Raw genomic sequence first — 255,062 nt, 5'->3', positions numbered from 1 at the left:
TTTTGATTCCTGCCTTAATTTCATTGTTTACTGAAAAGTCATTCAGAAGCAAGTTGTTTAATTTTCATGTAGTTTTGTGGTTTTGAGAGATCTTCTTGGTATTGATTTCTATTTTTATTTCACTGTAGTTCTAGAGTATGGTTGGTATGATTTCAGGTTTTTGAATTTATTGAGACTTGCTTTTTGACTGAGCATGTGGTCTACCTTAGAGTATGTTCTGTGTATAGATGAGAAGAATGTATATTCCATGATTGATAGGTAGAATAGTCTGTAGATATCTATTAGATCAAATTGGTCAAATGTCAAATTTAAATCCAAAATTTTTTAGTTTTCTGCCTTGATGATCTAATACCATCAGTAGAATGTTAGAGGGCCCCATTATTGTGTGGCTGTCTAAGTCTTTTCTTTTTTTCTTTTTTCTTTTTTTTTTTTTTTTTTTGAGATGGAGTTTCGCTCTTGTTACCCAGGCTGGAGTGCAATGGCACGATCTCGGCTCACCGCAACCTCCGCCTCCTGGGTTCAGGCAATTCTCCTGCCTCAGCCTCCTGAGTAGCTGGGATTACAGGCACGCGCCACCATGCCCAGCTAATTTTTTGTATTTTTAGTAGAGATGGGGTTTCACCATGTTGACCAGGATGGTCTCGATCTCTTGACCTAGTGATCCACCTGCCTCGGCCTCCCAAAGTGCTGGGATTACAAGCTTGAGCCACCGCGCCCGGCCTGTCTAAGTCTTTTCATAGTCCATAAGTCCGTGTTAAGCTGGGTGTGCCAATGTTGAGTGCATATATATATTTAGGATAATTAAGTCTCTTGTTGAATTGATTCCTTTGTCATTATGTAATTTCCTTGTCATTTTTTTTTTCTGTTGTTCATTTAAAGTTTGTTTTATTTGATATAAGGCTAGTGACTCCTGCTCTTATTTATTTTCCATTTGCATGATAGATCTTCCTCCAACCCTTTACTTTGAATTTATGGGTGTCATTACATGTCAGGTGGATCTCTTAAAAATAGTAGATGTATAGGTCTCGTGTCTTTTCTTTTCTTTAAATCTAATTTGCCACTCTGCCTTTTAAGTGGGGCTTTAGAACATTTACATTCAATGTTAATATTGATATGTGAGGTTTGGATCCTATTGTGACGTCGTCAGCTGGCTGCTTTGTAGTTTCTATTGTGCAATTGCTTTATAGGGTTTGTGGGCCATGTACATAGGAGCGTGTTGTGGTGATAGATATTGTTCTTTCATCTCCACATTTAGAACACCCTTAAGGATCTCTCCTAAGGCTGGTCTGGTGGTAAAAAAAATTCTCTTAGTGATTGCTTGTCTATAAAAGAGATTATTTCTCCTTTGCTTCTCAAGGTTAATTCAAGAGATTATTTCTCCATTCCTTCTCAAGGCAGGATATAGCATCTGGGTTGAAATTTATTTGAGAATGCCATAAGAAGCCCCCAGCCTTTTCTGGCTTGTAAGGTTTCTGCTGAGAAGTTCCCTATTAGCCTGTTGGTGGTATTTGGTTACATGAATAAGTTCTTTAGTGGTGATTTCTGAGATTTTGGGGTACCCATCACCTGAGCAATGTACACTGTACCCAATACATAGTCTTTCATCCCTCATCCCCTTCTGATCCTTCCCCAAAGTTCCCAACGTCCACTGTACAATTCTTATGCCTTTGCATCCTCATAGCTTAGCTCCCACTTATAAGTGAGAACACAGATGTTTGGTTTTCCATTCCTGAGTTATTTCACTTAAAATAATGGTCTCCAGCTCCATCCAGATTGCTGCAAATGCCATTATTATTATTAATTACTTTTGAGACAGAGTCTCACTCTTGTTGCCCAGGCTGGAGTGCAGTGGTACCACCGTGGCTCACTGCAACCTCCACCTCCTGGGTTCAAGTGATTCTCCTGCCTTGGCCTCCTGAGTAGCTGGGATCACAGGGGCGCGTCACTATACCTGACTAATTTTTGTATTTTTAGTAGAGATGGGGTTTTGCCATCTTGGCCAGGCTGGTCTTGAACTCCTGACCTCAAGTGATCTGCCCACCTTGGCCTCCCAAAGTGCTGGGATTACAGGGATGAGCCACCAAGCCTGACCAATGCCATTCTTTTGTTCTTTTTATGAATAGCCCAGTGCACTTCTATTTGCAGGTTTTATATTGGGCTATGTGGTTTGACCAACAGGCCAGTAGATAGTACTTATGGGTAACAGCCAGCTGTAGCCAACACAGATGGGTATATCCTTGACCCTTGTTACTGGAAGAAGCTCTCCTTTTCCTCAGGCAATGGATTGATCTGTGCGGTGTACCATGGTCCGAGCTCCCTGCTCAGCCCTCCAGGGGGAGACCAGGATGGGTGTCAGGGGGAACCAAGATGAGTGGGGCTAGACTGGGAAGGACTGCTTACAGGTCCCCTAATGGCAAGCGTAAGCACCAGTGCAGAGGAAGAGCTCCAGTGGACAGCCACCAAGCTCCCAGAGGTGTGCCTAGGTGCGGAGCTGGGAAACCACTCAGCTTCAAGTTCCCCGCACAGGGAATGGGGGCAGCCTAAACTCCTACTCCAAGAGAGTGGGTACTCCAGATTGCTGGAGATCTGCCTGGAGGATCATATGGTCCCCCTGCACCACGATCTCTGCTCAGAAAGGGTAGAGCGACTCAAGCTACCAATCTGGGTAAGAAGGTGCTCTAAATGCCTGGAGATCTGCTTGGGCATGAAGTAGAGTGCCCCTCCGCAACACAAACTCTGCAGAGGAAGGGTGGAGTGATTCAGGCTGCTAATCCATGGGAGCAGGTGCTCCAAATGCCTGGTGATCTCCCTGAGTGTGGAGCAAAAAGGGCCCCGCTACACCAAGGACTCACTTAGGAAGAGTGGGGCAGCTCAGGCTGTGAGCTCAGGTGAACAGGTGCTCCAAATGTCTAGAGATACCTCCGGGGGTAGAGATGGCCCTGCTGTGCCACGATCTCTAAGGCACCCAGCAATGACACATGCAGACAGTTCCAGGATGCCAAGCTGGCTCTGACTGTGAATCTTTTTGTCCAGGAGAAACTATGGCAGCAGCAGCCCTCCTCCCCCTCCAGGCCTGTGACAGAGGAGAGCACCATTCCAGTGCCTACTGCTGGGACACCTTCCACATTTGCTCCCCAGTTCTGGCTGGGGAGGCCCCTACCCTGCTCCAGAGCAAATGTTCTAATCTCTGACCTGAGGCTAAATGCTGGCATGCCTACATTGCCAGCATCACCAAAGAATGACTGACTTTATATGAGCCTGGATTAAAAGTGGCATCCTTCTCTTGATCCCAGATCTGGGAAAATATCTGTCACTTTTCCCAGAGTCCAAGCTGCTCCGTAAGTTAGCTCCAGGGCTTGGGAGAAATGAGATGCTCTCCCTTGGCCCTGGTTGCCTTGACCCTGCGAAAAGGTGGGCCATGAGGGACTTTCTGACCCTGCTAGGTTCTGGGGCTTCACTCACTTGTATTGGCTGGATGCCATCATGGAGGCTGTTTGCCTACCTTCTCCTTGGAATCTGGAGTGTCTTTTGTTATTCTGGTGGATTCCCATTTTCCATCTTAAATCAAAGCTCACAGAATTGATCTTTATGCACTATTTTGCTATTTCCAAGTGGCTGAGGCATGCTAGAAGCCTCTAATCCACCATCTTGGGGGTTTAAAAGACATGAATGATAAAGATTGCTTACATTCAGATACTGACAAATGCATAATGACAGGTCAAAGCACCACCTAAGCAAACTCTTTCTGCGGAAGCAGAACATACTCAGCTCTCACTTTTCACGCTCTGTGGGCTGGGTTTCTTCCTGGCTGTCTTCTGCACAGGGCAGAAAGACTGCAATGTGTGTTTATCACTGGGATGCTCCGGTGAGAATCTGAAGCCTCAGAAAAAGAACCCACTTTTCTTCACCCGTGAATTGCCCACACCCATCAGGCTGGGCAGTGACCCATGAAGAGTGCCTCTGGAATTATCGGATGTCAGTTCTGGTCAAGTTCTATTCCCAGTTGTGTAAGCCCAAAGGTGATGGGTGTGGCAACCCAAAGGTGATGGGTGTGGCAACCCAAAGGGAGGACGATAATCACTGATCATCCACATCCACACTTAGGAAATGCATTGGTGGGGGGGCTTCCCTCCTCCAGCGTGGATGCAACCGCCGTCGATCAGCACCACGCCCTTTCCCTGGTGGCCCACTCATTTGTTTCCAGGCAGGTAAGATGAGTTGCTTGACTGGTGGGTTTGCAGCCCAGTCCTCTTCCCAGATTTTCCTTTGGGGAATGAGCTGTCTGCAGGAAGCATAAGCGCTTCCATGCCACAGTATGCTCTTCCATGCCATAGTTTCAGAGAGGCCAGCCAGGCTCCCCTCTAGGAGGCGCAAGTCTGTCTGTCTAATCTGGGGTTCAGTATTAGAAAGCCCAGTTGCCACAGGCATAAGCTCACTTTCTCTAGAGCTAGCTTTATCACGAATGGGGCGGTCCGACAGCTTCACCACCTTATTATTTTGCTTTGTTTCTCAATGGATATAGCACAGTGGTTTTCACTTACTGTGCACCAGAATTGCCTGCAGGAGTTGTGAAAACACACATGCTGGGCTCCACTACTAGAGTTTCTGATTTAGCGTGTCGGGAGTGGGGCCCAAGAATTTGCATTTCAGACAAGTTCCCAAGTGAAACGGAGGCTGCTGGACTGGAGACCACACTGAAGACCCAAGGAGACGCTTGGCTAAGAGAAGGCGTTCTGTTATTGTTCCCTCAAACTCCAGAAGAACCCAGTGTTCTCAAGGCTGTCTGAGTCAGCAGGGCCTCCTTTGCTAACCTGGGGCTGGCAAACAGTTCTTGGTCAGCATGAGTAACTCTTACAAATCAATATCCTCTTCTAGCCCACGGCCTTGGGGAGAAACAAATGGTATGGATTATCCTCATTTCTGTTCTATGCAGAAAGCAAGATGAGTCAACGGCAGCTGTACATCAGCCCTGAAATGACTGTTTTAAAACAGAGTCTCAGTTCTCCTTGGATAAAACCTTGTTCAGCACTGTGCACAAATAAAGACTTTTAAATAATGATGGAGCTCGTGGATTTTAACAACTTGTCACTGAAGTGTAAAAATACAAATATTTGCAGGCTAGGGAACAGTGTGATGAATTCCAGTGGATTCAGAAGGCCAGAGCAGAGCATGCATCCCCGCAGACATCCCTAGTGCTTCTTTCAGGCCCTAGCCCTCCCTCCAGCATTAGCACTGTCTCAAACTCTAAGGTAGGTATGTTTTGCCTGGCTTGTGCCTGATAGAATGACATCATTCAGCAGGTATTATTTCATGTCTGCTTTCTTTTAATCCACAGACGCATGAATTCCTAAAAGCGTCTCTTTTGGATCATCCTTGCTGCTGACCACACATCCTTCACTCCAGCCTCTGTGAATAGGCTGCCCGCTGCACACCCGACCCCCTGCCTGTAATAAGTTCTTGCAACTTCCTGGCACAGTGGAGCTGTTCCAGTCCAGCCAGTCCCCTCTAGAAGTGTTGGCAGCTGGACTTTCCCATCTCTGGTCCCTTCTTCAGGCCTCCCAACCCCATCAGACCGGCTTTCCCTTCTTCCCTCTGCACATTTCCATCAGTCAGAGCAGGTGAGGCTCTACCACCTACCCCACGAGTCTTACACCTTAGAGACCCAGGCCTTGCTCTCTGTTCATCTGGGGGCATCTTGCTCTGCACAGTCCCTCAGGGACATGGATTTTCCTGCACCAGGAGGAACATACCTCTTAGGCACCATGTCAGGGTGACGAAGGCTGGAGAACCCCACAGGGCCGTTCACTGCCTCGGCTCAAGAGTGAAACCTGTTTCTTCTGCCACATTTCATGATCAGAACTAGTCATGTAGAGAGTTCTCTTGGCTACAAGGGGGATGGGAAAGGCAGGGGAGCATAGGGAAGGTTTGGGGAACACCCCGGTCCCTGCCACAGTGCTTAGACCAACTCCATCTCTAGGGCCAGATTATGTCCTATCATCCCCTCTGCACCTGGCTCTCACGTGCTCCCTCTCCGTTCCTATCAGTATCCTGCACACCAGTGGTCTTCCAGGGGACATGTCTGGAGACATCTGTTATAATGTTAGTCATGGTGGGGTCACCACCTGTGGGGGTCTGTCCTGCAGACCCTGATTCTGTGATGGATGAATAAATATACTCTGACACAGAGTACATTGAACAAGTGGACTGGGGGGTCATGCGCTTCCCACTGAGCAAGATTGCAGCTACACAATCTCTAGTTCTCCTTCCTTGAATTTATTCAGTGTAGGTTTAACAACAAAGGCTTTGAGTAAGAGCACTTGGGGGTAATTAACATGGTTAAGAGAGTACTTCTTCAAAAGATTAAAGATCGGGTACCAATGCCCAGAGCAAACAGCACTAAAGGATACTCTCCCTGGTTGACCTCCCCAGCCAGAGGGCCACCCGGGGGAAAGGTTACAGGAGTAAACAAGCTAGTTAGAGTAGAGAGAAGGGAATGTGGGTAGTTTATCTAATTATTTAACTGAAGGGACAAGACTGCCTTCGGCCAAGTAATAACAAACCTTAGGGGTTCCAAAAGGGTTTGTGACCATATTCTATAACTTTCCTTGAATATTTCTGCCACCCTCCTGAGTGAACCCTAACAGTTTGTGATTACTGAGATTTGGATGTGGGTGGCACTGACATCTACTGGGGCTGGGCTGGGGATGCTGGGAAACATCCTACAGTGCACAGGACAGCCCTCCCAACCCAAAAGATGGCCTAGCCCTAAGCATTCATAGCAACATGGCCAGAGCCCTGCCATCCTGGGTGCCATTTCACCTGGCATAGGTCTTGCTTACTCCTGCTAAACAGCTCTGGGGAAAACAATCATGGTGGCCTAAGGCCAGTCTTGGTGATGGCCTGTGGCCTGCTGCCCTGCCCCTTCAGTGGGCCTGATGACTCCAGGAGAAATGAGGGACAGAAGTGACCACGTTATGGAGCAATGGCAGAGGAAGAAAGGTCATCTGAGTGATATTTGTAATGGTTTCTCCAGCCTTAAAATTATAGTAGATAGTCTGGGTGTAGTGGCTCATGCCTGTGATCCCAGCACTTTGGGAGGTGGAGGCAGGAGGATTGCTTAAGACCAGGAGTTTGAGACCAGTCTGGGTAACATAGTGGGACACTTTCTCTGTAGAAAAATCAATTAGCCGGGGTGGTAGCATGTACCTGTAGTCCCAGCTATGTAGGAAGCTGAGATGGGAGGATCACTTGAGCCCAGGAGTTTGCAGCTGCAGTGAGCTGTGACTGTGCCACTGTACTCCAGCCTGGGTGACAGAGCAAGAACTCTTCTAATAGCTATAGATATAGATATACATATGCAAATATTAATAGCAGATGGAAAGCCAAGTAGAGCTTCTCACCTGGCGGGCTCCTCTCTCCATGTGGACTGGGCACTAGGCTGCATTGCCACCTCTGAGAGGAGCTGGCAGGTCCTGAGTGTGTGCACCTGTACCCACCATATTTCTTCATCACTGCCTGTTTTTTAGTTGGTGGTTGAACCAAGGTGCAGGTAACCCACCTTGATTGGCAAGCTCGAGTCATTGCTCTTCACCGTCCTCACAGTGGCCTGACTCCTGTGGTCTGGCTGTGCCTTCCATTGGTTTGAGATGAGTCACATTCTAAGTCCAACTGCCATTTTCTGCTTTGTGACTTTGGGCAAATCATTTAACTTCCCTGGATTTTAATTCTGACACCTGTAAAATGATGATTTGCTCTCTGTAAACGTATATTTTATTTTATTCCTTCCCAAATGCATAAAATCTATAGGTGCTCAGAAGCCATCTTCAGTTCCTTCTGGTTTAATTAAACACAGCAGTGCTATTCATATGTCCTGTTACCCTGGACAGCCTGCTCACCTGGCCCTGAGGGATGGTTGTCAAAAGGTTCCTAAAGGCAGAAATGAAGAGACTTGGTACAAGTTCTGAGAAACCATTGCCCATGGCAATGAGGAACAAGATTACCCGAGAGAATATCATTCTCCTATTAATTCGTTCAATAAGTATTTCTTCTTCTTCTTCCCCTCCTCCTCCTCCTCCTCCTTCTTCTTCTTTTCTTCTTCTTCTTCTTCTTCTTCTTCCTCTTCCTCTTCCTCCTCTTCCTCTTCTTCCTCTTCTTCTTCTTCTTTCTTCTTCTTTTCTTCCTCTTCTTCTTCTTCTTCTTCTTCTTCTTTTCTTCTTCTTCTTCTTCTTCTTCTTCTTCTTCTTCTTCTTCTTCTTCTTCTTCTTCTTCTTCTTCTTCTTCCTCTTCCTCTTCCTCTTCCTCTTCTTCGTCTTCCTCTTCTTCTTTTTGTGACAGGGGCTGGCTATGTCACCCAGGCTGGAGTACAGTGGCAACCCCCACCTCTCAGGCTCAAGCCATCCTTCCATCCCAGCCTCCTGAGTAGCTGGGACTACAGGTGCTCACCACCACACCCGGCTATTTTTTGTATTTTCAGTGGAGACGGGGTTTTGCAATGTTGCCCAGGCTGGTCTCACTGTCTCAAAATCCTGAGCTCAGTGATCCACAGGCTTTGGCCTTTGAGATCCCATACCTGGGATTACAGGCATGAGCCACCACGCCCAGCCAACATTCATTCAACAAATATTTCCGACCTCCTCAAAGTCCTGGGCACTGGAGATGCCGCGGGATGAGTGACTGGAAGGCGTCTCTGCCTTCCTGGAGCCCCGCCTCTTCTGCATCTCCTGGGCACCCAGCACCGGGACAAGGACTGCGTGGTGTTCAGTAGTGCCCATTCACTGGTAGCTCAAAGAAGGGTAGAATTGGAAGTCTCAGTTTTTCCTCTCAGAAAACTGCTAAAGCAGGGAGCCGAGCGGTTTGGTGTCTCTCCCCTACTTTCTCTCATGCTGACCCAGTTCTGGAGCTCAGCAGGCGTGGGAGAGGGTGGCTAAAGGAGTAACAGGGAGGGGTGAGGAGTGTGCAAATGGCTAGGTGAAGGGGGCTTGTACCCAAGTCATCAGGAATTGACTGAGCTGCTGGTGACTCCAGGGTGTGCCAAGGTCACAATCCGAGGTGGTAACAATGTCTAAGAATAAAAGCTACCTTTTTTTTTTCCAGGCTGCTGTTGCGGGACAGTGAAACTGATTTAAAATGACTCTGCCCTGGTAAACCACCTGGTGTGTGTGGACACCTCTTTTCCCTTGCCGTGCTGGAAGTTTGTAGCTGTGATCCGGACTGTACAGCCTTGGTCTTGGGTCTTGTCTTTGTCCATTGCTATTTCTGGGAACACCCTTCAAAGCCACACATTGTAAAATGAAGGTACGGGGGTCATGCCCTCATTCTTAGCCAAACCCTGAGGCTCCACTGTCCAACTCCTCTAGGCCCCCTGACATCTTGCCCACCAGGGCACCAGGGCAGTGGAGGATACTGGGAAGGGGCCCACCTCAAGTAGCTCAGCTCATGACCTTAGAGGAGCATTAAGATGCAACCCTGGCTGGGTGTTGTGGCACAAACCTATAATCCCAGCACTTTGGGAGGCTGAGGTGGGTGGATCATGAGGTCAGGAGTTCGAGACTAGCCTGGCCAATGTGGTGAAACCCCATATCTATTAAAAATACAAAAAATTAGCTGGGCATGGTGGTGCATGCTTGTAATCCCAGCTACTCAGGAGTCTGAGGCAGGAGAATCATTTTAAATTGGGAGGTGGAGGTTGCAGTGAGCTGAGATCATACCATTGCACTCCAGCCTGGGAGACAGGGCAAGACTCCAACTCAAAGAAAAAAAAAAAGGGCGAGGCATGGTGGCTCATGCCTGTAATCCCAGCTACTCAGGGTCCTGAGACAGGAGAATCGCTTGAAGCCTGGAGGCAGAGGTTGCAGTGAGCCGAGATCCCGCTATTGCACTCCAGTGTGGGCAACAGAGTGAGACTCCATTTCAAAAGAAAAGAGAAGAAAAAAATGTGGCCCTGAGCTAGTGTGTGTGTGTGTGTGTGTGTGTGTGTGTGTGTGTGTGTATGGCCAGGGTCCTGGCCACCACCTTGAACTACTCTAACTCGGGCAGATCCAGAAGCATTCCAGGGTGATACCTCAAATGCAGCAACCACACAGTTTTGTCCATTCATTCATCATATGTGAACTGAGCAAGCAAATAAACCAAGTCCCTGCTTTCATGGAGTGTATGTCCCAGGACAGGGGCTGAGAAATAAAGGAGTCACACAGTTCATCTGATGGTGGTTCATGCTGTGGAGGAATATAACATGGGGCACCTCCAAGAGGGGTGGCTAGAGCTGCAATTTTCTAAATGTCAGGAAGGCTTCACCGAGGTGACATTTGAGCAGATACCTGAAGTGAGAGAAGGATCCATGAGGCACCTGGAAAGATAAAGCCAGGCAAAGGGAATGACAAGTAACAATGTGGAGGTGGCCAAGCACAGTGGCTCACGCCTGTAATCCCAGCACTTTGAGATGGCAAGGCAGGCAGATCCTGAGGTCAGGAGTTCGAGACCAGCCTGATCAACATGGTGAAACCCCGTCTCCACTAAAAATACAAAGATTAGCTGGGCGTGGTGGCAGGCACCTGTAATCCCAGCTACTCGGGAGGCAGAGGCAGGAGAATTGCTTGAACCTGGGAGGTGGAGGTTGCAGTGAGCCAAGACCGTGCCATTCCACTCCAGCCTGGGTGACAGAGTGAGACTATCTCAAATAAATAAATAAATAAATAAATAAATAAAATCCCTGAGATAGGAGCATGCACACAGGCTGAGGAAACTGCAAGAAGGCCAGTGAAGAGGCCTGGAGCCCCACACAGCAGAACTAGAGAAAGAGCTTCACGAAGGTGACCACGGGGCTGTGTGCTGCCTGCTACAGTGGCCCAGGGAAGTGGGTAACTGAAGGTAGGGTGAGACCTGCCTTGAGAGTGGCAACAGGGGATTCCCGCAGGAGATGCTTCCTGGAGAGGAGGAGAAGATTTTGACCGGTGAAGTTGGGAGGGAACAAATTCCAGCTCAAAGCTGGAGCTAATGAGGAAAACCTTGGCTATGTGGGGGTGGGGAGAATAGGATGGGGTCCAGTTCGGCCTGCACAGAGCATGACGAGCACTGAAGGGCAAGGCAGATCTACACAGCTGACTTCACATTTTGCAACTCGATAGTTTTCTTAAAGAACGAAGTCCCGGGCTGGGTGCCGTGGCTCACACCTATAATCTCAGCACTTTGGGAGGCCAAGGCAGACAGAACACCTGAGATCAGGAGTCTGAGCCAGCCTGGCCAACATACTGAAACCTCTTCCCTACTAAAAATACAAAAATTAGCCAGGAGTGGTGGTGCACGTCTGTAGTCCCACCTACTCGGGAGGCTGAGGCAGGAGAATAGCTTGAACCCGAGAGGCAGAAGTTGCAGTGAGCTGAGATCGCACCACTGCACTTTAGCCTAAGCAATGAAGTGAGATTCTATCTCAAATAATAATAATAAGAAGAACAAAATCCAGAGCAGTGCAGGGAGGCCTAGATGCTGAGGCATTCCATAGCTGGATCCGCAGGTACAACTTACCTTGTTAGAGTTTATTATTATTATTATTTTTGAGCCCAAGTCTTGCTCTGTTGCCCAGGCTGGAGTGCAGTGGTGTGATTTCAGCTCACTGCAACCTCTGCCTCTGGGTTCAAGGATTCTTCTGCCCCAGCCTCTCAAGTAGCTAGGACTACAGGTGTCTGCCAACATGCCTGACTAATTTCATATTTTTATTAGAGACAGGGTTTTGCCATGTTGACCAGGCTGGTTTCAAACTCTCAGCCTCAGGTGATATGCCCACCTCGGCCTCCCAAAGTACTGAGATTACAGGCATGAGCCACCATGCCCAACCTAGATATTTAAGAGAATACTCTAGTTACTCTGTGGAGACAGGATTTAGGGGGGCACAAGTGGAATTGGGAAGATGGGGCCTTAACATCCTAGAGACAATGGAAAGGCAAGGGCAGCGACGAGACTGAACATTTGCTGGGTGGTGGCTTGGGGCTGGATGTGGTACTTCCTGGCGTGGCATGGCATGGCGTTCATTGCTGCCTTTTGCCACTGGGACTCTGGCCGAGGATTCCAGGTGTGACGGATGGTTACAGGCAAAATGCTTATCAAGCATCACCCAGATAAAAAGCCTGGTTTGATCCTACTTCCCAAACACGTCTGGCATTGGTTCCCTGCCTCTGGCCCTCAGTGGGCCTTGCGTGAGCTCTCTGGGATGGTCGTTGCGGCAGCTTCCCCCGGCTGAACTCCTCCGGTCTAGTCACTCTCCTCAAAATTGTGCTCCACCGTTTGGTATTGTGTAAAAATCTTTGGTATTTTCCCTGTGCCCGGTACTACCTGTTTTCAGGGACCCAAAACTTGAATGTCTTTAGGAGCCTGATGTAACAAAATCAGCAGGGCTGGTGGCCGGGATCAATGTAGGAAGTATGCAAATGGCTGGAGGTAGTCAACGAAAATAGACACAAGCTGTGCCGGCCAAAGCAGATGCGTCTGTCATCAAGTCAAGCCCCGGCATTCCCTCTTTATAATCCGTAAAGGCCCAAATCCTGAGCTGCTCACACAGCCTGGCCTTGGCATCTCTGGCTTCCTCTCTGCACTCAGAGTCTGGCCGCACTATCCCTCTGTCTTTGGAAGGTGCTCCATCACGCCTCATTGCTTCTGTACCTGATTTCTTCTGACTTTTATATTTTCTGCCCTCTAAAAGCTGTCAAACTTTGGGACCTGGGTCCAAGACCACCTTCTCTGTGAACCTCTCCTGTCTTCCCATGCCTAATCATTGGTTGCAAACATCATAGACGAGTCCCCTCATCCTGACTTAGATGGTGATCTCCAGGGCAGAAGCCAACTGATGTAACAGCCCCTGCAGAGTCCTAAACCTGATGCCACAGGTAGTGGTGACTCCTAGTTCTCTCCCCAAGCTCTTCTTTGGCATATTACTTAGCAACTGGGTCAATCGGTCAAAGGAAAAAATGAACCCAACTGCTATGGCACCCCTGATTTGGGCAAAGGGGGAAAGTACCGAACCCAAATTCAGAATCAGGATGCAGTTGAGTTCTGCACTAGAAGAGAGTGCTCCCTTGCTTCTGTTAGAAAGGCTGGGAGAGCTGCAGTTGGAGCGTGATGTTTACGTGGAGCTAAGGATTTTGTCTTTGCTGGCGAAGCAGAGATGGAGGTTATCCCTGGCAGCGGAGCCTGCAGGACACAGCCTGAAGGAATGTGATTGCCAGCCAGGCATCCTGTGAGAAGGGCCAAGGGTCTACAGGCCATGGTGGGTGTGGAGGGCAGATGGTGAACCTGGGATGTCACTGTGGGAGGAGATTTGCATGTAACGGTCAGACATCCTAGCCTGATCAGAGAGGCAGGGTGTGTGTTGGGGAGAGGTGGGGTGTCTGGAAGGCCACAGGGAATGTCAAAGATTTTAAGTATATCATCAGACAGTTAACTCTGGCTACAGGGTAGAAGGATTTGAGGTGGGGGAGGAGCAGTACGGAGACTGAATCGGATGTGGTTGCTGTAACAAAAGCTCTCAGGCCTGGCAAGGTGTCTCATCCTGTAATCCCAGCATTTTGGAGGCGGAGGCAGGCGAATCACCTGAAGTTAGGAGTTCGAGACCAGCCTCGCCAACATGGTGAAACCCATCTCTACCAAACACACACACACACACACACACACACACACGCACACACACATGCACGAGCTTCCAGGCCAGGCCAAGGCTCAGCAGAGCCATGGAGAGGGACAAAGGTGGGGCAAAAGTGATGAAAGTGAGACCTAGTCAGAGGCTGAATGGAGGCCTTGTGGGGCTGCTGGATGTGCTCTGGGAGAGAGAGGGAAGAATGGGGGCCAAGGTACAGGCCTCCAGCGGGGAAGGGAATTTCTGTCTTTGACACCTCTCATGTCCTGGGCTCCAGAGCTGGACATCCTACAAATCTTTGTGCTGGGTTAAAAGATCTCCTTTCGGCTCATGCCTGTAATCCCAGCACTGTGCGAGGCCAAGGCGAGCAGATCACGAGGTCAGGAGTTCAAGACCACCCTGACCAATATAGTGAAACCCAGTTTCTACTAAATATAATAGCTAGGCGTGGTGCTGGGTGCCTGTAATCCCAGCTACTCGGGAGCCTGAGGCAGGAGAATTGCTTGAACCTGGGAGGTGGAGGTTGCAGTGGGCCAAGATTGCACCACTGCACTCTAGCCTGGGAGAGAGTGAGACTCCATCTCAAAAATAAATAAAATCTAATAAAATAAAGATCTCCTTGCTCAATAGTGGAAGTAACTGAGCTTCCACTGAGATTAAGGACGTGCTCCAGGTTGTGCAGTGGGCAACGACGGGCAGCAGATTAGCAAGCTGGTCTGGACCCCGATACGACACCGCTCCCCACAGTAGTTCACACCGTCACGGCTTCAGGCCTCAGCCAGGGAGTGGTTGAGTCTCACCATTCCTGTCACCGGGTGGAGGCAGGAAATTCTTCTCCATGAGCATCGCTCCTGGCCCGGCCTTTTCTACTTTGCTCAGGGGCATTTTGCTTTACAGCTTGACAGAACCAATGTCTCTGGAAATGTGTTTCTATGGAAGATGCACTTGGCCTCAGAAACTCTGGGCCTCTCAGAGGGTCTTTTGGGCAAAGCTCCTGTCGTGGTCGAAGGGGAGATGGTGGGCGCCTGGCCTTCGGCAGGCTGGAGGCCAACCAACTGCGATGTTGCACTGTGCCTTCGGGTCAGCAAAGAGGACCCTGAAAGGGCCTGGTGATATTGCTACCTGTTCAGATGAACTACAGCCCAGCAGGGTAGGTCTGAGTGAGGGGATGCACCTGCCACCCTCAGCTCCTTAGGAGTTCAGGCAGCACAAGCTGTGGCTTGATCCTCTCCCTCTAACTTCCTGCTAGGCCTCCAGAGCCTGGCGTTGCTCAACCCTTGTAATCCTTGATTAAAATATTCCCTGTACCACCCTTCTCACCACTTGGCATTTCCTGCTACAAATCTGGGAAGCGGTATTGCAAGTCTGTATGTTAAATTGTGAGAGAGACGGAGAAGGATCTTTTAAAGTCAATTGCCATCTGCTTTTTTCCCCATCTGCCTGTAGCCATGGCTAATAGGGTGATTGCAATGTCCCCAGGCACCCTGTGGCTGCGGGGAGCGGGCAGCAGAGTTGAGAATGCTTACCTTTGCAGATACCTCAGAGCCAGGAGGAGATGATGGGGTGTGGAAGGCAGGAGCCAGGTAGGTTACTGCCTGGACAGGCTCTGGGGTTTGTAAAAGCTGGTGCTGGGCCATACACCGTGGCTCATGCCTGTAATTCCAGCACTTTGGGAGGCCGAGGCAGGTGAATCACCTGAGGTCAGGAGTTTGAGACCAGCCTGAACAACATGGAGAAATCCCCACCTCTCTACTAAAGATACAAAAATTGGCCGGGTGTGGTGGTGTGCGCCTGTGGTCCCGGCTACTCACTTGAACCTGGGAGGCAGAGGTTGCAGTGAACTGAGATTGCACCACCGCGTTTCAGCCAGGCAACAGAGGAGACTCTGCCTCAAAAAAAAAAAAAAAAAAAAAAAAAGGCTAGTGCGCCCTCACCCACACCCCGCTGGGCCCAGGGGCCTCCTCTAGTTCCCAGTCCCGCCTCTCCCACTGCTTTCCACCTCCCTTCAATGTGGGCAATGAAGTTGAGCTTGGACTAGACCAGGCACCTTGCTCGGTTCTTCCTAGTCTAATTTGCAGGGTTTTAATGTGTATTGCATTCACTACCGCACAATGTGCTTTGTCCTTGTCTTGTTAATTTGGCAACGTACAGAGCAAACCCATAAATCTCCTCCGGAGTTTATTGAATAGCTTTTCATGTAGTTACCAAATTGTATTTGCCATCTCCCTTAATCTTTTCACATGCATATTTGAAAGAATTATTCAAATGAATGATAATTACATCCTTGGAAAGTGGAGAGCAGTGGGGAAAGGGCTTTGAAGGCTGAGACAGAAAGCCTCGCCTCTGGCAGGCCCCCACCCCAACCCCAGGGGCTGCAGGAGGACCCTCCGTGCACTGAGACCCACCCACCCAGAGCAGGAAGTGCATTTAAACATTGTACTCTTTCAGGGCTCTGTCCCTCACTGAGTTCTCCTGGGGAACTAGGAAGGGAATCTGTTTGGTTACCTAATTAAACTTTCCTATTTTTAATCTCATGGTGAATTTGTGCAAAATAGAAAGCATAGAAAAATGCTAGTGGCAGCTGCTTCAGCATAAAAGTGTTGTGTTTGTAGTGGGCATTGTCAAGAGCCTGAAAGCTAAATAGACCCTCTCTAAAAACACCCTAGAAGGTCCCTGAGCATGATTGGAAACATTAGAAATAAATGTACTGCCTTTTACTCTCCAGGGCTACAAAGAATGCTAGACTGGAGACAAGAGTCCAGACTCTGAAATAATCTCCTTTGGACACAGAACCTACCACTCTTGCTTATCAGAGGCAGCGGGGCCCTGGGTTTTCTGGGGCCTTGAGCACTGAACCCTGGTCAGCTGTCTTGAGTCCTGACTCAAGGCCATCACCACAAGCCTCACTCAGGACAGGAAGATCTCAAAGAAACCTTTTCCTCTAATCCAAGTGACATCTTTGTCATGGGTATTTGTACAAGAAAGCAGAGTGATGAAGGTGTGTGGGTCCATGGGAGAGGTAAAATACAGCCCTAGTTCATATTTTCCCTGGTCTCTCCCTGTTCGCAGGTAAAGTTATAGTATGTTTTACAGCATAACTGCTTTCATTCCTGAGACCTAACTTTGTGTAGAATAGCTCATACCAAGGATGATCGAAGGCCCATTCCTAGTACCGCCTTGCAGAACAGTGAAATGTGAAAAACAATTCTGAAAGTATGTACAGTGGGAATTGAATCAGGAGGTCATTTTTGAGCAAGTGTTTTTAGTTTTTTGAGTCTCAGTTTTCTCATTTCTAAAACAGGGAAAATGCTTGTTTCATAGGACTTTAATTTATGTAAATATATAGTACCACACCCCCAAATGTGAGTATTCTTCCTGCCAGCCTTATCTCTCCAATTTTGAAAGCAGCAGTTATAAACTAGAAGGAAATGGTTAAGGGAAAAACAGTTCCCAATGTCATCTGACATCTCCCCAGAAATATACATCGTCCACCCAAGACCACACAGCAGCTATTGCTCTGTCCAGGTTGGCTCGGTAGATTCTGATGGTTAGGGACTGACATTTGTTTTCACTTAGGACAAGGGTGTGTGGGGTGGGGGAGAAGAGGTGCCTGCAGTTTTGTGGAGCGTCACCTTCAGGCGAAAATTGGAGTGCAGGGGATGTTAGGGAAGCAGCTGGAAACTGCTTAACTGTGAGATTCTGAAACTTTTTTGTAATCATCATTTCCCTATTATAATACAGATACAGAGAAAAACCTTAAACCAAGAAGAGCTGAGTGATGGGAGCAGCAAGGAAGTGGGTTCTAAGAACTCTTTGAAGGTTAAAACGCCACTCCTGAAATAGACCTCACCATTGAATATATCAAATTACAATGATTGTTAGAATTCGGACTCTTCGTGTAGAAAGTGGGGTCAGGAGGCCAAGAAAGGGAATATGAATGTATATCCAAGTCACTCAGGAACTTTTATGCAGGTGCTAGAAACTTATGTCAAAGTGGCCACAAGATTGTTTAATAGGAGACGAACGAATGTAACTCCATGTTTACTGCTAGAAACCAAAGCTTTGTGTAAAATCTTGAATTTGCCGGGCGCGGTGGCTCAAGCCTGTAATCCCAGCACTTTGGGAGGCCGAGGCGGGTGGATCACGAGGTCGAGAGTTCGAGACCATCCTGGTTGACATGGTGAAACCCCGTCTCTACTAAAAATACAAAAAATCAGCTGGGCATGGTGGCGTGTGCCTGTAATCCCAGCTACTCAGGAGGCTGAGGCAGGAGAATTGCCTGAACCCAGGAGGCAGAGGTTGCGGTGAGCCGAGATCGCGCCATTGCACTCCAGCCTGGGTAACAAGAACGAAACTCCGTCTCAAAAAAAAAAAAAAAAAAAAAAAAAAATCTTGAATTTATGGGAGGGAGGGTAGGAAAGCCTGTACCTGTCTGTTCTTTTCCTGATCCCTTTCCCTCATTCCTAAACTGCAGGAGATTGAGCCCCTTTGGGCTTTGGTGACCCCATCACTGGGGTGTGTTTATTTGATGGTTGATTTTGCTGTACTGGGTATTTCCTTTCCAATTTTCTAATCATTTATTAACACATGCTGACTCTTCCCTTCCCTTCTCCTTTCCCTGGGAAAATACAATGAATAAATAAAGACTTATTGGTACTCAAAAAACAAACAAACAAAAAAAAAAAACACAAAAAACAAACAAACAAAAAAAGAATTCGGACTCTTCCACAGCATAACTGTAGATACAAGGAAGACGCTATTGAGAACGTCTCAAAATTACTATGCATTTTAAATACCCCTAGTTATTTACATAATAATGGCTGTCACTTATTGAACACACACTATGGATTTGCATGTTCAAAGGTTTTACTTGTTTCAGTTCATTCACTCTTAACCACCCTAGGAGATGGGGCAATTATTACTGTTTAGTAATTTGCCAATCTGCTACGTGTAGGGTGCGTGGAGCTGGGGTGTGTACTCTTAACAAGGGTAATGACTGCACCTAGAGAGAAATAAATTTTTTAAAAGATTGTTTTAAAAATCTTTACAAAGGGAAACCTTTAAAATGTCAAAAAATTTTAAAATCCTTTAAAAACACAAAAATGAAAACAATTAACTCTAAAATGGCAACAGAGGCTGAGGTGCAAAGGCTAAGAAATAATGATGTTTGGCCGGGCACAGTGGCTCATGCCTATAATCCCAGCACTATGGGAGGCTGAGGCAGGTGGATCATGAGGTCAAGAGATCGAGACCATCCTGGTCAACATGGTGAAACCCTGTCTCTACTAAAAATACAAAAATTAGCTGGGCATGGTGGCGCACGCCTGTAGTCCCAGCTACTTGGGAGGCTGAGGCAGGAGAATTGCTTGAATCTAGGAGGCGGAGGTTGCGGCGAGCCGAGATCACGCCATTGCACTCCAGCCTGGGTAACAAGAGCAAAACTCTGTCTCAAAAAAAAAAAAAAAAGAAGTAAGGATGTTTAACTAATGAGAGGCCCAACTGCAGGTGTTTTGTTTTGAAGAAATTCACTGTTATAGTTGCTTTTTACCAAACTCCCCTTCTCACATGCTACCTCGTTCATCAATGTGTATTAACCCAATGGTACTAGGTGGAGAATAAATGAAATCCTTATCCCAGGTAGCACTGGAGCCTGATAGCATATTCTCTTGGATTCTCCCTCAGCAGTATGGAAGTACCTGGGGAACTCTCACATCTAATGCTTGTTTTGAATATGCTGACTCCTCTGCCAACAATGAAACATCAGTGATCACCTCTGCCAGCAGAGCCAAAATAAATGGTCTAAATCCCTAAGATTGCAGTTACACAGCTTAAAGTAATCAAGTGTGTGAGTGTGTGTGTGTGTGTGTGTGTATGTGTGGTGGTGGTGGGGAACTTGATGCAAATAGCAATTTTGGGGAAAAATAAGAAAAGCAAAGGTCCAAAAAGCAATGTAGGAGGAGAACCTGCTCTCTGAAATAGGGGCTTCTCACGCAATGACATAGAACATCCCAATGTTAAATCATGATCATGAGAACATTTCAATACAGTGACTGCATCGGAAACAGAGTATTTCATTGATAGAAAATTATTAAGACAATTGGGTCCGGAAGATACTGCTGTCTAGAATAGTTGGGATACAGTGAAGACTGCTGTTTTACTTCAGCAAGAACAGGGTGGATGTGACATTGTATTTGTTTGCATGTGTCCTTGAGTCATCCTCACGCCCACTGTCATCTCCACCATCTAGCTAGTAACAATAAGCCTGTGAGATGGGCATTCTCATCATTTCACAACTGCGTATGAAAGACTCTAAAAGAGAATTTGCCCAAATTCTACATATTGTGTGTCATATATATATATATATATATATAGTTACCATAGTAATACGTGTAGGACTGAGATTCAAACACAGCCCTGGAGTACCTGACAGCTGTCTGCAGTCTCTCCCAATCTGTGCAGGAATTTCACAGAAGCAGAACATTTCCCCATAGTGATTTAAGTTTTCCAGCCTCGACTATTAAAGAGATAAAAATTCTTGTTTCTATTCATTCAAATCTGTTCAATCTATATTTACAAACAAAATCCTTATTCCTGTTGGCTATGTGGCCCTGTACATTCCAGGCCAGCTACAGGAAGGTGAACTCCTTGAAGGGGAATGTGTGGATGCTCGTTCTCTGTGCCCCACTGCCTGTCAGGGTGTCATGGACATCAGTGCTCAAAGTTAGGGTGCATTCTAGTAAATACCACTGCACCAATATGAGTCTTTTCGATACATTTTCTGAGATGGCATCTCGCTGTGCCACCCAGGCTGGAGTGCAGTGGCATGATCTTGGCTCACTGCAAACTTTGTCTCCCAGGTTCAAGCAATTCTCCTGCCTCAGCCTCCGGAGTAGCTGGGATTATAGGCGTGCGCTACAATGACCAGCTAATTTTTTTTTTTTTTTTTTTTTTGTATTTTTAGTAGAGACAGGGTTTCACCATGTTGGCCAGGCTGGTCCTGAACTTGTGACTTCAAGTGAATCGCCCGCCTTGACCTCCCAAAGTGCTGGGATTGCAGGCATAAGCCACTGTGCCCAGCCTTTTCAACACATTTTTAATCAACTGCCAGCCCTCATAATCAGAAAAGAGGATGTCTGTGTCATCTAGCATCCAAACTCCAGGTCCCTAACAACAACACTCTTAGGCAGACACCTGATGATACCTCAAAACCACCAGGAACCAACACCATAATGACGGGTTCAGAAGAAAAAAAACACTCTCATCATGCCTTAAATGATGTCTAGTTGTCTTTGACATTTAATTTCAATTTTCATAGGAATTAATTATGGCTCTAACATTTACATTGATACTGACCACATGTTTATCTTACACAATGCTCATAATGTTAGCCACTGAATGCAGGCAAACTAGAGAAGTATGATGCTTTTATTTAGCATCTACGCTGCCATATGAGATCAATTTCTTCATGAAAGAAAAACAAACCACCATAAGAAATATTAATTTTTAAATTTTTTTCTCAGTGGCAGAATCACATAGCTGTTTTGATACAGATTTCCAGTAGGTCTAAAATACTGCTTTGGGAATTGCGAAGAGTCCATTACAGAAATACACAGAACAGAGGATAAATACAATCATATTAGTTTATCAGATGGTTACACTAAACATCCTTTGCCTTACTTTTCCTATAAGAAAAGATCACAGGATTAAATAAAAAATTCTACTAGCAGCATATGACTCTGGTTTGGGAGAAAAAAACCCTAAAAGCAAAAGATAAAATCAGTAACCTGGTACACTTGCAATGAAATACTTTGTCTCCGCAGAAGTTTGCATGTTTGTGAATATTTCACATAAGGTAAGAAATGTATAATTTCAAAAAAACTGAAGAAATTCAAAAACATATTCTTCATAAAAACAAACCATTGCTTTTCAATGCCTTTTTCCCTTGGAATATAAGCTGCTTTAAGAAAGATGGCGAAAGCGTTAACGGACAACATCTTGTAATTCATCTGAAATACTTGGACAGAAAACTGGCAAATTTGGTACATGGTTCAAGAAGTAAAACGTTACAGATTTTAAAAAACGAAGTTAAAATATGCACATTTGCTACTGCCAAATGGCAAAAACTTTAAATTGTCTTTAGATCTAAAGGACTAAGGATCTTAGAGGAAAAGCCATTTCTAATCCATAACAGTAACACTGTAACAGGAGTGACAAGCAAGTTAACAGAAACTACTAAGGAAAAACAAAGCCACCACTTAAACGATAAACATTGTTAAAACCTAGAGTTGCATTCCAATTTTAAAAGAAAGTTCAACTATTTCAGTGGATAATGATGTTCAGACTAAAAGGATGTTGTTACTGATGCAACACCAGGTAAAAAGCACTGTGAATGAACATGCTCAGCAGTGTGTACTTCCAATGAATTCAAATTACACATGATCATATGAAGAATATCATTCACCAAGGACAGTCCCAAGGCATGTGAAAAACCTACATTAAAGATCCGGACAGGCAAAGCAGAGTTACATTTTATTTCTTATAAAGAGTTACATTGAAACATGCCACTCACATTATAGCTACAATTATACTAGTCACGATTTTTAATCATACAGAATAAAGCTATAGCATGTGAAATTACAATATATTTATCTTCTTTAAAATCATTTTTAAAGAATGGCAGATATGTCATTTATTAGAAGCCAAAATCAACAGAAAAAATGTAACTGGTAAATGCAGCCAAAATGTATTTGTGGCTAATTAAATACTGCAACAGATTTTTTTGGTCCATGAGACTATTAAAAAACAAAAGGTTGGTAAGGGATTCCTATTTATCAATAGAAAAGAAAGGTTCATGAAAAAATTCAATACATATTAAAACATTTTAACAGTATGCCTTTTTTTTTTTTTTTTTTGAGACGGAGTTTCGCTCTTGTTACCCAGGCTGGAGTGCAATGGCGCGATCTCGGCTCACCGCAACCTCCGCCTCCTGGGCTCAGGCAATTCTCCTGCCTCAGCCTCCTAAGTAGCTGGGATTACAGGCACGTGCCACCATGCCCAGCTAATTTTTTGTATTTTTAGTAGAGACGGGGTTTCACCATGTTGACCAGGATGGTCTCGATCTCTTGACCTCGTGATCCACCCGCCTCGGCCTCCCAAAGTGCTGGGATTACAGGCTTGAGCCACCGCGCCCGGCCCTAACGGTATGCTTTTTTTGCAGTCAAACACAAGAAATATCTCAATAATGGGTATCAACAGGTAAAAAAAACTCAAATGAATTAAGATGCTTTGAGTGTCTCACAATTCTCTTTTGAAGGACGTCAGATTTTCTAATGTCAACTGAAATGCAATTATCATTTCTATTAACATATATTAGGATTTGCTGCTTGGGATCAGCAAACTATGGCCCGAAGGCCAAATCTGCCCTGCTTCCTGTTTCTGTAAATACAGTTTTATTGGAACACAGCCACACTCATTTGTTTACATATCATCTGTGGCTGTTCTTATGCTATAAAGGCAGAGGTGAGTAGTTCTTAAGATGACATTTTAAGACCATATGATTCCTGAATTATTTACTATCTGATCCTTTACAGAAAAAGTCATCCCCTTCCTTAGGGGGCTAAGACAGTGTATGTTTCTTTACTTTCATTAACACTGTTTTCTCTTATTCTAATGCATGTGTATTTTGTAATGCATCTCTTTTTAATACCTCATTTTATTTGTTGGTATATATACCTTGGAAACTTAACATGTTAGCTGAATTACTATCGTTAATATATTTGGAACATAAACATATGTCCAGCCAGAACCTGTTTGATTTCAGGTCACTTAGAAATTCTCCAGGAGTTAGACGATCATAAAATGGATGCACCATATACCAATAGAATGGCCAGAAAATGGTATATCTTAATTTATCTTGAATAAGGAAGTTGGATAGCAAAAAGAATAATGAAAACCAAATATACTAAGTAAATACCATTGTAAATCAGAGGAAAAACAGCTTGAGAGTTTTCAAAACACACACACACACACACACACACACACACCCACCCACACCCAGAGCCATCCTTCCACCTGCCACAAACAGCTATAACATAAGCAAAGTATATTTGTTTTATAAATATATTACTGTCTATATACATATAGATACATCCATAAAAGACATGTTAAATAATTATTTGTATAATCAATACTACTTTAAATTTTTTGTGTATTTCAAAAGTACACATTCTATTACAATTATCAAAATAATTCTTTTAAAATACCAAGAATAAAACCAGTGAAGAATTGCTTTCCATCCAAGTGGTTCTAAATCTTATCACTGGCCATCCAGACCCCAGACTTGGTCGTCCACAACACGAAGAAACATAGTTTAATTAGAGAAAAGTTAGTCATCAGAAGCACTCCCCCCAACCGCTGTTTTTAATACCACATAACAAATACATATTTGTATATATAGATATATATAAAATACTCTTCAGTTATATTACATATTCTCATAAATGAATTTTCATAAAAACATGAAGTTCAAGTTTCCACCAATATCAAATATCTTATCCTGGTGGGCATTTCTTCCAAATGTGTAGGTCAATGACAAACTCTTATCAGGATATATAGAGCGATCATAAAAACAAGACTGAAAATGTCTGTATCACATGCAAGAAAGGAGGAAATACTAAGGGCCAGTATTTGGCCAGTTGGGTACTATTCCCTCTGGACTAAGACACAGAGACAACAGACTCGTTAATTACTGTGTAAAAGTACAGTCAACTGTCAATTATTCAGGGGCAAAATACTCCAATCTGAATCCTTTTTCTCTCATCAGTTGACCATGTCTGGCAATTTTAATTATTAACATACCTCTCTGGTTATTTATTAGCAAGTCTGGTAAATGATTTGGTTAGAGAGAAAGTTTTGGCTAAAATGAAGGCTTGGGATCAGCGATGGATTGAATTTAATGGTGAACTCCTTTTACTTACTGCTTTAGATACTTTAGATAAGTAAGAATTACTTATCTAAACATTGGTGCTTAAAAAAAAAAGGGGACAAATTGTCCTCTTCACATAAGAAAACTGGTATTTTTAAACTGATAACTAATTACACTGAAGGATGTAGTGTGGGTAGTTCAGAGCTATTCACTTCAGTATAGGTGACAGCTGGCTACACTGTTTTCCCCTAGTTTAAAATCCATGAGGCAATGACAAATAGTCAACTAATAACACAAGAAGGTCAAATTCAAAGTGTCACACACATCTCACCGAAGATCTCATTGAAATACTATGTAGTAAAACTTGGCAGATGTTCAAATAATGAAAATGCTAAAATGTAGAAAATGGAAGCAAAACTTAAATGTGTAATTTAAAAGTGATTTCATACTAAAAAAAGTCTTAGAATATGACTAAAATAAAACATATTACACATTTATGACCCTATTTTTGGCACTGAATTAGCCTCTACATTTAAACTTGCTTTACAGTGACTAACCAAATCAAGAACAGTTTCACATGTGAGTAGGGTTGCTCTCAGACAGACACCACTCAGAATGGGTTGTGTGGCCTCACCCATATTATTTCTGGGTACAGATGAGTGCCACTCATTTCAAACACAACAGCAATAATTGTGTAGAATACCACTTTCCTGAATTAAGTTTGCTGAACACGGTTCAGATTATTGGATATGTCAATATGCACAATGCCTTTTAGAAGCATTTACTGTATACCCAAATCCTACTTCATGCAACACACAGTGTCGCACAAGTAGTGAAAATGTTATCCTAGTCAAAGGTGCTTGGACATTATTTTCAGGCAGCATTTTACCTTTATTTTAAGCTCACACTAGGTAAGTTTTAGGAGAAAAAAAATGCCAATAAATTTATTTAATGTGTTTTAATATATTATATAAAACTAAGACAGACACTTTTATTTATCTAAATTGTTATTTTTATTTTCTAACCTATTCTAGATCTCAATTTTTACTTTAAAAATTTGTATTTAAATAAGGGATAAAATGTTGCCCAAAAGTCTAATCATAGTTACATACTTGTGTTTTAACTAGATCTACAAATCAAAATAGTTCTTATAGTTAAAAAGATACAATTTGTATCAACAGTAAAAGGTACTTTCTGGTTTTTCAGGGCTTTACTTCAAACTGTAGCATGTAGAATAATCACAATAATCAGGGCATCTAGGCAGACTACAGAGAAAGATCTGAACTCGTCTCTTACTCGAAGTACAATTCAAAATCTGGAGGCAACAGTCAAGTGATATCAATCACACAACTGTCTGCTACTGACTGCAAAATCTATCTTCTAATCCATAGAAATATATTCACCGCTAGCAAAACCCATGACTTTGAAACCAGAAATATCCCTTACTAATACTAGAACAGACTTTAGTCTGTATCTAAAACTACACTATATGTGGCAAGAATCTGGCCTTAACAATATAACAGGCCCCCCAAGAAAACTACCTTCGGGAAAATGGAAAATATACAATATCTTACAAAAATTTTAAGTTACCATTTACAACTCCTCCATTACCATTTCTATAGTGCAGTATCAAGAAACGTTGCATATCCTCAACACATAAAACCACCTCAGGCCAGCCTTGATAAATAGCAGGAAAGCTAAAGAGCATGTTAAATATAAAAGTTGCACTGTGAATAATTAGATTCATTAAAAACTGGCAAGTGCTGTGAAAGGGTTATTTTATCCAGTATTGTTGTGCCCCAAAACAAAAAAGACAGACATATTAAAAATACAAGTTAATGGAAATCTAGGAAATCAATTCCATTTCTACTGTCTAGAAGCACATCGTAGCTGGATAACGAAGCTCTAACCTGTAACAGTTACGGCTTTTGCCTTATTCATAAAAAAAAAAAAAAAAAAAAAAAAAAATGGAAACATTTTTTCCATTGATTGCATCTGCTTTCTTTTAAATTGACCATATTAAATTAACTAATTTCTTAACAGAAAAAAATCCAAACAAAAATAACACAATGAAAAGTGCCATATTGTAAATCATTCTAATATATATACTGTTACCCATTTCAACACAAAACTGGTAACTTACATTTTGTTTAAAATATAAAGTCAGTGCTGTAGTATATCTTTGTTTCCATAAATAATGATTATAGCACAAAGAAGCCCACTTTCCCCAAATAAAAATAACTTAAAAAGCTGTAAAAGAGTCTAATTAAGCTTGGCTTGAAAAAATAGTTTGCTAGGTCTCGTCAAATGTCCCACATTCTGAAGGTATTGTAATTGCTTGCAATTGATAGGCAAACACCAAGTTAATAAAACACAAAACAAGGATAAAAAGTGCTGCATATAAACCCCTGATGCACCAAAGATTAATATCAAAGATCACAGATACATCTATTAAATCAAACTGGAAAAATTTCCAGCCAAGGATATAGCTTTAAAAAGGAAATGTTAAAAAAAAAAGTTCAAATGTAAAGCAATCCTGTGATACTTCCACCATGTGGGGCTATACATACAGATTCCATGATACAGTATTTCACATAAATGGATACTATATAACCTCCTTGCTGAGAAGGAGATCACATGTGCTATTGTAGCAAACCTCCCTCAGCATTTGAGCTGAACAAAAAACTACTAAACACCACAAAGATGCATCATCTTTCAATAACCCAGCTGGGATTTCTCCACTAAAATGGCTGCAGCGAGCTGCTGGGCGTCTGTCATGTGGGGATTCCTTTTCATGACAATTCTCACAAGGTCAGGTGGGAAGATGTTGCACAAATTGATATAAATCTTTTCTCGGTTGTCTTGATACCTGGGGGGATCTTGCGGCATTCCACAGTACGGGATCCGCCAGGCTGGATCCTGCTGCTCAGGGAGGCTCTGGAAGGTGAACTGCTCATAACACGGCTGCGTGGAGTTATCGGGCAACGAGTAAGTCTGCCGGTACCCATAGGCGTCGATCCCATAACCTGGCCTCTCCCAGCTTCCCAGACCTTCCTGGCGGGAATAAGGCTTTCTTTGTCTTGAAGGAGAACTGTCATAAAGTCGAGAGTCAGAGATGCTGTCTATTCTCGTGGCCACCAAGGACCTCCCTAGGTGTGGTGCCTTAGAGTGTGCTGAACTTGGAGGAGAGGGGTAGTCGCCAGGACAGCTGGACCGGGCGCCCACAGCGGGGTGCTGCAGGTGCAGAGCCAAGTGCGGAAGAGGAGGCTTGTGATGGAACTTTGGTTCTTCGTGACTATAACTTTGCACTCTGGTTAAGGGGTCGTGGAAATTCTGCAGGAAGGGCTGAGAATTAAGGCGGCTGTGAGGGTGCATGTGTTGACACTTCAGATTCTCCTCTAGCTGTGGGTCGGGGGAGCTGACATAGGACCGGTCATTGTACCCCACGTAGGAGTCACTGCTCCCACAGCTCATGCTCCCTTCACTGCTGCAGTCAGAAGCTACGGAACTTATTCTATAATCTGTGTCTAAGGAGAAACGCCTTTCAGGGCTTCGTGGGCCTGAGAGACTCAGATTTGAGTATGCATTCAGCATGGAATAATATCCAATGTCAACAGGCGAGTCACATTTTGGATACTGTTCATAAGGCATTGGCGTTCCATGATTTTTGGTTGCCATTATCATTGGAGGATATTGTCCCTGTGGTCTTTGATCCTGAGGTGGGAAATGAACTCCAGATGGAAGGCCATTGCTTAAAGATGTAGTGCTTTGGGGTTTTGCAGCAGAAGTAGCTGGGATGCTAACTAAGGAAGGTACGGACCTTGTTTCCAATTTGTTTTTGGTGGGAAGCTTTTCTTCTAGGTCTTGGTAGACTTGAGTCCTTATGCTTGGATCTGATTGCCTCTTTGGAGCACCTCTTTTGACATCAGAAGTGCTATCAGCCTTGGTGCTACAAGGAACACTGTTGCTTTTCACCAGTCCCCCTTCATTTGCAGTTTTGGCTGCCGTATTTCTGGACATGGCACGGAGTTCATCAGCCACTGACCGCTGCGGCTGACTGCCCCTTTCGGGATGGTAATATTTGCACTTGTGTCCATAGGTACACTTCTTTCCTAAGGAGAGTAAAATTAATTAGGCAAAGGAGCATACCATCAGATCCTGAAAACTCAGTTTGGCCCTATGTTTTTAACTTGTAGAAGAGACAAAGACAGAATTGGGAGTTGTGCTGAGTATTACCCTGTTCTTTACTCCTGAGAAGTGTCACTTCTCAGTCTTCTCACTTTCTTACTATCAAGAGCAGTAGGAAGTTGGCCGAATGAGTAATAATCACCTTCATAACTTTTTTTTTTTTTTTCTGGAGACAGCATCTTGCCCTGTTACCCAGGTGGAGTGCAGTGGTATGATCTCAGCTCACTGCAACCTCTGCCTCCCAGATTCAAGTAATTCTTGTGCCTCAGCCACTTGAGTAGCTGGAATTATAGGCATGCGCCACCACACCCAGTGAATTTTTATATTTTTAGTAGAGACCAGGTTTCGCCATGTTAATCAGATTGGTCTCAACTCCTGGCCTTATGTGATCCCCCCACCACAGCCTTCCAAACTGCTTGGATTACAGGTGTGAGCCACTGCGCCCGGCCACCTCCAGAACATTTGGCTAGTACCTCCGTGTCCTCAACTGCTACCTGCCCCTTCTCTTCTAGTAGGACTTTACAATTAGGTAGGAAATTCTGTTTTGAAGAGCATAGTGTACTACTGTAGGCGATAGAACCATGCTCATTTGATTTGTTTCTAGATTAAAAAAAATTCCCAAATTTTTCTTCACTTAAAAACTAACTTCATGTAGAATTAACAGTGTTTTTTGAGCCATGTTTTATTCAATGCATTTCTATTGAATCCAAACAGGTAAAAATATTTTTTCATGGCTAACACATTTTCTGAAATTTAATTGGAATCCAAAGAACCACATATTATACCATCCAAAATTTTAAGTGTTTATTTCTGTTAACAAAAGTTTAACAAAATATTGTGTTCTAAAGGCATATACTCAATATTCATAAAGAAAGTTACCATATGGACAAGGCTGCTTTTTGTGTTCAGGAACAATAGGTTTCTTCCTCAGAAAATTATCCAGACTGGGGCCATGTCTGCCAAGAGGGTCATCAGGGGGCATGAACCTGTCACGGAGATAGTGAAAAATGACACCTAACTAGGAGGCTGATAATTTAATTCTGAAAACAGTACAAAGATTTGTTCACTATAAGAATTTCTTTTTGAAATTTTAATCCAAGCATTTTAATTCAATGTTTACAGTTTAAAAAAATCAGCACATGAAGTTCTCATTTCTTAATGAAAATTAAACTGTTTGAAAACTGAAATTGTATTTAATTCAAGTTTTGAGTTGAGCATGTCCTATTAATTCTTCCTTCCTCTCAGTCTTGGGATATTGTAAGGGTTTTAGAAAGTGATTCCAGTGACACTTTAGGAGAGTTTAATCAACATAGACCTTGTGAAGTGGACTGCTACAGGTGGGGCGAGGCGGGGCAGCTGAGAAGGGAGGGGGCTAGAACACGAGGGGAGGGTATGAACTTACCAAACACTGGTTAGTTCCAGGCACGTGACACACTACGCCACGGCATCCTAACCATGGTCCCATGAAGTATTTGCTCTATTTTACAGAATCGTAAACGTTTCTAATTTAGGTTTAGGTAAATTAAGTGATTTTTATCCAATGTCGCATGGCATAGTCAAGTCCAATTATATATAATTCCGAACTATTCTCTTCCCCTATTTGAATTTGTTTCTCAGCTGATATAGAAAAAATGCTAAGGAACTAAACTTACTATTTTGGATGGACTAATACAGAGGAGAATAATTTATGACATGAATAATGAAGTTATGCTTGAAGAATTCTGCTACTCATTATATCAGCATTTGAACTTAAACTCAAGTGTTTACCTATAAAATGTGAATAGTGGAAATAATGTATGAACATTTAAAGGAGTGTCAACATGACTGAGTAGTAACGCTTAGCAAATATAGTGTTTATTATTACAAACAATATGGCAACATTACATGTTACAAAATAGAAGACAAAGTCACTCAATCCCATAATCTCAATACAATTACTCTCCACGTCTCTGCTGTGTCAGATTTAAGCCATTTTCAGTGTGCACACATCATTTTTTCATGGCTTTAATCAAACACAGATTTCCTTTTGACACAGAGTTTCACTGGTTCGCCCAGGCTAGAGTAAGTGGCATGATCTTGGTTCACTGCAACCTCCACCCCCCAGGTTTATGCAATTCTCCTGCCTCAGTCTCCCAAGTAGCTAAGATTACAGGTGCCCACCACTATACCTGGCTAATGTTTTTTTTTGTATTTTTAGTAGAGATGGGGTTTCCGCATGTTGGCCAGGCTGGTGTCAAACTCCTGACCTCAGGTGATGCATCCACCTCGGTCTCTCAAAGTGCTAGGATTACAAGCATGAGCCACTGTGCCTGGCATAATTCTTCTTTTCATAGTAACTCTGAAGAGCTGAATACTATTCCAGTAGGAGATTTATCATAATTTGATTGTTTTCTTTATTGTACATTTAATTGCCCTTTAATTCTTGCAATTATAAATAACACAGATATGAACATATCTGGTCTTTATTCTTCATTATATATTCCAAGAAATGAGATTTTTAGGTTGATAGAATACAGTATTTTTGAGGCTTCCATGAACCTTTATCAAATAATCTATCAGTGCATCTTTAATAGCAAACATACACGCAAAACTATTTTTGTGAATTAAATGAGAAATATATTCTTTTTAGATTCAGTTTGCACTTTTGATTAGCAAGAGGTGATTTTTTTCTACATATTTATAAATATATTTACTTTTCATGAGGCATGATTGTTGAAGCCATTTGTTTATTCATCAACTTTTACTTTTTTTTTTTTTTTGAGAAAGAGTCTTGCTCCATCATCCAGGCTCAAGAGCAGTGGCACAATCTTGGCTCATTGTTATCCCTGCCTCCTGGGTTCAAGCAATTCTCCTGCCTCAGCCTCCCAAATAGCTGGGATTATAGGCCTGCACTATCACACCAGGCAAATTTTTCTATTTTTAGTAGAGATGGGGTTTCACCATGTTGGCCAGGCTGGTCTCGAACACCTGACCTCATGTGATCCACCAGCCTCGACCTCCCAAAGTGCTGGGATTACAGGCATGAGTCATTGCACCTGGCCTATCAACTTTTAGATTCTAATCATGACCAGAGTCTTACATTAGTGTAAGAACTTTAAAAATTCATATATAGCCAGCCATGCAGTGCATAACATCTTGGTCAACAATGGACTGCATATATAATGGTGGAGCTGAAAAGTTGCTGGTAACATAATAGCACAATGTATTACTTATGTGTTTGTGATCACGCTGATGCTGGTACAACAAAGCTACTGTGCCCCTAGTTGTATAAAAGTGTAGCATGTACTATTATGGACAGTGCATAATACTTGATAAACAACGATGTTACTGGCCGTGTGTGGTGGCCCATGCCTGTAATCCCAGCACTTTGAGAGGTCAAGGCAGGCAGACCCCAGCCTGGCCAACATGGTGAAACCTCGTCTCTACTAGAAAAACAAAAATTAGCCAGGTGTGGTGGGGCATGCCTGTAATTCCAGCTATTCAGGAGGCTGAGGCACGAGAATTGCGTGAACCTGGGAGGTGGAGGCTGCAGTGAGCCGAGATGGCACCACTGCACTCCAGCCTGAGCGACAGAGCAAGACTCCATCTCGAAAAACAAAAACAAAAACAAAACAAATAAAAACCCAAGTATGTTACCAGTTTATGTAGTTACTATATCATACTTTTTGTTTCTATTTTAGAGTGTATTCCTTCTACGTCTAAGAAAACATTAACTGTAAAACAGCTTCATGCAGTTCCTTCAGAAGTATTTCAAAGAGGCATTGTTATCATAGGAGACGACAGCTCCACGCATTGCATTGCCTTAGAAGACTTCCGGGGAACAGTATGTGGAGGTGGAAGACAGCGATTTTGATGATCCTGACCCTGTGTAGGCCTAGGTTAATGTGTTTGTGTCTTAATTCTTAACAAAAAGTTTAAAAAGAAAGGAAAAAATAAAAATAGAAAAGTTTATAGAATAAGGATATAAAGAAAATATTTTTGTATAGTTGTACAATGTGTTTTAAGTGTTATTACAAAAAAGAAAAATGTTTTAAATACTAAGAAGTTTATATATTAATAGTAAAAAAGTTATAAGCCAAGGTAAATATATTATTGAAAAAAAGTATTTTTTGATAAATTTGGTATGGCCTAAGGGTACAGTGTTTATAAAGTCTATGGTAGCTTATGGTAATGTCCGAGGCCTTTACATTCTCTCACTGACTCACTCAGAGCAACTTCCTGTCCTGCAAGCCCCATTCATAGTAAGTGCCCTACACAGACGAACCATTTAGAAATCTTTTATACCATATTTTATGGTGTATATACCTTTTCAGTGTTTAGGTATCTTTAGATACACAAACACATCTTACCATTGTATGACAACTGCCTACAGTATTCAGTACAGTAGCATGCTACACAGGTTGGTAGCCTGGGAGCAAAAGGCTGTATGTATTGCATCGCCCAGGTATGTAGCAGGCTGTACCAGCTATGCTCATGTAAGTACACTCTATGATGTTCACACCAATGATGAAATCGCCTGAGGATGAATTTCTCAGAATGTATCCCTGTTGTTAATCCAAGCATGGCTTATTTAGTAGCTATCACTGCTCTACATTGATTTTAAGGCAATCCTTTGAGGGTGAAGATGAGAATCCCCCTATGCCAGTTTCCTCAGGTTCTTCAGACGGAGTCATAGAAGACTTCCTCGCCTCAGGTGTTCTCTGAGTGATTTACAGGGAAAGGCAGGCCTGCCACTCGCACCGGGCCTCCTGCAGCAATGATTCTGCAGTTCTCCTGACTCCCACTGAGGCATGGTGGGGAGATGAGTTGTTAGAAACCTGTTTGAGGTCTCATCAGCGGCAAAAAGAGAATTCTGTAGCAGCTGCCAGGGATAGTTATATTTTCATGGATGCAGTATCACTGGCAAGTAAAAGGTTTACTTACTTGTCATTGACAAATGAATACATTAATAATCGTTCATCTATGAACTTCTTCCATTCTGGTTTCTCATTAGCCAAATCCCTGTAGTTGTCATTGGACACAATGATACCATCCGACTCAAAAGCCAGCTTCACGATGAACCTGTCATCGTAGCACACCACTCGCCTCCCCTGGACTCGCCGGGATGGTGTGAACACCAGGATTTTCTCCTTCTCTAATTTACGTAAAATTTCCTGATCTGCAAGAATAATAAGGGTAGGATTTCAGAAATTAAATACACATCTAACACACACAGCAACTTTCATACAGTGTGAAATTTTATAACATGAGCTGTATATACGTAATCCTTTAATTAGGGATTATGATTTAATTTGTGGACTGTAATTTCTAACTGTCAATAGTATTTTTCCTTCAGAAATTTTAATAATAAAGGCTTTAAACATAATTGAAAAAAGATGAACAGCGTAAAACTGAAACATGATTGGGCAAATTCTGACTGTCATTAGGTGAAGCTTCTGCTTAAGAGCTGGAGTCATCAGCAGGACCACTATGGACACAGTTTCTTCTGCGTTCCTACTTTAACGCCATTCAAAGCAGCTGTATGGGGTGTAGGGTTCAGGTGTGAACAACACATTTTTTCCTCCCAAGTTTGTTTGCGTATTTGTAGTTATTTTCTTCTAACTAGTGGGAAAGTATGAAAGGAAGCAGAAATTGTCAAAGCAGCAAAGGGAAAAAGCATTTTTATTCTTTTTTCTTTTTTTGACGGAGTCTTGCTCTGTCACCCAGGCTGAGGAGTGCAATGGTGTGATCTCAGCTCACTGCAACCTTCTCCTCCTGGGTTCAAGCAATTCTCCTGCCTCAGCCTCCCGAGTAGCTGGGATTACAGGTATGTGCCACCATGCCCAGCTAATTTTGTATTTTTGTAGCGACGGGGTTTCACCATGTTGGCCAGGCTGGTCTTGAACTCCTGACCTCAGATGATCCACCTGGCTCTGCCTCCCAAAGTGCTGGGATTACAGGCATGAGCCACCGTGCCCAGCCGAGGAAATATCTTTAAATTCAGAAAGTTCAAAAAGAGAGGAGGCAGTGAGGTCAGAAGTGGTGCTAGGCTATGATATGGTCCATGACCTTTCTGTGAAACATGGTAATGAATGCCAGCATTCTGGTGGGGAGGAGACTAAGTAAAAGATAAAAAGTGATTATGTGGGGAAAACATCTGTTGATTAGAAAAGGCCAGGTAGAGGGACGCTCATTTTGTCTGTGGTTGGCATACTCTTTTTTTTTTTTTTTTTTTTGGTGACTGAGTCTCACTCTATCACCCAGGCTGGAGTGCAGTGGTGCGATCTCAGCTCACTGCAACCTCCGCCTCCTAGGTTGAAGTGATTCTCGTGCTTCAGCCTCCTGAGTAACTGCAATTACAGGCACCCATCACCATGCCCAGCTAATTTTTGTATTTTCAGTAGAAACGGGGTTTCACCATGTTGGCCAGGCTGGTCTCCAACTCCTAACGTCAGGTTATCCACCTGCCTCAGCCTCCCAAAGTGCTGGGATTACAGGCGTGAGCCACTGTGTCCAGCTGCTTGGCACACTCTTACAGCAAAAACTCTTATAGTTACAAAAGTAACTCTATTGACTTGTTTTGTGACTAAAAAAAGGGTACTGGAGTTCATATGTTGATCAATGATAAAAATTCTTTTCAACCATCCTTTCCTCCTACTTTTACTCCTCTGTCCCCCATTTTCCTACCATTGTAAATTCTGGCACAGAGTGCAGGGCACAAACCTACAGATGTCATGATTTTTTTAAAAAAAAAGCTCACTACTGGCCGGGCGCGGTGGCTCATGCCTGTAATCCCAGCACTTTGGGAGGCTGAGGCGGGTGGGTCACGAGGTCAAGAGATCGAGATGATCCTGGTCAACATGGTGAAACCCCGTCTCTACTAAAAATACAAAAATTAGCTGGGCATGGTGGTGTGCGCCTGTAGTCTCAGCTACTCAGGGGGCTGAGGCAGGAAAATTGCCTGAACCCAGGAAGCGGAGGTTGTAGTGAGCCGCGATTGCACCACTACACTCCAGCCTGGGTAACAAGAGTAGAACTCTGTCTCAAAAAAAAAAAAAAATCTCACTATAGGAGTTGTCAGCTATAGGAGCTGTCATATTACAGTTTTGTGTTACTTCCCTGATAAACATTTTGAGGGCAGGTGCCATGTATCATTGATCTTTGTATCCATCAGCACCCAGCCCATGAGGCACATCGGTAGATTTTTAATGAACATCTGTGGAATGAATAAATGAGCTACTTAAACCTATATACTCTGAAGGCTTTCAGTCCATTCATTGTCTTATGTTCATGAGTAATCTATGGTACTTTATTAATTATGAGGATGTTTACTCACATATGTCATGTCTTGAGCCTCACCAAAGTGAGTTGTAGATTACGTTCCGTGGCCTAACAGTCATAATCTTGCTTAATTTGCATTTCTTTAATTGCTAAAGAGGTTGGAAGGATACTAATTCGGATGACATAAATAATCCTGACCTAAGTAAAATGGGTTCAATAAAACTGGTAAGTTAACTGAATTTCTAGTTCTTAGCACAGCAATTACATATAGCTAGTGCTTGTTAAATATTCGGTAAATGAATGGAAGCCTGGCAAAAGTGCTAATCTGAATCTACGATGCTGACAACTTAAAAATATTTTTTATCAAGTGTCTTTTTTGACGCAGTGAAAGAGTACGGGGCTACTCAATTTTGGTTGAGGGTTTTAGTCAAGAGAATTATTACCCTGGGGTTATAATACCTAAAAGCCTCTGACATTAGTTTGGCATTTTACAAAGCAATCTGCATATTGATGTGTTCCAGGGATGGGCATGCTGGTATTTTAAAAACTAAACCTAGCCACGCTTCACACAGTATACTATCATTTTCTCTTCTTGCTTTCATATTTCTTTAATGTTCAAGAAGCTTTAAAGTCATTTACATGCTTAAATATTGTTTTTCTTTTTTTAGTTTACTTTACCCCTTCCCCTATTATCAAAATATTGTAAGTTCCCTGTAGAAAATTAGAAAGGTAAGGACAAGTACTAAGAAGCAAGGAGAAATAAAGACCTCACAAAGTTGCAACTCAGAGGCAACTGCTGCTAACAGTTTGGTATATTTCCTTCTCATCATTTTCTGTGCATTTTTTTCTTTCCATTGTTAATATATGTCTATATATGTATGCCTGCCTGTGTACACAGACATACAATAATAAAATCTGCCTTTTATGTAAAAGAACATAAAAATTCTATCTGAATATTGTAATGCATATTCTATCATTTTGATACAACCTAATATTGAACCATTCTGCCAATGAATGAACACTTTTATTTTGCTATTCTAAATAACATTACATGAGATGTCTTTGGTCATAAATATTTGTCTATACTTGTGCTTATTTTCTTGGAACTTATTCTTGGAAGGGGAACTAGTAGATCCAAGAGTATTAACATTTTAACACCAACTACTTTCTTGACAGGTTGTAAAAATTTCCACAGCAGCCTATGAGTAACTGCTTCAGGGGACTGAGTGCTATCAGTTTTCAAGTGTTTTTAGTGACAGAGGGTTTTGCCATGTTGGCCAGGCTGGTCTTGAATTCTGACCTCAAGTGATCCATCCGCCTTGCCTCCCAAAGTGCTGGGACTACAGGCATGAGCCACCGGGTCCAGCTGTCTCTGCTAATTTGTTGGGTAAACAATAACATTATTTAGATTTATATTTATTTAATTACTAATGAGGTTGAACTTTTTTTCCTTCTTATTTGGTGCTTGTATTCTGGGAGTTGTCTATTCCTAGCCTTTTGCTGCTTATATACTAGAGAGAAGTTTTGTTTTTTTAAAAAATCAATCTGTATGAGCTTTTTATATTAAGAACATGATTCTTTGCTTTGCTGCATTTTTTTCCTCAGGCAACTGGTCAATTATCATTTTTAAGAAAGTTTCTCAAAATGCTGGAGCTTTACTTTTGATATAATTTAATCTTTCTTTTCCTTCGTGATTTCTTCTAAAAGTTTTAAATTTAGAAAATTCTTGTGGTCTTTGATGGTTTGATTTTTGACAATTAAATTTTTAACCACCTGGAATTTATTATTATATGGTGTAAGATAAGGGTCTAAACAAGTGTACTTTTTCCAAAGGGTTAGCCAATATCTGATGCTACTGACTGAATGAAGACCTCTCTGCTTTACATTCATACATAGGTTAGGGTCTGAGTCCATGCTTTGGATTTCAACATTACTTGTCTATTCATTCTTGTGTTAATTTAACAGTGATGTAGTAATTATACATAAAAATTAAGTCTTATATTTTTCTTAGATGGGGTCTTACTTTGTCACCCAGTCTGGAGTGCAGTAGTGCAATCTCAACTTGCAATTTCTACCTCCTGGGCTTAAGCAATTCTCCCACTTCAGCCTTCCAGGTAGTTGGGACCACAGTGCATGCCACCACCCCTGGTTAATTTTTTGTATTTTTGGTAGAAACAGGGTTTCACTAGGTTGCCCAGGATGGTCTCTAACTACTGCGCTCAAGTGATCTGCCTGCCTCAGCCTCCCAATGTGCTGGGATTATAAGGATGAACCACCACACCCGGCCAAAAATTAAGTCTTAATCATCTCCTTTGGATATATGGTAGGTGGTCTCTTTATTTGTTTTTGATTTAAAATGTTTTATAGTTTTCTTTCTTTATACAGATGCCCCAGTTTTTATCAATATTGGATGTGGAGAGAAGGACAAGAAAGGTTGGATGTTGATTGTGAATCACTGAAATTGAGCAAAATGTTCAACAACAATAATTAACAGTTACAGAAGACATCATTGCCTGAAACTCGTACATTTTAAAACTACAAAATAATGCAAAATACATTTCTTTTGACTGGACTGAAGCACACTTTAGGGTCTTACATGTCTTTTTTGAACTATTGTCATTAGAATCTGACTGCCACCTAGTCCAATGTCATAATAGCACATGAGAAAAATTGGGGTCCAAAAGGGTTCACTGTGTGGCTCAAAGTCTTCTTAGCTGGTGAATGGTAAAGCCAGAATTTGGATTCAGGTCTTGTGACTCCTGGCATCTCTCTAAGGGTCAGAATTAAAAAAAATTTGAAGTCAGAGTTTCAACAAAAGAAAAAAAAACTGGGTTATGTAGCAATGATTAATGTTTTATTAATAAAATCAGAAAGTTTTCAAAGTCAAAAACAGGACAGGGCGGTGGCTCAAGCCTATAATCCCAGCACTTTGGGAGGCCAAGGTAGGCGGATCAGTTGAGGTCAGGAGTTTGAGACCAGCATGGCCAACATGGTGAAACCCTGTCTCTACTAAAAATACAAAAATTAGCTGAGTGTGGTGGTACATGCTTGTAATCCCAGCTACTCGGCAGGCTGAAGCAAAGAGTCCAGGAGGCAGAGACTGCAGTGAGCCAAGATCGCGCCACTGCACCCCATTCCTGGGTGATATCATGAGACTCCCTCTTACATGAATGAGATGGATTAGGATATCTGACAGTGCCAGACACCTGCACGGGAATTATAGGAAAGCTAGGAACAAGCAACTGTCTGGAATATGCCTACCTGTAATGAGAGCATCAGGTCGGGATTGCTCTTTCCTCCAAGCAGGAACAAAAACTGTAATATCTTTGTGGCCTCTTTCCAAAAACCAATCCACTGCCAATTTTATTCCTCTGCAGGAAAACACTTCTTTGTTTCCATGGCTGAAAGATTATTATAGAACACTTAAAACACAACGAAATTTAAATTCAAGTAAATTAAGTCAAGTTTGTAAACAGAAATGATTACATAATTACAACAGTAATAAGAAATGCCAGGTTTAAAATGGGAGTTTATAGCCCAGAGACACATCAAGATAACTAGTTGAAAATCAAGATCTGTGAGAAAAAAAAAAATTGGAATAATTATTTTCCAGAGAAGAAAGAAAATGAGTTTTCGAAAGTAAAGTTGTAAAGGTTAACTAGTCAGAAAGACACAAGCTGTTTTTGATTAGAATAAAGAAAACAGAAAGGGTTCCCTTCAACCACATCAAGAATTTCAGTCAAATGTCAAGAACTCATACAGAAAAAAAAATCTATAAAAACAGAAGAACTGAATACTTATGAGTTTCTAAAAACTTTTCTTTCTCAAGAGTTCTTAGTGTATATTTCAATACTCAATGACTGAATCACGTACAAACTTTATTAGGTGGCCAATGTAAAACAACATACTACACACTCACTGAAAGGAAAAACATGTTCACAATGCTTAATCTCATAGAAGAAACACTTTGTGTATACCGTAGTGAAAAGACACCTAGTTTCTGTTCGACTATATTGTGTTGGACAAGGATTAATAATGACAAAAGGGCATTCAAAATTGGATTGGCAGCCTTAGTGCCGAAAAGAAAATGCACAACTAAGTGTAGTCATTCAGTAAGTATTTATCTAGCACCAGGTCCTGCTTGTACACTTTAACCTAATAATTAAAAAATAATACTTATTCCAATGTTTTTGAAGAAAAACGCTCCTGCTTTGAATGCAATTATGTTCTTTCATAATGTGAAGGCTCCAATTGTTATCTACAATGGAGACTTTTTTTCTTCTTAGGACTAAAGAGGGCTGAATGAAATAATGTAGGTAAATGCTTTATTAACTTTTAGCATAAACTAAATATTAGGCATATTGTGTTCTGGGGTTCCTGGGAAACACTAGAACCAACTAATATATGGCTAATCATTTTTAGTACAAAAAAGAAGTAGAATAACTTGCTTTGCGGATGAAGAAGGATCCAAATACAAACAGAGACAATACATTGTTCCACAGTTCTGTCCTAATGGTCCAGGGCATGATTAGACAGGAAATCAGATGCACTGGAACTTTCAGAGAATGGGATAAGGAAAGGGAGATTTTTGAGGTCATTTTCTAGGTAATAAGGGTTACCTGATAGCCTGGTGAACGCCCCAGCAAAAGGTACAAATTGATGTTAGGTTTCATGGAAAATACTGATATTTAAATCAGTCTTCTGAAAAACTGTAGAAAATGGTATCTCTAGAGAGAACACATGTACCAAGTATTCCTAGATGGAAAACGTTAGACAACTAAAACCTTACTATATTTTCAGTTTGCATTAATGCTTTGAAATCTGTTGCATTGTGTCTATGGCCACACCACCCTAAATGAACCAGATCTTGTCTGAAATCTACGGTATTAAGCTTTGCTAGTAAACTAATGATACTTGGTTTACCTACAGTTGAGCATTTAATTGCTTCTGGCCCTAATGACAGGGCTGATAAACATTTCTTCCTGGTAATTTCATTTGGTAAGGATAAGTGTCACATCTACTCACTCTAGAAACATTCTAGCTAATTAATTAAATAATTTACTTTCATAAGATGTGTGCAAACAGCAAATCATTTACAATTCCGGGATAGATTCTGTGGATGTTAAAACAGGATACTGTACTATGCAATTCTGATAATAAAGATTGTTTTCTTTATCCTCACTGCCCACAAAGACTCACAGGGAAAAAACAAGAATGAAGATGAAAAGCGGCTCATCGTTAATGGTAAATATCTCCATCTTGTTGAGAAAAACATAATCTTCCATGTGTTTAAGAAACTGTAGTCAAGTTTTCTGTTATTTGCAGCGAGGCATACCATGAACCAAAAGAAAACTGGCATAGCTCTATGAATAACAGAAAAAGAATATATTTTAAGGTAAAAACCATTATTAGAAGCAGAAAAGTTACTATGTAACAGTAAAAAGGGAACAATTAATAGGATGCTATAGTCATTCTAAACTCAGTCTCCATATTGGTAACGCAAAAGATCACAGTATTACTAGAAGAAATGAAAAAATCCACAATCCTACTAATTGACCAAAGAAGCAGAAAACATTTAATAAGTAAACAGATAATTGAAATAATCAATTACAAGCTTGATCTAATGGACAGACACAAATTCTGCACAAAACTAAGGAGAAAAAAAATGTTTAAAAAACCATATGGAAACTTACATACAATATATGAATTTGCCACAATATGTTACTATATTGCAGATATAATGTCCTTGTTAAAAAATTAGTGTTGCTATAGCAGCAAAACCAATTTACAATTTTAATTTAAAAAGATCTCATTTGTAATGTAATAAAAGCCATGCAAATCTTAAAAAAAAAAAAAAGGCATGCAAGAGCTTTATATATAAAATGAAAATTGAAAACCTATATTAAAGGGCATAAGGGAAGACCTAAATAAAAGAACAACATACTATTTTTATGGGCAGTAAGAATTAAGAAAGACGGCAAATATTTTCAAATTTATCTGTATGTTGCAATTCCAATGAAATTCTCCAAAGGGTTTTTTTCTCAAAACTTGAGAACCTAATCTTAAAATTAATATGGAAAAATAAAAGGCCAACAAGAAGGTGCATTACACATCAATGAGGAGAAGATGAGCTACTTAGCAAATGGTACCAGGGCAACTGGTTATTCCTACGGAAAAAATGAAACTGCATTTTAATCTCACATCATATACAAAAAATGAATTGCTGATAGATCAAATATTTTAATATAAAAATTATATTTTAGAAGAAATTACCAGAGACATTCACACCAGGATAAGAAAATACTTCTTAAACAAGACATAGAAACACATGCTATTAAGGAAAATAGTTATATTAGAGCACATAGAAGTTCTTTACACAAAAGACTCCATAATTAAAAAACAGGTCATAGCTTTGGAGAAGAGATTTGCAACATACAAAACCCATCAAAAGGTTAGGACTCAGAATATAAAGCACTTACATATTAAAAGAGGTAACCAGTTGTTTCTTAATGCAAAATATATGAACAATCATTTCACAGAAGAGGAAACCCAAATGACCAATGAACATAGGAAAAGATGTTCAATAGTAAAGAAATGCAAATTAAAGCCAAAATGAGACACTATTTCACACCCATCAGATTGGTAAAAATAAAGTCTGCAAACACCAGATGTTGCCAAGAATGTGTGAAAGTAGGAACTCATACATCACAGGTGGGAGTGCAAATTGGCATAACTATTTGGGAGAGCAATTTGGCAATACTTCTATGAAGTTGAAGGCATGCTTTCTCTAAAACACAGTAGCTCTGCATCCAGGTACAGTAAAACCCCACAGGAACTTGAAATTAGATTCAATATAATTGGCAATTGCCTTTCATCCTCCTTCCAGCTTTAGATGGCACTTGGGGGCAAGCTGCAGTTCTTATCTTTCACATGAGGCGGGAAAGGCAGGTAAGTGGGGATGAGCAGGGTGGATCCCTAAGTTACCAGGACTTTCCTAGCCAATATACCCCTGATCAGCCTCCAAAATGAATGCCAACCATGAAATCCCTAGAATGGTTGGTGTTGTCTTGGAAGTCCGTGTCAGGCAGCAAGATCCAGAATCATTCATAGTATAATAATTTAAGCCTGAGCAGACAGTTACCTGGTGGCTCAAACCTGAAGATGAGAGTTGTCACACTAGGAGAGGTTTTGGGAGACTGAACTTAATCTAACCTTGAAGGGTGTGACTCATCCTATGTGCTAGATACAATAACTGGAGGAGGTACTGATAAAGAATTACAAAATCAGAGTGAGCCAGAGAAAGCATTATGAAAAACAGGATGTCAGAGTAAGTGCTATGTAGTTACTGATGCAAATGAACTATCTGTTGACTGTTTACTAAAAAAAGGACCGTAGCTTTAATTCCATATACACAGAGAACATTCACCATAGCTTTATAGCTACTTACGGGCTAGCTGCATGGATGCAGGGTTTTCTGCTCATTAACAAAATCAGTTAATTCTGTATTTTATGAATTATCATATTCCTTTGGGCCTTGATTACTTTTTTACCCCAACAATTTGGCAATAAGGATGACTGTTACACTTCAAGTGAGTCCTTTTGCTGGGTGAATTTGTTGGAGGATTTGTGGTCATAGATGATTAGGTAAGAAGGCTCAATATTTGCTAAAAAGTCTCCCTCTGACTACTTTGGCTGAGTGGGATTCGGTTCGCAGGGAAAATTCCAAAGCCTTCCTGCAAATTGTGAGTTACAATTGGGCAAAATGCATAACTCATTAAAGGTCCCATTTGATTCATCACTGGCTTTAACAGTAGAAAAATATGAGATGCCTAGAATGTTGTCAGTAGGTCTCTTTCTTAAAAATAAAAGGCTTATTTTTTCTCTCATATTTGGCGTAAGTATACTTATAAAAATCCTGCTTTGCAGTGGTCAAAAGAAGGCTCATTTGAAGTAAACAAATTGATGTATTTACAGGCATTCTTAGAAAAACCCCACTCAAAAGGATTATTGGTATCTCTGGATCTCAGGAAATGAAAGAAGGAGCGAAGTGGGCAGCCACAAAGAATGAATTAAGAAACCGAAGGAAGGGCCGGGTGCGGTGGCTTACGCCTGTAATCCCATCACTTTGGGAGGCTGAGGTGGGCGAATCACGAGGTCAGGAGATTGAGACCACCCTGGTCATGTTGAAACCCTGTCTCTACTAAAACAAAAAATTAGCTGGGTGTGGTGGTGCGTGCCTGTAGTCCCAGCTACTCAGGAGGCTGAGGCAGGGGAATTGCTTGAACCCAAGAGACGGAGGTTGCAGTGAACCAAGATCGTGCCACTGCACTCCAGCCTGGCGACAGAGCAAGACTCTGTCTCCAAAACAAACAAACAAACAAACAACAAAACTGGAGGAAGAGATTAACTGAAACTCCTTTCTCTTTCTCCAGGTTCTCGATCCCTCTCTGCTATTGCTCTTTCTGCTTTTTCCACTTCTTGTTACCTTTCTTTGCCTGTGTCTAGGACCTAGAAGAGTGGGTAAAGACCTGCTGGATGGATGGATGATTCCCAATGGCCACAGCATCTGGAGATAACTTCTCCTTGGAAGGGGAAAAATCGCCAGCCTTATTAGAATATTCTAATATGGATTCCATCTTCGAAACTTCCCTAAACTGAACATGCAAAACATAGCTAGAGGGGCAGAAATGATGAAGACGGAATAAGGATTCTGAGAACCTGGATAAGAGACTGTCCTACAAGTACGGTATTAGGTTGGCAAGTGGTTGCCTTGGTAACTTGGATGGGGGGAGGCAAAACCAGTCAGGATACCAAACAGCAAAATGAGACTGACACTGCAGCGCTGTACAAACCAACTTATTTTTTCTTTTCTTTTTTTAAAAATTTACTTAAAGTTCTGGGATACATGGACTGAACGTGCAGGTTTATTACATAGGTATACATGCGTCATGGTGGTCTGCTGCACTTACCAACCCGTCACCTAGGTTTTAAGGCCTGTGTGCATTAGGTATTCGTCCTAATGCTCTTCCTCCTCTTCCCCCCACCCCCCGACAGGCCCTGGTGTGTGATGTTCCCCTCCCTGTGGCCATGTGTTCTCATTGAACCAACTTATTTTTTAATCTCAATGTGAAGAAAATCAGCCCTGCCCTTTTGCAGCTCCAGTGGCCCAAATGCCTTTTTAGTGATCCGGGACTGCCAAGTACATCAGATATGTTAGAGTGCATATGACCTTTTCCCTAGCTGATGGTACTCATCTTAAAAGGAGTTATTTCCCAGGGCTCTGAAAAGATCTGGAAACTTTTGCCCAGGAGCTCTATGGCACATTTCTGGTCTATAGCCCTGAGTGTGAGGAGGCACCCTGGCTGTTCCATAGAGTTGCTATGGCTGACTTTGCTTGACTAATGGAACAGGCATGATCGAGGCAAATGATAACCTGTCTTGTAAGGGAGTGCCCTGGCCTCAGGAAGCTGACTGTGTCCTCAAACAAGAGGAAGCTGCCTCTTCTCATGCTTAGAAACCCACAGTGAGGTGACCTGGGAAAAGCTGCGATGCTGCTATTGGGTGAGTCCCCTTTGATTTTTATCAGTGGTTCACTGAGGCATTTTCTAAATTAACAAGGATGGATTTAAGGGCAGATCAGAATAGACCCTTATTCTTCTCTACTTTTATGGCAGCCTTGTTACTGGGAATTCACACATAGGTAAAAGAAAAGGTATGTGATGGTAAGGACAGACAAGTTCCTCAGGTATTGGCAATAGCAATCCAGTTTTGGAAAAAAAAAAAAAGTAGAGAGATAAAAACAAAGAAACTTAAGACTGCAGTGCTACCTTCCCAGTTAGAACTGTTCACAAGAGGAGCAAACCCCTTTCTGGGACTACCAACAAATAAGACAAGATCCTCTAATAGAAAGTCAATAGGTCACCAGTAAAAGTAGCCAGGAGGCCGTGCATGGAGGCTCGTGCCCATAATCCCAGCACTTTGTGAGGCTGAGGCAGGAGGATCACGAGGTCAGGAGATCGAGACCATCCTGGCTAGTACGGTGAAATGCCTTCTCTACTAAAAACACAAAAAATTAGCCAGGCTTGGTGGCATGAACCTGTAGTCCCAGGTACTCAGGAGGATGAGGCAGGAGAATTGCTTGAACCCAGGAGGCAGAGGTTGCAATGAGCTGAGACTGCACCACTGCACTCCAGCCTGAAAACAAACAAACAAACAAAAAGAAGCCAGGATATTGGAAAAAGGGTTGCTGGAAGAGACTGAGGAGGATGCAAGAGATACAACCCAGCCATGAAGCCTTACCATCCCCTCCAGGAATTTCTCCCCCTGGGAAATCAGACAGGAAATAACCGGCAAGTGGCACAAACTAGGAGCAAAATTGACATAATGGAAGAACCTCAGTGCTGGGAATGGGAGAATCTCATCTGTTTGCTTGTTTTTCCTGCCTTAAGCTTTTCTTGTTCTGTCTTGTGGAGGGAGACTAGAGCCATGAATTCTGCAGTTTCTACTCATCTTTCTTGTCTTACCCTGATCATTAAAACAAGTTATGGATTTCTCTCAACGATCTCTACCTTTTCTTTTTCTTCCGAGATTTCTGAGCCAATAGGTCCTCTGTTGGGAGGAACATGCCTCTCTCTTGTTTCTTACTGCTGTTGATTTGTTGTGAAGGGACCTGCTGTGTAATCTGACGGGCATCATATTCTGTACTCTGGATATCTCGAAGATTCTGGGAGACAGGGCACTTGAGCTGGTGAATATGTGCTTGTTTATAACAAGAGTACCTATGTGCTGGGGATCTTCCATGCTATGGGGCACATTTTGAAGAACAGAGGTGTTCTAACATCAGTAGCAACTAAAATACCATATAGGAGATGAGATGCTGATTTACCAGAGTCACTGCAATGTCCCCCCAAAATTTCTGTAATTTGTTGTAGAGCTCATACTGAATAATAAGATGAAATCAATCTGCAGACCAAGCTGTGAAAAGGATTACTACACTTTAGATTGGGTTAACTGAAACCTCATTACTTCTATCCAAAAACGCCTATTCAGTTTCAGGCAAATGCAACTCCTTATGAACTGGACAACTGGAAATTAGGGGAGCTAAATGAACACAAATTATCTTTTAACAAACATATTCTTCAGAAGACTTTCAGTATTATAATTTTTCATTTTTCTCTAAATTCACTTTGTCTCACAGCTCTAGCAAGATTATCTTTACTCATATTGGCTAATACCTTGGAAAAGCACATAAATTCTACTTTTCTGTCTTCAACAGAGGGGCATAAAGAAGTCATAATAATATCTCGTATCCTGTAACACCATATATAATTGCCATTGGATAATTAAACTATGCTTGTTTATTAATGGCACTACATTAGCCACCTATGATGGTTAATAGACAGTAGAGGTGGGTTTTGTAATGCAGAGAAAAATGCAAGGGACCACAGTTTTTTTTTTTTTTTTTTTTAATTGAGACGGAGTTTTGCTCTTGTTGCCCAGGCTAGAGTGCAATGGCGTGATCTCGGCTCACCGCAACCTCCGCCTCCTGGGTTCAGGCAATTCTCCTGCCTCAGCCTCCTGAGTAGCTGGGATTACAGGCACCCGCCACCATGCCCAGCTAATTTTTAGTATTTTTAGTAGAGACGGGGTTTCACCATGTTGACCACGATGGTCTCGATCTCTTGACCTCGTGATCCACCCGCCTCGGCCTCCCAAAGTGCTGGGATTACAGGCTTGAGCCACCGCGCCCGGCCGGGACCACATATTTTAATACAACGTGCCTCAGTCTGGGATCTAGAAGGGGAGATGATGGACCGACCACTTTTAGATCTGCCATATCTAAAAAACCATAATGTTACATATTAACGTTCTCTTTAGGTATATATACAGATACCATTAACTAGGTTAGCCACAGAACAGGAAGGGTTATTTTAGAATTATAGCAGTTATCTTCCAATGATAGACAGGGCGAGTAATTGAAAAACATGGAAAAACCTAAAAAGAGAATGAAGGCATCTATAAAAAGAGACTGCCTCTTTTTAATACTTTATATGGCAGTGAAGAAAAGAACAAAGGAACCTCTTTTCAGTTATCTTTTTATTTCTTCAAATTTGATTTTACTACCATTTGCATATTATATAATGCTTGTTAAAAACCTTGGAAATTATAGGTGATCTTTATTTCTAAAACTTATATAATACATATATTATTTACATGATCATAGAAAACCTATTCTTAAAAAGTCTTTTTCATAAATCATCTAAAATCTAATGATACAAATTGTACCTAGAATGTCACATTTCAGTACTCCAAATAGAGATAGCTTTTGAAGATAGTGAAAACAACACAGCCTCTGGAATTTGACAGTTTAAATCTTCTTTTTACCACTTTTCTGCGTGACCTCGGGATTCTTATTCTGAATCTCAATTTCTCATCTTTAAAATGAAAATAACCTCACCTATATTACCTTATTCGGTGCTCACCTTATAGCGCCGTGAGCACCAAATAAGGTAATATAACCTAGCCAAGTGCCTGGCACATCAAAGGCTTCAACACATGTTAGTTTCTTTACTTTCTCATGTCCTCTCAGTCTTAATCTTTAAGTTTAGAAAATGGAAAAAAGCTTGTTTTATAATCAAAATGAAACCAGTAAAATACATCTTTATTTAATAGCTTTAATCTCATAAAAGTAAACTGTGACTTTCAGAGCAATATACATGATATGCACAGATCACTAAATAGTGTTTCAAAAAGAAACAAAAAAAAAAATAAGGTAATTATGGGACTCAAAAGGACATGCAACTATTTTTCTATAACATTCTATATATCATCTTTTATTTAAATTAAAAATTTGACCTATAAGTTTGTTATATTCTAAGATGCACTTGTATAGAATAGCCTCCACTGGAAAATTAAAGTATAATTGTAAAACTTCTGTTACTTTAATAGGTCATTAGATTAACCCACCTATCCCGATAAAGACACAAGTTAGCAGATTTTGTCAATGAGGTGGTTAGAATGGAAATATAAAAGTATCTTTTAAGGCCAGGCATGGTGGCTCATGCCTGTAATGCTGGCACTTTGGGAAGGTGAAGTGGGAGGACAGCTTGAGCCCAGGAATTCAACCAGCCTGGGCAACATAGCAAGACCCTATCTATATACATATACATATGTATGTACATACATATATATACGTGGGTGTCTTTTTAAAAAGAGTCTTTTTAAACTAGAAAATCATATTTCAATCTTTAGTATCAAAGTCCTTCAAGTTTAGATATAGTTAATTATATCAGAGAAAAGGTATAGATTTTAATCACAGAATAATTATATATTAATAAATATTTATAGAACATTAAATTATTAATAAAAAGTCCAGGTGTTCTTCAAATATTTGGTAAATTAATTTCATTTTTTTCTCATATTTTAGATCTGATTTTTACATAAACCATCTTGGACACATGAAAATAGATTTTAAAGGACTCTAAAAGGACCCTCCTCACTGATGCATTTTTCAATGTTTAATGATTGTTACATTCTCTTACACCTATTCTGTATTCCTTAAGCAGCGGGAAGAAGTATGGTTGCCTATCATGTTCAATATGAAAATACAGAAATGTAGAAATAGGATATTTTACTTTCTCTTATTGTAGTCCAATTAAATTTCATATTGTATTTGAGAATCTATAATTCATCTCATGGGCAACTGGAGTTTTTTCTCTTGAAGGCTCATACCTATTTATGGATGCCTATTTTGTTATTCTTATATCTATTCATCTTTATTGTCTCTGTTCTCTTTTCCAGTATACCAAAATCATTCTGAAGCTGAATCTCATTCATAGGATGATAAATATTAAACATACCACCAGAAAACTAAATCCATGTCCCTTCTTACAGATGATTTAAGTCAATGCTTATCAAGCTGCGTTCCAAACAGAAATTCCATGACGTCGTAGGACCCTCTGGGAGTACAGAAGGGAATTTGTAAGTGGGGAACAAAACCCTGTGCATCCTCCTCAATTCAAACAGAACTCTGCTTTTGCTTGATTTTAAATATTGGGCTTCCATGAAGATTTGCAGGATTGTACTGCTTTAAAGGAAAATAGAAGCCTGACAGTCATTGATTTAGGACAATAAAAATACTTTAACACCAAAATGACTATGGAAGTCTATTATGGAAGTAATCATTATGGAAGTCTATCATGAAGTAATCATTATCCTTCAGTTGGTTATGAGCTCAACAGCAGTACAGTTAAGAGAGGTAGCTTTGAGAATTGGAAAGGGCTAAGGAAAAAGGAAAGGAAAAAGATTTCCTTCACTGTATAAGGTCTACAATTTGAGGCAAAATTAATCATGGGAAGCACATCTAGCTGGTCGAGATCCAAGTGAATTATCAGTCTAAAGATAATGAAGAACATATCTGTTTAGTAGATGTAAAAAGGTCTTATTAACAAAAGTAGAAAACATGGACTCTAATCACTTTTTTTCCCCATTTTGTATAACTGGTATAACACTAGTTAGGTGAAGATCTGTGATAACTTTGTTTCTATGTAATAGGATTACTAAGGCTGCCGAGTTTTTAAGAGTTTAAAAAGCACGCTTGAGATAATAGGAAATTTCTCGCTGATTGGTCTATTAAAGTACATGATATTGATGACATCTGGAATGATGTACTTAGAATTATAAACTGGTGCAATGGAATATAACTTTAATATCTGTCCTTGTCAGGCTCTACAGGGATATAATTAAACCACAACAAAAAGCTAGCTCTGATTCTCTGATTTGTTTCACAGTCTCTAAGGATTTTCTTTAAAAACAGTAAGAGAAAAGGGGCACTACCGAAGAACCTGTAATACTTGACTCACCTAGAGGGAATTTAAGCTGTCCTTTAATGAATGTTACTTCTAGTAAACTGAGGCTTACAAAACAGAGGTTATTTAATAGAAATATAATGTGAGTCATATATATAGTTTTAAATTATCTGGCATAGCACATTAAAAAAAGTAAAAAGCAGCTGAAGTTAATTTAATATGTATTTCATTTAGCTCAATATATCAAAATTTTTAAATCTATAAGCAACATAAAAGTTATTCAGGCTGGGCGCGGTGGCTCAAGCCTGTAATCCCAGCACTTTGGGAGGCCGAGACAGGTGGATCACGAGGTCAAGAGATCGAGACCATCCTGGTCAACATGGTGAAACCCCGTCTCTACTAAAGATACAAAAATTAGCTGGGCATGGTGGCGCACGCCTGTAGTCCCAGCTACTAGGGAGGCTGAGGCAGGAGAATTGCTTGAACCCAGGGGGCGGAGGTTGCGGTGAGCCGAGATCGTGCCATTGCACTCCAGCCTGGGTAACAAGAGCGAAACCCCGTCTCAAAAAAAAAAAAAAAAAAAAAAAAAGTTATTCAAATAGTTTACAAATTTTTGTACTAAGTCTCTGAAATGTGGTATGTATTTTACATTTATGGCATATCTCAATTTGGGCTAGACACATTTCAAGAGTTCAACAGCCACATGTAGCTGGTGGCTATCTTAATGGATCATGCAGGTCTACTGCCCATAATTTTGATATAGTTTTATTGAGACAGCCGAAAACAAATTTATATGAACTCTGGGAATTTTTAGTCTCATCTGTAGTCTAAACCATACATTTGGACTAGGTGTCCTGGATGATTTTATAAACCATAAATCAGTGCTGCACTTAAACGATAAACAGGCAACAGGAAAGCAAAACCAACCAAACAGCTGAAGGCAAATTTCAGAGCCTAGGCAAGAAAGCCTTCAGTATTTGAATTTATATTAAAAAGAGTTCTCGGGCCAGGCGCGGTGGCTCAATCTTGTAATCCCAGCACTTTGGGAGGCCGAGGCGGGTGGATCACGAGGTCGAGAGATCGAGACCATCCTGGTCAACATGGTGAAACCCCGTCTCTACTATAAATATAAAAAATTAGCTGGGCATGGTGGCACGTGCCTGTAATCCCAGCTACTCAGGAGGCTGAGGCAGGAGAATTGCCTGAACCCAGGAGGCAGAGGTTGCGGTGAGCCGAGATTGCGCCATTGCACTCCAGCCTGGGTAACAAGAGCGAAACTCCGTCTCAAAAAATAAAAATAAAAATTAAAAAAATTAAAAAAAAATAAAAAGAGTTCTCAAGTTCATACAGCTTTATAAAGCAGACTAGATACAGGAAAGGCTCTGTACTTTTAAAAAGATTAATCAGAAGCTTAAATCCTGATTGTAGAGATTGCTAAACTCTGTGTGGCTTTTTCTTGATACAGAGGAAAGTTATCACAGCTTAATGCATTTTCTCTGTTCATATTCTGACTCTGTGATCTATATCTGATTTCTGCTCAAACTTTATGAAGATTACATCAGTGATTTACCTACAGTGTTTTTTTTTTTTTTAATACTCCAGTTAACAATCAGATGTGTACTAATACCAGCTGTTTTCCAACATGACTCTTTGGGGGACTGAGTATAAACTCTCAAGCAAATGGTTGGTTTATTTCTCTATTCTGTGCCATTTGACTGGTATTCAAAAGCAATGATGTTCTTGGTGTATCTTTTTCCAGTAGTTGTCCACGATTTAACCTTTGCATACATTTTCAAATATAAGTGGGTCTCTTTGTTTCCAATCTTAGTGCTCAAATTCATTTTCTACATTTCTCCATAGATTTTTTTCTAAAAGCAAATGTTACAATACCACTTTTTCCCTTGCTTAAATTCTACCAGTAGTTGCCTATCACTAACAGAGAGGTAATACAAGCATGGAACCCACTGGCAAAAGTGGTTTGAAACCTGAGATTATTAGCAAACCAAACATTTATCCTAATACTCCCACAAACATGCAAAAATAAGGCCTACCCACCAGTCAGGGGAGATACTTAATCTAAACCCAGAAACCTGGGTTCGCTGCCCAAACGGTAGGACTTGCCATGATAAAGAGAGGGAAAGTTTCAACAGTCTGTTCATATCAAAAACACAAGACTGCTGTGGCCAGCTTCCATTCTGACACTCAACAGAAGAATGTGTGCGATGATATGAAGTGGAGGTAGCCATGAAGCTCTGGGCTTTTTCTTTCACCATTCTTATTTTATATAACATTTGGAAGAAGCGGAAATAGGATATGGAGATTTAGTTAATTTTAATTAAGTCAGATGACTAGGTCATGGAGGCATACTGAAGAGCTCAAACACTTTTCTGTACCAAAGGGCTTATACCAACTGACCACATTCTCACTCTAGATGGCTCACTAGATTTTTTTTTTTTAATGGGGTCTCACTCTGTTGTCCAGGCTGGAGTGCAGTGACAAGATCTAAGCTTGCTACAGCCTCTGCCTCCCGGGTTCTTTCCTTCATCCCACCTCAGCCTCCCGTGTAGGCATGCATTACCACATCCAGCTAATCTTTTTTAGTAGAAATGGGATTTTGCCATGTTGCCCAGACTGGTCTTGAACTCCTGGCCTCAAGTGATTCACTTGCCTTGGCTTCCCAAAGTGCTGGGATTACAGGCATGTGCCCAGCCCGGATTGCATTTTCTCAAACACAAGTCATCCGAACCTAAAACCAGGGAAAAATCTAAAAAGCACTGTATTCATTTAAGGAAATAATATGAATTTAAACTAGAAGATAGATGTGGATAGAGACTAATTCTATATTCCACAAGAGTAGAATGCTAGAAGATGTATTTTTAAATAACTCTTCTGGTAATTCTGGTATACAGCCATGGTTGTAGGTGTTCCTATAGATCTATGACCTTCCTTCACTAATTCCTCCTTTAGCAATTTTATGGCTTTTGGTCTTATATATTATCACTAAAGTAATCATTCATACGTTCTGGATTATTACAAGAAAAAGATCATTTTTGTGGTCAAGTTTGGGAAAGATCAAACAATAAAGAGGTAATCTTACTGAAGTCCTTCTCAAAGCCATATGCACATTCTATAACCCTGACACTTGGTGAGATTCTCTCTACTCCATTCAAAGGATTGTTTGCATCCAAACTGATCTCCTACCTCCCATACATCACGGCAAAAACGATCATTATAAGGCACAACTCTACCCTTGGCACTCCTCTACTTATAACCCTTCAATTACCCTTAAATTACAGAGCCAGCTTTAAATTCTCTAGTAAAATCTGGCTTTAACCTTTTCAATTTCATTTTTCTCTTTTTTATATGATGAAGAGTATAGGCTTTTAAGTCAGACATTTTTGGGTTTAAATTGTTTTGTCTTGGCAAGTAATTCAAATTTTGTTGCATTTGCTTATAAATGAAAGAAAGATAATACTGCCTCCACCCAAGAAAGCTATTTAGAGGATTATAAGGTTGGTTCTCCTCATAGTCTATGTGAAAGAACTTGCTGTCACCTACAGAACATAGTAGTTCTCTAATTTCAGCATACATCATTATTAGAGGGCATACTACTTACAAAGTGATGCCTGAGTTACACTTTGAACTTGATGTGGTAGGTCTGCATGGGGCTCTAGAAGTGCACTGTCCAATATAGTACTCAATAGCCACATAAGGATAATGAGCACCTGAAATATGGCTATTCTGAATTGAGATGTGCTGTAAGACATACACCAGACTTCAAAGACTTAAAATCAGAAGAATAATGCAGGCCAGGAGTGGTGGCTCATGCCTATAATCCCAGTACTTTGGGAGGCTGACTTGAGGTCAGGAGTTTGAGACTAGCATGGCCAACATGATGAGACCCCAGCTCTACTAAAAAACAAAAAAATTAGCCAGGCCTGGTGGCATGTACCTATAGTCCCAGCTACTCAGGGAAGCTGAGGGGGTAGAGGTTGCCGTGAGCCAAGATCACGCCGCTGCACTCTAGCCTGGGTGACAGAGTGAGTGAGACCCTATCTCAAAAAAAAAAAAAAAATGGTATTCAATAACTTTAAAATTGATTGTTAGCAAGATATTTTAGATATGTTAGCCTAAACAAAATATATTAGTTCCATTAATTTTACGTGTTTCTTTTTACTTTTTAATGTAGGTACTAGAAAATGTAACATGACATACATGGTTTGCATTGCATTTCCCTTGAATAGCACTGATACCAAATCTGCATTTTCAACAAGTCCCTCAGATGACTCTCTGGTAGGCATCCTCAGGTCACCTTCTGAGAAACTGCATATGAAATTCTAAGCTCTCTAGAAGAAGAACTGATGCTTTTATACATATATCTTTTTATCTTCACAGTGCTAGAACACTGTGAGCAATTACCCATAAACTGATTGAATTTAGATGTGCTTTAAATATTGAGCCATCACAATTACAAAATAAATTTCTTTTAAAATTTCATTTAATTTTAAATATATTTTTTTGGTATAGGTAGGTGTTTCTCAGGCTGGTCTCAAACTCCTGGCCTCAAATGATGCTTCCACCTCGACCTCTTTAAGTGTTAGGATTACAAGTGTGAGACTCCCTGCCCGGCCAAAAAAATTATAACTGAAAGTTTTTTGCTTTTTTCCCCCCCCAGTTCCTTAAGAATTATTTCTGATTTGCATTTATTGAATGGAAACAATTCAAACTACAAAACAATTCAAACAACAGCTTTGGTTTGTTCTCAAATCAATAAAATATTGATTGGCTTATTTTCTAGAAAAATTAGGGTTATTTAACTTCATATAGAAATAGACCATTTGACTAGATTCCAAAATTGTTGAATATTATCATATCAAGTTATTAACTTAAAACTACTGATTAATACTAAACCAGGAAAACACACTAATTTTTTTTTTTTTTTGAGACAGAGTCTCCCTCTGTCACCCAGGCTGGAGTGCAGTGGCGTGATCTCCGCTCACTGCAAACTCTGCCTCCCAGGTTCAAGTGATTCTTCTGCCTCAGCCTCCTGAGTAGCTGGGATTACAGGCACCCACCACCATGGCCAGCTACTTTTTGTATTTTTAGTAGAGACAGGGTTTCATCATATTGGCCAGACTGGTCTTAAACTCCTGACCTCAAGTGATCTGCCCACCTCAGCCTCCCAAAGTGCTGGGATTACAGGCGTAAGTCACCATGCCTGGCCCACACACTAATTTTTATACCATAGAAATTTAGCCAGATAAGGACAAAAAGAGACATATCTGAGAAAAGTGGGTATCCATACAGGAATAAATGAAGTGAAGATGGCTGAGTGCCCTGAAAGAAGAGAAAGGAAAACTAATGCCTTCTAAAGTATCAGGATACGGAAAAGTGTTACTTTAATGACTGTGAGAAGAAAAATAGCTACAAAATTAGAAATAACTTTTAAAGATTATTTGGAAATAATTTTCAGTAATGATTTTTCCACTTACCTCATTGCCACATTGCTGCCATCAATAACTACTGGTCTCAGATTTTCACCATCATCTGTTACAATCTCTTGCATTGGAGATTCAGACCTCTGAGATTCCAGGGAAGAAGTTTCCCGTGTTACAGTGTTAATTGTACTAACTGTTTGATCAGCCTCACTTTTATTTCCAAGTTTGACAAGTTCTCCCAAAATATCATTGATTAAAGCATCAGTACCAAGTTTGTTTAGCACAAGCTGAACCTGTTCTTCAGAATAACCTAACTTAAGTGCAAACTCCAGTTTTGTTTGGTATTCTCGCACCACATCGGGTGGTTTCTTTGCTTCCTTGGATGTAGTCTGGGACTCATCAGGTTTAAAGTCTTGCAAAATTTCATTGCGCTTGAGTATGTGAGGCTCTAAACAGGGAGACCTGCAGAGTTGCCTGTGAGTCTTAGTTAATAAGCCTGGCTCTACTGAAATGCTACCCAACTGTACTGACTCATGATCAGAATTTGTGTTTTCTTCAGAGTCACCAGAGCTTGCATTCTCTTCAGACACCTCTTTTTCATCCTTCCCTGCATGAACAGTATCCATAGTTGGTTTTTCTACTGCTGACCAGGGTACAGCTGCACTTAACTGTGGGTCGGAGCTCTCCACATAAAGGTGGCTGAGGTCATGCCCTAGGTGATCCTTCAAGCCCATGAAGCTGTTACGTGTACTTGACTCCACTTTGCTGTTTTTTCTGTATTCCTGAATGCAAAGCACCCCGTATTCCTAGAGAAAAACGTGAAATGTTTAGAATTTCATAGTTATGGCTTGATTTCTGTCTCAATGGAGAAGTCAGAAGAGAAATACTCAACTACTGAATATCTAGTAATACTTTCTATTTTGTCTACATCTTCTCCTCCTAACACCCTTGCCAAGGGAGTATCATCTGCCATTTTTCAGATGAAGTAGTTATGAATTAGAAATAAATGAAGTGATTTATTTCTTCATTCTTCCAAGGCAACAAAGTAAAAAAGTAGAACTGGATTTTTCACCCAGTTTCATCTGACTCTAAAACCCATGTTTTCTCACAATATCATGCTCCTTCTCAATCTCGATGGATCAGATTTTTCTACTTTTAGGACGGCTTATAATTCTAGTGTGACACATAGAATATTATCAAAATGCATGTTTTAAATATGCATGACAGGTTATTCACATTTTTTTCTAACAGAATTCATAAGTACCTATAAATATTCTTTTAAAGAGAAAGCCACATAGAAAGGAAACATTAACTTATACTCGAAAAATCATTATTAATCTGGATGAAGCTTAAAAGCAATCTGAAAAACTTTCAACAATAATATAGACACTGCAATGAAAGAGCACATATTCTAAGACGGCCAGAAGGAAATTAAATAATTACAAGATGAGTTAAATTCTTCTTAGCGATTAACAGGGTTTTGCCTTAGTAATCATGCTTTTTTGACTATGGAACATGGTAACACAATATAATTTCTAGCATTATGCTATCCTTATGAAGTGCCAGGGAAACAACAGTCTATTGCATTCTAGGAAAAAATAAAAGCTGTTTTATTCTATGTGCATTTATGGAAAGCAGAGACAATGTCTCGCATAAAATTAGCAGCAAACAATTAGGCATATTCAATACACAATATTATCTCAGTTTCTTGAATTTTATGGCAGAAAATGTTCCTGTATTTTATCAGATTAACTAGCCATTAATCTGCATTTGGTTAAAGTGTAATCTTTTTTTTCCCCTATTTCATATAGGAATACTTTTACTATTTAAAATTGGTTTGTTTTTTGCCGTTTTACGATTTTTCCTTAAAGACTATTGGAAATATTTCTCTACTAGGAACGGGTTAGAAAAATAAAACTATTTTCTCTGGTACTTCATTGTAAATTCTAAGAACTATAGCCACATCAATGATTTCCCTTTTTTTTTTTTTTTTTTTTTTTTTTTTTTGAGATGGAGTCTCATTCTGTTGCCCAGGCTGGACTGCAGTGGCATGATCTCAGCTCATGCTAACCTCTGCCTCCTATATTCAAGTGATTCTCCTGCTTCAGCCTCCCAAGTAGCTGGGATTACAGGCATGTGCCACCATGCTTGACTAATTATTATATTTTTAGTAGAGACAAGGTTTCACTATGTTGGCCAGGATGGTCTTGAACTCCTGACCTCAAGTGATCCGCTTGCCCTGGCCTCCCAAAGTGCTGGGATTACAGATGTAAGCCACTGTGCCTGGCCTCATGATTTATTTATTAAGGCAATTCTAGTGTTCTGGTCAGGTACAGTATTAGCAAGTGAGTGGTAGTTGAATTTGAGACTGCCATAAAACAAAACTGACCTAAAAAAGAAAACTGAGGAAATGTTTCTAAAGCTCATCAACATCATATTTACACTAGAAATTACCTATTATATAAATGTTAAAAGAAAATGCTAAGTGATTTTCTCAGAAGTCACAAATTTGAAAGCATACCTGGTAAACTTTAATTAGAGAGTCAAGTAATGAAATAAATTTTATTAACTATGGTAAATACTAGAGAAGAGAACATGGAATCTTTAGCTTGATAAAACACTTAAGATTCCTTCAGTGTAGAACTCCTACGCATTTCTACAGGAGTTTCCTCAGGGCTTATTCCCTGAGAAGGTAGACAACTTTAATATCATTGTCCTACTAATACAGCATTCATTAGTTTTAAAGAAACGTCAAATTCCCCTAGCTCTGGATTGTCCAACTCATAAAAAGAAATATCCCTTAGGAGAGCTCTATATACATCTGCTTCATTATGAAGCTGTATCCATTTCAATTTTTTCCTATTAATGTGGATATGCATCAGCCCAATTATTTAGAATTGAAGGGATTTTAAAAACAGATTTTTATACCCTGTGATTTATTAACTACTGTAATATACTAACACCATAATGCAAGTAACAAATCACAGCAGCATCCTAATAAAGGGATACAGTTAAAAGTCCACACCATGGTCTTCCTGGTGCTCCCACCGAAAGTATCTTAAACGAGGAAAACTTATTGGAAGCTGGGCTGCCTGGCAACCAGAAGCTGGTTGCTAAGCTGCACTCCTTTAACATGCCATCATGAATGCTAGCACAGTGAAAGAATAATTTGGTATGAACAAAAGCCTATAAAAGAGACTGGGACTTAAGTGCGTCTGGTTTACCCTCCGAGAACAATGCAGCTGCCAAACCAATCTGGAAGCTCCGACATCATTGTTCTGTAAACCCCACAATCTGCTCTGACTGCAGGAAGTGCATTTAATGGGCAACATTTTTGATCTCCCCTGAAAAGTTTGGGTTTTACATAAGTGCTGTTGTGAGATAATTCTTCAAGATAATGACTTGCTAACCAAATCCCTGAATTGACCTAGGAAATATTTTTTAATATTGAGCAGTTTGGGGTTTTTGTTTTTTACTATATCAGACAAGATATATGAAAAATACAACCAGTGGCAAATACTAGAAAGAAATGTTCTGCTTAAAGGATAAGTGCAATTATTCTTCTTAATTTTCACATTTTTCAAAGACACAAAATCAGATACTGCAAAGTTTTTAAACTGAAAATTAATCACTCTAAATAAAGTATTTAAATCTTTCTGTATCTTGGATCTAGTATTTTTAAATAGTGTCAGGGAGACTACCTAAACCTGCTATACCATGTCATTTTATTATATGGCTATCATGACACAAGGGGGAAAATGGGATTTTCAGTTTTTTAAAATAACTAAATCACACAAACCTCATTTGTATACCAATGTATTTAGTGACTACCACACATTTTTAATGTCTGATAATTTATGTAATTCGCACATAATTTTAAATAAAAAGTTTATAATAATTAGGTTTACTTTTATTGCTAAGGATAAACATAAGCCTGACCTATTTAAAAAAAATTAACATCCAATTTCATTAGGCAAATAAGTTTTGTCTTAAACTATTCTGGTTGAACTTTTTTCACACTGACAGGCCTCTCTCTTTATCTTCTAGATTTCATTGGTTAGCTCATAGAAGGTTATCTAATGTCATCGTGTACTAAACAAGCAGTTAAAATTATTTTTGGTCCTTGCAAAACAAGAGACTAAATAGAAACAGTACAAATAGGGACAAATGAGTTCAATTTCGAGGCCTATAAACCACGTATTTATTCTATGTCACATACTACAGATTTGAAATAACCTGATTTGTACTGATCCAAATGGTAAAGATTTGGTTTTTTAAACTTTGATCTTCAGAATGCTTACTTACCCACTTGTAATTAGCAAATGATTGCCCTTACTTATTAGAACACTTAAAAACAACCCAGAATTTGGCAATGTCTTGAAATCATTCGATAGAAACCTAAATGATAAAGATTTAAAAACAGGATATTTTAATAGGCTGCTATATTTGTTAATATAATGAAATATGTAAAACGTCCAAGAAATTACTATGAGAAACTTTAGAAGAAAGAATGGTACATAATTTTATTTTTGTTCAGTGCTTTAAAAATGATTAATATAAACTTAAAAAGGATGGAAAGACCATTAACAGCACAAAATGTATTATTACATGTAAGGTAGAAAATACTTTTCTCCACATTTCCAAATGAATTATTAAGACTTTTAAGTGTGCATTTACTGAAATGCAAACTCATATAAACCATCTTAAATTTAATCAATGAAATAGTAACTAATAAGGGTAATTTTGCTAATTTCATGAAGCAGCATAGTCCAAGTTTCACAAAGTAGGTCAGTTTTTGCTCCCATAGTTATCAAAAAACTCCAAGAAATACAGCTAATTTTTAAACTGTATTATCAGGGCTGCATTATAATTGACCTCAAGACACTATATTCTTGAACACAAAAGGAATTGGGCAAATATATAATGATTTGCGAACAAATTTCTATAATTACAAATATAGAAATTCCTTCCAGATACTGTATTGGAAACTCAATTTTTCTTGCCAAAGAGCAACCTAAAAATTAATTAATATTATTTGCTGAAAAATAAGTAAATGTTCACGCTAATTTTGTAGATGATGATGAAGTGTAGCTAATTCTTTTAATTACAAAAAAGAAACTTTGTACTAGCTGAATGCAGGTTTATAATATAATGGCTATTCACTAGAAATGTATTGTAAACACTGAAGTTCCTCCATTTAGTGACCAAATTTTCTGAAACTTCTCATTAGTTAACTTGGATAATTCTTCATCTAAATCAGATTTAAGAAAATGTTTTTTTTTTTTAAATTCTAAAGAGCCTCATATTAATCAGGAATATTAGACCATAAACCTGTTAAGCCGATTTGTTTGTAACATAAAGTTACAATGCCATAAAAGTGGGTTCTGGTTGTTAGCCAAATGGTAATACTATGAGAACAATGGAAATAAAATAATGAATATGTAATAAATACCTACTGCTGTAGTCTCTGTGTATTTAATTACCATTGTATTTGAGTGAGTGCTGTTGTCTGCATCCCTCTAGCTAACAAAGGAGGGATGTCCCTTTGAACAGATTGGTTAATGCTCTGGGGCAACAGATGTCTACTGGAACTGCAGGAGACCAGCAACTGGTGGCCTGCCCATCTTCGGAAAACTTTCAATAGACTTATGCATATGTTCACACAATAGGGCATGTGGTAGAAATGAAAACCTCTTTTTAACCCTTTATGCTCTTTCTTTCCCTCCCAACTGATAGCAAGTCTTTGTCTCTTCCTCCCTTCCCCTTTCCAGAACTCTTGAAGAAAATACAGTTCTTGGAATGACATCTTCAATCTAATGTCTGAAACTAAAGGGGAAGAAAAAAGATGAGAGTGAAGAAATTAGAAATTGTATGTGAATACTGAGACTGCTGACAAAGCAACTGAATGCTTTATCATCACATCCAAAACAAGTTGAAACATCTACCTATATCAATCCATCTCCCCAAGCTAGACTTTTAAGACAATAGAAAGTTCTATCAAATCTTATTTTATAGCACCTAGGTACGACAGTGACATCTTAAGAAACTTAAGACTCTGACAAGGTAAAATTTAAATTCACCATTGATCAAAAATATCGGAACATTTATTATAATTCAACTTTAAGTTCCAAATGATTATATGTCATGCCTAATGCCTTATAAATGTTCATGAAGCTATAAGTAATTATTTACATAACTCTAGAATAGAAAAATGTAAAAATCTGCTTTGCAGACATATTTTACAGAAAGAATTTAATTTTCTGGTATGTTGGCCACCATGTAATAATTTGTGGACTTTCATTTGAAGTGCTTTCTATCTTTTACAGAGTTCAAATTAATACTCTGAATATTTAGCAAAGTTTAACTTCCAAGGCATTAAAGTAGCACAGATACTCACGTTAGCAGGAAAATACAAAGACATTGGTTTCTGTAGCAGCTTCAGCAGTAAACTCCTTAACACAATTTTAGCTGCAGACTCCCAGGCAGGCAAGAAGAACAATGAATGGTTGAACAGATGGAATGGCAATGTCTTTGCTTAACCTATTACCGAGTGAATAACAGCCAATCATAGGCCAGAAAGCTCACAATTAGTTGGCCGGGCAGATGCAAGACAACCTCAGCACCCTGCGTCAGGTTCGTAGGTTTCTAAGATAAGCAAGTTGATGTCATTCGCAGGGTCTGCCCGGGGCAGCATGTGTATTAACGAGGGGTGTGCAGCAACAATAGACCATACAAAGCTGACTAGTAGGCAGCTGCTCTATGAGAACAGAGTCATTAGGGAGCAGGCTGCCAACAAGAAACACCTGGCTTGGGCAGACTTCAGCTTTTCCTCCTTGCTTTTAATGCATGAAACAAAGACATCAATTATATTTTAAAGTAGTAAAAGTTGCATGTTTTCAAAAAGTTGAGGCTATACTGTAGTCTATTAGCTTTCCGTTTTTATTAAAGAAAGAAAATGAAGTGTGTCAACGTAGCAATTAACTACTGCAGTATTCCCTGTCTTTAATAAATGGCGAAATGAGACAGAAGGTTATAGTAAAACTATTTCCCTGGAAATAGTGACAAATCTGTATTTTTAAGTATTTGTTAATTTGTTGCAAGACAAAAAAAACAAAAAGAAGAGATGATGAAAATACGACTGCAAAAGGAAAAGACTTCAGAGATTACAAATAGAACTGATTTTTAAAAATTCACTGAAAGTGTAGCATAGTAAGATGAAATACAGGTTCTGTCTAACTTTGTGCCAAATGAGTCACCTAAACTGTGGATTTAGACAGAAGGATTTAACTTCAACCTAAAATCATCAGAATAACCTATTCTATGTATGTCAAGTAGCAGTGTAAAATTTTTTTACTATGGATACTAGTTAACCATGTAATTAAAGAGAAGCAAAGTCTTTCATTATATTTTAATATACAACATATTATAACTGCTTAAAGTACTTGTATTTCATAAAATTTGTAAGATGTTAATACTCAAATTTCAGCTCAGGAACAAGTTAACATTATAAATACTGTGATTTGTTTGTAGTGTATAAAGTATATAAAAATAAGCCCCGGTGGTGAGTAAACTTCTTATCCCTGATTTATTCAAAGTTTCAGACTGTTGCATTTATAATACTATGAACTACTTGCTTTTGTGGGCTGCATAAGTTATACCTTGAGTGGCCTCTGATTATAAACAAAAAAATCAATTAAAATGTAAACACTATAAGGCATTGTAAAGATATTTCCCTACTAAAGAAAAAGGAAATCTATAGCTGTTCTACTGTTTACTTACGTGATGTAGAACACAAGCACATGCACATTCCCTCTTCATTCCAGGGCAAATTAAAACAGTGAAGGCAAAGAACTGCTCTTAACATACAATTTTCTGCTATAGGCTGATTTATGCAGAGCCTAGATTTTTTAATTACATGATCAAGAATTCTAAAGATATAAAATGTACCCAAAACAATAAAAATCAATCTCCTTTTATACACAAATACAGAAGCTACACATAATTAGGATCATTTGTGAATAGCTGAAAAAAAGTAACACTAGTTTGGGACTCCTGGCCTTGTCCTTATTGTGCCTACTCAAATGCAAATGAGATCGTCTCTATTTACAAAATAAAAAGATCTACATGGCTAAGATTTTTCAGTTATCACACTGAAAACACTCCTTCTGCCTACTAAAAACTGAAAATTATTGTTTCCAGTAAGAAAACTAAAAGATAAAGTACCACATTACAGATCATTTGTTTACAGATATTTCCTCAAGAGAGTTCCAATACTTTATTGATGTATGCCATTCCAAAAATGGTAGAAAATTAAAAAATTGGTGAAAATATTTTTGAACTAAATATAATTACAAGGTTCTGAATTACAAACTAATTTCTAAAGTAGACTATTCTTTCTTCCATCAAGGGTTATAGCAATCTTACTGAAATACTTAAGGCGATAGTCAAATTTTATAAACCCATCAAGATCAAGATAAAGCATCTCTAGCATTATAGCTTATTGCAAATTACAGTGTGAATTACACAGAATTCAAATGTCACATCTTGAGTAAGCATATGGATGTCCCGAAATGAAGAAAGTTAGATTTTATCTTTTTTTTTTTTTTGGTGGTGGTGATAGTTCTTGAAATCTCATGAGTAAAAAAGGTATCAGCCCTGAAAGGAAAAAGAGAAATCAAGGCCACTGTTCCGGCTAAAAAATGTAATTCTTCTGGTAAAACTGAGATTGACTGAGTAGGATAAATATGAAAAAGGTAACATACATCCATACAAAGTAGTTACAACTGAAACCAAATAAAACTTAATAGCTGTGCATTGATTAGAAGAGACAGTGAGGTCAGTATTTATGAATTCATATTAGAAACTCTTTCTTTTGTATATATCAAGGAAACTACTTAGTATGAATAGACAGTCTTCTCTTTTCTCTGGGGTTTTCTTCCTTCTCTTTATCCCTTGCTACTATAGTAACTACTTTATAGCTTTAATTTAGGAGGAGGAGGATTCTGCTCACTAATGCCTGCCACTGTGAACACAAAGAATGAGAGAAAACTACCCCAGGGCTCAGCAGGAAGCCTGATCTCTAGCACTGGATTAAGCTTTTTTGCAAACAGCAAATAAAGGCAGTGATCTGAAAAAGCTAATCAGATCCTGCTGTGGTATTTAGACTACCTCAGTTGCTAGTATTGGATAATGTTAAGCACATTAAAACATCTGTAGGTGAAGACAGCCCACAGTCTGGCTTTCTTAGTCACATGGCCCTAGTCCACTTCCCACTGCAGGGCAAATACAAACAGCTGGACTGGGCTCTGTTTGGGTCACTGCAATAAATGACTAAGCACAACGCACACTTATGACAGAAAAAAAAAAAAAAAAGTGTAGTTTTAGGAGTATTATACTAAAATCTGTCTATGCCAAGGGTGGCTCTGATATTTGAAACTTCAACCATTTGAGAGGGGCTTGTACTTTTTCTGAGTTACAAATGTGAAACAAGTAAGCTTTGATGCAGGGGTATGGCACCAATTATCTTTGCCACTGTTATGTGATCTGAGTTCACTTCCTGGGACCACTTTCATAATACGGACCTTGTTCTTCTTTAATATATAATCTTTCTGTTTCTTTTTCTTTCTTTTTTTTTTTTTTTGGAGGCAGAGTCTCGCTTTGTCTCTCAGGCTGGAGTGCACTGGCACGATCTCGGCTCATTGCAATCTCCACCTTCCAGCTTCAAGGGATTCTCATGCTTCAGCTTTCCCATCATGCCCAGTTAATTTTTGTATTTTTTTTTTTTAGTAGAGATGGGATTTCACCATGTTGCCCAAGCTGGTTTCAAACTCCTGGCCTCAGGTGATCCGCCCACCTCAGCCTCCCAAAGTGCTGGGATTATAGGCATGAACCATCACAAATGGCCTATGATCTCTTTTGATCCTAATGGTAACACCATGGAAGTAAGATTATATCAAATTTTCCCAATATTCCCCAAAATGTCGAAATTAAAATTTTAACCGACAACTATTATTTTTGAGAGTTAAAAAAAGAACCAATCAACCAACAACAATAAAAGGCTAATTCATACACATACTGTAAAAGAATGCAGTAAAATCAAATGGGCATTAACTCTAACATCTGAGAGTTATATTTAGGATGTTACACGGGACATGGGATCTCTTATAGAAAATGACTCTTGAAAAATGCTATTCAAAAAGTATTAAAAACTCACTTTAAACAACAAAATAATGCTAGGAATATTGCCTGAATTAAAGACGAATAAATTTGTTTTTCTGAGGTTGCTATAGATCTGGGGAGCACTAGTTAACAGAATATCATAGGGTCAAATGTATTAACAACCTGATAAACATCTGAGACATGCCAATTCCAGAAAGTACTGTTGAAAGTGTTAGACATTCTCCTAATTCCTTTCCATCCATGAAAACCATGACACTTTTCAGAGAAGAGGCAGACACTCAAAGTCCCAACATTAGCCTATATTTGACGCCAGCCCTGAATACAATCCACCCAAAGTAACGTCAGGAAAAAATGTACCTTTATACTTAACTGGAAGAAAAAAAATCTCAACTGTAATCAAGATCATATGTTTAAAACAAATCAAATAGAAATGACTTTATATAAAATAAAGCTCATAAATGGAAAAGTATTAATATTGTGTAGAAAAAGTACATTAATGTGTTAACATTAATCATAGGACTAGAAGCAGGGGGGACTGAGGACAGGGTAGATTAAAATTATCACCATGATATAGTTTCCTCTAGAGCCATTAAGTAAACTATTGGTATTTTAATAATAAGAAAGAAAACTAGCTGGGTGTGGTGGGTCACACCTATAATCCTAGCACTTTAGGAGGCCCGAGGCAGGAGGACTGCTTAAGCCCAGAAGTTAAAGACCAGCCTGGGCAACACAGGGAGATCCTGTATCCCAAAAATAAAATATAAGAAATTATCCAGGCATAATGGCACATGCCTGTAGTTCCAGCTACTTGGAAGCCTGAGGCAGGAGGATTGCTTGAGCCAGGAGTTCAAGGCTGCAGTGAGCTGTGACTGTACTACTGCACTCCAACCTAGACAACAGCGTGAGACATCATCTCAAAAAAAAAAAAAAAAAAAAAGAGAAGAAAACAATTACTTTTCCTACCCATATCCTAAAATAAATTGTATCGGAAGTCATACTTTTTTTTTGTAAGTCATATCTGCTCCTAAAAAATACTAAGCAATTACCAATAGGTAAATAAGAGTTAAAAGGGAAAAAGAATAAGATAAAATAGATGCCATGTCAATTTTCTTTCCTTCACTAGCAAGAAAAACAGGCCTTTAAAAAAGGGCTTGGGACAGTTATTGAAAGAACATGAAGGAGCTGTCAGGGTCAGAGGGAGAACTCAACATTCAAGGTCAGAGACAGGACTGAACCCCAGGCTCAGTGGCAAAGCTTCTACGCTATCACTAACTGATGATTCAGCACTATGTTCTCTGACCTTGTGTTCTCCATTCAAGCTTCAAATTCCTGAGACAGAGAATCTGATGAGCACAGTTGAAGTCACATATTCACCCTCTTACCCAACCGTGGCCAGATGTATGTGGGGCCATGATTGGCTGCCCTGTCAGGCCTTAAGGAAATGGGGGTGGTGCATTCCTTAGGTGGGGTGATATTAACAGAAGCAGAGGGGGAAAATGCTAGGTGGACAGAACATCAGGCACCCAGTATGGAAGGACATTAAACACATTGGAGAGACCGGGCATGGTGGCTCATGCCTGTAATCCCAGCACTTTGGGAGGCCAAGGCGGCTGGATCATTTGAGGTCGGGAGTTCAAGACCAGCCTGGCCAACACGGTGAAACCCTGTCTCTACTAAAAATACAAAAAAACTGGCCGGGCATGGTAGCTGTAAGGTCTGACCACACTGTGGAATGGACAGCAAGGCGACCCCCATGAACTGCACATACACCTCTGGGGGCCTTCCGGAATTAGAAAACCTTAAGTAGCTGGAAGGAAGAATGACTAACCCCTACGGTGCCTAACTAACCTGAGACATTTTTCTATTGTTTCTTATTTTGGCCTCAGCTGACAAGGCCATTGGACTGTGTAACTGACCTTGGCCCAACCTGCTGACTCCACACCCTACAACCCCCTCCCAGCTTGCAGAAACCCACCAACTGTAATTTCTGTAACTTTCCACTGTTCACCCCAAACCTATAAAACTAACTCCTATCCCACCCCGCTTCACTGACACCCTTTTTGGCCTCAGCCCACCTGCACCCAGGTGAATAAACAGCTATGCTGCTCACACAAAGCCTATTTTGGGGGGTGGGGATCGTCTATTCATTCAGAGCACACATTGTAACACGTGCCACTGTACTCCAGCCTGGACGACATAGTGAGACTCTGTCTCAAAACAAACAAAACATCCAAACACATACATTAGAGAGAGATTCTATATGGTTCCCATAAAATCCATCAAAATGACTTTGAAAAGAGGAAGTAGAAATGGAATAAACGTATCACTCTTGGAGAACATATGCATTGGTTGGCTTCCGTTTTCACATCTGTGAGCAATAGTGTATCTCATTCCCAATTTCCCTGAAGGGTAGCTATCATTGTTGCAACAGTGCATTCTTAAAACCTCATAGACACCTTTGTCTGTTTCGCAATTGTTTCATTCATTTAATATATACTGAAGATCCAGTTAATCAATTCTTGATTATTTTTCTCTTCTCAATTTTCTCATTCCCATGGCCATGAGCATCCCCTAGGCTAAGCATTTATTCTCTCCAGCTTAGATTACTTTTGTTTCTTAATTTATCTCCTTCCTTGAATATCCCTTAGGTACCACCCTGCCAAAGTAATTTTCAATGACATCACTCTTCTGCTTAAGAAAAAAAAAAATCTCAGCTGCAAATCACAAGTCTCTAGTCCTCTGCTTTGTTTTGTTTTTGAGGTTCTGTCTATAGACTAGGCCTCCTCTGGTCCTGTGATCTGTCCCACTTAAAGTGAAGGACAGCAAAAGTGAGGGCACAGATGTCTCTTTGCCTTAAGTGTTGTCTTGCACTATTGCCTCACCTATCCAGATCAAATCTATTGTTCTAAGCCCAGCTCAAGGCTCATTTTTTTCCATAAAACCTTCTTGCACTAGTTCAGTTTTTATTACTTTCCAACTCCTTCGAACTTCTATAACTTAAATAGTCTGTACAATTTTGCACTTATTTATGAACCAGGATATAGGCTTCTTGAGAGCAGAACCATTCACTCTTCCATAATCTACATAGTACAACCAATACAGCATGCAGCAGTGTGCTGATCTCTAGAAGAGCCTCAAGTGAAAAATCGATCAGTAAAGAAACAGGCCTCTGGAAATTTGAATGCAGGCATTCACATGAGCAAAAATCCTGCTCTGCTAGTCTTTATTTCTCTCTGTGACAGGGTGATTTTATCAGAGACTGCGGCTATAGGCAAAGTTCCTGTAGCCCCGATACTGCCACTGGAGCTGTTTCCAACATTCACAGAAGCTCAAGCCTCCCAGTCCTCTGGATTAGCTTCTCAAACAGAGCTGCATCTGCAGGAGTTCCACTGCAGCCTCTGCCTCCCCATCTGAGGATGACTTACTTGATGGGTAAGTCTGTGAGGACCAGGCCCTTTCAACTGCACATTTGTCTTTGAGATCTGCCCACAAGAAGAGAATACCTGGGTGCTCTGCTCTCCAGCATGGCCTGGGACTGGATGGTTAAATCTTTCTAATTCTGGGGTTCAGTGTTACTAAGCTTTTTATGCTGTTCTCTTAAATCACGTTCTTTCCAATAGTTCTATGGATGGAAAGAGCTGCTACCTTGATCTCCATCTGCTTGGCTTCTTTGTCTGTTTCTCAATTGGTTGAGAAACAAGGCAGGAAAAAGACCCCTCAAACTCCAACAACAATCAACAGTAAAAAGAGTTTTGTTAAAATAACTGATAAGGAAAGTAAAGGGTAACAAAAACTATATAAATTAACTCTAATCAGACCACTTGTCTAACGCATATGAAGGGATTACGTTCAAAAAAGAAAAGAAAAAAATTCAATAACCAGAAGGATAATGCTCCTCAAAGTCAAAATTCTTAAGGTTTATGAAAATCTTTTGGTACCAAGTCATCAAGAGTACGTAACCCTCAATTCTGTTTAGGAATCAGAGACAAATACAGAATAAATCCACAAAAACAGCATTCTTTTCCAGTGGTCTAAAGAGAAAGAAACTTTTCTACATTCATTTAAAATGACAATATAACCCATATCTTGAGACTTCATCCAAATATTTCCCAATGATTAGTTTCCCACTTAGTGTTTTTTAAAAAAATTCTTTAAGCAAATAGCTCTTAAGAAAGATTATCTTCAATTTCGACAAAACCTGTAAATACTCATGGAATGAAGAATTTTAGAAAAGCACAAGGAATGCAAATGACATCCAAAGTGCTGATGTAATAGGTTCTAAAGCAGCTAGTGTATGGGAAGAGAAAACTCATGAGCCACACAGGACGTTCAGTAGTTCCCCATTATCTGCATTTCACTTTCCTCAGTTTCAGTTACCGACAGTCCACTGTGGTCTGAAAATATTAAATGTAAAAGTCCAGAAATAAACAATAAATTAATAAACTTTTAATTGTGTGCTGTTCTGATTAGTATGAGAAAATCTACTGCCCACTTGCTCTGTGGCACCCTGGATGTGAATTATCCCTTTGTCCAATGTGTCCATGCTGTAAATCCTACCTGCCTGTTAGCTGGCTTGAGTAGAAGTGAAAAAACATATTATAGATACTCCTTGACTTGGGGTTATGTCCTGACAAACCTATCTTAAACTGAAAATATAGCTTAGCCTGGCCTACCTTAAATGTGCTCAGAACACTAACATTAGCTTAGACTTGGGCAACATCATCTAACACAAAGCCTAGTTTATAATAAAGGGTTGATCATCATGTAATTTATTGTACTGAAAGTGAAAAACACTTGAATAGTATCTGTGTACTTGAAGTAGAGTTTCTAGCAAGTGTATACGGCTTTTGCACCATCATGAAGTTCAAAATCTTAAGGTGAGCCACCATAAACTGGGGACCATTTGTATGCATGTGTATGCCACAGTTACAAGTGTCTACTGTGGGTCTTGGTACGTATCCCTCAAAGAAAAGGGGGGACTACTATGTATGATTTTTGTTTTTAAAGCAGAAGGCACATGATTATCATTCATGTTAACAAAGTATACTCATGGTTATATTAAGTATAATTGAAATTGTCAGAAAAAGATGACCCAATATGTGTAATTTTACTCAAAATAAATGCATATGTAAGACATCTTGAAATTATAAAATAACTGATAGTAGTTAAATGATATTGTATCTCTTTTGGTAGTAATATTCATGATATTACCATCGAAGCCTGGTCAGACCTCATCTCATCTATCCTTTGGATGCCACTCTCTCTGACATCCTCAGCTGCCACCTGGTATGTGCTGCTCATCTGCAGACATCTTATCTTTAGGCTGCTTGTACCAAATGAGGATACATGAATGTCTTGTTCTTCTTTAAGTGTTAAATAATTTACTTAGGAAACTAATTAAAAACTGCTTGACCAAAGCATTGTTAAAAAGTGAAATGTACTACATATGTAGTCTATATGTAGATAGACTACAAAGCATAATTGCATCAGAATTAAAAGAGGATTATGCATTTAAGTCTGTTTTTACTAAGAGTGTAAAAGAGTGTGTAACAACATATTACATGCTTGTACAAGAATTCAGGAAAAGAAATAAAACATGGTATAAGGCAAATAATCCAAAAGAAGCTGCAATCCTACTATGACCCAAGAAAAGTACTTTGCTAGTTTTAAGTTCGATCTAAACATAAACTCTTACCAAGAATCAATATAGAAAACACTTCCTTCTGTATCAGTGTTCTTGTAAGATGGGAAAATGAAAAGCCTGAATTAGAATTTCCAATGGCCTCGCACTACTGATTTTAAATAACTGCATACTACTGATTTTAGACAAGTGTCCTGTGTGCAAGAGACTAGAAAAAAAAAAAAAAAGGATGGCTGTGTTAGAAAACGCTGAGTGAGATTAGCACAGAAGTTTATAGCAAAACTTTTCTTTGGAGTTCTATTCATATCAAAAGGTGATGTAATATTTTAGGCATTAAATTAAGAATTCTGAGCCTTTGGGACAAGATTTCTTCTAAATACAAATAATCATATACTATAAAAAGTTAAATCTAGAATATGAATCATCCTGAACAGCTGCCAATGCAATTCGATTGTTAGCTCTAACAGGGCAGGGATTCTTGTGTTTTGCTTTCTGAAGTATCTCCACCACGTAGGAGAGTGCTCAGCACACAGCAGGTGAATGAAATAATAGCCTTTCAATACCTGGTTCAAAATCTCTTTTCTGGATTTATTTGTTTACTTCCTTCATATAACCTATTCTCCAGCCAAATGTAGGTACTTAAAACAGCAGTTCTCTCAGTTTTAGTTATACATTGATATCACCTCAGGAGATTTAAAATATATTGATGCCAAAGGGTTATTACTTTTATTGGTCTGGAAGGAGCCTGGCCAGAGGTTTTTTAAAAGCTTCCCAAGTGATTCTAATGTGTAGCCAAGGTTACGGAAATTGACTTGAGTTTCTTTCTCCCCAAATACTTCTCTCCACAGTTTCACCTGTTAAAATCCTACCCATCACTATTGAAGATTAGCTAAATACCCGACTCAGCCATACCTGGAACACTGTTAAATTCATCTATAAATTATCTAAGTTTTGCACAGGGTCTGGAATATGGCAAGGAATCGATCAATCTTTAAGTGCTGCATAATACTGGGAGCACAGCACACAGCAGAAACTCAGTATCTAGTGATTGAAAGAATGACATACAGCTGATCATGATTTGCAGATTCTCGATGTTTGCAAATCTGCCTACTTGCTAAAACTTGTTTGAAAGCCCTAAATTAATATTTGTGATTTTGAGGTCATTCCACAGACACGTGTACAGAGGATGGTGAAAAATTTGAGTTGCCTGATGTGTATGTTCCAGCAGAGGCTGAATGAGAAGCTCTGCCTTAGTGTTTCATGTCTCTGTAAACAAGAGTCCTTTTCTTTGAGGTCTATTTAGTGCTACATGTTTCCCATTTTTGTGTTTTGTTGGTGAATTTGCTGTTTGAAATGGCCTTGAGTGTAGCCAAAATGCTGTCTAGTGTTGCTAAGTGCAAGAAGCCTGTGATGTGCCTTACAGAGAAAATATGACTGTTAGATGGGCTTTGTTTAGGTGTAATTCACAGTGCTGTTGGCCATCAGTTCAATGTTAATGAATCAACAATATATATTAATTAAGGCGTCTTTAAACAGAAACACACATAAAACAAGGGTATGGGCTGATACCCATATCATTTCCTTTAGCAAATGGGTACCTCCTAGGTGCCAAGCACTGAGGCTACAGCAAGAACAAAGCAAGTCAGTCCTCTCCTCTCCCCAAGCTTGCAGTGCAGTGTGTGATGAGGCAGGGGGCAGAATTTAAATAATAAATAGATGTCAGGTGATGGTAAGTAATTTTTAACCAGGAAAGGCGTCTTAGATAAGGTGATATTTATGCAGATACCTAAACAAAGTGAGAGGATGTGTGTGACAAGGTTATGATCTGAATGTTGGTGCCCCTGCAAAATTTACATATTGAAAACTAACATCCAACGTGATAGAATAAGGAGGTGAGGCCTTTGGGAAGTGATTAAATCACGAGGGTTCCACACGTGTGAATGAGATTAGCACCCTCATAAAAGAGGCTTCAGCAAGCTCCTTCGACCCACGATCGCTCTGCGGATGCAGTGACAAGATCCCCTTGACGAGGAACAGGACTTCACCAGACATGGAAGCTGCCAGCACCTTGATCTTGGACTTCCCAGCTTCCAGAACTGTGAGCAATACATTTCTATTATTTATAAATTACCCAGTGTAAGGTATTTGGTTATAGAGCAGGAATGGATGAAGACGAACAGGAACAAAGCTGTGAGATGCCAGCGTGCGTGGTGTGCTCATGGAATAGCAGGGTGGCCAAGTCTGAGGTGGCCAGGAGCCTCCAAGCGAGGAGTCAGAAGAAGCAGGAAAGGCAAGGTCAAGGGAAGCCAGGCCATGTAGTGCATTAAAAGGCAATGCTTCTCAAGCTTTAAACTGCATTTGAATCATAAGAGGATCCTGAAGATTCTGACTCAGGATGTCTGGAGTGCCATCTGAGATTTCACATTCTAACAATTTCATAGGTGATGCTGTTGCTGTTGGTCCCTGGATCACGCTACTTTAAGTAGCAAGGTTGTAGGTCACATGAAGGAACTGGCTTGTATTTTGCGATGGAAAACTGCTGGAGGGTTTTGAGAGGAGGAGTGATGATCCTATTTTACATTAATATCTTATCAACTTGGGCTTACTTCCACACTTCCAATCGTGATTCACTGATCTTTTGCTATTTCTGTGCCTATAGCACATTAATAACTGTAGATTTGTAATATATTTGGTACCCTCTGCGCAAGCCTTCTCATTTTCATATTCTTATCCTGGTTATTTTTGCATGTGCATGCTTCCAGATACTCTTGAGAATTGTTTTGACAAGTTTTAACCAAAAAGCTGTTGGGAGTTTGATGGAGATAGTGCTGTAGAAATAGGTACTTAAAAAGCATTGCTGATAAAAATTAGCTGGGCATGGTGGCGGGTGCCTGTAATCCCAGCTACTCAGGAGGCTGGGGTAGGAGAATCGCTTGAACCTGGGAGGCAGACATTGCAGTGAGCCAAGATTGTGCCATTGCACTCCAGCCTGGGCAACAAAGCGAGACTGTCTCTCAAAAAAAAAAAAAAAAAAAAAAAAAAAAGGATTGCTGATTTATGATGTTAAATTGTTCAATCAATGATAATTTGTTGTAAATTTTAAAATCTTTCAATGGATTTCCCCAGATTTCTTTATGAAGGACTTTCTTAACAAAGTTTTATTTTTATTTTCTTTGAGACAGGGTCACACTTTGTTACCCAGGCTATAGTGCAGCGGTACAATCTCGGCTCACTGCAACCTTCACCTTCTGAGTTCAAGCAATTCTCCCCCCTTAGCCTCCTGAGTAGCTGGCACTATAGGCATGTGCTACCACACTCAGCGAATTTTTATATTTTTAGTAGAGAGGGGGTTTTACCATGTTGGCCAGGTTGGTCTTGAATTCCTGATCTCAGGTCATCTGCCCGCCTCAGCCTCCCAAAGTGCTGGGATTATAGGGGTGAGACCATCACACCTGGCTTGTATTTTTCAAGAAACTTTTCTTAAAATATTTTGCTATTTGCTCTTGCTGCTGAGAGCGGAGGTTTTTTTCTTCCCCCATTATATTTTCTAACTGGCTATTGTTGGTGTCTAAGAAAACAGCTATTCTTGTATATAAAGCTTCATTGAAAATTTTACATGTCTCAGTGGATTCTTATGTTAGTATTTCACTGAGGCTCTGGCGTTTTCCAGGTATATATAATAATATAAAATAATCAGATTTCCTCTTCCTTACCAATTTTTATATCTCTTAATCCATGCTTTTGTTTCACTGCATTGCAGTATTAAAGAACAAGGGTTATTTTGTGTTGTTTCTGATGTTAATGAGAATGACTCCAGTGTTTTAAGACATATATATATATATATATATATATATAATCTCATGTGGGACAAATTAACCTCTCCATGCCTTAGTTTCCTCAATTGTTAAAAACAAAAAGATAAAATATGACGGTTTTGAAATTTAATGAGCTAATAAATATAAAACTCTCAGAACAGTGCCAGGCATATAGTAAGGACTCATATGTTAGCTATATGTAATTATAACTTTTTATACATATATATACCACACTACATACAGCCTTTGAAAAATAATTTACAGAAATACATTTTTCTCCTACTTAAAAGATTTAGAGAAAAAAATTTAGAAATTTGAATTACATTAAAATGGTCTATTAGACGATCACAATTTTTTAACTTACTAATATTGTGAATTATATGAATAGATTACCCAATATAGAAATATAGTTACTTTGAGGAGGATTACATATGGTGATGTTTCACTAAGAATTTTAAAATCCATAATCCTAAGAATGGCTTGTCACTTTCTTTAACCTATTCGCTTTGCCACCACTGGGCACCACTATTTTGCTGATTTAAAAGTGACATGTATTCCATTCAGAATGTGTTCTCAATGGCAAAGCAACTAGCAAATGCCAAAGGGAGCTAGACTCCACTGAACCACTTGTTCCTACGCACGCACTACTACTTCCAGAGGTCTGGGTTACTGGTGTTCTGAAACTAGTCTCTGAATATTTACATAAATTCCAGGGTACAGTTTACTCTAGTCAAAGTCCAAAGAAAAGAGAAGTAGCTAGAGGTTGATTATATAATTTATGGCTGTAAGAACCAATCCCATACTATGCCTTCTCCCTGAAACTAACCAAGCAACCTGTACAAGTTACTTGACCTCTCTGTGTCTCATTTTCCTCAACTATAAAATGGGGATAATAATACCACGAACAGCATAGGGTTGTTAAGAGGATTGAAAGAGTTAATATACACAGTAACTTATAACTGTGACTGTCACGTAGTAAATGGTGAGGCATATCTTTAAAAAAGTTTAGTGTAAAAGTAAAATTGCAGTGCGAAAACCAGAAACCTGATTGTCATTATTTATTCCATATTCTTATGACTGTAATTCTAAAACATCTCTCCTTAGTAATGTAGAAGATTATGCAGGCAAAGGCTTTAACTGTATCCCATTAGCTCTTGCCACATGTTGACAGAACCAAGAAATCAAATGCCTTAGAGTTAAAATGCCCAACTCTATTCCTTTGTGCATTATATCCTAACATTTGAATTCTGGAAAATAAATAAAATAATTTAGAATAATGTTTCTCAAAGGGAAAGAGAAATAACATTTAGTTTGGAAAAGCCAAACATACCTATCCTTTTTATGAAACAATATTACTAAAGATTAAAGTGCCATGAAACACTACCGATAGTGCAGATAATTAGAAAATAATGTTAGAAACTGGTAAGGAACATAAGTGTAAGAATGCTTGGAAATGAACGATTTAGAAGAAATAAATTGATTTAATGGTGGGCAGGAGTGAAGCCAAGAGGTAGAAAACTAAAGTATAATTAGAAGAAAATACAGCAGGCACCTGAAAGGAAACAGATTTTCCTCTAGAAAATGAGAAAACAGGCCAGGCATGATGGCTTATGCCTGTAACCCCAGCACTCTGGGAGGCCGAGGCAGGCGGATCACCGGAGATCAGGAGTTCAAGACCAGCCTGATCATTACGGTAAAATTCCATCTCTACTAAAACTACAAAAATTAGCTGGGCATGGTAGTAGGCACCTGTAATCCCAGGTACTTAAGTGGTTGAGGCAGGAGAATCGTTTGAACCCAGGAGGTGAAGGTTGCAGTGAGCCAATATCAGGTTATTGCACTCCAGCCTTGGCGACAGAGTAAGACTCTGTCTCAAAAAAAAAAAAAAAAAAAAAAGAAAAGAAAAAAAAAGAAAAAAGAAAATGAGAAAATAGCTAGGTGTAGTGGCTCCATGCCTGTAATTCTAATACTTTAGGATGCAGGGATAAAAGGATCACTTGACGCCAGGAGTTCAAGACCAATCTGGGTAACATAGCAAGACCCCATCCTATGAAAAAACAAAATAGGCCAGTATGGAGGCTCACGCCTGTAATCCCAGCACTTTGGGAGGCTGAGACGAGTGGATCAGTTGAGGTCAGGAGTTTGGGATCAACCTGGCCAACATGTCAAAATCCTGCCTCTACTAAAAATACAAAAATTACCCAAGTGTGGTGGTGTACACTTATAAACTCAGCTACTCAGGAGGCTGAGGCAGGAGAACCGCTTGAACCTGGGAGGTGGAGGTTGCAGTGAGTCAAGATCACGCCACTGCACTCCAGCCTGGGCAACAGAGTGACACTCTGTCTCAAAAATAAATAAATAAAAGAAAAAATAAAATAAACTAGCTGGGTATGGTGGCGCATGCCTATCGTCCCACTGCGAGGCTGAGGCAGGAGGATCGTTTGAGCCCAGGAGTGCGAGGTTGCAATGAGCCATCACACCAGTGTACTCCAGCCTGAACGACACAGTGAGACCCTGTCTCTAATAAATAAATAAATAAATAGATAGATAAAAAATAAAGAAAATGAGAACTGAATCCTTCATTTCAGTTTAACAATATACATGGTGGACAGTGAAAATTTATTGTAAAATAAATGGCTATAGACAAATTTAGAGCAGCAGTCCCTTCCCATCTCTCCTATAATTTCACTGACATTTAAATTTCTAGCCACAAATTCTCCTAAAGTCATAAACTGCTACACATTTCAGTTAACTTTCTCCAAAGATCTATAAACTATTAACCATTGAAAAGTTAAAGCCATAATAATTTTTCCCCTAAAATAACTGTTACTTAATAAAATCATTTGTGTAAAAAAATGATCCTCATGAATGAGTTTATTTTATTGATAGAGGTATAACTTAGATGTATAACTTAAATATAGAATACCTTAGTTCTTGGGGCATTTTAGAAACATGAACTAGTTGATAAAATTTTACTTTAAAATTCTATACAAATAATACATTTTTAAATTAATACTTTCACGAGAAGCAGAAAAATAGCAGCATGGTCCATGATTATTCAGTCAAACTAAATGAAAGGTTAAGCCAGTGCCAATGAATTAATTTATTCACAGAAGAAACATTTATCTGAATGCCTGCTATGGGAAAGAGATGATGCTTAGTAAAAGGCAGATGTTACAAACAGGAATACAAGTTGCTACCCTTAAGAAGTGGAAAATGTATTAAGGAAACCAGATAAATGAATACCTATAAAATACAGAGATGCCCGCATATAGGGATGTATCATAGAGTACAAGAGAAAAAGACTTTGTCTCAGATTTGGGAAGCTTCTGAGAGGTGACATATAAACTGAGGATAGAATGACAGTGACGAACTATTCCTAATTCTCTATGGTATAGTGTCTATGTTGGGCAGAAGGAGGGAAGTAGGGTGAGACAAAGGAAAAAAGGACTGTTGCCCAGAGAACATCACGATCAAAGGTCTAGAGGCGTGAGAGATGATACAACATACAGAAAACTGTGATGAATACTACTGGAGAAGTGGCTAGCTAGTCAGGACGTGGCTGGTTCATGCAAAGTCTATAATGCTATACTGAGTTTCACCTTTGGTAGTGGGGGACCACTGAAGGTTTCTGAAAAAAGGAATAGTGTTCGTCTACCCACATTTTAGAAAGGTAATGGAAACCACTGAAGGTTTCTGAGCATACATTTCTATTTTAGGATGACAACTCCAGCTTTTATTAGTTTTTGGGGAGGCAAGAAACACAAAGATGACAATTTAGGAAGGTATTGTTAATAGTCTACGTAAAAGTTGACTAAGTTACCTAAAGTTATGCAGAAAAGAAGAGAAACAAACATAAGATATGTTCTAAGACAGAGCCAATGGGTTGAGTCAGGATTTGATGCTAAAGACAACAGAGGAAGGAGTTATAAAATAACTGATGGCATCAAATGATACAAACACATCACAGAATGACAGAGAAGAGGGCTTGGGTCAAGGGTGCTAATGGCCCCCTGAGAGAGCTATTTCTGCAAAAGGAAGAGCGATGGGATAAACAGGCATATTTTCTCAGTCTAATGAAGTCTACAGACCCCTTTCAAAGGAAGGCTTTTCAATGCATAAAACAAAAACACAGGATTGAGTTGCAAAAGAAGCCAATTATATTCTAGTCCTCAAAATATTAAAAATTGTGATATAGTGAAAATATGTGCCTTTTTACTAACACATTAAAATAACAAGATGTAGCAGCAAATCTAGTAATTAACATGATTTTGACATAAAGTGTAAATATTTCAGGATATTTGTTGTTTCAACTGTAATGTGTAGGGGACATCATTTCTATGGGTGAATACTGCTGTTAACATCGGGTTTGCTGCTTACATTCGTAATTAAGGGAAATGCTAATTTTCTATTAGAGGTTGTAGAAAAAAAAGATGAAAAAATGTTCCCATCTCCAACATCACACAATCTCCAAAACATATGTATTGACTCTTTGGAGAAGTGTGGAACACAGGTTAAAAACTCCCAGCTAAGAAATAAGTATGCCCTAGAGAGAGATGACAGCATATGTTTGGCAGGAAAAGAATAAGACACAGAAGGAGTATTTTGGGGGTGGCGGGGAGGGATAGGAATAGTTTCAAAAGGAGAAGACTTTTTTCTTTCTTTTTGGATAAGAACTTTAAACCAGAAGACGGATTCAGTGGGGCAGGAGAGATGAAGAGTGTGTGCATGCACATCTGTGTATGAATGAACAAATGAATAAATTAGAACAACCGAAAGAACAACTGAAGAGAGAAAAAAAGAAGGAATAGCTGTGAAATGAGGAAAAACAACAGTCACGGGATGGAAAGCCAATGGTTGCTTGCTTCAGTCAGGCAACCATTGGCTTTCCATCCCGTAATTCTCTGCCAAAACCAATCACTCTCAACTCTGCAGTCCTTCCTGGCCTCTACAACACCCAGTGGTACAGGACTGACTGGGAGTGGAGAGTAAAAGGCAAGGAAAAGGGCCTCTGGCAGGGAACTGCCAGTCAACAGAAGCAGGTTAATTTCTGCAGCTCTTCTACACACTTTTCTAGTCCTTTAATCTTTCCCAGAGCTTCATGCTGCCATTTGGCAATCCAAATACTTTATTCCTAATTGCTCCTTCCATTATCTCTCCCACCCAAAATCAAAATTCCAAAAGGGATCAGGTATGGTGGCTCACACCTATAATCCCAGCACTTTGGGAGGCTGAGGCAGGTGGATTGATTGAGCCCAGGAGTTCCAGACCAACCTGGGCAACATGGCAAAACCCCATCTCTACAAAAAATTAGCCAAGTGTGGTGGTGCACATCTGTAATTCCAGCTATTTGGGATGCTGAGGTGGGAGGACTGCTTGAGCCTGGGAAGTCAAGGCTACAGTGAGCCAAGATGGTGCCACCACACTCCATCCTGGGCGATAAAGCCAGACCCTGTCTCAGAAATATATGTATACATTCAAAAAAAAAAAATCAGTAAAAGTGTTAAGATGCTTACATGACTAAAGTAATTAAACATCTATATGTGAAGGATTCTTGAAGAAGGGGATGTAAATGCAATGGGTATTATAAGGATACATGGATAAGGGCAACAGTGGATATTATAAGGACAGCACTCCTCGTATGCTCCTGGTCTCCGGACCTCCTTCCTTATCCCTACACCTTTCCTTCTCTATGCGTATGTTCACGTGCAAGTGTGTCCACGTGGATGTGTGTGCACGTGTGCATGAGTGTGCACATGCACTGAAAGAAAGGGAAGTGGGGAGGATAAAAATCAGCTTACCCGATTTCTCACTTGTGGAAAAAATTTTACTTCATTGGGTTTGGTAATCAAAAACCTATTGGGGGCTAGGTGCAGTGGTTCACGCCTGTAATCTTAGCACTTTGGGATGCTGAGGCAGGAGGATAGCTTGAGCCCAGGAGTTTGAGACCACCCTGGGCAACACAGTGAGACTCTGTCTCCACAAAAGCTAAAAAAAAAAAAAAAAAAAAAAAAAAAATCACCCAGGCCTGGTGATATATGCCTATACTCCCAGCTACTTGGGAAGTTGAGGTCAGAGAAGCCTTGAGCCAGGGAGGTTCAGGGTGCAGTGAGCCGTGATTGCGCCACTGCACTCCAGCTGGGGTGACAGAGCAAGACCTTGTCTCAGAAAAAAAAAAAAAAAAAAAAAAAAGCTACTGGGGAAGCAAAGATCTGGCAATTAGACAAATGAGTCAGTCTTCAGAATGGTGTTTCTAAAATAAGTTACTGACTTTTATTTTACCTTCTAATTCTGATTTTTTTTTTTTGAGATAACACAAAAAGTTGAGTAAGAGTCTATCACACATTGAAGAGTATGAGACTTCTATACATAGTATATAGGTTTATAAATTATTTCGGAATTTTGAGCATATGTAAATACATGTTGCACTGTCCTGCTCACATTAGGTGTATACCATCAACTAAGTACCCAATCTAGTAAAATGCACATTTATTTGCTATCTAAGTAGGAAACAAACAGTTGTCATCTACCTGTTATTTTGAGGAATGCTCAGGCCCAAGACTCAGCATCCAGTAGCACACTTGCCAAGGTAACATTCTGGCTTCTGGCTGTCACTCAGGAGGTCCAAAGTGTTTTCTCCACCTGCCACATCTTCACTCAGCTGCTATCACAGCACGGGATGAGCTCGAAGCTAAGTTGCAGCTGCCAACCTGGTACGTGTTTCCCTGATATCCAGGCCAGCAGTTCAATTTCCCACCTCAACCAAATCCATAAAATTAATTTTAAAGTTTTTTCTTATAAACTGATTCCTGATTTTTCTTTAAAAAATTATATTTTATACAACCTACACTCCGAAGCTAGTCTTTTAGTACAGAATATCTTTCTAATTTGTAGAATCTGAATTTGACTTCAAACATTGGCTGTTTCTTGTTCCCTACTGATGTTTTTTTTTTGAGACGGAGTTTCACTCTTGTTACCCAGGCTGGAGTGCAATGGCGCAATCTCGGCTCACCACAGCCTCCGCCTCCTGGGTTCAGGCAATTCTCCTGCCTCAGCCTCCTGAGTAGCTGGGATTACAGGCACGCGCCACCATGCCCAGCTAATTTTTTTGTATTTTTAGTAGAGACAGGGTTTCACCATGTTGACCAGGATGGTCTCGATCTCTTGACCTCGTGATCCACCCGCCTCGGCCTCCCAAAGTGCTGGGATTACAGGCTTGAGCCACCGCGCCCGGCCGATGTTCTTATTCCACAGAGGAGTTTGAAAGACCTTAGGACCAGTCAGAGCCTCTCTCATTAATGTAATCAGAAGAACTGAGAGAACACTTAGGAGTAGGAAACTTAATGGGAAATAAAAGGGCAAGGATGCATTAGTTGTCTGTTCATTGTCTTACAGGAATCACTAGAATTGCCACCCTTCTCCACTCTCAAGAATGTGGATTAATCTCTGTAATTCCACTATTCCCATGGCAGTTCATTCATTTCATCCATAAGCAGGAGGAGAAAGAGAAGTTAATTATTATTTCCAAAGCTTTAAAATCTTGAGCATGAGGGTGCTCCCGGAAATATTATTAAACTGGTAAAAAGAGTAGAGTGGGGGCCATGGAAAAGCCATAGGTGCTGGCTCAACTTCCAAACCCCAAGAAATCCTGTAAAACCCATAGAAGGGAGCATACCAGGGCCAGTGTGGAGATCTATTATTATCACAGGAAAATTCCATTTAAGGAACTCAATTACTTTTAAAACAAACTAGAAAAAATACATTTATTTTGAAAGTTACATCATCCCTATTCTTATACAAAGAAGACAAACAGCCCTGACAAGTATAAGTTTTTGTTTTCGTTTTGAGAGGGAGTCTTGCTCTGTTGCCAGACTGGAGTGCAGTGGTGCGATCTCAGCTCACTGTAACCTCCGTCTCCTGGGTTCAAGCACTTATCCTGCCTCAGCCTCCCAAGTAGCTGGGGCTACAGGCGCCTGCCACCGTGCCAGATAATTTTTGTATTTTTAGTAGATATGGGGTTTCACCATCTTGGCTAGGCTGGTCTCAAACTCCTGACCTTGTGATCCACAGGCCTCAGCGTTCCAAAGTGCTGGGATTACAGGCGTGAGCCACTGTGCCCAGCCACATACGTTTTATTTCTCTTATCCACAGGCCAGGGTTACATGTTTAAACAAAAACAAAAAAAGCAACCCCTGTATCTCAAGTATTCACTTAATAATTTACTGTGGGCTGCTTGACGTCAAAGTTGAGATACAGGCAGACATTTGTGCTAGAATAACTTTTTCATGGCACTGAGGAAAAACTCAAACCTGGAAAGTAGAAATATACTCTCACCGTGATGCATAAACATGAGAAGTTAGAGGCAGATGGAAAGCCAAAAACAAACCATCTAAAAATCCCACTATCTGTAAATTAAAATGCCCTTCCAAATAACTGTAAAGAGAAATAAAAATTACAGACTATTTAGAAATGAATGACAATAAAAGTATAGCCTATGAGATATGGCCAAACTGACAGTCAAAGAAAAATTGATGTTGTAAACACATTTAATAGAAAACAAGAAACAACTAAATATTTAAATTGGAAAGGTAAAGATGAGTAGAAAAAACAAAAAAAGGCAAACAAGGGTGTAAAATTAAAAGCAGAAATAAATAAATTAGGAAGCAAAATTAAAAAGTAAAACCCATTAGCAAAATGGAAAGCTGGTAACAAATGATGAAGGAATGAATGAGTGAATAACCTCCAAAAAATGTGATCAGGATAGGGAACTCCACAAATATGTAACATTACAAATGTAATATTCAATGAGATGAAAGGGATGCTTAAAGTGTGCCATCTCTGCATAAATCTTTATGCCAATAAATTAAGAACCTATAATCAAAGCTGACTTGGGAAGAGGTTGTAAGTATGAATAACCATGTAAAAAATGAAAGTTTTATTAAGGATTTATACACTCTATTCCATTCCTAACAATCCTATACTCATAGATTCTGTGGACATGCGCTAACAAAACTCAAAGCATTTAACAATTCCTATGTTGCTTAGATTAGCCTGTGACACTGAAGATGGAAGGCATCCCAACAGGTCTACGAGGCTATCCTAACTGCTGACAAAGCCCCACAAAGATGGCACCAAAATTAACCAAATACATGAACAGATTAATCTTACTTTTAAGCACAAGTTCTTGTAAGAAAAATATTATACACTATATACATTAACCAGGTAGGTTTTATTCTATAACAGATTTCCTAACATTGAACAACCTTGTTAATTCAACTTGTTGCATGTATTGGTTAACAGCTCTGAAACTGGACTGAGTGGGGAAGATGACAGAAAGTATCAAGAACTTCTAGATTTTTGATTTGAGTAGCTGAGAAGAGGGTAGTAACATTTAGACTTAGAGAGGAACGGATGTAGAGGGATAAAAATTCTGTTTTAGATAATTTTAGTTTCAGATACCAATAGCTATCCAAGTGGAGCTGTCCACAAGATAGCAGTGTACATAGAGAAATCAGGATCGGAGATATAAATATGGTAGTCATCAGCACATGGATGGTATTTTAAAATACAGTATTGGAAGGACTCACTTTGGAAAAGTGTAGAAGAGAGTACAGGAGCAAAATTTTAATACCCTAAGACTAGGAAGACATCACCCAGATTTGTGAATACCTTATTTTCATGTAGCATATATGCCACTAAACTTAGTCATTTTTTTACATGCTAAATTAGGACTTTGGTACAAAAACTATTTAATAAAAACCTCATGATATCACAATGTGGTTTGTCTGCCAGTCTCTGAAAAGCTCTGTTTCAATAGCACTGTCATTTTAGGTGTTTGTAAATTATTTGAATCTTTTTTGAGAGAGGAGGAGCTTTCAAACAGTGTTCTTGCAAAGATATCTAAGAAGCCAGGTAAAGAAGGCATAAAGATCCTGATCTTAAAACTCCATTAAGGCCAGGCATGGTGGCTCATGCCAGTAACCCCAACACTTTAGGAGGCCAAGGCAGGAGGACTGCTTGAGCCTAGCAGTTTCATACCAGCTTGGGTAACATACCAAGACCTCATCTCTACCAAAAACAAAACAAAACAAAAAAGCCAGGTGTGTTGGCATGCACTTGTGGGCCCAGCTACTCGGGAGGCTGAGGCAGGAAGATATCTTGTGTCTGGGAAGTTGAGGCTGCAGTAAGCCATGATGGTGCTACTATATTCTATCCAGGGTGACAGGGAGAGATTCTGTCTCTGCAAGGCTGAGTATGGTGGCTTACACCTGTAGCAGAAGCACACCTGGAAGCCAAAGCAGGCAGATTGCTTGAGTTCAGGAGTTTGAGACCAGCCTGGGCAACATGGCAAAACCCTGTCTCTACAAAAATTGGAAAAATTGGCCATGCACAGTGGCTCATGCCTGTAATCCCAGTACTTTGGGAGGTTGAGGTGGACAGATCACCTGAGGTGGGAAGTTTGAGACCAGCCTGGCCAACATGGAGAAACTCCCTCTCTACTAAAAATACAAAATTAGGCAGGGCGCGGTGGCTCACACCTGTAATCCCAGCACTTTGGGAGGCCTAGGTGGGTGGATCACCTGAGGTCAGGAGTTCGAGACCAGCCTGGCCAACATGGTGAAACTCCATCTCTACCAAAAATACAAAAATTCGCCGGGTGTGGTAGCAGGTGTCTGTAACCCTAGCTACTTGGGAGGCTGAGGCAGAAGAACTGTTTGAACCTAGGAGGTGGAGGTTGCAGTGAGCTGAGATCGTGCCACTGGACTCTAGAGCCCGTGTAACAGAGTGAGACTCTCTCTCAAAAAAAAAAAAAAAAAAAAAAAAATTGGCCAGGCGTGGTGGTGCATGCCTGTAACCCCAGCTACTTGGGAGGCTGAGGTGAGAGAATCGTTTGAACCTAGGAGGTGGGGGTTGCAATAAGCCAATATCACAGCCTGGGCAACAAGAGCAAAACTCTGTCTCAAAAAGAAAAGAAAAATTAGCTGGGTATAGTGGTGTGTGCCTGTGGTTCCAGCTACTTGGCAGAGGCTTCCATGAGTTGAGATCATGCTACTGCACTCCAGTCTGAGTGACAGAGTGGGAGCCTGTCTTAAAAAAGAAAAAAAAAAAAAGACTTAATTTGAATGAAAGGTTTTGTACACAGTTTCATTTACCTTTACCTATATTTTATAGATATGGCATAAAAAACGAACAACAGTGAAAAAAATAGGTCTCAAAATTTATACCACTGAGACAAGGATAGAATCACTAAATGGGTTGAAATTAGTAAAATTTCAGCCTTCTTGGATTTAAGCTGATTGACAATATGTTCAATTAAAAAAGAAGAGACCATGCCTTGAATACTGAAAACATATTGCTGAAGATGTTTCATGAAAGATACATACGAATTTAATAATTTAAGGGAATCCCTCTACGGCATGTAAGTCTAAAAGTTTATCACACTTGACCGTTATAGGTATTTTCAGAACATGTATATATAAGTAGGAGAGACCTGCGTTAGAAAACATGAAGTCCCGTTAAAATTGGAAAAAAAGGCTGAATGCCTACTACTAACAACACTGTTCTCTGATTTCAGCCAATGCATAAAGTGAAGAAAGAAAAGGGTATAAATTGAAATACTGAAAAAACCCTGATAGTATGGGTCATTATTATAGATCCTGAAAAATCACCAGACTCAACTAGGAAGGGCAAGAACTAGGTCCTGCAATTGATTTAACAGCAACTTAAAGGGCTCATTCAGTAAGGTAGCCAGATGATCACATAAAAACAAATAACTTTTATATTGGCCACTATCAAGTATAAAATATAGTATATAATGAGACAGTGCATTCATAATAAATAATAATTGCTAACATTTCTCAAGAATTTAAGTGCTTCAGTATATACCATCAAATAATCTCTACAACCATTACCATGGCATTACCACGATACGTACTATTATCATCATTTTACAAAGAAAGAAACTGAGGCTTAGGGAAATTTTATAAGAAACTCACCCAAGAACACATACATAATCCCCAAGTGTCACAGCAGGAACTCAATCTCAGTCTCTTGGACTGTACAAAATGAACTTCTTAGCACTATTATGCCCATTCTTATCTATCAAATGGACAAAAATAGGCTATGTGGAAAAACAGTCATGAGTGCAGAGAAACGCACACACACACTGCTGATAGAAATATAAATTGGTACGACTTTTCTAGATGGCAGTTTGCATGACCACATCCAGGAATTTGTTAAAAATATACCCAGCAATGTTAAATAGACCTACATATACATTTATCATACTGTTATTACAATTAAGAAACTGGTGACATTCTAAATAAATATTTAACAATATGAACTTAATTATAGTACTTAAATATGTTGAATGCCATTCAGCTAATAAAAATAATTTTTTTTTTTGAGATAAATTCTTGCTTCTTTGCCCAGGCTGGAGTGCAATGGTGCGATCTCGGCTCACTGCAACCTCTGCCTCCCGGGTTCAAGCAATTCTCCTGCGTCAGCCTCCCCAGTAGTCAGAATTACAGGAATGTACCACCATACCCAGCTAATTTTTGTATTTTAGTAAAGATGGGATTTCACCCTGTTGGCCAGGCTGGTCTCGAACTCCTGACCTCAGGTTATCTACCCGCCTTGGTCTCCCAAAGTGCTGGGATTACAGGCGTGGGCCACCGTGCCTGGCCAAAAATAGGCTCATAAAATGATATTTAATCATACAGGAAATCTCTTATGATACACTGAACGAAAAGCAAGAACCAAACAAAACTATATATGCATATACTTTTAAAAAAGAATGTGTTTATAAGAATAGAGTTTTAAAAAGATGAAAACAAGAATTATAAATGTTAAGTCATCTGTAAGTGAAAATTATAGATGATTTTCACTATCATTTTATGTTTTCTATATTTCACATATGTAATAAAATGCTAAAACATTAAACTCAAAATTTAACCATAAAAGACAAGCTGAATAGTGAAAATAATAGAAATGTAGTTTAGAACACACTTCCCCCATTTGAAACTATTTTTTTTCCTATCCATGATTTAACATACTTTATGCCTTTTTTTTTTTGCTACTTAAAGAACTTTTCTAAGCAAAAATAGAAATAATGTATTTTACCAAAAACACATTTTTTGCACATTTTATATCTGTTCCAGTCATTTAAAATTACAGTAAAATTCCAGAAAGTATCTAATACATAGGATCATCAACTCAATCAGGCCATCAAAGAAAATGATGCCAAAGGTTTTTTTAAAAGTGTTAAGTCAACAATGAGGAGACAGCCTCAATTATATGGGAAAACTGTTCCCTGTGAGTGCATAATAAAAATAAATTATAAAGTAAAAGCCAAGATTGGAAACAGATTAAATCACAGAATAAGGATAAAATTAAGCCCACATAATTTTGAATAGGAAATGAGTACAGATGACTAAGAACAAAGAACAAAAACTAATTTTAGCTTCACCCTATAAGACATAAAGTAATAGATTTGAAAGCTCTTTGAAAAACCCAAAATATAAACTGACATATTAAAAGCAATAGACGTGAACTTGATTTTATATCTGGCTATTTCAGATATAAAACAACCAAGAGCCAATGAATAAGTAGAAGAGCAAAACAAAATCTCTGTCCAATCAAATCAATGGACACTGCTAAATCATTTCAGAACACTGAATGCCTTCTATGTGTCAAGCACTTTTACACTCATTACCTTCAATCAGTGAAAACAAACTCTGCAAAGTAGATCATGCTTGATGGATAACAAATCAAAGATAAATTGAGATTCTTGCTGAAGGTCACAATCAGTAAATAGCAGAGCTGGGATTCAAATCCAGGTCTGCCTGATTTTGGAGGCCCCTCTGCTCTCTCCACACTGTACAGCCTTTCTGGTCTTCAACCTAGATTGTCTGAGTATCTTATAATCTTTAATTACTGCCTTAACATTTTTATTTAAGATATAATGTTAGCTCCTGCTGGAAGGTTCACCTACCTTGGAAAAAAAAAAGATATAATGTTAGCATGCTGTCATCCAAGTTCACAGTCCACAGCGTATGTCTCTCCTGCAAATTAGAGGGAGGGAATGACAGTATCAGCAAGGAACAGCTAACATCAAGGAGACAAGACTCAAAATGCTAACAGGAATCCGTATGAATTGGTTCCGGCCAGGTGTGGTGGCTCACTCCTGTAATCCCAGCACTTTGGAAGGCTGAGGTGGGGGGATCACTTGAGGTCAGGAGCTCAGCCTGGCCAATAAGGCAAAAGCCTGTCTCTACTAAAAATAGAAAAATTAGTTGGGTACCTGAGAGGCTCAGGCATGAGAATTGCATGAACCGAGGAGGTGGAGGTTGTGATGAGCCAAGATCACACCACTGCACTGTAGCTTGGGCAACAGAGTGAGACTCCATATATATATATAAAAAAAGAACTGGTTCCTGCTGCCCCCCAACCCCCAACATCTAAAGCAAACAAAAAGCATAACAAGTATTGCTATTTCACTTAGGATGAATTAGAAATCTCAATAACTTGGGCTAAGCTACTTAACATCTCCAGGGATCAGGTCCATTACCAGGAAGATAAACAAAACAGTCTGTACCCAGTAGAGTTTTAAAACTAAATAATTTAAGCAAAGTTCTTAATACTGGGCCTGTCTTAAAGTTAGTACCAATAAACGTTAGCTACTCTTATCTTCCATAAGTGAAATCACAGGCTACATATTATTTGAAAGAATAAAAATATTCATGTGTATAAATTCTTCCATTTAAAATAGTTAAAATGTTTTGCTCTTGAAAGACTTTAAAGACTACCTTTTTGGAAGATTTGCTTTTATAATATTTTACTAAGAGAAATAAATAAGGTCAATTATATTCTTCAAAGGCCAATGTGTATTACCCCTCAATAAATCACGCAAAGCATTCTAACTTAAATTTTAAATGTTTGGGTATCAATTGTGTTATCTGCTCGGCATGTATTATTATAACCATGTCTTATACTAGGCGTACCTTGGAAATGTGGTTTTGGTTCCAGACCACTGCAGTAAAGTGAATGTCACAGTACAGTATCACAATAGGGCAAGTGATGCAAATTTTCTGGATTCCCAGTGCATATAAAAGTTATGTTTGCACTATTCTATAGTATCTTAAATGTGCAATAGCATTATGTCTAAAACAAATGTCCATGCCTTAATTAAAAATTGTTTATTGCCACAAAATTCTAATGATTATCTGAGCCCTCAATGAGCCATATTTTCGCTGGTGAAAGGTGGTCTTGCCTTGATGTTGATGGCTGCTGACTTATCAGGGTGGTGGTTGCTGAAGGCTGGGGTGGCTGTGGCAATTTCTCAAAACAAGATGATAATGAAGTTTGCTGCATTGATTTACTGTTCCTTCCACGAAAGATAACTCTGTAGCACGTGATGCTGTTTGATAGCATTTTACCCACAGAACTTTTAAGTTTGGAGTCAATCCTCTCAAGCCTGGCCACGGCTTTATCAACTAAGTTGAATACTTGACATCTGCTTTGTTGTCATTTCCACAATGTTCAGGACAGTATCTTCACCAGTGGATTCCAACTCAAGAATCCATTGTCTTTCCTCATCCAGAAGAGGCAACTCCTCATCGGTTCAAGTTTTATCATGAGACTGCAGCAATTCAGTCATATCTTCAGGCTCCACTCTAATTCTAGTTCTCCTGCTATATGTTCCACATTTGCAGTGATTTCCTCCACTGGAGTCTTGAAGCCCTCAAAGTCCTCCACGAGGGTTGGAGTCAACTTCTTCCAAACTCCTATTATGGTTGCTATTTTGACCTCTTCCCATGAATTAGATATATTCCTGATACATCTAGAATGGTAAATATGTTCCAGAAGGTTTTCAATGTATTTTACCCAGATCCATCAGCGGAATCACTATTTACGGCAGCTGTAATCTTAACAAAACGTATTTCTTAAATAACAAGACTTGTGAAGTCGAAATTACTCCTTGATTCATAGACTGCCAGAATAGATATTTTGTTAGCAGGCATGAAAACATTAATCTCCTTGTAAATCTCCATCAGAACTCTTGGTGGTACACTGTCAATGAATGGTAATATTACAAATTTCGAAAGGAATCTTTTTCTGAGCAGTAAAGTCTCAATGGTGGGCTTAAAATGTTCAGTAAAGCATGCTGTAAACTGATGTAAACTGATCCAAGCTTTGTTGTTCCACTTACAGAGCACAGGCATGGTATATTTAGCATTAATCCTCAAGGGCCATAGGATTTTCAAAATGGTAGATGAACACTGAACTCAGTCTCCAGCTGCATTCGTCCCTTAGAGTCAGCCTGTCCTTCAGAACTTTGCAGCCAGGCACTGTCCTCTCCTCTCCAGCTATGGCAGTCTTAGATGGCATCTTCTTCCAATATAATGCTGTTTAGTCTACAGTAAAAATCTGTTGAGTGTAGCCACCTTCATCAATTATCTTGGCCAGATCTGGATAACTTGCTGATTCACCTAACACTCTTGCTTTTTTCCTTAAACTTCATGAACCAACCTCTGCTAGCTTCAAACTTTTTTGCTGCAGCTTCCTCGCCTCTCTTAGGCTTCATAGCACTTTGGAGAGTTAATGCCTTTCTCTGGAACAGGCTTTGGCTTAAGGGAATGTTGTGGCTGGCTTGATTGTTTATGGAGACCATCACCAGCAATATGGAGAAAGTATTGCTGATACTTTCTCCATATCAGCAATAAGGCTTTCCCTTTCTTATCATTTGTTTGTTCACTGGAGTAGCACTTTTAATCTCCTCAAACTTTTCCTTAGCATTCACAACTTGGTTGTTTGCTGCAAGAGGCCTACTTCTAGGCCTATCTTGGCTTTCACATGCCTTTCTCCCCAAGCTAAGTCATTTCTAGCTTTTGAATCAAAGTTAGAGACCTGAATCTTCCTTTCACTTGAACACTTAGAGGCCATTATAGAGTTATTCATTGGCCTAATTTCAATATTGTTGTGTCTCAGCGAAGGGGTGGGGGGTGTTGAGAAGAGGGAGAAAAATAGGGCAATGGCTGGTCGATGGAGCACTCAGAACACATACAACATTGCTCTATTAAGTTTTTGCCATCTTCTGTTGGCACGCCCCCAAAATTACAATTGTCACATCACAGATTACTGATCATAGACCACTATAACAGATTTAATAATAATGAAAAAGTTTGAAATATTGCAAGAACTACCACAATGTGACACAGCAACATGAAGGGAGCAAATACTGTTGCAAAATGGTGCAGACAGACTTGTTTGACCTACAGTCGCTGCAAAGCTTCATTTGTTAAAAAAAAAAAAAAAAGAAAAATGCAATATTTGCAAAGTGCAATAAAATGAGGTATTGCCTGTTCTTCCTTTTGTTTATCATACCCATTACCAGCAGATTCATTTAAAGTACTATATAGCTTTTTGCTAGGCATGGTGGCTCACACCTGTAATCCCAGCCTAGCACTTCGGGAGGTGGAAACTAGTGGATCGCTTGAGCCCAGGAGTTGGAAACCAGCCTGGGCAACATAGTGAGACCCACCCCCACCAAAAAAACACACAGATCTCAAGGAAAAAAAAAAAAAAGGTACCATATAGCTTTTAATAATAAAAACACATTAATTTCATGTATTTACTATGTGCCAAACTCTGCAGAAGCAGCAGGATAAAATAATGTGGCTCACATGCCCTCAGGGACCCTAAAGACTACCAACAAGGTAAAACTCCTATGTACAACATGGTGTACTATCATCACCATTTTGTACTATCAGTTAATCCTTATGACTAATCTAAACACTGGTAGTATTCTCTATTGACAGATAGAATAGCAGAGGCAGAAAGCAGAAAAGAAATGAAGAAGAGTTAACTATCATCTAATATGCAAGTGTTATGGAAAAATATATAGTATTTTGAAAACACAGGGAAGCGAGCAATTACCAATTACTTTTGCCTGGGACTGAGGGATTAGGAAATGCTTATGATTATTTTCAGATGGAGTCTTGCTCTGTCACCCAGGCTGGAGTGCAGTGGCGTGATCTCGGCTCACTGCAACCTCTGCACCCTGGGTTCAAACGAGTCTCCTGCCTCAGCCTCCCGAGTAGTTGGGATTATAGGCACGTGCCACCATACTCAGCTGATACTTGTAATTGTGATATGATTTTACTTAAAAATTCAATTACAAATTCTGTAAAATATAACTACAGAAATAAAAAATAATCGAGTGAATGTTTATCAAAATATTAACTTGATGTTATTTCTGGGTAGGGAGATTTCAGGTGGCTTTCATTTTCTCTGTATTTTGCTTTCTTAACCAGCTTGTACTAAATAATTTAAAATAGAAGTAGAAAAGTCAACATTAAAATGATATTAATGCTCATCTAACAAACTGTCAAGGATTGTCAAAGTTAATACTTAGTGGGTCAAACATGGGATGAAATCAGTACTCTCACTCTATGTTAACAGTTGTACGTATCAATACAACTTTTCTGAAAATCTTTTTGGTATAAAAAACCTTAAAGCTTATTCTCTTTTATCATTACTTCTAGGAATCCATCCTAAGAACACAGACACAGAAAAAGGGATTTCACTGAGCTAGTCAACTAAAGCATTATGATATTAAAATATTGGGAAAAATACATGTCTGAAATAGGAGAATGATTAAATAAAATAACATGATGTTAGAAATATTCTTAAATGTCAGGAGAAAATCCTCAATGTATGTTAAATGAGAGGGAAGGTAGGATATAAAGTTCTCTAAGTAATATAATTCCAACTATACTGGAAAAAGATACATCTTTTTTTTTTTTTTTACTTCTTTTTTTTCCTTTCTTCTTCAGATATATATCCTTTTACAGCCCAACTCCTAAAAAGATGATTTCATTATTTTGCTTAAATCTCTCAATACTAGACAAATCTATTGACACATATTAGGTTACACAGACCTTAATACAGTCATGCGTCACTTGACAAAGTTATGTTTTGAGAAATGTGTCCTTAGGCGATTTCCCCTTTGTGCAAACATCACAGAGTATACTTAGACAAACCTCTAGATGGCTATACAGACTACTACCCTCCTATGCTATATGGTATAGCCTATTGCCCTAGGCTGCCAACCTGTACAGCATGTTACCATACTAAACACTGTAGGCAACTGTAACACAGTAAGTCTTTGTGTATCTAAGCATAGAAAAGAGACAGTAAAAATGCAGTCTATAAGATAAAAATGGTACACCTATATAGGGTACTTACCCTCAATGAAGCTTGTAGGACAAGACGTTGCTCTGGATGAGTCAGTGAGTGAATGTAAGTGAATGCGAAGGGCTAAGATATTGTACATTACTGCAGACTATAAACACTTTGTACTTAGGCTACACTAAGTTTACCAAAAATATTTTTCTTTCTTCAATAAATATCTCTTACTGTAACTTTTTTACTTCATAAACTTTTTCATTTTTTAACTTTTGGACTCTTGTAATAATATTTAGCTTAAGGCAGAAACATTGTACAGCTATACAAAAATATCTTCTTTCTATACAAAAATACCTTCTTTCTTTATATCCTTATTCTATAGGCTTTTTTCTTTTCTTTTTTTTTTTTTTTTGAGACGGAGTTTCGCTCTTGTTACCCAGGCTGGAGTGCAATGGCGCGATCTCGGCTCACTGCAACCTCCGCCTCCTGGGTTCAGGCAATTCTCCTGCCTCAGCCTCCTGAGTAGCTGGGACTACAGGCACGCGCCACCATGCCCAGCTAATTTTTTGTATTTTTAGTAGAGACAGGGTTTCACCATGTTGACCAGGATGGTCTCGATCTCTTGACCTCGTGATCCACCCGCCTCGGCCTCCCAAAGTGCTGGGATTACAGGCTTGAGCCACCACGCCCGGCCAATTTAGAAAATTTTTTACTTTTTAAACTTCGTTAAAAATGAAGACACAAACACATACATTAGTCTAGGTCTACATGGAGTCAGGATCAGCAAGAGCACAGCCTTTCATCTCTACATTTTGTTTCCCTGGAAGGTCTTTAAGGGCAGTAACAGGCATGGCACTGTTATCTCCTATGATAATGCTGCCTTCTGAAATATCTCTTGATAGACCTGCCTGAGGCTGTTTTACAGTTAACTTTTTTCTTATAAGTAGAAGGATTACACTCTAAATTAACAATAAAAAGTATAGTAAATAAATAAACCAGTAACATAGTCGTTCATTGTCTTTTTACCATCAGTACAGTAGGTTTACACCACACCAGTATCACCACAAACATATGAGTAATGCCTTTTGCTATGACGTCAGGATGGCTATGATATCACCAGTCAACAGGACCTTTTCAGCTCTATTATAATCTTAAGGTACCACTGTCATATATGCAGTCTGTTTTTAACCAAAACATGATTATGCAGTGCATGACTGTATTTGTTTTAACAGGGACTTAGCCTGATTAAATAAATTGGAACCCTCGTTCTGCTATTATTAATTCTGCTATTATTAATTATGGGAACTTGGGTAAGTTATTTAATCACATTGTGGTTTGGTATTCTCATCTGAAAAAAGAGATACTGAACTGCCTCTTCATAAGCAGGTAATAAGCATTAAATGCATTAATACATGTAGAGCACTTAGAACAATACTTGGCACAATAACTGTTTCATAGTGTTCTCAAACCACAATGAAGTAAACCAAGTGATATCTAAGCTGAGGCCTGTATAACAAGGTGTGATCCAGGCAAAAGGTGAAGGAAGAATAGCTAAAATGTTCCAGCCAGCAGGAAGACCATGGGATTTTCTACTTACTCAATACCACTCTTAGAGATGGGATACTTACCTTAAAGGCAGAATGCTTTGAATGTTTAGATATCTGCTTATGAGCTTTGCTTTAAGCTACATCACTGGGCATAAGAATTACTGTCCGTGTTGTAATGTAAAACCATGTACTTTAGGGGCAATAAGTTTCCATTTTCCTTTAAGAAAGTAAAACAATCTTTTGATGATGCTAAGAGAAGTTAAACAGAGAGAAATTTGCCATAATGTTAAATGAGTTATCTTTGGATTACGGAACCAAAGGTGTTTAAGAAATTCTTTATACTTCTCTATATTTTCTAATTTTTCCCACACTAAGCACATTACATTTCTATAGTCTGAGAAAAGAGATATAAAAATCAATTAAAAACACTACTCTCATTAAAAATGTTTGATGCTTTCACTGAAAAGTGCTCCTTTTTGTGAAATACACTGCTGTTACATCATTTGCCACGCTGGCCTGAAACTGTCTTTTGTCTCTTTAGTGGACCTAAGCAAACTGGTAAAAAGACATGGTCCTTGCTTTCAACTTATCTAGCCAGACAGGATTTCTGTATTGTCCTGTTACTGTCATAACTTTAGAGGAAAGGCTTCTCATCTTACATACTCACTATGCAAATGAACATGTATCACTTAATTTTCAAATGATGTATGTCAAAACAACATACATGATGACACACTTTTTAGAGAACAAACTAAAAACAGAATCATGGAGGCAGAACTGCACAGTGGTTAAAATCATGGGTTATAAAGTCAGATTGCCTGGGTCGGAACTCCCTTCTGCAACTTATTAGCTATATGACTTTGGGCAAGTTAGTCAAACTCAGTGTCTCAACTTCCACATCTATAGAATGAGGATAATAGAAGCAATGCATAAAGGTGTTCAAAGGTTAAATGAGATAATGCAGGTAGACTTAGCATGTTGTCTGGCACATCAGTGTACAAATGTGGCTATTACTATTACCTACAAAAACTAAAACAACAGTAAAGAATCGATACTCCACAACACAGATCTGAAAGTTATCTTTATGCTATCAGATGCCGAAAATTACTATGTGTCAGCCATTTAATTTGCACATTAATCCTGTGAAATTTTTAAACAATTCTTGAATCACCAAGAAATTAGAGATCTATGCTGAGATGAAATAGATCTTTTTTTAAAAAAATCACATTCTCAACTGATCATTTCTCTGAACTATTCATTGCAAAACAGCACCAATGTTTTACATTTTTTGTATAACGCAATGTTTTGTATAACATGTTTTATTGAATCTTCATGTTTTTGCTTTGTAAAGTCATGAGATTTTATATGCAGCAGGCTCATGAGGCATATTAGCACTTAAAACTCAAGAAGCTTTTTTAGAACATTTGGTAGGTTTGCAATCAAATCCTAGAATTTCAATATTTTAGGCTTAAATTTGGAATCCTGATTGAATTGATTTTCATTATTCACTGACCATCTTATTTACTTAATACTGCTCTAATAAAAACTATACTCCAAAACTCTATTCACCACCTTACCCGCTACTCCTGCCCTATGCTTCACACACTGGACCGCCCACTCTCTGCTTTACTGTCAGGGTTTTGACTCATTTGGCAATGACTCTCAACCAGCTCTACCTACTCAAATCCTACCTTCCAGGCATTCCCCAGTACCTGAATTTCTTACTTCTTTGTTCATGAAACTTAGTACCTTCCACTTAGCATTATGTTCTGTTCATAATCTATCCTTTTAGAGGTTCCGGGCCTTACACAGCTGCTAGAGTAACATTAAGTAATTATTTGCAGAGGGAACAGAAGCATACCAGTTTCAAATGAGCAAGAACTGCAGATTAGTGTTATTCTACATTTCAACAGTAGAATAAACTCCCTACTTAGTACCTTGTTTGTTTCTTTAAAAAGATAAACTCCCTACTTAATATCTTGTTTGTTTATTTAAAAATGCAATCAAATCAGAATGAAAGAATCCCAGATTTATGTACAAAAACAGTGAAAAACACTAAGAAGTTATAACAGCAACACTTTTACATTTGTGACAGTAATTAAAATTAATGTAGCAACCCCTGTGGTCTGCCAGAATGAAGATAGTTGTAGAATGAGAAAAATGTTTTAAAGATAAAATTTCTATTAATTATTTGGAATTCAACTGTGCAGATGTTGGTAACCCATGAAAACATAGCTCCAGAGAAGCCCGTAATATAAAATAGGATATTTTTATTAGTCTGGTCATTAAAACAAAAATTTAGTAAAAGGAAGTGACTAATAAAAACTCCCATCAGCATAGAAACATTCCAAGTTTCTGTTCCCTATCCTTTAATATTTCCCATTATATTAAAATAGTTCCATTAGACTTCCATTATTAAAGGCTAAAAAACACCAGTGACTTTGTTGTTATTTAAAAGTTCATTTTACTTTAGTTATAATGTTAAAGTACTTTTATGATGACCAAATACTAGAAGTAGAATCTTGTAACTTACTTTGAAAGTAAAATCGACTCTTTGATGTAAAAACATTAAAATATTTTGAACTATGGGTACATGGTCAACAGGCCATTCTATTTTTAGGTATCATCAAGTAGACAAATTTCGGTAACTTGAAATAAGCATGCCAAGTTGTTAGAAAACAGGTGAACAGAGGGTTAAGTTGAAATAGGCATCTTCCTGGGCTTATCACACTAAGATTAATTTTACAAAACTTTGATGAAATCAAACAGCAGAGAACATTAAAATTAAGAAACTGCTACTAAAATTAACTGTATATGTGATTAAATAAACAGAAGTCATACCCTCTAAATCCTAAGTCCATTAAGACAAAAACATTTATAACACACTATATTCATGACTTCTTGTGGTTCCTGAAAAGTCAAAAAATGTGTTTGAGGTATATCCCTTGTTTTCCGTTTATAACATGCATTAAAAAAAGGAACAACTCAAGCACAAAACAAACGAAAAACTGAACAACGTTGCCAAATTTCTAAACATACAATACTTAGCTCCAATTATCCCTGCATCTATTCTAAAATGGTTTTTTAAAAGTCTGAATCAATAAGCACCTGATGGGCCTGGGATACTCGAATACAGTCTTGTCCACCAATAGGAAAACTTTACCTAAATCTGGATTCGTATTTCATCTCTTTATCACAAAACACGGAGCACAAACTGGGATTGTTAACGGATAGCCAAATGGCAAGAACCCCAGACAGAGTAATCAGTACTTGGATGCTAGGGTTGTTTTTAAGGACTTTAAATGAGACAGCTTAGGGAAGAAAAGAGGGATTCATTTCTCCAAGTTAAATTTGTAACACTTCTTAGTAGGGAGTTAAAAATGTGAACTAGCCGAGCTAAAATGAACGCAGCGTGTAAAAGGGATCTGGACTGGAGCCTGGGGGTGAAGGAGGGACGACGGGGGGAGTGAGGGGCTTTCGTGACGCCCGGCCTGGGGTTGCTGGCGATCCGGGTGGAGGGATGGTTAGTCAAGCGAATGGCCCGGGCTGGATCCGAGATGCCGAGTGATGCCTCACCCCGCGAACGCGCGCGGATCTGAGCCGCGGCGGCAGCGCTGTGGGTCGGTTTCCATTCGCGGCGCCCGAGCCCGCCTCCATGTTCGGGATCTATGCCCCGGGGCGGGCAGGCAGGCGGGGACCGGTGCCCTAGGCCGCGGGGTCGGGGAGCCCGGCCTCACATCGCCCGAAATCCCAGCGGGGACGGCGCCGCCCGCGGGGAGGATGCTCCGGGCTTTCCGCTCGGCCCCACCTGAGCGGCGGGAGCTCGGCGACTCGACCTCCGGAGCCCGACCCGCCTGGGCCTGGAGATCACCCGGCGCGGCCGCTGCGGCCACGGCGCCCTCCACCCGGCGCCCGGGCACGGCCCCGCGGCCCTCCCCACAGCCGGCTCCCCGCGGAGCGCTCTCGCCGCGTCCGCACCCCCCACCCCCTTCCCTAGGACAAACCTTGGGGCCGCTACCCGGCATGGCCCGCCCCGCGAGGAAGCGGCAGGCGGGTGGCGGGGCCCGTGGCTACAGCGGCCACCTCGGCCCTCCCGCGCAGAGCCGCGCCCGCCCGCGCGCCCTCCCCGCCGGCTGCAGCCCCGGCGCCCCCTTCCCGGGTTGCACAACTCACACCCCCCACGCGCGCGCACGCGGATCTGTTGCTCAACCTACTTGCATTCTCTTCTCCGCAGCCATCACAACATGCCCTGGAGCCGGGGCAGCCCCGGGGCCCTCCGGCAGGCGGCCGCCTCTCGCCTCAGCCCTGGGCCGCCGCGGCCGCCGCTAGGGCGCTGGGCTGGCGCGAAGCTCCCTCATGCCGCCCGCCCGGCCAGCTGGCCGCACGCCGGGGCCCCGGCTCGGGCGCGCCCGAGCGCTCGGTTCCGCCCGGCCCGCCGTCCGCGCCGCTGCTCCGCCGCCAAGAGCGAACCCGGCTCCGCCGCCCGCCGCCTCGCTCGGCGCTCCTCGCCCGCCCGCCTGCAGCCGCCGCAGCCGCGCCGCTTCCTCCTCCCCTTCCCTCTTTTCCTTCTCCTCCGTCGCCGCCTCTGGAGCTGAGGTTGGCAAACCAGCACCTGCTGCTGGAGACCGCCGAGAACTGAAACAGGAAACCCCGAGCCAAGGGGAAAACCCGGGAGGCGTGGAGAGGGGTGAGGGGAACTGCTGGAACCTGTCGGGCTCGACCCAGCCGCTGAGGCTGCTCGGGGTTCCCGCGCCGCCTCCCCTCGCGCCCATTCCCTGCCCCGGCCCAACCCAGGGTCCCGACCTCCCCGAGTCGCTCCCCCGGTCCTGTGCAGGACGGCGCCGCTCCGCTCGGCGACACCTTCTCCACCCAGCAACGATACGGATCACGTCCTGGGCAGTCAGGGAGATCGACGGGCCGCCTTCTTAGGGCAGGTTTCCCGTTGTTGTTTACTTGTCAATATTCCGTGATGAGGAAAAACCACACCCTGCATTAGCAAGGCCAGTAAGAGAATTTAAACGAAGCTGTTGCGATTTCACCCAGGGGTAGGACTTCTTTCAGCAAGGAAATTGGCTTTGATGAAAATGGCAATCGTGTCAAAATTGAGGTTGAACCCAGGATACATCCAGATCTCTTTCAGGAGATCGGAAGGAAACAGCCCTTTGCACAGAGTTGGGTGCCTGAGCCGCAAGCTAAAAAGCACCGGGAGCAGTGAGCCTTTCTACTTCTGTGAATTGTACACCACCCAGCACAAACTAAGTCAACGTTTCAGAAATGTTTAAATAACCTTATTCACCTGCCCTTGGAATCGTTACCAGGGTCCTCATGCCTAGCCTTGGGCAAGATGGGTCTGCTTCCGGAGAGGGAGGGACAGACACTCAAAGGGTTGTGCCCCCACCGTGTGTCACCGGCCAAATAGCCTGCTTTAAATCCACGGTCCCATTTAATTGTCACCACAGCCGTGTGAGCTGGGTATTACAATCCCCTTCATCCTTCAGAAAATCGAGGTTAGAAAATTTACCTGCAGTTACACAGCTTGAATGTGAAGTATTCAGGTTACGTCTAAAGGATGCATTTGTTTCACTGGACCACGGTGCATGCTTTTGATCACACTTTTCGCCTTTCATAAAATTACTTATTGCCTCTGAGTTATTTTCAGCAGGGCATATATATGGCTTAAGCCTGGATCTGCTGAATTTGCTTGGACTGCCTAATGGTAGTGATATTAATGATGCTTATTGGGGTTCAAACTTGATGATTTTCAGTTTAATATTCTCTAGCAAATATAGGCCTTTATGGCTCAGTTGAGTAGCACAGATATCCCACCCCCCCGCTTTTTTTTTTTTTTTTTTTTTTTTTTTTTTGGCTATAATCAGTTGTTCTTTAGCTGTTGATGATGGGGTCCCAGCTGGTGCACATGGGCATCCTGACTCTGCCTGTGAGATGAAAGGAGAGTGTCTTACTGAGCTTGTTTTCCACATCAGTAGGCCAGTCGTGAAGCTAATTAAATAAAATTGCAGGCAGGCAGGTAGGCTGGCTTCTCTGGTTCTCTGATCCGCAATTTTTTTTTTTTTTTTCTGAGACAGAATCTAGCTCTGTCACCCAGGCTGGAGTGCAGTGGCATGATCTTGGCTCACTGCAACCCCTGCCTTCTGGGTTCAAGTGGTTCTCCTGCCTTAGCCTCGCCAGTAGCTGGGATTACAGGTGTAAGCCACCACACCTGGCTAGTTTTTGTATTTTTAGTTGGGACAGGTTTTTGCCATGTGCCCAGGCTGGTCGAAAACACCTGGCCTCAAGTGATCCACCCTCCTTGGCCTCCCAAAGTGCTGGTATTACAGGCGTGAGCCATTGCGCCCGGCCAGGTTCACATTTTTTTCATATCACCCTGAAGACCCTTAGGAAGATTGATAACCTGCTGTCTGCAGCCGGGTCAGATTTTATAGGCAGGAAAATAGGGGCTGGGAAAGCAGCCCCTTTACACTGTGCCAGAACCTTATGGGTCTCTAGAGCAGAACTAGAGGTCCTTAATCTTAGGATCTCTAGGGGACTTAGCAGGGACTTAGAACGAAGCTGGCTGTTTGACAATAAGTGACAGCATCTGTGGCATGACTTTAGTGATGCCAGGAAGTTCCCCACTCCACAGCATACTGCCCACACAGTCTACCTCTTACCTTGTATCCCACAATTGACTCAGCTAAATTCCATTCCATATTGATTAAGCCCGGTTAAAGATCAAGGTAAGAGAGATGAGTAATAGTTATTATAACTAACATTTAATGAATGCTTACCGTGTTCTAGATACTGTTCTAAGCACTTTGCATGTATTGTCTCATATAATGCCCACAAAACCCCTGTAAGGAAATACCTATCACTATTTCCATTTCACAGATGAGACAACTAAGACCAAGACTATAGCCAATAAGTAACAGTGTAAGGGCTAAAATGCAGTCAGTTTGACTCTAGAGTCAGGAGCTACTATGTGAATAAGATACAGTAATTGCCATTATTACTTTGCTATTTATTTGAAGAAATTAAAACACATGAAAAGTTAAAACTAAGAATACAAGATAATGTATAAGTGTCAAATGTGAGTATAGGTAATAAATGCCATGAGGTATCAGAAGACAGAGGAATCACTTTAGGTTGGAGTGGCTGGGAACACGTACACAGAATATGAGTTAGGATTTCAAAAAGGGGAGATTTGAACTGGATTGTGATGAATGCGTAGTATTTTGATAAGTGGAGAAGATAAGGAAGGGCATATTCATAGAATTGACAACATATACAAAGAGTGCCAGGGAAATTTGGGGAACAAGATAACAAAAAGCTGGAAACGAAAAGTAGGACGAAATTACAGAGATCTGCAAAACAAGAGAGGAATACACTCGTAAGCACAGAGCAAGAGAGAGAGCGAGAGCGAGCGAGCGAGAGAGAGAGAGAGAGAGAAAGAGAATTTGGCTCCATGTAGTCTATGTACCAGTGGGGAATCTGGAAGTATTTTGGTCAGAAACTGATGTCGATAATGTCCCATTAGAGGAATACTAATATTGTGATGGTTACTGGTTGGTTTGAAAAAGGGAGAGAAACAAGTTTGCAGGCTAATATGGGAGAATTGACCTGAAATCACAAAGTGGACCATGAGAGAGGGAAAAGAAGAAATGGGCTGGCGAGACACTGTGGTGTACAAATCATAGAGGCTTTGTGAACGACTGAGTGCACTTAGTGAAGATGGACTTAAGAAAAGGGAGAAGTCTGAAATGACATAGTGGGTGTGAATGTGAAACCTGTAGTATTAGTAACGGAAAAAAAAGGCGCAGTGTATGGGTACAGAAACTACTTAAAAATGTTCAGAATAGTTTGGTTTTAGGCATGATTTGAGGTAACAGCAGAATATGCATGTGGAAAACTTTTATAGTCCTATCTCAAAAAGGCAAATAGTTCAGTAAATAAGAGTGTTCATTATCTACTATTAAAAGCACCTATATGAAAATTTAAAATGGTTACTATTATAGCAATAACCAGGCATGGATGTTCATCTTTAATAAACCAGCATGGAAAGAAAATTTCAAATAAACATAAACTCAGCATTAAATAGGCCTAGAGAACACCACTCATATTCTCTTTTTTACCCCAAATTATATTACTTAAAGAGACAGTGCAGCCAGAGAGAAAGGTCAGGTTACCCACAAAGGGAAGCCTATCAGACTTATAGCAGATCTCTCAGCAGAAACACTACAAGCCAGAAGAGAGTGGGGACCAATATTCAACATCCTTAAAGAAAAGATCTTTCAACCAAGAATTTCACATCCAGCCAAACTAAGCTTCATAAGGGAAGGAAAAATAAAGTTTTTTGTGAACAAGCAAGCACTCAGAGATTTCATCACCACCAGGCCTGCTTTACAAGAGCTTCTGAAAGAACCACTACACATAGAAGGGAACAAACAGTATCAGCCTTTCTAAAAAATACCAAAAAGTAAAGATCATCAATATAATGAAGAATTTACATCAACTAATGGGCAAAACAGCCAGCTAATATTAAATGGCAGTATTAAACTCACATATATCATTATTAATTCTAAATTTAAATTGGCTAAATCCCCCAATCCAAAGACAGGCAATTTGGATTAAAAAAACTAAAACCCATCGGTGTGCTGCATCCAGACCCATCTCACATTCAAGGAAACACAAAGACTCAAAACAAAGGGATGGAGAAAGATTTACCAACCAAACAGAGAGCAAAAATAAATAAATAAAAAGCAGAAGTTACAATTTTTGCCTCTGATAAAATAGTTGTTAAAGCAACAAAGATCAAAAGAAGAAAAGAAGGACATTATATAATGATAAAAGGATCAATGCAACAACAAGAAGAGCTAAAGATCCTAAATATATATGCACCCAATACAGGAATACCCAGACATATAAGACTTGTAAAGAGACTTAAACTCCCACACAATAATAGTGGGAGACTTCAACATTAACATTAGACAGATCAATGAGACAGAAAATTAACAACGATATCCAGGACTTGAACTCAGATCTAGAACAAGTAAACGTAATTAACATTTATAGAACTCTCCACTTTAAATACACAAAATATACACTCTTTTTTTTTTTTTTTTTTTTTTTTAGGCAGAGTTTCGCTCTTGTTACCCAGGCTGGAGTGCAATGGCGCGATCTCGGCTCACCGCAACCTCCGCCTCCTGGGTTCAGGCAATTCTCCTGCCTCAGCCTCCTAAGTAGCTGGGATTACAGGCACGCACCACCATGCCCAGCTAATTTTTGTATTTTTGGTAGAGACGGGGCTTCACCACGTTGACCAGGATGGTCTCGATCTGTTGACCTTGTGATCCACCCGCCTTGGCCTCCCAAAGTGCTGGGATTACAAGCTTGAGCCACCGCGCCCGGCCACAAAATATACACTCTTATCAGTACCACATCATATCAACTTAGAAGTTTAAAAGAAATATTGGTTGGCTCCTTGTTTCTTATTGCCTTCCCTCATTTTCTTTCATGTCTCCATTATTAAGGACAATTATAGGCATACCCATATTTAGACTGCATTCTAGCCCAGGCAATAAAGCCATACCCCCATTCTCTCTCCCTCTTCCTCTTTCTCTTTCTTCCTCTTCTTTATTCTTTTTCTTATTATTCTTTTTTTCTTTCTCTCTTTAAAAAAAAAAAGAAAGGGAGAGAGAGAGAATGAATAAAGGGGAAGAATTTTCATGGATTCAGAGGATGTTAGGATAATGAAAAGAAACTTAGAGATTATTGCAAAATTGAGAATCAAATTCTGAATATCCGATAGTAAACTTCAAAACAGGCAGGTATGCTTGTTGGAAATGTATTAGGCAAATATGACCCTTTAGCTATTATTTGTTCTGGATAGTTAAATCTTTTTTAGTTACAAAGTTAAGTCTGGACCTTGGATTGTGACTTTGAATTGCACATAATTAAAGAACTCAAGTGGCTGTGGCTTCATAGTAGACAAAATCTTGGAACAACCTCACTAGTAAAAAGTATATGCTTTGGAAAGAGCAGATAGAGGGAGAATGGTCACAAAGGCAGCACTCCTGCCTTCTAAGATACAGCTCTTAGATAGACTTCCACCCTAGATTCACATTTGAGCCTTAAATGGTAGACTTTCAGCTCCTTGTCACATCTCACCTTGGTTGCCTTATCCCAGAACTTCAAATTACCTTGCCACCTTATCTAAGACCTCCTGGGGCTTCAAATGGTCACCCTGAGGTGGCACACATCCTGGCAATTGCTTTTAGTTCTATTTAGAGGTTTCCTGGTGGTGTCCTTAGGAGTTTTCTCATTGAAAATGTGTGAACCCCATAGCTACCCTTGGGGTTGCAAGAGAGTTCCATCTCCTGCTTTCATGTCTCGTGCCTCTACTATTTCTGCAAAAACACTTACCTTAGTTGAAGCAATATCAGCAGTCCCCTGGAAGCACCTTTACCTCTGTCTCTTTTGTCAGCACTTGATTTCCTCTAGTTGAAGAGTTTCACACAATCAGGTGACTGTCGTGATGTTTCATCCACAGTTTCTTTTATGTCTTTTTGAGATACTGTGGTTAATTCCAACAACCTATGAAATGTCAAGCATTACTACATTACAACCATTTACTAAGCACATGCTGTGTATAATACAGACACTGAGGGCTGAAATACATCCTTGTTTATGAGCTTCAGGGACTGGCTAGAGTTCCTTTTTAGTACTGAGTTCTTGGGGAAAGGAAACTAGAGGACACAAGATATATGCAGCTGACCAATCTCAGGGCTTCTTTCTTTTGATGGGTAACCACAAGATTCCTTACCAACAGCATGACTCTGTTTTTTCCCCAGCATTTGTAGGAGGCCACCAGAGAGACAAAATTGCAAGGTTTTAAATATGTTAGTGTCATGCAGTCATGTGCTAGATTTTCTACCTGAAACAGGTAGTGTGGCTGCCCTGCTATAGCCATGTTTGGCCAATGTAGGAATTTTGAGAGCAGTGAACGCTTAACATAGAAAAAAAAAAAATGTGCCTGAGATGGCATTTTGCCACCCTGACAAGGACCATACCTGCCATTCCTTTGTAGTTCACCTTGCCCAGAAGTTTTAAAATTTGTCTTTCAACCTAGGATTTCAAGTATACTACAGCATCCTCTTCACCTATACAAGCATCTGTTGTTTTAAAAGGAAACTGGTAAGTAGAATTTTAAAAGTACAAAATTGAGATAGTTAAAAACAGAGTTATAGAATTTGCAGGTTAGAATACATTTTCTGTTAGAAAACTGTATTGCAGAAATGTTAATTGTAGCATTATTTGCAAAGGCAAAAAATATTAGAGTAAGCGTAGATGTCCATTAATAGGCGACTTTAAACAGTAGTATCTCCATACATTGAAATACCATTCAACTGTTAAAGAGCACGATGTGGCTTTATATGTATGAAATAAACTTCAAGATACATTGTTTAGTGAAAAGGGAAGGTAAAGTCCAGTGTCTACTACCATTTGTGTAAAAAAAAATCTCTGTTTGCTTATATATGCATATAATATCTCTGATGAACACACAGGAAACTGGTAATGCTGGTTGTCTCTGAGCAGAAGAACTGGATAATTCAGAAGAAAGGGTGGAGAAGAGTCTCACTTTTTACTCTATACCCTTTCATAACTTTTGAATTTTAAATTGGGTACTTGAATTTGCTATGGAACATATTTTTTAAAAGGCTGCATTTACTGGTGATGTGTGCTCTGCCCATGCCTTTCTTTTGCATTCTATGAATAACCAGCCACTATTTTTTTCAAATAGCAGCCCAGTCACAAGGAAGAGGAAGTTATAGGAGTCCTGTGAATTGCACGTGTTGAGGCTGGGGCTTCCCAGGCAAGGGAAAGATTCCTATAATCATGTGAAAGGGGAGATCCCATTATTGCTCAAAGATTCCCAGCTGGCATTAATGGTGTTAGTCATTGTTTTTACAACTTAATTGTCAAAAGCTCTAAACTCAGATTTGATGAAGATTTTTGCTGGGAACTGCTTTACCCAAGGGGAATATCCAGGGGTGTTCTCCTGGGCAGACATAGGAGGAAGTATACAGAAGTGGAGGCATCACAGTGGGTCGGCTGTAGGCATGGGGCCAAGGGAGCATGTGTGTTTGTTGATAATACTCACCACCTAGAATTATATTTGCTTATTTGATTTATTGTTGGTCTTCCCACATGACAAAATATGCCCCTGAAGCCAGGAGCTCTGTCTGTCTTGCTCCTTGGTTTCCTTAGCTTTTCTGTGCCTGTCAGGTGGAAGACAGGCAGGTTGGTGATGGACATTGGGAACCCCGATGGCTCTCCACTCTGTGGTTGCTTGTTTAAGCATTAATTTATTAGAAGGTAGTAAAGACATGGCTATGGGAACTAGGATTCAGACTCCGATCTCTGAAAGATAAGATTCAAATCTCAAAGGAACTGGGGAATTAGAAAAACATTCAAGCATGAGGGAAAAAGAAAGTAGACCACTACTGAACTAGCAGAAGGAGGCAGGGATTTGGTTAAAAAAGAAAAAGACAAGAAACTGACCAGCAGACAAATTCTCCAAACAATTCTCCAAAGAGCAAATAGCACAGCAATAAAATAAGAGAGAGAGCTTATAATCAGGGCTGCAGTGTACAGGAACAGCAGGATTATCAGCAGGGCAGTCTTGCTGCCGAGTCACTGAACCACCAGACTTGGTTAGTTGGGATGGATCAGGTCACTTGACTTAGGATCTAGGCTTCAGAGTCTAGGATAGGGGCAGGCAAGTGAGATTAGAGACTAAGGACAGAGATAGGCAGGGGAAACAAGCAATCTAGTCCCAGGTACTCACTTTCAGCTTTAGAGTGAAAGTCAATGGAAAATGTACACTTACAGCTATTTTTGATTGAACATCAAATTCTAGGAGATTTTCAGCCCAAGAATATCTGGAAGGAGTCAGAAATAAGGAATCTAGACAGAAAGGAGATACAGCACATTTCTAGGAGTTCTACCAGCAAGTGTCATCACCTTTCGTGGGCAATGATTGAGGCCAGAGAGATAAATAGACAAGAGCCATCCAAGAGCTTTTAATGATTTTGGTAGGTCACACATTACATTCAGGGATTTGGTGGAGGTGAGCTCTGACCTTAGAGGAGTGATTTGTTTTCTGTCCTTTCTGTTCTGTGGTCAGTCTACAGCACACAGGTTTAAACTTATAGACAGAGGTAAGTCAGGCTATCCTTTGGGATGCATTAGAGCCATTCACCTATTCCTATGTCTCATGGCACTTCATTTTAGTCAAAATGCTTACCTTATTTGAAACAGTATCAGTAGTCCCCTGAAATGTTTCTCCAGCTCTTCACTCATATGACTTTTTCTAGTGTTTGAGTCTTATGCACATAGCTCTGAAGATTCACTGAGAAGGGCCAGGCCTTCTGATTCATTCTTACAAGCATCTGTTTTTAAAAGTGAGCATTGTCTGTCTTTGGCAGTCTCTACTTTCTAATGGAGATTTCACTAAAGAAATACAGAAATTCTTCATTTTATTTTGGATAACTACGAGAGGCAGTTAAATGTTTAGTAAGCCTTGGCAAGGGCAGCTTGTTTACGAGAAGACACTGTTCTGACGAAATGTACTACCACTGCTTTTTGTGGTTTACTTTGATGAAACATATGTTTGCAAGAGCATTTTAGAGCGTTGGTAGGATAGTGTCTATATAGTTACTTGTATTGTCTTAATGGTCAGTTCTCTGTGTACAAAAATGAGAGCTGGCATTTTCTAAGACTCTTTTATACATATAGCCAACAAACTGAGGCTCAGATGCTTCCTCTGTACGAACTTTGAACAAAGTTAATGGAGATGGATTTCACTGCCTTTAACATCTGGTACATTTTAGTATTCTAATATATTATTTTAAATTGTAACAAAAATATGCTTATTATAGAAAATTTTTAAGGAACATAAAGGTTCAAAAATGCAAACTCTAATACCCTCACCCAGAGATAACCAACCACCTCTTCTTTCATTCTCTTCATGCTGTGCCTATATTCTACTACTTTTTATTTTATTTTATTCAGTCAAACAACTGCTTGTTGAGTACTGGCACTGGACTCAGAATCATAAAAATAAAGAACATGGCCCATATCTTAAATAAATTTGACATTTTCTAGCAAGTAAGAGATAATCTGGTGGATAAGAAGTCTAGAGAAAACACTAAATATAATCAAGTGCTAAACTTGCCTGAGTTAAAGGTGAACTTAGTCACCTGGGATCCTGAGGACTTGTTCTCAAAATAATTCTCCATCTTGGGGATTCTTTCATTGAATGAATGTTTACTGAGCACCTGCTGCATTCCAGACACTATCTGGATGCACTACTACTTCCTAGGCAGACTTGGAGAATTCCTCAGTTGAAGGCAGGTGCTGCTTTCTTGAGTCTGTCCTGCTAACCCTTCATCTTTTAGGGCTGTCTCCTTTGCTTATTCTCTGCTAGACACACTGACCTTATTGTTCTTTTTGTCTCTCTCTCTCTGGAGCATTCCCCGCCCACCCCACACAAATCTACAAGGCTTACTCCCTTATGTCCTTTGGATTGCTGCTCAAATGTCATCTTATTATAGAAAACTTCCCTCAACACCCTATTAGAATATGACATGTATCTTCCCTCTGTCTGAATTCTGGTCACTACCCATTTTCTGAACTCTGACTTTTTTTTTTTTAAGCACATATATTAGGTGATTGTAAGTTCTAAAAATAACATATATATGTATGTATGTATAAATTCATATTTGTTTTTGCTAAGAAGGGGGTCAGATAGGATGCTTATGGTTTCAACCCTCACTTAACACAGGCTGAAAACTACAGACTCATGATACTATCAAGATTTTGATGGCTGGGGAACAGGATCAGGATCAGAATATAAGTATGGTAGATTCTGTCTTGTTAATAAATAATTTTATAGGAGAGGCAGAGTAGTGATATATGAATGGAAATTTGTTTACCAAAGGTGAAAATGTAGGAAAGTTTATTTGAATAAGGTAAAAAGAGAATAGACATGACATCACTATTGAGATATGTCACAGGAAACTCAGACAGATGGTAAATATATAGGTGAGACTTTCTTCAGAGAGATCTCTAAATGGGCACAGTGAGAAACAGAAATGGGTGAAGTCTTTAGATATCTAGTATCTGTTATACATGATAATCAGTCAGAAGCAGATTATCTCATACAGTCTTGACTTAACACTGTGGATTCTGTTTTCCTTTGGCTTCTGTGATACCACTTCTTTCCTGGATCCTCCCCTTACTATCCTGATCAGTCTCTTTGGGGTTTTTCTTTGTACTTTTTGGCCTACAATGAATTTCTCTTGATCCATTATCTTTTGGCTCCACACACATGCCCTGGGTTTTCTCACACATTTCTGGGTTGTTAGCTACTGCCTATGTTCTGATGATTGCCAGATTTATTACTGTAGTCCATAGAACCTGGAATGGAGTAAATATACAGTAAAACCATCACTTGCTTATTCAAAATTAATAAATGGGCTTTGTTGAGCTCCTGTGTGTCAGCTATTGTAGGTGTTGGAAAACTTTCCTGTTCCAATAGAGCTCATATTATATACCCAACATACAATTAAACAAAGACCCAAAACGTACACATAAACAAATGAACAAAATAATTTCACATAATAGTAAGTGCTCAGAAGCGATAAGCTAGAGTAGAGTACTGGCAGGTCTGGAGCTGGCATATGGGTGGTAATCAGAGAAGGCATCTTTCAAATGCCATTTGAGCTGAAATGATGTTCAGGAGCCAGCCTTGCAAAGCAAGTTCTAGGTGAACATATAGCAAGTTAAGGAGCCTCCAGACAGTATAAGCAGTGTATTGGAGCTTGGTGAGTGAGGGGAGTGTTACCTCAGTAGAGGTGGCCCCTTCAGGTGAATGCTGGGCTCAGTAGTTTGCCTCGGGAACCCACATCTTCCCATTGTCTTACCCCTGACCAGCCGCACTTATTTATCTTACTTGCCTGGTGCTTGTAAACATTTACGTTCATCTCCCTTTTCTGCACTTGATAAATTGCACTGGCAGTTATCAAAAGCTCCATGTTTCATTTTACTTCCTAGCCTGCATGTCAGCTGTTCTCTCTGCCTGCAACATCTTTATCCTAATAGCTCTGCAAATAAAGATTTAGCTCGGCATTTCATTCCATTCTAGAAAGCCTTCTTTGATCTCATCTATCTGGGTTAGATGTCTTTCCTCTGTACTCTCAGTGTACCACGTGATAACCAAGGCACAGAAAAGTTGAATAACTTGCCCCAAATCACACGACAGAGAAAGGATTTGAACCCAGGCAGTCTAACCTTACTCTTAACCACCATGCCTCACGAGACTGTTAGGAGAGTTATGAGGGTGATGCAGCCAAAGTGCTTAGCACAAACCCTGACCTTTAGAAAATACTCAATAAACGTTAGGTCTAATTACAGACACAAGCTCTGTTCCTGAGAAGCTTATGATTAAATGAGGGAGCTCAAAGCCTAGTAAGCAAATGAAAAAGCTGGGAGAAAACAATCTGAAATTCTAGGAAAATTTTTACTGTAGTTTTTATTGTTTCTCTCATTTGTATCCCTTCCTGTAAAGTACCTGCCACTAATAGCAGCGATGATGAAATTCTTTGAAGAAGAAAATATTTGCAAAAGGAGAAGGTCTTGTGGGAAAAAAATGATGAATTCATTTTTAGACATGTTGACTTTGAGATGCTTCTGGAATGTCCAGTTAGAGATGACTTGTAGGCTGGACAAATGGCAGCACAATTCACCCTGTTACTTAAGCATCATCCTTGATTCTTCCCTTCCCTCACTTCCACATCTAATTCAGCAACCAGGCCATGTTGGTTCTGCTTTCAAAATATATCTGTAATCTGCCCTCTTCCCTTCTCTACAACAATCCTGATCCAAACCAACACTCTCTCCCTGTACCTCACTCTCTCCATCTGTAAAATGGGGATAGTGTTTACCTTATGGGGTTGTCGTGAGCCTTCAATAAAATAATTTATGTAAAACACTCAGCACATTATTTAGAACATAGAGGAAGAAGGCACCAACAAATAAAGGACCCAGACTGTGTGGAGCCAAGGAATTGAAGGAACAAATATTTCTAAAAGAAAAATGTTTATCAGAAGTTAAGCAGACTGGGAACTTCCAAACATGTTGTATCTTGTTCTGTTAGGACATGTTTTCACAAGAGTGGTGAAATAGAAAGTTGAACAAGGTTATTCTACGCAATCAGTTAATCAGAATAGTGTATACGATTATCTCCAGAAAGATTGAGTCAACTGGAGTCTCTTGGTTAGAAGCAACAAGACTCAGCTAGAATCTGGTTGACTCAGATCACCTCTGTTGAGTCAAAAGTTTTTGTGCCAGGCCATCTCACAGGCTGCTTAGCAATCTGTGGACTGGCTTCTTTTGGGGTCAGTTACCCAATGCTGTTCCATCCATGGAGACCAGAGATGGGTATAACAAAACCACCATAGTCAGCTAGGGGTGCCCTTTAGGCTCTAGATGGAACAGTTTCCCTTAGAAATGGCTCTCGGCTCTGGAGGTGGCAGGCATTGAGGAAAAGAATGAGGTTTGAAGTCTAATGCCTGGTTTTGAGTCCCAACCATGCAGTTCTACTTGGGACCAGCTGTGTGCTGTGAATAAGTTAGTGAATTTCTCTAATGCTTGGCTTCTCTTTCAGTAAGTAGATATGTTCAAAATGCAGTCAGGTGCAGTGGCTCCCAGCACTTTGGGAGGATGAGGTGGGCGGATCACCTGAGGTCGAGAGTTCAAGACCAGCCTGGCCAACATGGAGAAACCCCTGTCTCTACTAAAAATACAAAAATTAGCAGGGCATGGTGGCAGATGCCTGTAATCCCAGCTACCTGGGAGACTGAGGCAGGAAAATTGCTTGAACCTGGGAGGTGGAGGTTGCAGTGAACCCAGATTATGCCACTGAATTCCCAACCTGGGTAACAGAGCAAGATTCCATCTCCAAAAAAAAGATATGTTCAAAATGTCATAGATGTTTGATTTGGAAAGCACTATATAAAACACAACCACCCTGAATCACCCAGGTCCTGAATAACCTTTTCACTTAGTAAGAGAAACATTTTTAAATGAAATTATTAAGTTAATTGCTAAAAGCCCTTTGTTAAGATACTTTGTTAGGCCAGGCATGGTGGTTCATGCCTGTAATCCCAGCACTTTGGGAGGCTGAGGCAGGTGGATCACAAGGTCAGCAGATCAAGACCATCCTGGCTAACATGGTGAAACCTTGTCTCTGCTGGAAAATACAAAAAAATTAGCCAGGCGCTATGGCTGGTGCCTATAGTCCCAGCTACTCTGGAGGCTGGATTCTCAAGAGAATCCCTTGAACCCAGGAGGTGGAGGTTGCAGTGAGCCAAGATCGTGCCACTGCACTCCAGCCTGGGTGATAGAGTGAGACTGTCCCCCCCCCACAAAAAAAAAGAAAGAAAATTCTTTGTTAAAGTGGCACTGCTCTCTGGGAATAGGATGGATATAATTTTCTCAGATGATTTTTTTTTCTTTCAGAATTATAGGAAGAAGAAATCCCTTAATATTAGTAAGAGATAATATTTGGCCAACTCCAGCCAGAACCGTCTACATATGCACAAGTCACTGCTATGATTTTATTTCCTAAGAATTAGATTGAAATGCAGTAGACTAGCCAAGACTCTCCTTTTTTAAAAAAAATAATTATTTTTATTGGCAATCATTTTATATAAATATATATATAAATATATATATATATATATATATACTTATGGTATACAATGTGATATTTTGATATTTGTATATATTTTGGAAAGACTATATCAAACTAATTAGCATATATATTATCTCACCTACTTACTATTTTGTGGTGAGACATTTGAAATCTGCTTGCTTAGCAATTTTCAAATACTGTGTACAATACATTGTTAAGGGTCTTCTTTAAAGAAGCACAATTGTACTAAAGAATTTTGACAAGAAAGTGGAAAGAGAATTAACAAAATGAGAGAAAGTTCAACAGGATCAGAAGATTGACCTAGAATTTCTTTTTCTTTGCTTTTCTTTCTTTCTTGCTATGTCTCTCTTTCTTTTTTTTTTTTTTTTCTTTTTTTGAGACGGAGTCTTGCTTTGTGGCTCAGGCTGGAGTGCAATGGTGCCATCTTGGCTCACTGCAACCTCTGTCTCCTGGCTTCAAGATTCTACTGCCTCAGCCTCCCAAGAAGGTGGAATTACAGGCACACACCACCACACCCAGCTAGTTTTTGTATTTTTAGTAGAGATGGGGTTTCACCATCTTGGCCAGGCTGGTCTCGAACTCCTGACTTCAGGTGATTTGCCTACACCGGCCTCCAAAGTGCTGGGATTACAGGTGTGAACCACTGCCCCTGGCATGACCTAGGATTTCCAAGATGTTCTCAGTGGGTGAGAATTTCTCCCAAAGCCACATCTCTTCAGTGGGTCAGTCGGCTGTGCAGAAAGAACAGACTGAAAGCTACAGTATGGTATGAGAGCTGCAGGGTTAAGAGAAAACAGGTAAATGATGCACACTGAATATTACTACATAGTCATTACCTCCTGGAAAGTACATTCTGGGATTTAAAGTGAGGATACTCCAAACTGGCAGCACATGTTTTTGCACTGACAAGGCTGACAATTGCCTTGCCATTGCAAAACTTGTGTTTCTGTTTCCTTTTCTCTCTTAACTAATTAGCATATGCATTACCTCGGCTTGCTTGAGAAACTGCCTCATTTCCCAAGCTATAATATATAGCTGGAGGAAATATTTTTAAAAGTAAATATTGAACATTTTAAAATATTCACTTTTTCAAAGAAAAGTCCAGTATTTTTTAAAGTAAAAACAATGAAATAATTAGGATTCTGCTCTCATGTGATAAAATTTATTAAAGAATATTGGAATGCCTGACAGAAGTGGTAGAGAACTGGGCTTGGAGACTATGGAGACTGGCATTATGACCAACATTATGTGACAGAAGTATCCCAGGAAGATGTCAGTGCCTCTGCCAATGGGCATGGACACCACAGCTTGTCTTACTTCCAGCCTGATGTTGGCACTAGAGGTGGCTGCTAGAATTGTTATGCCTGCTGCTTCTGCAAAATGAATATAGCTTCTGTCCCTGCTATTACCCTTGCCAGAATGGACTCCTTGTGGTTCCTCCTTCTTTGGTCATGAGCTCTGGGTTCAAAATGTGAGGGGAATGCATCCAATCAGATGACTCAAAGCCACAGGCTAGCATCCTAGCTGCAAGAGAGGCTGGGCAAGCTAGTACCTAGAATGTTCAGCTTCTAGAGTGGGAGGTAGGCTCTGCCTCATGAGGTTTCTCATGCATAGCTAAGGGGCTTAGATGCTGGAAAGCCAAAAACATTAAAAATATAGACAAAGTTGTCTTCTAAGAATGCTTGATTTTGGTTAATAAGCCCCTGATTTAGTTAATACAAGATGTTTTGAGACACAGCCTGTAATATTTTAGACATTTCTTTTATGGCTCTTAATTCTTGTTGACAATTCCTGCAAGGTCCCCAAGAAAGTGATTCACCAGAGCCTTTTACCTGAATATTTTTTCTCAGGAATATTATGTAAATAGTATTTTTAGTTCAAAATCTTAACATTTACTAGCATTAAAAATCAAGGTATGTTTTTGGTTGCACAAATATAATTGTTAGTATATTGAATAATTAGCCATAAAATAATGAATCAATTGGAAAATGAATCAACTGAACATTTTTATATTTAAGATATGCCAAAATTACATAGCATTAAAACATGCATTATCATCTTAATACAGTAAACAAGGAAGGAGTATCACAACAAATATTTTATTCCTATATAGTTTTTAGATTTCTCTCCAGACCTCTGACAATATACAGCTGTAGTAAAGAAGATTCAATCTCTTTTTGTTGCTGGTGGAGTATTTTTGTGGTCTGACATGTAGACTAATAAGAAACACTCTTATCAAAGCTGTCTGATAGTCATTTCACAATTGATTAGCAATGCTATTCGTGATGCAGATGCATGCCACATATAAAATTTCTAATATTTATGGCCACTGTTTATTCTCTTCCAACTCCTACTGTAATTAATTTAGAAGTTAGGAAATTTATAAGCCAGATGGGAATCAGACTACTCTCAAAAGCCCTGGAGATTTTTGTTCATATGTTTTTGGTTGTTCCATAGTGAGACCATATTTTCCCAAGTGATGTTAATGAAGGGATGAGTGGCCTTTCGTTGGTGCTTACTCAGTCTTTGTCCTTCCTGTGAGTCATTATTGTTTTCCAGCTAGATACTGCAGCCAGCCCCGCTTTCAATATGTCATTTTCATTCATTTGGAAACTAAAGAGCTGTGCTTTGCACTGAGTCCTTGATGTCAGCAAAGCCAGCTCTGTTGGACTAAAATGCAGAGACAGGTTTGCAGCCAGTGCAAAGAGCTGCAGGCTGCCTATCTCAGGGAAACAGCTGCGTGGAGCATGTTGAAAGCTTCATTCAGAAGAGTTTGAGTGCTGTATGCCTGGAGCTACTAGCACCTCAAGGCTGGCCTTGGTAAGAAAGCTGACCTTCATCTTTGTGACTTGGAGGTACAGAATGTACCACATAGGGAAGATGTGAAGTCCCTGGAAAATAGTGATATGATGTATATCTCTAAGAGTCCCATGAGATGGTCGTCTTGTAAGGGATAAATGAGTTAATACATGTAAAACAGAAAGATTCTTGGTTATTTAAATGATCTATGCTTTTCACATATGTTATCTCATGCAATCTTTGTAACAACTCTATTCAGATGAGGAAACTAGGTCTAGAGATGTGAAGCAAATGACCCAAGGTCACACAGCTAGTGAGTGGCAGAGTTAAAATTCAAACTCAGTTCTGCCAGACAATCAGAGCCCTTAACCTTTTCCAGTGAATTCAAATTCAACACCTGGAATTATATTCTGTTAGTGATAGCAGGGGCAAAGTACTGTAGCTCACATGGAAAGGAAAAAGAGGATGAGTTAAAGAGAACTGCCCTGAACATGCCCTAGTGTGATGCTCAGATAAAGGAAGGGACCCCTGCTATACAGTTTGGAAATTCCAGAATGGAATCAGTTGAGCTATGTCTAGAAGCCATTTAAAAGTCTGATAAGGGATTCTGTTAGCTTTCGCATTCTTCAGTGTATTTACACCCTTTCCCAAATTACTTCACTATATAAATAAACCTACAGGTGTGGAAAATCTTAGTGTATGATAATTAAGATTGGAGACAAAGAATTTGAAAAGTCAAAATATGAAAACCTCTGGGTTAGTGGTAATGATCATGGCACCTCAGTAGATGTCTAATAAATTAATGAAAGAATTTAGACATTACCTTAGAATGTTTTCTTTGGAAAGCATGGGTTACATGCAAACTGAATTTAAAGCCTTTTAGACCATAATAAAAATAATTTATGGATGAATAATTTTAATGGGTGATTTGCAAAAAAAAAACCTGGATCCTTCTAAAAAGAGACATGTGGTTGGATAAGACAGGAAGATTTGCTGCAGTCGATTCTTGGAGGCCTCCGAGGCTCTAGTTAGCATGGCCCCAGGCATCTTATGGTTTTTATAATCTATTTGCCTTGATCTATCTCAGCTTCTAAGGGCTAAATATCCTTCTGGGAGTAATGCTGTAAGGAAGTTAGCGGTGCCCAAGACCCTAAGGCACTGCTGTTCAGAAACTGTCCTTCATAGTAACAGAAGTGTGTGATATAGTTTGAATATGTGTCCCCATAAAATCTCATGTTAAAGTATAATCCTTAGTGTTGGAGACGGGGCCTGGTGGGAGGTACTTGGGTCATGTGGGTGGATCTCTGATGACTTGGTGCCGTCCTCTCAGTAGTGCATGAGTTCTTAGTGATCTGGTCCTTTAAAAATGTGTTGCACCTCCCCCCCTCACTTTCTCTCTTGCTCCTGTCTTTGCCATGTTAAATGCCTCCTGTGGCTTCACCTTCATCTTGAGTAAAAGTTCCCTTAGGCCTCCCCGGAAGCTGAGCAGATGCATCCTTCCTTTACAGCCTGCAGAAATGTGAGCTAATTAAATTTCTTTTCTTTATAAATTACCTAGTCTGAGGTGTTTCTTTACAGCAATGCAAGAGCAAGTTAGCACAGGATGTCTCTAGACAAGGGGTGCCTCTGGGAATCAGGTTGATCACTTAGTGAGTAAGTGGGTAAAAGGTACACTTTGAAAAGACTCTGGTCTCCTAATTCCAGCAGGATTTCCTTTCTCTGACTCCAGAGAATTTTCTTACTCTGACTTTGGTTAGTTGCCTCTCTGAAGTTTTCCAATGGCATTTTGCATGCTATCCCGCTGTGACTCCCAGCAGGACTTCATGGTACAAGCTGGTAATGAAACCACCTTTGCAAAAATCATAACTGAGGAAATTATGACAGCGAAAGAGATCAGACCTAACTGACTCAATCTCGCTGCTGAGGTCTAAGCTGTCCTTGTTCATTCCTAGGCGTAGACCGAGCTAGCCTTGGGAAGGAATTTAGTTTATAGTTTAAACTCTGAAACAAAATTGATAATAGCCCTTTCCTGAAAAACCCCTTCTTGCCTAGGGATTAGTCTGTGTTTGTAAGACTAACAAATTAGCTACAAGATTAGAAATTACAGTTTAGGGGCTTTGCAGCCTCTGGCTGCAAGAATCTGAACTTCCCCAAATTGCTTCTGGGAATAACATCCCCGTTGCAAAACCTAAGATCAGTGCTTGAGATATTTTGCAGACCCTGCATTCCGCAGCAGATGACACCACCCAGACCTACAAATAATCTGGCTCAACCAGTTCTGCAATCCCACCCAGGAGCAGAAGTCAGCAAGAACTCACTTTAATCCCTTGTGATTTCATCTTCAGCCCAACCAATCAGCACTCCACACTATCTGAGCCCATATTCGCCAAATTATTCTTAAAAACTCTGATCCCCAAATGCTTAGGGAGACTGATTTTAGAAATAATAAAACTCTGGTCTCTCAAACAGCCGGCCCTGCGTGAATTACTCTTTTGACATTACACTTCCCCTGTCTTGATAAATTGGCTTTCTCTAGGGAGCTGGCCAGGTGGAACCATTGGACATTTACAATAACCATAGTTTGGATCTGTGTCCCCACCCCAATCTTACGTTCAATTGTAATCGCTAATGTTGGAGGTGGGACCTGGTGGGAGGTGATTGGGTCACAGGGCGTGGGTCCTCATGAATAGTTTAGCAGTATTCCCTTGGTGCTGTTCTCATGATAGTGAGTGAGTGAGTTATCATGAGATGTGGTTGTTTTAAAGTGTGTAGGGCAGGCGTGGTGGCTCATGCCTGCAATCCCAGCACTTTGGGAGGCCGAGGTAGGCAGATCATGAGATCATGAGAGCAAAACTATCCTGGCCAACATGGTGAAACCTTATCTCTACTAAATTAGCTGGGCATGGTGGCATGCACCTGTAATCCCAGCCATTCAGGAGGCTGAGGCAGGATAATCGCTTGAACTGGGGAGGTGGAGGTTGCAGTGAGCCGAGATTGTGCCACTGCACTCCAGCCTGGATGACAAGAGCCAGACTCAGTCTCAAAACAAACAAACAAAAAAAGTGTGTAGCACCTCCCCCTCCCCCTTCTTTCTCAGTCCTGATCCTACCATGTAAAACACCTGCTCCCACCTTGCCTTCTGCCATGAGTGAAAGCTCCCTGAGGCCTCCTCAGAAGGAGATATTGCCATGCTTCCTGTACAGTCTATGGAACTGTGGGCCAATTAAATCTTTTTTCTTTATAAATTACCCAGTCCCAGGCATTTCTTTACAGAAATGCTAGAATGGGCTAATGCAACTGTTTTTTTTTTTTTTCTAGAGGTATGGGCCCTAGAAAAGAAATGAACAAGTAAACCAGCTGTATTAGCCCATTCTCACTGGGCTGCCAACATTCACTAAAGTATTTCTACTGCTTTGGCACATAGTAGGCATTTGATAGATAACTTGAATGACTGATATTAAGCCATATAGAAACAGGAAGTTTTTAAAATGCCGAAGGAAGATGATCTGTAATTGCAGTTAGCACAGCTGTCCTTATGAGTTATTTAAAATTCCCTGCATTTAAATTGCACTGAATTGTAATGAATTATGATATACATATTTTATACCATTATTAGGTTCAGTTCAGATCCCACATTTACTATATACTGGGCCCTGTGATGAATAAAATATGGTTGTTACTCTTAAGCAGCTGCCATTCTAATGGGGTAGAGTGAACCTAAATAAATAACTGTAACCCAACGTCATAGGACCAATGGTAAAATTACTTCCTATATGTCTGAATCTGTTCTAAGTACTGTGTATTCTTTATACAATTTAATTTGAACAATCTTATGGGCTAGACAGTATTATTGTCTATTAGGAAACTTTTGCATATCAGAAAACTGAGACCCAGAAAGATGACTTACATTGGGAGATGAACTGGAGGTACAGCTGGGAGATGAACTCGGGTTAATTTGAATTTAGAAATCATGCTAGTATCCCACCACTCCAGTACAGAAGAGGGAGGGATTACTTTGGGGAAGGAAGAAAAGAAGAATAGAGGAGATGCCAGCAGGCATCTAGGAGAAGGTGTCCTAAGCAATAATTTGAATGATAGATGGGAGTATGCCAGATGGATGAGTTGGCAAAGGAAGGGTAAGAGGGAACAGCGTTTGCAAAGACATAGGAAATTGAAAGACAGTGTGATCGGGGAACTGGGATAGTTAAGTACTGATTAAGTAGAGCACATAAGGAAGAGAGTGTGTAAAGAGGTAGGCAAAGATCATGTCAGGGGAATTAGAACATTGTCAAAAGTCAGTAGTCTCTGGCAGAATCTGCCCCTTAGCAGGGGTTGCAAATGAGTAAAACTTCGATTTTCATCACCTTGCTGTTCAGCTCCTTGATGGGCACGTAATGTCTGCAGGGGCCCTGGCCCAGGAAGACCAATATTAGGGGCTAATTGAGTTGTACAAAGCCTGGAATTTCAACAGAAAAATCAAGAGAAAAAAGAAAGTTTTCTGGAGAAGAAAACGTTCATATTTAATTTTGAAAACTGAGTTAGAATTTACTTGGTAAATAATACAAGAAAGAGCATTCCAGAAAGGGGGCATATCAGAGGTAGGAAATCATGGTACATCAGAGGAAATGCTAGTGTATTATAATGGTGAAGGTGAAAGTCATGCATTCTGGTAATGGGGGAGTCGCGAGTCAGCTAGAGAGGGTGTTTGGAGCAATATCATGAATGACTTTAACTGCTATATTTGCCAATAGGGAGTTTGGACTTTACCTTGAAGACCATAGGAGCCAATCAAAAAGTTTAAGCAGGGGAGAGACAGTATAAGCATTTCATTTAAGAAAGGTGAACCTAGCTTCAATTTAGAGGCCGATCGGATTTGAAACTAGATTGAATCTAGATTGAACTTAGAGAATGGAGTAGATAGATAGATTACTGGTCTTCCCCTGGTCCATCACTGGGTACTGATGGACTGGTGTGGGAGGATCACAAGTCTCTCAGACCCAAGTGCTATGTGTAGAATGCTAGAACTAGGTGACTACCAGGATTGTGCCTGGGAGAGAGAATGAGGTTGAACTGGGGTAGAATGTCCATGGGGAACCATCAGCACTAGAGTCAGTGACCTAGAAGAGGCAAGACCAAAGCATATCAGGTTGGAATACATGGGCACAGGAGGTGGCCTGAGTAAATTCCAGGGTTGAAAACCAGCTCCCGTGGTGGTCTGTTCTGTGTTCCTGGTGTACAGCTGCATATTCTCACACATATGTGTGAGCTGAATGGGTTCACTGGAAGTAGCTGGGAGGAGACAGATCGGAGGCACAGAGACTCGTAAATGCTGTTGTTGCAACAGTCCAATCAAGAAGCATTAAAATCCAGAAGGTGGCAGAGTTGATGAAGAGGAAGAGACAGGTTTCAGAGCTTTGGGGTTGCTTTTCTGGGCTATTTTCCAGGACAAATTAGCAGAAAAATGTACTTCTAGATAACAAATCAAATTAATTTACAGTAAGTAGTTACTTTAGGTTAAACTTTAGAGTTTAGTTTTGGAGACTATCAAAGACAAATACTTTTAGCTTTAACATAGCTTATATGGAGACTCTGGCAATAGACTCAAGGACCAATTGTTATGGAGTTCATGCCCTGGTTCATAAGAAAACCATATGAATGTAATGTAGGAGAATACTTACCTCCTTACTGTTTGTGGCAGGGGACATTCTTGGGGTCAACTATACCAATTTCAAATTATGAACATAGAAATTATAAGTAGGGCTGGAACGCATACCACTGGAGGTTGTCATCTGACTTGTAAGGAGACCACTGGTGTCTATCCTGGTTTCGTGTGAACATAAATAACCGGAGGCTACATTGAGCTCATGCAGCTTGGCCCAGAGCCACTTCACGCCCCTAGAAGGAAAGGAAATGACAGGGCATTACAAGTTACAGCAAGATGCCCGCACTACTCTCTCCCTGCTAGAGTTGCTCCAGTGAAGCATTACCTGGTTCCACAATCCAGGCATGAGAGCATTTTCTTCTCTGGCCAGTGCTTGGTTCACACATGTCCTAAAATGAGACATATGATTATCTGAATGTGACCAAATGTGTGTGAGGACTCCAAGCACTAGCCAGGCAGAGATCCCTCTCCTACAACGTCCTGGCGACGACTGGCTGAGGTTTAATGTTCCTCTTTTGCAGGAAACAGCCTGCAGCAGCTTCTGAGCATGTCATGCTGCCCCACACAGTCATTCCTTTCCTTGCGCTGAATTAGGACCCTTGGGAATAAAGCCCAGGCACTTAATCCCCAGACAAATTGCCTTTGTCCTCTGTCCTTCTCCTAGTACTTACTGGCCTCACTTCTTGGTTCTTGTCACTCTTTTCCAGATAATGGGGTGCTGACCTCCCTTCTACAGGTGGACACCCTAACATTGCAGGGTAATATGGGTAGCTACACTGATTTCTTGTATTCCCCTTCTATGTCGCTCAGCTTGAATTCTTGCCATCCTGCCCTGATCTTAGGGTGGTTGCACTAAGTTGCTATCCACATCTTCCTGAGGGGATCTTCAGGGAAAACAAGAAGGTAAACAATATAACATTGTTCTCAAGCAAGTGTTCACTTCTCAGTGTTAAATTTTTCTTTTCTAATTTTTTTTTTTTTTTGAGATGGAGTTTTGTTCTTGTTGCTCAGGCTGGACTGCAATGGCACAATCTTGGCTCACTGCAACTTCCACCTCCCAGGTTCAAGTGATTTTCCTGCCTCAGCCTCCTGAGTAGCTAGGATGACAAGCATGTGCCGCCACACCTGGTTAATTTTGTATTTTTAGTAGAGACGGGGTTTCTCCATGTTAGTCAGGCTGGTCTCAAATTCCCAGCCTCAGGTGATCTGCCTGCCTTGGCCTTTCAAAATGCTGGGATTACAGGCGTGAGCCACTGTACCCAGCCCCTGTTTTCTAATTTTTTTAATGAAAGGAGGGTTAGAAACAAATGCTTGTTCCTTGGTGCTGAAAAGAAGAACCAGTGCTCAAAGAACTTTTCTCAGCAAAGAGATTTTACTTTCTGCAGAAAGGATGCTTCTCAGAAGTCTGATTGCCATGAAAGCACATTGAACAAAGCAAAGCAGAAGTTTTCTCTGATGCATTGGGTCCTTACTGCTGTGTCCTAATTTCCATTGGCTGGAGCTGGACTGCACAATCTAGACTGATCCCCATTGGCTAAAAACTTAAAACTTTCCTAAGTAGGTAAATGTGCCATGGAGAACAAAGTAAGGAAGGGGGTTGTTTATGGGAAACTAGGAGAATAATAATATTTCCAAGTAAGGAAGAGGCATAGGCTACAAGCTGGGAAATGCCTGGGCATGTTTGGACATGTCTGAGCAGGCTATAGGCCAGAACAAATAACTTGCTTAAAGTACAAGGACATATAATATACTTATTCCCTTACTATATTTAATGGCTACATAGGGCTTAACAAAAAGTTATTAGTAAAAAGCAAGGAAGCTTGAAGGAAGTTAGTTTTTAAAAGAAACTATTATTTCTAACACATTATTTATTCTTTAACAAAAAGGCAAACTTTGAAAAGGAACTTTTTGCTTTTCACAGGAGTAACACAGTCAGAGGTAGGAACTAAATGGTCTCTGACAAAGGATAGTCACCTTAAACTTTATTTGTGTCTGGAGTGTGTTCACATGAATCACAACACTGGTAGCCAGATCCAGGCAGAGAATAACTTAGAGTATGTGAAACTTAAGGAACTCGAAGCATACCAAGTCACTCAAGAATCATAAAGCTGGAAGAAATAGAGTCTTTATTTATTTAGAGACAGTTTTGCTCTTGTCGTCCAGGCTGGAGTTCAGTGATGCTATCTCAGTTCACTGCAACCTCCACCTCCCAGGTTCAAGCAATTCTTCTGCCCCAGCCTCCCAAATAGCTGGGATTACAGGTGCACACAACTACAACTGGCTAATATTTTTGTATTTTTAGTAGAGACAAAATTTCACCATGTCAGCAAGGCTGGTCTTGAACTCCTGACCTCAGGTGATCCTCCCACCTCGGCTTCCCAATACGCTGGGATTATAGGGATTGAGCACCCTGCCAAGAAATAGAGTTTTTAGATATTAATTTTATTTTTTCTTCCAAAATCTTTTCTGAAAGCTTTACAGTGGAAAACTGTACAATAAACATCTCTTTATAATTAATTATACAAGCTAGGCATAGAGATTCCTACCTTGATTTATTACATTTATCTGATGAAATTGTTTTAAAAAATTAAATATAATTATTCTCAAGTGGGCATATGTGTTAGTTTGATTCTTTCAGGTTGCATAGAAAGACACATTTGAGAAAACCCAAGTTTGTTTATTTAAGAACCCAGCCACTGCTCTGTTCTGGTGTTTGCCTCACTTGTTTGTTAATTCCCTTGCCCTAACCTCCTGCCATCTTATGTGTTCTTCACCTTTAATTTCTCTAGTAAGAGGGCTTGGGGCAAGTGGCTGGGAGGTTGATCATGGTGTCTCAAGGACAGCTTAGTGTAACACTGTGTGTTCCCTTTTTCCTTGTCAACTAAGTCGGGCTCATTCTTGTTTCTTAACAGTCTTCATCAAACACCTGCTACAAGGATGAGGCGGTTAACATCTATTAATAGGAGCTAACCAGGGCAATTGGAAAAGGGATTTAGAAGCTCTTCCAGTTAAAAAAAGATTCTTACAAAAACAGATACTGGCTGGGCACAGGGGCTCACGTCTGTAATCCCAGCACTTTGGGAGGCTGAGGCCGATGAATTGCTTGAGCCCAGAGGTTCAAGACCAGCCTGGGCAATGTAGTGAGACCCCATCTCTATTTAATTAAAAAAAAAAAAAAAAAAAAAACAGGGCAAGGTGGCTCACGCTTGTAATCTCAGCACTTTTGGAGGCTGAGGCGTTGGATAACCTGAAATCAGGAGTTCAAGACCAGCCTGACCAACATGGTGAAACCCCATATCTACTAAAAATGCAAAATTAGCTGGGCATGGTGGCAGGTGCCTGTAATCCCAGCTACTCAGGAGGCTGAGGCAAGAGAATCTCTTGAACCCAGGAGGTGCAGGTTGCAGTGAACCAAGATTGGGCATTGTACTCCAGCCTGGGGGACAAGAGCAAAAAACTCTATCTCAAAAAAATTAATAATTTTTTTAAAGGGACATTTTCCACATTTTAGTTTAATAAGTTCTCAGTTTTAATAGTGCAATTACTTGTAAAAATAAATTTGGAACCCCCACTATAAGAACTATGCAGAAGGGACTTTTTACCTTTATAACATTCATTGGCCTATTTATTTATTTTGTTTTTGTCTTTTTCAGAATTAAATAGCTTTATTTTATATAAAATATAAATTAGATAATATAAAATATATTTCTCGGGCCGGGTGCTGTGGCTCACGCCTGTAATCCCAGTACTTTGGGAGGCCGAGGCGGGCAGATCACGAGGTCAAGAGATCGAGACCATCCTGGTCAACATGGTGAAATCCCGTCTCTACTAAAAATACAAAAAATTAGCTGGGCATGGTGGCACGTGCCTGTAATCCCAGCTATTTAGGAGGCTGAGGCAGGAGAATTGCCTGAACCCAGGAGGCGGAGGTTGCGGTGAGCCAAGATGGTGCCATTGCACTCCAGCCTGGGTAACAAGAGTGAAACTCCGTCTAAAAAAAAAAAAAAAAAAAAAATATATATATATATATATATACACACACATTTCTCAATACATCTAAGTTTACTTATAATATGTAAGTAAATGTATATAAAACATAAGTAGCATATGCTTATCTTAAATAATTAAAACTATATATAAATAAAAAAAGAAAGTCAAGTTCACCTAAAATTCCACTATCCTGTGATAACCGTCATTTACCTTTTGTTGATCATTATTTTCATGTAGATTTTTAGGAGTATATATAAAAATATACATACACCCACCCATTTAAAATATCTGTTATACATTAAATACATGTTTATATATTAAACATATATATTAATTTATATATAAATTTTTTATGAACAAGATCATGTCATATATTCTGTTTTTATCATGGACACCCATCATCCCACCCCTCCCAGACTTTCATATCACATTTCTGTTCCTTGACCATTTCAAATGATCCATATTAATGTCTAGTGAATCCTTTTTTATTTTTATTTTTTTCCTGAGATGCAGTCTCAATCTGTTTTCCCAGGCTGTAGTGCAGTGGCGTGATCTCCTGCCTCAGCCTCCCAAGCACCTGGAATTACAGGCATGAGCCACCATACCTGGCTAATTTTTTGTATTTTTAGTAGAGACAGGGTTTTACCATGTTGATTGTGGTGATCTTGAACTCCTGACCCCAAGTGAACCACCTGACTCAGCCTCCCAAAGTGCTGGGATTACAGGTGTGAGCCACGGCGCCCAGCCCAATGAGTCCCTTTTTTTTTTCACATGGAGCCTTGCTCTATCCCCCAGGCTGGAGTGCAATTGTGCAATCCCGGCTCACTGCAACCCCCACCTCTTGGGTTCAAGTGATTCTCCTGCCTCAGCCTCCTGAGTAGCTGGGATTATAGGTGCTTGCCACCACATCTGGCTAATTTTTGTATTTTTAGTAGAGATGAGGTTTCAACATGTTGGCCAGGCTGGTCTTGAACTCCTGACCTCAGGTGATCTGCCCACATTGGCCTCCCAAATTTTTAGGATTACAGACGTGAGCCACTTCACCTGGCCTAGGCCTATTATTTCTATCTATCCATCACATAAAGATTTTTAAAAATTATTTTAAAAAATGAGAATAGATTATATTATGCATGCTTTTCCTGGCATCTGGCTTTTCTACTTCAACAGTAGCTCCTAAGTTCTTCCAGATCTTCTATTGCTTTAGTTTATCCTTTGTAATGACTGTGTGGTATTCTGTTGGCATATCACAATTAATTCCACCCAACTGATGGACTTTAACTTTCTTTTCAGTCCCTGTCTCTTACATGTGTCCTGACATTTTGGCACTTTTATTTCCATAAGGTAGATTTCTGCAAGTTTTTGTAGTGTAGTGGTTATCCTGTTTGCCTAACATAGAGTAGATTTCTGGAAGTGGGATTGGGGAGTTGATGAGTATATATAGTTTAATTTTCATAGATGTTGCCAGATGGCTTTCCTTTTTTTTTTTTTTTTTTTTTTTTGAGACGGAGTTTCGCTCTTGTTACCCAGGCTGGAGTGCAATGGCACGATCTCGGCTCACCGCAACCTCTGCCTCCTGGGTTCAAGCAATTCTCCTGCCTCAGCCTCCTGAGTAGCTGGGATTACAGGCATGTGCCACCATGCCCAGCTAATTTTTTGTATTTTTAGTAGAGACGGGGTTTCACCATGTTGACTAAGATGGTCTCGGTCTCTCGACCTCATGATCCGCCCGCCTCAGCCTCCCAAAGTGCTGGGATTACAGGCTTGAGCCACCGCGCCCGGCAGCTTTCCTTAAAGGCTGTACAAGTTTCAAATTTCACCTTTCATATATTTTAGTATTGTCCCTTTTATCTCCCCAAATGCAAGTGTTACAGTTTTTTTTTAGGTTCTGCAGTTTGTTGGGGATAATGTAATACCTCATGGTTATTCTACTTTTAATTTTCTTGAGTGAATTTGAACACCTTTTTACATAGTTCTTGGGCATTTAGATTCGCTTTCTCTTTGGGCTGTTTATTGATATCTTTTGCTTATTTTTTCTACTAGTTTTTATTTACTCAACCAGCTTGTTTGAAAGGACTCTTTATATATTATAGGAAATTTAAATGATTGTTTTCAACATGGACTAAAATATTCATCCCAAGAATAGTAATAAGTAAGCCAGGGCTAGCTATTAGAAAGCCTAAAACATTAATCTGTAAAATTGAGATATAAGTGAAATTTACACTAGCCTCATTCCAGAGGCTAGGCTGTCACTCAGCAGTATTTGGTGAAATGTATAGATTTGACAGCAGATTTTTCATTTAGGTCAAAATAACTCTGTAGAAAAGTGGCCCATGCCATGTGTAAACAATCCTTGTGGTACAACTTATCTGACTGTCTCAGGAAAAGCTTTGTCAAGACCATTGCTAATCTTGACATTGCAGTCTTTAAAGATGAATACCACATTTATCAGAGGCCAAGCACCTGAACAGTCAGTGTACATCCTTTCAGGGGAGGCACACCATGTTCACCTTATTACACATATGAATCAGGTGGGCATAACCAGGTGTTACGATATGATCCTGGGAGGTTTTGTTTTGGAGGGTGGGGAGACTTTGTGTTATGAATTTTATTTTAAAATCCACATAGATGTTAGATAAGCATGAAGAAAAGAACTGTATTGACAGAGAATTAACTCCAGAGGAATTACACATTTTCATTCATCCTGGAGATTTTGTCTGGGCATTCCTTCCTCAGCTGTCATCTTGCAGTTACTGTTTGTTGATTCATAGATGACATAGCCTCAGGAGAGCAAAACAGTCGCAAGCAGCAAAGCAAGGTAAGGGACTGGGAGCTGTAGGTTCTAGAGTAACTTTCCAGGAGGTGGTTGTCGGGGTGGTGGCAGCAGCTTCTGATCCTGGGAGCTGAGTGATAGTCCCTTCGACATGGCTTTAAATTAGGTAGGCTAATTCCCTCTTTTTTCTCATTTTTGTCTCTAAGAAAATTACAAAGGCTTCAATGATTGGAAACGAGAGAACTTGTTTTCTAAATATGGATTTCCCAGTAGCATAATATATTCTTTTGTTTTTATTTTTTATTTTTGAGACAATCTTGCTCTGTCGCCAGGCACCAGGCTGGAGTGCAGTGGCACAATCTTGGCTCACTGCAATCTCTGCCTCCTGGGTTCAAGCAATTCTCCTGCCTCAGCCTCCCAAGTAGCTGGGGCTACAGGTGCGCGCCACTACACCCAGCTAATTTTTGTATTTTTTAGTAGAGATGGGGTTTCACCATGTTGGCCAGGATGGTCTTGATCTCCTGACCTTGTGATCTGCCCGCCTCAGCCTCCCAAAGTGCTGGGATTACAGGCGTGAGCTACTGTACCTGGCCAGCATAATATCTTAAAGCATGAAAAAATATACTTAGTTGTAGGATGCTATCCTATCACATTCTAGGAGAAAAATATCTATTACTTGATGGAATGCTCCTGGCAACCTCCTGGGCCTGTGAGGAGCCATGCTCCCTGGCGAAGTGCTCCTGGGCCTGAGTGTAAACCTCAGGAAGACCAGGGCTGAATTTGTCTTCCACTGCTGGTTGAGTATGGGAATCAGAACCAGCTAGCTGTGGTTCATCTGTGCTGAGGTACATAAAGCAGGGTGTGACCTAACACTTTGAGATGAAGACCCTGCAGGCCTTTAAGAAAAGCAGAAGTACAGCAGGCACATAGGAGTCTCTATGCCCCAAGCGAGCTAGCTGAGAAGAATGCACAACCATGGCAGGGAAGTATAGGAGGTTGAGGTTATTAAACACGTGTTGGTAAGAAACAGGCTGAACTCTAAACAGGAAAGGAAATAACATTGATAATGTTGAAGAATTGATGAATAGGAAGCAGGAAGGTGGGGAGAGAGAGAGAGAGGTGTTTATTTTTGAGACAGGGACTTGCTCTGTCACCCAGGCTAGAGTGCAGTGGCACCATCACAACTCACTGCAGCCTTGACCTCTGGGGTTCAAGTAGTCCTTCCACCTCAGCCTCCTAAGTAGCTATAGGCACACATCACCACACTGAGATAATTTTTAAAAGTTCTATAGAACTGGGGTCTCACTATGTTGATCAGGCTGGTGTCAACCTCCTGGGCTCAAGTGATCGACTAGACTCATCCTCTCAAAGTGCTGGCAGCACTGGCATAAGCCACCATGCCTGGCTGAGGGAGGCTGATTCTTATTTAAACACATTCTTCAGGAAATGTTAAGTAGAAAAATTAACTTGTGAAATTTCTCTTAGTTTAGGGGAATCATGGACATGGCCTAGGCTCTGATCATTTATGTTTGTTTTTAGAGATTCAGCTTTAACCAAAATGACATCCTGCTTTCTTTGAGGGAACAAAGCAGAGGAGTGAGGTGTCTGGCCTCAGCTCCTCTCTGAACCAAGTGGCCTTCTTTGTGAAAGCGATCTTTTTAGTCGGATTGAGGAAGCTTATGCATTCTTGTGAGGCTTTGAGGTTCACAGCACACTGCGGCTGCTTCATAAGATTCTGGTCTTCAAGGGATCCAGCAAAAGTACAGCTGAATGTAATCAATAGATCATCTATTGATTTACCTACCATCTGTCAATCATCTATACATCAATCAATAATGTATTATCTATGTTTCTATTTATCAATCATCTATCTAGCTGAAAAAAACCAAACCAAAACCAAATCAAACCACACCCTTCTTAGGGATAATTCCTGGCATAGCTCACTTCTCCTTGAAACTAAGGCATGTGAGTTACCTACTCAAGCAAAGAAATTTTATAGCAAATTTGGAAAACAGATTAATCATATAAGTTATAGGCAAATTGAGGGAGTTTATATTTTTTAAAAACCTTCAGGTTTTGGCCAGGTACAGTGGCTCACACCTGTAATCCTAGCCCTTTGGGAGGCTGAGGTCGGTAGATCACTTGAGGTTAGGAGTTCGAGATCTGCCTGGCCAACATGGCAAAACCTTGCTTCTACTAAAAAATACAAAAACTGGGGGCCGGGCGCGGTGGCTCAAGCCTGTAATCCCAGCACTTCGGGAGTCCTAGGCGGGTGGATCACGAGGTCAAGAGATCGAGACCAACCTGGTCAACATGGTGAAACCCCGTCTCTACTAAAAATACAAAAAATTAGCTGGGCATGGTGGTACGTGCCTGTAATCCCAGCTACTCAGGAGGCTGAGGCAGGAGAATTGCCTGAACCCAGGAGGCAGAGGTTGCGGTGAGCCGAGATGGTGCCATTGCACTCCAGCCTGGGTAACGAGAGCGAAACTCTGTCTCAAAAAAAATAAAAATAAAAATAAAAATTAGCTGGGCATGGTGGCATGTGCCTGTAAGCCCAGCTACTCGGGAGGCCGAGGCAGGAGAATCACTTGAGCCCAGGAGGCAGAGGCTGCAGTGAGCCCAGATCGTGCCATCACACTGCAGCCTGGGCAACAAGTGAGATTCCATCCCCAAAACAACAACAACAAACCTTCAGGTCTTGTGGGGTCTTTAAAGTAGTTCCTCTTTTGGAGAGATATTACATTGGGATCCCCGCCCCCACCGCCGCCGCTAGAATCAGCTTGGGGACAATGTGAAAGAAACTTTGTGCTGCCCTCCCCACCATTGTACAGTGATTCTCCACAGATCTTGTTCCCATGCATTAATTTTGTACAGGAGAGACCATGGATCTAGATCACAGAATGTCTAGCAGAAGGACACCACCAAGCACAGTGTGAGACAAAATACCAGCACAGTGTAAGACACAAATACCATTCCCTGTGGGCAAGTATGTGCAGCTAGAATAGGAAATGTATTGTCCAAAGAAGGAATTGTGGTTGTTAAATCTCCTGAATTGTCTGGCTTGAGGGGTTTAGCTGGGAATTTAAGACTGGAGGGGAATGGGGAGCTGTTAAAACTGGAAGAAATAAGGGAGCTACTAGGCAATGCTAACAAAGTAGAAGCAATACTACAGCTAGATAAGGAAAAAGAAGACAAAGCAAATAAACATAGCTGTCATAGAAAGTAGTTAAGAGAATTAAGTCACTAGAAAATTAAGTAAAAATATAGTCTTTTAAATATGACTAAACATGGCACAATGTTACAAATAGGAAGGATAAGATAGGTTAAATGTCATTAAAACCATCATACCCAATTAACATATTTATTTATGTAAAACCACATAATAAGAATAATGCAAGTAAGCTATTTATTTTCTCAAAATATTAAAAAAGTGAAAATCCGCTGAGTTAAAAGGGGAGGTTAAAATGGATAACAGATAAAAATTCTAAAGCTTAGCATCTCCATCTGGGGACAAACGTGCTAGGCTTCCAAGATGAGGCCACAGGTAAGTCCATAGAGAGCTAATGGCTGAGAACAAGAACTGTGGCCTCTTGCTGCCCTTTGCACCACTGGCTTCCTCCCATGCCCTGCTTGGTTGAGTGCTCTGTGTGTGTGGGTCTGGAGTGTCTACTTATCCTTGTCACTAGCTCTCCAAAGCCTGAACTGGCACACCAACAACCATCCATAGGATGCTGGACAGTATTATCAAAGCTTGGACTGGGGGACAGGCTTCCAAGACACCAAGGAAGGGCGTAATGCTTTAAAATATTACAAGCTAAAAAACAGTGAATAGAATAACATGTTTGGGGTTTTAATTCACCTCAACTCTTTTTTTTTTTTTCAGACAGAATCTTGCTCCTTCACCTAGGCTGAAGTGCAATGGCATGATCTTGTCTCACTGCAACCTCTGCCTTCCAGGTGCAAGTGATTCTCCTGCCTCAGCCTCCTGAGTAGCTGAGAGTACAGGTGCAAGCTACCACATCTGGCTAATTTTTGTATTTTTAGTAAAGACAACATTTCACCATGTTGGCCAGGCCGGTATCTTAACTCTTTACATATTATACCCTCAAATTGTCTTACTCAGTTGGTAAAATCTTGTAGTGGAAATGAGTGTAATCTAAGCATGTTTTCCTGTAGTAGAAGTGTTGGCTGAGCTGTTGCTGGAGAAGAGAGGGTTAAAAATATCTTGAGAATTCTAATTCCCAAAGTTTGAGAACACATAAATCAGTTAGAAAGGCAGTTGGTGACTGAATTTGGTGTGGGTGTGAGACAGACCCTACGATAATGTTCCCTTCGTTAGTGTTTCACATTGGTTGACACATGTCAACTGGACACATGTTTTATACACCAGTATTTCACTCCTAATGCAATGACCTAGATTCAGATGACTTCCAGTAATAAAGAGGTATTTGCCTGATTCAAATCTCAATAGAATTTAGGGAAATTACTTACAGCTTTTATTTCTTCATGGAAACATGCCAAATCACATCACTTCGTTTGTACATGTTGTTGTATTCAGATGGCTTTCCATATGCTGTATGTGTAAAAATGTTTTCTGGTATTTTTTTTTTCTGGAACCAAATCTATAGCCAAGAGTTTAGTAATACATGTATAGTTTTGTGCATTTTTCAAAAGATTACTTAAAGATGCATTCATGTATGAGTGATCGTTTTTCTCCTCAAATTTGTGGTGAAAATTTGAAATGGACCACCGCTCCATCTTTACTCTCTGCTGATGATCTTGCTTCCTGCTTCACTGCGGTATTGAGGCAGATGTGAAAGAAATACCAGAAGCTCCCACCATCATATTTACCTGCTTATGTTCCCATAAATTCTGCCTTCCTCCAGAACTATTGGTTAATGCTTTGTGTTCTTAGCTCCACCACTTAGATACTAGAGCCATTTCCCTCTTGCCTACTCAAGAACATGTCTCCAGAAATCGTCCTTTGTTTTTCTTATAGCATCAATTTTCCCCTTTTCATTTGAGCGTAACCATCAGCATACAAGCATGCTGATATTTCTGCAATCTTTAAAACCCCCACAACAACTGCACCACTTTTCTGCCATTCTATACTCTTTTTTTTCCCCCAGCAGCCAGAGTGGTTCTGTTAAAAACCGGGTCACATCGCATTATTCTTCTGTTAGCAAACTTCTGAGGGCTTCCTATCTCAGTCGGCAAAAAGGGCAAAGTCTTAACAATGGCCAGGAAGGCCCAACGTGATTTGCTCTCTCTCTCATTTGCTCTGCTTCAGCCAGACTGGACTCCTTGCTGCTTCTTGAACATGCCAGGGGTGTTCCCAACTCAGGGATTTTACATTTGCTTTTACTGAGTCCAGCTTGGCCATTGAGACCCCCACCCAGGCAGTGCTGAAGAAATTGAGAAGCAGACACCCAGATAGAACAGCAAAATGGGTCTATCTGGGGGGGCCAGCAGCCTTCTGAGCTGAAAGCCTCAGGGGCTGACAGCATTCCGGGCTGAGGGCCTTGAGCAGACTCTGACCCACGTAGTTATTCTCTCTGAACAGGTGATTATTATTAATAAACAGATGTTTGATATTTTCTCATAACACAAAAATGTACCAACTAGGCAGCTGATGCCTGCTTATCCCTGATTACAGACAAACTAAAAAGTATTCTCCATGAGGAAGCCAAAGGGGCAGAGTCAAATGTCCTGCACTAGAAGAATTGTTTTAACTGGTGTATGACATTTATACATTGTCCTGTCACTCTACCCCAAGGAGGTTTCTACTTGGAGTGGGGGGACAGCTAGATTTTCCTTGCCATCGTTCTTCCTAGCAAACAATATATTCTATCGTACACCCAACATTTCTCAATATTCAACAACTTAACATTTCTCAATATGCTTTCTTCTGTCTGGAATGCTCTTTCCCCAGTTTTCCTACACCCTCACCTTCCTGCAGAACTTTGCTTTAATATCACTTCCACCTTCAGTACCTTGACCACATTATTAAAATCACATCTTCTATTTGTAGTCCCTATCCCCTTTCCTTGCTTCAGTCCCCTCTTACCCCCTCTAAGATTTGTCACCTTCCAATATATTATATGTGTTATTCATTCATTTAATTATTTTCTGGTTTTCCTCCACTAGAATGTAAATTGCATGGAGGTGAGAATGTATACCCAGTGCTCAGTAAAGGGCCTGGCTTCTCAGTTAATACTTGTCCTCTGAATGAAAGAACATGGAAACCCCTAAGTTCAGGGACCTTTGTTGGCATGTTCATTGCTCTGTATCCAATGACTAGAATACTGTCTGGCTCACAGTAATTTTTCTATAATGAATTGTTGGATGATCATGATGGAAACTGAAACCTAAGAGAAATTGTTCAGTATCATTTCATGGCACTGAGCCAGTTATCTCCCACCAACACCTCTGAGCTGGCGATCCAAGTTCTTTGCTTTTACCTGTATTTGGCTCTGAAACTGTCCTAGATGAATTTATGGTTTTCACCTCCAGTCGAGTCCTCAAATATTTCCAAAAGATGTGGTGAACCTAAGGAAGAAGGGGAGTGTGAGTCTAGAGTGGGGAAGGATTGGAGTTACAACAGCAGGGCCAGGAATTCTGCCCTGAATTCTGACTGTTGGGATGTGAGTTTACTTATTCATTCAAGAAATATTCATAAAATTTCATCTATGTGCTGGACACTAGACATACAATTCAACTATTTATCCTTTCATTCAACAATGCTGAATGTTCCCCCTGTTCATGCAACTCCAAGTTGTCTTCACATAGTGTCTAAGTGTTCAGATGCAGGAGGTTGTTCCTTGGCCCCAGAAAATGGTGAGGAAGTGAATTACAATCCCCTCCTGAAGGGAGGTGGCAACTGGGACAGGCTCATTCAATTGGAAATTGTGGTTCTGCTGGGTATCCTGCCTAATCCACAGGAAACTATGAGCCCAAATGAATAAGTAAAGCCCCAAACTGCCCTGTGTTTTAAGCCTTCTTTGAATGGAGATGTTACTTGACTATCCTTTGATAATAAAATAACTAGATCTTGGATTCACCTGGCAGCAGTTTTTATTCCTAATTCTTTGTTGCCAGCATCTTATCTGACCTAAAAAACTGGAAGATTGCTTGACATTGCTCTACTTTAAGAATTTTTGTCCTTAGAATTTGTTTTGTTTCTGGTGGTGGGATTTATATTTTTGGCCAGAAACATATTATGAATAAGAACCTTTTCTTAAAAATCCAGTAGCTAATACTGAAAAGAGTGTTTTGTGTATAGATATTCAGTGATCTATTTATTTTATTGATTTATTTTATTCATTGTGTGTTTTTGTATACCAGGGAGAAAGTCTGTATTTTCTTTCCTATAGATACCATCCCTATCTTTTTCTTATTTCAATTTTTCTCTGCTCACTAGAAGCCTATACAAAAAAATTGGCCAAAAAAAAATCACATAGTAGGATATAGACATAGATCCTTTCTCTTCACTGGTTTGAATGGGGAGTGGGCTGGAGATAGAGTTTCCCCCCCACCCCACAAAACCTGCTTATGAAAGGAAGATAAGAGGGTAGAATAGAGTTAAGGGGGACTTTTAAAATAGGATATGAATGCCTTTACCATGTGTATGGCCTGAGGCAAGTCAGTTCAGAGGAAGAGATTCAGAATACTAGAAGAGAAAAGAAATAATTAAATAATGAACAAAAGCATGAATTAATGTGCTGAGGAAACAAGGGTGTTGGGGGGATGAGGGAGGAAGGAGGCTTGAAGAGAAAGGAAAGGCTTAAAATGTTCCCTGAAGCTTAATAGATGGGGCTGGATGTAGGCACAGGGGAGCACCACTGAACTCCTGGCTGAGGTCCTCACACACTCAGTAGCATAGGGATAATAATACTACGGAGGAAATGGAATTAGAAAGGGTCCTTGTGAAGGCCTGGCCTGCTACCTGCTTTGGGGCACTCAGGGGCAGTAGCATTTGTTAGTTATTGAATTTAAGAATCACTTCAGGGGAAATATGTATATTTCTAGAGATAGGGTCTTGCTCTGTTGCCCAGGCTGGAGTATAGTGGCATGATCATGGCTCACTGCAGCCTTGAACTCCTAGTCTCAAGTGATCCTCCCACTTCAGCCTTCTGAGTAGCTGGGAATACAGGTGTGTGCCACCACCCCCACTTAATTAAAAAAGTTTTTTGTAGAGACAGGGTCTTGCTATGTTGCCCAGTCTGGTCTCAGACTGTGGTCTCATGTGATCCTCTACCTTGGCCTTCTGAGTAGCTGGGAGAATTTTTTTAAAAAAAATTTTCATTCTAAATAATTTCAGACTTAAAGCTGCAAAGCAGTGTAACAATTTCTGTTGACTTGTCACCCACATTTACCAGATGTTAACATATTACAATATTTGCTTTATCACTCATTTCACAATTCTCTTTCTATATATGTATGCAAATCAATTTTTCTGATATGTTTGAATGTTGCCGTATAATGATCCCTTACTTTTAAATATTTCAGGGTATGTTTTCTAAAAACAAGAACATACTCTTACACAGTGAAATTGTCAAAGTCAGGAAACTAACATCAATCTCATACTATTTCCTAACCTACAGACCTTGTTCAAATTTACCTTGTTGAAATTTTTAAATGTGAATTTTTATGCCTGCCATTTTTCAATAGACTGAAAGAGTTTTTTTCTTTTTTTGAGACAGAGTTCATCTTGTTGCCCAGGCTGGAGTACAATGGTACCATCTCAGCTCACTGCAACTTCTACCTCTTGGGTTCAAGCAATTCTCCTGCCTCAGCCTCCTGAGTAGCTGGGATTACAGGCATGTGCTACTAGACCCAGCTAATTTTTGTATTTTTAGAAGAAACGGGGTTTCTCCATGTTGGTCAGGCTGATCTTGAACTCCTGATCTCAGGTGATCCACTCTCCTTGGCCTCCCAAAGTGCTGGGATTACAGGCATGAGCCACCGCGCCTAGCTGAAGAGTTTTGTTTTTGTTTTTGTTTTTAACTAAGACTATTGCACTGATATTCTTAGTAAATCAGTGCAAAGGTCATAAGAAAGCATAGTTTATTTATTAATTAATTATTATTTTTTGATAGAGATGGGGTTTCACCATATTGATCAGGCTGGTCTTGAACTCCTGACCTCGTTATCCACCCACTTCAGCCTCCCAAAGTACTGGGATTACAGGTGTGAGCCACTGTACCCGGCCTAGCATAGCTTATTAAAAGAAATAAAATAAGTGAAGCTTTTAACAGCTGTATGTTCAACTAAGAAAAATACATGGATTGATTTAATATCATTTGCAGGGGTTATAGGAAAAGGCGCAGTCTATTTAAATAAGATTTTTTTTTTTTTTTTTTTTTTTTTTTTTTTTTTTTTGAGACAGAGTTTTGCTCTTGTTACCCAGGCTGGAGTGCAATGGCACCATCTCGGCTCACCGCAACCTCCGCCTCCTGGGTTCAGGCAATCCTCCTGCCTCAGCCTCCTGAGTAGCTGGGATTACAGGCACGTGCCACCATGCCCAGCTATTTTTTTGTATTTTTAGTAGAGACGGGGTTTCACCATGTTGACCAGGATGGTCTCCATCTCTCGACCTCGTGATCCACCTGCCTCGGCCTCCCAAAGTGCTGGGATTACAGGCTTGAGCCACCGCGCCCGGCCCTAAATAAGATTTTTAATGGGGTTTTTGGTAATGGCAAAAAGAAAAAGATGCCTAGGTAATTGTTTTTACTGTAATTTGTTAGAGTTCGAGATTATTTTTAGAAAATTACTAATGGAAGTATAGAAATAGTGATGATCACATTTCTCATTGCTCTTATAAAGTGGGAATTTTTATTTCTAGCATGCAAAATTGTCATGATGTGTCCAAAGAGCTATTGACCGTCACAGTCAATAGTCAGGGCCTGAGGATTAAGGAAAACGCAGAAGGCTCTGTCTCTCTAAGCTAAGAGGATTATACAATTCCAGAACAGCACAAAGCGGAAAGGACGACAGGCTGGATGGGCAGCTGTTTTAGATGAGAAACGACTGCGTGCTGCCCTCCTTTTGGACAGCCTCTCATAAACCCTTAGAGTCCTGAAAATGCTGCTCATTTAACTCCATCCCAAGGCAGTGTATAGATTCTTTTTTCTTTTCTCGTCTATTTATTTAAATTACAAAGCCAGTACTTATAAATTTCTTACTCTATTGAGTCTTATGAAATTGCTGTTTTTATAGGTTAGAATAGTTGAATAAGCAATGTAAACTAAAAATAAAATTCTAAGCCTCCCAACCATCTGAATGGACTCCCTCCTCTTGGCCAAGAGCATTCCAAAGTTAACTAGTTCAGGCTGTGATGAAAAGGGAGAGTCAGACCTGCCTCATTATACCCTGCTCCCTTTTGGAATTCAGAGCCAGCTCACCAGCATTAGCATAAACATAGAGCTCTCTAGACTGATAGAACAGACTCTTTAAGTCTGATAAGAAATATTTGCAATCTATTCTCTCTTAAGCCTGCTACCTGGAGGCTTTATCTACATGATAAAATCTTGGTCTCTCCAACCCCTTATCATAATCCAGACATTCCTTTCTACTGATTCCAGGTCTTTAGAAAATAACTCAACCAACTGCCATCAGAAAATCTTTGAGTCCATCTATGATCTGGATGCCCCCGTGTCCAGTTGTACTGTCTTTCTGAACCAAACCAATGTATATCTTACATGTATTGATTGATGTCTTATGTCTTCTACATCATAAATGTATTGATTGATGTCTTACGTCTCCCTGAATGTATTAAACCAAGTTGTAGCACAACAACATTGGGCACAGGCCATCAGGACCTCCCAAGGCTGTGTCATAAGCATGTCCTTAACCTTGGCAAGAGAAACTTCTACATTGATTAAGACTTGTCTCAGATACTTTTTGTTTTACAGCAGTAATTCCACATAGTCAATCAGATAAGAGATACAGCCTGAAGTTCAGACAATAGAATATACATGGAACAAAATGTTAAATGGTGTCTTTATTTTTACTCACTCCCACTACCCTTCTCAGAGGTAACCTCTGTGAAATGTTTGAAGTGTATCCTTCCAGTATTTTTCTGAACATTTACACAATATACACATATATTCAAAATGTGTAAATAAGCTCATTGTGTATGCACTCTTTTTCAAATGGTACTATGAATGTAAAATTTTTGTTATGTCAGAAAATTTAGTCTGCTTCCTTCTGGTAATAGTTCCATGACTTTCCATATGATCGTTCTATGGTTTAAACATTTGCTTTATTAATTCTCTTATTATATTGCTCTATTTTTAAAGGCTTTAGCCAATGCTATAATGAAGATTCTAATACATATTTATTTGTGCATGGAGACAAAATTTCTATAAAACAGATTCCTAGAAATGGCATACCTGAGCCAGAGGTACGTGGATTTGAAATTTTAAGTACTATCAAATTCCCATTCAAAAATAATTTACCCATTTATTCATTAACAATGCTTATTTTCCTGCATCTTTGCTTATTTTAGGTATTATAAACCTTTTAAATTCCTATTAACCTGGTTGGAGAAATATAATATCAAGACACTATTTCTCCCTTGATTATCAGTGAAGTCAGACAACTTTTGATAGGTTTTTTTTTTTTTGTCCAGTTATGTCTCCTGTCGGTTATATTTTTACAACCTTTAATTTGTATATAGATTGAATATTAACACTATTTGTTTTATGTTTTGTACCAGTATTCCCTTTTAAATTAATTTACAGTATATATACTCATCAAGAATTAAATTTTTATTTAATTAAATCAACCAATCTTTTCAATTTTGATTTCTGGAGTTTCATAATTTAAAAAGGGCTTTACATTCTTAAGATTACATTTTTTTTTGTATTTTTTTCTGATTTTTAAATTTGTTTTTTACCTTAGCTCTTTAGTACATCTGCCCTTATTTTTTTGTATATAATGTGAAGTAAAGGTCTGGTTTTATTTTTCTCAAGTCGATATTTGTGCTAATACTATTTGTTAAGTAAGTATATTTTCCCCAACTGATTATAAATGCCATCTTTATTAAGTAAGCCAAATTCTTATTTATGTATTGGTCTGTTTCTGGATTTTAAAATTACTTTATTTACATATTTCTATATCCATATCACACTAATATAATTAATATAGTTTCAAAGTATTTTTATTTTATTTTACTTTTTTTGAGATAGCATCTTGCTTTGCTGCCAGGGCTGGAACGCAGTTGTGCAATCATGGCTCACCGCAGCCTTGACTTCATGGGTTCATGTGATCCTCCCACCTCAGCTTCCCAGGTAGCTGGGAGTAGGTATGTGCCACCATGCCCAGCTAATCTTTTGTATTTTTGTGTAGAGATGGGATTTTGCCATGTTGCCCAGGCTGGTCTTGAACTCTTGGGCTCAAACAATCCTGCTGCCTTGGCCTCCCAAAATGCTGGGATTCTGGATATAAACCAACACAACTGGCCTCACTGTGGATTTAATCTTTATTTTCTTGATGATTAGGGATGCTGAGCATTTTCTCATATGCCTTTTGGCCATTTGTATGTCTTCTCTTGAGAAATGTGTACTCAGATTCTTGTGCTTTTTTTCTCCTTTCAGCTCTGTTGAACTTGATGCCCATTTTTTAATCAGATTATTTGTTTTCTTGCCATTGAGTTATTTGAGTTCTTTATATATTTTAGATGTTAATCCTTTATCAAATGTTTGGTTTATTGAGTTCTGACAACTGGATTTACTCAATTTACCACCACCTCAAATACAATATAGAATATTAACATGACTTTAGACAATTCTTTCCTACCCCAGGTTGAGGCTACTGTGAGCTGTGATTGTGCCACTGCATTCCAGCCTGGGCTGGGCAACAGAGCCAGACCCTGTCTCAAAAAAATAAAATATACAATAAATTAAAATAAAATAAATTCTCCCATACCATTTTTCAATTAATTTCTCCTCTTTCCAGAGGCAATCACTTTTTGATTTCCATCCACATTAATTAATTTTTTCCTGTTTTTGGATTTCATTTAAATGGAACCACATGGTATATATTTGTTGTGTCTGGTTTCTTTCACTCAGCATGGTATCTGCAAGATTCATACATGTTATATCAGTAGTCATTCCTTTTTATTTCTGAGTAATATTCCATTGTATAAATACACCACAATTTGTTTATACGTTTTCACATTGATTGACATTTGAGATTGTTTCTAGTATTTGCCTATTATAAATAATTTTTTTTAAAATTATACTTTAAGTTCTGGAGTACATGTGCAGATCTTACAGGATTATTGCATAGGTACACACCTGCCATTGTGGTTTGCTGCTTCTATCTCCCCATCACCTATCTCAGACATTTCTTCCAATGTTCTCTCTCCTCAACCTCCCAACCCCCAGCTACCCCTCCCCTAGGCCCTCACCCTTCAACAGACCCTAGTGTATGATGTTCCCCTCCCTGTGTCTACATGTTCTCATTGTTCAACACCTGCCTATGAGTGAGAAAATGTGGTGTTTGGTTTTCTGTTCTTGTGTTAGTTTGCTGAGAATGATGGTTTCCAGATTCATCCATGTCCCTACAAAGGACGTAAACTCATCTATTTTATGGCTGCATAGTATTCCATGGTGTATATGTGCTACATTTTCTTTGTCCAGTCTATCATTAATGGGCATTTGGGTCAGTTCCAGGTCTTTGTTATTGTAAACAGTGCTGCAACGAACATACGTGTGCTTGTGTCTTTATAATAGAATGATTTATAATTTTTTGCGTATATACCCAGTAATGAGATTGCTGGGTCAAATGGTATTTCTATTTCTAGATATTTGAGGAATCACCAAACTGTCATTCACAATGGGTGAACTAATTTACACTTCCACCAACAGTGTGAAAATGTTTCTCTTTCTCCACGTCCTCTCCAGTATCTGTTGTCTCCAGATTTTTTAATGATTGCCATTCTGACTGGCATGAGATGGTATCTTGATGTGGTTTTGATTTGCATTTCTCAAATGACCAGTGATGATGAGCATTTTTTTGTATGTTTGTTGGCTGTATAAACGTCTTCTTTTGAAAAGTGTCTGTTCATATCCTTTGCTCACTTTTGGATGGGGTTGTTTTTTCCTTGTAAATCTGCTATACTTCTTTGTACATTCTGGATATTAGCTCTCTGTCAGATGGGTAGCTTGCAAAAATGTTTTCCCATTCTGTTAGTTGCTGGTTCACTCTAATGATTGTTTCTTTCGCCGCGCAGAAGCTCTTAAATTTAATTAGATCCCATTTGTCTATTTTGGCTTTTGTTGCCAATGCTTTTGGTGTTTTAGTCATGAAGTCTTTGCCTCTGCCTATGTCCTGAATGGTATTGCCTAGGTTTTCATCTAGGGTTTTTATGGTGTTAGGTCTTATGTTTAAATCTTTGATCCATCTGGAGTTAATTTTTGTGTAAGGTGAAAATAAGGGGTCCAGTTTCAGCTTTCTGCACATGGCTAGCCAGTTTTCCCAATACCTTTTATTATACAGGGAATCCTTTCCCCATTGCTTATTTTTTTCAGGTTTGTCAAAGATCAGATGGCTGTAGATGTGTGGTGTTGCCTCTGAGGTCTCTGTTCTGTTCCATTAGTCTACATGTCTGTTTTGGTTCCAGTACCATGCTGTTTTGATTACAGTAGCCTTGTAGTATAGTTTGAAGTCAGGTAGTGTGATGCCTTCTGCTTTGTTCTTTTTGCTATAAATAAAGTTTTTTTAAGTTTTTTTTTTTTTTTTTTTTTTTTTTTTAAATTGAGATAGGGTCTTACTCTGTCACTCAGGCTGGAGTGCAGTGGCATGATCTCAGCTCACTGCAACCTCCACCTCCCAGGTTCAAGTGATTCTCCTGCTTCAACCTCCCAGCTAGCTGGGACTACAAGTGAGCATCACCATGCCTGGCTAGTTTTTGTATTTTTAGTAGAGATGGGGTTTCACCATGTTGGCCAGGCTGGTCTCAGACTTCTGACCTGAAGTGATCTGCCTGCTTTGGACTCCCAAAGTACTGGGATTACAGACATGTACCTGGCCAGTTTTCATTAGTATTCTTATGCAAATTTTTCTTTTTGTGTGAATATGTGTTTCACTTCTCTTTGGTAAATATGGAGGAGTGGAATTACAAGTTCATATGTAAATATATGTTTACCTTTATAAATAACTGCCAAAGACTTTTCCAATGAGGTTGTCCCATGTTATATGCCCACCAACAGTGTCTGACAGTTCTAGCTTCTCCTTGTCCTAGTCAGTATTTGGTTTAGTCAGCCTTTGATTAAGCCATACTAGTATGAATGAAATACTGTATCATTTTAGTTTTAATTAGCATTTTCCTGATGTCATTAAACAACTTTTTGTGAGTTTATTGACCATTCATGTATCTTCTTCCATGAAGTGACTGTTTAAATCTTTTTCCTGTTTCTAAAATTGGGTGTCTTTCTGTTATTAATTTTTAGGAGATATTTTAATGTCCTGAATACAAATATATTCTTTATCATACATACACTGTGAATATATTTTTTTCCTATATGTGACTTGCCTGTTTATATTGTAAATGGTGTCTTTTAAAAAGTAGAATTTTAAAATTTTGATGAAATCCAGTTTATTAATATTTTATTAATGCATTTTGTGTCCTTTTCAAGAAATGTTGGTGGACTCCTAAGGTCACAGAGATATTTTTCCATGTTTTCTTCTAGAAATTTTATAGTCCTGGTTTTTATGGTTAGGTTTATGATCCATTTAAATTAATTTTTGTATGTAGAGTAAAATGAGATCAAGGTTCATGTTTTTCCTACACGAATATTCTACTGTTCTAGAAGCATGTGTTAAAAAAAATTACCCATTGGAAACAAACAAAAAACCCAAATGACCCATTGAATTAACTTGGTGCCTGATTCAAAAATCAATTAAGCATATCTACTACTGAACTCTCTTTTCTGTTCTACTGATTTATTTATCTATCCATATAAGTATACCAAACTCTGAATTATTGTAGCTTTTTTTTTTTTTTTTTTTTTTTTTTTTTTTTTTTTTTTTTTAATAGAATCTCTCTATATTGCCTGGAGTGCAGTGGAGCTATCTGGACTCACTGCAGTCTCCACCTCTTGGGTTCAAGGGTTTCTCTTGCCTTAGCCTCCTGAGTAGTTGAGATTACGGGTGCATACCATCATGTCCAGCTAATTTTTTGTATTTTATGTAGAGATGGGGTTTTACCATGTTGGCCTGACTGGTCTTGAATTCTTGACCTCAAGTGATCCTCATGTCTGGGCCTCCCAAAGTGGTGGGTTTACAGGCATGAGCCACAGTGCCCAGCCTATTGTAGCTTTTATAGTAAATCTTAAAATTAAGAGGCAATTTCTCCAAGTTGTTTCTTGTTCCTTAGCATTTCTATAAAAATTTTAGACTCATCTTGTCAATTTTTACAAAAAAATTTACTGTAATTTTAATAGGGATTGTACTGAATTTGTGTATCAAAAAATAATGGACATCTTAACATTCGCTTTCAAAAAGTTGTCTATAAACATTTATTTGTTCTTCATTAGCAATGTTTTGCAGCTTTCAGTTAGAAATCAGAGAGAGAGAGAGAGAGCAGGAGAGACAGAGAAGAAGGGAGAGAGGAGAGATGGAGACAGAGAAAGAGAGAGAGAAGGAGAGAGGAGAGATGGAGATAGAGAAAAAGAGAGAGAGGGAGAGAGGAGGTCTCACTATGTTGTCTTGGCTGATCTGAAACTCCTGTGCTCAAGCAGTCCTCTGCTTTAGCCTTCTAGAAGCTTGGGATTTCAGATGCGTGCACCACTGCACCTGTATAAAATCTTATATATTTTTTTACTGGATGCCTTTCTAGGGATTTGATATTTTAATGGTATTTTTAAAAAGCTTTATTATCTAGTTGTTTGCTGGTGGCAAATAGGACAATTATATTTTTTATATCCTCTAAGAATTCTAATTTCACTTACTAATTCTAGTGTTTGTTTTGAGTAGATTCAATAAGATTTTAATAATCATACTATCTATAAATAATAATAGTTTTGCTTCTTCCTTTCCAATACTATGCATTTTATCTTATTTTCTTGCTTTATTACATTGACTAGGACTTTCCTTTCTTGTATTTTTTTTTTTTTTTTTTTTTTTTTTTTGAGATGGAGTTTCGCTCTTGTTACCCAGGCTGGAGTGCAATGGCGCGATCTCGGCTCACCGCAACCTCCGCCTCCTGGGTTCGGGCAATTCTCCTGCCTCAGCCTCCTGAGTAGCTGGGATTACAGGCACGCGCCACCATGCCCAGCTAATTTTTTGTATTTTTAGTAGAGACGGGGTTTCACCATGTTGACCAGGTTGGTCTCGATCTCTCGACCTTGTGATCCACCCGTCTCGGCCTCCCAAAGTGCTGGGATTACAGGCTTGAGCCACCGCGCCCGGCCTCTTGTATTTTTTATAAGTTTGTTTTTTATATTTCATTTTATGTTTTGAGATTAATAAAATTCATGACTGGCATGTCTTACATTATGTCTTCAAGTTAGCTTATATTTTTCTTTTCTTTCTTTCTTTCTTTCTGTCTTTCTCTCTCTCTCTCTCCTCTATTTCTCCCTTTTTCCTTCTTTTCTTTCTTTCTTTCTTTCTTTCTTTCTTTCTTTCTTTCTTTCTTTCTTTCTTTCTTTCTTTCCTTCCTTCCTTCCTTCCTTCCTTCCTTCCTTCCTTCCTTCCTTCCTTCTTTCTTTCTATTTTTCTCTCTCTCTTTCTCTATTTCTTTTTCTTTTCTTTTCTTTTTTTTTTTTTTTTTTTTTTTGTGACTGAGTCTTGCTCTTTCCCCCAGGCTGGAGTGCAGAAGCATGATCTTGGCTCACTGCAACCTCTGCCTCCCAGGTTCAGGCGCTTCTCCTGCCTCAGCCTCCTGAGTAGCTGGGATTATAGGCATGTGCCACCACACCTGGCTAATTTTTGTACTTTTAGTAGAGATGGGGTTTCACTATGTTGGCCAGGATGGTCATCCTGCCTTGGCCTCCCAAAGTGCTTGGATTACAGGCATGAGCCACCATGCCTAGCCAGATTATATTTCATATTGTGGCAAATATATATAACAAAATGTATTAACCACTTTTAAGTGTATAATTTTGTGGCGTTAACTACATTCACATTGCTGTGCAACTGTTACCACCATCCATCTCCAAAGTCTTTCCATCTCCCCCAGCTGAAACTCTGCACCCATTAAACTCTGACTCCTCATTCCACCCCTCATCCAGCCCAAGGCAACCACTATTCTACTTTCTGTCTCTATGAATTTGACTACTCTAGGTACTCCAATAAGTAGAATTATGCAATACTTACCCTTTTGTGACTGGCTTCTTTCACTTAAGCATAATGCCTTTGAGGTTCACCCATGTTGTAGCACGTCTCAGAATTGTGTTCCAAAAGGCTGCATAATATTCCACTAAATGTATATAGTACACTTTGTTTACCCATTCACTTATTGATGGACCCTTGTGTTGTTTCCACCTTTTAGTTATTGTGAGTAATGCTGCTATGAACAAATGGTGAACAAATCTCTCTTTCCTTTGGGTATGTACACATGAAGTAGAATTACTGGATTATGTAATTTTATATTTAATTTTTTTGGAACTTCCATTCCATTTTTCACAGTGGCTGCACCATTTTACATGCCTTCCAGCAACATACAGCAATTTCTCCACATCCCTGCCAACACTTGTTAATTTTTATTTTGTTTTTATACTAGTCATTCTAAGGGCATGACGTGGTATTCCACTGTGGTTTGATTTGCATTTCCCCAGTGCATAGTGATGTTGAGCAGCTCTTCATGTGCTTATTTGGTTATTTGCATATCCTTCAGTAAATGTCTGTTCATGTCCTTGACCCATTTTTTAATCAGATTTTGGTGGTTGTTGTTCTTGAGTTACAGGATTTTAAATGTATCCTGGATATTAATCCTTTATTAGGTATGGTTTTCTCTCATTCTGTGTGTTGCTTTTTCACTCTGTTGATAGTGTCCTTTGATGCACAAAAGTTTTAAATTATTATTATTATTTTTGAGATGGAATTTTTCACTCGTCGCCCAGGTTAGAGTGCAATGGTGCAATCTTGCCTCATTGCAAATTCTGTCTCTCAGGGTAAGGTACTGTCTTGAACTCTAGAGTAGCTGGGGCCACAGGCATGCACCACCACGTCTGGCTAATTTTTGTATTTTTAGTAATGACAGAGTTTTACCATGTTTTCCAGGCTGGTCTCAAACTTCTGGTCTCAAGCCTCCCAAAGTCTGTATACCTCAGCCTCCCAAAGTGTTGGGATTACAGGCGTGAGCCACCACTCACAGCCAAAAGTTTTTAATTTTGATAAAGTCCAGTTATCTATTTTTCTTTTTTCTTTTTTTTTTGTGTGCCATGTCCAACAAATCATTGCTAAATCTAATGTCATAAAGTTTCCCTCCTCCCACCTATGTTTTCTTATAAGAATTTTATATTTGGATTATACCTCTTATCCGTATGAAATGTGTTTGGCCTGTTCAGTGCATTTTGCCTTGAGTTCTACTTTGCTTCCTTACCAGTGTAGAAAGTCCCAGTGGGCAAAGTACAGTATGGAATGTGGCAAATGAAAAAAAGCAGGAGTCTAGCAGGCAGATGGTGGCAAACTCTGGCCAGAGTGGAGGAGCTGAGAAAGTAAGCGGACAGAAGACAAGCTGAAGTCAGGGAGAATCATCAAGATTTCTTTTTGAAAGCAAACACCCACTTTCTCTAAAGTTCTACATTTTAACTAATGGCTTGGGACTTCCTGGTGAATTATGCCATAGATTGTACTGTTTGGGGAGCAAGGGTTTTGTTGGCTAAGTCCACAATTTTGTCCGTAATGGCTCAAGTATCTCTTGAGCTTAACGTGGAGCAGTTACACTGTGAGGCGACATAGAATAGCTCCATGCGTAACATGCTGTGAGAACAAAAAGATGACATTATTGACAGTGATGGGAAGATGGGAAAGCAGAATCGGTTTAAGGATATTTAAGATATTTAAAACGTTGGATAAATATCGAAGGCAAAATGTTCTTTTATGTAGGAAGTTAAATAAGCCCAAAGGGGTACAACCTCCAAATGTAAAATTTGATAAAAACAGAAGTCCTGGGTATAAGCTGAGCATTCCAAGCACTTTGCAAATTAATAAACACATTCATTCTTTCAGTTATCAATTAGTATCAATTATATGTCTACATTTTCTTAACAAATACTGATTACTTGTCTATTACAGCCTACTGTGTCGACTACATGAAAATCTGCAAAACTATTCCCTTCCTTTCTCTCTGTTTCTGACTTCAGATCCCCACTCATGAGATAAGATTGACATTTGTGTCCTAGAGTTAGGAAGCTTTGGTAGGGTCCTTAAGACAATAATTTGGGATAGAATCTAAGACAGATACCCACTGAGAAAAGAAGGTAAAATTCAGAACTGTTCAGGCCAATACAAGTCACTGGTCATTTTATTATAAATGAGTGGCATTTAAAAAATATGAATTTAATTTTAAAGCAACAGCTACATTCAGCATAACTAATCTTCCTCTCTTTTTCTCTAGTTATCTTTAGGAGACAGCATTTAAAAAAATTTTGTATAAGATTGCTCAGCTTATCAGAACTAAAATTTTGATGTGGTAAATCAAAGAGACAAACTTTTTAATATTATTATACATTTCTCTTTTTTAAAAAGTCTGTTTTTAAAGAATAATTTTGGGTTCCCAGCAAAATTGAAAATGGAAAGTACGGAGAGTTCCCATATGCTTCACACTCCACACATACAAAGCCTCCCCCGGTATCAGCATCCCCCACCAGAGTTACCTTTGTTACAACTAATGTACCTACACTGACACATTATCATCTCCCAGACACCATAGTTACATTCAGAGTTGCTCTTGGTATTGTACATCCTGTGGGTTGGACAAATGTATAATGACTGTTAGCCACTGTTTCAGTGCCATACAGAGTATTTCAGTCCCCTAAAAATCCTCTATGCTCCACCTATCCATCTGGCTGTCTCCATTAACCTCTGGCAAGCACTGATCTTTTTATTGTCTCCATAGTTTTGCCTTTTCCAGAATGTCATATAGTTGGAATCACACAGTCTATAGCTTTTTCAGAATGCCTTCTTTCTCACAGCAACATGCATTTAAGTTTCTTCCGTGTCTTTTCATTATAGGATAGCTCAGTTCTTTTTACTGCTGAATGGTATTTCATTGTATGGATGTACTATAGTGGATTTATCCAGTTATCTACTAAAGGACATCTTGGTTGCTTTGAAGTTTTGGCAATTATGAATAAAGCTGATGTATTTCTTTTCCTTTGTTTTTTTCTTTTTTCTTTTTTTTTTTTTTTGAGACAGAGTCTCACTCTGTCACCCAGGCTGATGTCCAGTGGCATGATCTTGGCTTGCTGCAACTTTTGCCTCCTGGGTTCAAGTGATTCTTCTGCCTCAGCCTCCTGAGTAGCTGGAATTACAGGCACATGGCACCACACCAGCTAATTATTTATATTTTTGGTAGAGATGGGGTTTCACCATGTTGGCCAGACTGGTCTCAAACTCCTGACCTCAAGTGATCTGCCTGCCTCAGATTCCCAAAGTGCTTGGATTACAGGCATGCCACCACACCTGACTGTTGTATTTCTTTTTTTTAAAAATTGCATTTTAGGCTTTGGGGTACATGTGAAGAACATGCAAAGTTGTTGCATAGGTACACACATGGCAGTGTGATGTGCTGCCTTCTTCCCCATCACCTATATCTGGTATTTCTCCCCATGCTATCTCTCCCCAACTCCCCACCCCCCGCTGTCCCTCCCCTATTTCCCCCTTACAGACCCCAGTGTGTAGTGCTCCCCTCCCTGTGTCCATGTGTTCTAATTGTTCAACACCCGACTATGAGTGAGAACATGTGGTGTTTGATTTTCTATTCTTGTGTCAGTTTGCTGAGAATGATGGTTTCCAGGTTCATCCATGTCCCTACAAAGGACATGAAATCATCATTTTTGATGGCTGCATAGTATTCCATGGTGTATATGTGCCACATTTTTCCTGTCCAGTCTATCATCGATGGACATTTGGGTTCATTCCAGGTCTTTGCTATTGTAAACAGTGCTGCAATGAACATTCGTGTGCATGTGTCCTTATAGTAGAACAGTTTATAATCCTTTGGATATATACCCAGTAATGGGGTTGCTGGGTCAAATGGAATTTCTATGTCTAGGTCCTTGAGGAATTGCCACACTCTCTTCCACAATGGTGGAACTAATTTACACTCCCACCAACAGTGTAAAAGTGTTCCTATTTCTCCACATCCTCTCCAGCATCTGTTGTCTACAGATTTTTTAATGATCACCAGTCTAACTGGCATGAGGTGGTGTCTCAGTGTAGTTTTGATTTGCATTTCTCTAATGACCAGTGATGATGAGCATTTTTTCATATATTTGTTGGCCTCATTTATGTCTTCTTTTGTGTTGTATTTCTTTAAGGTAATAAATGTTTGGAGATTTTATATATAAATTTGGATCCCTGGATATGGTCCTCTTTTCTATGTATATTCATACCCTTGATGATTTTATCTAGTTTTCCAACCTACATGCCATCTATGTAGTGACTATTTTCAAATTTATATCTCATCCCAAATCCCTCTTGTCTGAAATCTGTACTTGTGTATCCAAAGGCCTACTTGATTTATCTACTTGGATGTCCAGTAGACATATTGAACTCAATAGATTGAAAACTGAACTCTTGATCTTCCCATCCATCCCCGGCTTTCAGTCTGTCGTACTGTTCTGAAATGTTTTATACTGCCGAATCTGTTGTTAGAAACATCCCAGAAGTAGGGGCAGGGGAATTCCTAAGAGAAAGTCTCTCAAACCATCTGGAGATGAAGCTGTGGTTAGGTTTCTAAAGAAAGAAGCACTAAAGACCAGGTGACCAGTTCAAAGCATTTACTGGGGAAACTTACACAGAGTGCTGCAGCAATTCTTGGTGTGGAGAGTGAGCAAAAAGGGGTGTTCTACATGGGTATGTTGCTGGGAGGAGCTCAGGGCATGGAGTTTCTATGAGGGTTTAAGGGATTTGACTCAGCTGGGGCCAGTTTCTTTTGGTGTTTTGGGTGACAGCCTAGATATCTTTATCAGCACATGGGAATGTTCAAGCCTTGGATTGGGCTCAAACCTGCTGGGATAAACCTGCAGCTGGCTAGGTCACAGAATGGTCAAGGCCCTCTGTGATTTTCAGTCAGGACACAGAAGGAAAGCAAGGGTGGAGGAATGGAAGGAGGTAGCGGGTGGAGCTGCAACCTTTTCTGCGTCATTGATGTTCTTAACTCCATCTTTCTAGTTGCTCAGGCCCAAAACACTGGAATCCTTGAATGCCTTTCTTTCATATTTCTCATAGAATCCATCAGAAAATCATGTAGCATCTTCGCTATGCTGTGTATCCATAATCAGATCTCCTTCCTGCCCCTGCCAGAGCCACCGTCTGTTTTAAACCACTCTCATCTCTCACCTCTAGGAGGCTATCATAGCCTCTCAAATAGTCTCCCTCTGCCCCGATTGCTAGTCTCAATACTGCAGCCTTGAGTTTTCTTTTATTATCATTTTACTTTGAAATAAATACAAAGTTAGGCCGGGCGCGGTGGCTCAAGCCTGTAATCCCAGCACTTTGGGAGGCCGAGGCGGGTGGATCACGAGGTCAAGAGATCGAGACCATCCTGGTCAACATGGTGAAACCCCGTCTCTACTAATAAGACAAAAAATTAGCTGGGCATGGTGGCACGTGCCTGTAATCCCAGCTACTCAGGAGGCTGAGGCAGGAGAATTGCCTGAACCCAGGAGGCGGAGGTTGCGGTGAGCCGAGATCGTGCCATTGCACTCCAGCCTGGGTAACAAGAGCGAAACTCTGTCTCAAAAAACAAACAACAACAACAAAAAAAAAAAAAAAAAAAAAAAAAAAAGAAATAAATACAAAGTTCCAGAAAAAGTTGCAAGTTCAGCACAAATAACTTAACGTTTCCAGAACCATTTGGGCATAAATTGCTGACCTGATTCTCATCACTCCTCTCCTCCTGAATGCTTTAGTGTGTATTTCCTATCAACAAGGGCATTGTCCGGTGTAACCACCATACAACATTAAAATCAGGAAACTAACAACGATGCATCTCCATTACTGACTCCTCAAGCCACATTCAGGTTTTACCAGTGTGGTCCAATAATGCCTTTTACAACAAAAGGGCCAACTCAACATCCCGTGTTGCACATAGTTGTCACGTCTTTTTAGACCAGTCTTTCCTTGACTCTTAAGACCTTCATACTTTTTAATATCACAGATCAGTTATTTTGTAAAATGTTTCCCAATATGGATCTGTCTCATATTTCCTCGTAAATAGATCCAGATTGTGCTTCAGAAACATTACGGAAGTTAGCCATGGTTTTCTTGTTATATCCTATAAGGTGGCACAAAACTTTGATTTGTCCTATTCCTGATGAGGTTCAATTTGACGTCTTGGTTTCTGCCTGTTTTCTCTGCTATAAAGTTACTATTTTCTTTTTTGTAATTAATAAATGTTTTACATGAAGGTACTTGGAAACTATGTAACTATTTCATTCCTCATCATACTTTAATTTATCCTTGTAGTTATTTAAATTTGTATGGACTCAAGGTTTATTTTATTCTACTTTTCATTTAACGTTATCTAATGTTACTTATTTTGTTCTTACTTTACTCATTGCTATCATGATTTTGATGCCTGAATGGCTAGAGGGAACCATTTAAAGCTGGTGTCTGTGTCCTTTTGCCCTGTCCCTATCATTCTTTGAACACTTTCTGGCTTCTGGCACAGTGAGATGTTCTAGGCTCATCCTGTACTTTCCCTGTGTGAGCCTTGGAATCAGGCATTTCTCCAAGGCATGCTGGTTCTTTTTCATTACAATCCCTCCTCTACACAGACATCATTTCTCTTGCTCAGGTATCTGACTCCCTTCACCAGGTTGTTCCTGCCTAGGATGACATCCTTTCCCTGCTTGGGCTCTGACATCCCATGCCAGGTTGACCCCACACAAGGATGCCTTCTTAAGCTGCTCAGGCAGAGTCCTTTGAACTAAAGTCAGATCATGTCACTTCTCTGGCTCAAAACCTCAGCATGGTTTCCATTAATCCACACAACAAGCATATTGTGACCGGATCATACCCACTTTCCCTTTCCCATCTCCTTCTCTACTCTCTCTTCTTGTCCACCCTAGCTCCCCTCTTGCTGGAGGACTTTTGCTTCTCTCTCCGTGAATGTTTTTTCTCCAAGAACTGGTTAGCCAGATGCTCCATCTCCTTCAGGTCTTTGTCAAAATTTTACATTTTCAGTGAGGCCTACCCTGACCCTCCAGTGTAATATTGCGCACTTCCCTTAACTTGCTTTCTGCAAAATGCGTAAATGGCCCTGTTCGGCAATGGGAGCTGATGCTCTCAGGACATGGGCCTAGAAGGAAGAGCAGAACCAAAGGAGGTCTGAGCTGCTCTGTTCAAGAAAGAGAGAAGAGTTTAAAGTTTGCTTAGAGACCTCCTCAGGGAAGGGGTGAGGCCCCTGGGGGCAAGTAGCAGGATAAGATATGAACAAGATTCCAGAGGTGATCTGGGAACTTTTAAAAACAAAGGTGTCTGGCACTGCAGTTGTTTGCTGGACATTGCAGCAATGCAGCTGTCTTATGTGGGTGAACCTAATGCTCGACTTGCAGATTAGGAATTTTGTAGGAACAGCTCACTGAGGTGAAAGGGGCCAATGACAACATAGGTACCACCTCCTGGGGAGGACACTGGCCATCTCACAGCATGTGGAATGATAATGGGTCAGGCTGCTGAAACAAGCTGTTAAAGGGAAGACTGACTCCAGAAGGCTGGAGGCTTTAGAGACTCATAGGTATAGGTGATAACTACATAGGTAAGAGTCTACTTGAAGTCCATCTATCTGATCTTGTCCAAATGAATATCTATTACATGCTTGGAGAGAGGTCACATTCAAATAATTCCACCTGAAACTTCCAGATGTGGGAATAAAGAGAGTGCTGGAATGTGATAGAGCATTCTTCTCAAACTGGGAGGATATGCAGTGTGCTGGGCAGAGTAGAGAACTACAAGATCAAATGTGATGCACTTTCATATACCATGCTGTTAAATATCATCATGTATAAAGCAGAGGTGCTGTGGAATAGACTGCAACTTTAGAGGAAATCTGTACTGATGATAATCTTCTTTAGACTGTGCCCTCTGAGCCCTCATCACTCCCCTTGGCACTGGAGTTATTAGAGAGCTTGAGAAGCATGAAGTAAGGTTAAAACATTGAAGCAAGCGTCCTTTCCCCATCACTCTTGACCTTGGGCAAGTCACCAAACTTATCAGTTTTTATGCTTATAAAATAAGGATGTTGACGGGATGATTTTTAGTTAGGCTGATTTAGGAATGATCTCATCTTTCCTTTCTCGTTCCATCTCTCTCAACATCTCTTTTTCTATGCTCCTCTGCTCACCATTTGCCTTCATCTGCATTTTAATCTGCAAACTCCTCATATTTCTCATAACTTTGGCCTTTACCTGGTCCACTGTGATTGCCTCAACTTTCTGTACTTTATGACAGTTTTTAATTTTCAGTTTCTGCCTTTGCTGTCAATTGCTCCATCTGTCAGTTTCCCTTAAATGTCTTTTACTGGAGAAGAATCTGATTGGCTCAGCTTATCCTTTTGAAACAGTGTGCCCAGTTCATAGGTTGCTGGCCAGCCAAAAGATGAGGTACTCTAAGCTCAGGTACCCGTATTGATTCTACCAGTTACAGTCAGGGAGAGATAGGCACTATGTTAGTTATCATTGCTGCCATCCCTTAGCAGGGCTGTGGGGAAGTCATATTTCCTTAGAAGGGAATGTAATTGGCATTAATAATATTTTAAAAAGTGAAGTTTAATCTAAAACCTCTGACATGTTAATTATATGCTAAATTAAGACGTTGCATTCATAACCGGGTTCACGATTATTATAATTTTGAAACTTAGGCCCTTATTTCCTGTATGTGAATGTGATTTTTAACATTCATCTATGGAAAGGAATTCTAGACAGTGAACACAACTTACCTTAAGGTTGTTGAATATTTTTAGGTTGGGAATGATACAAGTTAATTTCCTTTCCATTGCTTTTCATTCAGTTCAACAAATATATAATGAATGCTAATTCTGGACCAGGCATTGCTTTAAGGAATGGGGATATAGCAGGAAACAAATCCTTGGCCATGTGCAGCTCACACTCTAGTAAAATCGAAACAAGTTCGTGCTTGCTTGTTCCTTGTTTTTAAAAAAAACCTTAAGCATAGGGAATTACATAACAAAAACTCATACATCCTTACCCTGTTAGATTTCAACATTTTGCCACACTTGCTTCAAGTATTTATTTTTTTAAAGGAAAAACATTGTATATAGTCTCAAAGCTTTCCATGTGTCTTCCAATCCCATTCCTTTTTCATTTCCCTTTCTCAGAGTGCTATGGTCTGAACAGTGTTTCCTTTCCCCGCCCCTCTGTAAATTCATAGGTGGAAGCCTAACCACCAATGTGACTATCTTTGGAGATGAGGCCTCTAAGGAGGAAATTCAGGTTAAATGAGGTCATAAGGATAGGGCCTTAATCTGAGAGGTCTGGTTGCCCTGTAAGAAGAGAAAGAAACACCAGAGCTCTCTTTGCCATGTGAGAATACAGTGAGAAGGTGACCATCTGCAAGCCAGGGAGAGAGCCCTCACCAGGAATTGTATCAGCAGAAAACTTGATCTTGAACTTTCCAGCTTCCAGAACTGTAAGAAAATAAATTTGTGCTGCTTAAACCACACAGTCTTTAGTATTTTCTTACGGCAGCCTGAGCAAACTAGGCAGAGAGGTCAGCCCTATTCTGGATTTGGAGTTTATCAACTCTAAGCAGGATTCATACTTTACTATATTTATGTAGAGCCGTGAACAAGGACTATGTAGGTGTTTTTTTTTTTGTAGTTAAAACAACTTTTATAATTAGTATCATGTTCTACATATATTGCATATTCTAAAAAGGTGGTCTATTTTTATCTCAGCTCCTTTGAAAATTTCATGAAAATTATCAGTTTTTCCACAGAAAAATGTACAATATTTTGTATACAATTTCAGATAGTTCATAAACCATGGAGCTCTATCTGAACCTCAAATGAAGAACCTTTGCCCAGGTTATATATATATATTTTTAAAGAATATTCATCCCACCATATTGCGAGGTCCCTAGTTATCTAGTACTAGAGTCAATTACATTTTCTATTCCATGCTTACTGAGAGGAATGGACTCATATTTTAGAAAGGTTATTAATTTATTTGACAGGGAGTCTCACTCTGTCTCCCAGGTTGCAGTGCAATGGAGCAATCTTGGCTCACTGCAACCTCAGCCTCCCGGGTTCAAGTGATTCTCCTGCCTCAGCCTCCCAAGTAGCTGGGATTACAGGTGCCCGCCACCACATGCAGCTCATTTTTGTATTTTAGTTAGGATGTGGTTTTGCCATGTTGGCCAGACTGGTCTTGAACTCCTGACCTCAGGTGATCTGCCTGCCTCAGCCTCCCAAAGTGCTGGGATTACAGGTGTGTGCTAGCACACCCAGCTGAGAAAGGTTATTTACTAATAAAGATTGAGAATAAAAATGATTTTCTTTTGAGTTACTGGAAAATTAAATTATCCACATAATCAATTTTTTTTTTTGAGACGGAGTTTCGCTCTTGTTACCCAGGCTGGAGTGCAATGGCGCGATCTCAGCTCACCGCAACCTCCGCCTCCTGGGTTCAGGCAATTCTCCTGCCTCAGCCTCCTGAGTAGCTGGGATTACAGGCACGCGCCACCATGCCCAGCTAATGTTTTGTATTTTTAGTAGAGACGGGGTTTCACCATGTTGACCAGGATGGTCTCGATCTCTTGACCTCGTGATCCACCCGCCTCGGCCTCCCAAAGTGCTGGGATTACAGGTTTGAGCCACCGCGCCCGGCCCCCACATAATCAATTTTTAAAGTTTTCCAAATAATTGACATCCAGCAACAGAGAATCACATAGTAGGAGTATTGGGTGGATCAGAAGTATATGGACGTTAAAATACATTTTATTTGACATGGTAGGAAGTATTTTAGCTATTACAAATAAACGGAACTTAAAAAGTCAAGTTCCTGTAATGGAGTGATTTGATTGCCACAATTTAATGTCAAGTACCATCTTGTTTCCCTGTAAAATGTGAGGACACTTATCTACCTCCCTGAGAAGTTGGAAAGCAAGAGATTAAAAAAAACACACACACACAACCTGGTGTGAAGTTTCTTGGAAAGGATGCCCAGCATAAGGATATAATTGTTTTTTGGCATGCTGGCTGGTGCCTCTGCACTGCACTTTCCTTTTCTCGGATAGTGACAGAATACTGTGAAAGACATTCAAGGCCAAGTGAACATTTACAAATGAATTACCACCTGCCATGAACACAGAAAGAAATATTGATGTTAAATAGAGCTATTTGAGAACTCAAGTAGGGGAAAAGAGTGTGGAACCAGTTGAGATCTGATGAGCCTCACCACGCTGTAGAAAGACAAGGTTAAACTGTCCTGCAAAAAAAACAAAGACAAATAGAAACAAAAACAAAAAACCACAGGTCTGGAATGAAGTGGGATATACATTCTTTCTTCTGTTGAAATCTAGCATTGTCTAACTTTATTAAGTAGCATGGGAAGCTATGGAAACACATTCTGAGATTATGGAGCAAATATTAACAGGTAATGAAAAATGTTTAACTATCATAAAGTTGAGGAATAGAAGATAATATATATAAAGTAAAAGAAGACAGAATAAGAAGAGTGAGAACAAAGATAATTTTTAGGTTTTTATAATACAAAGAGAAGTGAAATGACAGAAAAGGAGAAGCTGAGGAGACTGAGTTATTAATACCTGTAGGGAGATGGGCATTTCTAATATTATTCTAATACGTGATTGCTAGGTTGCATGCACATGTGTGTGTGTGTGTATGTGTGTACACACACACACGCACGCACGCACACACATACACACACAGAGCTTCCCTAATCTAAAAATCTGAAATTCAAAATGCTCCAAAACCTGAAACGTTTTGAACATTGGCATGAGATAATGGCACCTTTGCTTTCTGATGTTTCAGTGTACACAAAGTTTGTTTCATGCACAAAATTATTTAAAATCTTGTGTAAAACTACCTTCAGTTTATATGTATAAGGTATATATGAAATATGAGTGAATTTTGTGGTTAAACTTGGGTCCCATCCCCAGAATATCTCATTACGTATATGCAAATATTCCAAAATCTAAAAAAATCCAAAATGTGAAGCACTCTGAAATGCATTTTGGATAAGGGATAATCAAACATATATATTTTTCTCCTCCGACAGGATCTAGTGGAAGAAGTAATAGTGATAGGATTTAGGAGGAGGGAAAGAGTGAAAATAGGAAAACCACATCTTTACTGAGTTTTCATAAGACTGGTCGTCTCCTGAGACTGTGTATCCTAGTCAAGGTTCTCCAGAGAAAAGGACCAACAGGATGTGTACATACAGAGAAATTTATTTTAAGGAATTGGCTAATGTGTTTATGGAGGCTGGCAAGTTCAAAATCTTTGGAGCTCATGTCCCAGTTGGAGTCTGAAGGCTGGTAGGCATCAGGAAGATATTCCAGTTTGAAGGCCATCAGGTAGGAAAATGCTCTTAGGGAAGAGAGCCAGCCATTTGTTTTATTCAGACCTTCAACTGATAGCAAAAAGCCCACCCACATGTAGGGTAATCTGCTTTACCCAGTCCACCAACTTAAATGTTAATCTCATCCAAAAACTCCCTCATAGAAATACTCAGAATAATGTTTGACCAAATCTCAGCCTTCTGTGGCCCGGGAAAGTGTGTCAGCATAAAATTAGCCATCACCCCATGATAGGTTGGAAAATGGCTCCCCAAGGAGATCCACCTCCTAATCTCTGGAACCTCTTACCTAACAGGAAAAAAGAAAAGGCTCTTTGCAGATATGATTAAGCTAAATATTTTGAGATGAGGAGACGATCTTAAATTATTCCAGATTTGCCCTAAATGCAATCACATGTATTTTATAAGAGAGACGTAGAGGGAGACTTGACACACCCAGAAGAACAATGTGACCAAAGTGACAGAGATTGGATGGGCACAACCACAAGTCAAGGAATGCCAGCAAGTACCAGAAGCTGAGAGTCTCTTCTAGAATTTGGAGGAAGCATGGACTGCTGACACCCAGAATTCAATCCACTAAAATGGATTTCAGGCTTCCTACTTCCAGAACTGTGGGAAGAGAAATGTTCTGCGGTTTTAGCCTCCAAGTTTGTGTTAATTTGTTCCAGTGGCCATAGGAAACAAATTCAGAAACCAAACAGAAAATCAGCCCAGTTAGTCACATAGCAAGGGTATCAAAGATTATACACAAGACATTTTTTGAATGAGGGTTTTGAGAGTCAGAATCCTGGTGAGTCCCCTCCTATTAGCCTCTTTGACATCTGAGTAGTATAACCAAGTGAGTTTCCCACATGGAATAAGATGTGTTTGAGAAAAGAATTGAGAATTTTTCCCACCGTTTCAGTAGAATTGTATTTCAGAATAGTCAGGTAACCCAACTGATGAGGGAAAGCTCTTTTTTTTTAATACAGGGAGAAAGAATTGCAGGGTTAGCATATCACCAATTTTCAACCTCTAATAAAAAAAACTGAGGCATGGATCAAGCAAGAATCATCAGTGGTCATTAAACCCATTAGATCAGTGTTTCTGAAGGTTGACTGCTCACTGCAATTGCTGAGAAGCTTTGCAAACTATTGACACTAATATTCTATCATCAGAGAATCTGATGAAATTGGTCTGAAATGGTTTCTGGGCATCAAGATATTCAGAAGCTCCTAGGTGATTTCTAATGGGCAGCCAGGTTACAAACCACTGCATGAGGTGAAAGGAATTGCTTATTTACATGCTGCCAAAATATCCTTTCTGAGCCTTGATTTTTCTTATCAATAATACCTATCTTAGGGTGAAATTGTTTAAGGATGAAATAAACTAATGAATGCAAAGTGCTTAGGGAAAAGACCTGGCACACAGGAGGCACTTCTGCTTTAAGCTCCAATTATCTTCCTGTCAAACTGCTGTTAACAGTAACCTTCTCCTGCTGATGGGATACTCTGCCCTGTGCCCTCAGTATGCACAGAAATACTGGCATATACATTGTTATTTGATTTCTTCTCTAGGAGGGCTTCTCTGAAGGTGAGAAGATGAGAGCAGTGTCTATGCATGAGATGTATCCTGTGATCTCCACCTCATTCCTGAGTTCTGTTCTCCTGCCAAGCTTGTAAACTCCCATTCAAACTGTATTCCCCGCCCCCCATCCCTATAGGGTCTCATTCCACATCAGCTTGCTTCATTAAACAATCATTTATTGAGTACTTGTTAGCATCATTCTAAGCACTGGACAAACAGTGCAATACTTGTACTCATGGAGCCCATACTCAGGGAAGTGACAGAGAGCAAACTCAAAAACAAGTAAATGTAAGTAAATATCTAGCTTAATTGTAGATAAGTTTTTTTTTTTTTTTTTTCCTTGAGATGAAATTTTGCTTTGTCACCCAGGTTGGAGTGCAATGGCACGATCTTGGCTCACTGCAACCTCTACCTCCTGTGTTCAAGTGATTCTCCTGCTTTAGCCTCCCAAGTAGCTAGGACTACAGGTGCATGCCACCACAGTTGGCTAATTTTTGTAGTTTTAGTAGAGACAGGGTTTCTACATATTGACCAGGCTGGTCTTGAACTCCTGACCTCAGGTGATCAACCCGCCTCAGCCTCCCAAAATGCGGGGATTACATGTATAAGTCACCATGCTGGTCAATTTTAGATAAATCTGGAGAAGAAAATAAAGCTCAGCAATTGGATAGAGAGTGAGGAAGGGGTTTCTTTAGAATGGTCAGGATTTTTTTTTTTTCTTTTTTTTGTAAAGGAGATATTCCAACTAAAGAGATGGGAGTCACATGCTTTTCAGGAAGAGGCAACAACTGGTGCAAAGGCCAGGGCTAGAGTGAACTTGGGATGTTTGAAGGAGGAAAAAAAGGCCTGTGTGTCTGGAGCTGCGTGGGGAGAGATGAGATCAGAGACGGAGGCAGGAGTTAGATCATGCAGGGCCATGGTAAGGATTTGGATTTTATTCTATTGGAATGAAAAGCCATTGAAGAACTTTCACCCAGAGAACAAATGCCCTGATTTTCACCTTAGAAAGATGGTTCTGACTACTGTGTGGGTAATGGACCATAGAGAGACAACAGTGAAATCAGGCTGGGAGGTCATCATAGAAGTTTACAAGAGAAAATGGTCATTTGGATTAGAGTTATAGTAATGGAGAGGGTAGGGACTGACAGGATGTGTGTGATGTGTTGGAGTTGAACAGCAGAACTTCCTAACTGAATGTGGGTGTAAAGGACCAAGGAAAATCAAGAATGGGCCAGGCACGGTGGCTCAGGCCTGTCATCCCAGCACTTTGGGAGGTCAAGGTGGGTGAACCACTGAGGTAAGGAGTTCAAAAGCAGCCTGGCCAATAATGCTAAACCCCCTTTCTACTACCACTTTTTATTTTTTTTGAGGTGAATTCTCACTCTTGTTGCCCAGGCTGGAGTGCAATGGTGCAATCTTGGCTCACTGCAACCTCTGCCTCCTGGTTCAAGCAATCCCCCTGCCTCAGCCTTCTGAGTAGCTGGGATTACAGGTGCCTGTCACCATACCTGGATAATTTTTGTATTTTTAGTAGAGACGGGATTTCACCATGTTGGCCAGACTGGCCTTGAACTCCTGACCGCAGGCGATCCACCTGCCTCAACCTCCCAAAGTGCTGGGATTACAGACATGAGCCACTGCGCCCGGCCAAAGTCTCTATGAAAAATACAAAAATTAGCCATCTGTGGTGTTGCGTGCCTATAATCCCAGCTACTTGGGAGGCTGAAGCAGGAGAATCGCTTGAATTTGGGAGGTGGAAGTTGCAGTGAGCTGAGATGGTGCCACTGCACTCTAACCTGGGTGACAGAGACTCTGTCTGAAAAGAAAAGGAATCAAGAATAATCCCTACATTCTTAGGCTAAGCAACTGGTGACTTGTGGTGTCATTTAATTAGATGAGAAAGACTTTGAGAGGAGTGGATTTTGGAGAGGAAAAAAAGAATTTTGTTTTGGTCATGTTAAGTTGAAAATGCTCATGTCGTGACCAATTGGAAAGATCGAGTAAACAACAGACGACAAGTCTGGAGCTCAGAGAGATCCTGGCTTGAATCATAAATTTGAGAATCATCAATCTATTAGATAGTAGTACTAAAGCCATGGGAAAGAATTTGGATGGGGAAAAAAAAAGGTCCAAAGACAGCTGAGGCGGGCAGATCATGAGGTCAAGAGATGGAGACCATCGTGGCCAACACGGTGAAACCCCGTCTCTACTAAAAACGCAAAAAAATTAACTGGGCGTGGTGGCGTGTACCTGCAGTCCCAGCTACTTGGGAGGCGAAGGCAGGAGAATTGATTGAATCCGGGAGGCGGAGGCTGCAGTGAGCTGAGGTTGCGCCACTGCACTCCAGCCTGACACCTGGTGGTGGAGTGAGACTGTCTCAAAAAAAAAAAAAAAAAAAAAAAAAAAAAGGTCCAAGGACAGAGACCCGGGGCAGCCCAATACGTAGAGTGACAAGCATCGCAACTGTGGTCCAGAACCCTCTGCAGCTTCTGGGCTCTCTGTCTAATGCTACCCACATTCTTGGCCCACATCAAAGCAGGGGCTCTCCCTATTTGTCCCAGTCAACACTGATTTTGCCTTTATCTCAATCCCAGCTCCTCTTCCAATTCGTCTCCCTCACTGTGGCACTTAATCACACATGGCACTTTGTTTGGGGACTTTATCTCTTTGGTGTGCCTTAGTTTTGTCTCCGCAGCCAGCTTGCTGCCTCCAGGAGGGCAGTGAACATGCTTAATAAATCTCTCTATCACCTTCAAAATCTAACAGAGAACTATAAAGTGCTCAGAAACACATGCTGATTGATAGGGTAATACAGCTTGGGAAATGTCCCAAGAGACCATGTTGCCATACTGTGCTTGTGACCCCCATTTCTGGCACACCCCCATCCATGGTGGTGCCACCCAGGCAGGGATAAAGCATTGTCTCCACTATGGGAGATGAAATAAGCACCAGAAAACCTCCCAGCAAGTCAGGTGGGCAAAGCAAAACACAAAGAAGTGAAATTACTTTCTTGGTAAATAGACACATACAAGCAAACAGGAACAAAACACCACAGCACAAACAAAATCCAATTTCCATTAGAAGGGAAAAGGTCTTTAGCACTCACTCCCAGAGGCTGAGTATAAGATCTATTTGTTGAGTGAGGCAAGCCAATTTGAACATTAAATAGAATCAGCCCCCATTGCATTTGTAGAACACTGACATTTCTGAAAAGTCTGTGGCTGGGTGCGCTCTCTATGCTTTTCTTTCTTGCTTGAATATTGCAAGTTGCCTGCTGCTTAAAGAGCTGTTAGATCATCATTAGCTGTGGCCAGAATATCAACTCCTTACAGCCTTCTCAAAGCCTGTCTAGAGTCCCATCAGCAGCACAAAAAGACAAAGAAGCTCGCAGGCACAGAGGACAGAGGGAAGAAAATGGAAGGAGAGCAGTGCATTGTATCTGGAGAACAAAAACAGAAACCCATAGCAGCAGATGTCAGTGAGGAAGAATACGAAAATGCTGATGAATGGAATGGAGCTGAAACTATCAGAAACAAAGAAAAGATAAGAATATTGGAAAAGGAACAGAAAGGCACAAAATAGAGCATGAATCAAAGATGAGAGAATGAATGAAAAAGTAAGAAAAAAACAGGTGAAGTGTGGGTTGATGGGAAAAGTATACAGAAAAATGGAAAAAATAATAACTCCTTTAAGGGTATACTTTGCAATACATCAGGGCCTTTGGAATACTTGGCCAAGAATGTTGAATAATAATGTCATTACAGAATTAGACTTAATACATTATTAAGTAACTTTAGTGGTATAGCACATAGTTGAACTTACTTGAAAAATCAGAAAAACTAAACAAAACATAATTTGTATAATTCATGAAAGCCACAAGGAAGGAATTGTTTTTTGTTACTATAATTAATACATTCTTAATAACGTGTAGGTGCTTAGGGCAAACAGTGAGTTGTCATCGATAGTTCTACTAGCAATGAGACAGAACTATAGACCATGGCGTGTATAAACCCTAATGTGAATACAAACATTCAGAAAGGAAAGAAGTGGTTTCTTTCTGAGGCCTGTATTGCAGGAAGATTTTTTTAAACTTATCATAGTCACATTCACAACATTACAGCATATAAAGTTGAAAAGTGTCTTATGAACATTGTTCATTCTCTGGCTCTAAATGCAAATCCTAAGATCTGATATAGTTGGAAGATTTGACAATTATCGAAATAGGTTTATAAAAGCTAAAATGCCATGCTGCTATCATTTAGAGTCCAGCCAATTTTTAGTGACAGATGAACACCATGTATGCAGTCTGCCTAGTGTGATCAATCTAGACAGGAGCAAGGGCCTTGTGAGTCCCACTCATAGACCGTTTAGGCTGCTGTGGGGGTGACGGGAAGTCCTTTTGATGTTTTCCTGGTGAATCACATCAAGGACGGTAAGCGAAAAGATGGGATCATTGACCACAAACAAAATAGTTGTCTTATTTCACCCAAATATTACTTTTGGTCCCTGCTGGCATGATTGAAGTTAAGAAAGGTATCATGAAAAGTATTTGATTTGAGATCCAGGATGGTTAGTGGCAGTGTCTTCCCAACCTCACTCTAATAAGCTGAGTGGCTTGCTCAGTGGGCATGTTTAGACTCCCTAGTACACTGATCCATGCTCTGCTTCTAAGGCTCCTGGGAACTCTTTATTAGGTGTTCATGTTAGGTTCAGTATAGACTCTGGGTAAAGTCACCCTAAAATATGGAGAACATGAGTGATGACTTTGGCCTTGTTTAGGAAGCCCTCAGGGCCCTGGGGAGGGGGGAGTTGGTACCTTGTGAGCGACTCATAATCTCGGAAAAAAAGTCACTCCTCGGTAGCTCTGGATAAGGTTTTGGCTCAGAATAATGAAAGACCCTAGAACAGGACTGCAGCAAATGTGGGGTTTCCAGCTGCTCCTCAGCAGTGTTGACCATTCCCATGGCCATTTGCCAGGGGAAATGACTGGGGTAGGGAAGTTTACGTGTTTCCTTCTTAAAATTTGGGGATCAGAGCCTCCACAGTAGAGGAAATAATATAAGTAAATCTGAGATTCCAACAGAAGGCCTGTGTGGTGCACTTCCACCTTTTGGTCAGAGACTGGCACACTAAACTGCAGAGAGGTTAAGGGTCTTGCTTAAGGTTGCAGCCAATCAGAAAGCCTTACTCTCTTCCCTCCATGAAACTTCATTCCTTCTGTACAATCCAAATTATTTTATGCCCTCATAAGACAAAAAGGGATCCGAAGAGAATGCCCCTAAACCTCACCCTTGACCCTTGGCAGGTGGCCCCTCTCTATTGCACTTCAGTTAACAACTTGTCTTTTCAGACGTGGCCTCTACTCCTTCTCCCAGGGTGTGAAGCAGTGAATGGGACGCTTTCTCTAGAGACTGAGCAGCCCAGCAAGGCATTTATCAGAGTGCAGGGAAGTTGTGTTTGAAACGACACTATACTTGTCTTAATAGGCACGACCCTTACTCCTGGGACACATTTTTCACTGTCATGTCTGCCTGGTAGCCTGAATTAAGAAAGCGATTCATCTGAGTTTCTCACATTCTCTCTTTCAGGACTAGAAGAACCCATGGGTCATTTATGGTTTGGATTGGGCCCCTCTCATCCTTTATTTACAAAAAAGCATGAACGTGCTCCCTGTTCACAGGGAGGCCTGGTTCACTTTCACCCCATTTCCTTTTGTTCACAAGGTCAGTATTTTTGTCTTTTCTCCTCGCATAGATTATTATTATTTTTTTTACATATCTAATGAAAAGGAAGCTCAAAGATGACCTTTAAGGACCCTCATCAATTTATGGGTTATTAAAGCCCATGCAGCTTTGTCCTTTGTCTACTGCTCATGTGGCCCAGAGTGTTTTTCTCTGAAGAGTACAATGACAGGAAATGGATTTTGGCTCACTATAAAGTCGAGCAAATAGCAGTTATAGATGTCTGAAAAGTAAATGAGTTGTCTCCAGAATTAGTGAGCTTCTCAGCCTTTGAGGTGTGTAATTAACACGCAATGGACAGTGGCCATTGTGAGAGATAATATTATATGGGATTCTCACATCAGATTAGGGGACCACTCAACAACAGCAAACTTTTGAGTATTTTTTGTGCTAGAGTTAAGGAAAGCAAAGACCAGTGAAGCAGCATAGCAGGGTTAGCTTAGAAGGTCCCTCGAGTCCCTTTCAACTTCGCACAGTATCTAGATCCATTAAGACACCACCTGAGGAAAGTCTTAGATGCAGTTTGTTTCTTAGAGTTGTTTACCTGGAGTGACCTTTAGAGATAATTTGTCTGAAGCTTTAAAAAAGTAGAAAAATCACGCCTGTAATCCCAGCACTTTGGGAGGCCGAGACGGGTGGATCACGAGGCCAAGAGATCGAGACCATCCTGGTCAACGTGGTGAAACCCTGTCTCTACTAAAAATACAAAAATTAGCTGGGCATGGTGGCGCATGCCTGTAATCCCAGCTACTTGGGAGGCTGAGGCAGGAGAATTGCTTGAACCCAGGAGATGGAGGTTGTGGTGAGCCGAAATCGTGCCATTGCACTCCAGCCTGGGTAACAAGAGCAAAACTCCTTCTCAAAAAAACAAAAACAAAAACAAAACAACAAAAAAAGAAAAGTAGAAAAAAGAAAATAGTTTCCAAAGGTGAATTTTTTTTTTTCCCCCCAGGAACACATAGCTGGTCATGTTGTTGATTTAAAAAATAGACATGCACCATGGATTGCAGAGTAGGCAGAACACTTTTGGCATGAAAGTGTTCTAAATTTCCCTTTTGACCGTGGTGGAAATTCCTACTTCTCTAGCTGCTATTATAGGTGCAGTTTAGGAAGGGGCCTAATTTTTCTCCTCTGTGTGACACTCTGATTCACGAGACAGGGGAAGAAAGGGGTGGCATAGAATGGGTTTCTGTTAAGACCTCAGATGCATCACCTAAGAGCAAGTAGTGTAGCAACAAACAGGAAGGCAGTCAGTTGTTTCCATGGTGTGACTTAAGGGGCTGCCATGGTTACAACTCCATATGTCAATAACACTCATCTTTTCATAGGAAGAGTTTCATGGCTTTCAGCCCTGGTGGTATTTGTAGTCTTAAAGAGGTCTCTATTTAAACACCATGGTTAATGTAGCTAACTCTATCAGTTGATACTGTAGTCCTCAGCACTTTGAATATCTTTCCTGCGCCCAGCCCATAATGACTTCATTTAATTAGCTAGCTGATAGATAACTGAGAGAAAGGCTTTGCAGGGAATGGGATACAAACTACATGCCTTGAGTTTGGATACCAGAATGATTAGGAGTATGAGCTTTGAACTCAGGCAACACTGAGTTCTTATACCAATGCTGTCATTTATTAGTACTATGACCTTGGGAAAGTTAGTACACGAGCCCAAGTTTCCTTACTGTAAAATAGGAATAATAATAACATCCCTTAGGTTATTTTGCGAGCTGGTTAAATAACATACAGAAAGTCCGTGGGAGAATACCAGGTACACAAATGTTAATTATTTCTGCTATGACACCAGAATTGAAGAAAGGGACTGGAATAAGGGAGAGAGAAGACACCAAAGAAAACAGGCCTACAAAACATGTTTGTCCAAAGTCTGCTTTATCCAGGCTATCTTATCTCCAAAGGGAAGATTGGGTCTCAGAGAAAAGGCCAGGGAAACAGCCCTGCATACTTTATGGTAAAGGTCTTCCCTTGAAGTCAGCTCTTGGAGGACAGGGAGTATGTGCTGGTTAATGTTCAACATGTGCCACGTGAAACCTGCCTCCTGGTTTCATTTTTCCTTCTTACCTGAACCGTCCTGGACTCCACACTTCAGCCATTTTGAATTTCTAATCTCCAGATAATTACACATGTCATTCTTCTGCTTGGGAAACATTCTTGGCTGATTACTTCTGACTTGAACGTTGGGTCACAGCTTTGATGTAACTTCCTCTGGGAAGCCCCCCTGCCCTTCTAGAGTGAGCTGAGTGTCTCTCCTGTGTGTTTCCCCACATCATCTGCCTGAAAACTCATACCCCTCATTACGATTTGCTGGTTCATGCTTGTCTTCCCCACTAGGTTGTAAAGTCAGTGAGAGCAGAGACCACATCTGGTTTATTCTCTATAATATCTCCTAATCACCACCTAGTATAAGTGGCAATGAAGAAGAACTCAATAAATACTAAATAAGTGAGTGAATGAATGAGTCATATGCTGAGATTTAGGGGAGTGGATGTTGCTTTGTATTTATCCTAGCATTTCTACTCGAATCTGAAAAGATCCTTGTTAAAATAATATTATTATTCCTCTTTTCCTGTAGAAACTGTCTACGGATTATTTACACCTCAAAACATGAAGGGCTTTCTGTGTTGTTAAAGACAATGCAGGTAGGGGCCATTTCTTTTTACTAAACTTGTGGTTTGACCAGGATCTTGGTGCTTTACCAGATAAAGAAGAATGTGCCTATAGTAACAGTTGTTGGTATAGGTGTCTTCCAAATCATGTTGAAAAATATAGCATTAAATCACTGTGAAAGGAAAACTAATTTGAGTTCCTTCTCAGCTTGAACCTCTTTGTACTATTTTGGGTACAAAAGATTCTCAATTACTTTTCCTTTCATTGGGACTTTTCTAATTTAGCATGTGACCTCCTCTCAATCAGTGGTTAAACATGGGGTGACCATGCATTCATCATTGAAACCAAAGCACTTCTGAGTTCCAGCCCGTGACTTGAGCCTGAGAACAGTTCCTCTTTGTGTTATGTGTTCAACAAATGAAAGAGGAATCACAAGCCCGACTTCCTCTAGAACAGAGGATTGGAAGGCTGAGCTCACTAATACGTAGTTTACATTGCACGTGGGGGTTAAAAACTTCAGTCCAGTTGCTATGCAACTGGGCGTTGGAATGGAAGAAAACATGTGGAGGTGTGCATTTTATTTTTCCATGGAAAAAGAATTCATTTTGGAATAGTTTCAAGCTTAAGCCAAACATTTACAAGTACAAAGATCTCCCAGATTTCTCTCATCCAGTTCCTCAACTGTTAATATTTCACTGTATTACCCCTCTCCCTTTCTTTATTGTATAGTTTATAAAGAGGAGGGGAAAGTTCACTCTTGTTCCTAATACTGTGGGTGCAGTATCAGCAGGAGGACCTGGCAAACAAACCAACAAAAAAGGCTGGAAATTGGAGAACAAAAGTATTTTTGTAGGCAAATTCCGTATGCTGGGCATTGTGCTAGCTGCTTTGCAAGCATTACTTCTTTAAGTCCCTGGAAAAATCCACTGAAGATTATGATCATTCCCACTCTACAGATGAGGAAACTGGGACTCAGAAGGGATTAGGAACTTGTGCAAGGTCACAAGGCCAGGAAAGTGATGTGCCTGTGTGTACCACTTTAAAGCTTCTCCTTCCATTACAGCTTGCCTTGTCACTGTAAGAACATTCAACTGGGAATAAAAGGGTCCAGCCCAGCTCTAAATCTGTGTTATCATGGGCAAGGAACTTAACTTTGTAGAGATTCAGTTCTTTCAACTGTAAAATGAAGGAGGCTGGACTAAATTAGCCTTAAGATTTCTTCCAGCTCAAAACTGAATAATTTAATCAGTGGCATATTTTTGCCAGGTTCACTGACAAAAGTACATTGAATGTATTAGTGTCTACCATAAGAATAGGAGGAATGGGACTTAGAGCTTATTTAATTCAGCAGCAAACCAGTTATTTCTTCTACCTGTTGGGTTGTCCATTTGGTAGGCTATCTAAAGCACCTACCTGTCCTTAACATTTTGCTACCTTTTGCCCTACCCTTTACCAGCTGGGCGTTCACGCCTCACATCCTAGGAGTTGAGATGATTCTGAGGGATAGAGGTGCAGATTGCCTCTGCTGGAGAAATTGAAGGAGTAAATTGAAATCCACTTAGATTTGAAATCATCCTTGGTAGCCTGGTAGTCACGCTGTGTACCAGTTTCCTTAGATAGTTTATTCAGTCTTCAAAGAGTTCTAACTATATTAAAAACACCTTCTCCCTAAATACTTGACCATCATTTAGGGACTGAGTATGTATACCCACACAGTTATGCAATGGTGCCCCAAGAGGCCCCCCAAACAAGCTATACGATAAATACAGCTCTTGAAGGTCAGGTCCCAGAGTTTCAAAAAATTTTATGTAAATGTAACATATAATTACAAAAATATATATGTATGTATATTTATATTTATTTATTTATGGAATGCCATGGCACAATCATGGTTCACTGAAGCCTCAAACTCCTGGGCTCAAGTGATCCTCCCACCTCAGCTTCCTTAGTAGCTGGGACTACAGGTGCATACCACCACACCTGACTATAATCAGGGGTCCTGTTTACTCCTCCCCAAGGGTTGGAAATGATACTAACTTCTGTAATCCAAGTACTTTGAGAGACTGAGGCTGGAGGATTGCCTAAAGCCAGGGGTTTGAGATGGGCATGGGCAACAAAGCAAGAAACTGTCTCTACAAAAAAATTTTAAAAATTAGCCAGGTGTGGAGGTTTGTGTCACCCATCCTCCCAGCTACTCAGGAAGCTCAGGTGGGAAAATAGCTTGAGCCCAGGAATTTGAGGCTTCAGTGAATCATGATTGTGCCACTGTACTCCAGCCTGGGCAACAGAGTGAGACCCTGTCTATATGTTTAAGAATCTGTATCTATATCCAATCTATATTATCTGTCTATCTCAAAAGATAGGTAAATATAAAACCTAAATTAAACACTGCTGTCTTATGAAGCAGAATTTAAAAATGCCATTATTTTTTAATGTAAAATATAAGAACTCCCAACAATCTCACTATTGCCATGAATTCTTTTTTTTCCAGGGATCTGGAAGTAATTATTCTCTTTCTTCTTTCATTAAGGATCCTAGAATGAGAAAGTTTGAGAGGCAGTGATATTTAAAAAGTATGACATGGTGCCTAGTATATTGTATATGTTTAAAATAAAGCCATTATTGTTGCCATTGTCCTATCTAGCTCAATTCTCTTTTGATACAATTTCCTAACACTATTCAATTTCCATGTTGTTTGATTTCTTTCCAGCAGGAATCAATTCAGCATTTGATATCCAGTGAAGGCAGAGCCAACCTTCTCTCATTCTTTTCTGAATCTGTCCATTGGTTCTGAACCCCCTAGGTTCCAAATCTATAATTTGAAAAGATGGTAACTCTAAGGTCATCAACACATGATAACCATGTGAATGCAGCTAACTATACTTTCTGTACCTTCTCAGACTTTTTCCTTCTGATTACATATTCTTAGTTTCTTCAACTCTTCTTTAGATAATATGATGTTTAGATTCTCTCACCATACTGGTCCCCTCTTCAAAAGTTACTCTGGTTTATCTATATCTCTTTCAAAGAACTGATTCAATAATACTAAGAAACATTTTATTCCAGTTGTATGCCTTCTAGCAAAGGCTGATTAGCCTCAAGAGGGGCAGATAGAGGCACATGGAGAAATCATATGCATCTTACTGAATTTCCTCACTGGTAATAATTGGGAGGCTGGGTGCAGTGGTTCATACCTGTAATCCCAGCACTTTGAGAGGCTGAGGCAGGTAATCAACTGAGGTTGGGAGTTCGGGACCAACCTGGCCAACGCTGCGAAACCCAGTCTCTACTAAAAATATAAAAATTAGCCAGGGGTGGTGGTGCACACCTGTAGTCCCAGTTACTTGGAAGGTTGAGGCAGGAGAATCACTTGAACCCTGGAGGCAGAGGTTGGAATAAACTGAGATCGAGACACTGCACTCTAGACTAGGTGACAGAACAAAACTCCATCTCAAAAAAAAAAAAAAAAAAAAAAAAAGGGAAATGTGACCTAACCTATTAAATAGCTGAAGTTATTTGGCTGTTCAACATTCATTTTCCCCTCCTTTCCTTCCTTCCTTTCTTCCTTCTTTGCTTCCTTCCTTCCTTCCTTCCTTGCTTTCTTTCTGTCTTGCTTCCTGACTTCCTTTTAAGGAATTTTCTCTTTCCCACTGGGTATTGTCTTTTGGAACTATAATCAGGGATCCTGTTTACTTCTTCCCAAGGGATGAAAATGATACAAGTTAAACCAAGCTGCTGTTCCCTCCTTGGAATTCAAATATTGAGCAGAAGGACAATGATGTTGAAAATCACTGGATTTCCATCCCATCCTAGCAGGGCTCCTTGAATGTACTGTTCTTGCTACAAGCCATTGTTGTTTCTGGTTCTAGCCTTTCATTGCTTCTGTGAATCTCACATCTTCCTGATACATTTATTTTGCTTAAGATAGTTAGAGTTGCTCTCTATTGCTTATAAACAAATAGCGCTAACAAATGCAACTGTTGTACATAGTGGTGTGCTTATGTACTGTATAAATACTTCTACAATATAGATCCCTAATGGTTTCTACAATACTTACTCACAAAATTTAAAGAATTATAAGCAATCTCTTGCCTTTTGACTTGATCATAATGTGTTATCTGTCTTTATCTCCAGGAGACTAAATCCATGTGGAGAAACCTGGATTTGTTTTCATCTTTCTCTCCTTCCTACTATATGATTTTATAATTTTTACTGAGGAAGTCAATTAAGAAAGCATCTTATTTTTCCTGAACGTAAAAAATTAGTGAAAAGCCCACTTGTCTGCCTTTTATTTTTTATTTGTTTTGAGATGAGGTGTCACTCTGTCCCCCAGGCTAGAGTGCAGTGGAAAAATCACGGCTCACTGCAGCTTCAACCTCCTCAGGCTCAGGTGATCCTCCTGTAGCAGGAATGGCTACGGGAATTTCCCAAACACCAAATACAGAAGGAAAGAGTTTATTCTGCTGGAAGCCTGGGCATAATTTGTCCAAAGCCCAGCTCATCTAACAAAGGAAGATTCTGCCTTTATATAGGCTTATACTTTAGATGTTACACGTGGAAGAATCTTAGGTTTATAGCTTTAGAAATCACTTATGAAAAGGATCTTGGTTTACAGCTTCAGGAATCACATATGAAAGGTCTACAGTTTTAGGTTTACTCGATTTACAGTTTGAGGACTCACATGTGAAAAGGTCTCTGTTTACAGTTTCAGGAATCACATCTGAAAGGGTTTCGGTTTACAGTTTTAGGACCTATATGTGAAAAGGTTTCTGGTTTGATCTTGTTTTAAGTAAAAATAATGTCTTCCAGAGAGTTTCCCCAAGACCAAGCATGTTATTTTCAGGAAGGAGATTCAGGAGGCACCAGCTGGCCTGCTCTCTCTTCTATTGAGATGCACAGTGGCTGACAGAGGGAGAGGGAATCCTAGATGCCTGGGTCTCCTTCCTCACTCCCACCTCAGTTTATATTTTTAGTAGAGATGGGGTTTCACCATGTTGCCCAAGATGGTCTCAAACTTCTGGGCTCAAGCGATCCACCTGCCTCAGCCTCTCAAAGTGCTAGGATTACAGGCATGAGCCACCGCATCTGGCTTTGTCTGCCTTTTAAATGGGAAGAAGTCAGCTCAGTTGTGGAGTTGCATGTGTCAAGAGCCTTTGCATTCTCTTCCAGATAAAACTGGGGGAGTAGGAAGCATTTGCATCTACCAAAATAGCAGTATTAATTTTACAATGAAGCCAGATTTCATTCTCTTACTGTGTTGAAAATGACAAAAGAAAAGCAGGTATTCTAGCATAAGATTAAAATCAGTACTTGAGTGAAGATGAAAACTTGTCAACAGAGTGGCAAAGCAATGTGAGGCAAAAGGTTTAATGCTACAGCGAGGCAGCTAAGTGTCTAGCTTGCCCTTGACACACATCTAGCCAGGCAACTCTCTCTAACATGTCTGGGCTCATCTCCTGCAGTTCCAATTTTTGTAACTAAAATTTTATACTCTTTTCGTATTGGTGAAATCTCAGCCAGATATTTATTTGGGAATATCAGATACTTCCTCTGAGAAGTAGATGGCAGTCCAAGAAGTTTCTTGAGGGAGGCGGTGATTGATACCTGTGAAAGCAAAAGAGGCGAGGAAGGAGGACTGAGCGGGAGAAGCCTTCAGACTGCGGTGCTGATCTGTCTCCTGTGGAAGGAAAGGGAAGATGGAGTGTGGGGAGACCCTGGGGCCACGGTGCAGCTCTGATGGTCTCTGCCAAGCCAACAGGGAGCTCCAGAGTGAAGACTTCTGTTAGAGAAGTCCTGCTTTTAGCAGGCCCTAGTACCTTCCTCATGAAATCATTGGGAGACTGCCTAAGGACATGGCCTCAGTTCAAAACCTGCAGATCCTGAAGGCACAGATAAAGGCTGAAGCTACTGAACTCCTTGCAGCTGAATGGAGACCCAAGCAGCGTACTCTCTTGGCTGCCACTTTTGTCCTTCTGAATTGTGTCTTAAATTCATGCATGGCCTATTTGCTCAGTGTACAGACTCTGGAGCTAGACAGAATCCCAGTCTGAATCCCAGCTCCAACAGTTGCTCACTGTGTAAGCTCCTTCTCTTTAAAGTGGAGACAAAGTCAGTAATAATTTTATAGAATTACTGTAGAGCACTTAGAAAAATGCTTGACATGGGGTTTATGCAAAATATATATTTGCTATTATAATTTATCCATTAAATGTTCACTATGTGTCAATCCCCTTTGACCTGGCTTGTAGGAACATTCCGTTTGCTCTCTTTGAATTAGCTCAGTTATCTGTGAAGCAACAATTAACAACTTACTTTTTATTGAAAATATATATCTTTTGTAATTTTTTGAGACAGAGTCCTACTCTGTCACCCAGGCTAGAGTGCAGCGGCGAGGTCATGGCTCATTGCAACTTCTGCCTTCTGGGTTCAAGCAATTCTCATGCCTCAGCCTCTCCACATAGCTATGATTACAGGCATGCACAACCAGGCCTGGCTAATTTTTGTAATTTTAGTAGAGATGGGATTTCGCCATGTTGGCCAGGCTTGTCTCAAACTCCTGGCCTCAAACAATCCACCCACCTCAGCCTCCCAAGATGCTGGGATTACAGGCATGAGCCACTGCACTTGGCCTATTGAAAGTATATTTGAGAGACGAAGAGACACCAGCAACTGCCCTGATTACTAATTAATGTCAGTGCCGTGATCAAGCTCTTAAGCTATATCTTGTGTACAGACTTTGTTATTTCTGTTTAGTATTTTTCTTTATTTCATTTTTCCTTAAGAGGTTAGCATTGGCTCCAGGGGCTAACTGCAAAGTGAAACCTTCTCAGCTTTAACTGTTAGGCTTCCATTTATTTACACATTGAGATGGAACAAGGGAGCACTGTTTCCAAACTGTCTTACAAGTGGGAGAAAACAGACTCATGTGTGGTACTTTGGGAACTACGGAGAAAGAACTTCCTTAAAAGAAGTCCCCTGGGCCGGGCAAGGTGGCTCATGCCTGTAATCCCAGCACTTTGGGAGGCCAAGGTGGGTGGATCACCTGTGGTCTGAAGTTTGAGACCAGCCTGGCCAACACAGTGAAACCTTGTCTCTATTAAAAAATACAAACAATTAACCAGGCATGGTGGCAAGTGTCTGAAATCCCAGCTATTCAGGAGGCTGAGGCAGGAGAATCCCTTGAACCCAGGAGGCGGAGGTTGTAGTGAGCCAAGACTGCCCCATTGTACTCCAGCCTGGGCAACAAGAGTGAAACTCCGTCTCAAAAAAAAAATTTCCCCAAATGCTACCAAGGATATTATTTTATTTATTAGCAAACACATATATAGTACTTAGAGGTCCCAGGTTTTACTCTAAGTGCTGTACAAATGTCAATTAATTTGATCCTTACAACTACTCTGTGATGTAAGTACTTGCTATAAGTGCTATCAATACATTCATTTTATAGCTGTGGTTTCTTTTTTTAAAATAGGTTTAGGAGTATAAGTGCAGTTGTGTTACATGCATATATTGTATAGTGGTGAAGTCTGGGCTTTTAGTGCACCTGCTACTTGAATAGGGGACATTGTTAAAACTCAGAGTTGTTAAATAACTTGCCCAAGGACAGAAGCCCGTGGGAAGCAGAGTGGGAATCTGAATACAAGCAGAGTTTGTGTCTCCAAGGCTTGTGCTTATCACCACCACAGACCATGCCTCCTGAGTAAGTTCTTTCCTTTGAAATGCACTCTTTGCTTTCCATCACCCTATTGCAAGGACACATTGGAGCACACATCTCTGAAAAGAAGGTTCTAGTTTACTCTGGGTCTGAGGATCCATCCAGCTTGCTTGAGTTTATGTTACTTTGGGACTTTCAATATGGAACTTTACATTGGAGCCCACCTGAGCTGGTAGTAGTTCCTTGGATCCAATTTGTCAAGTGCCTGGCAAAACACTTAGGACAAGTTGCCAAACCTTAAGCCATATCTGCAGGCAATAAAAATGATCACTAGTTGTATCTGTCTGTTCTCCTGCTGTGGTAAAGAACTGTCCAGGGCTGGGTAATTTATAAAGGAAAGAGGTTTAATTGAGTCACAGTTCTGCAGGGCTGGGGAGGCCTCAGGAGACTTACAATCATGGTGGGACTGGAAGCAAACATGTCCTTCTTCAAATGGCAACAAGAAGGAGAAGCGCCAAGCAAAATGGGAAAAGCCCCTTATAAAACCACCAGATCTCGTGAGAACTCACTATTATGAGAACAGCATGGGGGAACCACCCCCATGATTCAGTTATCTCCTAATGGGTCCCGTCCTTGACACGTGGGGATTATTACAATTCAAGGGGAGATTTAGGTGGGGATGCAAGGCCAAACCATATCACTATTTGCCAAGGTGATAATAATAGTGGTGAAAGGTTTTGGATTTAGAAGTCTCATTTTGCCTTAGGTTTGTTGTTGCTGTAAATTATATGCTCAAAACATCTTTTTGGTTTTCTGGATGTAATTTCTATTTTTTTGGTGTGTTCATTTGTGTGTGCGTTTTCTGTGTTTCACTTTTTGTGCACAAATGGAATCACTGGCAAACTACAATATGGCAAAATCAAAGCATTTTATTTCCATATCTGTCATGATATGACATAGGCTGTCGTGATTTACAGCAGATTTTCAGAAAGCAAAGCCCTATTTTAAAAAGAAGAAAAAGAAGGAAGACGTTTAGAAATCCCTACAGAAGGAAGAAAAGAATCCTAAAACTCATTTAATCTCACTAAACTGAGAGTTAGACATCTGAATTCTAACCTCAGCTCTTTTGTAAATTTATTGTATGACCATGGGCAAGAAAACATTTAATTTCTTTAGGCCTTAGTTTATAATTTTGATGATAATTTCAACCTCATTAATATGTAGAATTTTGGGGAAAGAGTAATGGCATTGTATTCTGGAGGGGAAATATAAAGAATGATTGATTTCTTTCCCCCTTACTCATTGTAAAGTTGTGTATGTGCTGTTGTCTAATCAATGTGATACAAGTTACCTTGTGGGGCCATTCACAATGGGAAGTAAAGGAGATGGCAAATCACTGAATGAAATTTGTAGAAGCAAATAATTACAGTAATGTTATTTCCAATGATGTTTTAAATTTATTTCTCAGGATAGGTTGAACAGGTGAAGTGAAGGAGGTACTATATTGATTGAAAAAGGTTCACTTAGTAACCTTTTATACTAATAGAGATCTGGAAGCCACAGTGCGATTTTTTTTTTTTAATTCACCAAACTTATTATTTTTCTTCCCCATCTTCATTTCTCCTATTGTTCTTTGTCCCTGTCACCAACAGAATGGATCTGTCCCCAAAGCAACCTTTCTGTCACTTATTTTAAAAATAAAGCAGTAGCAAAAGAAAAAATAATATCATTGTAAATTTTAATTTTATAAAAGCCATAGCACAGCAATTAAGGGTAACTTTAATGGCATAATAACATTTAATTAAATAATTATTCTAATTAATCAATATTTCTTGGGCACCTACTATGTGCCTAGGCACTATGCCAGTATTTGGGCATATGGTGGTGAGTGAAAATACCTCTTAGAGTCCACGGGGGAGTCAAACAATAAGAAAACAATTCATAAGACTATAAACTGTGGTATATATTATAAAGGGAAAGTACAGACAGCTATGAGGTTGTGTGCCTGGTGGGGCCTGCCCAAGTCTGGGGCAAGAGGTCAGGGAAGATTTTCTTAAGGAATTGACTTTGGACCTCAAATATTAAAGAAAAGGACAGTCTGTTCTGCTACTAATGTGCACATTTCTGTAAACCAAATTTCCTTACACTGAAATGGTAAATTGGAGGATAGTGTCAGTATAAAATGGAAGTCACATTGTTTGATTGTGTAGGTTTTTCCCAGCATATTAACTGTAACCAAGATTGCATTGAAGGAAAAACACTCTCATGGAGCTGAATACAGTGAACTATGGGAGAATCCAGAGCTATACAGATTGTCCATTTATCCTGTTATACCCCTCTCTAATTTAGACACATGCTGTATCTTAGAAGTACTTACTGTGTGGTTCTTTCTGATCTTTCAACATTTACCTTGTCCCTTATAAAACAGAAGTCTCAATCCTTCACCCCTTTCATCATCAAAACTTCATCTTTTGGGGATATTCCTATATTTATTGTAGCATTTCTTTATTTTTCAGGATTATAGTGTCTCTTTAGTGGAGTAGTGTTTTCTGTTAGGATTGATACTGTTTTGTTATTGCTTAGAACGTTGCATAGATTTTGAGTTGTTTGTCCCAAATTTATTTTTTTTCCAGCTTTTTAAGTGAGATTTTCAGGTACATTCTAGCAGAAACACCTTTATTTGAAAGTAAACTCATAATTCAAAGTATATGTTGCAACTACAATTTTTTTATTTTTTAGGCCAGGTGCAGTGGTTCATGCCTGTTATCCCAGCAGTTTAGGAGGCTGAGGCAGGTGGATCACCTGAGGTCGGGAGTTGGAGACCAGCCTGATCAATATGGTGAAACCCTATCTCTATTAAAAATATAAAAAAATAGCTGTGTGTAGTGGTGGGCTCCTGTAATCCCAGATACTCTGGAGCCTGAGGCAGGAGTATCACTTGAACCCAGGAGGCAGAGGTTGCAGTGAGCTGAGATCACGCCATTACACTCCAGCCTTGGCAACAACAGTGAAACTCTGTCTCAAAAAAAAAAAATTAATTTTTTGAGACAGGGTCTTGCTCTGTCACCCAGGCTGGAATACTGTGGTGCAATCATGGCTCAGTGCAGCCTCGGACTCCTGGACTCAAGTGATCCTCCTACCTTAGTCTCCGGAGTAGCTGAGATTACAGGCATGCACCACGGTGCCTGGCTAGTTGTTTTTTTGATGTGTGTGAAACGGGGTCTTGCTTTGTTGCCCATGCTGCTCTTGAATTCCTGGGCTCAAGCAGCCCTCTCACTTCAGCTTCCCAAAGTCCTGGGATTATAGGTGTGAACGACTGCACCTGGCCTATAAATTTTAAAATGAAACCCTTTTCAAAAAACTCAGTATGGGTGTGTTAAATCTCAGCTTTTTCACTTAGTCAAAACTTAAGAAGTATGTAGCCTTCACTTCACCTTTCCAAATAATTTGGATAGAGTGAGATTACCTGACTTATCCAAGGTGACAAATCAACTTTAGTCGAATACTCTTTTCATAATGGAATATTACCTTGGACATGGGCATTATTTTTATTTATCATTCACGCAGTATCTCAGACATATACTAGTCATGTGATGGAGAGGAAAATTTATTTTAAAAATAAATTTTATTGATGCATACACTGAATGTAAGTTGCACATTTTAAGTATATAGTAGGATGAGCCTTGACAAACATAGCACCACCTCAAAAAGGTTTCCTTCAGCTCCTTTCCAGTCAGTCATCCTCACACCCAGTCCCAAGCAACCATCAATCTACTATGAATCACTATAGATTAGATTGGTCTTCCCTAGAGTTTTATATGTCAAGCAGTCAAGCAGTTCCTAGGAACAGTGACTACTTCAAGTACTTGTTCAGCTTGCTCTTCTGCCATAGTCTTGGCCGGTGAGGAGACATGAGCCCAGATAAATTTAGACAGTTTATTACAGCACAGTAGGCAATATAAGCTTTGTGATCTTACTGATTCTCTTTAAGCCTCAAGACATATGGGATGATATGGAGGTGGGCCCAGGTTAATACTGTGCACATCATGGATCTATGACACATGGAAACAGTGAGCCTAGGAAATCTCTAATATTATAAATGGGCTACTGGCAAACCTGTTCATACTTCCTTGTGAAGAGAGATACTATCTTGATCATCTCAGTCGGGAAACAAATTTGTCCTTTGATTCAGATTGAGCGTTATCTTTACAACCCTGAAATATCTCTGGAAGGAGAAGAGAAGACTAACTTTATTACACAAGGATGTAAACAAATCTGATCCCTGCCTTGGAGCAGCTTTGCAAACCTGGCTGAACAAAGCTGTCAATGCCCCTCTATGAGAAGACGTGCAGAAATGCCAGAATTGTCTCCTAACGTCTCATAAATGGGATCATTTAGGATGTGCTCTTCTTTTGGTATGACTTATTTTGTTTTGCATAATGTTATGGAAATTAATCTTTCTTTTGCAGCCCAATATTTTGTTGTATGAGTATGCCACAACTTTTTAATCTATTTACTTGGTGGTAGGCACTTGGATCACTTGTATTTTGGCTGTTACGAATAAAGCCACTATGAACATTTATATATAAATCTTGGAATGCACATATGTTTTCATTTCTCTGGGGGTTGTTACCTAGGAGTGGTAGGTATGTGCTCACTGAAAATGGAAAATATATGGTAGATATACCTTGATATGGTTTGGATGTCTGTCTGCTCAAAATCTCATATTAAAATGTAATCCCCAATGTTTGAGGTGGGGCTTGGTGGGGAGTGTTTTCATCATGGGGGCGTATCCCTCAGCAATGGCTTCATGCTGTCCTTGTAGTAATGAGTGAATTCTCATTCTGAGTTCCTGTGAGATCTGGTTGTTTAAAAGAGCCTGGCACCTCCTCTCTTGCTCCCTCTCTTTTGCTCCCTCTTTTACCATGTGACACGCTGGCTCCCCCTTGCCTTCTACCACGATTGCAAACTTCCTGAAATCCTCACTAAATGAAGGTGCTGGTGCCATGCTTGTACAGCCTGCAGAACTGTGAGTCAAATAAACTTCTCTTCTTTACCCAGCCTCAAATATTCCTTTGTAGCAACACAATGGACTAACACAGAAAATTGGTAATGAGAGTGGGATGTTGCTATAAAGATACTTGAAAATGTGGAGGTGGCTTTGGAACTGGGAAATGGATGGAGATTGGAAGAGTTTGGATGGCTCAGAAGAATACAGGAAAAAGAGGGAAAGTTTGGAACTTTTTAGGGACTTGTTAAATAAGTGGTTGGAGTAAAATGCTGATTATGGGCAGTGAAAACCAGGCTAATGAAGTCTCAGGTGGAAATGAGAAACTATCATTGGTGTAAAGGTCGTTCTTGTTATGCCCTAACAAAGAGTTTGCTGCATTGTTTCCATGTCCTTTGGCTTTGTGGAAGGTAGAACTTAAGACTCATGAGCTAGGGTACCTAGCAGAAGAAATTTCTGAGCAACAAAGTGTGCAAGATGTGGTATGGCTGCTTCTAACAATCTATGGTCAGATACAGGAGCTAAGAGATGACTGATAGTTGGAACTTATGATAAAAAGGAAAGCAGAGCTTAAAAGCAGCTTAGCCATGTGGTAGAGAAGGAAAAAGCATGCTGCAGGACAATCACTTGCTAGAGAGATTTGCATGCCTAAAAGGGAGCCATCTGTTAATCTTCAAAACAATAAATAAAAAAGACCTCCAGGTATTTTAGAAGTCTTCAGGACAGCCCCTTCATTACAGGCCCAGTTTCTGGGGTCAGGTCTGGGGCGCCGCCTAGTGCCACCTCAGGACATCACTCCTTGCATCCCTGCTGCTCCAGCTCTAGCCATGGCTGAAAGGGTTCTAAGTATAGCCTGGGCTGCTGCTCCAAAGAGTGCTAGCCATACATCTTGGTGGCTTCCACGTGGTGTTAAGCCTGTGGGTGCATAGAATGTATGAGTGAAGGAAGCTTGGTAGCTTCCACCTAGATTTCAGAGGATGTATGGGAAAACCTGGAACCCAGGCAGAAACTTGCTGTGGGAGGGTGGAGCCACCACAGAGGGCCTTGCTAGGACAGTGCTGAGGGGAGATAGGTTGAAGTCCCCACTGATGCCCTGCCTAGTGGAGCTGTAGTAATGGGGCTACCACTCACCAGACCCCAGAATGGTAGATACCTGGCAGCTTGCAACCTCAGCCTGGAAAAGCCACAAGGGCAGAGGCACTCAAGGCCTTGGGAGCCCCCTCCTTGCATCAGTGTACAGGATGCAGGGCATGTAGACAAAGATTGTTTTGAAGCTTTAAGATTTAATGTTTATCCTGCTGGGTTCCGGATTTGTGTGGTGCCCCTTGCCCCTACCTTTTGGCTCATTGCTCTTTTTTGGAATGGAAATGTTTATCCAATGCCTGTATCACTATTGTATCTCAGAGTAAAGAACTTTTTCTTGATTATAGGCTCATTGGTGGAAGAAACTTGCCTTGAGTATTAAATGAGACTTTGGGCTTTTGAGTTAATGTTGGAATGAGTTGAGACACTGGGCGACTATTGGGAAAAGATAATTGTATTTTGCAATGTAGGAAGGACATGAGATTTGAGGGCCATGGTGGAATACTATGGTTGGGGTGTGTGTCTCTTTCAAATCTCATGTTGAAATGTGATCCCCAGTATTGGAGGTGGGGCCTTGTGGGAGGTGTTTGGGTCATGGTGGTGGATTTCTTATGAATATCTTGGTGCTGTCTTCATAGTAATGAGTGAGCTCTTGCTCTGAGTTCATGTGACATCTGGTTGTTTAAAAGAGCCTGACACCTACTCCTCTGCTCCTCCTCTCTTGCTTCTTCTATGTGACACATTGGCTCCCCTACACCTTCTGCCATGATTATAAGCTTCCTGAGGCTTTCACCAGAAGAAGATGCTGGTGCCATGCTTGTACAGCTTGCAGAGACAAATAAACCTCTTATCTTTAGAAATTACTCAGCCTCAGGTATTTTTTTTTTATAGAGATGTAAACAGGCTAACACATACCTTTAACTTTTTAAGAAACTCAGTTTTCCAGAGTAATTTTACCTTATTCTATTATTACTCAGTGTATGATAGTTCCAGTTGCTTCACATCCTCACCAACACTTTGTAATCTTTTAACCTTTTCACTTAGGGATTTATCAATTTCTCTCTTTTTTTTTGAGACAGAGTTTTGCTTTTGTTGCCCAGGCTGGAGTGCAATGGTGTGATCTTGGCTCACTGCAACCTCTGTCTCCTGGGTTCATGCGATTCTCCTGTCTCAGCCTCCCAAGTAGCTGGGATTACAGGCACCCACTACCACGCCTGGCTAATTTTTGTATTTTTAGTAGAGACAGGGTTTCACTATGTTGGCTAGACTGGTCTTGGATTCCTTACCACAGGTGATCCACCTGCCTCTGCCTCCCAAAATGCTGGGATTATAGGCATGAGCCACTGTGCCCAGCTTATTTTTCCTTTATAGTCTATAGACTAACTTTGTTTTGAAGCTTTGTTATTAGATATATACATGTGATTACTGCTTCTCACTGATGAAGTCACCTTTATATAAATGGTATTATAGATATACACACACCACCATTGGTATATATAAATGGAAATATAAATATAAATTCATTATACAATGTTCCTTTTAATCTCAGGTAATACTCCTTCTTCTGACGTTTACTCTTTCTGATGTATTTCTTTTAGTTGTTAGTCTAATATTTACAATATATATCTTTAAGTTATCACTGTCCAGCTTCATATAATATTGTCATTTCACATTTAGTATACAAATCGGAGAAGAATATAGTTTCATTTTCTACTTCTATTCTTTGTGCTATTGTTTCCCTGTATTTTATATCAAAAGATATTATAACCCCCAACATGTTTATTTTTGTTTTAAGTGGTTATTTACCTTTCAAATAAATTTAAACTTGAGAAAAAAAATGTATTGTACACGTACCCACATATTTATCATTTCCAGCAGTCTATTACCTTGTGTAGACTTAAATTTTCATCTGGTATAATTTTCCTTATGTCAGAAGTACTTACTTTAATACTTTTTGTAGTTCAGGTCTACTGGCAACACTTCTTTCAGATTTGTTTGGTAAGTTATCATTATTTTTTTTTGCCTTTATCTTTGAGAGATATTTTTGCCTCATATGCAGTGAGGGAAAATGGGATGACAAACTTTCCCCAGGCCCTTAAAAATCTCTTGTGGTAGCCAGCCTCCGACATGGCTTCTAATGATCCTTACCTGGTCTTCATGCCTTTGTGTAGCCCTGTCCCACACATTGAAATTATATCATATGACTTCTAAGACTGTTTCATGAAGTTATTGTAGCTTACCCTTTAGTTTCTTAGAATACTCATTCTGGACACAGCCAGTCACCATGTTATGAAGATGCTCTAGCAGTCTCATATGGTAGCTCAGTTAGGGAACAACAAACTTCTCAGCCTCAACTTGTCAGAAATGAGAAGTAACATACCTTGAAAGTGAATTTTCCTGTCCTTGTAAAGAAAACTCATGAGAGACACCTACACAGAACTGCCTAAATGAGCCACTCCCAAATTCCTGACCTACAAGAATTGTGAGAATTAATATGTTATTATTGTGGTTTTAAGCCATTAATTTTGGGGTCATTTGCTGTGCTACAGTAGATAGCTGAGATAATTTTTTTCTGGTTTGCATAGTTTTTGACAAAAAAGATGCAGTCATTCTTAACTTTGTTTCATTGCATGTAATGTTCCTTTTAAATCTGTAATGCCATTGGGATTTTTTTCCTCATTATTGACTTTCAATAATTTGATTATGTTGTACCTTGGTGGCTTCGTGTGTGTGTGTGTGTGTGTGTGTGTGTGTGTGTTTGTGTGTGTATGTGTGTATATGTTCATTTTGATTGGTGTTTGCTAAAATTCTTGAATATGTGTATTTGTAGTTTTCAACAAATTAGGACATTTTTTGGCCATTATTTTTTAGATACGTATATGTCAGATTGCTTGATATTTTCCTTCAGGTCATCGAATGCCTGGTTTGTGTTTTGTTTTGTTTTGTTTTGTTTTGTTTTTGTCCCTTTTTGGTTTCATTTTACGTAGATTTTTGCTATGTCATGAAGTTCACTAATTTTTTTTGCAGTGTCTAGCTTAATGATAATTCTATAAAATGGAATTCTCATTTTAGATATTCTATTTTTTATCTCACAAATTTCATCAGGTTCTTTTTCATATCCTCCATCTCTCTTCCTATGTTCATATTTAACTTTAGATCCTTAAAAAAATATTTATGGCCAGGCTTGGTAACTCATGCCTGTAATACCAGCACTTTAGGAGGCTGAGGTGAGCAGATCATCAGAGGTCAGGAGTTTAAGACCAGGTTGGCCATCATGGCAAAACCCCATCTCTACTAAAAATACAAAAATTAGCTGGGCGTGGTGGCACACACCTGTAGTCCCAGGTTTTCAGGAGGCTGAGGCAGGAAGATAGCTTGAACCTAGAAGGCAGAGGTTGCAGTAACCTGAGATCATGTCACTGCACTCTAGCCTGAGTGACAGAGTGAGACTGTCTCAAAAACAAAAAACAAAACAAAACAAAAAAACCAATTCCATCATCTTTATCCTTTCTGAGTATGTTTCTATTAACTGATATTTTTCACATTGTAAATCACATTTTTCTGCTCCTCATGTTTATTCTAGTAATTTTGATTGTATTGTAAACATAGTAAATTTTATGTTGTTGAATGCTGGATTTTGTGGTATTTCTTTAAAGAGTGTTAAACTTTGTTTTAGAGTAATCTTAAATTAAGTGAAGATTAGACAAAGACTTTAATATTAGATCAAGACTTTAAAAAAATTCCTTAATATAAATGTCCAGAGTAACTTTTCTATGGTTAATTTTATCCCAATATATGGTGTGACCTTTCTGAGATCTTGACTATGCCCTATTTATCAGTGTCTCTGTACTTCAACTATTGGGAACTTGAAAGATTCCCAGTCTTATGTGAGCTCAGGGAATTGTCCTACTTACAAATGTTCAGTAATTACTTTTTCTCTAGAAGTTATTTTCCCTGGATGTCTGGAGCTTCATCCTATGCACATGAAGACTGTATTCAGTCCACAACTCAAGCAGACTCATGTGCAGGTTTCTGGTGCCCTTTCTCTTTGTAGCTCCCTGTTCTTTAGTACTCTCTCCAAACTCCAGTCTCTGTCTCCTCAATTCAGCCCTACTTCTGGCCTCTGCTTGGGTTCCACCTCTCTGCACTGTCCTTTAGATACTGTCTCCAGGTTGAAAGCTGTGGCAATTGTAGGTCTCATCTCGTTTGTTTTCCTCCTTTCAGAAATCATAGTTCTGTGTTACTTGTCGTTCCATATCCGAAACTGTTTTTTGTTCACTTTTTCTAGTTGTTGGTAGTAGGAGAGTAATTCCAGAGCCCGTTACTAACTAATGCCCAGAACCAGAAGTTCCAACCAAAATATTATTAAGAAAATCTTAGGAACATATCACAATTTATTTCATAGTCTTCTTATCTTCCTATGGCAACATATACAGTTAATTATTCAGTTACTGTATTCAAAATTTTTCTTGAAAAAGGCTATTAATTACAGGCGTCATGAAGATATTGCATCACTGATGTAGAAGAAGATCAACCAGATACAATGCAAATTAATGTGCAGTGCCATATTATGGTCAGCCTACCCACCATATCTTATTTCCAGAGCTCATTTTACAGACCAAGTAGGCTAGAGTCTCTGGCTTGTGACAGATCTCTAGGTTCCAGATAGAAAGTTTCGTGGTTTTGAGGTCTCCTTTGAATCCAAGATTACTTTCTCTTTTTTAAGGAAAATACATTGTGCCTTTTACATTTTAGTGCACTTGAGTTCTATTTCAGTTTACTTTTGCCCTGAGCATAGTGACAATGCAGCATATTACTCACTATTCTTACTCTAGGAAAAGAAAGCCTTGGCAGCAATCTGGAGACAGTTTCTAATTGCATGCAGTCCTTTTGAGAAAGGTGAAAAATGACCCATTTCCTAATAACAGACTTAACAAATAATAACCAGCAATGTGACATGACAAACAGTTTATTCAGAATAGGAATAAGAATTAAAATGAGGGATGTATGTTAAATAAACATAGTAACCAACACATTACTGATACTTAATGGATACTGAAGTATGAAGGATGATAAAATGACTGTTGTTGCAAGGTATGCCCCTTTTCTGTCTCTAAGTGTTCTCTGCTGATCTAGGAGAGTCCTTCCTATCGGATCTACTCCATTGTCTGATAAGATGTGCTTAACTTCTTGAGCACCTGAGTATGTGCATTTCCAACTTCTATTAGGCATATTCTCCCCTCCATTCTAGCTGGTAAAAAAAATAAAGCATGATAGCTCTTCCCAGACATAATAAAAGATAATGAGATTGAATAAAACAATCCATTTTGATGGCTTATTTGTTCATTCGCCTAGGTTCCTTTTTTCTTTTTGTAGGTTTGTTCTATATAGTTTTAGAGGAATTTCCTTCTTGGGGAGAAAAATGCCAGTAGATGAACACACTCATAGAGCTGAAAGACTATTTTCCTTTAAGCATTATTCAAAAGAAACTAATTATCTTTAGAGAGCTGGGAGAATTTGTAATGACCTTTCAGACTGGATTTGTGGTGACTTCACAGGAAGATTTCTGATTGCTAAGCTATACTCATCTAATGTTTAATTTTAATCTTTTTCTATAAGACATTAAAACATGATTCATTTCAAAACATCATTACACTTTCTCCTAGGCTAGTTTCAATTGTGTATCAGAACTGGATGCTGTTTTTAGCATCCATTGCTCCATTTCTTTGGTTTTATTTTTTATAAATATAGAATTTAAAAAGAAAAGTGCTAATATTTGGACATATTTTAAGCACTGATGCTTATTCTCTGTCATCATACCTAGGAGAAATATCACTGAATATCAGTTGGGAAGGAGACACTGGATTGCATCAAGTTCAAAAATGACAATTTTAATAGGCTTATTTGTTCTAATAGTTTTAGATGACAAGAGCTAAGAGCAGTCCTGGAATGGTCCAGGACCACATGGTAGATATATTAGGAAAACAGAGGATACACAAGTCCAGGAAAAATAAGGGGCCTTCTATCCCTTGACATGCTTCTCTGCTAATCATGTGGTTTACAGATGAGAAAAGGATTACTTTTTTTCTAAACTGAAGTGGGAAGAACAGAGAATAAAAACTTTAAGTAATAAATCACGAAAAGATGTTAACACTGAGGCAAGGTAGTGCATTACTAATGTGTCATGAAGATCAAATTAATTCATAGAAAGTGCTTAGAACATTGCCTGGTACATAGTGAGTACTGCATGAGGGTTGTTAAATGTTATTACCTTGATTAAAGTAACTCCTGTTTGCTTTCAAAGTCAGCCATTCATTAGGAAACGGGGAGCTTATGTATAGATCGAGGCTTGTTTTGGGTAATCAGTTTTTAAAACTATAAATATTTGGACCATAGAGCTTTGTCTTATTTCATCTCTAACCTGGAGGCTTATGAAGAGGTCTTCCGAAATGATTGACTTGATCTATTCTTTCCCATGCTAAATAATTTCTTCTATAAGTTGAACCTTACTTTACCTACATTTTTTTCTACCTTTTACTTTTCTTGGCATATTCTTAAACAGAAGAGAGTATAGACCGTCAAAATGAATAAAAGAAGAAGTCATAAAAAAGGAAAGGATCTGTTAAGTAAGGAAAGCAAAATAAACTCATGCATTTTTCTCTGATAATTGACTTAGAATTACATCTCATAAGTTTTCATATATAGCGTTCCATTATAATTAATATCTCAATAATATGCAATTAAATTTTTATTTTCTCTTTGATCCTAGAATTACATAAACTTACTTAAGTATATTTATCTTTTTCTTGCCCTCCCTCCCTCCTTCTCTCCCTCCTTTCTTTCCTTTCCTGTCTTAACTAATTGGAGATTCTTTGTGGTTTCTTTATGATTATCTCTATTTCTTTTTCATATGGTTATATATGCTCTGTACCATTTCAACATTTTGAAATTGTTGAGACTTACATTGCTACCTAATATATAATTAGTTTTCACAAATATTCCATGGCAACCTGAATTTAGAGTACTCTCTATGAATTTGGCATTTATAAAGCTATTACAATAATTTTATTTATTTTTATCTACCCAATTTTCTAAAAATGAGAAAATGATGTTAATTCCTTCATATCTACAGTAATTTATTTTGAATTTTAAAGATACATTTATATAGGATTACATGTTATTTGGCACACAGGTTTATGACAGATAAAACTTATTGTAAATTGCCGGGCGCGGTGGCTCAAGCCTGTAATCCCAGCACTTTGGGAGGCCGAGGCAGGTGGATCACAAGGTCGAGAGATCGAGACCACCTGGTCAACATGGTGAAACCCCGTCTCTACTAAAAATACAAAAAATTAGCTGGGCATGGTGGCGTGTGCTTGTAATCCCAGCTACTCAGGAGGCTGAGGCAGGAGAATTGCCTGAACCCAGGAGGTGGAGGTTGTGGTGAGCCAAGATCGCGCCATTGCACTCCAGCCCCGGGTAACAAGAGCGAAACTCCGTCTCAAAAAAAAAAAAAAAAAGGAAAAAAAAAAAAAACAACAACTTATTGTAAACTGTCACTTTTTTTTAACAAAAGTGGCTATTATATTTAATGTCTTCTTCCTTGATTTCTACTTTGATGTTTGTATGGAAACCTATTTTTTTTTTTTTTGCAGTTAGTATAGGCATATTATATTTTTATTTCACCATTTTCTTAACTTTCCTGAGTAACTTTATATACACACACACACACACACACACACACACACACACACACACATATGTATATATATCTCCTATAGATATATATAGTCACTTTGAATATGTATCTCCTATAGATAGCATATACAGGCTGGGCATGGTGGCTCATGCCTGTAATCTCAGCACTTTAGGAGTCTGAGGCAGGTGGATCACAAAATCAGGATATCAAGACCATCCTGGCTAACATGGTAAAACCCCATTCCTATTAAAAATACAAAAAATTAGCTGAGTGTGGTGGCACGCATCTGTAGTTCCAGCTATTCGGTAGGCTGAGGCAGGATAATCGCTTGAACTGGGAGGTGGAGGTTGCAGTGAGCTGAGATCACATGACTGCACTATAACCTGGGTGACAGAGTGAGACTCCATCTCAATAAATAAATAAATAAATAACCAAAATAGACATTTTGGTTAACAATTAATTGCATATATAATGGTGGTCTCATAAATTATAATAGAGTTGAAAATTTCCTACTGCCTGGTGATGTCAGAGTGCAACATATTATTCCAGTGCTTGTAGTGATGCTTGTATAGACAAACCTATTGTGCTGCCAGTCATATAAAAGTGTAGCGCATATAATTATGTACAGTGTATAAGACTTGATGCTAAATGACTATGTTACTGGTTTATGTATTTAGTACACTATGCTTTTCATGTTTATTTTAGAGCATACTACTTTCATTTACAAGAAACAAGGTAACTGTAAAGCAGCCTCAGGCAGGCTTTTCAGCAGGTATTCTGTTCCAGGTATGTTCTCATAGGAGATGACAGTTCCATGCATGTTATTGCCCCTGAAGACCTTTCAGTGGGACAAGGGATGAAGGTGGAAGTCCAATATTGATGATCCTGACCCTGTGTAGTTCTAGGCTAATGTGTGTGTTTTTGTCTTAGTTTTTAACAAAAAAAGTAAAAAAAAGTAAAAGTAAAGTAAAAAGTAAAAAAAAAAGGATTAAAAATAGAAAAATGTTTACAGAGTAAAGATATAAAAAAGAAAATATTTTTGTATAGCTATGTAATGTGTTTGTGTTTTAAGCTAGGTGTTATTACAAAAGAATTAAAAAGTTAAAAAATGAAAACATTTATAAAGTAAAAAAGTTAAAATAGGCTGAGGTTACTTTATTGTTAAAGAAACGATTTGTTTCACATGCTTATTGGCCACATGTATATCTTCTTTTGAAAGGGCCTGTTCATGTCCTTTGCCCACTTTTTAAGGGTTATTTATATTTTGCTTGTAAATTTGTTTCAGTTTCTTATAAATTCTGGATATTAAACCTTTGTCAGATGCACAGTTTGCAAATATTTTTTCCTATTCTGTAGGCTGTTTACTCTGTTGATAGTTTCTTTTGCTATGCAGAAGTTCTTTAGTTTAATTAGTTTCCATTTGCCAATTTTTGCTTTTGTTGCAGTTGCTTTTGGCATCTTGGTCATGAAATCTTTACCAGGTCTTATGTCCAGAATGATATTTCCTGTTTTTTTTTTCTTTTTTTTTAGGGTTTTTATAGTTTTAGGTTTTACATTTAACTCTTTAATCCATCGTGAGTTGGAGTTTTTTATATGGTGGAAGGAAAGTGCCCAGTTTCAATCTTCCCATATGGCTAGCTAGTTATCCCAGCACCATTTATTGAATAGAGAGTTTTTTTCCTCATTGCTTGTTTTTGTCAGCTTTGTCAAAGATCTGATGGTTGTAGGTGTTTGGCATTATATCTGGGCTTTTTATTCTGTTCCGTTGGTCTGTATGTCTGTTTCTGTACCAGTACCATGCCGTTTTGATTACTGTAGCCATATAGCATAGTTTGAAGTTGGGTAAAAGTGATGCTTCCAGCTTTTTGTTGTTGTTGTTGTTTGGTTATTTGTTTCTTAGGATTGCCTTGGCTATTCAGTCTCATTTTTGATTCTGTATAAATTTTAAAATAATTTTTTTCTGATTTTGTGAAGAATGTCATTGGTAGTTTGATAGGAATAGCATTGAATCTGTACACTGCTTTGAGCAGTATGGCCATTTTAACAATGTTGATTCTTCCTGTTGGTAAACATGGAAAGTTTTTCCATTTGTTTGTGTCATCACTGATATCTTTGAATAATGTTTTGTAATTCTCTCTGTTATCTTTGAATAATGTTTTGTAATTTTCATTGTGGAGTTATTTTACCATCCTGGTTAGCATATTTCTAGGTATTTTATTCTTTTTGTGGCAATTGTGAATGGGACTGTGTTCCTGATTTGGTTTTCAGCTTGAATGTTGCATTAGAGAAATGCAAATTAAAACTACCATGAGATGCCTTCTCACATCTGTCAGAATGGCCATTATTAAAAAGTCAAGAAGTAATAGATGTTTGCAAGGTTGCAGAGAAAAGAAAATGCTTATATACTGCTGATGGGAGTATAAATTAGTTCAGCCATTGTGGAAAGCAATGTGTCAGTTTCTCAAAGAACTTAAAACAGAATTATCATTCAACCCATTCATGCTGTTATTGGGTATATACTCAAAGGCATATAATTCTTTCTGCCATAAACACACATACACACGTATGCTTATTGAAGCACTATTCACAAAAGGAAAGACATAGAATCAACTCACATACCCATCAACAATAGACTGGATACAAATATATGATACATATATACCATGGAATACTACACAGACATAAAAAGAATGAGATGATGACATTTGTAGCAACATGAATGGGGCTGGAGACTATTATCCTAAGCAATCTAATGCAGAAACAGAAAACCAAGTACTGTATGTTCTCTCTTATAAGTGGGAGCTAAACAGTGAGAACACATGGGCACAAAGGGCAGAACAACAGACACTAGGTCCTATTGGAGGGTGGAGGGTGGGAGCAGGAAGAGGATTAAAAAAATTACCTATCAGATACTATGCTTATTACCTAGGTGACAAAATAATCTGTACATGAAACTCCTGCAACACAAGCTTACCTCCATAATAGTCCTGTATATGTGCCCTGAAACCTAAAACAAACAAACAAAAAAAGATTTAAAAATAAATTTAGTGTAGCTTAAATGTACAGTTTATAAAGTCTACAATACTGTAGAGTAATGTCCTAAGCCTTCACATTCACTCACTACTCACTATCCAGATCACCTTTCAGTCCTGCAAGATCCATTTATGGTAAGTACATTATATGAGTATACCATTTTTTATCTTTTATACTGTATTTTTACTCTATCTTTTCTGTTTAGATATACAAATGCTTACCACTGTGCTACAATTGCATACAGTATTCAATATAGTAACATGTTATACAGCTTTGTAGCCTGGGAGCCATAGGCTATACCACATAGCCTGTGTGTGTAGTAGGCTATATTGTCTAGGTTTATGTAAGTACACACTATGATGTTTGCACAATGGAGAAAAATGCCTAACAACACAACACATATCCACATCATTAAGTGACACATCACTATAGTTAGATTTAGTTTTTTGACCCAATATGAGTCTTTTCCTTTTAACAGATGAGATATTCCCATTATATTTCTTTTTATAACAAATGTTTATTACTTCTTATATCTCATTTCATGTTTTCTGCCTTTCCTCTGTTTTATTTATTTTCTTTCTTAATATAATATCTGCATTTTTTGGGTTTAATTTTCTTTTAGTAATTCTGTGGATAAAAAGCCAATATTTTGTTTTGCTAATAAGTTATTTTAAATCTTTAGGTTCAAACTTTCTCAAGTTATTAATATAAACTGATATCTAATGACTACCACCTATGAAGATAAGGAATTTATCAGAAATAATACTTTTTCCAATTTCTTAGGTTTCTGTTGGTTTATTCTGGAAGTTTTTTTCTAGATAGTTATTGAAGTGTTAAAACTCTATTTTTGAAAATGCATTTTTAATTTTAATAATCACATTTGTGTCTTGTTTTTAACCTTATTTACCAAGTCATTTAGATCTGATGACATGTTTTAATTCACACATCAGGGCCTTTCATTCCACGGTGTCTTCCTCTGTGACTTCTTTATTTGCATCTCCTCTTTGCCATTAGTTCATATCTTTGGGTCATTTTTCTAGAAAGAATACATGGGTTGTATACTTTCTGAGAGTCGGCATATTTGGTAAGATTTTTCTGTTATCTCTGTATGAAAAGGCTGCTTTACTGACATAAAACTCTTGAGTCAGGCCAGGTGCTTTGGCTCGTGCTTCTAATGAGCAATGTGGGAGGCTGAGGTGGGTGGATTGCTTGATTACAGGAGTTCAAGACCAGCCTGGGCAACATGGTGAAACCCTGTCTCTACTAAAAATCCAAAAAATTAGCCAGATATGGTGTCGTGCCCCTGTAGTCCCAGCTACTTCGCAGGCTAAGGTGGGAGGGTCACATGAGCTCAGGAAGTCAAGGATGCAGAGAGCCAACATCCCACCTCTGCTCCCTAGCCTGGGCCAAAGGGAATGAGACCCCATCTCAGAAAAGACAAAACCAAAAAACTCTTGAGTCACAACTGTTTCTTTAAAATAATTATTGTGATCCCATTATCCTTTCGGCGTTTAATGTTTCTTTTGGCATTTAATTTTGCAGAGAAGATGGCCAATTCCAGCCTGTTTTTTTTTTTTTTTTTTTTTTTTTTTCCTCTTAGATACCCTGGAGAGTTGGATGTTGTTGGAGAATATCATTTGTTCATTCAGCAACTTGAATAGTGTAGAGAGGAAGCTGGGGTTACATGTGGGTCAGAAAAGAAGGGATGTATGTCACAGAAGCTCTGTTTTCTCTCTTTGTTGAGATATTGGCCCCTGAGGCCAGTATTTTTATATCTAGTTTCTGTTCAGGGACCTCTAATCTAAGTGCGCAGAATGGGTACAACTTTCTCTGGACCTTCCCTGGGGCTTTTATCCACCAAATTGGAGGAGTGTTCTGTCATTGTGGAATGCTATCCGTTTAATTTGAAAATGCATTTTAATATATCAGGAGGAAGTGGCCAGTTAGGTCAAATTTTGGATGAGAGAAAACTCTTGGGGCTGGCAGAGTGTCATTGTTGGCCCTGCTCCAATATACACTGTGGTTCTAGTAGAAGAAGCGCCTTCATCTTTCTCATGGTCCTTCTTGCCCTTTCAAAGTGGGATTGAGGGTCCTACCCCAGTTCCCCACTTTAGGCAAGTGCTTCCTTGTGTCAGTATGACCCTATGCTGCTATTGAAAAACTGGGCAGGTGGCTGAGTTGCTGCAGGGTTTCCTGATGTACCCACAGGCTTGCTTCTTCTGCCCTGTCCCCATAGCCTCTGACCTGTGGATCTGTTTTGTCCACTGCTTACCCTCATCTCTTGCCCTCATTTCTCATTATTCAGGATTGCTGGTGACATTTGTCAAGATTTGTTTAACTTCTTACAGCACTGTGCCCCTTCCAGAGTGGGAAAACCAGAGTGGGCTTTCAGTGAGAGCTTTTGATCTTGTTACGCCTTTGCTTTAATCTTCCCAGTTTATAGGATGTTGGCAACATGACTTACTCTCAACACTGAGATTTTGTTCCAGTATTTTGTTTTTATAATTCTGTTTCCGGGAGAAGGATTTGAAAAGACCTGTCACTTTCCTTGGAATTCAAGAGATTACAGAGAATTCTGAATAAATTGCAAATTTTGCATTTCATTTCCTTCTTAAGAATCAGACACCCTAGTCAATTGATAAAATTTCTTTACTGATTTTTTTTCAGGTCACTCTCAGTCTGTGGCTCAGTTCATTCATTTTTCAGTTGATTCATCAAATTCCTTTGGATTTGTCCCCTGAATTTGAAGATCCTTCTTGTGTGAGGACCATTGCCCAAAATGTTCTGACCACAACTGCTCTGGAGGAGTGGGGTTCATGCCTGAGGGAAGAAAAGGAGAGTAATTGGAGGGAGTAGGAGTGCTTGCAACCACCCTTCTTTCTGGGCCCCTGTCGGGTAATGGCTGATGGACCGTGGAGACATCAGTTATTGGGATTGGCCTCACTCCATGCTGTCAGTGATCCAGGCCACATCTCTTACTCTCTTATAGACATAATTTATTTTGCAGATCATCTCTGGCAAAATTTTACTTTTTCAGCTTTGCTGTGCCCTTGAGAGTGCTACTGGGTATCTTTCTCCATCCATCAGATAATTAATACCCAGAAAGGCAAACAAATCTTAAATATAATTGGGAAGATAAATCTATTGCAAATAATAATATGTTAGAATACAAAAGCAAATATGCAGGATTTTTAGATTATCTTACCTGCTGAACATTGCTGTTAGCATAGATGATGAGTTGACTCTAACAGTGTTGACGGTATATTATATCTATAATTCCTCACCCCATTCCTTAATTAAATCCCTTGCTGAAATGATTTTATATACATTTCAGCTGCTTTCCACATATCACCTTAGCTGTCTTTTCAAGTGTTATCTTTAAACCATTCCTACCAAGTGAGATTAGATTTTGAATGTTATATATTTATATCATCTTTTTAAAGCATTTTTTATAGAAAAAGTATGCATTCTGATTTACTTTGTAAGGACTTCGAGTGATGTCCTTATTTAGAACATTTCCGTTTCTTTCTGACATTTACTAAGCTGTTAGAGAAAACTGATGAGTGTAGCTTGCTGTCTTCAAGTTACATCAGTTTCTTAGTGAGTTGAATGAGAATACATTAAACTTATTTTTAGAATGTTCCTTTTTATAAATGTATCATGTACGTCATGCAGACTTAGCAGCCCCACTAATGTGGGAAGTGAGCATGTCAGATGTCACTCCCTTTGCAGGGTCAGGCTTAATTGAACTTAGAGAGGGAGATAGGGAAGCACTGAAGAAGACTCCAAGTCATACAAGTAGTGGTATTTATAAACCTCTGAGTCAACAATGATTCAGCACTGAAGTACCCTGCTAAGGAGACTGTTTGGTTAAAGTGACAGTGGTGTGAAATTAAAGCTGAGAACATTTGGGGTTCTTGTTTGACATTGTGGATATTTGGCATTATGAGTAGGTAAAACATTTGGTACAAGACCGTTTTACTCTAGAATCATTTGTGTAACTCTTCACAAACTTGAAAAACAAACTTGCTTCCTCCCAATTTTTAAAATATTAAAAATGGAAAAAAGACATCCTGTGTAAGTGCATTTAAAATTAAAATTAGACATCTAATTAGATTAAAAAACAGGATTAGCATTTTACAGGATTGGCATTTACTTTATGCCAGACTCATTATGACTACATGCTGTTGGTCTTACAATACCCATTTTATAAATCGTGAAGCTGAGGATTAAAGAGGTTAAAAGCCTTCTGAAAGTAACTTAGTTACTGAACAATTTTCAATCAAGATTCAGACTCAGGTCTTTGCTGTCAGACAGACCCAAATTCTCTACCCCAAGCTGCCTCCTGTGGTGAAAAAAAAGGAATTGCCAGATTTAACTAGTCTGCGTCAAATGAGCCAAACTTCCAAACTCAAGTTGGGTTTCAAGTAAACTCCCTAAAATTTTAATTGCTAAATGATGGACGTAATATAAGAAATGGTTTTAAAATTTTGGAGGATAAAAGCTTGATGTAAATGAAGATGAAACGTCTCTATCTTTGGTTTGACATTGGTAAAATTATCACCTCCAATTTTCATTCCTTTTTCTTTTGAATTTTTGAAGACAGATTCAGGTCAACTTTGTCAGAGTTGTGATGATTACTAAATGTCTATTTGAGAATCTTTTTTTCAGAATGACACTGGAATATGATGAGTGTCCTCAGCAGAATATGTGGGGGACCAGTATTCAGGCTTATTCCCTCAGCTGGTGATGTGAGGCCAGACTGCACCAAGGATTTTGGAAGGCTTAGAAATACTCAGGCTCAGCAACAGTTTGCAAAGCAGTGAGGTCTTCTAACTGCCCAGGGTGGAACTGTGCATAATACAGCCCCATCCCTCCAGAGGAAATTCTGGCTCCTTGAATAGCTGGACTATTTGTACTGCTGGCCAAGGTAAATTTGCAAACAGAGAGGTGACTGCAGAAATACTGCATTGTGTCTTTTCAGCATGGATAGTCCTGAGAGCTGCAGAAAGCAAAGGTCAGAGAACAAAGCTGCACATGTCAAGGGTTCACAGAGTAATACATAGTATATCAATCTATACGTTCATCATATATCAATCTATACATTAATGTATTTGGGGTAACAGGATTGTCAAATTTTTATTTTTCAATTAAGAACATTAAGAAAACCCTACTGTCTACTGTAATTTCATGAAAAAAAAATGCCAGTTTAAATCTAAAAAGAGGAAGGATTAATATCAGAATAAAGAACAAACTTTTAGAGAGAATAGATTTAACTTCATTAAAAACTCACTCTATCGAACTTACCTCTAATTTTTCTCAGCCGGCTGTAACTATGCCACAGATCAGCACTGCCTATGCACTGCTGTCTGACAATCCCTGAATGTGAAGCACTTTGAAGCCACACATGAGTTGTAGAACTTTAATTCACTCACCAGATCTGAGGGAAATTGTGAAAAATATGAGCCCTCAAAAAAAGCAGCCTGGGCTGGGTGCCGTGGCTCACACCTATAATCCCTGAAAGGCTGAGGCAGGAGAATAGCTTGAGTTGAGGAGTTTAAGACCAGTCGGGGTAACAGAGTGAGACCCCGTTTCTACAAAAATAAAAACAATTAGCCAGGTGTGGTGGCACATGCCTATAGACCTACCTACTTGGGAGGCTGAGGTAGGAGGATCACTTGAGCCTGAGAGGTCAAGGCTACAGTGAACCATGACCATGACACTGCATTCCAGTTTGGGCCGCAGAGCCAGACCCTGTCTCAAAAGATTTTTTAAAAATAAAAATCAGCCTGGAACAGGGTCCGGTACGTATTATGTGCTCAAAACATTGTTGAGACTGGAGAGAGATGACTGTGAAGTCCCAGAATTGAATCTAGGGAGTGGCCCATAGAGGGGACAAAGAGTTCCTCAAGGCCTTCCTCCAGAGCTCCTCAACCTCTTTGCCACACTGATTAAATCATTAGGTGTGGGGGCTCCAGCCTGAGGGTCAGAAGCCTTCAGGAACCAGATGGTCTCCACTGGGAGTCCATGTTGGAAGGGCCAGTCGGGGCTGGGCTACATGAGTGGCATCTGCACGTTCCCTAGGGGAGGTCCCCAGGTGTCCTCTGTGCCACTCTCTACCGTGATGGGCCCTGTGATCTCGTTGCTGGGCTGTCCACGGGCCACAGAGGCATCAGGATGTGATGAGAAAGATCACTGATTTTTAAGACAGGCAGACCTGGTTGGAATCTTTATAACTAGACTTAATACTTAAAGGTGTCCTTCTCCTAAGAATAATACTGGAATATCAAAACATAAACATGGCCAGCCATCCCAGAGCAAGTAGAATAGGCATAAATAAAAATACAGAAGTTACATTATGGGCCAGGTGCGGTGGCTCATGCCTGTAATCCCAGCACTTTGGTAGGCCAAGGTAGGTGGATCACCTAAGGTCGGGAGTTTGAGACCAGCTTGGTCAACATGGTGAAATACCATGTCTACTAAAAATACAAAAATTAGTTGGGCATGGTGGCACACACCTGTAATCCCAGCTACTCAGGAGGCTGAGGAAGGAGAATCGCTTGAACCTGGGAGGTGGAGTTTACAGCAAGCTGAGATTGCACCACTGCACTCCAGCCTGTGTAACGGGAGAGAGAGACCTCTTCTCAAAAAAAAAAAAAAATTATCCAGGCATGGTGGTGTGTGCCTACAATCCCAGTTACTTGGGAGGCTGAGGCATGAGAATCGCTTGAACCTAGGAGGCAGAGGTTGTAGTGAGCGGAGATGGTGCCACTGCACTCCATCCCACCTGGGTGACAGAACAAGACTCTGTCTCAAAAAAAGAAAAAAAAAAAAGGTTACATTATGAAAGTGATTATTCAAATAACCGATTATATAATCAAGGTTTGTGTCAATTAAAAAAGATTTCTAGTGGTTTTTGCTTTATCCCTTTCATAAATGGTGCCTTTATGTTTTATAACCTTCCCCTTCATCCTGATTAATGCTTTAATCTTAAATGCTGTGTTGGCTAATAATTGTAGCAGTCCTGCTTTCTTTCCTTCCTTTTTTCTTCTTCTTTTCCTTTCTAAAAAATATGTAATTTTCCTGATATCCGTTTACCTATTCCTTATTTTTTAACATCAAAAAAGGTCACTTTAAGTGTGCTTTGAAATCAAATATATCTGGTTTATTAAGTTCAGTCTGAAAATGTTTGTCTTTGAAAGATGAACTCAGTTCATTCATATTTAATTTAATAATGAATACATTTGATTCTGTTTGTTTCATCTTATGCATATTATTTATTCGATATTGTTTTTCCTTTTCTTTCCTTAATTTTGATAGATTCATCAACATACTGTAATTCTATTTTTCTTATTAAATTTAAAAATCCTACCACATATTCCCATTCTTCTAGTGAATGCTTTTCCATTCTGTTCATTCCTGTTGGATAACTGATTTCTCTCCAACCAATATGAAAACAAGATGCCAACTGTCTCTCTCTCTCTCAAATAGCTTTATTTTCTTACTGCCCCCTTCCACTTTTATAATGCTTTCATTTCCCTATGCTTATCTCAGATGAAACCTTAAGAAAATCTGTACTTCCCTTTCTACATACTCCCTCTTCCCTTCCCAAGATTTCATGAAATAGTTTAGTACTTTAAGATGTTTTAGGTTTTCTCCTGCAGAATCCTTCTTCTATTTGTATAATCATTACTCAGCACTTATATTACAAATTCCCAGTCACTCTAGCATTTTCAGTTTAGATTTCAATGTACATATGCCTAAGTGGAATATTATACGTACACACACACACACACACACACAGATAGAGACTGAAACTCACGGCTGGTTCCTCACCTCCTTATGCCCTACCAGGGACTCTGTTGGGGTTCATATTTTGTTGTGCTAGAGCCCTTCCTGAAGTATTTCCTTACATGGAATATGTAGGTGATATAAGCCTCAAATCCTTCTGTATTTGTGCACACCTTTCTTTCACCCTGCCAGGTGCGCTGCGGCTCTCTCAGCAGGTGGCAGGACTTGAAGCTAGAGCCCTGTGTTCTGCATCTGTAATTCTTCTGTTTCCTGTGTTTGTCCAATTTATGTTTGTTCTCTCCTTTTTGTGTAACACAGTTTTTATGCCTTATAGCCTATGTATTTCTTAATGCTTGAATTTAGGATATCTACCTAGATATAACCAAGTATTTTAAAAAAGACAATTTCACCCCATAAATTTTGCCTGGAACTTGATAAGCACTTTACACTTGCAGAATTTAATCTGTCTTAAAACCAGGGAAAATTTCTCCTATTATTCCCTTAATTAATGCATCCCTACATCTGTTCCTTTCCCTCCATTGGAAGTCCTATTATTCATAGGTTTGGTCTCTGCATCTGTCCTCCAATCCCTTTTCAATAATTTCTCTCATATTTCCATCTCTTTGTGTTTTTGCTCTCTGCATTGAGCTATCTTTTTCCTTGATCTTACAGGCCCAAATTCAGTCCCCAAAGAGACTAACAGCTCCTTCAATTCATCTTTGTAAACTGTAAAGTTGAGCAAACAAAATCTCCCTTTGAATTTCAGAGTCTTTTTTTTCACATTGGGACTGAATTTCTTTGAGTGCTATTGTTGTTATTATTATTTTATCTCGTTCAAAAACTACAGTTGTCATCTCTCTTCTTTAGTTTATAAGAAGTTCTAGTTTATAAGAACTGCCAGTTTGGGGCATTCTGCTTGTTTGTTTCTCTCTCGGGTTGCTAGGTCCTATGGATGCTATTGTCAGTTTCTTTTTTCTATGCGTGGCTTCATTCACATTTGGGATATAAGCCCACCAGTTGAAAATACACGTAAGTGATGGCAAAGCCAGGTGGAAGCAGTAATCTGTGCTCCTTTGAACTGATGATGTTCTTCCTGGCAAGTGGTCATTCGTTGCTCATGGAAAGGCCAATCTGTATGTTGCTGGTCAGGAGGTTTCCCTAGACAGCTCTGCTCCAAGCAGTGACACAGGCATCCAAGTCCCTTCCAGCTAGCGGATCTTTAATCCTTTGGGACTTTTTCATGATTCTTGTTGAGATCTGATAAGCATAGTAAATTTTACACTTTATAGAAAGTTACAAGTGCTATTAAAATAGAGCAGGATAAAGTATTAGGAGCACATATGGGCACAATTGCAGTTTAAATGGGGTAGTCAGATTGGCTGTATTAGGAAGGTGGCATTTGTTCAAAATATTTAGGAGGATTGAGCCATAAGGATATCAAAGGCAAGAAAATAGTAAAAGGGACAGCCAGCGCAAAGCCATTAAGGAGAGGGCAAGCCTAGAGTATTTGAAAAGCAAGCGGCAGCCAGTGTGGCTGGAGTGGAGTAAATATGGAGGAGAGTAGTAAGAGATCAGGTTGGAAAGGGATAGAGGGCCTGATCAGATAAGAGACTACTGCCGTAATCCAGGCAAGAGGTAGCAGCAGCTCACTCTATGATGGTAGTGGTTGAACTTATGTAAAGGTGTCAGATTTTAGACATGTTTGAAGGTAAAGTCAAAGGGATTTCCTGACTGATTGGAGGGGACAGTCAGGATAAAGAAAGAGATTAAGGATTTTATTTATTTAACATATATGTAGCATTTACTATGTGAAGGTATTGTTCTAAACATTTGAAAAATGTTGACTTATTTAATCTTGTACCACCTTTAAGGGATATTACTATCTTATTTTTAAGATAAGGAAATTGAAGCACAGAAAAGAGAAGTAGTTTTGCCAAGATCACACAGCTGGTATCATATCTAGGATTTGAATCCAGGTAGGCTAGCTCCAGAGTTCATGATCTTAACCATCATATTATATTGCCCTTCATGTGGGGATTCTGCCAGTTGCTGAGAATGTCAGCTCCAACTAAAAGTTAAGGCACTGTAGAACTAATTACAGTGTAGGTTTCTGGACCCACTGGGCCCACTGTGAGACTTAGGTCAAAATTCTATTGATTTCCTGACTTCCATAAGTTCCCCTTGGGTCTGGTAGACCACAGTGGTGTTTTGGGTTCTCAGAAATGAACACCAATTTAGAGCCAGTCTTAGTAACCCCAGATAAGTTTGGATATTTCCATTTCCATGGTGCACAGTTGCCTTGGTAACTGGTCACATTCCTTTGGGGAAGACTAGGAGGAAGATTTATGGTCCTCGTGGTGTCGGGTCCTTCCTCAAAGGGATTTATGACATTTTACTAGGGTCCCTGCACACTTGGGAAAAGAAAAAAATCTCCAACTTTGAGGACAGTAGATAGTAATTATGTGATTTTTGACTTGAGCAAGTGGAATGATGGATGCTATGTACTGAGATGGAAAAAGTTGGGTAATCCAAGCTTGAGGGTGGCAAGATCAGGAGCTCAGTGATGGGCGTATTAATTTTGAGATATCTTCTAGACATCAAAATAGAATTGTTGAATAGATGGTTGAATAATGAGTCAAGATTTCTGAAGGTGTAAATCTGGCAGTTGGCAACGTATTCAAAGCCATCAGATTCCCAGAGAGAATGTGTAGACAAAGAAGAGGCCCAAGGACCAACCCCTGAGCTTGAAGAAGAAGCTAAACTAGCAAAGTGAACAGCATTGTGTGGTCAGGAACTCCTCGTGAAGAATGTATTTCCAAGAAGCTGGATGTGATTGACTGTATCAAATGCTGCAGTTATGTTAAGTGGGGTGAGGACTGAGCCCTTATTATTGAGTACAGCAATGTGGAGATCATCTGTGACTTGGGAGGGCAGGTTTGGGGAGGGGTAGTGGCAAAAACCTAATTAGAGTGTGATAACAGAAAATTGGACGGGGAAATTGGAGGCAGTGAATAGTCAAATCTTTTGAGAAGTTTTGTGCAAAGGAGAACAGAGATATGGGCATAGCTGAAAAGGGAAGTAGAATCCAGAGAGGTCATGTTTATAAGGTGATAAAGATCAAGTTGTGTTTATATATCACTGGAGATGACCCAACCAATAGATGGGAAAAATGATAGGAGAGAGGGGAGAACATTCCTGGCACAATTTCTGGGCTGTTTAATTACAAATATGAATTAAACCATAAGCTCTAAACCACAGATACTGACTAATTTACTACTTGTTTGCTTGTCTTCCGCCTTCAAACATAGTTGGTAGTCATTGCAAAATTTTTATGCGAGTAATATGTCTTTATGCGCCACTGTGGAGAGAAACCTTAACTCTTAGTCTGACATTCTTATCCATGCAGATCCATTTCACATTGTGACTCCACAGAACGTCCTCTGAGAATGCCGTTTACCGGGCTCCAGCCAGGAAGAGGTGGCCTAGGAGGGGGCAATCACTAAATTTTAGGACCTAAAAAATGTCTAGTTCTGTTTCTCATGGGACATCAGCAGCATTGCCCACCTGTGTACACATTTATGTTGCCCCGATGTACCCATGGCATTTCATTAGGAGAGACCATAAATCACTAACTTCATTTAAAGCACACTCTGGAGCCTCTGGAAAGCAGTTCCCTATTCTTCATGATAGTCAGTTGTATATAAATACTCTTGATGTTTTACTTATTCATTTAAAATTTTTTGTCATTATACTTATTGATATACTATAACTAAATATTATATCTTAAAATATTGTTTAATCCTCTAGCTATTTTGCTGAGAGATCAGGACAATGCCAGGTAGCTTTTAACTTGAAGAAATTAAAAAGTAAAAACTTCTAAACAGTAGTAATTATAAGGTTTAATTCTCTTATTCCTTTAATTTTTTTCCAAAACAAGCATATTTTTTCAGTAATATCTGTAATATCATTCAAAGATAGATTCCCAGTGGGCATAAAATATTCCAAAGATGGCACAATCAGTCCCACAGTTTAATTGTCTGAGGCTTAATGAATGAAAGAATATTAGATTCTGAAAAATCATCTCCCACTGGGTCTTATCTACTGTTATTCTGATTACTCAGTCTCCTTATGAATCTAATTTTTAATTTAGTAGCTTCTAAATTCAAACCAGGCTAAATTTTTGTACATCATGTCAATGACAGCTGGAGGTGCCCTGGACTTAACCATGGGACATTTGAGGGAAGAGAGGATGCAGTCATACCTTCTTCCCTGAGCTTGCTATGTGTTTGCTTATGTACCGTTGTTGCATATTAACATGTCAGTTTGCTCCTCCAGATGGTGTCTTGTGGAGGGAGACTTCATGCTTTTTTACCTTCTCTGCAGTGCTCAGTACAGTGTCTGCCACATAGAGATACCCAATAAATATTTCTTGAACGGAGGAATACACTATGTAATTAATAAACCATGTGACTTGGTTATCAATTTCTGCCTGAAAGTAGCTTGCAGTTTAGGAGATAATATAATTAGTCTTTCAGTAAGAGATTTAGTTTTCACTTTAGTGGTAAATAAACTCAAAAAGTAAATATATTTCTGTTTAAGCCACCCAGTCTGTGATTTTTTTATGGCAACTCTATCAAATGAATACAAGGACCTTGCATAATTCCTGGCTCATTGTTCAATTTCAATAAAAAAGAGGCTGGAGGAAAAAAAAAAGAAAGAGAACAGTAACCTACAGATTGAACGACACTTCAGTCTGTAGGTATATATCTGTAGTATACATCAAAAAATTGCAAATATGGCATTAACTGGGATCCTTATTTAAACAATGAAAAAGTAAATTGGGGAAATTTAAATGCTGAATAGACATTTGATGATATTAAGGAATTATTAACATTTTTAGATACAATAATAATATTGTTATGTTTTTTAAAAATGAGTTCCCAGCTGTAAGAAATACATACTGAAATATTTATGAATAAAAGAAAAAGTATAAAACTTCTTTGATTAAAAATGGTGCTGCCCTACATTGCTCATTTTAAAATTCAAGTCTGCATGTAACAATACACATAAAATTTGACAAGCAAATACAATATTCCTGCATGTGTGTACTGTGATAAGCAAAATGCCAGGCAAGGTTGAGGTGCATCTGTTGTGCTCCTGTTCTCACTGGCATTAATAATCAGATGGGCAAAAAAGTGTGCTGTTGTGCCATGATATTTCATGGTAGATATTTTGGTGCTTTTTGTATATGATGAGTGCTTTTTTTTGACATTATAAAAAAATGAAAGGAACTCTTAGATAGAAATTTTCAAATTTAAAAGGAAAAGTACTACTATATCTAATCCACCAGCAAGATATTTTTTAACTCTAAACGTATCCCAATTCCATCTGCTTCTCTCCATCTCTACCACCATCTCCCTGATCTGTCTTGATCTCTCCCCTGAGGAGCACTTCAATAGTTTCCTGACTCCTTTCTACTTCTATTCTTGTATACCTTCTACAAAGCAGTCAGTCATCATTTAAAAATATACACCTACCCATATCATTTACCCACCTAAAATTATACGGTGATTTCCTGCAGCCCTTACAACAAATCCAAACACATTGCCCTAAGCCTTGTGGCCTTTGAATTTTAGTCTTGGTCTACTTATCAGATCTCATTGCCTATCTGCTCCTGGCTCTCTTCTTGCTGGCCATGTTGGTCTTCTTTCCATTTTTTGAGCTGGCCAAGCTCTTTCTCTCTCAGCTGTTCCTTTGCCTAGAATTCCCTCCTCCCAATCCTGTAAAAGAATGAGTTTCTTGTCACTCAGATTGTGCTCAGAGAGGTGTTTCCTAGTCACACAATTTTAAGTCACCACTGGACTCTTTGTTTTATACTAACCAATTTGAATTTTTTTTTTTTTACAGATATTAATAGCATCTTCTATTTTTTTGTTTATGTATTCACTTGTCTTGTTATTATATATCTGCCCCTGCTAGAATGCTCCATGAGAGCAGAGATCTTGTCTCTTTGGTTCATTACTGTATCCCTAGAGCTTAAGACAGTATCTAATATTTTAAAGGCACTTAAGTGTGTTTAAATGAATGAATAAAAGGTCTTCCCAAACTGTCTCATTCAATCTCTACACAACTGCCAGAGTGAACTCTCTAAATCATATAATACATCTCACCAAGTCCCAAGTCGCTTCCTACTTGAAATTCTCTAGAGGCTTCACATTGCCAGGAGAATATAATCCAAATCGCTCTGTATGGCACACAAGACCCTCCATGACCTGGCCACTGCTTCCCTCTCCTATCTTATTTCTCCCTGAGCTCCCCTCCATGCCCAGCAACTTGCAGGCATGTAACCATTAGCATGTCCAAGGTCATGCTGTTTCATCCTCTGAGCCTTTGATCCATTTCTTCATCATACCTGGACCACCCTTTCTCCCGGTTACTCCTCCACTTTAACCCCACATGTGTACTCAGTTTTTAAGACACAGCTTGAGTCAAAAAGCCAGTCTGACTCCCATATTCCCCAAACTCCAACTTTTTTTTTTTTTTTTTAAATAGGGTCTCTCGTTGTTGCCAAGGCTGGGATGCAGTGGTTTGATCAGAGCTCACTGCAGCCTTGACCTCCGCAGGCTCAGATGATCCTCCCACCTCAGTCTCCTGAGTAGGTGGGACTACACACTAACAAGCTCAGCTATTTTTTAAATTTTTTGTGGAGATGGGGTTTGGCCATGTTGCCCAGGCTGGTCTTGGACTTCTGGGCTCAAGAGATCCGCCCACCTCAGCATCCCAAAGTAGGATTACAGGTGTGAGCCACACACCCAGCCTCCAACATTTAGAAAAATCAATTATTTTTGCCTCCATCATAGCTGCTGTAACTCTTTGTTGGTCCTATTGCTTTCATGTCTGTCTCTGTCTCTATAAACTCCATGAGGTGGGCATAGTGCTGTATACGCCATTTTGTTACCAGGTGTGACTTATAGTTGTTGCTTTCACAAGTGTTAATTGACCGACTCACTGAATGTATGTATAAATTTATTCATAAAAATGCAAATGACTTGAGAATGCTTGACATCTCTTGCCATTAGGGTTGACAAATGCTCTCATTACACTGTGTTTACTGTGGCTTGGGCCCCACTGCATAATAACTCAGATTAATGTAGAGAAATGTTTTCAAACTCATAGGAAAAATGTGCTTTAAAAGAACATAGTCATTTTGCTACCTAGAACTAATTCTTAGATCATTACAAGAGAAATGAATGGGCCTTACAAGAATTTGAAACACTTAAGGAAAAGTTGATTAAAGAAGACTTCATGAATGATGAATTATAAAATTTAACATCTGTGGGAGAGAGTTTTACTGACATTTAAATAAAGGCCACAACACAAGCTGCAATTAAGCACATACCATAGCAAAGATAGCACAATCAAGGTGTTTATTCTGAATCACAATTATATCAGTACTGTACATGCAACTCAGAAATAAATGCTCATGATTGGCATGAGTCATTGATTAGAGTCTTGTGTTTTGGACACATTTGTGTTGACCATGATGATTCCAAGTCCTGCTATACAAAGGCAAGTGTGTTATGCCTCCTTTCCCTGGGTTCCCAGCCCTTCTTCAGTCTGCTGCCTTCTGCTTTCCATCCATTTTTGCTTTTTAATGACAATTTTTCATAAAGTCTCCTGTGACTTTCTGATGAATAAATCCAGTGACCCCAGCCTAGAGTTTCTGGGATATTTAATACATGGATTCAATGAATATTTGTTTATCATCCATTATGTGTCAGTGTTAGGCACTGACTGGGTGCACAATAATTTAAAAAAAGCAAAAGCCTTCCCCTCCTTCCCGAGAAAACCCACCAAAAACTATAAACAAACAAGCAAAAAAAAAAAAAAAAAAAAAAAAAAACCAAACTAAGCAACAATAAAAAATAGACTGGGTTCCTGACCTTAAATATCCTCTTATCTAGTAGGAAAATAGACGTTAAATAAATAAGCACTGCAATAAGCATTTAATTAAATTCTGATGAATGCTATGAAAGAAAAGCATGGTGTTCTCAGAAACAATAACAGGGAACCTTCTTTAACCCAGGGATCAAGGCAGCCTCTCTGAGAAGACCTAAAGGAGGAGAAGGAAGAAAAAGTCCCAATGGAGAAAGGAAAATAAATGATAGTTTGCAAGATATGTTCAATAGGATAACACATGAAGAATATTCCTCAACTAGCAGATGAAGAGGAGGAATCTTCAGCTACCATCAAGAAACCAAAAACTCACAGAGATAAACATGATAAAGTCAAAGAGAAATCATTCATGGAGCCATATTTTAAAGATAAAAAGGAAATTAGCTGACCACATTTTTCTCATATTGAGGTGGTTTGGAAGAAAGAAGAGAGAACCAAATTGCTTGGTCATACATACAAGGAATATGAAATTTATTTTGTAGATATTCCAGCAGAAGGAAGAAAAGAAGTTGACTTCCTATTCAAGACATTTTACTAAATTCCATTCAACACACCAGGGAATTTCTGGGAAGTTGATTTTTCTTTTGACATGTAGCAGATATTTCCTCAATCCTTGATAGCACCTAAATGTAGGGCATCTCCACAACCTCAGGAATGAGGATGAAATCATTGACTGAAAATTGCTTAACACATCTATGATTGCAAATGATAAGTATGAAAGAGAAACTGATAGTTTTTATAGAAGTGAAACTTTCTTTGTGTGGTTAGAACATGTGATTAAGACAATGGCAAAGTGTGCTTACTAACCCTGTTTGGGCTTTTCTGGATCCTAGGAACTTTCTTATATAGCAATAGGGAAAAGGTCTCTTTCTTTCTTCGTCTTTAAAAACTAAAAAAAAAAAAAAAAAATTAGGGCCTGGCGCTGTGGCTCAAGCCTGTAATCCCAGCACTTTGGGAGGCCGAGGCGGGTGGATCACGAGGTCGAGAGATCGAGACCATCCTGGTCAACATGGTGAAACCCCGTCTCTACTAAAAACACACAAAAAAAGTAGCTGGGCATGGTGGTGCGTGCCTGTAATCCCAGCTACTCAGGAGGCTGAGGCAGGAGAATTGCTTGAACCCAGGAGGCGGAGGTTGCGGTGAGCCGAGATCGCGCCATTGCACTCCAGCCTGGGTAACAAGAGGGAAACTCTGTCTCAAAAAAAAAAAACCAACCAACCAAACAAACAAACAAACAAAAAAATTTAAACAGTAGTTCTCAACCCCATTACACATCGAAATTACCGGTGGCACGTTGAGAACTCACTACACCTTGAAACCAATTCTTATTCAGTGGGTACAGGGGTTAGGGGGTGGGGAGGCTTAGGGATCAATTGTTTAAAAACCTTCCCAAGTGATTTTGATGTGAGCTAAGTTAGAGAACTATTTCAGTAAGGCCTTATTTATTCTACTCTCTTTTTTCTTTTAAAATAATTTTTGTTTTTCCTAAATCAAATAAGCACTGAGGGAACTTTAAATAACTAAAATGATCAGATTTTTTTTTTTTTTTTGAAATTAAAGGAGAGGCTTGGATAACTTCCACCAAGAATATCTGTGATCTTAGAGTTTTGGCCATATCCCTTACTTTAAGGGGAATGGTGAGTGACGGGGCAGCAGGTCCCAGTAGGCGAATCTGGCTTTGATTGGAGGACTTAGCAGGGTTTCCCAAATATTCTCACTTGTCATAACTTCCACAAGACTCTACATGTCTACAAGACAGTCCCATATCTGATGTTTTCTCCCTTTGACAGATCACATGTTCTAATTAGTGCTTCTGAAAATAGAGCCCTTGGAACCATGAGCTTCTCCCATTTTCCTTGGCTTCCCCTCCCTTTGCCCTCATTTAGCTCTAGCAGATGCCAGTGTGGATCCATAATCCTTTCTCCAAAACCCTTGGAGCCAGATGTGGATTGGAACTCAAGATGGATTGGAACTCAAGACTTTTGAAGGGCAAACTCTGCATTGCATATTTTACACATTTTCTTCAGTGTAGTTGGAGGAACACCCTGTGATCAAACATTTCATGTTTCTGCAGTAAACACAGAACTCATCCTGTGAAGTGGAATGAATAAAGATTACAGGCAGCCTCATACATGTTCAGTTCAGGTTCTACTACCAGATGACTTTGCCAGAACTTTATGAATTAAAAAAATGCAAGAGTTTGAGAGCTCTTTGGATTTTGAAATAGTGAACAAGGAATGGAGAATCCTTGGTAGCTTCATCATTTAAAAATTGATTGACAAAATGACCTTTTCATAGACTTTACTAGTTTTTCTCATCATTATAACAAAAACCCATTTCCATTGTCAGTTGCTTTCTGAATGTTAATACTTTCAATTTACTTCCAGAAATGGAAATCCCAAATAACGTAGTTTTTTTTTTTTTGGCAAAACTAAAATAGAATAATAATTTTTAAAAAAGCCCGATGTGGCGGCTCACACCTGTAATTCCAGCACTTTGGGAGGCTGAGGCGGGCGGATCATGAGGTCACGAGATCAAGACTATCCTGGGCAACATGGTGAAACCCTGTCTCCACTAAAAATACAAAAATTAGCTAGGCGTGGTGGCACATGCCTGTAGTACCAGCTATTCAGGAGGCTGAGGCGGAAGAATCACTTGAACCCGGGAAGTGGATGTTGCAGTGAGCTGAGATTGCGCCACTGCAATCCAGCCTGGTGACAGAGCAAGACTCCGTCAAAAACAAAAACAACCCAGACATTTAGAAGCTATATCATTGAATCCTGGTGGCTCAAGTTCAGAAATCTAAATAGCTGCCTTGAATCTAAGGTGGGCCATTTTTTAAACCCATGGTCATCCTATTAACTCCCTTCTTCAGCCTTCAGATATCTTCCCCCTCCCTCAACTGTAGACCTCATTGTTTTGACAGGCTGGTGAGGCCCAAGAGACTCACAGGTTGGTGAAGCCCAAGAGTGCATTTATTTTCTCATTAGGTTAGCTACTGTTTTAGGACAGATTTTCTCCTTCTGTATTCCTCAGACCAGGTGGTACAGCTTGTGGGTGGTAAAAAAAGGGGAAAAAATTTCTTTTTAAAATAGTTCATAGTAGTATTTTCTTAGGGGAGGAATGGTCTTGAAAATATCCTTTTTTTAAAAAAAATTAAAAAAAGAATGCTTATTTTCCATCAACCTTATTTCCATCTTAAGAGCCTGTAGAAGAACAGCTTAAAATCACTTGGGGGTGGTTCCGACCCCCTCAGTGGCCTGAGCAGGAGGAGCTGCAGAACATTCTTCCATGGCAGGCTGAGCATGGTGGTCTTTGGTAGACACCTGCTGAATGGCCGCAGGGGGCATCTGCATGCCTTTAGGCCATTCTGCAACCTCTGGTTGAGTAGCAGTGGAGTCAGGAGCTAGGGCAGTCCATTCACTCTGAAATTCCTCCTCGGTCACAGCCTTTCCAGCAGCAGCCTGTTCTTCCATGTCAATCTCTCCAGGATCTCCATGGAAGTAGAAATCAAGCATGACCTTTACAGATGTTCATAGGAGATGGTGCCACTTGTATGCAGAACTTCCCGGACCAGACCCACTGAGTGAGCTCCCTTTTTGTTGCATGGGTTGTAAATGCCCACATATCACAGAGGAGAATCTGTGGAACACAGAGCAATGGCAGGCAAGTTACTGTAAGATGTCTCTGTGAGAAGCTGGTGGTTAGCCCTGGGATCAGTAACCACCAAAACACACAGCTCCTGGAAGGCTGCCTGGATGGGGTTAGTGAAGATTCTAGGAATAAAGAAGTCAGCAGTAGGATTTGCTCCAGTGGCAGTAGCAAATTTGAGCACAGCCCACTGGCCAGGATTCCTGGAGGACATGACACTGACATCATCAGGGTTTTCAATGGCAGCAATAGATGAGCTGCCAGCAGAAGCTTCTCCCAGATCCTCTTCAGACTGATGATGTAGATGCTATCATTTTTCCTTTGGAAATCAAGGTTGGTCCCACCTAAGTGGGTTCCTGCTGCAAGGAATTTAAGGACATCCTCCTTCTTCATTTGCAGGACATCAAAGGCTTTGGACAGTGTAAAAGTTTCACCTGAAGCTACAGGAATCCAGAACACATTTTGATGGAGCATTTGGGAATGAAATATCCTATCCCCATCATAGGATTGAGAAGTCTTGGGGCAGAACAGATGGAAGATAGAATTATTTTGCATTTAAAACAAAATTGCTGAGGGGGACAGGGGTCATATAGGAGAGAGAATGGCTGAGCAATGTGAAAAATCAGCAGAGAGACTATAGAACTAGGATAACTATTATTCAGATCTAATTGTTTATGGGTCAACTGTGCAAACTCTATATTTAATTTCCTAACTTCTCTAAACTTTCTATAAAACTTGCTAGCCAAAGTTTCCGTGTAAATGATATTTTGTGTTTGTGTGTAAAGCTGAGGAAGATAGCCAAAGTGGAGAACAAGAAATTAGGTGAAGCAAGAGGCACTCAGGAGAACATAAGTCCTGGAGAAATATAAGGAAATCTTGCAGAGGCAACTGGACTTTCAGTATCAGGTGTGCTGGAGACTGGACATAGTCTTGTCTAGATTTTTAAGAGACAGGATGATCCTAGGTATCACCTAAGTTATATAGTAAATGGTCAACAAAAGTTATAAATGACTTATTTAAACAATGGTAAACTGGACTTAAAATGTCAGTCATCTCATAATGGAAAGAGTCCTGGAAAGGGGCTTAGAAGTCCTGGGCTTGAGTTTTGTGGCACAATAATGACATGACTGAGAAGACAGCTAACCACTATGTGGTACAGTTTTCTCATCTGTAAAAGGAGGAAGGAAATGAATTATTGGTCCTCTCATTTGGAACATGGCCCAGATATAACTAGCACATCCTAGGAGAAAGCACAGAAATTTGGAATCTGAAATGCCCATGTGAAATAAACAAACACATCCTGCTTCTGCCGTGTACTGGCTTTGTGACCTTTGGTCAGCTGCTTAAATTCCTAAGCCTGATTCTTTATCTTTAAAGTAATAAGTATGCCTCAGATAGTTTGAGGAGGATTAAATTATTTAGCCTAGGTAAAGCGCCTGTCATAGAGATGCTTGATAAATATTAGACCCATATCTCTCAAATATAAGTCAATTTATTTGCTCAGTTTCCTTCCCCATGACCTTGTGGGAAAAATATTTCATTTCTGTTTTATAGAGTAGTCCAACTTGACACCCACTTATCCCTGTGGAGCAGAAAAAGAAATCACACCAAGCAACAATTCAATTGCACATTTTGCCAATTATATGGAATTTAAAAGCATATATTCAAATCCATATGCTGCTATGGTTACTGATTACAATACACTAAGTGTTTATGAAGAAAACTCTATATAAGAAACAGTATTCAGAGAAGTGATAAGTTTTGCCTGATGATTCCTTCATAACTATGTGGTTTCTATATTTAATATAAAACTTTCCCAGCATCAATTCTAAATCCCAAGGAAGTCTGTTTGTTTTAATAATCCTGAGAAATACGGGAGTAATTGAATTCTTACCTACTTTTTTTTTGTTTTACCTTGGAATAATTGGAGGCTGCCTCTGTCATCCACTTCACTCCTAACTTTGGAAGCCAGGGATAGTTTTATTTAGGCTTGTATCAAAAGGCAGCTCACAAATGAAGAAGGTATGAAATCCTCAATTCTTCCATGAAAATGAGACATCCTTCTCATGCCCCAGTATTTCTTCTCGCTAGCTAGTTATCATCACGATGCCTTGGGCAGGCCTCCATTCCACTAAACACTGTCTCTGCAGTACCACTGAAGAATATCTAGGGTGAAAGGATAGGTCTGTCTGTCTTCTTTCTGTCCATATTTCTTGGGTGCCTAGGATTTCTCTCTCCCTAGGGTCCTAGTGCCTTAGGAGAGGAAACCAAGCTTTTCCCTGTGCCTCAGATGTATTGATAGGGCCACGTTTCCTGTGCTAAATCTGCCAAGTCTATTTCCTGCTGGACCTCATGGTGTCTCCCTTTTATCCACAGTGTGTATCTGACCCTTACCTTTTAAAGGACTCTAGAGTAAGGAAAATGGGTGTGAGGATAGGTGGAAAGCATGGGTCATTATACCGAACCATGCAATTACATTTTCTTAATTTTGGTTCACGTTTTCACTGGTTTACTGAATGGAATAAATATTGTATTGACCCAACCTCCATATAGTCACCCCTCAGGTGAAAAAATAGTTCTTAGCTGATGAAGAATTTCCAAACAATTATTGTACTCCAAAAGATGCTCATTTCGGCATTGTGTTGAATATGGGCTACCTGTATTTTTGACCTAGCATTTCCTTTTAATTGGGTAGGCTATAGTTTTTTTTTTTTTTTTTTTGATAAGTATTTCTAATTCTAAATTTTCCAATTCCTAAGGGAAATAAGTAGATTGTGAAAGTTTTTCTACTACATTTTACTAAGATCGTAATGCAGTACAAAGATATTTGATGTTAATTTACTTCATTTTCCTTGGGGGACCCAGGATGTCCCCTTTAGGTATAATTGTATGTCTGCTTAAGTAAGGTATAATTGTAAATATACCTTAAGCGGAGAGGTCAGTGTTTTGGTGTAGGTATGACAGCAGCACTATGTCTCAGATTTTCACTGATGGGCAAGAAGACCTTTATCAGGTCAGTGTGACCAAATTGTGTTAATGTGGCTTGCTCTCATAAGGGAAATGAGACTTAGGGGTTCAGACTTTATCAGAATTTAAAACTGAGAATACAGGTTGGGGCTCTAAATCTGATACTCTCATAGTAAACAAAGGTGAAGGAATATTTAACATTTTCTTCTTCTTATTTTTTGAGACAGAGTTTCACTCTGTCACTCAGGCTCGAGTACAGTGGCATGATCTCTGATCCTTGGAACCTCCATCTCCTGGGTTCAAGCAATTCTCCTGCTTCAGGCTCCCGAATAGCTGAGATTATGTGTGCACCACCACACCCAGCTAATTAATATTTTTAGTAGAGATGGGGTTTTGCCATGTTGTCCAGGCTGGTGTTGAACTCCTGACCTGTGATCCACCTGCCTCAGCCTCCCAAAGTTCTAGGATTCTGTGTGAGCCACTGCTCTGGGCCATTTAAATTTTAAAGAGCTCATTTTCCGGAAGTTGATTGTTTTGGAACTCAGCACAATTTCACATAGGACTGAAGTTATAGGTTGCAGTTGCTTTAGGCGTGTATACACATATGCAAATGTAGAGCACAAGGCCTGTGAATCTGGAGCTTGGTTCAGGCATGGGTTGAGGGAGCTGGAGGAAGACGGGTTTTTGATAGAGCATCAGCTTTGTAGTCAGCTCAGGCTAGGGCATAAATGCTATAGGCTGGTTCTAGGGATGGCGCTTGGCATCATGGCCTTTGGTTTATTGAAGTCTGATCAGTAACTACAATACTATATCAATTTGACTTCCCATGTACTTATTAAATCTGTGAAATTATCTTTATATTTATTAGTACTAACACAGTACCACATCCCAACAGGACTCCTGGAATAACTTTCTAACTTATCTGCTTTATATCTATTCCTTCCCATTGAGTTTCCATAATACAACCAAACTCATCTTTTAACAATTAAATTTTTAGGGAATAATGGCTGTTTTGAAATCTGTCAGTGGTTTCTCATTGTCCTTACAATAAAGCCCCCAGTCCTTACTGAAGTCAACAAGGCCCTCCACAATCTGGGCTCTCTGTACTTCTGCAACCTGATACTTGGCAGTTCTTCACAGTGATCTTACTTCCATTCTCAAAAATGCCAGCCTTTCCGTATTGGGGCCTTCATGCATAACGCTCCTTTTCCTGAAACACTTTGCCCCAAGATCTTTGCTTGATCCGTGGGCAATATCCTCATATTGGCAGGTTCTCAGACATCTATGATTAAACTCAAAATCATAAAACATTGGATAGAGGCTTTTCACAGGCTGATTAAAACATAGAATTGGATTTATTTGATTTGAAAGTCTTCAGCATATCCTATACACACACACATACATACCCCATTATTAAAATCAAAAAAAGTTTCATAAAATATGTTAGTTTGGCAGGGCATGGTGGCTCACGCCTGTAATCCCAGCACGTTGGGAGGCTGAGGTGAGTTAATCACAAGGTCAGGAGATCGAGACCATCCTGGCTAACACAGTAAAACCCTGTCTCTACTGAAAATACAAAAAGAAAGAAAAAAAAAAAGTTAGCCAGGCATAGTGGCACACACCTGTAGTCCCAACTACTGTGTGACACTGGGAAACTTTTGAATCTCATTGAGACTCGTTTCCTCATCTGTAATATAGGAATCTTAGCAATAACTATTCTACTGGGTTATGCTGAAATTAAGTAATTGAATGTGGTGTGTCTAGCACATAGTCAATGTCCAATAACTATTATTTGTCAATGTATTTATTGGCATTTTAATACCAATTTTAGAATAATACAACTGTGAGCTGGAAGGAGAGGAAAGAAACTAAGCAGAAATGCAGTCAGGAAACCGGAAAAGCTGAATTGGGAAACTGGAAAAGCTGAGTCAGGAAAGCTAACATCCAGAATGAGTAGAGGTTCGCAAAAAGCACAAAGGGCAACAAAAGTGGAGTCTCAAAGTCATTTTTAGAGTTAGAAAAATAAGGAAAGAATATTGATTACTTACAGAAAATTGTCTAATGTTAATAGACAATAGAAGAAAAAAATCCCAGAACTATTGAATTGGTGTTTGAATTTTTTTCTTCTTGATCAAAGAGAAGTATTTTCAGTCAGAAAGGAGGACTAAATATTAGAGGAATCTAAATTCTTAAATTTCTCTAAGAATCAGAAAGAGCTATCCAAATGAGTTCATATTAACCATGTTTGTATAAACCAGGTCATAGGTTCCTGGGAGAAAGGGCAGGTAAGGTTGTGGAACCGTAAATGACAATCGATGAGGAATTACAGAGCATGACCACGTGCCCATACAACCACAGAGACCCATTTTAATTCTGATTTCCAAAAGAAAGAAGAGAAAGTGTCTACTCCTTCTCATAACTTTATGAATTATAAACCAACGGACTTGTTGTGTATCCCAAGTGAAATAGTAAATGGATTGATCATCAGCATTTAGGAAATGAAAAGAATGATTATAAAATGGTGTCATCGGTTCTTAAATGTAAGTTTTATCAGTATGCATATTGTCTTTTTTGATAAGATTATTAAGCTAGTGGATCATGGAAATGATAACTTAGTCAGCAACATTGTTGAATACTAGTTAGGTGCAGGCACATGGTCTATTTCATTGTTTATTGGAGAATTAGCCAATATGATCACCTGCTAATGAATATGGAATAGAATCAAACATTCTAGGAAGAATGGAACAGAGATCAAACCAAATATACAAAAAAAAAAAAAAATTTGGTGGTCTTTATCAAAATTGGAACTACAGGAGTTATTGGATGAGACAAGAGAAAACGAGTTAATTTTATGACTTGTGTTTAAAATGTGTTAATGATGTAGCTAGAGATGTCTATTAACTTATAGACAGGGAGCTCAGAAGGCCCTGGGCTGCAGAAAAGGATCTGGGAATCATTAGCTTGCATAATTGTCAAAGTTATTACAGTGCCTATTTCCCACGAGGGGCATGTTGAATGAGAGCCCCAGCCAAAATGCAGGGAGCATCAATATCAAAGAAAAAAAGAAAAAGAGCTTATAAAGAAGACTGAGAAACAGAGAGCAGGGAGGCAGGAGGAGAATCAGGAGAGAATGGTGCTACATGCCAAGGGAGGAGAGACATTCCTGCAAAATGCTGATGGCCAGCTGCATTTGGAAGCCTTGCTTCAGTTGTGACACCAATCTGCTCTGATGTGGGATTTTTCTCCAGCAGCTCATGGTGAGCTACCGGCGTGTAGGAGAGGAAAAGGGAGATAGACTTAATGGTCTATATTAGGAGGTTTGCAGAAATAGTAAAGCGGAAGAAAAAGGAAAATAGTAAAGAAGTTATTAAAGAAGTACTTTCATATGGTGCTGAAATTTAACATAGTGTGATGTTGGGTGGGCAGCCAAAATCTCGGTTGTCTTAATTAATACTCATAAGTAGCATAATTGGGCTGTGCATGGTGGTTCACATCTCAGCACTTCGGGAGGCTGAAGTGGGAGAATCACTCGTGCTCAGGAGTTCAACGTTACAGTAAGCTATGATTGTGCCAGGCTGGACAACTGAGCAAGACTCCATCTCTTAAAAAAAATAAAGGAGCATGGTTGGAATGAATAGTCAAATCTAGCAGAGGAAAACATTTAGTAGGAGTGCATATACATTCTACACTTTGCCAAGGAATCATCACAATGCTGAATGAAGCAGAGACAAGGACCAATTCCTGTGGAATGAAGCTAGACACTTACTCTACCTTCTTCTTTTCTCTTTTGCCTAAAGTGACAATGAATTTTTAATTAATATTTTCTCTTTAAGAATGGATTTTAAAAAGGCAATGAATTGAACTAACGTTTTTTCATCTGGACATAAGATAACCATGTGGAGGTCAATTGACATTCAGATTTTGTAGTTGACTTTCAACTCACTGATAGTATCATATTGCAAATATTATAAGTAACATTTTATGTGTTAAGTAGTTTTAAATGTGTTTATGTATATAGTAGATCTACAAATCTCAGTCCATAGACTGCATTGATGTAGAAAAATAACATTTCCTCTAACTTAATTTGATGTTTTATCTTTGTACTAGCAGGCTAAGGTTAACAATCTCAGGTTATTGTTGGTTTCTCTCTTCTTCTGTGGGACTCAGACAAAGACCCTGTTGGGATTTGCTTAGTGCCTTGAGCAGTACGGGTCCTTGAGTCACCTGTTCTCATTGAGTTGTCGTGAGACAGCATTTGGCTTGCAGCATGTGAGAACTGGAGGCTCACACAGATGTTCTGCTATATCTCTGAGGGCTAGAAATCTTTAAGAGGCAATGGGCTGGTGTACCTAGACTCTGCACCAAGCCATCTCCTCTTCGGGGTATTGCTACCTCCTCCCAGGAACAGCCCAGAAAGAAGGAAACCTGGCTCTTGGAGCCCTCATTCTGTCTGTTCTCATCATTATCTCCTCTTGACTCTTTCTGCCTCAGACCTCAGAGAATCCTATTTTAGGCAGCGGGTAGAGGAAATCAATGCTCTTTGACCTCTGTTCCTCCCACACATTTGATCTTAACATCATCCCCAAAATGCTAAGTTCCCCTTTTTAAAACACAGAGACAAAAAGTGGTGATTGGCTATTTATATCTTCGGACTAATTGCATCCCCTCCCTGAGGCAATGAGCTCAGGATTGCCCATATACACTTGGAAATGGGGAAAGAACAGAAGAAAAATGGACCCAAATAACTCTCCCACCACACCCACAGTAAATTCTTTATTCTTGTAGCCACAAAATTAGCAAATTAGCTAGGACTTTTGTTTTAAAGCATCCCTCCAAATCTATAATTTTATCAATGTTAGACTAAACCAGTGGGTTTGTGCTGCTAGCAAGGATGGAAAAAACCATGGGGCAGATTTCAAGGCCGAAGACAGCAGCTGATCAGACACTGAGAGCAAGGGCCCTGGACCTCTAGCCCTTTAGTTCTGAGAGTGCCTGGAAAGATTCTTAAGAAATGATAGTGACCAAAGTGGAAAACTTCTCTGATGCCTAACTTTGGACTGTGCTGCTGACCACTAAATGGAGGTTTTTCACTTCTCTGTGTGGCCAGGCCTGGCTCTTCCTCAACTCCAGTTTCTCTTCTGATTGTGGCTCAACAGCAGGTCTCAATCCTTGGTGACTCTCACTCTCCTGCCTTGGGGTCAGGACTGTGATGCATCCTGGTGGCCTCTGAAATTTTATAGAACCTTATTATCAATGAACATGGGTCAGTATTAATTGCATAGAGCTCTGTGCTAAGGTTTAGCATACTGTAAAACTCAAGGGCTTACAGTCATGTTGGAGAGATGGGGTGCGTGCACAGTCCAGTGCAGCATGTCCCAAGCACCCTCTATGCGATGGTCCCAGGAGTCTGGGGAAGGAGGGTAGCACGAAGCAGAACTGTCAACTGTGGAGACAAAAGGGCGTGCAGTGTGACACTTGAATTGCAGCTGCTTTTTAGAGTCTACCTAAAAATAGCTCAAGCTCAATCTGCAGAAATTCTGACCTTAATGGATATGCTCGAGTTCAAGAAAGATGAGTTATTCTTAGATCTTTATAACCAACTGTGAAGGAAGTCTCAACCTCAGCAACATCAGTGATTAATACTAATAATATCTGTCTCCCAGACACATGCTTTGAAGATGAAATGAGGCGATACAGGTGAAACAACACTGATTGTAATTCAGATATTTACTGGTACTGTTCATTATTCTCATATATTCAAGAGGTACAGTGGGTGCTTTTACATTTTAATAAGGAGTACTAGATACAGAGGGAGGTCCTTCCCTCGCATCCACCAAATTGATCATTCTAGTGTTTGCATCAAAACATCAGTATCAGTATCAAAATAATCAGATTTTGAAAGCCACAGAATACCCAAAGCAACCACTTCTAAATTGCTATTTAAGACGAATGCTCTACCTTTTATGTTGCATTTTTGAAACTGATTCAATCAGAAGAGTACTTTGATGTTGTAAATACCTACACATCAGCTCATCTACTTTTAAATAAATCAAAATATTTAGGCATTTTCACAGAAATTTCTCATATTTATAACAAGGCAATAGTTATTTACTTCCTGGTATGGTAACGTGTTTTGAAAAATCTCTATCTAACTTGCATAAAAGGAATAAAAGCTATTTCATGAAACTCCATTGTCAGAATAATGAATGTTTTAAAAATACACTACTCAAAGCCTGCCCAACTCTCTTCCTCAGGCTATGGAGAATGTGTCTCCAGTGAGTCTTAGAAGGAAGGAAACCCTTCCTTCACCCCACTTCCTGTGCCTCCTTTAGAGCTGGGCTTGTAGCCAGGGTGAACAGAAAATGGCAAAACTGTTAAAAGGTTAACCGTCAACATGGCGTTTTCAGCATCTCTCAAAGGCACTTAGGAAACTAGTTGCAAGGAGACAGTAGCAGCCAGAGAGCACCCCAGAGAGTACACTTGTGTTTATTATTCCACATGATTACATATTCAAATTGCTTTTAATTTCTGGGCAGCCGTGGGGATGTTGGAGGAGGTGGGAAGTAGCTTGCTGGAAAGGGGCAAGAACAGCGGAAGGAGCTGGTCTGGCATTAAAGATATGCTGCAGATACTTCCCTAAGGCAAATGAGCTTCATGATTATGAATTCAGGCAACAAAAAAAGAGCTGTAGATCAGAAAAACAAGGTTGAATTCCCATGTTACATATGATAATCCCCTTCAATACATTAAGAATTCTACTTTGCATCAGCATTACAGATTTCTTTCTCTTGAATCCTTTATAAAGGGCTTTTAAAAATTCTACTGTAGCCAGGTAAGTTAACCCATACCCATGCTGCCTTCTAGACTCAAAAACCCCAGGAATTATGAGTAAATGTCTGTGACATTTTGGTCAGGCGGAGTTGGTGTTAGGAAACTTTTGAGCATTCGTGGCTACAGGCATAACCTTTGGCTGTCTTCAGCAAATGTGGTTTGAGAAGATTCACAGTGGTTGTGTTTGAAGGTGTGGGCAGAGGCAGGGGAATTTGAAAAACATATGCAATTGTTTATTACCTTTGTATGTTTGTGAACTTTTGAGGCATTTTCAAATTTAAAAACTCAGCATTTAAAAAGCCGTATGTTTCATTGCTAGAAATAGAATAAATAGAATATAAACATGTAGATAGCAGTGAGGATAATCTATTTAACATACATTACAAGATTTAAAAATCCTTATCAAGTTTGCCATTTCATTCAGAAATCTGTGGTAGAACCTAATTGAGATGTGTTGCCAGACATGGGAGGATTAATCACAGGGGAATGAGACTGAATTAGGAGGAGGTGAGACGTGGAGAATGAAATGCAGCAGGGACTTGGAGGAGAGGGATTGGCTTCAATGCAGCATCATCTAGAAGGTTTGACAACAGAGTGCAGGGGATGAACCATGTAACAGCAGGAGAAGCCAACATGAGGGTGTGGGCAATGAGAGTTTTGACAAAGGAGAATTTCAGAGCAAGTGATATTTAAAGGTCTAAGCAGCTCTGTCCAATAGAAATAAGTAGTTTAAAATTGTCTAGTATCTATATTTTAAAAAGTAAAAAGAAATATACAATAAATTCTAATAATATATTTCATTGCACTCACTATATAAAAAATATTATCGTATCAACTTGTGGCATTAGAAATACTTCAAGTGCCCAGTTGTCACAGGTGACTATTATATTGAACAGCATGAAAATCAATCAGATCTTTGGCATCAGGTAACTCTATCAGGTCAGAGGAAGACCAACATCATGACTTGATGGAAATGAACAGGTTAAATGGACATGTTATCTGGTAATTTGCAGAAGAGAAAATATAAGTGGTTAGACAATTTATAAGAATTTCCACCTCACTTGTAATAAAAACTATAAAAATTAAAATATCAGCAAGATATTAGTTCTCAACTCTCAAAATAGCCAGAGTTAAAATATGGAGTTGTTTGAAGGTATGCTAAAACTCATATGATGCTGTTAGCAGTATAAATTGAGATAACTTTTGGAAAATAGTTTTACACTTCATATTAAGAGCTTTAAATTGTTTTTTTCAACTTTTGGAACTCTACAACAAAAAACAATAACAATCATTACTGAATGCTTATTACATGAAAGATAATATGCTCAGCACTTAATTATTTTAAGTCTTTTAATCATCACAACAGCCCTGTGAAGTAGATGTTATTATCTAGTTTTAGCCCTATGAAAATAAATCAAAGTATGGAAAACATAATGCATTAATATCTTATTAATAGCATTGTTATAAGAAACAAAAAATAGAGGTCAAAAATAGATTTAGAAAAAACCTAATATTTCAGAATCAGGAAATAGTTAAGTGAAATTTTTCAGTGGAATCAATGTATTTACAAGAGTGCTATTTAAAGAATATAAAATGACATGGGAAAATACATATCTTAGTCTGCTATTGCCTAAATAAAGCCTCATAACAAACATTAAATCTGTGTGGCAGAAAACAAGAAACATTTACTTCTTTTGCGTATGTTTGCAGGTTATCTGGCATGAGACTCTGCTTTCGGCTTCAGGTAAACTGGCCTTGGCTGCAGGTTGCAGGCCCCGGCTCAGGTATGTTGCATTGTGTTCATTTTGGAGCCCAGGTTGACAGGGTATCTGCTACAGGGGGAAGCTCTTCTCATGGGAGTCTCATAGTGGACAGGAGGGTGAGTGCAACCACACAGCACATTGTAAGCATCTGCTTGCTTCATGTCTGACAACTTCTGATTGGCCAAAGCTAGTCACATGGCCCAGCCTAACATGAGGGGTGGGAAAATATCCTCTGCTTGTTATGAGAAGATGGCAAGAATGTGTTATTTCTAATTCTCTTATGAGGGAAAAAAGAACTGGCACCAGTAATTCAATCAACCCCAGTCTGCTTTCCATTACCATTCTTCACATCCCTCCCACAGGTGCTCACGTCCATCCCAAGATCCTTTCAAATCTCATCCCCTGCTGGCATCATTTTCATATGAAAAGAGTGAGGTGCACATAGAGGTCATGGTTTATAGCCACTGTGAAATCCTGGTCAATGAATATTGCCACATTCCTCTACCTTGGGAGACGGGAATATTCTTATTGGCTTAGACCCCCATTAGTGCTCCCTGGGCATGGCTTCCCAAATCTCAGTTCATTATTTCTCTGTGGTTTTTGGCTCCACTCTTTGGAAAGTCCTTTGCCAAAATCCTCCTTGGTCACTTCTAAAGAGGGCATTGGAGAATATGCCCTATTTGGTGACTGAGTCACCCTGTCAGCCTGCACCCTCCCTTTAGAAGGTTGGGGTAGGAGGAGACTGGAGACAGTTTTATATCTCAAAAAGTCATATCATTTTTAGTCCATGCTAATAGAAATTTTCTTGATATAGAGTTATTTTTTATTCTCTGTAAAGACAGGATTTCTGGGCCATGTTTATTTACTCTCAATTCTATTGCAAGGTAGCCATGCTTTCCTTGAAACCTATATTAGTCAGGGTTCTCTAGAGGGAGAGAACTAATAGGATAGATGCATATATGAAGGGTACTGACTCACACAAACACAAGGCAAAGGCCCACAATAAGCCATCTGCAAGCTGAGGAGCCAGGAAGCCAGTCTGAGTCCTAAAAGCTCAGAAGTAGGGCAGCCAACAGTGCAGACTTCAGTCTGTGGCTGAAGGGCCTTAAGCCTCTGGCAAATCACTGGTGTAAGCCTAAGAGTCCAAAAGCTGAATAACTTCAAGTCTGATATTTGAGGGTAGGAGGCATCCAGTCCAGAAGAAGATAAAGGCCGGAAGATTCAGTGAGTGAAGTCTCCCAACTTCTTCTAGCTGCTTTATTCTAGCCATACTGGAGGCTGATTAGATGGTACCGTACCACCAAGATTGAGAGTGGGTCAGCCTTTCCCAGTCCACTGACTCAAATGTTGATCTCCTTTGGCAACACCCTCACAGACACACCCAGGAATGATACTTCGTATACTTCAATCCAATCAAGTTAACATTCAATATTAACCATCCCAAGTCCACCCTTTGTCAACTTGAACCCGTACACATCTCCTGGACTCATACATAATTTTCAAAAAAGACAATCAATAATAAGGTCATAATTATGCCTAACATAATACAACTATTCTTTATACAAACAGGAAGTGCACTAATCCTTAACCTAAATGCTATTACATAAGGTTAACAACACTTAAATGCTGATATAAAGTCAATAAATCTTATGTCACATGATAAAGGAAAAAGAAAGGAAAATAAATTGAAGATATTTTCTTAGTACAAATGTATACATTCACAAACATGTTCTTAACAAAATAAGGAGGAAATACTCATGACAATTACAGTTCTCATTTCTGCAACTGGTTATGTGCTCATAGCTGGTATTGATGACTTTCTTCTTCTATTACCCATTTTGTATTCCCTTTGCCTTCAGTGAGCACTTGAGTGGGTCATGAATTTTTACTTGGTGGAGTGACCCAGACCTTCATTCCTGAAGGGTCTAGGTCATCTGTAGTCTTGCCTGGTTTGGGTTGTTGTAGTTTCCCATTGACCTTAATCACAGGGTATGGTAATACTAAGAGATGCCTTAAGGGATCTCCTGTATAGACTGATTTCATCTTGACAGACTGGTCAATCACCCCAGCCAACACTCTAACTCTTTTCTTAGCCTGTTGACTTAAAGGTAGGAGGAGGCCAAAGTGTCCAGGTGACATCTTAATTTCTAGTTGAATGGAATCATTGTTGTGTCTCCTGGTGGCAGCATTGCTTTCTCTGGAACTAAGACCTCTAGGCCAGCAGAACATAGTGTTGCAGGAACAGTAAGCAAAAATTTTGCTAGTGGGTTACTAGGGGTGATGGTGAGTGGTGCCACTTCCACTTCCATCCCTTGATTTCTGGACCCATGAATACTGGCTCTGTGAGAAACAGTACCATATGTTGGATGCTGATTCAGGGCATACACAACCTTCTGGAGAACTTTTCCTCAGCCCTGAAAAGTACTGTCACCTAGTTGGTGGTGTCGTTGTGACTTCAAAAGACCACTCCACTGTCCTATCACTCTGGCTGCTTCAGGATAATGGGGAATGTGGTAAGACCAGTGAATTCCATGAGCATGAACCTACTCCTGCACTTGTTTAGCTGTAAAGTGAATGCCTTGCTCAGAGGCAGTGTGTATGGAACACCGTGATGGTGGATAAGGCATTCTGTGAGTCTATAGATGGTAGTCTTGGCAGAAGCATTGTGTGTGGGATAGGCACACCCATATCCAGAGTAAATCTATTCTGGTGAGAACAAACCATTGATCTTTCCATGATGGAAGAGTTCTGATATAATCAACTGTTGAGATTCATTTGTGGTGGCTGGCAAAATATTAGGGAAATATTAGGGAAAGTTATAGATTAGTCTCAAACCTTTTGGAAGGCCGAAAGGTTTTATTGGGACAGGCTGAAGATGGCCGGTCCATTGTGTTAGGGAAAAGACAGGGATGATAAAAGGCTTTCCCAGTTAAGTCTGTTTACCCCATATCCCTTTGTCTCTAACTGTTTACTCATGTAAACTTAGTGCTGGATGGTCCTCTCAGGGGGAGATCAAAGGGGAATTACCCATTAATAGTGTTTACTTCGAGCCCTGGAACCTAAAGCTTTTATCATTCATAAAATCTCTCTTTTAACCATGTTAATTATCCACAAACATGTTGACTTAGGACCTCTGTAATGAAATTTATACTGAATAAATGTGAGGACGGACAGGGGGTCTTGGTTGATTGGTTGCATTTTGCCCTCTGACAACAGCTGATGACCATCCCTAGCCCACTTGAATCACTGAACTAGGTGTGAGAATGCATTTATTCATCCATTGTTGAGTCAGGGTCTGCAGGACAGACCTCCGCAGTTGGTGATTGACATTTCAGGTGCTGACCCCAAAGTGACCAAGGTCACAGGTGGTGCACCGTATGAGGATTGAACTCACAACCTTCATATTATGAGACAGACATTGATCACCACCTGCGGACGTCTGTCCTACAGACCCTGACTAAATGACGGATTATTTATCAATGCACTCTCACACCTATTTCAGTGATTCAAGTGGGCTAGGGATGCTCATTGACTGCTTTTGGAGGGTGAAATGCAGCTAGTTGACCAAGATCCCCTGTCCATCCTCTCATTTATTCATCAGTCATTGAGTCAGGGCCTGCAGAACAGACCTGTGCAGGTGGATCAACGTCTCAGGTGGTGACCCTGATGTGATCGAGGTCACAATCAACCTGTCACCAAGTAGCTGGCGGATCACCCTGAGAAATGGTGTTGTATTGAGAGCTCAGTGTTGGTCTCTGCTGCTGGAAATTGGGTGCTCGGTGGTGGCTATAGCCAGCACAGCCTTGGTGAGTGGAAGTCTATTTTGCTGAGCCCATGCATAATCTCCACCCCTGCCACCATGGCCACTTTTTTCATGTGCCTATTGGGTGATGACAGGGTTGGCTGAAGAAAGAGGCTGAGTGGTGTCCACAGAATGAGTCATCCTATCCACTTGATTATTAAAATCCTCCACTGCTGAGGTCATCGAACATTCACATGAGACACAGATAGTTTCACAGTATTTTTTAGCACTCAGAGAGGTCCATCCATATGTCTTTTCCCCAAATTTCTTTGTCACCAATTTTTCAATCATGTTTCTTCCAATTCCCTGACCATTCAGCCAAACCATTGGCTACAGATCAAGAATTAGTATATAATCACACATCTGGACATTTTTCCTTCCAAGCAAGACACACAACCAGGTGCACTGCTTGAAGTTCTGCCCGCTGGGAAGATTTCCCTTCACTGCTGTCCTTCAGGGATGTCTTAGAAAGGGACTGTAGTGCCGCAAGCTATCCACTTTCAGGTGGTGCCTACATATTGTGCAGAACCATCTGTAAACCAGGCCCTAGTCTTCACTTCCTTTGTCAACTGTTCTTAGGGAACTCACCATGAGGTCATCATTGCAGGTAAGGGAAAAGAAGGCAGGAGTGGAGACCATGGGCACTTGAGCCACTTCCTCATGTAACTTACTTGTGCCCTCAGGACCTGCTCTAGCCCAATCACGTATATACCACTTCCATTTTATTTGATGATGGAATGCTGCTGCTTTGCATGACCCACTTTATGGCCAGATGGGTCAGAAAGTACCCAGTTCATGACAGGCAGTTCATGTCACATGGTGACTTGATGACCTGTAGTTGAACGTTCAGTTTTCACCAAAGCCCAGTAATAGGCTGAGAGCTGTCTCTCAAAAGAAGAGTAGTTACCTGTGGAAGATGGCAGGACCTTGCTCCAAAATCCTTGAGGTCTTTGCTGTGATTCATCTATGGGGGGCAGTCAAAGGCTTCAAACAGCATCCCTATCTGCTACTGACATCTCAAGCACCATTGGATCTGCTGGGTCATATGGCCTAAGTGGCAAAGCACTTGCACAGCAGCCTGGACCTGTGGCAGAGCCTTCTCCTGTTCTGGACCCCACTCAAAACTGGCAGCCTTTGGGTCATTTGATAAATGGGCCAGAGTAACATTCCAGATGAGGAATGTTTTGCCTCCAGAATCCAAATAGGCCTACTAGGTGTTGTGCCTGGTTGTAAGAGGGGTCAAATGCAGCAACTTATCCTTCACCTTAGAAGGATATAAAGATATAGGCCCCATACTACTGGACCTCTAGAAATTTTACTGAGATAGAAAGCCTCTGAATTTTGGTTGGATTGATTTCCCATCCTGTGGCATGCAAATGTCTCACCAGTAAGTCCAATGTGTTTGCTACTTCTCACCCACTGGATCCAATCAGCATGTCTTCAATGTAATGGGCCAGTGTGATATTCTGTGGAAAAGAAAAGTGATCAAGATCTCTGTGAACAAATTATGACACAAAGCTGGAGAGTTGATATACCTCTGAGATATGACAGAGAAAGTGTATTACTGGTCTTGCCAGATGAAGGCAAATTGCTGCTGGTTGGCCTTATGGACAGGAATGGAGAAAAAGGCATTTGCCAAATCAATGACTGTATACCAGGTAACAGGAGATGTGTTAATTTGTCCAAGCAATGAAGCCACATCTGGTATAGAAGCTGCAATTGGAGTCACTACTAGGTTAAGCTTATGATAATCCACTGCCATTCTCCAAGATCCGTATCTTCTGCACAGGCCAAATGAGAGAGCTGAATGAGGATGTGGTGGGAATCGGAATCACTTCCCATACTTCTTTGAAGTCCTTAATGGTGGTGCTAATCTCTGCACTTCCTCCAGGGATGTGATATTGTTTTTGAGTTACTATTTTGCTAGGTAGAGGCAACTCTAGTCACTTCCACTTGGTGTTTTCCACCATTATGGCCCTCACTCTACCAGTCATGAAGCCAATGTGGTAATTCTGCCAGTTGCTAAGTATGTCCATGCCAATTATGCATTCTGGCACTGGGGAAATGATGACAGTTTGAGTCTGGGGCCCACTGGACTCACTGTAAGTTGGACCTCAGCTAAAACAACATTAATTATCTGACCTCCAAAGCCCATACTTTAACTGGGGGACAACAATGACATTTTGGTTCCCCTGGAATCAACATCAGCTCAGAGCCAGGGTCCAGTAGTACCCCAAAAGTCTGATCACCCCTTTCCCTAGTGCATAGTAACTCTGGTAAAAGGCTGGAGGTCTCCTTGGGGAAGGATGGCAGAGAGATTAACAGTACAAATTGTTGGTAGTGTAGTGCGGTCCTTTCTCAAAGGAACCTGGCCTCCTTCATTCAGAGGGTTCTGGGTCTGTAAACTGTCTCAAGTCTGAAATTGATTGAAGGGCCATGGTTCTCCTTTTTTATAATTCAAATTAGTCTTGTCCACTTGACCTGGAAGTTTTCTGCTTTACAAATCAAGTAGGAATATAGCAGGCTTCCAGTCAATTGCACTTCTAGGAACATTGTGATTCATTAGCCAATACCTGAGCTCTACTTGAGTCAGACTATTCCGATTGCTGCTTTGCCTCTGCTGTCCATTACAGTAACGATACCTACCTTGCTTTTGATGGTTGAGTGCTGCCACTTGGCCACTGCCACCTTGAGATCCAATTATTCTCATTGCATTTAAATTTTCTAATTGAGTGACTGTGGTTCTCACTGTAAGATCTGGCAGACAGAGAAGAGCAATCACAAAGCTCTTCAAGGATATAGGTTCTCCCCTCATAAATCTATTTTGCAAAGTATTAGTGAGGGGCATGTCTTCGGGACCCTCCCAGCTGGAATGAGTAGGTCTAAAGTGACTAATTCACTCCAGCATTCCAAGCTCCCTAAGCCTTTGGATCCCTTCCTCTACATCAAACCCAGGGAGATCAGGCATTTCCAGCTTGTTTGCAGTGGGCCATCTTTTAATTTCTGTTTCAGCTAACCAAACAAATAAACTATAAGAACATTTTTAAACTCCCAAGCTGCAACATTAAATGAAGGATCCCTGCTTAATGGGCCCATATCAATAAGTTCAGCCTGATCCAACTCTATGTTCCTTCCACCATTATCCCATACCCTTAATATTTATTCCCTTGCCTATTCTCCGGATTTCTGCTTATATAAATTAGAAAACTCAGGCAGTTCTTTTGGAAAGCTGTGCACTTTCTCATAGGTCATACTCTGAGCCTCACCTCTAGGGGTCTTCTGGGACTTGAGTCTAGTTATAGGTCTAGAAGCACAAAGGGGTATTGGGGGTGGGTCCTGAGAAGAATCAGCATTGTCTTGTCTCATAACTGTCTGAGGCCATTACCGTTGGCTCAGTCAGTGCAGGGTTCATCTCCTCAGAAAAAGGTGGAAAGGCTGATGGTCATGTTGGTGGGAGAGGGGATGTTGCCACCACTGAGGGTGGGGAGGCTGTTTCCTCTGGCAAAAATGGCTCCTCGGAGTTTACAAGTTCAGTGTCCCCAGCGTCATGAAGGTCCTCCTACACATCCCCATTCCAAGTTGCAGGATCTTATTCTTTTCCAATCATCACTCTCACTTTAACGGTAGACATGTGGCAAGACTGAGCATGCATCGTTCCTTGCAGGTCAGCCATTCTCATTACAAGAGCTTGCGTCTGATTTTCTTCAATTTCAGCCCTTTGTCTACAGGAGATAAGACTCTTACTTGGAGCAATCTTAGAAGACTTGAGGCTCAGTATGTGTTTCTGGAGCCAGGATTTAGAATCCCTGAGCTCATCTTCTTCTTTCATCACTTTGTCCAATGAGCTTAGGAGCAACTAACCACCTTCATTATATTCCTTGATTCTCCACATATGGTCAAAGGTATTATGTATAGAGTCATTAAACTCCTTGCTTCTCTTGAGTGATGAATCAGGAGTGTCAAATGCATTTATTTTGCATAACTCTCTAAACACTTCACTCAAAAGACCATCAGTGTTCTCCATACTATTAGAAGTAGAGTCATTAGCATTTTTGGGTCTAATCATATTAAGCAGCCAACTCCAGAAACCCCAAAACCAACTAAAGAAATCCATCTTTAAAATTCTCTTCCTCTAGAACTGCTCCTGCTGCCAAAATCTGTATTAGTCAGGGGTCTCTAGAGGGACAGAACTAATAGGATAGATGTATATATGAAGGGGAGTTTATTAAGGAATATTGACTCACACAATCACAAGGTGAAGTCCCACCAATAGGCCATGTGCAAGCTGAGGAGCTAGAAAACCAGTCTGAGTCCCAAAACCTCAAAAGTAGGAAAGCCGACAGTGCAGCCTGAGTCTGTGGCTGAAGGCCTGACAGCCCATGGCAAACCACTGGTATAAGTCCAAGAGTCCAAAAGCTGAATAACTTTGAGTCTGATATTTGAAGGCAGGAAGCATCCAGTACGGAAGAAAGATAAAGGCCGGATGACTCAGTGAGTCAAGTTCTTCCAGCTTCTGTCTGCTTTATTCTAGCCGTGTTAGCAGCTGATTAGATGGTGACCACCCAGGTTGGGAGTAGGTCAGCCTCTCCCAGTCCACTGACTCAAATGTCATTATCCTTTGGCAACACCCTCACAGACAGACACAGGAATAATACTTTGCATCCTTCAATCCAGTCGGGTTGACACTCAATATTAACCATCACAAAATCCATCTCTTATCATAGCTTTCAAATGCAATTCAGCAACCCACTTATCTTACCAGCATTGTGAACTGAAACTTGCTTGTTTATCATCCCAACTTTATCAGGTCCATTGTCTGTCTTTTGGTTTATTGAAAGTAACATTTATAACAAATGCTTTACTTTCACTACTATATAACATGGACCAACATTTTTTTCCAGGCTTTTAGAACAATATCCTTCCTGTCTAATTTCCAGTCCTAAAGCTGATGGCACATATTTTGGGATTTGTTATGGCAGCACCCCACTTCCAACATATTCAGCTTTGCCACCATAATGCTCTGTAACAAACAACCACAGAATCTCAGAGGCAGGCAGCAATAAGCATTAGTTTCTGCCTTACGTGGGCTGCCGGGGTTTGCCTCTGCTGCTGGCTGGGCGTCAGCTGGGCTTAGCTCCTGACCTTGAGTCGGGTCCAAGCCTGCTCTCTGTGTGGCTGTTCTGTAACCCTGGCTGCACGAGCTTTTCTCACTGCAGACAATCACACTGAGAGAGAACAAGCCCAACCACATCAGCACATTCCAAGCCCTTGTTTGCGTCATGTTGTGCTAATCATGTCTTTTTATTCTGTATTTGTTGATGCTTTGACATCTTGGGGCCTTGCTGACCCTGGAGTGACTACGTCTCCCAGGGTTAGCTAATTCCTAGAGATAGCAGACTACTGGCCTGAGAGTGGGCTTTTTATATGCAGACCAACTACTCCAGAGCTCAAACCCTCCCAACCATCTCCTTTGATAAACTCTTACCTTCTGGGCCAATACTCTGGGACTAAATACCAGACAACTGTACCACAGAGTCCACTGAAATTATTCTAAGTGGCCAATTCTAAACCTGCTCACCCTGCCTCAGCCATTATTTTCCCCACAGAAACCACAGTAAAGATCTTCTCCCTGCTCCCTCTGCCCCTGACTGAGCCTGGTGCTTCCTCATGTGACCCCACATTATGGCGTGGCATGCCCTTTTGTCTTGGTGTCTGTTGAGCATAACAAATTATCTTTCCAGTGGTAGCTGTCTTCTTATCTATTGGCTTTTTGCCATATCTAAATAATAAAACCTACATTAAAAAATATTTGTCCACTAATAACCCTTAAGCTAGTGTAAGTCACTTAATTAATCCCAAAGTCAAGGTGTTGGGAATAACTCCCTGCTTACCAGCCTGGAGACAGTAAAGGCATATGTCTATTAGAAGGGAGAAGGATTAGGACACCCTTTCCCAGAGTGGCAAGAGTGTGGATATAGAATTCTATTAGAGGGGAGTGAAGAATTGAGACCAATAATCCAATCTATAACCACTGTATATGTATATATGATGTTAGATTAAAAAGTGAGATATGTAATATGATGTCAAATATGTAAAATAGAATCTCTGTAGAGAAAAAAGTCTTGAAAGAAAGACATTAAAATGTTAATAAGCCATATCTTTGGGTGCTGAGACTGTGGATGATTAAAATTACTCTTTCTCCTATTTTATAAATGGTCTTTCATGAGAATATATTTATTTTATAATTTAAAAATAGACTGTGTTAACTAGAAGTTGAGTCTTCTAAGTATTAAGCTAAAATTGCTTGACTATCTTCTGCTTGGGATCAGTATTGGTCTTAAAAACAGAGCAAGGAGGATTTGCCTGATTCCACCTGGGAGAACGGAAAGGTTTCCATGGCAGGGAATAGAGGGTCTGACAGGGGTCGCCCTCTTTTGTTCTTTGCTATTTAAAGTTTGGTCCACAGCTCACCAGCATTAGTGTCACCTGGGAGCTTGTTAGAAATGCACACTCTCGGTTCTCATGCCAGAGCTATAGAATCAGAATCTGCATTTTAAGAGGATTCTCCAGGTGGTTTGCATGCACATTAAAATTTAAGATGCACTGAATTTATTCCATACTGTTTATTTTAGCCTCACTTAAAGTAAATGAATTTTTGCTTCATGATTCAAAATGGCTGGTAGAAATGGTTGTTATAAAATGCAAAGATAGTGAAATAGGCTAACAGATGGGCTGGCTTAACGACCTACGACCTAGTACTAACAATTTTCATACAACAAAAGTGAATTATTCAGTCTATAATATTTATTGATTGACAGTCTGATGTGGGCCCCTGTTCCAGGTAGAATAGGGTTTCCCTAAAAAATTGTTAACAGCTGTAATTCTGGAAGGTATTCGTAGGACATTAATGGGTCCCACTGTATTAGTTTCTTATGGCTGCTGGCATAAATTATAACAAATGTGGTGGCTTAATACAACACAAATTTATTATCTTATAGTTCTGGAGATAAAAATCTGAAAGGGGTCTCAATAGGTTAAAATCAAAGTATCAGCAGTGCTGCATTCCTTCTGGAGGCTAGAGGGAGAACGCGTCTCTTTTCCAGTTCTGCAGCTTCCCACATTTCTCAGCAGTGAATGGTCAAGTGCTTCTCATGCTTCATGGCTGACACTGTCTCCTGCCTTCCAGTTCTAGTTTTCAGGACCTTTGTGATTATATTGGGTTCACACAGATAATCCAGGATAACATCACTATTTTAAGATCAGCTGATTAGCAACCTTAATTCCATTTGCTACTGTAATTTCCCTTTGCCTTGTAAAGTTCCAGGGATTAGGAAATGGACATCTTTAGGAGACCATTATTCTGCCTACTACATCCCTGAAATGGAGATTTTGTGGTCACATAAATCTGCAAGCAATATTTCTTTTTTTTTTTTTTTTGAGCTTTGCAATATACATCAGTATAGTTAAGGCTCTGAGAATTTTTGGAGTAAAGAAGGCCCTTTAAGTTTGCTCAACCCAGAAACTTCGTTTGCACATTTCATGAAGCAGAGCCAGAGAAATATAGGGAAATTCAGAGAAAATTAAAGAACTGTTTTCTGCCCTAAAGGAATTGAAGACAGCGTTTTATTTTCTCAATCATTGATTGCAAATTAATACAGAATTCATTAGTGCTGAGGGAATGCAGGGCAGGAGATGGGGTGAGAACATCTGTAGAAATCAGAAGCCCTAATTACCAGGCTTCTGTTCCACACAAGGCAATGATGAGAACAGCAGTAGTTGCAGGAGTCTCTGCCGATTTCCCTCTCACCATCGACATATTGTGGCATTATGAATAATTTAAAAAATCTGCCTGGGTCATTTTCTTAATCTCTATGACTCTGTATCTCATATGTAAAGTTGGGTTAACATTATCTCTTTCATCCAGTACCATTACGGGCTTTTAATTAATGTTAAAATGCTCTTTGGCATTCACATGCAGAAAGAGTCATTAAATTTTGGTGCCAAATATTATGATGGTAATGAGAACTTGCTCACTAATATCTCATTACATGTGCAACTTTTCCCCTTAATTTACTGCATAAATCACCCATGGCTACATACAATATTATCCCTACAGCTAGAACAGCTTCTTTCATCTTTTAGATATCTTATGTTGAAACCAAGAAATACAAACCAGAGAAAGTTGAGTCTTATTTAAAAAATTCCCAGAAGGCATTTGTTTTATGTGGTGAGCATAATGATTGCTTACAATAAAAGAGCCTTGAAAGGTCTCACTTGCTCTAAGATTATTCATGCAGCAATTATGCTATTGATGTCAATTTGTTTTTACAATAATATATTATAAACTATTCTGAACCCACTCAACAAAGAAAGCATAGTATAATGCTTGCAATCTTCCCCACGACCTTTCTTGCTAAGATACCTATTCAATTCCTTGTTTAGAAAAAGCCAAGGAATATAGGCATTATAAAAACAGATGAAGTGCAGATCGTTTGAAATCTAAAAATGAATTGGAACTGTAATTTTAAAGTGAATAATCACAAAAGAAAGAAATAGAAATCACAAAATAGCTGGGTATTCTGACTTACATTCTAGATGACATTATGTATCTTAGTACAAATATTGTCCAAATTAGCCCCCCTAAATCTTAGTACAAATATTGTCCAAATGGGTCCCCCTAAATTGTATGTGTGACACAAAGGGAGGGGAACTTGTATTTATTTTCTAGTTTCTCAAGAGGAAAGGGCTGTCTCAACTAAATTTTGGACATCTTAAATTTGGCTTTGGATTGTTATAGGTTTTCAGGTAACTTCATATTTCAAATGATGATGATTATTTTGCTTCTTAAGATTATTGTTTTTGTAGAGTAGGTAACATGTTAATGTATTGCACTTTAAAAAGCAGTTATTGTGGTTACTTTACCTGGGTAAGCCTCTATGTAAACATGTTTGAAATACGTATTAAAAGAAGATGTGCTCCCTGATCTTAAGGAGGTTAAATCTCACTCTTGCTTCACTGTTTCAAGTTTTATTATGATCTTAAATTGAGGTTATATTCACATGGACAGAGCAAAAATTCACCACTGACATACCTATTTGATACTGTCAGCCATGTTCACAGCCATTCTGCAAAATCCATTAGTTATTATGTAAAAGGTGCTTTTAATCCTCAGCAGCAGGATTTTTTCCTTATTTATTTTCGTTTTACCTTGTAGATATAATTTGAGCAAATAATTTGAAGATGGGCAAATCAAAGTTTGACTGAAGCTGATGAAAGTAAGCACATTGCTTGATTAATATTCTTATCCTTTTTTGTAAGCTGCATTACAAAAATATATAATTTCTGTAAAATAAAATGTAAAAATAGGCATAGAAGTCAGGGCAAAGGCATATGACTAGAGAAAGATAAAATGAAACCAAATGTGCGATGACACCCAAAAGGCAGCCTGTTCCTGTAACATACATAAGCACTCATTCAGCTTAAACAGTGTACACACTCATGTCCAGGTGGGCCACACTCTTTAGTTCCATGTTTTCAGTAGCCCATGAAATGAGGGAAATGCTTATGAAATGGCCCTATTGTTCTCTAAATTGAGCTGTTCAAAGAACAAAATTTTAAAATCCACTTACCTCTGCTAGTTTCAGAAAGGAGGGGAGTGGTGTAGCTGATCATCTGAAAATATCAGATGATATAGCATAGTCCTATTTTTAGCTCTGACCATGGGACTTTAAAACAACATCCAATGTGCTTTGTTAGAGATGCCACAACCAGTCACGACTGCTGGCACTGCAGAAAACTGAGAGTTACGCAAAGGGAATTACCATTGAGAGAGAAGAGCTGGGGGAAAGGCCTCATGTAGTCACTGGTGGCTGGTGGGTTCGCTCCTGTGCTATAAGAGTTTTGTGTGTGCTTATAAATCTGAAGCAACAACATCTATTGAACCCCGTGTTTTCTGTCATCAACTACTATGGGTGAAAGTGGCTCTTGATTTTGAATGCTCACTTGTCTGGGTGCCTTGGAAATGTGCAATCTTGTACTGACCCTTTTAGTGACTGGCTTTGTGGTCCTGAGATAATTGCTTTCCATTTCTTCATCTATTTCCTCTCAGTACAATGTGAATTAGATGCCCTTCAAAGCCCCTTCCAGGACCAAAACTTTAAGCAGGGTAGTTAAATACCTTGCAAACCTCACATGTATAAACATGTGATTCTGTTTTTTAACCCCTCTGTAGTTGAACTCAGCCCCTGTTTCAATGATGATGAGAGGAAAAAAGGAAATCAAATCAAGTAAACAAAGAACAAACAAATTAATTTTGTCACTTTGATTTTCTTCTGGTTTAGGGTTTCCTTTTGGTGTAATTACCCAGAATTTAAATTTTGTTGATTCAAAATTCAGGTTGTGAGAGGTGTTCTTTTCTCTCAAGGGCTCCTATAACTCCTTGCCCCTGCTCTCCTTGTTGTTCTCCTTCTCCTTTTGGTGCTGCTTTACTGTTGATGAAACAGGAGAGCTCCCTGACTCCCCAGTAGGGCATGCAACAGGGGTGTGGCTTGTCTGGCCACTATACATGCTCAAACTCCTCACAGGACGGGGAGCATGCAGATGGGTGGGTACAGGAGTCTGAGTGAGCACCCCTGGGCAGAGGACCCAGGGCAGCATCCACGAGGGCTATCCTGCAACTACCAAAGCCCAAGTGGGCATGTGTTACAGTGCACTCTTTTAGCCTTGCTGTCTGTGGATGGCATATGTGTTAACCAGCTCAGTGCCCTCTTGGTACCTAGGTCCTTGTCTGGTATCCAGGAAGGATCAGGTCATACACAAACTTGAAGGATGAATGCAGGGATTTTGTTGAGTGGTGGAGGTGGCTCTCAGCAGGATGAATGGGGAGCTGGAAGGGGGATGAAGTGAGGAGATGATCTTCCCCTGGAGTTTGGCCGTGCAGTGTCCCATCTTGTCTTTGTTCCCAGCTGATCTCCTCTCCACATTCAGATGCTCCTTTTCTTCTTTCTGCCATGCTGTTCTTCCATTCTTCTGCTCTTTTGTTCATCTGCTTGTGGAGCCTGGGGTTTGGGGTTTATATGGGTACAGGATGGGTGGGGGATGGTGGGTTAAAAGGCAACTTTTGGTCACAAAAACAGAAATGTCTGTTCTCATTTAAGGCTGTGGGTTTCCAGGCTTGAAGGTGAGGTCTTTGCTAAGGAACCATCCTCTTCTATGCAGTGTTTTCCTGTCTCCTCTCTGTACCACTTACGATGGCTTCTGGGTACAAGTGGAAGCTTATATAGTAGCTTGGAAGGAGTGGTGAGCTGTCCTGGATTAGCCTCTGCTTGAGTATCTCATCCTCCTCGTCGTTTTCTGCTTGTATTGCCAGTCTCTGCTCATCCTTCTGACCTGCACCAGCCTCAGGTTGTGTAAGAAAAGAGTAAAATAAGCCCAGTAAAGAATAAGGTAGGAAATAATGAAGATAAAAGGAATAATTTAGAAAATTGAAAACAGAAAAACATTAGGAACAGAAATCAATGAAAGAAATAGCAGGTAAAAGTTTACAATATTTGTATCAGGTTGTGTTTAGAAAAACACAAACTGTTTTTCCCTTCTACTCTCATACCAAACATCAGCACAGAAGGCTTTTCCCAAAATTTGTGGAAAATTCTTCCAAAGAAAACTATGGACCTATATCGTTCATGAATATAGATGCAGAAAGTCTCTGAAAACACTTAAAATATTATTCAGCTACATAAAAAAAGAACTATACATAATGAGCAAATGGAGTTTATTCCAGGAATTCAAAGCTGTTCAATATTTCAAAATCAATCACTATAAGCATGTTAACAGGCTAAAGAAGAAAAACCACATAATCATATTAATTGATGCAGAAAAATAATGTGACAAAATGTGAATTTAATCCATGATTTTAAAAACTCTTGGACAAATAGAAATAGAGGGGGAACTTCCTCAGTTTGATGAAGAGCATCTACTTAAACCCAACAGCTAACATTATATTTGACGGTGAAAATTTGAATGCTTTTCCCCTGTGTCAGGAACAAGGTGAGGATTTTTTTTCCATCACATTTATTCAACATAGTAGTGGAAGTTTTAGATAGTGTAATAAGATATGAAAAGAAAATAAATCATATACAGATTAGGATGGAAAAAATAAAACTGCTCCTATTTGCAAATGACCTGATAGTCTGTGTAGAAAATCCCAAAGGATCTACAAAAATATGACATTCTGGAAGTAAATATTTAGTTCAGCAAAGTCACACAATGCCAGTTAAACAATGAAAATCATTACAGTCTCTCTCTCTATATATGTTATAAATATACTATATGTATTTATATCATAAATGGACAAATGACACAAAAATTAATAAAATACTATTTATAATTATCAATGATTGCAAATATATTGAATACAATGAAATGCTTAGATGCAAATCTAACAAAACACATATATATGTACATGTGCAATGTGTATGCTGAAAACCACAAAACATTTACATAAGTAAGTGGAGAGACGTATTATATTCATGGATTAGAAGACTCAATATAGTAAAGATGTGAATTTTCCTCAGATTTATATTCAGATTTAATTTAATTCCTATCAAAATCCCAGAAAGGTATTCTTGTAGTTAAAGACAATATTATTCTAAAATTTATGTGGAAAGGAACTAGAATAACCAAAACAATTTTGAAAATGAGGAAAACGGGAGGAATCAGTCTACATGATTTCAACACTTATTAAATAGTTACGGTAATCAAAATTGTATGGAATTTGTAGAGTGATAGGAACAGAGATCAACAGAACAGATTAGAGAACCCAGAAATAGATCCACACAAATATGTCCAGCTGATTTTTGACAAAAGTGAAAAGCCAATTCGATGGAGGAAAAGGCAAAGCATATATAAATATAAACCAAAGGCAAAATATAAATAAATAAATCTTAACCCAAACCACTCACCTAACACAAAAATTAACTCAAATGGATCATGAACCTAAACATAAAATGCAAAACTGTAAGACTTTTGGTTAAAAATTTTTTGGAGGGGGATCTAGGACTGGGCAGAGAGTCTTAAACTTGACACCAAAATTAAGATACTTAAAAAGAAAAATTGATAAAACAAATTTCATTAACATTAAAAACTTTTGCCCTGAGAAATACTCTATCAAGCAAATAAAAAGGCAAGCTACAACTTGAGAGAAAGAAAATAGAATCCCCTGTGCTTCAAACCACATATCTCACAAACTGCTAGTATCTAGTATATATAAAGAATTACTGATATGGTTTGGCTGTGTCCCCACCCAAATCTCATCTTAAATTGTAGTTCCCATAATCCCCACATGTTGCAGGAGGAAACCAGTGGGAGATAACTGATAATGGGGATAGCTACCCTCATGCTGTTCTCATGATAGTGAGTTCTCACAAGATCTGATAGTTTTACAAGGGGCTTACCCCTTTGCTCAGCTCTCATTCTTCTCCTTGCTACCACGATGTGAAGAAGGACATGTTTGCTTCCCCTTCTGCCATGATTGTAAGTTTCCTGAAGCCTCCCTAGTCATGCTGAACTGTGAGTCAATTAAAGTTCTTTCATTTATAAATTACTCAGTCTCAGGCATGTCTTTATTAGCAGTGTGAGAATGGACTAATATGGTAAATTTGTACTGAGTAGTGGGATGCTGCTTTAAAGATACCTGAAAATGTGGAAGTGACTTTGGAACTGGGTAACAGGCAGAGGTTGGAACAGTTTGGAGGGCTCAGAAGAAGACAGGAAGATGTGGGAATGTTTGGAACTTCCTAAAGACTTAGAGGGCTCAGAAGACAAGAAGATGTGGGAAAGTTTGGAACTTCCTAAAGGGTTAGAGGGCTCAGAAGACAGGAAGATGTGGTAATGTTTGGAACTTCCTTAAGTCTTAGAGGGCTTAGAAGACAGGAAGATGTGGGAAAGTTTGGAACTTTCCATATCTTGAATGGCTTTGACCAAATCCCACATGTTGAATGGCTTTGACCAAAATGCTGATAGTGATCTGAACAATAAAGTCCAGGCTGAGGTGGCCTCAGATGGAGATGAGAAACTTCTTGGGAACTGGAGCAAAGGTGACTCTTGCTATGCTTTAGCAAAGAGACTGGTGGTTTTTTGCCCCTGTCCTAGAGATCTGTGGAACTTTGATCCTAAGAGAGATGATTTAGGGTATCTGGTAGAAGAAATTTCTAAGCCACAAAGCATTTAAGAAGTGATAGGAAAAATTGCAGCCTGAAGATGCATTAGAAAAGAAAAACCCATTTTCCTGGGAGAAATTTAAGCCAGTTCCAGAAATTTGCATAAGTAATTAGGAGCCAAATGCTAATCACCTAGACAATAGGGCAGATGCCTCCAGAGCACGTCAGAGATCTTTGCAGCATCCCTTCCTATCACAGGGCTGGAGATCTAGGAGGGAAAAATGATTTTCTGGGCTGGGTCCAGGGTCCCCCCTGTTGTGTGGAGCCTATGGGTTTGGTGCCCTGCATCTCAGCTGCTTCAGCCATGGCGAAAAGGGGCCAAGATACAGCTCAGGATGTTGCTTCAGAGAGTGTAAGCCCCAGGTCTTGGCTACTTCGACATCCTGTTGGTCCTGTGGGTGCGTAGAAGACAAGAATTGAGGTTTGGGTACCTCTGTTTAGATTTTGGATGATGTATGGAAATGCCCAGATGTTCAGGCAGAAGTCTGCTACAGAGGTGGAGACCTCATGGAGAACCTCTGCTAGATAGTGTGGAAGGGAAATGTAGTGTTGGAGCTCTCACACAAAGTCCCCACTGGGACAGTGCCTAGTGAAGCTGTGAGAAGAGGGCTGCCATCCTCCAGACCCCAGAAGGGTATAATAGACCCACCAACAGTTTCTGTAAAAGCCACAGACACTCAATACCAGCTGTGAAAGCAGCCAGGAGGGGAACTATACCCTGCAAAGCCACAGGAGTGGGGCTGCCCAAGGTCATGGGAGCCCTCCTCTTGCATCAGCATGAACTGGATGTGAGACATGAAGTCAAAGGAAATCATTTTGGAACTTTAAGGTTTAATGACTTCCCTATTGAATTTCAGACTTGCATGGGGCCTGTAGTCCTTTTGTTTTGGCCAATTTCTCCCATTTGGAACAGATATATTTACCCAATGCCTGTACCCCCATTATATCTAGGAAGCAACTAACTTGCTTTTGATTTTATAGGCTCATAGGTGGAAGGGACTTGGCTTGTCTCAGATGAGACGATGAGACTTTGGACTTCGACTTTTTAATTAATGTTGAAATGAGTCAAGACTTTGGGGGACTGTTGGAAGGGCATTATTGTGTTTTGAAATGTGAGAACATGAGATTTGGGGGTGGGGATGGGCAGAATGATATGGTTTGGCTGTGTCCCCAAATTTCATATTGAATTATAATTCCCACAATCCCCATGCATTATGGGAGGGACTTGGTGGGAGGTACTTTAAACATGGGGACAGTTACTCTCATGCTGTTCTCATGACAGTGAGTGAGTTCTCATGAGATTCGATTGTCGTATAAGGGGCTTTTCCTTCTTTTGCTTGGCTTCTCCATGTGAAGAAAGACATGTTTGCTTCCCCTTCCACCATGATTGTTAGTTTCTGAGGTCTCCCAGTCATGCTGAACTGTGAGTCAATGAAACCTCTTTCCTTTATAAATTACCCAGTCTCAGGTTTGTCTTTATTAGCATATGAGAATGAACTAAAATAACTACAGAACTCTCAAAACTCAAAAAAATCCAGCACCAAACCAACCGATTAGAAAATGAGTAAATGACATGAAGAGACATTTCATTGAAAGACATATACTGATGGCAATTAAACACATGAAAAGATGTTCAAGATCATTAGCAATCAAGAAAATGCAAATTAAAACCACAATGAGATATTACTAGACATCTACCAGAATGATTAAAATAAAACGTAAAGACAACACTGAAAACTAGCAAAGATGCAGAGAAACTGGATCACTCATACATTGCTGGTGGTAATAAAAGTGGTACAGCCTCTCTGGAAAACAGTTTTGCAGTTTCTGAAAATATTAAATATGCAATACTTATTTGACCTAGCAATTATATTCTTGGACATTTATTCCAGAAAAATAAAAACTTATGTTCACACAAAATACTGTACATGAATGTTTATAGCTGCTTTGTTTGTAACACACAAAACTAGAAACAATCTAGATATCTTTCAGTGATAATTAGTTAAACAAACTATGCTAATTTGTTAATTAGTTAAACAAACTATGCTACATTCAAACCCCAGACTATTAATCAGCAATAAAGAGGAATATTCTATTGATACATACAAAAACTTAGGTGAATCTCTAGAGAATTATGCTGAGTGAAAAAATTGATAATGCATGATTCTACTTGCAGAATAATCTCAAAATGACAAAAATACAGAAATGGAGACTAGATTAGTGGTTACCAGGGGCTAAGACCAGATATGGGGTAAGGGGAAGGCAGATGTGTGTTTCAGTAAAAGAGCACCATGAGAGATCCCTGTGGTGTTGGAAATATCTCTATTTTGACTGTACAATGTCAATATACTGGTTGTTCCATTGTACCATAGTTTTGCAAGATGCTACTACTGAAGGAATATGGGGAAAGGGTACATGGAATCCTTGTGTTATTTTACAACTGAGTGTGAATCCACATGATCTCAAATAAAACAATTAATTTAAAAAGGTAAAAAGTTGTGAAAAAGCAACAATTATTCTGTATTCACTGCCTGTGTCCCATACATACTTCTTAGTACTTAGAACAGTTTCTGTTAAGTAGAAGATATTTAATTTTGCTGAATGAATGAATAAGCCATGAGTTTAAAATAAGGAATTAATGAGCTTTTGATATTTATTGAAGATTCATACATCTTAAAACTTCCAGGAGAGGTAGATACTCTTTCTCTTCCGCAATCTGTAGGTGTTTAAAGCTCCCCTCTCCCCCGTAATATTGGTTTATTTTTCTAAGTTTGTGGACAGAGCTTTGAAGGACTGAAGAAAGCAGAGAATTCCTGAGAGTGCAAACTGCTCATAGAAGCCAGTCAGAACATTCTAATTTTTTTTTAAAAGAAATTTTATTCATTTTTGCTCTACCTTACTCATTGAAGATGCCAGTTTAATAAATTACTTTCTACTCTGCACATACTTGAGATTAGGGTCTTAGTTGTCACAGGGCCCAAGCAGCCACTTGAGCCACGATAAATGACTGGGACGATACCCTCCCCAGGTTCCTGTTTTATGTAATCCAGGAGTCAGTGAGTGTTTGGAAATGAATATTTTGAAGAGAGCAGGAGAAGGGGGTTATCCTTCTGACCTGCTTACTGATAGAATTTCCTTGAGGGCACAGTCAGTTTATCACTCATCTTCAGTAGAGAAACAATCTCAGCAGCTTAGGAGGCAGAGTCACAAGACAGGCTGCAGAAAAGAAACCAAAACTCCGAGAACCCACTCTGGTTCAGGAACAGGAGTGTTTGTTTCCATCCTTACAACTCTGAGGCCAGGAGAGTATATTTTGCAAATCATGAAGGAGAGATGATTGGGTCAGTGACCAACTACGTTTCTGAAGAAATTGTTGCAAAACCATACTTTTACAGTCACAGCCACAGCAATGAGGACGCCTGGAGACAACGTCTCGTACAACTGATGGAGCAGTGCCCTCTAGTGGTCAGAGCCTGCGCTACGGAACGAAGCAAAAGCATGTCTTGTAATCCCACAAGTTAAGGCTCTATTTTCTAGAGCCTTCCGTGGGCACCAAGAAGGGACGTAGGTTATGATTGGTAGACAGCCACCCAGATGTAAAACTGTGAGGTGCTCATTTGACGTTGACATTTCAGCCTCTGTTTCTAATCAAAAAAACCTTCCCTGTGTCACAAAACTTCTCGATTCTCCTGAGTGCAGCCCATGCTATATAGGTCATAAGTACAATACTATTGCCTTCATCGAGATCTGTGATCTAGTATCAGACCGTTACATTTCTCTGTGAAATTAAGTATTTCCCAATGGAAATACATTCTAAGCCTTGTTTAATCCTCATAACCATGAGGCAGGTTTCTGTTTTATTTCTTATTTTCAGATGGAGAGACAGAAACATGGAGGTTATGTGAAGTGCCCAGTGTCACCTAGCTATAAGGCTGCCTGACTCAAATCTTGAATTTGAGTAAAAAAACCTAAGTTATGCAACTGATTGTGTGTTTTGGTGCAAGTTCTGAAGCACCTCTGAGATTTTACCTATGAAATGGGAATAATAATTCCTGCTCTGTGTACTGTGCTAGGTTATGATGAGACCATTCATTTATTTCCCAAATATTTGTTGAGTGCCAACCACATGTCTACTGGAGACACAACTGTGATGACAGATATGTTCTTGACCTCATAAATGTTATATTCCAATGAGGAAGACAGAAGCAAACAAACAAAGTCATTACAAATTGTGCTAAGGGTTATGAAGGCAATGATGGAGGAGTTAAGTTAGGGAAGCCAAGCTGAGGGCAGTGGACGGTGTATAGTGGTGTCACTGCATTACTTCAAGTCAGGGAGTAGGGTGATCAGCAAAATCCCAGAGCAGATGACATATTAGTTGAGACCTGGGACTGACTGGGAGCTTGCTATGGAGAAACACTGAAGAGGATGGGAGAATGGATTGTTCCAGATGGAACGGCATGTGCAAATGCCATGTTGGAACAAAGAGCTGGCTCTGTTTAGAGAAACTGAGGAAGACCAGTATGATATCATCAATGAAGTTACTGCACATAACGATGTGGAAAGAGCTATAAAAATTAGGGAGTATAGGCCGGGCTCGGTGACTCAAGCCTGTAATCCCAGCACTTTGGGAGGCCGAGGTGGGTGGATCACGAGGCCAAGAGATCGAGACCATCCTGGTCAACATGGTGAAACTCCGTCTCTACTAAAAATACAAAAAAAAAAAAAAAAAAAAAAAATTAGCTGGGCATGGTGGCACGTGCCTGTAATCCCAGCTACGCAGGAGGCTGAGGCAGGAGAATTGCCTGAACCCAGGAGGCGGAGGTTGCAGTGAGCCGAGATCGCGCCATTGCACTCCAGCCTGGGTAACAAGAGCGAAACTCCATCTCAAAAAAAAAAAAAGAAAAAAAAAATTAGGGAGTATAAATGCTCTGAAACAAAGGCACAGACACATTTGCTGCACTTAGGCCAGCCAAAACAGAAGATTTCATGAAAAATCTGGTTTGAATAATCCCAATGCTCTTTCCTCCTCTTTACCTGTAGATGCATGTGGCTACCTATGCTTCTGCCCATTTTTTAGTGTGGTAGGACAGTTGGGTTTATTTTTCTGTATTTTCTTCTTTCCTGTGCTCCTGCACTTAAAAGCCTTTGTGTGTTTTGTCTCAGGAATTTTTCTGCAGTTTTATTCAGTCTTTTTGTTAAAATCCTAGACCATGGAAGGAATAAAGCTGGATGACATTTTTCTCTCTCTATTGGCTCTCCATGCCATTTTAAAAAAAATTATGTTTTTTATTGACCCAAGCATTATATAGTTATTGTAAAACACAAATATGCAAATTAAATAAATTTAAATTGCCTAATATCCTACCAGGCAGAGGTAAACATTATCAAGATTTTAATGAATACGTAGTCTTCTATAACCTACTGTTTTCCTTTGATATTTCTCTGCAATTGTTTTTCACTTTTTATATTTTTAAAAACTTGATTAAAATAACTAGGTCTTAAAAGTTACTAGCAAAGATCATCTTTTAAAGAATTAGACATTAAGGAAAAATATATAGGCTATACTTACTATTAGTTAACTTCAAAGCTTAATTATATGATTAATTATTAAATAACGTTTTATCACACGTTTGAAGTTTACTTTGTTGTCAAAAATCTCTAGAAAACTATCCACAACTTTGAAGATTCTGGTTTGGTAAATGCTAACATTTCTGTAGGTTTTGCTATTAACTTAATCATTTCCCTTTTCTTCTCTCTGATTTCTATTTCTCTAAGGTATCCTTACATCAGAGAGAAGATAGAAATAGCTATAGATCCAAATTTTAAAAATCCAAAAACCTAGCAGAGTATCTGGCACATGATAGAGATTCAATAAATGCTAATTCCTTTACTTCCATTTTCCTTCCCTAATCTAAGAACGTAGAAGCTACCCACGTTTATTTTTTTCCTAATTAGATGAAGATATTTTCCTTCTTCTTCCCTGTTCCTCCCTCCCTCCCTCCCTCCCTCCCTCCTTCCCTCCCTTCTTCCCTCTCTTCCTTCCTTCTTGACTTCCTGCCTACCTGCCTTCTGTCTCTTGCAAGAATTATTACACTTCTCCATCTTCTCTCTAGCTGAATATTTAAACTACTTATTTCTAACTAAGTGTGGATATTTATTACTTGTAGCAAGCCCTCAATGAAGAAATATTTAAACCTAGTATGTGCTGACAACTACACTTGAATCTGTCGGATAAAGGGATGATAACAAAAAAAAAGAGAGACAAAATATAAGTAACATGTGCTTTGTTTTACAAATTACCTCTACAGTTATTTCAAAAATAGTATTTTCCCTCAAGTCCTACTTCTCTTTCACAGAACATTACATTCTGAACAGAAATTAGAAAGGTTTTAACTCATTTCTATTTTTTTTTCTTTTTTTATATTTGGCCTAAGAGGGCTAAGGTAGGATTATGTATTTCTCACTTTTTCTCCTAATGTTGGGTGAAAAAAAAAATCAGTCCTGACTCCCTGAATCCCAACTGCTACATTTTAAATATACAAGAATGCAACTGGAAGGTCTTTGAGCAAAAAGATTATTGGGCTTCCTATTTTAAATATTCTTCTTATGTATGTCATTTAAAACACTCATATAATTTTTGGAAATAACCTTATTTTAAAAATATACCTTTCTCCATAAAAACAAAAACAAACAAAATAAATAAAATATACCTTTCTGAGATATTATCTGACCTTACTGCTGCAGCTATTTCTCTGTCTTTCTGTCTTCTTCCCCTCCTCTCTCTCTCCCCTACCCACCCCCACCCCAGCACACACTAGCGCACGCACCACACAATCACCCCCCACCCCAGCACACACTAGCACACGCACCACACAATCACTTCATCTCATCCTCTGGCTTTGGGGACAAGCTTGGTAGCAAGCTTAGGGACAAATTGAAAAAATGGCCATGTAGCCAAAGAAACCAGATTGCAGCTTTCATCTACCAAGAAACAATCATATATAGATGAGAAAATATTGAACATTTCTGACAGTAATTTAATGTGATCCATTTAAAAGTCAAATGACAGTTTTAAATATGGAAATTTTAGTTTCTCATCCATATCAACAGATATTAAAATTTCTACAATTCCTTATGGCTATGTCAGTCTTGATGCGCATAATATCTTTTAAAAATAAGACTCAGCAGAAAAATCTCCATACTAATCTGGAGCTTTGGAAGAAACAAAATTACTTTTTTATGACAACTGAATAGATTCTTAAATCATTAAAGTGCTCCTCCATTTTAGCCATTGGTTCCAGCTGAAGGCCAAATCTTAAAAACTAAACTATTTTCTAGCCTAAATATTGGAAGAATAGCCTGGTAGTTTGAGGTTGGAAGGACTCTTGAAGCCATCTTCTTCTTCTAGACCCAGACTCCACTTCTCAAGGGACTTGTTCAAAGCCTTATAGCCAGTTGAAGCAGGGCTGGGCTGAGAACTCATGACTGTGACATGCAATCCAATCCTATCCCATGTGCTAAGTTGTCCTCTCAGTCTGGAGGACTGTAACCTCCCTCAGTGTCTCTTCTCTGAGATTTATTCAATATTGTAAAAGATGCATTTCTATTGAAAGAGAGAGTACGTCAATATCAGAGCAGGAATAATGAATCCTACCTCAAGGTTCTTAGGCACAGAAATGTAATTCTCACACGTAGACATAAGCAAAACATTAATGTGATAGTTTGTCTTCAGTACAGTATATATAATGCTTTCTGTGATACATTTTACTAATATTAACAGGAGGCATAGAAGCAAGAACCAAATCATACAAAAGAATGGTGAGTCCCAAATATGAAAACCGAAGTTCTTCACCCAAGATACCCATAACTATGGCTTTCATTTGTTTTCTGTTTACTTAGAATCATTACATAAGCAAAGCATCACACTCTTGCAATTTACTTTTGATTCTTGCCTACTCCTAGAAGCTTAATTTGTTACTTTAGAGAGGGACACTTTGCATAAACATGGTCTCTTCTTCCAATTTTTTTCCCTATAAACAGCAATTCTGTGATTTTTCCTTGTATCTTATTGAGACAATTGAGAATGCATGTGCAGTACTAAACATTTCTCTTTTTGAAATATAAATAACTTGACTTCCTTTGTTGACATTTTCAATTCTCCAAAAATTGAGGAAACAGTGAGGGATTGGCTTCCTGGAACTTAACTCTTAGCAAAAGAGATTTAGAGTGAGACTAGGTTTCTTAAGTGCTAATTAATGGTTACATCTATGTTTATGTTTTAATTTAGGAAATAATAGTTAAGAATAGAGAAATCTGATGTTTATTATTCTTGGATAAAAGCATGCCAAGTAGTAGTAAACAGTGCTGTAAAGACGTGACTTGACTTTCAAAGGAGGGTGATTGAAGCTTGGTTTAGGGGTGTTGGCAGAGAGGTAAGAGAATGCCACCCTCTCATCCTCTCAGGTCAGAAATACAGGCAGCTAGAGAAGAAAGGAGTGTCAACTTGAAAATACTTAGAGAGAATGGTGTTCACTGGGGAAAAATTTAGATTTAATTTTGTGAGTACACCTTTATCTGGAGCTCACAACCCTATACAACCTTTTTTCAGAGAGGTTTCAAATGTAAACTCATTCGATCAAACACATAGGGAGCTCAGGCAATGATATTTTTATTGGTGTTGCCTGAAAGTGGTATTAAGTATAATTGTTTCAATGTTGTTGAATACTAAAGATGGAAGAAAGCTAGTTTTATTTAGTCTCCCGTTTTGACTTTGCCAGATACATATTGTTACTCCCATATGTCTCACCATTCTCCAAAAGTCAAATCTCAAGGGTTGATTAAATGCCTCTTTATGCGTTTAGTGGGATGGAGGTTCCAGTGGAGAAATAGACACTTGTCAAGCCTTTTCCTACATTAAACCATTGATTATTTCTCATGTCTCTGACTTAACCCCCTTAGACAGCCTTCACCCGTTTACTACTTGTGAACTCTTCCCAGTTCTTCAAAACTTGAGCTTAAATTTTACCTTCTTGTACATGTCTACCCAGATTCAGCTAAGCTGATGAACCCCTCCTCCTCCTGGTTTCCAAAGATGTGCTCAGATTGCGTATCATGGCACTTTTAAATGTCGTACTGCAGTTACTTTACGTGCTCTGTCACCACTATGTTTTCAAGTCATGTCTGAGTCTTCTCTGTCACTGTCTCCAAAGTTAAGTCTTGTTAAAATTTGATGACTTTCTGCCTTGAGGAGCTTACTTTTTAAGCAAGAAGCATGTTTAAAATAATCAAAAATTATAGGAGACAATAATGAATTCTTTAACTTATTTAGCAAATTTTTACTAATTACTAATCTTGGCCTGAATATAGAAATGAATAAGACAGATTTATTACCTGACTTCATAGGATTTAAAATTTGAGCTGAGAAATAGGCTTTTTTTTTTTTCTTTTTTCTTTTTTTTGGCTTACTGCAACCTTCACCTTCTGGATTTAAGCAATTCTCCTACCTCAGCCTCCCAAATAGCAGCTGGGATTATAAGCATGAGCCACCATGCCTGGCTAATTTTTGTATTTTTAGTAGAGATGGGCTTTCACCATGTTGACCAGGCTGGTCTCGAACTCCTGACCTCAAGTGATCCACCCTCCTCCCAAAGTACTGGGATAACAGGTGTGAGCCACCCCAAATAGCCTAGAAATAGATATTAAATAACAAAGTATAGAGATGATTTGTGATTAGTGAGAACACAGAATGCAGAATAGACACAGGGTACAGCATGTTCAAAGGCCCTGAGGCCATAAGAAGCTTAGTTCTTTGGATAAACAGAAAGGATTGGTGTCAGTGACACAGGGATAGACTGAGAATGGCAGGAGATCAGCTTAGGGGGCTGGGCAGAGGTCAGATCATGCAAAAAGTTTTAGGTCATGTTAAAATGTCTGGAATTTATCTTAAATTCAAAAGAAAATCACTGAAGAATATTAAGCAGGACTCAATAGATCAAATTTATTTTTTCATTTGGTTTATTTTTTTAAACAAAGTTATTTCTTGTTGCTGCATGAATATTACATTTGAGGAGATATATTAGGAGGGTAAAGGATGATTATTCCAACTCACGTTAATGAGTATGTTTATATCATGTGTATCGACATGTGTAATGTCAATGTGTAATGGTAATGGAGGAAGTGGATGGATTTGAGAGATTTTAGGAGCTGGAATCCACAGTTTTTAGAGATTTTGTGTGTGTGTGTGTGTGTGTGTGTGTGTGCATGCGCATGCACGCATGTGTGTTATTGTGTTGGATGGAGGCATGAGGGAGAAGAAAATGTCAACGATGAC

General features: G+C 39.7%; 1 protein-coding gene and 2 long non-coding RNA genes across 13 annotated transcripts; 1 reads left to right on the top strand and 2 right to left on the bottom strand.

The window, feature by feature from the left end:
* Positions 1–20,884: 20,884 nt before the first annotated feature.
* Positions 20,885–107,294, bottom strand: ZC3H12C (zinc finger CCCH-type containing 12C). Of its 10 annotated transcripts, none has more exons than XM_074400557.1 (7): positions 101,412–101,430; positions 89,867–89,936; positions 56,293–57,044; positions 39,255–39,394; positions 33,657–33,891; positions 29,613–29,719; positions 20,885–28,657 (listed from the first exon to the last, which is right to left on the bottom strand). In XM_074400557.1, exons 3-7 carry the CDS (start codon positions 56,970–56,972, stop codon positions 27,261–27,263), a joined length of 2,559 nt encoding a protein of 852 aa, XP_074256658.1. In that variant the 5' UTR covers positions 56,973–57,044; positions 89,867–89,936; positions 101,412–101,430; the 3' UTR covers positions 20,885–27,260. The 10 variants fall into 10 exon arrangements, with proteins under 10 accessions (XP_074256658.1, XP_074256653.1, XP_074256656.1 ...); XM_074400552.1 differs by lacking the exon at positions 101,412–101,430 and adding an exon at positions 100,823–101,365 and having other exon boundaries at positions 82,404–89,936; XM_074400555.1 differs by lacking the exon at positions 101,412–101,430 and adding an exon at positions 100,823–101,364.
* Positions 107,295–107,504: 210 nt separating this feature from the next.
* Positions 107,505–171,302, top strand: LOC141584743 (uncharacterized). Its single transcript, XR_012517946.1, has 3 exons — positions 107,505–107,798; positions 168,502–168,636; positions 171,241–171,302. It is a non-coding gene; the product is annotated as an uncharacterized LOC141584743 (long non-coding RNA).
* A 24,926-nt stretch (positions 171,303–196,228) lies between these two features.
* Positions 196,229–240,201, bottom strand: LOC141584827 (uncharacterized). Of its 2 annotated transcripts, XR_012518033.1 has the most exons (4): positions 240,143–240,201; positions 225,189–231,979; positions 223,445–223,560; positions 196,229–198,572 (listed from the first exon to the last, which is right to left on the bottom strand). It is a non-coding gene; the product is annotated as an uncharacterized LOC141584827 (long non-coding RNA). The 2 variants fall into 2 exon arrangements; XR_012518032.1 differs by having other exon boundaries at positions 223,445–231,979.
* Between the last annotated feature and the right edge of the window lie 14,861 nt (positions 240,202–255,062).

This window comes from Saimiri boliviensis, chromosome 6 (genome assembly GCF_048565385.1).
Source record: "Saimiri boliviensis isolate mSaiBol1 chromosome 6, mSaiBol1.pri, whole genome shotgun sequence".
NCBI classification, from domain to species: domain Eukaryota; kingdom Metazoa; phylum Chordata; class Mammalia; order Primates; family Cebidae; genus Saimiri; species Saimiri boliviensis.
Note: the sequence above shows the minus strand (reverse complement) of the source record. Positions and strands in the feature narration are given on the sequence as shown.

Excerpts from the sequence above, each read along its gene's own strand:
- ZC3H12C (XM_039471500.2), bottom strand. The coding sequence starts at position 100,846 with ATGGCTGCGGAGAAGAGAATGCAA. Across the intron at positions 33,892-39,254 it reads ACCTGATGCTCTCATTACAG|ATCAGGAAATTTTACGTAAA; the intron begins GTAGGCATATTC and ends TTATTCTTGCAG. Across the intron at positions 29,720-33,656 it reads TATTCATTTGTCAATGACAA|GTTCATGCCCCCTGATGACC; the intron begins GTAAGTAAACCT and ends TCTCCGTGACAG.